This window comes from Lepidochelys kempii, chromosome 5 (assembly GCF_965140265.1).
Source record: "Lepidochelys kempii isolate rLepKem1 chromosome 5, rLepKem1.hap2, whole genome shotgun sequence".
Lineage (NCBI taxonomy): Eukaryota > Metazoa > Chordata > Testudines > Cheloniidae > Lepidochelys > Lepidochelys kempii.
In genome coordinates, this window is record NC_133260.1 from 36,603,514 (window position 1) to 36,891,871 (window position 288,358).

Here is a 288,358-nt window from a genome sequence, read left to right on the forward strand (position 1 = left end):
CAGCGCGGTCTGTGGTGCCATGTCCCCTGCCCCAGCCCTGAGCCCCCTCCCAAACCCGGAGCCCCTTCCTGCACCCCAAACCCCTCATCCATGGCCCCACCCCAGAGCCTGCAACCCCAGCCCAGAGCCCCCTCCCACACCCTGAACCCCTCATTCCTGGCCACAGCCCTCACCCCCACACCCTAACTCTCTGCCCCAGCCCTGAGCCCCTCACACACCCCAAACCCCTCATCCCCAGCTTCATTGCGTCACGGGCATCAACAATTTTCTTCAGCTGGGTCCTGAGGAAAAAAGTTTGAAAACCACTATATTATTGTATGCTTGTAAACTTATGCAGGGTGTCTTAAGTTAGCAGAAAATGTAGCTTTATAACAATGTCTTACTGTTCTTACCATATTACAGAATCCAATTCTGAATAAAGTCGGAAACTAGAAGCTTAAGAATGTAGGCTCTAATCTTGCTATTTTCACACCTTTGTAAAAGAAAAGTCAAAAAGTAACTATGAAATTTAGGTTTCAGAGTAGCAGCCGTGTTAGTCTGTATTCGCAAAAAGAAAAGGAGTACTTGTGGCATCTTAGAGACTAATAAATTTATTTGAGCATAAGCTTTCGTGAGCTACAGCTCACTTCATCGGATGCATCTAGAGTTTTCCTGTCATCAATTTTAAGTGTTCAAGCTAGCCTAGGATAATAGTTGAAAAAGTTTAGGATTATTGTTCTTTAGTTTTATTTATGCTCTAAAATTCTTTCTTAACAGCCAGTTCAGGTGGGACTAGATCAGAATGAGACATCAAAAATTTTCAGAAGTGCCCAAGTGACTTAGACAGGTAAGTCCCATTTTCAAAAGTGACTTAGGCACCTAAGCTGAGATTCACAAGGTGGACTTTAGTGTCCACTGCCACTTTAGGCTCCTAAATCCAAAATTTAGATCCTCACAACCACCCTCAGCTGTGGCCTAACCCTGTAGGCACTGAAGTTTCCATGGTTTTTCGTGACAAACGGCTTATCAGGTTTAGACACCCAACTCTAGGAGAGGGTTCATGACTGTGAATCCTGAGTGGAGAGAAGAGCTTCCCTCTAGCCTGGAGTTAGGCTATTGAATGACACTGGCTATTGAATGACAAAACTTTTGTCTTTCAGAGGTGTTAACCCCCCCCTCCGCCCCCGAAAGACAAAAGTTTTGCCGCAACAAGTGCCAGTGTGAACAGCACATTGTCGGCAGGAGAGCCGACAAACAGCGGCTACACTACACGACTTTTAGTGGCACGGCTGTGGTGAGACAGCCCTGTCGCTAAAAGCTGTGTAGTGTAGACATAGCCTTAGACATCTAACTCCCTTTGAGGGGCTGGGCGTAGGCCACACCTCTCCGCAGAGCTTTTCTTACTGGCTCCTTTAAGTGACTCCCTATTTAGCACAGTGGTTTCTGTTAATTCTTTTTAGGTGCCTAGGGAGCCACCCAGCTCAGGGCTATGAATCTCACTTGGCAGCTGGGGCCACTAGGTACTGCAAATGCTCAGCCTAAGTCCTTCTTTTGAATATCACCCTTAGGAACCTAACTCTCTCACTGACTTTCAATGAAATTAAGGCTCCTAAGCACCTACGTCTCTTTAGAAAATGGGACTTAGGCTCCTTTGTAATTTAGGTATTTTTGAAAATTTTACCTGTCATTTGCATCAAAAATTTTTAAACCAGTCTTTTTAATAATGCTATAGTCAATGCACAAGAGTAGCCAGATGAATTTAAAAAGAAATATTACCCAACAAGATCATATCAGGCCTCTTTTTAATAGTAAAATTACTTGATATTAACTCATTGAACGTTGTTCTAAGAAATATATATATTAGAGCCACACTAATCAGCATACTGTTTAATCTACACAGGAATTGTTACTTTCTTCACTACTTAGCACATGAGCAATGAATTTTAATGAGGTATCATTAAGGTTCAAAGCTTGCATAGGCCATCGACCTGCATTTTCAAAAATTCAAGGGTGCATATGCATGAAAGACTATCCTTTTGTATTGCTTGTTTCAGCCATGTAACGTAAAAGCAATCAAGTGCTTTTTGTTGCAATAACATTTCTGACTGCTTGTTCTTATAGGCAAACTTGATGCTAGAATATTTTTTTCTTCTGCCACAGGACCATCCGATACGTACCAGAAAAGTGCAAAGACAAAATTATCTCTGATGAAGATGTCCTTGAAACACTGCTGAAAATCTTTAAAGCTCTGTTCATAAATGACTTTGGTAGACAAATGGACTTCTTTACCTTACTTCCAGAAGTTAAATCCAAATATCTGGAATTACTGGCTATTGAGTTTAAGAGATCAAAAACAACTGGTTACAACCATCAAAGTCAAAACATCTTTAATCCAGAAGAAGTTCTGTTTAATACATTAGGGTTCAGTATTACTCGCGATCGGAGTTCACTGATTTCTGCTGGAACAGGAGTCTTTGTTACCAAAGGTTTTGTGCCAAAAGGGGCAGTTGTATCTATGTATCCTGGTAATGAAATACTTTGTCATTTTTCCAAATAAGTTGAACATGATTGCTACCTGTGCGGTTACTGACTGCATGACTGAATTGGTATCTCATTTTTAACTTTTTTAGCATTTTAACTTTGATACCTTGCTAAAATCACAGGTTAATATTTGTAAAGGTATTTCCATGTGTAAACTGATTTGGAAATCTTTTGGTGATAAGAAAAAAGATTATATTTCATGTTCTCTGAGTACCCAAGATCTGGTTTGAACTGGTAGAAGATTTGTCCCTGATTTCTGTAAACACTAATGCACATGAGTAATTTTATGCATGTGAGCAATCCCATGTAACTCAGTGAACCAACTCATGTTCATAAAGTTGTTCATATGCATAAGTGTTTGCAAGATTGAGTCTATTAATCTCTCTCTCGATATCAGTGGGCAGAATATAGAAAATTTCACAGCACAAAGATATATTTATAAAATTAAGAATGAAAGGAGAATGTACAGGAAAAGGATGTAGAAGACCAGAATAGGGGAACAATGAGTAAAATTCCTATCTAGTGACACTATGCTCCAAAAAGTGAATATGAAAAAATGTCACTTCTTACTTTGCTCCAACTCCTTGTCTCTTGGAGTGAAATTAGCTTACTTTGTTTAACAACATTTTTAGTTCTGTTAGCACTTCAGAGTCAGGACGGCTGTCAGAGAGCAAGCTGAATTCTGTTCTGCTGTGAACAACACAATCACCAGTTAAATTCTTACTGCAGAATATTTATTGTGATTGGTGATGTAAGAGGCAGAAATGGATTATCAAATCCCAGGATGAGTATGAGTTGGCATTTAGGAACATCAGCCTAAATTTTCATCTGTTGTTGTGACCATTTGTGCTTCTCTGACGGTGGAATCTGGACTTAACTGGGTAGCTGAGAATTACCCTGCTTGTAGGGGAGTTCTCCTCTGGTATAAAGTGGTATAGCCAGTTCTGTAGCTAACTGCTCCCCCTAGTGGAGATACAGGGAAGGGGAGCAGGGCAGAGTGGAGTATGCATGGGCTACACCTATTCTGTGTCTCAGTTGGTTTATGGCCCTGACCTAGGAGACCACAGCAAGTTAGCTTAAGTTAGAGCAGCTTCTAAGTTCTAAGATGGTGGCACAGATATACCATGAGAGGGCAACTGCTGGACTGGGGAAACATCAGATCAGTGCAGTTCTGTCTGTTCTTTCAAAATTATTAATGGAAGTTCATGAACTGAGGAAAGAATAATCTTCTTATCCCTCTGCCACTTTTGGCCTCTCTCTGGGAGACTGGATCATGACTACTAACCCCATTTTGACACTTTTATTTATTGCCTTCTAAAATATCCATGTCTGTCTTACAACAGGTACAGTATATCAAAAGTATGAGCCCATCTTTTTCCAGTCCATTGGCAATCCATTTATTTTTAGATGCATAGATGGTGTACTTATTGATGGGAATGATAAAGGAATATCAAAAGCGGTGTACAGGTAAGCAATCAAAAGAAATAGGAGAACAAAAATCAATTCACGTATTGAAAGGTATTATGGTTATCTAATCACACTGTTATCTGAAACCAAAAGTAGTTGGGTTTATCCGATTTACCATATGGGGAAAAATAAAATAAAATATTATGTACTGTAATATAAGATGCAGTGTGGTCAGTCTATTTTCTTGTAATGAGGCTGGAAGCTATTGGATGTGATATGTTAATATCACGTCGTGTGCCAATCGGTAAATTTGACAAGATGCACTTTGTTGAAAACTGATGCTTAAATAGCTGTGATTTTTTAATGAGGAAAATATGCTTAAATCTAGTGATTGAGTATAAAGTTTTTAAAGCATATTTTCGGGTTTCTAATTAAATCTGGTTGATGGATTAGAAAAGAAAATCTTTGCATGTCACAGAGCATGAACTCTGGTACCAAAGGGCATATTATCTAGCCCTTACTTGCCTTTAAAAAGTTTTTAATAAAGCAGGACTTTGAATAAATGCAGAAGAGTAAGTCTGTACTTTGAGTAGCTTAGGGGCTAACATGCACTTTACCAAATTTTAGTTTCCAGGGAAATTCAATTTATAGCAACACCTGTGCAGAATGTAAACATCACAAATCCAAAATAGAATTAACAATAACTAGGAAACAACCTGAAAGGACAAACCCCTTGTATCTAGTTTGGGTTCTGGGAACAAGACTGAGGGTGACCTTGTAGTGACCCTTCTCCGCACAGCCCAAAAGGGAAATTGAAAGTAATGATATTTCTTTAAAGATGGTGAGTTTGGGGATAGTTTTTGCTTATTGTAAGAATTCCCTCATTTCAGCTTCTCTTGTAGATTCTGTTTTATTTAGTCCTTGGGGTTTTGATAAAAGCCATAGATTCCAAAGCCAGAAGGTACCACTGTGATCATCTAGTCTGACCTCCTGCATAACACAGCTAAACTGTTTAATATTCTATTTTTAAAGGATCAGCCTGTCTTTTGAATAATCTATTGCCTGAATGCCAGTTTTATACTCTAATGAATCAGTCAAATACTGTTGGGGAAATGTAACTGAAGCTAACTTTTGTGTATTTCCAGAAGTTGAAATAATAGTCAAAACAAGCATCAAGAAAAGAAACCTATATTTCTAGCTAATATTGTAACTCCTTTCAGATCATGCAGCAAGAGAGATCAAGTTGGTCCTTTTCAAATGAGCGACATTACTTGGCTCACACCTGTTGTGCAAAATCCTCTGGCGGTAGGGCAGTATGTTAACAACTGTTCACACAGTAAGTTGGAATGTAGATTTCCCAGTCTCCAAGCTGACTTTAAATGTGGAAATGACTTTTGTTGGGGATGGAGCTCTGTAATTGATAAAGAATGGCACTCCATCCAGAAGTGACCTTTTCAAAGAGGCCTGAGCACACTTGATGGTGTAGCAGAGGTTCTCAGGCTGAAATTTCCAGTCATTCACGGGAATTGGGTATCCAAATCTGCAAGGGCAGCTTTGAAAATCTCACGTTTGTATAGTCTGCTAATGCCTAGTGGTCCTGTCCTGCTGGTCTGCAGAATTCAACATTTTGAAAACAAAAGCAGTAAACTTGGACTGTAGGGGAAAGGAAATCCATGGACTGGTCCCTCTTACGAATAGTTGGAGAACCTTTTATATTGCATAATGTTGTTAATACGTAATTCTTCTGAAAATTTATTTGGCAATCCTAATACATGGTAAACATTTTTGAATGAAAGCTTTTTTACATCACAGTTCACTCACTGACTATAAAAGGATTTTTTGATTAAGGAAGTCTCAGAAATCTATATGCAATAGATGAGTCCAGCAACGTCTTTGTTAGTTAATGTGACTACACTGTGGGATACAGAGAGTGGGGCAACTTACCCTCATGCCCTTCCTCAATACAAAGTATATAACTATAAAATGCTGAGAGAGTGGGTGGCTCGTGGGATTGGTTGTGAGATACGAAGTGTTTCATGGTCCCCAGAGACTCTGCCTGTGAAATGAGTGTGGATCTCAGTGCATTGCCCAGGAATAGGTGTCCACATCATAAATAAACCACTGCACAAGTGCCACCAATGTAGGCATCCTGACCAGAGAGGCTAAGGCGTGAATGGTCATAAAGACAGAGCTAGGTATTATTGATGCTGTAAGCTCCATTCTGAGCTATGCAAGCTGGGCACCCTGGTGGTCCAATGGATAACAAGAACTACTATTTAGTTAAATTAGGATGAACTTGACCCCTGCTCAGGGGGCCAACACAAGGCCTATGCACCACTTAAGCTCTCAAACTAGGGCTTAAATGGGGCTTATGCAGTGCATAGGTCTTGTGCTGGCTCTCACCACAGGGGGGGAATTTCACTCATAATAAGCACAGCTAGTACTTGTTTTCAGAAGAATTCTTTGCATTTACATATATAAACTGCTTACGAATTTCTCAGGCGTGCATAAGAATTTTGCTTTTTGTCCCCCGTCCCTCCACACCCCCCCAAGACAAGGCAGCCAACGTCTGTTATCAGGAGTTTGATGTGCCTGAATATTTTCCAATAGAACTGAAACAGTATCTTCCAAACATCACCTACAGCCATGACATACCTATGTAAGTACACTTACACGTTTTTATAGCATTCAAAAAGCCAAATTAGTAAGTGAACAAAGTTCATCCCTGCTGAGGTGAGCTACTCAAAAACACAGCCCTGTTAAGAAAGGGTTAGCTTTTATAAGGGAACCTGTTTTATACCTGCACTTATCAGCAGAGCTCTGGGGATGAATTTTGTTAAGCTACTGCTTTAGAGCTGCCAAGGAACAATTTGTGAATTCCACTGAAACGGTATTATATTTTTGCTTGTATTGTAGCCAATCACAGGAGTGCCTTTAACTTTAATTCAAATGTAAATTTAAAATGTGGGCAATATTCCTTATCAGATTATATCCCTTTTAAAGTTGGTGATATTTGGTGTCTGAACTGATTAGCATCATCCTCTTAATATCCCTCTCTTCCAATTTTCTCTAGATAAGAGAGCAAGCGGATGAGTTTGCTAGAGGAAATCCACAGTATCTTTATATTCAGGCAGATGCAATTTGAAACTACTAGAGTTACAAATTCTGGCAAAATAGACTGTGTGATACAAAGGGCAATTGATCTGCAGCTGGATAGTCACAAAATCCTGGTTATGACCTGAGATCTTGTAAATTTATTCTTTGCAAAGACTCTGGAAACATTCATTTTTTTGAAATCTGAGAAAATTCACAGCAGGATGAAAAACTTTGAACAGATTCCAGCATCAGTTCTGTTTTTGAATGCAATGAACTGCTGATCTGGCCAAGTGGCTTGAGTGCTTCTTGATCTTAGAGATTGGAGAACCTATCACCTTCTTCAGACTTCAATATATTCTACAATGCAAAGTTGTAGTGGATCAGCTAAAACTTTTCGTGTGGTTCTGGAGCTATTAGTTTTTGGGTGGAGAGCGTGGTTGGCAATGTCATGGAAGAGACTATCACTAATCTCAGACAAAAGACTTAGTTAAGGCAAAGTTAAAGCTGAGAATTTGTATCGGTAATTTAAGGGTAAATAAAGAATGTAATTGAATTTCTTGACTTCTTGTCCCCAAAGTTAAGATACACATACAAGAAACCCAAATACTTGACAAGTTTGGAAATTCAGCATAAACAGACCCAACCTACCTTAAATTTACCTGCTTAGGGCTCATCTACAGTTGGAAATTACAGCAGAGATTTGACTGCCCTGTTCCCATTAATTTTAAATCCAGATTCCTTCTGTGACTTTTAAAATCTCATCATACATCATATTAGAACATGCTCTTGAAGAGCTGAGATATCTTACATGATAGTAATACTATTTGGCACTTAGCTTAGACAGGACTCTTACATTTAATATTGTGCCAGCTAGTTGTGATTCAGTTTAGGGTTCACCATGTCCAGCTGACATGATGTTAAACACAACAGCAGCTTTTGATCCATAAACTAAGGCTTGTGGAAAAGCTACAACTCTCATCATATGTCCTGGTAGGACAAGGACTTTAGCTGACTGGTCTCCTCTCCAGATGTGGCTTGCCTGAGTGTAGGTTTATCTGCAGTTGGTGGTAGGTGTGTGTAGAACAATGTCCTTGTGCTTGAACATCCTTGCCATAGCCCCTGCCTTGTCTGCTTTAGTATCTTTTCCTCACATCATAGCAAAGTCTTTTTTGTTTGTGTATACAGCCTGTCTACTTTGTAACAATATTTACATATAAATGTTTTCTGTGCTTTTCTATTGTTAAAGATTGAAATTGGACATGAGTATCGCCTATAATTTGACATGTATATTTCAGCTATATTTGTACAGTATCAAAGGATTTCCAGTTTTTCTGTGTGAACGAGAATTAATATAGCCATAACCAGTCTTAGCATCTTACCATGATCAGTTTAATAAATTGGTGAAATGCCCCTTTTTACTTCTCTTGTTTTGCAGCCCCTTGAGGTGTGTGGTTCTTGTCACTCTGAGAGAGATTAAGCAAGGAGAAGAGCTTTTTTCTAATTACTACACCATTGTCAACTGAATCAATGAAACCATGGATTAAAGAATTCTTTGCCATTAAGATATTTACTGTGTGTACACTTGGCACCTCCTGTGCATCTCTGTGTAATGGAGAGCTGTGCTTTCCAATTAAAAATGGGCTACAAAGCTATATTTTCATGTAAATATTATTTCAATTTTGATACAGTTGTGGAGGTTTGCAGCTGTTTACATCATTAAGTTTACAGATGCTAATGCTACTGCAAGTTTAATTGGTTTTCAGCTAACTGCACAATAGCTCATGAAATTAAAATCTAGCTTCTGAATATGCTATTTCATCTTCTGTTTTGTCTATATGCGTATCACTGTGATCCATTTTTAAACCTCTAACCCATTCTGCTGTTCTTGCTATAATGGAGATAATTTATACAAAACATCTCCTTTGAGTAAAGTGTGTCTGCTACAGTTGTGTTTCTAATGGGATCCTCTGCACACCACAATTTTTCATAATTGCTGGTGCAATTAGATCATATTAATGGAGCATTACATTTTGGAAAATAAGTTCCACTCTTTCTGCCCTTTTGTTTTTTTTTAACAGCAGTAGCTTTCCCTATACATTTCTGAGTTGTGACATTTCACATGGTGTTTTGAGAGACTATTTTCAACTACAATTTAACTGAATTTATGCCAGTGAAGTGTTGTCTTTTTGAAAGCAAGTGTCTAATATTTTTGCTAACGTGATCATTCCCCAACACAAATTCTTTGAAGCACTATTTGAAAATTTTATTTTCATAAACTGTAGAGAACGTTTCAGCCTTTAGGTCTGGTGAAGCAAAGTATAATTCCCCCAGCCTTTGTCCCAAAGCTGCAAGCAAACCTCACATTTTGTTTTGAGGGTAGGGTCAGGACACAGCACTGGTTCCAGTACATGCCATTTCCTTTCACAGTGCTAATGCTAAACAGGAAGCAGGGTGGTCTGCTATTCTCACCAGTGTCCTCTTCAAAGGCCAACCTGGGAACCCACTTCCCTTCTTTGCCATTTGATCTTCTCACCTCATCTGAGACTGAATCATGAATTGCTTTAGAGGGGCCTAGCCTTAGCAGAAGATTGCTAAGTGCAAGGCCACCCCATCAAGAAATCAGAGCAAGCAGCAGAGCTGGTGGACCTCTGAAGAAGAGCCTGGATGACAAGGACAGTAACCAGTGCCTTTTCTTTCTCTCTCACCCATAAGAAGACCAGTGCAGCACTCAGACTCTGGGGCTATTGTATCTTCTTGTGTGTTTGGCACAAAGTGAAGTTTACAGCCATATGGAAATTACTAGTCTTGGCATTTTAGAAGAAAGGGGTGTTAACTATGTTTAATCTCCAAGCAGCAATGCAACCCAAAGCCATTGTCATCATCCTACTTGTATGTTAATAGCTTTAAGAAATTATCATTTAAAGTATACTCATCTTAAAACTAGGGAGGTCACGTTTACTGCCGTTTTACTCAGAACGGCTTCCTTATTCCAGCACTACTAGCTTGGAATGTTTTTTAAGGTAATCCAGGACTGCAGGCCTTCAGCTGCATTCGGCAGAGTGGGAGCAGACCACGGGGAGCTGGCTCCTCCTTGTTAATGCTGCTGAAAATGAGAAACCAGCTAAACAGCCTTCCTTAGGGCCTGCTCCTATGTAAGAGGAAGCAAGAGTCCTCACAAGAACCTGGACTAGATCTGGCAGTTGCAGCCAATATCTCCTTGCTGGTAGCAAGAGAGAACCAAAGACTACCTTTAGGAGAGCAGAACCAGCAGCAGGATACAGCTATGAGCTACCAGACACATCCAGGAGGTAAATCAAGATGGTGGGAAGCTGGGCAGGTGGTGGTATTGAGGTTAAGCAGACATGAGGGGATGGAGAAAGATATAAGAACAATGCAGTAAAGTGGGAGGACATTAAATGGTTTTATATATAAACAAAACTTGTGCATTCTTTAGATTTCTGTTACTTAGCTACACAAAGAAATACAAGACCTTATTTTATAAAATCTTAATGGGTTTCAGTAAATGCTGCTGTTCAAAGGGTAATGGAGTAGAGGAGAAGGTAATGTAGAATTGTTAGGAACTTAATTACCAGCATGATGACAAATCAGATTTCTAAACTGAACATAATCCAATGGCTGGAAGGTGAAGCTATACAAATTCAGAATGGACACAAGGTATACATTTTTGATTGTTCCAATGGTTAATCTATTCACCAAGGATCATTGAAGGATTCTCCATCACTGACAATTTTTAAAGAAAGAAGGGATATTTTTCTAAAAGATCTGCTCTAAGAATTATTTTGGGGATGTTCTTAGGCCTGTGTTACACAGGAGGCCAAACTAGATGATCACAATATTCTCTTCAGGCTTTGGACTATGAATAATACAATAAACACAATTTCTCTGTTGGATTTAAAATCTGGGAAGATGACTGGTTAATTTTTAAGTGGAAGTCCCTCAAACATTGGTGCATTCTTATGCTAATTAATTCTAATAGTCAACTCCTAACACCCATGTAAAAATGATGTATTAGAATTAATTAGCATAAGAATGCATCAATGTTTGAGGGACTTCCACTTAAAATTAACCAGTCATCTTCCTAGATTTTAAATGAGCTATTATCAGCAGGTTCCTGGGTTAGGGTTTTTCCCAAGATGTGTGAGAGTGAGGGATCATTTTTCAGGATAGGTTGTAGATCTTTGATGATGTGCTGGAGAGGTTTTAGTTGGGGGCTGAAGGTGACAGACCAGATCTTGGGAGACAGACCAGTCCTCACTTACAGACAGCCCCCTACCCTGAAGCAAATACTCTCCAGCAACCACACCACACAATAAAAACACTAACCCAGGAACCTATCCTTGCAACAAAGCCTAATGCCAACTCTGTCCACATATTTATTCAAGTGACACCATCATAGGACCTAATCACATTAGCTATGCTATCAGAGGCTTGTTCACCTGCACATCTACCAATGTGATATATGCCATCATGTACCAGCAATACCCCTCTGCCATGTACATTGACCAAACCAGACAGTCTCTATGCAAAAGAATAAATAGATACAAATCTGACATCAGGAATCATAACATTCAAAAACCGGTAGGAGAACACTCCAACCTCTCTGGCCACTCAGTAACAGACTTAAAGGTGGCAATTTTGCAACAGAAAAGCTTCAAAAACAGACCCCAACGAGAAACTGCTGAGCTTGAATTAATATGCAAACTAGATACCATTAACTTGGGTTTGAATAGAGACTGGGAGTGGCTGGGTCATTACACAGATTCAGTCTATTTCCCCATGTTAAGTAGCCTCACACCTTCTTGTCAACTATCTAAATGGGTCATCTTGATTATCACTACAAAAGTTTTTTTCTCCTGCTGATAATAGCTCATCTTAATTAATTAGCCTCTTACTCCACCTTTTCATGTTCTCTGTATGCGTGTGTATATATATATCTTCTTACTATATGTTCCATTCTATGCATCCGATGAAGTGAGCTGTAGCCTATGAAAGCTTATGCTCTAATAAATTTGTTGGTCTCTAAGGTGCCACAAGTACTCCTGTTCTTTTTAAGCATTAGTTTCAAATTACCCATACAAAGATCTAATACTTCCAAGGCAGTGTGAGTAATTGACCTTACAATGACATTCCAAAATCTTAATTAGGAACATTAATTTGACTAGTTCAAATCTTCTCCATACCTTGAGCAGAATTTCTTATACAAAAATAAGCACAATGTATCTACTCTGCCATAATTGTTTGTCATATAGATGTACTTCCTGTTGAAAACAGACATGAAGTGATTGCTGTCTTAGATGTGATTTAAGAAGTGGTAAGATTTGATATGCAATAGATTAAAAATTGGGTGGTAACCTAGGGCAAAAGAGACTGGCAAACTTTACAACCAATTTTATTTCTTTACAAGTCTTCCATTTTGATTCTTATAGGATGCTTTTTGGACATATCAAATATGCAACTATAATTTTAGTTTTGACCATTGTTTCTTATAACACTTCACTTTTTCTTAATTTCTTTATTTCTAGGTGTACCCTGCTTGGTTTCTGATAGCTGTAAACAATTAATTGTATGCACCCTGATTAGTATTTAAGTTTGTGGTTAAAATAGATATTAGCTTGATTTGTAGCAACAAAGGGTCTCTTTCTTGCATACTCTAAATAGTAGTTTCTCAAATTCACTTTAATGTAGAACTCATTCTAGTAGGGAGTTATGTAGTCTAATTGCTTAGTTTCATAATTACTGTCTCAAATTATATAGTAATATACAAAAGAATTTGTAGTGTCTACTCATTTATTCAGCTTACATAAAAGAATGGAAGCAACTGAAAGAGGAAGTCCTCTGTTCTTTCAGACCCGACCAGCATAAGAGACAAAATGGGCGAACAAGCAAAAAGATCCTCTTTTCATCCATACAACGGTAAGTTTAGGCAGCAGCTGCATTTACATTTCCTCTGATGGATCCTCTTTCAGGCTAAAAGGAGGGATCACTTTCTGTAGTGAGATAACTGGAAACAGTAGAAGTCACCCCTTAAGGTAATAAGCTGCATGGCAAGGCCTGATCAGAAGCTCAACTGTGTGGGCTGATGGCTTCCCGACTGCAAATGCAGCAACTGGGGCTGGTTTGGCAAGCTGGGGGTGTGTATTAGACAGAGAAAGCTGCCACTGAGAGAAACTGTTATAAGCATGCCCGTGAGGGGAAGCAGAGACTCAGATCCTCAAAGGTACTCTAGTGACCTAACTCTTAAGACACCTAGATCTACTGTTTAGCCTCACTGACATTCTCAAAGCTGCCACTCAGCTGCTACCTAACACCATAGGTCATGTTTCTGCCAGTTGGCATTCACAAAGCTGCCTAAACATTGATGCCATCTCACAGTTAATGAGCTGCTCAGAGCCTTAGCACATGCCAGAGTCCCAGAGGTCCCAAAGTGACATTCTCACACAAAGCAGGGTCTATCTTGCCAGCCAGGCCTGATCCTGTACATTTACCCTGAGCAAATCTAGGACCTGATACCTGTTGGACGCTGCTGCCGGCCACCAAGAGGTTGGGGCAGGGGGAGCAGAACACAGCACTCTCAAAAAGGTAGTCAGAAGCACAGGGAAAAATAGGGAGAGAGAAAAAAAGTTATTAAATATGAGCAAGGGGAAGGGAGTATTCAGCTGCTAGGGCACAGACTACCTAGGCAGGTGACCTGGCTTATGTGCCTTACTCCAGCTGACGATGGATGCCTGGGCATCCTGACTGGAGGGAGGCACCCCTTTGGCCTATCAGTGAGGCACACCAGGTCAGGCGCCTAAGCCACGCTCCTCTCCCCAGTTGTCTCCACACCCCTTTCCTCAGCTTTTCACTCCTGGCTACTGTAGGCAGCTTCCTGCTGAGCTTGCTGTCTTCTAAGGATCCTTTTCTTAGGCGCTTAGCTCTCCCCATGCAGTGTGTGGGGAGCTTGGCTCTCTGCCTTGGGCTTGAGGATTCCACCAGGCAGCAGGCTACCCAAAGGTTAGGTGCTGTAATGCTGAGCAAGCACCATTAGTATTACTCCTAGATTTGATAATCTCATCAAGGATATTAAAAATACTCAGTTGCAAATTAATGACTCAAATACACTTGCTCAGGAGAGGCATGGTCTGAGCACCGGAAGCCAAGAATTAAACATTCTAATCTGGTTTAACCCTCCTCATATGGTTTTGGGCAAGTCACTTTAGCTCGGACATAGTTTCTATATACATTGGGGGATAGGATACATTCCCATTCCCCACAAGGAGGGGGTAAGGCTTCTTAAAAATTGTCTGCAGTTGAGAAGTGCTATTTTATTGATACTACTATTGAATACTCCAAAATGTGCTGTTCTGACGCCACGGTGTTTACAAGATGAGTAGATAAAGTGAAACCTGTTTGTGCCTTTCTGTTACAATAGATGTCCAAAGAATCTCTCTTGCCTATGTAGTAACTAGATCAGATATTGCCATACTATCAAAGTGAGTGTCCTACACATCTCAAAAAACATTCACACATTAGGAGATATTCAAGTGATACATAAAGTGTTGCAGATGCATGAAAGCAATTTTACAAAAGAAAAAAAGGTTTCCAGACATTTATTTCTGGAACTGTACACCAGGTATTAAAGTACAACAAATACAAAATAATGCTCAAAAAAATCAGTGTTTATGTACAAATATTAAAACCAATGCAACAATAGCGACTTCCTCTTGAACATCTGATATTAAAACTTGTTCCGATTGTCACTGGTTTAGGTCATTATACACAGGGTGCTTATTTCAAACTGGGAAAGGCTGGAATCACTGGTGGCGTAAGAGGGCCATAATCAGAACTATACTATTTTAAACAATAATCGGTAATTTCCTTCTTTAAGTGAAAAACATTAAAAAAATAGTAACCTTGTCATTTTATAAATTACTGTATTTAGTTTCCCCTTTGTAGATAATGTGCTTGTAACTCTGGGCAAAGTGTGTCCCTGTTGGTCAGTTTATCCATTAGTTTACATTCAAAGTTGAAATATTCACTAGAGACTTTGGTTAAATTACGTAGTAATACTATGTTCTACTGGATCTGAAGTTTTCACACATTTTTGACCCTCAGTTTTAAAAATTAAAAACAGGAAACAATTGCACAATTCATTGACCTAATTGTACACAATTTAGTATTCTGCAAACAGTAATGTACATCCTTCAAGTAAATTCAGCAGTTTGACCATGACAAGAGGAAAACTAAACATTTAAAAATCTAGCATGAGAAGATGACATGACTAACAAAAGAAAAAGTATTGCTATAATCACAGCACCAGTTACACTTCTAAATGAATCAGCTATCCTCTTCAGATTCCCTGTACAGAAAAGATACATCTACCAACACTGCAATTGCCCATTTTGGATTTTTGGTTTGTTCATATGAAGAAAAAAAAACACATGGCAAAGGACAAAGAATTCATCACAGTTTGTTACAAGAATTGTGCTTCACCATCCAAGAATCAAGGCAATATAATTTCTTCATGTGGTTGCAATTCAGTTATCTTCATGCTGACCCTTAAAAACGCAATTCTTTTAATAAACAGTAACAAGTTCTCCATTTAAATGTTTAAACTGAGAGAAAAATAGGTAAGTCCAGCTTTTAAAAGAAAAATTCAATAAATAGCTATTTTACAAGGATAAAGTCATAGTGGTACAAATTTATGAATGTCACATCAAGCATGCACAAAAATGTTACTATACACAAGTAGTCAGAAAATACTGAAATAGATATCTAAAAAGATATGCAGAATGTACATATTTACAAATCTTGCAAATTATTGCCTCATTTTAACAAGGAATTAAAAGTAAATGTTACCAGCTAGCTAGCCAAGAGGCTAAATAAGATTAGAATTTAAAAATCTATTAAACTAGCTGGAAATCATTTTTCTCTCATATCATTTTCTGAATTTTGGTCAAAAGTCTTTATTAAATAACTAAAGTGTCCATTCAACTTGCTGACAATCCAAACTTTAGACAAGTCTCTGTCTATATTAAGATCCCAGCAATGCATAGATAAACTGAATATATTACTGCATCAGCTAATGAGAATGGGCATGTTCATTTAAGTGCAACTGGTATAAGCATTCAGTCATCTTTGTGTAATGATTTTTATACAGACCAGCCACTGTAAACCCATAGTTAAACTTGTATGTATAACAATGAAAAAATATGGCTAGTATTTTACAAAAGTACATAAAATGTGTTGATTCATAAACAAAAGAAACAAGGTACAAAGTTCAGCACAAAACACAGCAACAAGAAGCTGACAACTTGGCTACAAATGTCAGAGTACAACACAGGGCCAAGGCTACCCGTTATTTACTGTGTACTTACTAGAATTACATATTTCAGATTTAAGTTAAAGAATGGATAACAAATTATCACTAACTACTTTTGTCCACTGTGCTAAACTAATTTTTATGGTAAATGTGCTATTGCGTAAACAGTTCAAAGCAATCTTCATTACAATGCTGTAAAGAAAACTCGGGGGTACGCTGCATCCAAAACTCAGGATGTCAATGCAGTTCACAGTATATATAATAAATACCCTCGTCCCTTTCAAATACTACCCAAAGTCTCTACTACTATATTACTCAGCATAACCTTGAAGCAATTACTACAAATATTACCAATGCAGTCAAACTTAAGCATTAAAAAAAATGCAAGCAAATTAGTGGCAATTAAATCTGCATTACAGACAGTGCAAAGAAAAGTCTGGGTGCGTGTGGGAAAGCCTACTGCAATTCAATTGTACTGGGCTAAACTTCAGAATCTCGTAAACAAAAAATGAAAAAAGCACAAACCTGAAAGTCGTATGCTCTGGAAGCATATCACATACCAATACTATGTTTTGTTGGAATCTGTAACACAACTTAAATAAAAGGGTATTAAATGGAATCATTTATGGTCACCCAAAATTTCATCTGAATATTCACCAAAAAATTGATTGGAATAAACAATTATTTTGAGTATGAGATGCACTTGTACTTCTGTCAATCCCCATTGAGAAAAGTACTGAAATGCCATTTTGAGACAAATGACTTGCCAAAAGAAATAAACGTAATCCATGCTAAAGAAAATTTTCAAATGTATACTTCAAGGTTGTACTGCACTATATAAAAATCTAGATAGTCTCTCAAATGAACTGCAGTGCTCCAAACAATTTAAGGTGTGTCCCAAATAGAAATCATTTAGTGGTCAATCCTAAACTGTGCAGACTGTGGCTTTATACATCAGCTGCCTTAGAAAAAAGTTGATACACAATAACTGATGTTATTTATTACATTACATTCTTCAAAGTTGTGGACAAAACCCCATCAGAATACAATATTCTAAAATGCATTTGTTTAGCCAATAAGTTTAAGTACACAGAAACCTTCTGGCAGTTAACTACTTCTGTGTAAGGTAGCCATGGCCTATATTTTTGCAACAGCATCTAAGTGTATGTCTTCACACTTTGCTCATACAGTCCCTTGTGCTCGCTTCCACCAAGATGAACTCGCTGTTTTGTAAACCGAAGTGCCCTAGTTTAGTATCACATGAGAGAAGGTTCCATTAAAAAACATCCTTGTTTGTGCAGTTTAAATTAAAGAAACCCATCCCTGCCTTATAAAAAAAATAAAATGCTACATTGAGCAGGAATCAGGATCTGTACCTGTAAACATTGTTATTCCACTGCATCTGTTACGGCAAAAGCCACTCCAATCAGTTCACAACTTCTGTGCTGGTTTTGAGATGGTGACCTCTGTCTACAGGCTTTAAAAAAAATTGAAGCAGAGCTTAAAGCTGCACCAGAGTTCTCTTAATCCCAAACTCTGCCGAACATCATTGACATTTCCACACGTATGGATTGAAAAATGAAATTATTCTTGATAAATCAAGATATAGTTCTATACATACAAAGACATCACTGATGTCATAAAGTTCAAACTTCCAGTGAAAGACTAAGCAAACCTGACAGTTCTCATCAAGTCTGCTGCTGCATTAAGTACCCACTGTTTTTGTAGTTCACCACTGGAATCATTCTGAGTGAAGGGCAGTATGTTGGTGTAGAGTGTGGGCACTAATGAAACCATTTGTCTCATTTGCAGATAGACTGCTGAAGTCAGCCACTGAGACAGCCATTTTGGCACTGGTAATATGATGTGTGTGGTTCTCAAAGTCCACACCCAAGTTATTTACAGAAACATCATTCATAAAGGATTCAGGGACCGCAATCCCCATTTTTAATCTCTTGGCAGGTCTCTCTGACTCTTCACTGCACATGTTCATTGGGTTTAACTCCGAGTGATAAAATCCAGTCTCAAATAAATTAAAACAATCATTTTCACCATTATTAGGCAAGGTAAGCAACTCTTCTGTTACAACAGGCACATGATTAACTGGTGCTCGGGGTAAGCTGTCCAGAGGAGAAAAGGCATCTTCCAAGCAGTTCACATCTGTAGAGTGGCAGACTGTAGCTACACTATTGGTCAATGCTGAAAAAAAAATGAACACACAATTTAAATAAAAATAGACTTTCTTGAGGTACAGTTACAACAGAAAACGGTCTTTTAAACCTTCAATATTGATTTTTCTTGATTTACCTGTCAAGTCATTGGCAGTGATAGAGTTCAGAATGCTTAGCTGTTGATCAGGAATGGGCTCTGTTCTGCTGTTAGAAGTTAAGGCTGAAGAATGTACTGCTCCACCAAGGGCTTCTGCTTCATCTACCAACCGATCCATATAGTCCCTAGAAAGACATCCTTATATTAGAAACAGGTGTGTGACTAGGAGATGGATTTTATTTCTTTTATCCAACATCACTGCAGCATTTCACCACCCTGATGAAAGTTGGAAAAACCTCTAGATGCAAAACTGACAACAGAAAGGATATATTCCAAGCACTCTATACTTACGTTACCCCTGGATGATGGTTGTACCTCTTCTTTCCAAACCTTGTTTGCTGAGCAAAGTAATCATAACGTTCTGATTTCTTCCACATGTAGTAGAATGCTACACATTCAGCAACTGTTCTAGTTCTCACCTAAAACGGGGCAGGAAGAATTAACATGCTTGTTTATAAAAAAAAAAGGGGGGGAGGGGTGAAGGGGGCAGGTTTGTAGTATTCTCCATCTTTCCCATTCTCGTACATTCTCTTTAGTTAGACCATTCCCATAGCAAGAGCAAGTTACATTTTTGATTAAGAGAGTCTTCTAATAATACAAATTTGGAAAAAGTACTTATTTTATATCCACTTGACAAGACAATTTAATTTCTGTCCTGGACACTCACTCAGTCTCAATGTAAAACTTATTTTTTTAAAAAAAAGACTGGATTTTCTGTAGCTGAGCAGACTAATGGCTCAATCTCAGTTCATAACTGCACATTTTGACTCTTCATAAATTGTTAAGAAAAAAAGGGAGGAAAGCTAAGAGCAGTATGAAGAGTAATAAGCTAAAAGAGAAAATAAGTAAGGTATAATGGAAACCCTCCTTTTTGTAAGGTTAGTTAGCGGAGACTGCCCAGTCTCCGACACCAGGTGTGTGCAAAACTAGACTATTAAAATGGAAGTAGTCCTCAGAGATGGTCTAGATGATCCAGAAGATCCATTTTATCTCTATTATCCATGAATCTACATGCACTGTGCAATTTGAGGTTTCATATATACTTGTTTCCCTTATACAAAGGAGAAAAAGTTTCTGAGAGTTTCTGAAAGTTCTGAAAGTTTCTTAAGAATCCTTAAGTCTATCTAGGCTCTTATTCCATGTATTATTCCTTCCCCTCCATCCCCCTACAGTAGCGTCCATCCTTCCATGAGGGGTAGATGGGTCTCCTTGCTGAGTCAGTTTACATCGCCACTCCTTAGCCAAAAGAATTACTGTTGAATGACAATTGCACAGTACTCCACTTTCCTGCCAGCACCTTAGTGGCTGAGCCCTATGGCCTGGTGGCTATGAGATGGATAGGCTAATTAGGATATATTTTATTATTTTGCCTGATCTAGACTCAGAGAATGAATCCACGGCAGTGCAAAGCCAGAGCAGCATAGAGGATAACACAACAAAATTATATTATAAATGCATAAATGAATGCAATGTGAATACAACACTATTTCAGAGACTAATAGGTTGACTGATCTTGAAAATGTTGACTGTTGAATGATGTTTGTGGTAAAGTGAGCATGCAAATCACATATCAGCTATAATACATTGCCCCTTATTTCACTCTAGGCACTGCTTCTGATAAAATCTATAAAAGCAACTAATTTAAGTGACTAAAATACCTCTCTCCATCCAATTTAAATACATAACACTTACCTTATTTTTCTGTATGAGATGAAAATCTTTCCCGTAAATCAGAAGTGCATGTTCAAAGTTTCTGCATTCTTCTTCTGTCCAAGCTGTCATCTCTTCTAGATGATTCCCAAAATAAGAACAGCAATTATTTTCAGATAATTTCCATCAGATACTGAGTTACAAACATTTGTACTGTAAGATTCATGAAAATCCACATGCACTTTGAAGAGCAACTGCTAAATTCTTTAGACTTTGTCTTATTCTTAATACACTGAAGCCTCTAATTATACTCTGTTAGAAAACTGACTGAATCGGCTAATCATCAACTCCGGATGCACTATTTTGTTCACTGAATGATGAAGGATAGTTACAGAGTTTCATTTATTAATTTTTTTAGTTTATTTATTTTTAGTCATCCAGGTCCAGGTGCACAAAAGAGCTTGGACACCTAACTGCTACTTTAAGTAGCAAAATCCATGATTTAGGCACCACCAAGATCCTCAAAACCCTTGCTTAGCTGCTGCCTGACCATGGAGGCACATAAAATCCTTAGGTGCCAGAGTTTCCACCATTAAAGTTCCTTAGGCACCTAAGTTTCTTTTTAGGTCTATGGCAGTTGAAGGAGATTAGCACTATACAGAAGAGGTTTCTGCAGTACCAAGCCCCAAGTGTGCCTTTGCTTTCATCTGTGCATAGGGTGAAAGGGAACTGCAGGGAGTGAAAGACCAATCCCTCTGTTATTTGTAGGGATCAGCTCTACTAACTTTTAAGGAAAGCATAAAGTGGAGCTATCCTGTGCTGATGAAATACATTCAGGGTTCGGTACAGGAAAGGGTGGGGCCACATCACAGAGCCAGCTATGGTTTCTTGATTCTCAAGCAGCCTTGACATGAGTTAGAGCAGCCTATAGTCTGCTCTAACTTAAGATAGCTGGCTCTGATCTCAGAAGTACTATAAACTGCTGAGAAATGCCACAGTCTTGCTGTGCTCCACTTCCTCCCTACCCCACCAGAGTAGGGAAGAGTGAAACTGCTGGTGGTGTAGGAACTGGCTCTGCCAGCTTTACACCAGCTGTGAACTCCTCCAGTAGAAATTCCCAACTGGCCAGCTACAGTCACGTTACATCCACTTTGTCCCATTCAGGTAGTGAAAAGGGTAATGACCTAAGGCTGAGAACCTGGTCTCCATATTTCTGTACATTATAACTTTGAAGAGAGTCTTAAAGTATTCCATACTATTTCAGAAATCTCTTACCTTGAGATGCCTTTCCGTTTGAGCAATACCTCTCAATTGCTTCTTTTATATTATGGTTACATTTGAGTAGTTCATAGAGTGCCTGTGAAATTAAGGAAATATTTTTGTTTAAAACAAGTCATTTAAAGTTTGTAGCTAAGCAGTTTAAGATACTGTGTCTAACTTCAGTGATCAAATCACATAACAGTCAATTAATTTTTAACTATATAAAATGAAAATTTCATAAACAAAAACAATTTAAACAAAAAGTTACATACCACTTAAAATAAGGTTTCACAAGAAAATATAAGTGGATATCTAAAAGCTGGATGTGAGTTATACCGAGAACTGTTTGTTAAGAACATAATCATATACACGTGCTTTATCACAAACATTGATATTATAGACCCCAATCCTGCCAATCCTTATTCACGTGCTTAATATTAAGCATATGCTTAAGTACTGGCAGGATCGGAGTCTTACTTTGCACTTCCTGTGAAAAAGAAATGTTTGACTATTTTCTTACCTGTTACACATACGCACAAAGAGAACGCACACTAGTTTGAAGGCAATGTGTCATAAATGGAGATATAAAACATACTTGTTCATTGTCCCGTGTGTGTATTCCTTCAGGAATTCTTCCAATATTTTTTTCATTTCCAGTTCTTAACGAGGTCTCAAAAAGGTATTCTTTAACCTTAATCTCTGAAAGCACCTCAGGTCTCCAAAGTAACTGATCTTCATTTTCATACACTGTTAAGAGGCAAATCCATTGAGATACAAATAAGGTTGTGAGTGTAAGCAAGCATGCACACATATCCTGTTTTTCATATTGTAGACCAAATATCAGCAGATGTAAATTTATATGGCCCCATTGAATTTATATACATTAGCTTCTGGCACAAATGTTTTAAAACTACGACTTAAGAAATCAGCAGCTTCCCCAAAGATAGAAAACAAGAAAATAGCTAGAGGTAATCAGATCAAACACATTGACAGCACCTTGTCACATGCACAAATACCATATACTTCACTGAAGAGATATGCCTTGCACTGTGCCACAAAGTTAACAGCTTCAGGCTATTTTGGAACAAGGAGGGAAGGGACTGAATTCAAAGGACAAGGACCTGTCACCAAAAAATCTACTGGCCACTAGAGAATTCAAATCAAGAAATTTATGCATATTTACACATGATGAAGTTGGGTGTTTTACAAATTAGTGAATATAGTCACACCTCTGTTTGCTTAGAGTTGCACACAATCATTGAAAACAGTAAAAAAGAATAAACCAATAAATGAGCAGTAAAAAATATGAATTCTAGCACTACATTTATTCCTCACTCAGTTCAAACACTTTCCATGCTGTAAAAAAGCAGGTGACTAAGCAATCACTGTCTTCAAAAAAGCTTGTTGCTATATATTATTAGAAGGGCTGTCTTGACGCTAATATTGGGATTTCTGGCTCAAATAGTCATCAACTACTAGCATAAGGGACATACAAGTTCTGTAATGAGTTTGGGTTGTGCATTTATACATCTTATATCAAATCACATTGGAAAAAATCTAATGTGCAAGTAAGTGGCTTTTATAAATATCTTCTACGTATAACAAAAAACGAGACATGACTTGAACGTTAATCATCATTAGCAGCAAACATTCATTCAAATTTAAATCCCAGTTTGCCTGCTATTAAAATATTTAATGTTACGAACAGACATTTTTGACATTACATTTAACATTTCATACAGTCTGAAAACAATGCAAAATTAGATAAATTATCTGATTCAAGGCAGTCAAAGGAATCAAAGGCTGGTACAGCCCAAGAGAGTGAGGAGGATCTGCACCTCCTAAAATGAGGAGGGATTTAAAAACAAACAAAAAAAACCCCGTCACCTTATAAGATACTTTTGCTGCCCAAGAATAGAAGATGTTTTCACAAACAGTAACATTACAAGACTGAATTTAGAGCTGTCCCAGGGAACACAAAGCCCACGCCACCAGAATCACCACTGCTTTTGTCACTGTTACCAAGGATGTACATTTCATATACTTCTAATTTCTAAAATGAAGTCTTAGGAAACGTCAGGAGTTTTATTAAAAAACAAAAAACCCATAACAAGACTCGTAATATTACAGCTGTATAAACCTCTCAGCTGTTCTCTCCTACGCCCTATCCTTAGGCTTTCCAGGTGTCATTTTTTCTTTAATAGCCAAACTACTTAGCACTATATTCAACTGTTTTAAGGCGGTCGTATTTCCCTATCATTGTATTTAACTTTAAATTATTAAAAGTGATTCCAGAAAGGATACAGAGGAATAGAATTATAGACAAATGGCATAATGGAATCTGAAAACAACAAAAGCACCCACAGGCTTGTGTTTGATTAGATTTGCTTTCCGATAAAATTTTACAGGTAGAAAAGGTCATTCAAAACAATTTTGAAAGTATACAGAAAAAAAATGAATACCATCCAGTTATTGATGCACTGGACAATCAGTTCCAAGATTTCCTAATGTATCTGGAAGTGAGGAAGTTTCAGTTTTAATACTTACCTTTTCTGAATCCTACAGCTGTTTCTGCCCCAACTTTCTGGATGGTAATGGTAATCAGATAAAAACCTCATCTAAAACTGAATAAATCCACTTTTTTCCTACTGAAACTAATTTTTACCTCAATTTTAGATAGGGACAGAATTATGCAACAAATGGTATAAAGAAAAGCACATTTATAGAATGATCACAGGATTTCTCTCTTTCCAAAACTACTCAGCCAATAAAAGGAAATTATTTAGAACGGAATTTGTTGCTTAATGTTTTCCTGCAGCAGTTTTGTATCCCACAAAGCTATGCCAGTCTAAAGGCAATACAATAATATTCTTTGATTATGGCTGAAGTGCCTGACCTCTCTAAAAGACAAGCAAAGATGCTCTTTCTGAAGGTCACTGAATAATGGATCTCACGATCAATTGCAGTTTGAATTTTCTGTGGGTAACAAGCTCTTCCTGGAGCCATTTTATGGTTCCATCTAGTATTATTATCCTTCCGGTTTAATATTTGATTTTTCTTATTTCTCCTTTTCAATGAGAATTTTATACCCAAAGTTATTCATTGGGATTAAATATTACAATGAGATAATTTAGTTGCGCTGTTTTGTCTATTTTGTCTTGGCTATTATTGTTATAACTTCTGAAGTCAATTTTTTACCTCATGATTTTTAAGTAAACTTTAATATTTTTATTTAAACAAGCAGAAGTAAAACAGAAGAACTTACCCTTTCCGTCATCACTGTACTTGCCCAGGTAAGGTGGTATTTCAGCCTGATACTGTGAACCAACCATTATTTCCTGAAGGTTTAAAACAAAACAAACAGACAAAAATCACACATGCACACACTTTAACTTTACACTCTCAGACATGTGAGCATTAAAAATGTCAATACAAGATGCATTTGATTCCAGGATTAAAGCACTGTCTTAGATACATAAAAAAAGAATCTGAAATAAAAACAAACTGTAAGAAAATTCCACTGAGATTTATTATGCGTAAGTAATTAATACTTCAGTTACCTTCCTCAAATCTTCAGATGAATTACAAGTGTCTGCCTCAACATCTTCACCATCCGATTCCTTATCTCCGTCATACGTAGTGTTTGCTTTATATGCACGCACACACACACAAAAAAGTGTTACTTAGCATTATTTTACAGTTTGCACATAGAACTACATGACTGCATCTGTTTTACTTTACTTTAACACTAAACAAGAGCATCTGCTTTCATTTAGAGACAATGGTCAATAGCTCTTAATAATTTGCTTTTCTGTGGAACTGCAGCATAAAAGTTAAACAGTAGAAGGTACTTTCACTGCAACTGATTGTGTTAGAAATGGATAGCTGACTGTCAAAGGAAATAAGATAATTTTCCTATGTTAATTTGTCTCAAAGGCACTGCAAGTATAGGTCTGGGAAACAGCAACAGAAAGATACTAGTACTACAATTTAACCCGGAGTTAACCACAGCAAAGTAATCTGAAAGGCAACTGTTCTCTACACTGTCCATTTTAAATTCTGTTATCCAGCTGTTTCAGGGCCATTTAAAATATTGAGCTAAACATGTATGTATCAATTTGGAAAGAAGTATGAGAAAAGATATGGTAGAGATATAAAATAACAAATAGTAGATTAAAAGAAAGTTGATTGTGTGCTCCTCTTTACCCTTTCCTGTAAACAAGGATAAGAGGGCACTCCAAATAAAAGCCAAATTAATAACCGGGTATTTGTCAAGAAATTAACCCATCATATTTTTTCTGTGATCACAACTCAATGGAAAAGTATCAGATTCTATAGTTGCATCATCAGTAATCTCAACAAAAAAATGATACCCTTAGAACATCCTGCGAAGTGCCAGTGTACCTCAACTTCCAGTAAAATCAATGGTGTGGATTGCGCCCTAATTTTGTAATTAGGACAGTCTTTCTATACATCTATACAGCGCTTAGAATGTTTCAGCACTACTATAGCATTAGTTTTCTTACATCTTAAAGGTCGAGGAAAGAAGTCTGTAGCTTCATGTGAAGTAACTGATGGTGTCAAGTCATCAGCAGAAGACTGTGTTTCTTCATCATCACCTGACAAGAGGTCTTTAGCTATTTCCTCCTGTATCATTAAAGAAAGAAAATCAAAGAATAGGTTGGTAGCCTTTGCACTAGCAAGTTAGAGGTTATATTAGCAAACACATTATCTAACTTTTTACCAAAATTTATTCTATTCTTCTACACTCCCCAAAAACTTAAACACAAAAAAATCAGAATCATATTCCTAAGATTTTTGAAGTATAGAAACCAAAAACAGTGTGAAAGTGGTTTTTACCACTCACTCCAGAGCTGACTCTGAGGTTCTTCATCCTGACCTCATTAAAACCCCGGGGGACGGGGGGGTGGGGTTGGGAGAGGGGGTTGGGACAGAGAGTTGCCCCAAGTGAAAAAACCCACCGGGGATTGCCCCCAAACCTGAACCAGCCCAGGGATCTCTGGAGACCCTGTGGCTGTGCATCAACTTGGCCCCTCTGGAGCTTCCCCTAGTCCTAGCATCACAGCTCCACTGGAGCTGCACTACCAGGAACTGATCACTGACCACGTCGTCCCCCAGAACTCTGTGGAAGAATTAATACAGCCCAGACCCATATTTCTTTTTCTGAGGGTTCTCTGCAGGACTGCACAAAGGATTATGTGAATCCTGTTGTCCTGCTCCACTCAGTCTCCTTCTGCTAATAGTGAACAGCAACTTCTACAGAGATTGTAGATGCATCTGAGCCTCCCTTTCCAACTTCTCTGTGTGGAAGAGGAAGAACTGCATATGGATATGCATCAGGTAACAATCCAGACCACGTTTTTTTGTAACCATACGGTAACACTGAAATGTGCATCCTAATGGACTCTAAAGTGCACAGCAGTCAGTTTAAAAGTTCAGGAGAACTGGAAAAACCATCTCCAAGAGTCACAATTTAAAACACTAAAGTTTCAGGTTTTGTACTAATTGCATAATACACCCAGTCTCTGCATATCTGAAAGTTTCTCTCTCACCTGCCACAAATCTAATACTTTTCATATCCAGTTGAAAGAAACGCTCCAAAGTATTCAGGAGCAAGTTTTCAAATTAATTGTGTATCCACAGAAATTTTGATAAGCTGTATATAATTTGAAGCCATAAATAATACTCCCCAACTTCACACACATTACTGAAAGTTCCAAATTTAAAAACTTTTTAAAAAGTTATATTAAACAAAATAAAACTATAAGTCTTTAACATTACAAATGACTCAAGAACCGGTTCTACTTTCTTTTATGCTCATTTAGCATCAATAACTTTAATGAAATTGTGCCTCATTTACAAGCGTACTGTAAGTAAGTAAAATCAGAGTCAGATTCTCAATGTCCATTAAGAGGACTAGTGTGGATACTTTGCATTCAGACGAATAGGTGTCAATAACTTTTGTATTACCAAGAGAAAGACAAAGATCACGCAGGTTCCTAGTTTTAAACTTAAATACAGATAAAAATGTTTTTGACTTACTTTGTCCAGAGTCATATCTGGCAGTTCATCCGCAAGTTCACTTGGGGAGCTATCTGCACTGGAACCTGCTATAACTGGAATTGTAGGTTCATAGCCATAGAAAGCCAGTAAATCTTCTAAAGGCATGCTTCCTTCCTAATATAAGAAAAGTTATAAATATTTAACATTTTAACATTGTCAAATACTTCATATTGTTGTACAGGCACAAAGGGACAAGATTAATTTTGAAATAGTTTAATAGTGAATTGAAAAGGATTATAACTCTCCAATTCCAAAAAGAAGAATACTGTCTTTTTAGAAAAAAAATTGGGTAAGTATTTCAAATTTTTTGAACACATGGCTGAATTTAGCTCGTAATCACATACTGAGGCACATTCAAAATCTGTTTCAAATTTCTCCAAAAATGATTTACTGGAGATATATATATATATATACACACACACACACGAAAAGGCTTAGAAGTAAATATTAACTGAATATAAAAACAGTTTATAAATCACTTGATCCAGTGTAAAGTATGATTAACTAAACTAAAATTTCTTTATGATACCAGATACACTGGACCCTCGCTAGAACGTGGGGTTTGGGATCCATGTGCGGTACCGCGTTATAGCAGGGGCCGCATTACCATGGATCCCAATTTAAAATTTGGGATCCATCACCGCACTATATGCGAATCCACACTCTAGCGATGCGCGCTCTAACGAGGGTCCACTGTATATTTAAAAATATGAAATAGTGAAGCAGGAAGCAACCATATTATCAACTTAAAGACTGAAAATGTGGCAAGATGTTATAATCACAGCTGCAGCCAGAGAGAAAAAAAGCAGCCAGCAACAGATTTTCACAGGAATTGTTAGTTTTTGCTTCTACCCACCCCCAAAAATACTTTTTATACTGATTTCCCAGTTTTTTTGTTTTGGGGAAGGAAGGAGGAGGAGAAAAAAATAGGGAGACTGACGAAGAAGGTGAGCTGAGGAAGAACTGGGGAGGGCAACTGCATACCAGCAGCTTTTGATAATCTTGTCTTATTACTTGTCATCAGGCTGTATTTCCTATTGCAATTAACAAAATGGCAATTCCCAGGTATTATTCAGTTGCCTGATTCATATCAATGGAGATATAAAAATATTGTTTTAAAATTCTTGTTGAACTCACATTCTGATTAAGTGATTTTTTTCTTGTAGTCATCTAAGGCCCCAGCAAAGACTTCTCACAGTGAGTACAGTTAAGCACATGCTTAAATCTTTGCAGGATTGTGACCTAAAACAATATATCCTTTAATTTATTGGCACTGATTCTCTCTCTCTTCCAAAATAGCAGCAAATAGGTAATTTTGTGGAGTAATAGTTTACCCAGTGTAGTTTTTAAAACCATGTTATTTCTGATTTACAACTTCATGTGTGAAACCTACAACAAAAATTGGTAATTTCTAAAAGATAGAGTTGGTGGTATGGAAGCCTACCAATGTGCAGTGTTGTCCCACATACAGCAAATACAACCTTGCATTATTAAACATATACAGCCAATTTCAGATCTGGTGGTACCACGTGCATCTCCTTGGAAATCTCTGGATTAGATTTCTGCAGGTATGTGAATGGTGCTATAAGCAGCTCAGCAATCCGCAGTACAACTATCATCAATTTGACATTCAGTGGATTTGCAAAATGGGTGACACGCAGACAAGGATGAAGATGGGGTGTAACAGGAAAAGCTACTAACAGAAGAGTGTAAAATAAAGCAGGAGGGGCCAAGTTATTTTGCCCATTTACAGAATGGCAAATTGATGCAAGCTAAACTCACTTACACCCATTTTCTGACTCAGAACCACCATTATTTGGCCCATAATACTTAAACAAGGCTATGGAATAAAGCAATTGATGGTAAGAATGAAATCATGGCCATGATAAAATAGTTTATACCGTGCTTTATCAATATTCCGATTTGACATGAAACTAGTCCTCATTAAATACTATTTGTGGTGTATGCTTTTAATACATTTCCCACTTAACAAAAACAAGAACCGAGACAGTGGTATCAGATACTATAAACACAAGACAAACTTGTTCCAGGGGTAAGTAATTTCTCTTCCAAAGCAAAAGCACTATTGTCATATTAATTAGAAGGGAAGTACTTTTAATTAACACAGCTCTGAAATCTTTGGAACTGATCAACTGAGTCCTGTTGTAACTTCGAACTGAAGATCCACCCACTTTATCCAATAGCTAAATCTGACTATTTTAAATTGGTTGCAAAGGCATTTACGATTGTTTCAATGGAATTTCCTTAAACAAGATAAATGAAAGAGAAGGTAGAACATCCTTTGTATTTACTAAAGTAAGTACAGTGTAGCTGTATGATTAGGAAAAGAAGGTCAAAAGCCACTCTCCTACCTTTTCTAAATCTTCAATTTCAGAGCTGAAGTTTTTGCCCTCCTCCATCATTTCCTCCTCTTCAAGAGTTCTCTCATCATCATAGTCATGTACCAACATTTCAGCAGTAGGGTCAAAATCATGATCCTCAGAAGATAAAGAGCCAACTACAAGAAAAATAATATGAATCACTTTACCAACATACAAAGCCATACTATAATCAAAATAAGACTGTGTGCATTCTTTTAAATGAAAGGTCAATCCTTACTCTATATCTAGAGAGTAACAAGTTTTCAAGTGGCTTTAACTGGAACTCCATTTTTGTACCTGTAAACTGTAGGTACAATTTTTTGCTCTGCATTTTGAGCCACTTGGAGATCTAAGGAGATTATGTTGAAAGTGAAGCAAATTAGGTCAATTGCAGAAAGTCTAGTCCTATCTACACATTTTACTGTGTATAAGATAAGAACCACGAGATTCTTAAAAAACATGTCCAAAATGAGCATTACAATGTAAAATATAGTTCTGACACAAGGTTTTAGATTTGATGCTGTAACTAGAAGCAGAATGTTGCTTGTGGAGCCTGTTTTTGACCAGAGATGAGCATATCTTTTCACTGTTAGAATAGCCAGCCTAGCTTCAAAGCTGTTCTAATGAATCCACTTTCTTCTAATAGCAAAATAAGAATTGAGCACCTATGTCAGAAGAATTTAGTCCCATGAATGAGATGTTTCATTAAAATTCATTGCATTCTATGTAGTTTATTCAGAATGGAGGAACAAACTCCACTGGAGTTCTAATTCACAAATAAGATACATGAAAGATACAGAACAAGAAACCGACTACATTCATTTATTAATTTATTTGGAATATAATGTAAGTGGCAACTATCTTGCTACATTATTTAAGTGACTACCTACAGTCTTTTTTATTCTTTTTACAATTCTGTTGCTTTGCATTTTCTAATTTAAATACATTTTTATGACAATATTAGAAAGGATGCCATTAGATTTAAAACATTTTTAAAAATAAGTATTCTACACCACAAGACTACATTCCACATCACAGATTACTGAAACAAAGAACTTTAAAAATTTAACTGTTCACTATTCTATTTACTTATTGCATTCGTTCAGCTAGGGAAGACAGACTAGCTAGTTACACTTTCTTTTCCATTCAGTTTCACTTTCAGGTTCAGGTTCTTTTGCAGTAGCACTATGTTGCAATTTTTAGATCGCAGAAAGTGCCCAGAAATATTTTTGTTAGGAACTGATTTCAAATTTCATTGAAACATTCATATTGGTCCTAGATTTCATAAAGACATACACCTTACTTCTGGGTTCAAAAGCAAAGTCTCATAATACTAATTTTTAAAGATCCTTCCCTTTATTGCTAACCTGAAGATTTTTAAAGCATTTAATTTCTTGTTCACTTTCTAGATTTAAACATCTACTTTCTTTTTCAACATTATTTTCATTATCCAGAAATAAAACAAACACTCAGTTTCATTTTCCAGTTCTCACTAGAACAATATTGTTTGAGTTCACAACACTGCAGGGAAACATTTCAAACCAAAAGTTGTTCCTTTTATATTTTAAAAAAAGCACCAATTAAAACTTGACAATTCGTATTAGTTCTTGTAGAACTCTCAAAATTTACAGAGCCTAAAACTAGTTGATAATATCCTTTTAATTACAATAACTACATTTACATGTTGAATTTTTTAGTTACATTGTTTAGACACTGCTCCCTCCCACAGCTTCTAAAGTAGTATTCAGATACATAATTGTTAAATAATAATTTCAAATATAAAATGCAGTACATTATATATTCTGAAACTACACTTGCCAATTGCTGCACTCTGTTGTTTTACATTTGTTTGTATAACTAAAGTGGGAAGTGTATTCCATTTACAGTCTTTAAACAAAAATATACCATTTACTTAACTAACTTGGAATATTCAATAATGGATCTGAAAGTATTTTTATTCAGATATGTAAACATTTATTTTAAATTAATAAGTTTAACAAATGTAATTAAAATGCAGCCAATTAAATTATAAAGACTAATTTTTGTTATCAAAGATAAATTACTTTTTGAGCTCATCTGGAGAATGACAACTGTTCATGAACAAAAGCAAAATAAGGTCCCAATCCTAAAAACACTTATGCATTAAATTAATCTTACACATGAACAGTCCTGCTGAAGTCAGTGGGAATATCTGCATGTGTAAAGTTAAATGTGTATAATTTTTTTCAGGATTGAAGCCTTAGATGGGGGATAAATAATAATACTTAGTATTAAGGTTAAGACAAAAGAGTAAGTAATAACTGAAAAGTGTTTGAAACTTGTTAATAACAAGTATCAGAATTTTAGGAGCTTGTAGTTAAAGGATATCAGTAAGGTAGTCACTCTCTTAAGTCTACATATTTTTATTAAGAAGTTCACTTCCAAACGTTTAAAAAATACAAAACAAAACAGGTGACACAAGGATACATAATTGGGTAATTAGTTGAGACTACAGATTTGGTGAAAGAATTGCTCTAAAGTATACTCCATCTGTTATTCGGCAGTAAACTGGAGACATGGAAATAAAACATTTAAAGTGAACTGGGGGGGGTGGGGGGGAAGGAGGGGGAACTTCGTAAAGAAGTAGAAAAAGTTTGTGGTGGGTCTTTGACAGAAGCACCTGTAACCCAACCCCTACCAAACGCTACCCAGCTGTTGGGACCATAGAAGGAAATAAACAGGACAAACCTGGGCTCGAACTTCCAAAGGAAGCCTGGAATATAAAGGAGAAAGAGGCAGAGCTGTTAGAGGGATGCGCTGCAAATGGGAATCGGGGAAGGAATCCTACAGCCAGGTTAACAGGTAGATTTCTCAATCATTTCAAGTTCCCTGTCTCCTCGCATCGCTCTCTGCGAAGGAGTCTCTCTGTCCTTCCCCCAGGTTTCTTCTTCCTCCTCCCCGCTATCTCCTGTCTCTCCCCATCCCCCTAGGGTAGACGCCTCATTTCTCCTCCTCAGCGCTTTTCTCCCGTCCCCTCCGTCCTGCCCCTCCATCCCAATCCCCACTGCCCCAGTCTCTCGCTTGCTGTCTCTCCTCCGCCACATCTCCTCTCTCCCCGGCCCGGTCTCCTGCCAGGCCCCGGAGAAGGAGCCCCGTCCAGCCACCCCAGCTCCCCCGGTCCGGCCAGGAGGTGACAGGGAGTGACGGAGGGAGCCGGACCGGCCGCCGCCTCCTCCCCGCACCCCAGCCCGGGTCTCCTTCCACCGGCCAATTCCCCCTGCCCCTCTCGCTAGCCGCTGGGGCCCCTCTGCGCGCCCCGGCCACGGAACCAGCCCGCCCCGGCCGTGCCCGGGGCCTGTCCGCCGCCCCGAGGTTGGGACCCGGCACCCCGCTCCGCAGAGCGAGCGGCCGCGGCCTAGTCGCGCAGGCTCCCGCTGCCCCGGTGCGGACGGCTCAGCCAGCCCCCGTGCCGCCCCCGGAGCCCCGCTGCCGGCCTCCCGTCTCTGGAGGGAGGTTACCGGGCCGGCGGGACCAACGCGAGCGGCCTCCCGGCGGCGGGGCCCCGCAGCGAGCCGGCCGGACCCCAGCGCCCCAGTCCGCTTTCCCCGCTCACCTCCGCCATATTGGGACCGCTCGGGCTGAGCAGTAGCGCTGCGCCAAGTGCCCGGATGGGGCCGCTAAGCCAATGGCAGCCGGAGCCGGAGCTGGAGCCGTAGACGGCCAGGGAGGCTGGCGAGGAGGCGGCGCAGAGCCGAGTCCAGGGCAGCCCCCAGGGGCCTTCCTCCTCCTCCTCCTGTCCTCTCCAGGGTCTGCCCTCACCCCACCCCACAACACAGGGAGTGTCTTGGGACCCCCATCCCCAGAGGGTGCTGGGTGCTCCCCATCCCACAGCACAGGAGGCTGTCCTGGGACTCCCCTGCCCCATCCCCAGAGGGTGCCGGGTGCTGCCCACCCCACAGTGCGGGGGCTGCCCGCTGGGACCCCCGCCCCATCCCCAGAGGGCGCTGGTTGCTCCCCACCCCACAACACAGAAGTCCAGACTTCTACCCCAACCCAAGAGTGCATTCCCCATTCCACAATACATGAGCACCTGAGAGGGTGCTGAGCGCTAGCCATCCCACAAGGGGGGCTGCCCAGGGACTCTCCTGAGAGAACGCTCTTCACGCCACAATACAGAGGGCTGTCCCGATTCCCCCTACCCCAGTCAGAAAGGACACTTTCCATCCACAATATGCAGGAAAGCTGCCCAGGCACTCCTCTCCCATATGGAGAAGAGAATGGCCCTCCTGTCTTCCACTGTGTGATCCATTGAGAGAGGTCTCCTTTGCACTCTTCCTGGGTAAAGCACAAACACTAACGAGTGCTGCTCAGGGGCATATGCTTGAGGGAACGTTCTCTGTGTATATAAAATCTCCCCACTGTATTTTCCACTACATGCATCCAATGAAGTGAGCTGTAGCTCACGAAAGCTTACGCTCAAATAAATTGGTTAATCTCTCAGGTGCCAGACATAGTCTGTATCCGCAAAAAGAAAAGGAGTAACACGGCTGCAACTCTGAAACCTGGCATATAGGTGTGTGGCAAACACAACCAATTTGGTTGACTTAATGTACCCTCTCTACAAACACACACGTCATACGTCATTTGATTTCCACGGTATGCATCCGATGAAGTGAGCTGTAGCTCACGAAAGCTCATGCTCAAATAAATTGGTTAGTCTCTAAGGTGCCACAAGTACTCCTCATCATTTGAAAGCTTATTATGTCTAATTTAAGATGAGATATGATGCAGAGCTGTAAAGTGTTGCCATTACCATAGAAAAAGAGATAATGACACCATCAACATGTTAAAATGACCACTTTCAACTATTTGCATTCCTTTCTATTAATGTAATGACTCATGTATCATTTCAAAACATAAAATAGGGGTTTTTTTCTGACCTCAAAACATCACAACAACAATCTAAAGAGTACAACGAAATAAAATGTATATAGGTGTCATCGCAATGTAATAGTGCTGGTGACATTTTTAGTCAACATCATTATCATCTGCAAATTCCCCATATTCAAAGGCACTGTATACTTTTTCAGGGAGATTTAACATGTCAGTAATGTAGATTGGTATCTACATGGCTTAGTTGGTCACGTTTGTAGTAAAACACAGTGTGCCAGCCTTCCATACTTCATGTGTGTGTATAGCTGAAGTTTCCAATCATCCTCTCACTTTTAGAAGTAGTATCTACATAACCTGGAGAAAATGATCCTAGAACTTGAATGTAGGAGATGGGACATACCCCCATATTTGGAGTCCTTGTGGCATCTTAGAGACTAACAAATTTATCTGGACATAAGCTTTTGTGGGATATAATCCACTGCATCAGATGCATCCAATAAAATAAGCTTATGCCCAAATACATGTGTTAGTCTCTAAGGTGCCACAAGGACTCCTTGTTGTTTTTACTGATACAGACTAACATGGCTACCACTCTGAAACCTACCCCCATATTTGAAATTTCTCCAGTAGTGGCAGCATATGCTGAGTTACAGCATCATCAAGCTCTTTAATGATGTTTGCAAACTCAAACACCTTTTGAGTGTCAGCCGATGTTTGTCAAACAAATGCTGGAACTACCTGAGTACCTCCTCCCCGCTCTGTTCCTGACGGAATTCTGCACCCAAAAAATAAAAATTCTGCACACAATATTTTAAAATTCTGCAAGTTTTATTTGTCAATAAATAAACATGGAAGCTCCAACATGGCAATGGGGAGTAGAGACTGCATGGAGGTGGGCGATCACCCTGCAGCCTCCCCTCTCTGTCTCCGGGGACACAGACTTGGTGGTGAGGCTGCATCTGACCATGACACAGCGCAAGGGCCAGGCCTGCCCCAGATACACTCATAGGCGCCGACTCCATGGGTGCTTCCGGGCTGGAGCACCTACTAGGAAAAATTAGTGGGTGCTTTGCACCCACTGGCAGCCAAGCTCCCTTCCCCGTGCCCCCCCACCTCACCTCACCTCACCTCCTCCACTGCCTCCAGCTCCTCCCCTGAGCATGCCGCGTTCCCACTCCTCCACCTACCTCCCAGCACTTGCCGCCGCCAAACAGCTGTTTGGCAGCATAGCAAGCTCTGGGAGGAAGGAGGGAGGAGCTGGAACGTGGCGTGCTCAGGGGAGGAGGCAGCGAAGAGGCGGGGCTGGGGTGGGGATTTTGGGAAGGAGTCAGAATAGGGGCAGAGACGGGGCAGAGACTTTGGAGAAGGGGTTGGAATTTAGGCCGGAGGGTATGGGGCAGGGGTGGAGTCGGGGCAGGGCCGGGAGCAGAAGGGGGTTGAGCATCCACCGGCGTGAGCAGAAGTCAGCACCTATGGATACACCCCGGGCCCTGCCCCTCCACACCAGATGCACCAGGTGTGGGCCGGCAGGCTTAGCCTGGCAATATCCAACTGTGGAGGAGCTTAGTATGGGGGGAATCCAGGTGTGGGGTGAGAGAGTTCTGTGTGGGGCAGTTTGGGTATGAGCGGCTCTCTGGGGCATCCAGGTGTGGGAGGGATCTGGATGCACAGGGGCTTGTTGGGGTGTTTCAGATGCAGGGGCAATGGGACTCTGTAGAGGGGTCCAGGTGAAGGTGGTTGGGGCTCAGCGGGGGAGTCTGGACTTAGCAGGGGGGAGATGGGACTTGGCAAGGGGGTCCGGGTGCTGGGGGAGTGGGGCTTGTGGGGTAGGAGTTTAGATGAAGCTGGTTGGGGCTCAGTGGGATGGGGATCTGGGTATGGGGGGGTGACTTGTCAGGGTGGTCCAGGTGCAGGGAGTGTGGGACTCTTTGGGGGTGGGGATTTGAGTGCGGGGGACTCAGTGGGGATGGTCTGAGTATACAGGTGGGGGACTTGATGTGGGGGGACCTTGGTGGGAGGGTGCAGGGGGACTCAGGATGCAGGGGGTGAGGCTTGATGGGGTGGGGAGTTTGGGTGCAGGGGTTCATGAAGGGGTTCCAGGTGTAGGGGGTTAAGGCTTGTGGGGGCGTCTGGATATGGGGTGAGGTCTGGATGCACAAGGGTTGGGCAGATGGGGGTGCAGCTCTCTGTACAGTGACCCAAAGACAACCCATGCCTGCTGAGAGTGGGGAGGCACAACCCCAGAACAGCTCAAGTTATGCCCCCCCCTTTCAGCCCCTCCCCTCCTGGAAAGCAGCTGCCCTTCCATGCGGCTCCTAGCTGTTCCACTGCCTCTCCTGGAAGAGTTAAAGAGGGGATCCCTCCTGTAGCTCTGCCTCTGTGTCTGGTGCAGCTCCCCGGCTCAGCTGCTTTGCAGGGAGGGGACCAAGCCACACCATGTGACTGAGCAAAATGGGGGGGCATGTGACTCCACATGCCCCACACCCATCGATCCCACCCTATACAGCTGTCAATCCATGGTCTGAACTGCATGCTGGGTTCCTAGAGCTGCTGACATTTCCCTACATTTCAGGATGATAGTATAGACTGATTTGGCATCCACAATAGATGCATATGCAATTGCTTTGGAGGAGTTCTTAGTTGCAAGCTTGTGGTTGAAATCATCCAAAGTGGGGTGTGGACATCATTTGGTATTGGTAATACCTCATGTTGTAGTAGTCTTAAGACACCAGGGGAGATCTCAAACAGTGTTCATATGTAGGTGGTGATGTTTATTTTCTCAAGTACTTTTTCATGGTGAGTTGGTTCTAGATGTGTTCTAAGTTTTTAAAATGCTGAACACTGAGTAAGAGACTCTGATTGCCTGGGGTGAGTAAATGCCCTTTCTTTCCCATGCTTCAGTAATAGTCCACCATCAAAAGAAATATCTTCAGACTTTTCTTGAAATACCACTCTAGCCATTGAATGAAGTGTACTTTTTCCATCAATGGTCTGTACACTGATGTCTATATTATCATTTCCTTCATGGATGGGATTTCCATGAGCTTGAAGTGGTACAATTCTAACTGGAATGAACATTCCTCCCCGGAGTCTTTCTACTTCAGTTTTTGCAGCAATAGTAATGAACCCTCTTAGCTCATCATAATTGATGCAGAATCTATGAAGGTGTGGTATGTCAGTTAAATTGCGAGACCCAAACTCATGGCAAAGGTGTGCAGCAAGGCTTATGTGCAGTAGTGTGATCATTTTGGAACTGTTAAATACTATGCACTCTGCAACTCTGAGGCACCTTCATTGAATGTCTCCTGAAGGATGATACTCACTGCTGGCTGAATTACATGCTTCTTTATCAATTAAAGGACAAACTCCTGCACCAATGGGGCATAAAAATAGCTGACCTTTTTAAACTACAATCACCTGGCTTTGGATAATATTCTGAGGCTTTCGTTTTAGCTATTTCACACAAGGATTGAAGCGGCATTATACAAAAACACTTATTTATTAGAAAGCTGTTCATCAGGCTCATTTGTGAGAAGAAAATCCAGAAAACATTTGGATGACTTAACTTCTTGCTTCAGAAAGTAGCAGCTTAGATAGCATCAACTATTTTTATTGCACTGCATAGAGCAAAGGTAGACTTGCTTAGTCCATGCTGTGCATGGAATGAAATTGCAGAACCATAGTGTTTTTCTGATCTTGCCTGTAATTTACTAATGGAATAGTTTGCAGTTTCTACGTCTGAGGGAAGTAGGGCTTTATATCTTTGTCACAGTTTTGACAGAAGAGCCTTCTTGTTGTACATAAGATTCTCTGTCTCTTCAATCAGCTGATAAAATGCAGTATCCTAAGGTGACTGTATTGTTGCAGTGTAACTAGATGGTTTTGGTTTAAGAGATTTGTTTTTTCTCAAGTAGAAAGGCATGTTGAGCGATAAACTGTATCCTTAGCAATCAAGTCTTCCACTAATAGTCTATGCAACATGTCATCATCTGCTCTTTGAAGTGCTATCTCCATTAGATTGGTTGCTTTGTCAAACGTTTCTATTATATGAAGTTTCTTATCTTTCCTATGTATTTTTTCTCAAGCAAGCAATGCAACAGGACCAGGATGAGAGGTTGTGCTTGCTCTGGTGGCTACAGAAGCAGGTGAATGTGATGTTCTCTGATCAGATTCAGAGTTCTTTTCTTTCCTGGGTTCAATAGAAATTTGATATGTACCAAATATGATTTGCTTGTGTATTTCTGAAAGCAACCCCTCTGATAGAGTATTGGTGGCACATCATCTACATTACAAAACTCATCCAGTAGCCACCAGCACAGTTTATTTCTCCTGGCTTCTTCTGCCAGCGTCATATAATTCTGTCCAGAACTGATAACTTTTGAACATTTTTTTTTTGCATTCTTTTGCTTTTTCTTGACAAATATCACATTTTTCAAAGTTTTGTGGAGAGTCTTTTTCTCTTTGATGTAAACTTTAAGGGGCCTATATCTTCCATGTTTGGAACCAGAAGTACGCAATCAGGCAGCAGCAGAGGCCAAAATAAATAAATAAATAAAAGAAGCAAATACAGTACTGTGTTAAATGTAAACTACTAAAAAAAGGGGGGGAAAGTTTAAAAAAATTGACAAAGTAAGGAAACTGTTTCTGCACTTGTTTTGTTTAAATTAAAATGGTTAAAAGCAGCATTTTCTTCCGCACAGTAAAGTTTCAAAGCCGTATTAAGTCAACATTCAGTTGTAAACTTTTGAAAGAGTTACAAACAACCTCCATTCCCAAGGCTTTTGTAACTCTGAGGTTCTACTGTAATATCTGAAGTAATCTGTAAACAAAAAATAAAACTGGTTTATTTTTATTTGCGTGCTGTTGCTGGGAGTTATCTAATCTGGGTTTCAGCTTACCTACTACCTATTTCCTCTCTCACCGGGAATCAGACTTTGCAGTGAGTTTTTTCTTAGTGACTCTCTCCTTTTGGGATTTGGTTCATTATTATTGAGCCCTGGTCTACACTAGGACTTTAGGTCGAATTTAGCAACGTTAAATCGATTTAAACCTGCACCCGTCCACACAGTGAAGCCCTTTATTTCGACTTAAAGGGCTCTTAAAATCGATTTCCTTACTCCACCCCTGACAAGTGGATTAGCGCTTAAATTGACGTTCCCGGCTCGAATTTGGGGTACTGTGGACACAATTCGATGGTATTGGCCTCCGGGAGCTATCCCAGAGTGCTCCATTCTGACCGCTCTGGACAGCACTCTCAGCTCAGATGCACTGGCCAGGTAGACAGGAAAAGAACCGCAAACTTTTGAATCTCATTTCCTGTTTGGCCAGCGTGGCAAGCTGCAGGTGACCATGCAGAGCTCATCAGCACAGGTGACCATGATGGAGTCCCAGAATCGCAAAAGAGCTCCAGCATGGACCGAACGGGAGGTACGGGATCTGATCGCTGTTTGGGGAGAGGAATCCGTGCTATCAGAACTCCGTTCCAGTTTTCGAAATGCCAAAACCTTTGTGAAAATCTCCCAGGGCATGAAGGACAGAGGCCATAACAGGGACCCGAAGCAGTGCCGCGTGAAACTGAAGGAGCTGAGGCAAGCCTACCAGAAAACCAGAGAGGCGAACAGCCGCTCTGGGTCAGAGCCCCAAACATGCCGCTTCTATGATGAGCTGCATGCCATTTTAGGGGGTTCAGCCACCACTACCCCAGCCGTGTTGTTTGACTCCTTCAATGGAGATGGAGGCAATACGGAAGCAGGTTTTGGGGACGAAGAAGATGATAGCTCACAGCAAGCAAGCGGAGAAACCGGTTTTCCCGACAGCCAGGAACTGTTTCTCACCCTAGACCTGGAGCCAGTACCCCCCGAACCCACCCAAGGCTGCCTCCTGGACCCAGCAGGCGGAGAAGGGACCTCTGGTGAGTGTACCTTTTAAAATGCTATACATGGTTTAAAAGCAAGCATATGAAAGGATTACTTTGCCCTGGCATTTGTGGTTCTCCTAGATGTAGTCCTAAAGCCTTTGCAAAAGGTTTCTGGGGAGGGCAGCCTTATTTCGTCCTTCATGGTAGGACACTTTACCACTCCAGGCCAGTAACACGTACTCGGGAATCACTGTAGAACAAAGCATTGCAGTGTATGTTTGCTGGCATTCAACCAAAATCAGTTCTTTATCTCTCTGTGTTATCCTCAGGAGAGTGAGATATAATTCATGGTCACCTGGTTGAAATAGAGTGCTTTTCTTCAGGGACACTCAGAGGTGCCCGTTCCTGCTGGGCTGTTTGCCTGTGGCTGAACAGAAATGTTCCCTGCTGTTAGCCACAGGGAGGGGGGAAGGTTGAGGGGGTAGTCACGCGGTGCGAGGAGGCAAAATGCGACCTTGTAACGAAAGCACATGTGCTATGTATGTAATGTTAACAGCAAGGTTTACCCTGAAAGAGTGTAGCGACTGTTTTATAAAATGTGTCTTTTTAAATACCGCTGTCCCTTTTTTTTTCTCCACCAGCTGCATGTGTTTCAATGATCACAGGATCTTCTCCTTCCCAGAGGCTAGTGAAGCTTAGAAAGAAAAAAAAACGCACTCGCGATGAAATGTTCTCCGAGCTCATGCTGTCCTCCCACACTGACAGAGCACAGACGAATGCGTGGAGGCAAATAATGTCAGAGTGCAGGAAAGCACAAAATGACCGGGAGGAGAGGTGGCGGGCTGAAGAGAGTAAGTGGCGGGCTGAAGAGAGGGCTGAAGCTCAAATGTGGCGGCAGCGTGATGAGAGGAGGCAGGATTCAATGCTGAGGCTGCTGCAGGACCAAACCAGTATGCTCCAGTGTATGGTTGAGCTGCAGCAAAGGCAGCTGGAGCACAGACTGCCACTGCTGCCCCTCTGTAACCAACCGCCCTCCTCCCCAAGTTCCATAGCCTCCACACCCAGACGCCCAAGAACGCGGTGGGGGGGCCTCCGGCCAACCAGCCACTCCACCCCAGAGGATTGCCCAAAAAAAAGAAGGCTGTCATTCAATAAATTTTAAAGTTGTAAACTTTTAAAGTGCTGTGCTTAAAGTGCTGTGTGGCATTTTCCTTCCCTCCTCCACCACCCCTCCTGGGATACCTTGGTAGTCATCTCCCTATTTGTGTGATGAATGAATAATGAATGCATGACTGTGAAGCAGCAATGACTTTATTGCCTCTGCAAGCGGTGATTAAAGGGAGGAGGGGAGGGTGGTTAGCTTACAGGGAAGTAGAGTGAACCAAGGGGCGGGGGGTTTCATCAAGGAGAAACAAACAGAACTTTCACACCGTAGCCTGGCCAGTCATGAAACTGGTTTTCAAAGCTTCTCTGATGCGTACCGCGCCCTCCTGTGCTCTTCTAACCGCCCTGGTGTCTGGCTGCGCGTAACCAGCAGCTAGGCGATTTGCCTCAGCCTCCCACCCCGCCATAAACGTCTCCCCCTTACTCTCACAGATATTGTGGAGCACACAGCAAGCAGTAATAACAGTGGGAATATTGGTTTCGCTGAGGTCTAAGCGAGTCAGTAAACTGCGCCAGCGTGCCTTTAAACGTCCAAATGCACATTCTACCACCATTCTGCACTTGCTCAGCCTGTAGTTGAACAGCTCCTGACTACTGTCCAGGCTGCCTGTGTACGGCTTCATGAGCCATGGCATTAAGGGGTAGGATGGGTTCCCAAGGATACATATAGGCATTTCAACATCCCCAACAGTTATTTTCTGGTCTGGGAATAAAGTCCCTTCCTGCAGCTTTTGAAACAGACCAGAGTTCCTGAAGATGCGAGCATCATGCACCTTTCCCGGCCATCCCACGTTGATGTTGGTGAAACGTCCCTTGTGATCCACCAGAGCTTGCAGCACTATCGAAAAGTACCCCTTGCGGTTTATGTACTCGGCGGCTTGGTGCTCCGGTGCCAAGATAGGGATATGGGTTCCGTCTATAGCCCCACCACAGTTAGGGAATCCCATTGCAGCAAAGCCATCCACTATGACCTGCACATTTCCCAGGGTCACTACCCTTGATATCAGCAGATCTTTGATTGCGTGAGCTACTTGCATAACAGCAGCCCCCACAGTAGATTTGCCCACTCCAAATTGATTCCCAACTGACCGGTAGCTGTCTGGCGTTGCAAGCTTCCACAGGGCTATCGCCACTCGCTTCTCAACTGTGAGGGCTGCTCTCATCCTGGTATTCATGCGCTTCAGGGCAGGGGAAAGCAAATCACAAAGTTCCATGAAAGTGCCCTTACGCATGCGAAAGTTTCGCAGCCACTGGGAATCGTCCCAGACCTGAAACACTATGCGGTCCCACCAGTCTGTGCTTGTTTCCCGAGCCCAGAATCGGCGTTCCACAGCATGAACCTGCCCCATTAGCACCATGATGCATGCATTGTCAGGGCCCATGCTTTCAGAGAAATCTGTGTCCATGTCCTGATCACTCACGGGACCGCGCTGACGTCGCCTCCTCGCCCGGTATCGCGTTGCCATGTTCTGGTGCTGCATATACTGCTGGATAATGCGTATGGTGGTTGATGTGCTCCTAATTGCCAAAATGAGCTCAGCGGCCTCCATGCTTGCCTTGGTATGGCGTCCGCACAGAAAAAAGGCGCGGAACAATTGTCTGCCGTTGCTCTGACGGAGGGAGGGGCGACTGACGACACGGCTTACAGGGTTGGCTTCAGGGAGCTAAAATCAACAAAGGGTGTGCCTGTACATCAAGGAGTATTTCAGGCAGGACTGCACGGAGGGTTCCAATAAGAAATGGTGCACCTAAATTATCGTTGTTATTGGAACAAGGAGGTTAGCCTGGCCTCTGATTGATACATGGCTAGATTTACCTCGCTGCACCTTCTCTGTGAGTGACTGCAGTGTGATCTAGACAGGGGAGGAGGAAAATGAGTACAAAACAAATCTGGTCTATTTCTTGTTCTGACCCACTCCATCTATCTTTTACATCTTTGGCTGGCAGCAGACGGTGCAGAAGGACTGCATGCCATCCACATCTCATGGCTGCTTGGCAGAAGATGGTACAGTACGACTGCTAGCCATCTTCATCTCTTGCCTGCCTGGCATAAGATGGTACAATACGACTGCTAGCAATCCTCATCTCTTGCCTGCCTGGCAGAAGATGGTACAGTACGACTGCTAGCAGTCCGTATCGCCTGCCCGCTCACCATAAGACGGTTCAATAGGACTGCAGGACTAAAGAGAATGACCTGGTCAAGTCACTCCAAATTTAGTCCCTGCACCCATGTCTGCCCAGGCGCTCCCAGCCGACGTGGCCAGGAGCACCTCGGACACGACGAGGATGACTACCAATCGTATTGCACCGTCTGCTGCCAGAAGGCAATGGGTTGCTGCTACTGTGCAGCAAAGCCGTACCGCGTCTGCCAGCACCCAGGAGACATAGGGTGACGGTTACCTGAGCTGGCTCCATGCTTGCCGTGGTATGGTGTCTGCACAGGTAACTCATGAAAAAAGGCGCGAAACGATTGTCTGCCCTTGCTTTCACGGAGGGAGGGAGGGAACGGGGGCCTGATGACACGTACCCAGAACCACCCGCGACAATGTTTTAGCCCCATCAGAGTGCTCCATTGTGAGTGCTCTGGACAGCACTCTCAGATGCCCGATTGTTTGCCATTGCTCTGACGCTGGGAGGGGCACTTACAGGGTTGGCTTCAGGGAGCTAAAATCAACAAAGGGGGTGGCTTTACATCAAGGAGTATTTCAGGCAGGACTTCACGGAGGGTTCCAATAAGAAATGGTGCACCTAAGTTATTGTCGTTATTGGAACAAGAAGGTTAGCCTGGCCTCTGATTGATACATGGCTAGATTTACCTCGCTGCACCTTCTCTGTAAGTGACTGCAGTGTGATCTAGAAGAACGAGTCCCCTAGACAGGGGAGGGGGGGAAGCAAATCTGGTCTATTTCTTGTTTTGATCCACTCCATCTATCTTTTACATCTTTGGCTGGCAGCAGATGGTGCAGAAGGACTGCATGCCATCCACATCTCATGGCTGCTCGGCAGAAGATGGTACAGTACGACTGCTAGCAGTCCGTATCGCCTGCCCGCTCACCATAAGACGGTTCAATAGGACTGACTGCAGGACTAAAGAGAATGACCTGCTCAAGTCACTCCAAATTTAGTCCCTGTGCTCATGTCTGCCCAGGCGCTCCTGATCGACCTCACAGAGGCGACCAGGAGCACTTCAGACATGACGATGACGGCTACCAGTCGTACTGTACCGTCTGCTGCCACAAGGCAAGGGGTTGCTGCTACTGTGTAGCAATGCCGTACCGCGTCTGCCAGCACCCAGGAGACATAGGGTGACGGTTACCTGAGCTGGCTCCATGCTTGCCGTGGTATGGCGTCTGCACAGGTAACTCAGGAAAACAGGCGCGAAATGATTGTCTGCCCTTGTTTTCACGGGGGGAGGGAGGGAACGGGGGCCTGACGATACGTACCCAGAACCACCCGCGACAATGTTTTAGCCCCATCAGGCATTGGGATATCAACCCAGAATTCCAATGGACAGCGGAGACTGCGGGAACTGTGGGATAGCTACCCACAGTGCAACGCTCCGGAAGTCGACGCTTGCCTCGGTACTGTGGAAGCGCTCCGCCGAGTTAATGCACTTAATGCACTTAGAGCATTTTCTGTGGGGACACACACACTCGAATATATAAAACCGATTTCTAAAAAACCGACTTCTATAAATTCGACCTAATTTCGTCGTGTAGACATACCCTTAGAGTGTGTCACTGATATTATAATGACACTTATGTTGAGCTGGTTTCCCATTGGAATCCACCACAGCTTTAGCCCTGCACCATGTCCTCTGGGCTAACATGCAGTGGAGAGGCTTGGGAGCTTGTAAAGTGGGGGATAATTGGCCTATCATGGGGTGTATAGAACCCATGTAAAACTGGCAACCAAAGAATTAATGCAGCAATTGTTGGCCAGCACTGATTGGGAGCCCCATTGCAGATGGGAGAATAAAAGAGCTCAGAAGCAGAATGGTGGGATGATTGCCAGAGGAGCAAGCAAGCTAGGGAAAAATGATCCTGCCAGTAAGCTGGTGAGATGCTGCCCTAGAGTGACAACAGCCCAAAGCACGGATGACCAAAGCGACAGGCTGCAGAAGCCTACAGAACCAATGGAGGCAAGAAGGAGCTCAGGGTAGAGCAGCAGAATTATTGAGGACTGATTCTACCTGGCTGGCTTATGGGCCCTGAGCTGGAACCCAGGGAAGTAGGTGACGTGGGTTCACCTACCTATCCCTCAACAGACAAAGGGGGTTCCAGACCCCTCGAGGACAAGGACCAGATAACCCCTGCCAAACATAAGGAGAAGTCCATGTGCTCCCGTAAAATGGGAATTAAGGTCCTTGCCTCCAGAATAGGCTTCACACAAGAAGGATGGGCTGACAGCCTCCCACCCCCCACATTGATCTGAGCAGGCTCTGTGGAATGCCTTCTCTGGACTGCTATTGCACTGGGGATCTAGCCCACAGGGCTTCATTAGGCTCTGGTAGAGGACTCCCAGGAGACATCTACCCTCCAGCTTCAGTGTAAACATTCGCTACAACGATGGAAGGGGTTTTTCTGTTACTGTAGTAAATCAACCCCCTCGAGAGGCAGTAGCTAGGCTGATGGAAGAAGTCTTTCATTGAGCCAGCACTGTCTATACTGGAGATTAGGTAAGGCTTAACTATGTGTCTCTGACATCCCTGAGAGAAATAGTTAGGTCAACCACAGGTTTAGATGTCGACTAGGCCTCAGGGAGAAAATAAAGAGAAAAGAACACTTCTTTCTCTCCTGGTTTTGTCCTCTGCTTTTGGTATACATTAATTTTTGTTTTTGTTTTCTTCCGGTGCTTATTGTGGAATTCAGGATTACAGCATCCCAAGCAACAAATGTGGAGAGGCTCTGGTTGCCCTTTCAGTTCATAGATTGAAACAGCAGCCACAGAAAGAGGGAAGACTGGGATGACTTCACTCCTTCCAGTCTCTTTTCATTACACCCGCATAGCCCATGAACACTTGAGCTTTGTGTAGGGAGAGTGGATTTCATCCTTTGTTTAGAGTTTAAGTGGGAGCTAACTTCCTGCTAGCTGCAAAACAAGCAGGTATTCTGGGACCCTTTTGCAAACATTTTTAGATGGGCAAAAAGAAAAGGAGTACTAGTGGCACCTTAGAGACTAACCAATTTATTTGAGCTTAAGCTTTCGTGAGCTACAGCTCACTTCATTGGATGCATTCATCCGATGAAGTGAGCTGTAGCTCACGAAAGCTCATGCTCAAATAAATTGGTTAGTCTCTAAGGTGCCACAAGTACTCCTTTTCTTTTTGCAAATACAGACTAACACGGCTGCTGCTCTGAAACCTATTTTTAAATGGGTGATACTTTGGTCCTAAGTGATGAAACAGTGTCTTTCTAAGATGAGATATGGGGCAATAAAATCAAGAAAATGCTGAGTTGAGGCTATTGCATCAGCCTTAACAGTCCAGTTCTTTTTAGGGTTGTTGTAGCACAAAGCTCAAAGACTGTCAGAACTACGAGTGTTTTCCTAAGTGTACTATATGTGCAACAATACCAAGGCACCAGGGATTCTAACACCCGATACAAAAATAAATGTCACTGGTTTTATAATGACGCTTATGTTGAGCTGATTTCTCAAAGGGAGCCACCACAATAACTACATATACAGATATGAGAAATTAAAGAAAATCTTGGAAGTTTCTAAACTGATTATATACATATATGCATCCGATGAAGTGAGCTGTAGCTCACGAAAGCTTATGCTCAAATAAATTGGTTAGTCTCTAAGGCGCTACAAGTCCTCCTTTTCTTTTTGATTATATACTGAATATCCTGAAACTTTTCAAAGACACATTTTGCTTCCTGCTTACATGTAAAATGTTTCAAAATGTACCTAGTTGTAAAAATAAGGTAAACAAAATTTAAAATGAATGCTAAAGAATAAATAGAAGAGATTATGAAATGTACCTTTGTTAGTATATGAGTTGTTCTTGTTAAAGCAATTATGTATGAGAGTCCATCAGCTAGCTAATCAATTTACTGTAAATTTCATGTGCCCTGAGTTAGCAACCCAGTCAGTTTCTCTCTATAACTTATGGAAAATACAAAAATTCCATTATATGTTGGAAGTAGAGCTTATTCAATGTAGGATAGGCAAAAATAGAGAATGAACTAGTAAATTACTTTTTGTTATTAGGAACACTTAAAAAAAAACAAACCAAATGGATGGTTCTTTCTGAAATTTCAAATAGCATATTCATTTTTCTAGGCAGAGTTTGTGTTTGTCCCAGGCCTGAAGAAGAGCTCTGTGTAAGCTCAAAAGCTTGTCTCTCTCACTGACAGAAGTTGGTCCAATAAAAGATATTACCTCACCCACCTTTTCTCCTATTTGTTATGGTCATTGCAGTTCCCTAATTGGAACAACACCACCGGAATTAAGCACAATGAACTCCTGATCTTACTTACATAAGTAGTCTCATTGACTTTAACAGGAACATCAAGAATAAGGGCTCCAGAACTTCCCCTATTTTTATTTGTTTTTTATCTTTCACGTAAAGTAACTTAGGGAAGGTTTACTAAATGAATTTATCTTTCAGCAAAGTAAATGATTTAGGCATCACTCATTCATGGTACATTTATAGGGCACCCACTTCATCTAGCAGCTAGATTGCATAGAAAGCAGCACTTTTCAATCAAAATGAATTGTTAAGTGTATTTCAGTATAAAGTTGTTTTAAACTAAGCTAGTGTTTCTGAGCCCCCTACTCCTAGCAATAGCTACTTTAATAGGAAAGGAAAAATTAGTACTTAGTGGTGTATTTTTAGTTGAATTGTGGGTGAAATTCTGGGTATTTCCACCTCTTAAAATTTGCCCTTGCAACAAGGTAGTTGGAGGTGTAAATACCCAAGTTCAACTGCAGGTGCAATCAACATGCAAATGTTGTAGGTGCAATACTTATGGTCTGTTTTTGTTTTGTTTTCTTCTAAGCACTCACATGTGTACTGAAGCCAATGGGAATTACAGGTGCTCAGCCCCTTTGAAATCAAGCCATTAGTGGCTACTTTCCCTTTAATTTAAATGACATTTGGCCCTGTTTAAAAAATGACCAATCATGCTCTAGTTTGTAAATAGACCCATTGACATCAATGGAACTACTATTGTAAGAGTTGCAGGATTTGGCCCATAGTCCTTTCTTCCTGGCCCAAGAAATGATAACATATATGTATTACCCTACTATTGGATCTTAGGCCCTGTCTACACTGGAAAATTTCTGCACAGTAAAGCAGCTTTCTGCGCGGTAACTTACGAGGTGTACACACTGCCAAGCCACTTAGTGCGCAGAAACTGCACAGTGCAGCGCTTTTAAAAAAAACTACTCCAACAAGAGGTATAGAGCTTTCTGCGCTGGGTTTACAGTGCCAGTGTAGACACCGTGCTCGATTACAGCGCTGCGATTGACCTCTGGGAGGTGTCCCACAATGCCTGTTCTCACCTCTCTGGTCATTGGTTTAAACTCTACTGCCCTGACCTCAGATGACCAACTGTCATTGCCACCCCGTACGTTCCTTTGGAATTTTGAAAGTCCCCTTCCTGTTTGTTGGGTGATGCGTGCAGTGGTCTCAGCGCATCTTTCCAGGTGGCCATGCCTGCTCCACACACCAGGTGATCCCCCGCTTGGAGCAATGCCGAGGTGCTGGACCTCATCAGCATTTTGGGAGAGGAGGCTGTCCAATCCGAGCTGCACTCCAGCTAGTAGGAATTATGATACCTATGGACAGATTTCACGATGCATGACAGAAAGGGGCCATGACACATTGCAGTGCAGGGTCAAAGTGAAGAAGCTGCAGAATGCCTACCACTAAGTGCAGGAGGCAAACTGCTGCTCCGGTGCTGCGCCCACGAGCTGCCGGTTCTACAAAGAGCTGGATGCGCTACTCGGTGGCGACCCCACCTTCTCTAATAGCCTTGGTCTCTGGCTGTTCAAACTCAGCCTCTAGGTGCTAAGCCTCTGTGGTCCAGCCCTGAGTGAAGTTTTCACCCTTCACAAATATTATGGAGTGTACAGCACGCAGCTATAAGTGTAGGAATATTGTCATCGGCCAGGTCCAGCTCCCCATAGAGGCAATGCTAGCGGGCTTTTAAGCGGCCAAAAGCATACTCAGCAGTCATTCTGCACTTGCTCAGCCTGTTTAACCACTTCTTGCTGCTCTCAAGTTGCCCCGTGTATGGCTTCATAAGCCATGGCGTTAAGGGATAGGCGGGGTCTCCCAGGATCACAAGGGGCATTTTGACTTCCCCTACGGTGATCTTCCTGTCTGGGAAGAAAGTCCCTGCTTGCAGCTTCTTGAACAGGCCAGTGTTCTGAAAGATGTGTGCATCATGGACCTTTCTGGAGCAGCCTGCGTTAATGTCTGTGAAATAGCCATGGTGATCCACAAGCGCCTGGAGAACCATTGAGAAATACACCTTCCGATTAATGTGCTAGGTGGTCTGGTGCCAGAATTGGAATATGCGTGCCATCTATTGCCACCCGCAGTTAGGGAAGCCCATTTGTGCAAAACCATCCACAATGTCACGCACATTGACCAGAGTCATGGTCTTTCAGAGCAGGATGCGATTAAAGGCCCTGCAGGCTTCTGTCAACACGAGTCCAACCGTCAACTTTCCCACTCCAAACTGAGTAGCGACTGACCAGCTTCCACAGTGCAATTGCCATGTTCTTCTCCAATGACAGGGCAGCTGTCATTCTCCTGTCCATGCACTACAGGGCTGGGGCGAGCTCATCTCACAGTCCCATGAATGTGGCTTTCCTCATCCAAAAGTTCTGCAGCCACTGCTCCTCATCTCAGATGTGCATCACAATGTGATCCCTCAACTAAGTGCTTGTTTCCTGAGCCCAAAAGCAGCGTTCCACTGTGGTCAGCCCCTCCGTGAATGCCACAAGCAATCTTGTGTCGTAGCTGCTACCCATGGAGAGATCAATGTCACACTCCTCTTGTCTTTGTAGTTTAAGGAATAACTCCTTAACTGCCACTTGTGACATGTTAGTCTGAGTGAGCAGCAAACTGGTCAACAGTTCGGGATCCATTCCTGCAGACTGAAGAGGCAGAGCGCGCGGTACGCAAACGGTTGAAAGATGGTGCCAAATGTGGACGGAAGCACAGGGATTGCTGGGATATGAAGCAATGCATCATGGGGCTTTGGGACAGGATCCAGAATGCCCTGTGACCCCTCCCCCCCCTTTTTCTCATAACTTTTAGCAGCAGAAGGGGAAGAGATGCTCTGTGGGATAGCTGCCCAGAGTGCACTGCTCCGAATACCACTGCAAGTGCTGCAAGTGTGAACATGCTATTGCGCAGGCAGCTGACAGTGTGAACACACAACAGCGGTTTCCCTTCGGTGCTCTCTGAGCAGCGCTGTAACTCTCGGCGCTGTAACTCTGCCAGTGTAGACATGCCCTTAATGTCTCTTGGGATTGTGACTGCAGTGTATAGGAATTAAGTGTTTTCACGTTTTTATCTTGAACAGTTTAACATTTTGAACATAGAGCTGGATGATAATTTAATGAAAACTTTGACGTGAGCACTGTCTATTTGTATTATGGTCGTGCCCAGAGACTCTAACTGTGATTAGGTCCCCATTGTATAAATACTCTTCAGTTTGTTTTACCATTCGTAACACAAGTAGAATGCATCTCAAAATAAATGCTTTAAAATGATCGGTCAAAGCAATAACATCCCTATTCTTCGGCATTGGAAGCTTTGCCTCAGCAACCTTCTGGATTAGGCCCTATATTAACTCGGAATTAATCCTTGGGCTGGCTTGCTTGAGGGCTTTGTGCCAGATTCTTTGGTTCAACTTGACTGTGTGTTTAGGCTGCTTGGATCTTTAGTTTGAGATTAATATTTTGCACCAGCTTTATTGTATGGCACTTAGATCCTTAATGACAATCTCTCTACAAATGTATAAAATATATTTAATTTTTTTTTACTATTTGTTTAATAGCTGAGCTATATTGCTTTCTAGTTTTCCTGTGTAAGTGTCTGGTATTGTACACACAAATGTATGAAAGACTAAGAACTTTGAATTGCCTGCCAAAACCCATTCTTAATCTTTGTTCTCACTCTTCTGTACATAGGCCAACATGGAACTCTTAATCATTTAATTTCCAATTCATTCTGTACTTTTCTTATTAAGCAATGTTTGACTCTAGGATTTTTGTTAAATTTATATTGGGTGTTTTTTTTTTAAAGGGATTCCGGGCTTATCACTTATGCTTCAGTATTTCAATATTTTCTTTACCTTATTTTTAATTTATAAATTTACTGAGCTAGACAATCCCTCAGCCTGGAATAGGTTCATTTCTATGTCTCATCACGCCCCTTAAAGTCTCTAGTCATAATCTAAAATCAAACTGAGCCTCAAATTATACACTGTTTCTGGAATACTAAATGTAAGGAAATTGTTATATGCTTGCAATGATTTTTTATTCATTTTAAAAAAGCCAACATACTATATACAGTTCTTCTAATTCATTCTGAAAAATGGGATACTTTGCTTTACTCTTAAATCTCAATGTCTGTCTAAATTCTCCCTGGCTTATCCCTTACTCATGTCATCACTTGTTGAAAGGGTGTTTAAAGGTTTTTGAGCATCTGTGGCAAAAATCTTGGTTTATTCTTCAAAACTAACATAGCAGGAGAAAACTCTTCACAGAAGATATCACTGCCTCACCTAAATCCATTCATTACCTGAACGTAATCTCAGAAGGGTTGTTGTTATAACCTAAACCAGTAGTTTTCCACGACAGACATCACGTTCAGCACAGCCTACATAATTTCAAAAGCTGTTTCTGTTCTATTTAGATTACTTTAGTGCTTTGTTTTGAGCCTCTGCTATTAAATGTCTATTGCTCAAGGCAAGTTGTTTGTCAGCATGGTGTATTATAACATCTGTGTGGTGATGGCACTAAAACTTATTTTATAGCCCAATATGTTCAGTTCTTTCAGTATTACTGTGATTTAGATGACATTGAGCCTGATCTTTTACTAGTTTTATCTTGCTAAATTCAAATAAGATACTAAACTGCTTTTTCTGTTTACCAGACATTTTCTCATATATAATTTTTGCTGTCAAATCACCAATCTGTGTCGCTAGGACACAATATTTTGGAGCTAAGCTCTATTATGTACAAGAATGTAACATTTTATTACCATGTATACTAAAGTATAGCACCCCAGAACACTGGTAGGTTGAACTTTACTCCCTCCGATAGGAAGGCTCTGGGATTCTGATTAATACTTCTTTTCTTAAAAAATGGAAGATGGGACATTTTCAGTGAGATTTGGGCACATAACTTCGTTGAAATCCCCAATGTATTGCTTTAATTGTTTACATTGACATTGCCTTATAGATTTTAAATGTTTGTAAATGATCCAAAACTCAGGAGCAAACATTTCCCATTCACTGTCTTTATGGAACCTTCCAAACTTCACAGTCTGTTATCTAAACTGTCAGGAGTTCTGTGGGTTATAAACAAATGTTAACATGCAGTCAACAAACTACCAAATATCAAAAGTACTCATTCAGAATAAATATACATCCCCACCTGCTTATCAAGTGATAGACCTGGACATGACCCTGCAAATTGCTGAATGCTTCATGCAAGGGGATGACTACTGTTAACTCCCACTAAATTAACTGGGAATTTGGAGTGTTCAGCACCTCTCAGGAGGCGCAGACCTTGCAGGATCAGGCCCTTAGATGCCAGGGGTATTCTATGCTGTACCCATAAGAGGCACATCCCATTGGTCAGAGCTTGGGAGGATTTACCAAAGGCAGTCTTATGGCTATCTTTCACAGTGCTTCCACAATACCTTCCTTATAGCCTTGCATGAGGCTTTTAGTTCTCCTTTATGTCCTTTTACCCTGCATACAGGGACCAGAGCAGAGATGGGACTTTCACCAGAGAGATGGAAATAAATGAAGAGCTAAATCTTTTCCATTTCCCCAGGTGATGTGCTTTAGCTGCAAGCAAATCAATAAGAGAGTGACTCCATCATGAAAGCAGGAGAGTGTAACTGAAAATGAACCTGAGCTAAACACAACTGTTGCATAACAGATTAGGAAATTTGAAGTCTGCTATTCATGGATGGAAACCTTACTTGGGAATCGAAATAAATATTTCATCCTCATCCCTGTTTTCACCCAAGAAACATTAACGCCTGATTACATTGAAATGAATGGCAAAACTCCCATTGACTTCAGCAGCAACTGGCTTATGCCCATAACGCATTCACCCCCTAAATTATCTTCTAAGAAGTAGCTGATCAGTAAAGACCAGCATGTGCCTTAGGAGAAAGTAGGGGGTGGTGCACAGCTGCATTGCCCCAGTGGAGCTAACAGAGTCCTTCCCTTCAAAGTCCCCAGTGTGCAGCGTGGGTGCACTGGCTGTACTGCTCTTTGGTATAGTGCAGTCTGTGTCCCTGCTGCTCTCAGCCTGCTCTGAATCCCTGAGGGCGAGGGAAGTGTGGAGGGAGCAGTCCTTGTACCCCCTCCAGCGAAGGAACTGTGATTGTTGCTGGCCCTTTTACAGATTGTGGAGGTGGAAGGCTTCTGTACAAGGACCTGGGCAACAGGACCTTAAAATTCCAATGCCTGGAAATTGCTTTCAGGCCTAAGATTTGGAGATTTTATATTTACTTCTAGAAGTAAAGTTACACTCCATTGCAAGTGTGACTGGAGCATACACAGGGTGGAGCAAACACTAAGCACTGGGTACAATTAGGTCCCTGAATCGAATGGCAGTCCCATGTCCTTTCTCTGTATTTCCTCTCCTCGCTTCCAAGAGTGCAAATTAAAAAGGGACAATTTATGGGCAAAGAATGGACATGTCTGAGAGAAAAGGTGTGAACCACAGCATGCAATTACTGCCTGGATGTGTGCTTGTTGGGCAGGAACTATATTGTTGTTACATATGCCTGCAGTGCCTAGTACAAAGGGGCTGGGACTTCCAGGTGCAACTGCAATGCAAATAATTAGACACATGCTCCTTTCTTTGCCCCTGCTCCTGCTAAAAGGCAATACTCTCATTATTTCAGGATTCATAGATTCTAAGGCCAGAAGGGACTATTGTGGTCATCTAATTTGAACCCTTGTCTAACACAGGCCATAAAACTTCAACAAAATAATTCCCAGAGAAGATTTTAGAAAAGCAGCTAGTCTTGATTTAAAATTGCCAGTGATGACAAATCTGCTGGGACCCTTGCATAAGTTTTTTGATGAGTAATTATTGATTGAAACAATTTACCTTTATTTCCAGTCTGAATTTGTTTAGCTTCAACTTCTAGCCATTGGATCATGTTACACCTTTTTCGCCTAGATTGAAGAACCCATTATTAAATGTTTGTTTTCCCAAGTAGGTACCTATAATCAAATCACCCCTTAACCTTCTTTTTGTTAAGCTAAGTAGATTGAGCTCCTTGAATCTGTCACCAAAAGTCACATTTTCTAATCCTGTAATCATTCTCTTAGCTCTTCTCTGAACCCTCTCCAGTTTATCAACATCCTCTTTGAATTGTGGGCCCCAGAACTGGACACAGTATTCCAGCAGTGGTCACATAAATAAAGAGTAGGAGTAGAGAGGTTGTTTTACCTCAAGATTCCCCTGTTCATGTATCCCAGGATTGCATTAGCTCTTTTGGCCACAGCGTCAGATTGGTAGCTCATGTTCAGCTGATTATCCACAATGACCCCCAAATATCTTTCTGCGTCACTACCTCCCAGGATAGAATCCCCCCATCCTGTAAGTATGGGCCTACATTCTTTGTTCCCAGATATATACATTTACATTTAGCCTTATTAAAACACACTGTTTGTACCCAGTTTACCAAGCATCTAGTCCAGTGGTTCCCAAAGCCGGTCCGCTGCTTGTTCAGGGACAGCCCCTGGCGCGCCGGACCAGTTTGTTTACCTGCCGCGTTCACAGGTTCTGCCAATCGTGGCTCCCACTGGCTGTGGTTCACTGCTCCAGGCCAATGGGGGCTGCGGGAAGTGGCGCGGGCCAAGGAGTGTGCTGGCCGCCCTTCCTGCAACCCCCATTGGCCTGGAGCGGCAAACCGCAGCCAGTGGGAGCCGCAATCGGCCGAACCTGCAAACGCGGCAGGTAAACAAACGGGTCCGGCACTCCAGGGGCTTTCCCTAAACAAACAGCGGACCGGCTTTGAGAACCAGTGATCTAGATCGTTCTGAATCAGTAACCTCTCCTCTTCATTTTTCTAACACTCCCCCAATTTTTGTGTCATCTGCAAACTTTATCAGTGAGGACTTTTTTTTCTTCTAGGCAGGGATTAATTTGTGCTAGAACGTGCCAGGGCTGAGCCTCAGCACCCCTTGGCTTAGCAGTTCATAGCCCCAGCACCTCTGGGCTTGTTGCAACAGTTATGAAAGTAAAAGCCATGGCCAGGGGCAGCAGGTTTGTATAATTTTTGGTGGTGCCCAGAATGGGTCCAAGTCCTACCCACCCCTACCCCTGCTTTGTAAGCTGATATATATATTTAAATAATGTAAAAATGGACTGGAAACAGTAAGCATTTAACAGTTTCCCTATATTGCACAATGTGGGGGGCTGAGGGCTCTGGCTGGGGTGAGGGCTCTGGGGTGGGGCTGGGATGAGGGGTTTGGGGTGTGGAAGGGGACTAAGGGCTAGGGCAGAGGGTTGGGGTGTGAGGGCTCTGGCTGGGGCTGAGGATGAGGGGTTTGGGAGGGGGCTCAGGGCTAGGGCAGAGGGTTTGGGTATGGGGGTGAGGGCTCTGGCTGGGGCTGAGGATGCGGGGTTTGGGAGGGGGCTCAGGGCTAGGGCAGAGGGTTTGGGTATGGGGGGTGAGGGCTCTGGCTGGGGCTGAGGATGAGGGGTTTGGGAGGGGGCTCAGGGCTAGGGCAGAGGGTTTGGGTATGGGGGGTGAGGGCTCTGGCTGGGGCTGAGGATGAGGGGTTTGGGAGGGGGCTCAGGGCTAGGGCAGAGGGTTGGGGTATGGGGCTGAGGGCTCTGGCTGGGGCTGAGGATGAGGGGTTTGGGAGGGGGCTCAGGGCTAGGGCAGAGGGTTTGGGTATGGGGGGGTGAGGGCTCTGGCTGGGGCTGAGGATGAGGGGTTTGGGAGGGGGCTCAGGGCTAGGGCAGAGGGTTTGGGTATGGGGGGTGAGGGCTCTGGCTGGGGCTGAGGATGAGGGGTGTGGAAGGGGACTAAGGGCTAGGGCAGAGGGTTGGGGTATGGGGCTGAGGGCTCTGGCTGGGGCTGAGGATGAGGGGTTTGGGAGGGGGCTCAGGGCTAGGGCAGAGGGTTTGGGTATGGGGGGGTGAGGGCTCTGGCTGGGGCTGAGGATGAGGGGTTTGGGAGGGGGCTCAGGGCTAGGGCAGAGGGTTTGGGTATGGGGGTGAGGGCTCTGGCTGGGGCTGAGGATGAGGGGTGTGGAAGGGGACTAAGGGCTAGGGCAGAGGGTTGGGGTATGGGGGCTGAGGGCTCTGGCTGGGGCTGAGGATGAGGGGTTTGGGAGGGGGCTCAGGGCTAGGGCAGAGGGTTTGGGTATGGGGGGGTGAGGGCTCTGGCTGGGGCTGAGGATGAGGGGTTTGGGAGGGGGCTCAGGGCTAGGGCAGAGGGTTTGGGTATGGGGGGGTGAGGGCTCTGGCTGGGGCTGAGGATGAGGGGTGTGGAAGGGGACTAAGGGCTAGGGCAGAGGGTTGGGGTATGGGGGCTGAGGGCTCTGGCTGGGGCTGAGGATGAGGGGTTTGGGAGGGGGCTCAGGGCTAGGGCAGAGGGTTTGGGTATGGAGGGTGAGGGCTGCAGCGTGGGGCAGGGGATGCGGGGTTCATAGCGCAGGATGGGGCTCAGGGCTTGGGCTGAAGGTTGGGGTGCAGGCAGGGGAGTCCTCCTCTCTGGCCCCAGCAGCACACTCACCCGGCACCATCACTGCACATGCTCCTAGGGGCCAGGCCCCTCTCAGGTCCAGGAAGCCCCCTCGTCCCAACCGTGGTGGGTGATGGGAGCCGGGGGGGGAGTGGCCATCACATGTGCGCCTCATCCCTCTGCAGGCAGCTGCGCCGCCACCGCAGCCTGCCTCTGGCACGGCTCCCTTTTGTGGCTGGCAGCTGCTGGCGAGGAAATGCAGCGCAGAGCGGCAGGGCAGCCACCTGCTGCCCAGGCCGGGACGCTCCGGGGGACGTGCCCAGGGGCGGCAGGCGGGGGACACTCCAGGGGAGGCACATGGGGCGTGAGGCCCAGAACATTGGTGGAGCCGGGCCCCCGGGCCCTAAATGTGCTGAAGCACGGGCACCATAGCCTCCTATAACTCACTGCCCCTGGCCATGGCACCTAATTGCTTGAGTCCCAGCACCTCTTTCATTACAAATTAAGCGCTGCTTCCGGGTCATTAATAAAGATGTTAAACAGCACAGACCCAAGAACTGATCCCTGTGGGACCACAGTGCAAACAGATCTGCTCAATTACTATTACAGTTACTTTTTGAGACCTATCAGGGTCGGGGACTGCAGTGTCCTTGCCTGATAATTGCTTTTTTACTTTGCACTTACACAGTCCATGCCAGTGCTGTGCTACATCAAGCCTATTATCATTGTAACCTTTGACACATGGATACATACGTAAAACTTTAACAGCAAACCTTTCAGTTGCCTTTCTGGATGAACAACAGCATAAAGTAAAGTAATTATTGTAAACATCTTTAATAAAGGTAAAAACTTAAATCTCCTTCAGTGGTGTTTTTTTTAATACATTTACCTTAAGGGAATGAATCAAGTTGCCATATGGAAAGATATTTCACTAGGATCCCATACATACAGTTCACAAGAATATTAACAACCACTGTGGCTGCAGCTTTTATTTAAGACCTCACATGAGAATGTTGGTGAACCAGAATGTAGGTACTAGAATCAAGATATTACTGTAACCCTCTTGCCAGTTGACAGTAAGGGGTTCTTGGGTCTCACTGGGTTTGCTCATTCTCCTTAGTGGAGCCTGTCAGTTAGGCTGTGTGCCTGACTCCTCCAGGGGCCAGTCAGACCCCCTATTTTCCATGTAAGGGGCTTGGGTTTGGTTTTGGAACTTGCTCACTAACTTTAGTCCAAAATAACCTTTTTAAAAGACCAACCTCACAAACAAAATAAGAGCTATAGATACCCTGACAGCAATAAAGGTCCCAATCCTGCAAAGACTTATGTATGTGCTAACGCTGTGAGTAATACTATTGAAGTCTATGGGACGGCCTGCAATGTGTAAAATTAAGTATGTGCATGTTTGCAGTCCACACGGAGAACCACCCCGCAGTACAATAAAATAACAAAAATCAACATTACCGTAAAATATGAAAACACAGTTGAGGGGGTTCTGTATGAGCATGATGTTTTTGGGGAGATGAGGAGAGTGCTAAACCCTGTCAGGTTAATTTTTGATTGGCCAATTTTGGCTACTTAGGTGGAGTGATGCAGCTCGATTTAAAACAGGCACCCTTTAAATGTTTGTATATAAATTTGCAAGAAATAAGAGGAGATTTCAGTTTTAAGCAGGAATTGATTCTATTTAGAGCCAGATAAACAGGTGTCTAGATTTATACATACAGACTTGTAAGGTGAAAGTAATGACATATAGGGACCAGGTTTTCTGTTTAATACACATTATCTTATTTTACTTTGTACACATGTAAGGTAAACCTATGCACTGTATAATGAATGAGGTAACAGGATATTTTTAATTTTTATTATGCTTCCTTTTTCTGATAAAATAGTTAATAACTTTTTAATTTAATGGAAATTGTGTCCCTTGTCATCAAATACCTCTTAGTACTGTTCACACATAGGTTAATTTCCATATGTAGACTTATTTGGAAGGGGTGTGTGTGTGTAAAAAAAAAAACACCTTGATTTTTGTTTTGTTTGTTGTTGTTGCTGGGTAATCTAATGCCACTCAAGCCAGTCTGTCTCTTCCAATTTATTGTAAGGAAGCATGAAGCCTGGGTTGGAGGCAAGACCAGAAAGCAAATAAGGTAAAGTCTATGTAGAATATCGAATCAGAGAAATACAATGACCTATGTAAAAAGATATTCTTATTCTCAATAAATACCAGACATGAAATTGTCCCTTTAAAACTTCATACCTTATATGACACCTGAAAGATTAACAAAAATATCTATCTATCTCTCTCTTTTAAGAAAGGGAGGTTTGGGGTTTTCTTTAAAGAAACTTTAAGGTCAAAAGTAAGGAAATAAATCCTTGACCTGTATCATTATCTTCCTGCAGGACAAAATCTCTACAGAGATCCCCTGGCAAGAATCTCCACATGCTGTTTCATTGGGGAGTGTAGAAAAGGCTAAGGGGCCTGTCCCTGAGTTTGGCAGGATCCCCAGGAAACCATGCAGATCTCTGGCATCCAAGATGGGTTAGGGTCTTTAAAACAAGTTCCCATGCCTCAGCCCCAACTCTGGTTCCTGGTACCCCTTTGTCTCTTGCTTCCTGGCAGTGCTATTCCATTGGAGCCATGCTACCAAGAAAGTGCCACAGCTGCTTTCAGAGACCCTGGGAAAAGATAACGGCCAGTTGTTATATGATCTCTTCCAGATAACCTTCCTAGGATTGGAGGGGGATGATGTGTTCTCTCACTCTCTGTACGCCTAGCCTGCAAACACCCACTCCAAGGTTCCCAGTCCCTATCCTCTCCCTTGACCACAGTGGGAAAGCACAGTATTTGCCCCATGCTCTTTATATGGTGAAATTGTCTGTGCTGCCTTTGTATTTAAAAGTGTGCCCATCCATGAGAATGTTATTTGCCCAAGACTTTTTCTGATCTCTCTCCTTCCTGTATGCTCCGTATGCTTCTGAATGTCCCTGTAAAACAGTGTTGAGCCAGGAGAACAAAATATGTTTCTCATGATTTATAGTAGCATTTTAAAGGTCTAAATAATGTAACATAATAAAACATTGTTTTCAATTTCTTTCCCCATGTCAGTGCTCTGCCTCAGTGCCTTTCACTGCACAAATTAGCTTTATAATTTGTATTATTTGCTGGCATAGTAGGCCAAATTCTTCCCTAGTTTAGTGTAGTTCCTCTGAAGGCAAAAGAGTTATGACAGAGATTAATCTGGTCCCATGGGAGTTGGAACAGCTAGGGTCATTGTTATTTCTAGCAATTTCACATCAGTGGTAATTTTTCTTAATTTTCCTGTATAAGCATACAGCCAGTTTTACCACTTTTTTTGAGCGTACTTTTAAAAGAGTTAATGCATGCTACAGGATACATCTTCAGATTGACTTTAGCTGAGTATCAACTTTTTGTACCTGCAACTATTTGTGTTTGCATTTTAGATCCTTTACACAAATCTACATGCACTGTGAGTAGTCCCCTTACTTCAATGGGACTAGTTCAGTACTCACAATGTATAAAATGAGACATCAAGGGAGAAATCTGGCCCCACTGAAGTCAACGGAAGTTTGGTCATGGACTTCAATGGGGCTAGGATCTAACCCCAAATTGTTGCAGGTTTAAGGTCCTGGTTTGCACTAGAGTAGAAATGTCATATTTTGTTTTAACAAATTAATATAACATAAATCAAACAATTTCCTCTTAATATTTTCTAAAGTAATTTCCACTACAGGCAATCAAAAGCTTTTTGTATGGCTAGTATTATTAACATAATCACAGAAAATATAATAACAATATGTTAAAGAGTGCAAACACTAACTTGGTGGAAGGATTAATTTAGAAGAGATGCATAGCCTTTTGCTGGCTGTCTCTGTTTTTGATAAATCCACACTGCACAATGCATGCAAAGCCACACAGCACTCAAAAATGGCGAGATGTGATCCAAAGCCCATTGAAATCAATAGAAAAATTCCCATCGACTTAAATGTACCTTTGGTGGGCTGACACTACTGCTTTTCCTGAGTGTAATTTTACTGTTACTTTGTGCTCTCCTTCTCCTCCTCCCTGTTGTCATATGCTCAGACTGCAAACTCCTTGGGGCCAGGGACTTGTTTTTATGATGTGTGTGTATGTGTATAGTGTTTAGCACAATTGTCTTGACTCATGACTTAGGCCTCTAGGTGCTATTGCCATACAAATTATTACTAACTGAGCTAAATGTGTTAGATTCATTACAGCTTAGCCTATATGTTGTTGTGTTGACAAATACTTTTAATAACAAAACAAAATGGTGGTGGCAGCTTTAGGCCTATGGAATGTATGCCATTGTATTTTTACTCTACCACTGGCCCCACTCCTGATTTCCAGTCAACCTGCTAGATAGAGCACTATCCTTGATTCCCATCCATGGGTTCTTTAAGACTCTGGTGACAGCAACCCACAGAAGAGACTGAATTCCTTAGTGACTTTCCATCTTCTGTTTGGAAAGCTGAACTTTTATGGCACTAGTAGTTGAAAATCAAACACCAAAACCTACATAATCTCACAGTTTTGGGGAGTGGAATGAGGTTGCAGAAAGTTGGGAGGTAGCCGGAAAGGGGGTGAGGAGGGAGCTGGGTGTGGTTCTGAATGTGTTAGTTTGTATAGGGCCTCAATAAACAAACAAAAAAAAATGCAACGTGATTCCTGCTGGACAGTGAGAGCTCTGTTTTTCAAGATGCTTGATATATCTTATAAAAAAAAAAAAAAGACCCAATCCTGTAGATCTTTTAGACAATACTTCCATTGATGACAGCGGGAGTTTTGGCTAAGCTACAAACTGCAGCATTAGACCCAAAAGCTATCAATGCAGAACTCAATGTACATGGAATTGAAAGTGTCTCTACAGAATATTTAAAGACTTTTAATAAAATTGAGGTTAACTACTCAGCATTGATTTGAAATAAAATTAAGCTGCATAGCTATCTGAGACTAGTCCTTTTGTAATGTTTAAAGAGAAGAAAGTACTTTACATTTTTTTTCACTTTCTAATTTTCTCTGGTTTTTATTCTTTTACATAATAACTTTATCAAATAATATAAAAATGATCAGTTTTGGCAGCACGTACTTTTTCATAATAAGTTTTAAAAACTTGTAACTTGGCAGGATTTAGAAGATGTTTTAAAATCAGCCTATGCAGTGATGAGTTGCCAAAATCTTAACAACCGGTTCCCTCCTCATCCCATGAGGGGGTCGTGCCCCGACCCCTGGGAATCCTGCCCCATCCAATCCCCCATGTTCCTTGATGCCCCCCGCCCCCCCGGGACCACTGCCCCATCTACCCTGTCCCCTGGCCGCCCTCAGAACCAGGAAGGAGGGTCTCATGGGCCACAGTACTGGGTGCCCAGCCCGCCCCACCCCTAAGAGCCAGAGGAACCTGCTGGGGGGTGAGGTGGGGAGTCCCAGCAGTGCTTACCTGGGGCGGCTCCCAGGAAGCTTCTGGCAGGTCCCTCTGGCTGCTGGGAGGGAACAGGGGGAGTGACCATTCCCCCCACTGATCACATCAAAAGTGGTGCCTTAGGCACCGACTCCGTGGGTGCTCCAGGGCTGGAGCCCCCAAGGGGAAAATTTGGTGGCTGCCCCCACCGGCAACTCCCCACCCGGCCCCAGCTCATCTCTGCTCTGCCCCCTCCCCTGAAGGCCCACCCCCTGCGGCTTCCCGCGAATCAGCTGTTCGCACGGGAAGCTGGGGAGGGCTGAGAAGCAGGTGGTGGCTTCGTGTTCAGACCCAGGGAGGCAGAGGCGAGCTGGGGCGGGGAGCGGTTCCCCTGCGCGTCTCCCGGGTTATCTGCTGCGGCGCGGAAGGCCCTCCTCACAACCCCCCTGCCCCAGCTATCTCTGCTCCATCTCCTTGAGCCTCAGCGCGAAGCCGCCGCCTACTTCTCAGCCCTCCCCGGCTTCCCGCGTGAACAGCTGATTCGCGGGAAGCCAGGGGGGCAGAGAAGCAGAGCAGGGCGGCGCGTTCAGGGACGGAGGTGGAGTGGAGGTGAGCTGGGGCTTAAGGCACCATTTTTGGCACGGGCTTCTAAATTTAAAAACCGGTTCCAGCGAACTAGTGCGAACTGGCTCCAGCTCACCACTGAGCCTATGTCAAGGTTCCTTCCCCACTCTGAACTCTCAGGTACAGATGTGGGGACCTGCATGAAAGACCCCCTAAGCTTATTCTTACCAGCTTAGGTTAAAAACTTCCCCAAGGTACAAACTTTGCTTTGTCCTTGAACAGTATGCTGCCACCACCAAGCGTTTTAAACAAAGAACATGGAAAGAGACCATTTGGAGACGTCTCCCCCCCCAAAATATCCCCCCAAGCCCTACACCCCCTTTCCTGGGGAAGGCTTGATAAGAATCCTCACCAATTGGTACAGGTGAACACAGACCCAAACCCTTGAATCTTAAGAACAATGAAAAAATCAATCAGGTTCTTAAAAGAAGACTTTTTATTAAAGAAAAGGTAAAAGAATCACCTTTGTAAAATCAGGATGGTAAATACCTTACAGGGTAATCAGATTCAGAACAAAGAGAATCCCTCTAGGCAAAACCTTAAGTTACAAAAAGACTCAAAAACAGGAATATACATTCCATCCAGCACAGCTTATTTTACCTGCCATTAAACAAAAGGAAATCTGACATATTTCTAGCTAGATTACTTACTAACTTAACAGGAGTTGGAAGGCTGCATTCCTGATCTGTCCCCGGCAAAAGCATCACACAAACAGACCAACCCTTTGTTCCCCTCCCTCCAGATTTGAAAGTATCTTGTCCGCTCATTGGTCATTTTGGGTCAGGTGCCAGCTAGGTTACATTAGCTTCTTAATCCTTTACAGGTGAAAGGGTTTTGCCTCTGGTCAGGAGGGATTTTACAGCACTGTACACAGAAAGGTGGTTACCCTTCCCTTTATATTTATGACAGGCTATTATATAGGAACTTATAACAATTTTAAGCTATTAAAAGGAACTGCAAATAATGAACATAAAATCAAACTCAAATGATAAAAATACTTGCCAATATCTATTTTAATGACAATTACACATAATTTTCTGTTTAATTTTTCATTTTATTAATTGCAGAATCATTTTACCTTTCCTTAAATCATACTTTCATCTCCACAGCTTTATATTGAAATAATTTTACCTGAAAATGTGATTTCAAATTGTCAGGAAGTTTAACCAGATATTTTACAGTTGCCAAAGTTACCAATAGCTCTAAAATAGATACAAGTAAAATTATTTCAAATTAATTGAACACATTTTCCTATATAGATATAAACTGTAACTATTTTAATCTAATTTATAGAAACCTAATGAAACCTCTCAATGCTGTTTTAAATTTAAATCACAAGAATTAAGATATTGTTTTCCTAATCTCAAAATCCAGTTGGTGAAGGTTTCTCACCCTATTGCCCTTAATAGCTCTGCTTAAATTTCCTATCAACTCCTGCTATCTTTTGTTAGAATCAGGGTACGTCTATACTACCCGACGGATCGGCAGGCAGCCATCAATGCGGCGGGGGGGAGGGTGTCGATTTATCGTGTCTAGTCTAGACGCGATAAATCAACCCCCGAGCTCTCTCCCATTGACTCCTGTACTCTAGCGCCATGAGAGATGCAGGCAGAGTTGACGGGGAGCGGCAGCTGTCGACTCACCATAATGAAGACACCGTGATGAGTAGGTCTAAGTACGTCAACTTCAGCTACGTTGTTCAAGTAGCTGAAGTTGTGTAACTTAGATCGAACCCCCCTACCCCCACCTCCAGTGTAGATCAGGCCTTAGTATGGTCCTGAAGCAGCTGGTCTGCTTCCATGGGATCCCAAGATGTAGGCCTCAATCCTGCAAACACTTACATACATGCTTAACTTTAATAATAAAATGCAACTAACTCATGTGGCTATACTTAAGCACATGCATAAGCGTTTGCAAGCTCAGTTCCTGAATTGCCTTTAATTCCCCCTTAGCTGGAAGAAAATATAGGTTTGATCATAACCTTTAAGAAAAGGTTTAGGACTCATTCATCTGTAGATCTCCGCTTCAGGATGCCATGAATTTATTTGTGTAGCTACCTCCTTAATCCATGTTTTTACAAGTGATGACCAATTTTGGCACCATTACGCTAAACACTGGGAATGCCCCATTTTTGACTACAAATCACTAATATTTTTTGGCAAGCGGGATATATAACAAAGAAAGAATGTTGCTGATTTTGTATTTAACTGGAAGTATTTGAAGGAAGTACTTCTTCACATAATCTACAGTCAGCGCATGGAGCTCGTTGACAGGGGATGTTGTGAAGGCTAAAACTATAATTGGGTTCAAAAAAGAATTACATAAGTTAATGGAGGATAGGTTCATCAATGATTATTAGTCAAGCTGGTCAGGGATGCAACCGTATGCTCTGACTGGGAGAAGCTGGGACTGGATGACAGCGGAAGGATCACTTGCTTATTGCCCTGTTCTGTTGATTCCATCTGAGGCATTTGGCTCTGGCCACTGTGGGAAGGAAGATGGGATACTGGGAGAGGTGGACCATTGGTCTGATTCAGTATGGCAATTCTTATGACGGTATCTGAGTTCTAAGACAGGTGTATGATTTTGTTTTAGGGGCATTGGAGATGTTAGGGTATGTCATGAATGAATCCATGGAGTCTGCATGGTGCACAAAGCTGTGATTAGAAAAGGAGTACTTGGGGCACAAGTACTCCTTTTCTTTTTGCGAATACAGACTAACACGGCTGCTACTCTGAAAGCTGTGATTGTGTGTGATTGAGAAGTGTGCTGTGAAGTAATAGAAAATATGTTGTGCCCTAATGAGGATTGCTTCCTTCACTTTCTGTCTTATTCAGAGCAAGATCCTTACTGAAGAAAAGCAACAAGAAGAAAAATAGATGGAAACAAAATTTAAAAGGTTTTGAACACCTCTGGAATGGAGGTTGTTTGTAACTCTGAAATGTTTGTAACAAAACGTTGTTTTCAAAATTTACCATTGACTTAATAATACTGCTTTGAAACTTTACTGTGCAGAATAAAAAAGTTGCTTTCCCTTTATGTCTTAGCAGTTTATGTTTAACACAGTACTGTACTGTATTTGCTGTATTGGCTCCATTCCTCCATGAATCAATACACATTTGAATAAACTATCCCATCAGTAGAGGCATAAATAATGTTCCACACACAGTAAATGTTAAGCTGTTTTTGAAAGCCTTCAAATGAGCTCACAGTCCAATTTTCACTTGCAGTGTTTAGTAACTAGCAAGGTCTCTGTAAACATTACAAAACTACTCTACAATGGGCAGTCTCTGCTTAAGGGCCACATTCTTCCCTCCACTAATGCAAGCTAAGTAGAATACAGACAATCAGAATCCACTGGGAGCGGGCTGAGAAGGGAGAAATGCCAGTTCCATGTCATGCTCTCCACCTCCCTGGAGCTACATGGAAGCTCCTCTATTCTCCATGCATGGGTATTTGGAGCCAGAGCAGGGAGGAACGGAGCCAGGGATCAGCTGCTTGCCATAGCAATGCTCCCTTGCAAAACTCAGTGGGAATTCTGAGTGTGCAAGGAATTCAGGATTGTATCTTTAATTACTGTCATACATCTCCCATGACTATTATATACTGGATGACCAATTGACAGATTGCACTCCCTTACACCCATAGGGGCAGCTGCATAGCTGGGGAGGATTTGCCCAGGGAAAAAGTCTTTCATACTACTGTTCTGCCAAAGAAGAGTAGCTTTAAATACTGGTGGGAATACCACAGAGGAAACAGTGGTGGTGACTGTTTGAGTTACTCAGTCAAAATATCTCATCCAGTCTGGTTCCACACTCTCTCTGAGGCTGTCACTTTTGATTGTTTTTGAGGCTAGTGGTTTCCAATAACTAGGCTCTGCTGGCTTGTGATGATGGCAGAACCCAGATCACGACTCCCAACTCCAAATGTTCACAACTCATGAGTCAAGCACACGCCCTAGCCCCCTCCTTCTATGAGATTTGTTTAAAATAATCAGATTTTTAATAAAATAACACATTGAGGTCTCTATGTTTGCCCACTAGTTCTATATTATAAAAGCAAAACCCTGTACTGCTAGCTGCAGTCTGTTTCCTCTTTAAGGTTTCAGAGTGGTAGCTGTAAAAAGAAAAGGAGGACTTGTGGCACCTTAGAGACTAACCAATTTATTTGAGCTCAAATAAATTGGTTAGTTTCTAAGGTGCCACAAGTCCTCCTTTTCTTTTTGCGAATACAGACTAACACGGCTGCTCCTCTGAAACCAGTGGTAGCTGTGTTAGTCCGTATCAGCAAAAATAAGGAGGAGTCCTTGTAGCACCTTAGAGACTAATACATTTACTTGGGCATGCGCTTTTGCAGGCTAAAACCTTTCTCTTTAACTCACTCATCGCTAATAGGTCTGTCACCGCATAGGTGCATTGTAACTAAATTCCAGTACCGTGGAGAACTAAAGATTGCTCTCAAATTTCACACAGCGCCTCAATCACAGAGTAACAACGAGCTGTGTTCTCCACAGCCAGCACAATACACAACTCAGCCTCGTACCCGGGCCGCTCCTGCTCAGGGGTCCCCAGGTGTTACAACACCAGAGACAGTGGGGTCACGAGGGATACTATTAATTAGGATTAATACACTCTCCCGGTTGCGCCCCACTGGGGTGAGCCGCGGTCGGGGACGCCTCACTCCCAGACCAGAGACAAGCTACGCGCGCTGGGGATTCCCCCTCAGCTGTTCTCAGAACGTTCGGGATTGTTCCGGGTGACGTCACAGCACGGGGGGCTCCCCGCTGGCTCAGGTGGCGCGGTGGGGGAGGGGCGGAGCAGACGGCGGGGGTTCCTTGAAACTCCTCCACGGCGTGGGCTGGCGCCGCTTGAAACTCCGCCCCTTTCGCCTTGCGGGTGGCTGGCCTGCTGGGGCCCGTCCCGCGGCGTCGGCGGGGCGCGCTGACTCTCGCGAGGTTTGGGCGCAGAGCATTGCGGCTCGGAGCGGCGCCATTTTGGGAGCGAGGCGAGTTGTGTGACTGTGTGTGGAGAAGCGGCAAAAGGAGCTTTCAAATCTGGGACCCTCTGCTCTCTGCCTGCCGCCGCCGGGACCAGCCAGCCGGGTACGGCCCGGGGCAGGCCCGAGGGGCTACGGGAGGCGGGCTCGGAGGCTCCGCTCGCGGCGGGGGCAGGGAGCTCCGTGGAGGGGAATCCCCGTTGTGGAGGGGGCTAGTGGCCTCCCTGCGCTGGCGGGCAGGGGGTCCGGGCCCGGCGGCTCCGTGCGGGGAGGGGGAGCTGCGGCTGGGGGGCTGGTATGGAGGAGGGGAGCGGGGCTGTGTTGAGGGGCAGCAGGCGCAGGAAGGATCCCCTCGCTGCCTGGTGGGGGCTCCCGAGTGGGCGCGGGTCCCGCGGGGGCGGGGAGGGGGGCTTCCTAGCACGGGAAGCCCCTCTCCTGCCCCCCCCCCCCTTTGGGCGCCTCATTGCTGGTGGTCCCGCTCCCCATGGCCGGGCAGCCGCGGTGCATGTGGGCTCTGGGTTTGAGCACAGGGCTTTGCCGGGGGTGGGGCTGGCTGAGCCGGCAAGTGCTTGGATCAGGGCGAGGGGCAGCACTAGAACCCGAGTGAGGATTTTAAAGCTCTCCTCGACAGATCCAGCGTGCGAAGCCTCAAGGCGAATCCCTCCGGGAAAGTGACTTCTTGCCGCTGTGCGTGTGTGTCTGCGGCGTGGTGGCGGCAGTAAATGCGCTTCCACCGCTGCCTTAAAAACAAACGCATTCAATTGAAAGCTTTCACGTTGGTGTGTGAGCTAATCCTGACTGCAGCCTGTGCGTTCGTTACTCCTGTTTATTTCTCTTCCTTAGTGGGAGTGCTGGAGGGATTTCCCAGGTAGCTCGTTAATGTCTGGAGGGTGTTTTTTTTTTTTTTTTTTTTTGCCGTTTGGCATTTTTAACCTAGGATCAGCAGCTTCCTTTTTTGGTGTAACACTTTTTTTTAATGAAAATGAGAAGTCTGTAAACCTTCCTGGTTGGTTTTTCTTTGGTGGGGGAGCAAAGGTCTGTTTGTATTAAGGCAAGAAGAAACTTCAGCGTGCGCAGCATGTTTATTGATACTGTATTGTGCTCTGTTCACTAGGAAATGTCTGCTTCTTCCTTGTTCCTCTTCTCTCTCAATCATGTGAGCACTGCATTTTTTTTAAAGATGTCAGATTAGTTTTATAGGCAAATATATAATAGAACTTTCAGAAAGGAAAACTGATTGTGTTTTTTTTTTTCCCCTCCTGTAGGCAGTTTGGATTATAAAGGCTATCCTGGATATTTAGAGCCTTTTGCTTCAGTTTGTTGTGGAGGGGGAGAAAGGTGGACGTTGACCTGCAGCTTTTGCTTCAGTTGAAGAGGGGAAAAAAATAACTGGACATCGACCTGGAATTATGATTTATTCAGTCACGTCCTACTCACAAGGCTTCTGAAACTGTCAGAAAACATCTAAGAAGTAAATTGAAAGCTTGTGAAGTCTTGAATTTCTCTACTCAAAAGTACGAGACACCTCATCTGTGGACGCTTTTGTCCACATGGAATGGATAATTAGTTAAATTTCTTAAGCTCAGCATACTTCTGCTGTTAAAATTAAAGGTGTTTTTTTTCCTTTGAATTAAAAATTTTCAGGCACTGGCTAAGATACGTTTGAGTCATATGCATAACTAGTTTTGTCAACTGGTTTTAGATTGCATTAAGTGTAATCCTTGGTTGCTGTTTAAGCACGGCTGAAGAGTTTCATGGCAGATATTTTTACCTTCATTTTATTTTTTAAATATTCTGACACAGCCTTTTTTACTTTGCAATGAAACCTATTTTCTAAATGAAGAGATTAATAGAACTTTGTTTTTCTTTTTTCCTTTTATATTTTATTTGAGTTTTTTGGTAAAATGTTGCCAACAATCAGTATGGCGGTATCCAGATAGCCATTGTTTGCAGATGCCTCTATGAGCTGAATCTTAGAAATGTTCTTCAGTTCAGATGTGAAATTTGGCTTTTCAGTTTTACTCTTGGTGTCATAAAAGGTATATTTATTTCATCAGGAGCTGATGCTCATTACATTGAGATGTACATGGAATAGTAAAGAGAAGAGGCCACAAAAAGATAGAACAAGCTTCTTAAATCAGACTTGCAAATTTTGGAAATAGATTTGTGAAGGCTGTAAACGAGAAGGATGGGTAGCTGATTTCTGAGAGGGGAACTCTGTCAAATAGCTACTGATGTAGTATCTTCAAGGACTCTGGCTATTATTTCAAGGAAAACAAACTGGAAAATACAAATTACACTGAGCTAACAACTTGTACAGTCTTCTTGGATTTTGTAAGTATTGTACTGTGCATGAATCAATACACATTTGAATAAACTATCCCATCAGTAGAGGCATAAATAATGTTCCACACACAGTAAATGTTAAGCTGTTTTTGAAAGCCTTCAAATGAGCTCACAGTCCAATTTTCACTTGCAGTGTTTAGTAACTAGCAAGGTCTCTGTAAATATTGGAAGCTGTTGCAAGAAGATATAACATTAAGTAGAGAAAATCTTATGTGATTTTGAGGATTTGCGTTAAACCAGTGGTTCTCAAACTTTTATACTGGTGACTCCTTTCGTATAGCAAGCCTCTGAGTGCCATTTCTCTTCTTCCCCTCCCCCCCCAAATGAATTAAAAACACTTTTAAATATATTTAACACCATTATAAATGCTGGAGGCAAAGTGGTGTTTGAGGTGGAGGCTGACCACTTGCGACCCCCCTATGTAATAACGTCGTGAGCTGCGGAGGGGTCCCAACCCCCAGTTTGAGAGCCCCTGCTTTAAACTGTGTGCTGATGTATAAATGTTTAGGTATTCTGTGTTTTTTTTGTTTACGCTGTATGCTGAACATCAAGAAGTTAATACTTTTGACTAAGTTGATTGAGCAGCGTACAGATGGAAAGAATGAAATTCTCAATGCACACACTACCGCCTAGAAACTTTTCATAAGGTTGCTTGAAGTGATAGACGCTTCATATCTTACACTGCAGGAAATCAATTTAGCTACATAGCACAAAATTGTGCATGTTAAGAATTAAGGGTGAAGACAGTAGTTCCTGTCCATGTTCAGGTTTTGATAAAACATCTGTTTAAGCAGGCTGACTTTTTTTAAGTTGCATTCAGAGTAATTTAGTGAAATGTGATGGGTTTTAACCCTCTGTCTAGTTCCTGAAAGCTCCCTTGATTTTTCTGATTCTTCAGATACCAATAGGTTGCTTAATTCACCACTTCACATTTTTATTGTTAAATTTCACATCTTTACTGTTAAATTTATTATTGTTCCTCTTTTTCACCGGAAACATGGGGAGCTTAATTACAAGAAACAGCTTGCCTATTAATTGTAAAAACATTTACTGCAATATTTTAAATTAATTTCTCTGCAGGTTTGCTTTCAACAAATCCACTACTGCCTCAAGAAAAATTTAAGATGGACAAAACAACCTAGTTCAAAAGTCAGTGGTAACTTTATTCAGCTTTAATCTTGTTTTTCATACATAAAGATCATGTTGACCTAGGTTTAAATAATTAAAGCACTATTTGTAATCTGGCACCTTTACTGAAGTGGCCATATTTTCATAATTTTCTCTTTAAGCTCTTCAAAATTTATTTGCTAATACCAATTTTGAGTCTTCTCCAGGGCTCTAAAATGGGATCTGGGGCAGTGTCTTGAAGGGAAACCTCACATACAAGCAATTGTAAAGGAATGTGAAGCTGTGCCTTGATGACTTTATTGGAATTGCTTTTTCTATATGCTGATATTTTGACCAGGAAGATCTTGTTTTAAATAGGCCTACTTCATAGGATCTGTATTCAGGTTCCTGTGTGATCAGAATTACCCACTTCCACCTCCCTCCTGAGTGTTGGAGGAGCTTTATACTAAATACAGCACTTCAGAATAAAACTCCTCACTATCTTATTTGGCTTCTGCTGAATCAAAATCTATTATGTACACCATCATTAAAGGGTTACCCTGATCTAGTTATGGTTCTGGGATAGTTTCAGGAGTTCTACCTACTCCCAAATCCCATGGCCAAGTTTTGTGGGGTTTTTTACTCTAATTCTCCTATTGTTTTTTCCTCAAAGTGTTTCTTTCCTCCTTTGCTTAACCCATGCAATCATGAGAAAATGATTAAAGGTCTGATCCTGTAATAAGCTCTGCATGGACGGATCCCTCTGCCTGTGAGGAACCCCATTGAATTTAATTGGGCTCTACACTGACTCATGGATCTCTTTATAATGGAGTTAATTGAATGACTGGGGGCTAATTGATTATACAGGATAAATTGTGAGATTGTCTATACACAAAGTATTGTAAATTTATAAAGTAAGCAAACTAAAAAATGGAGAAATACCTTTTTTTAAATCTTTCAATTATAATATGTTATTGCTTCAAGTAGGTTTAAAAAAAAAATTCAGCCATAAGTGATTTTTCTTAAAGTTGATGGTGTTTCCTTAAATTACCTATCTATAGGTTCCATACTACTGCCCATCAATGTAGTATCTACGTGTCTTCCATTTAAAACTCATAGTAATAGGAAAGACCCTAATGCTATTCAAGCTGCTGATTTTCAGTTTTACTATAACTTGTTCTTGATCCAGTTTTCTCATTGAAATCAAGCCCTTTCCCACCCTGGGACATTCATTCTGTGGAGTGATTTTTTTCCCTTTCTCTGGATGGTTCTACCCTAGTTCTCTGTCTGGTATATAGAAGGGTGCCCTTCACTCTTGATACATTGACTCCATTCTTTACACTTTCCTAGTTGCTGGTAGCAGGAGAGTTTTTCTTTTCACTACTATCCCCTAACTTAGGATCCTAGGATGATCTCACTTGAGAGCTAAGTATCCTGCTTTGCATGCATATGTATTGGACATAGTTTGAAGCTCTCCTGTAGTTGTTACTGTATCTCTTGATGGGACATTGCACCTTGACCAAAATTCATACAGTAGTTAGGGCCTCCTAAGGAAAAAATTGCCACCATGCTGGTCCATTACAGTGCCGCCTCTTTATTGATATTTTTAAAATTTTGATAGCACTTACTAGGCTGCAGCACTTTGCAGACAGATATGAAGATGAGGTCCCTGCTCTGAAGAATTTATGCTATAACACTTGGTTTAAACACATTTATTGTACTGGTATAACTGTCAGGGCTGTAGGTTTTTTATCAGTATAGCTATCCTGGCACAACCCCTAGGGCAGTGGTTCTCAAATTTTTTGTTTTGTTTTTCACGGACCACTTGAAAATTGCTGAGGGTCTTGGCGGACCACTTAATGATCTTTCCAAATGTTGTTTGTACCATTAGCTAACTGTTGTAAAGCGCTTTGGATAAAAGCGCAAAATACGAAACAAACTTAATAATTAATATTTTTTCTACAAATAAAAGCACACAACTCATATTTTAATATCCATAGTCTTAACTTTCTAATGTGATGGATGTGCCCTCTCTCCTCTCCTTTTCCCAGCCCCAGCTTGAGGGCTGCTGCGGCAGGGGTCTCCCTCTCCCAAACCGCAGCAGCCCCTGAGCTGGAGCGGGGGGGGATGGAGGGGTGGGAAGTGTCCTCTCCCCTGCCACAGCGGCCACAGAGCTGAGACTGGGAAGGAGGGCCATCTCTCCCCAGCAGCTGCAGCCCTGGATCTGGGGAAGGTTGCCTCTTTCTCTGGCTGCCGCAGCTCTGCACATCCCAAATTCCCCCCAGTCCCACTTCTCACCCTACTGCCCCCTCCCATCTACCCCCCTATTCCTCCCAAGGCCACCACTTCACCTTACATGTGCGTCTTCTCCAGGGTCCAGGCACCTAATTAGTGGAGTCACGCCTGCACAGCTCCACTAATTAGGTAGGTGGCCATTCATTCTCTCGTTTGCAGCCACCCAGGCGCGCACCTTAGAGGGAACTATTCACACACCACACTTTGAGAACCTCTGCCCTAGGGCATGCAGTCATATTGCTATAAAGAAGTCTTATACTGGTACAGCTCGTTTCCCTTGCAGTACACAAATCTATACATATATAAGCTTTTATCGTTAGACAAGGCCTAAAGAGTTAACGTACATACAGATTGATAGGATGCAGTGAATGTGATGATATGAGGAGGTTGAACAGATGTCCTGCTTTGCGATTTGTTTGGATTTTTATCCACTTTAAGATTTGCACCTCTATCTGTCACTGTGATGAGTTTCTTCCATGTAAAATAAATTTGAATAGAACACATGGGCAATACATAAATTCCTCATGGACTTCTGGAGTTTCCTATTCTTAATCTTGTTTTGTGTTTAATTTTGAGTAAACTGAGTTAATGTTCTTCTGTGGGGAGGATTAGTTGTGATAGGCCTCTTTGTACGGAGCGCTAGTTTTGTAAGATGGTGCATACTGTGTGTGGTTAAAAAAACAAAACAAAAAAACCTAAAAAAACTAGTTTATAGTAGTGCTTTGCCGTTAGACTGTCTTGACAGTGATTGTGACATCAGTCATTGACTGTCCTACAGTGAGGTGCCTGAATTGGTATGGTGCTACAGGCCCTTTGTTTCCTTTTCATAATACACATGGACAGCTCCACAGTTGGCTGCCTTCCCGTACTGAGGAGGTTATATGCAGGCAGGGTGCTGCATTCATGGCCGTTCTCTACTGCCTTCAGTATCCAATATATACTCAACTCCTTCTTCAGTCACGTTATATTGTCACTGTACATATATATAATGGCTCCTATTTGTTTAACACAGCCTAGATGAATCTTGAAAACTAGACAGTCAGCACCTGAAGCATTTAGTGCAATAATAAGCACTTTGACCCTCCTGCATAGGGAAGTAGATCAGGATTTAATTACCTTCTACCTGCAAGGTGCTGCCGGTGCAAAACTAACTAGTTTCTCTCAATTTCTCTTTTTGGAGTCCTTTTGTATGTGTAAAATGCTGCAGCAAAATAAAGGATTAAACAGCAAAAAGCAAGAAAACGGGATGGGGAGGGGAGAAATGAGGAAAGATGTGTGGCTGGATGGATGGAATTCCATAGGATACAGAAAAGGTAGTGAAATATGGTAGTAATAGTCTTAACACTAGTGCTCGACTAACTTTGTAGCAGTGACAGATTCTTCAACCCTTTATCTGGTTCTTTTTTTTGAACCCTATACAATTCGTGGAGGATAGGTCTATCAATGGCTATTAGTCAGGGGTGGTGTCCCTAGCCTCTGTTTGCCAAAAGCTGGGAATGAGCGATGGGGAAAGGCTCACTTGATTATCTGTTCTGTTCGTTTCCTCTGGGACACTTGGCATTGGCCACTGTTGGAAGACAGGATATCGGACTAGATGGACCTTTGCTCTGACCCAGTATGGCTGTTATTATGTAGGGAAGCAGGACTCTTCTGTTGAGTCATCCTGATGTCAGGTTCTTAAGCTCTGTAGAAATGCAGAAGTATTTTTGCTAAATGACAATGAAGTTTGGTGAGGTATATCCAGTTAGCTACAATGTAAAGCGTTGTCGGTACTAGAGAAATGCATTGGTTTAACTAAATAGATTTTAAAAACAATTGGCTTAGTTCAGCTGGTGCACTTCTGTGGTATGTACATGGTTTGATTATAAGAGGGGTGAAAGTGCTTCTCTCAGGTAAATGGTATAAGGGACAGGGATGGAGTTGTCTTTCCTCCTTCCCCCCCCCCCCCCAAAACAAACAAACAAACAAACCCCAACCTCCTAGGAGCTGCCAGTTTTGATAGAGCTTAAACTGATTTTATAGTTATGTATAAACTTGCCAAATCCCAGGAAGTGAGTAAGTTTAGAATATGTACAATGTCTGTGTGCACACTCGGAGCAGAGGGGGAATTCCACCTGCATATGCATTTCCATTGTTGGTTATGAGAGACACCAGCATTTACATGTCTGTTATCAAAGCATACTTGGAGAGCCCAGCCATATTACTATTTAAAAAACCCCCAAGCGTGTCAAAGTGTGTGACAGATAACTTAGCAGTTCTTCCTCCATTTTTTTAACTACTTGTTCTTTCCCAATAAACTCAGACTCATAGATATTTAGGCCAGAAGGGACCATTATGATCATCTAGTCTGACCTCCTGCACAATGCAGGCCACAGAATTTCACCCACCACTCCTAAAAAAGACCTCACACCTATATCTGTGCTATTGAAGTCCTCAAATTGTAGTTTGAAGACCTCAAGGAGCAGAGAATCCTCCAGCAAGTGACCCGTGCCCCGTGCTACAGAGGAAGGCAAAAAACCTCCAGGGCCTTCCAATCTGCCCTGGAGGAAAATTCCTTCCCGACCCCAAATATGGCGATCAGCTAAACCCTGAGCATATGGGCAAGATTCATCAGCCAGATACTACAGAAAATTCTTTCCCGGGTAACTTGGATCTTACCCCATCTAAAAACCCATCACAGGCCATTGGGCCTATTTACCATGAATATTTAATTACCAAAACCATGTTATCCCATCATACCATCTCCTCCATAAACTTATCGAGTTTAATCTTAAAGCAAGATAGATCTTTTGCCCCCACTACTTCCCTCGGAAGGCTATTCCAAAACTTCACTCCTCTGATGGTTAGAAACCTTCGTCTAATTTCTAATCTAAATTTCCTAGTGGCCAGTTTATATCCATTTGTTCTTGTGTCCACATTGGTACTGAGTTTAAATAATTCCTCTCCCTCTCTGGTATTTATCCCTCTGATATATTTATAGAGAGCAATCATATCTCCCCTCAACCTTCTTTTAGTTAGGCTAAACAAGCCAAGCTCCCTGAGTCTCCTTTCATAAGACAAGTTTTCCATTCCTCGGATCATCCTAGTAGCCCTTCTCTGTACCTGTTCCAGTTTGAATTCATCCAAATTTGAATTCATTCAAAACTCCTAATGTTTTCTCTTGCTGTTGGTCCTCAGGTGACATTTGTCCTCATGGCTTTCTAAAGGTGACTTGAAAAGGGAGGGAGAGAAAATGAGTTTGTACCCTTCGTTGCTTCTCTGTTTATAGAGGAAAAACTGAGAGGTTTTTTCCCTTCAAAACCAAAATTCTGCTTGTTTTTTTACATTAGAAAATGAGGTCTTGTCAATTATGGAAGACTTCATGGCAACTGGTCAGAATAGAGAAACTTCCATCACAATTGGAGATGAACTAAATGCTGTGCAATTGAGAGGGGATGGGAATTTTTTTGTCAATGTTAAAAGCTTTAAAGCTTTTGACATCTGAAGTCATTGGAGGAAAGAAATTTGTTTCAAGATTCCACCTATTTACCTTCAGTTAAGGTGTGAAATCTCACAGTAAAGAATTCTTCCAGCAAAACTAAGGAAAATCAAACTTGAATGCATAATATTGTGTGGCAACACTTCCAACCCCCCTATACTTTCAGAGGTCCTTTCTACATGAAAAGAAAATAAAAAGGCACAAACCCAGCTTAAACAATCCCTTTCTTGTCACCTTTACATTTGGAGGAAGATAGGAATTGGTATAAGCAACTATGTGGGGCGTGGCCATCTTTAAAAAAATAAAAATCAGGTTGATTTGGACCAAAACCTTAGTTTCGGTAAATCCCTGTTTTTACAAAATCTTCAGATTTGAGTTTGATTCTGAATTTAATTACTCTGAGTTTAAAATTTTTAGCAAAAATAATATTTTGGAAATCTAAATACTCCCTGCTGTATTTTACAAAGTGAAACTAACTAGTCTGTTTTAATTGTTGAAACTTAAAATGACTTCAGTTGAAATAATACAAGGTGAAGACACAGAAAAGGACATTTTTTATTAGAAATGTTTAACTTGGTAAAAATAGAATTTGTCTTATTGTGGAGACTCTCTGCCAATGACTAGAGCTGACTAGAGGATGAAAATTCCGTTTTGCAAAAACTTGCATTCCACGTTTGAATGAAAACCAAACATTTCAAATGTTATCACAACTGGAATTGTCAAGTCTGTTTTCTGATCAAAACCTGAGCTTTTTGATTTGGGAAACAGAGCGTATATCTATAGCTGGTGCGGGCACTGGCCTGAGATCTGGGAGACCAGGTTCAGGTCCCCACTCTACTTGATTCAGAGCAAAGTCTTTCATCTTATCAAGTTAAAGCAGGGACCTGAACCTGGGTCTCCTGTATCCCAAGCCAATACTGCTGTTCTATAGAGTGTGAGGAAAGTCAGTCTCTTTCAGTCTCTGATGTAAACTTTGAACCAAATGTGTCTTCTCAAAGCTGAATCATTTTGAGGAAAGAGCATATTTTTGTGACATTTTATTTCAGCAAAAATGTTTCACACAGCCCTAGTAGCTATTCCAAAGTTAGGTTTGCTTTCTGAAGTGGGCCTAATGTGACACAAATCCCTGCTTTTCTTTGAAAGTAGGTAGCCTTTTGGTGTGAACATCACATTTTTAAACCCTTTGAAATTTTTACGCAGTTTGGTTTCTTTTCATAACTTAATAGGAAGGGTTTGAAATATGGCTCTCTGAAAATTTTCCTTGCAGTTCATTTATTCAATCGATAAAAGATCATGTATCTACACAAAATTAGAGGAGAGGTATATTCTAGAAGATAAGGAGTACTTGCACCTTAGAGACTAACCAATTTATTTGAGCATAAGCTTTCGTGAGCTACAGCTCACTTCATCGGTGCCACAAGTACTCCTTTTCTTTTTGCGAATACAGACTAACACAGCTGTTACTCTGAAACGTGTCATTCTAGAAGATAGATTTGGTGCCACATGTAGATTTTTTTTAAATGGATTTTTGCTCACTTTTGTCAGTTTATTTGTGATGAGAAAATATTTATGTACAAACAGTTAATGATAAGCTGCAAAAATTTTACTGGGTGCCCTATGGTTGTGTAACAGGAGGTTTTTAAGTGCAGCTGTTGACATGTAGGCCTAGTCTACACTTAAATGTTAGGTTGCTATAGCCATGATGGTCAGGAGTGTGAAAAAAGGCATCACGCGAGCTGATTTTCAGTGGCACTCACACTGCCTGGATCCTGGCCACTGGTTCAGGAGGCTCTGCATTTTCATTTAATTTTAAATGAAGCTTCTTAAACATTTTTAAAAACCTTATTTACTTTACATACATCAATAGTTTAGTTATAAATTGAAGACTTATAGAGAGACCTTCTAAAAATGTTAAAATGTATTACTGGCACGCGAAACCTTAAATTAGAGTGAATAAATGAAGACTCGGCACATCACTTCTGAAAGGTTGCTGACCCCTGATCTACATTATGGCACTGTAATGCTGGTAATGTAGACATAGCAATAATGGTTAATGTATAGCAGCTGTTGGTGCAGAAAGTCTTCATTAGGAGTTGGACTTACATCTACCATTTATCTCATCTTCATGCATTACCAAACCCTCACTTAAACATTAAAAAAAAAAATCCAAGGAATTTAATATACAAAATCCTTTGTGAAACGGGTAGTGATGCCCTGTACCATGTGCCTGACTCAAATCCACAAAGGCAAAAAAATGAAGTTAAGTTGCTGAACAGTACATAACCTCTTTTCTTTTACCTTCAGGCACCCACCTTAGCATTTTTACCACTACTACTGCATGCCACAGACAATGCAATGCAAGCTTAGCTCTGATCCCCAAAGGTTCTCCAACCTTCCTTCTCTCCCCTTTCCAAAGCTATTTGATCCCTGCACAACTGTGCCAAACACTCACAGCTGATAGTGTGAGGTGATGGTAGATTGGTAAAGGGGTTTGTGGTGGAGAGGGTAGTCTGAGGGGCAGAGTTAAGGTTTGGGTGCATGGCTGTGGTGTACTGTAGTTATGGTAGTAGTAAGATGTGAGCCTGTGGGTAAATGAGAAGAGGATATATACTACTAAGCTACCTAACTTTTCATTTCCTTTTGTCAGGTATGTTGTGTGTGGAACCCTAACTGCTTCACAATAAAGATGTTTTGTGTGTGCACATCTCCCTTTTTAGTTTATCTGCTTCTTACTAGAGCCTTCATTCTGTACATCAGTACTTTTATATCTGTTCTTAACCATTCTGTAGTGAGCATCCAGAGATTTTAACTCCCTTCTTCTGCTTTAAAGTGTAGCTTCAGAGGGGATTGTCAACTTGAAATTTATTCAATTAAAAAAAGCTAAGTCGTGTTCAATATTACTTTTGCCTAGGCCACCCCTATTGATTTTTGTGGTATTGCAATCATATTTCTCTATTCTAATTTTTTTTCTCTTCTGATGTGAGCCACCCACAAGACAGTGAAATTTAGGCCTGGTCTACACTAAACTTAGGCTGACACAGCTATGTTGCTCCGGGGTGTGAAAAACCCTCACCCCCAAGTGAAATAGTTACGCCAACCGGACCCTGTTGTAGACAGTGCTAGGTGGAGAGAAGAATTCTTCCATTAACCTAGCTACTGTCTCTTGGGGAGGTGGATTAACTCTGCCAGTGGGAAAGCAGCTCTTGTCAGTCTAGGTAATGTCTCTACAGTGAAGCGCTACAACTGTAGCCGCTGCAGCATTTCAAGTGTAGCCAAACCCTTAGTTTCCCTTGTAAATTCAATTAATCAGGTTATATGTGAAGTACTGAACTATATTTCCAGTCTTTTGCTTATGAGTGAGTTTGAGTTTCATTTGTTGTAATAGATAAAAAGAAAAAAGCAATTGTTTTAAAATCTTATTTCCATTAAAAATGAACTGCCTAAACTTATGAAGTACGTGTCCCAAATAGGAAGAGATGTAAAGTTAGTCATTAAGCTTTTAGAAACCATCTATTTGGTGGTCCTGTTTCAATCATTCTGGCTGTCCACCTCCCTCTCACTATGTACTGTAACATATTTACAATTTTAACCTAAAAGGTTTACGTTTTTAAAAAGTTGATTTTTGTGTAATCTTGATAGCAATATGTAGTTGTGTATGGTGGCTTTTAAATAGCATTTGTCAGTGATATTTGAGCACTTTATAATTAATGAGTTTAGCCTCAATACCTTTTTGAGCTATGGAAGTATTTCCATTTTGTAGCTAAAGAAACACAGAGGATGACTTGCCTGAGGTGCACTGTGGAAGTCTGTGCCAGAGCTGGCAAGATTTTCTGAATCCCCACCTGATGCCTTAACTAAAAGACCATCATTCCTGTCTTCAGTTAGAAACTGGTTAGGCAAGTTAAACAAGACATGTTCTAAATCTTTGTGGGGATGGCCTCTGTAATCTGTTCTTCCTCTGATCTAAATTAGGCCTGACATGGTTTCCTCACCTCTTCTTTTCTTTGGAGTTCAATTAACTGCTTGTAATATCATACTGGTATGACTTTGTTTTTTAAGATGGTGTTTTTTGTGGCTAAGGAATGGAATGTATAGAGACCTTTTAATTGGAGCACAGCTTCTATGAGGATCTTAGTGCAGTTCACATCTGACTTCCCCTATAGCTTTTACTATAAAGTTTTAAGAAGGACATTGTATTAGTGGGTCAGGTGAAGAAAGGCAACTGAACTTGAAATTGTATAATAAGAGTACTTGAAGCATCTGCTTCTATTCGTGTTAAGTTTTCCAGTGATCTCTACTTTATTTGCCTTATGTAAGCATGCTACTCAGACCTGAAATTATTCAGCCTTTAAAATTGAAACACCTGAATTCTCAGTTGCCAGAGATGAAGCCTCAAGTTAATGCAAATTAGTTGCAGGGTATATCTTTTGATATTTTGAAGGAAAGTGAGTTGGCCTTTGAAAAGAGACCCTGGCACTTGAGCTTTACAACTAATAGGCCAACATTTGTAATATTTTAAGGGCAGAATTTCAGTCTTGAAATAGGATCAGGGAGTTGTTACTTCTGTATGTGCTATTGGTGAGACTGTTCCTAGAATATTGTGTCCAGTTTCAATGTCAGCACTTTTAAAAGGATGTTGAAATATTGAAGAGGGTTCAAGAAAAAGCTACAATAATTCAAGTTTTGGAAAACAAACTTTAGTCATTGAGAGACCTGAGGAGCTCAATATGAAGAGGCTGAGACACCTTGATCACAGAACCTACAAAGGAATAAGGGATTTGATACTGGGGGTGTCTGTAACCTAATAATAAAATGCATAACAAGATTCAGTGTCTGGAAATTGAAACTAGAAAAAGTCAAATAAGGGGCACACTTGAACAGTGTGAGGGTAATTAATGGTGTTGGCAAAATAACGGATTAGTTTGGGTGCAGTTTTGTCATTGCTTGATAATGTCTTTAAATCCACGTAGAATGCCTTTCTAAAAGGTATTACTCTAGTTCAGCCACAAGTTATTGTGCTCAATGCAGGAGTCACTGCATGAAGTTCTATGATGTGTGTGTTTTATAGGAGATCAGATTAGATGATCCCTTCTGGCATTAAAATCTGAGCCTTGCTTTTTGTTACTTTACTTCACTCTAAGGTTAAGAGGTGTTTGATTTAATTTTGTAATCATTTTTACATACACTGTTGGAACCAGGCCTTGGAAAACCTTGGTCACCCAGAGCAAATAGCAGTCTGTATTATGAAGATTTTGTTGAGTTGGGCAGATGAATCACTGTCCCTTTTTCTGGCGAGGGGGTGGAGGGGAGTACAAAGTGCCCAACCGCTGCTTCCCCTTTAATGGAGGGAGCAAGTGAGCAGATCAGTCTCTGGAGCCAGTTCTTTTTGAGGATGGGAAGACCCTGGAAGGAGCAGAGCAACACTGACACTACATTTGTCACCAAATGGAAGGGGAAGGCAGGAAGAAGTGTGGCTCCAGGGTAACTTTTCTCTCTTCCCAGAACGGGACTGATGGGTTGGGGACTGGCAAAGAGCAGAATTATCTCTGGTCTGCTGCATTTCTAAGAGGAAGGATGTAGGTGAGGAGGAGTGCAGGAGGCAGAGGGGCCTGTGGCATGCCCAGGAGAGCAATGAGAATAGAGGTTGCAAGGCTCTCCTGCTGTTAAGAGATGATGGTGATGGACAGAACTGAGTTTTAGGTATGGAACTGGTGAGTGAAGATGTGCTGATAAAAATTAAATACATATAGCCTTTGGAGAGTGGTGGCGGGGTAGTGATCACTCTGTTTGGTAGGCTTAGTCCTAGAGTAGATTGTTAGGTCAGTCTTTCAGGCTATTTAAACATGCATTGACATGCTTAAAGAGCCACGCAAACGACTTTAAACTTAAAAGCATTTCAGCCAATTGTGTGATGAATGTTTAGACAATCTTTTTTCCAAGAAGGTTGAATTTATTTACATTTGCTTTCTGTGTTGTATCTTGATCTTTTAACAGCCTGAGAAAATTGCTAAAGGTCTAAAAATGAGGTGGTTTAAGTCTTAATATTCTGAATTATAAAGACACTTGCAGTTATTCATTATTGGTATAATCTGACATTTTCATTAAGGCTCTGTCAAAGCATCTAATATTAGTCTTCAACAATAATGAGTGTCCTCAAAATCAGCTTTGTTCAGCAAGAGGAAACAATCTTTTTCCTGGCAGATCAGAAGGAAAGGTGTATTTCTAACCAACAAAGAGTGAATCGTATTTCTGGGAGTGGAGGTGTTCATTTTTGTTGGAACTACTTTAGAAACTAGGACTCCAAAAATTTTCATTCTGTTAGCTTATTCCTCTTTCTTTTGGAATATACTGAGTATCTCTAGGCCCATGTCCATTAGACCAAGTTGCTTATGTTTTGTTGTGCTGGTGAGTTTTAACTGGCAGAAGATTGATTTACTCGGTCCCCAGTTGACATTTAGTGCCAATCTTCAGTTCTAAAGCTGCCATTCTTACTGATGCTGGAAAGATATCCAAAGTAATGTGGACTGTTTGTATTTACTTACTTCATAGTTGGTATGCCGCTTCAGTGCTTGAATAGACTGTATCACAGCTGGTAGTATAGCTGTGAGAGCAGAGTTAAATTTTGTCTAACATGATTGGAACTATATCGCTGTGGATAAAGAATTTTTTTCCACCTCCATGCAGCCTGCTAACTAAACTGTACTTTAAATGCCTTCAATTCATATGTGTCGTTCATAGCACAGAGTTTTGCAGCTGGCTGACACCGGTTTGCAACTCCTGGGTGAGCCTCCTTCAATTAGCTGGATCGACAGGTAGCAGAGCCAATCTGACACTTTAATGCCCTGTGTTTGGTGTTTGCGTCCTGTCCTCTGCAATTCCTGGTTCCTTTCTCCACCAGCAAAGATGCTCTGGGGTGTTTTTTTTCCCTCAGCAGTGGGGATGGCAGGAGAGAAGCCAGGAGGGTTCCCCCTGTTTTCTGACTCTTGCCATGAGCTAGGGAAACTTGGAGTGCCATCAGAATTTCCCAGGATTTCCTAACACCCTTTGTCAAAAATAAACCTTCCTAAACAGCCATATCTGTATCAAAGCTGCCTCAGACACACCAACCACCTATGTGAAGGGAGATTCAGAGCTTTCTGTGGACCACCTATTGTATAGTTTTTAATTTCTGTGAAACTGCAGGAGGAACTCCATAGTCCACAGCTTGAGACCATAATTCTACCTTATTGCTATCACCTTTGTGAATCTAATGGATGACTTTAGTAGAAACATTCAATTTGGCAGTGAAGAGATGCAGTTTTCTTTAAAATAGGTGGTGGTAAAGCCTCAGACAGGAGTGGATAAAAAAACTTCATATAATGTGATGGTAAAGTGTCAGCGTCACTCCTCCAATAGCTTTCAGAAAATATCCTTTTTGAGTTCAAGGCTTTTCTCATACCCCCCTCTAGAGGCTTCTTTCATAAGTCCCTCTTGAACCAAATAGCACTTGAAATGGATCCTTTTGGAGCCTGCAAATGCTTCTTGCAGTGTTGGCCAAAGTGACTATTTTTTTACAAACCCAAGGGGGTTTTTCTTTCAGGTTTTTCAGGGTCTGGTTGCCCCGGTGACCAGTCCTGCCATATCCTACATCCATATGAGCTGTCATAGATTGTTGTAATCATCACAAGATTCCATAGGAAAAAGTAGGGATAGATTGGGAGATAGTAGGAAAAAAAAGGACATTGCAAGAGGGAAGCGACCTCTTAGAACAGGTATCTTCAAAAGCTTAAGCCAGCAGTAAAAGGAGTTTACTGATCTGTTTCAAGGGCTGGTGACTCCCAGTCCAGTCTTCCAGTCAAAATTCTGTTAGTGTCTTTATGCACCGACCACCTGTTCTGGCATTGCTCTCAAGGATATCATGTCTGCGGACTCATCCTTGGCAACAGTTTGAAGTCACCCATTACTTGGTCAGCCCCATAGGCTTACCCCATCAAGTCATCAGGTCTCTATAGTCCTGAGCATAGCTGCTCAGGCTCTTCATCATTGCCTGTGACCTCACTGTGAACCGTCTTGGGGACTGGCCGAAGAAGTGGCTCTGATTTTGTGGCGTCTGCCATTCCAACAGCTCTAAGTGGCCAGTTCTTAGTGCCTGAGGCAATGAATCCCAAGACTTCAGACTATCCTGGAGTGGACAAAAGAGATTGTGTAGAACATCTACTCTGGAATCCCGGCATTCTCAACAGAAAGGTTGAAAGGTGGCTTTTCAAAGCCTTACCATATAGGATTGTATGGTCTTGACTGCAGGGTTTAATACTTATTGCAATCCTGAAGAAGAGGGCAACAGCGCCTCGTTGGCCACCTCCAAAAAGGAAAGTTACTGGCAGGTGTCCCAGAGAGGCTGAGTTGTCTATAGTGCTACCCTGGTAGTTAGATCCAATTAAGAGATTCAGTAGAGAACAGATTCTTCCACCTTTTAAAAAAAAAAAAAAAATCAGGACTCAATTGAGGGAATTGCCAGGCCTCAAAAAGGAAGGTGCAGCCTCCCTACCAGCTGGGTAACCATTCCTCAGTGACTCAGGAGGAGACAATTCCCCCTCCCCCCCGCCCACTGGGTCCATGGACTTTGCTGCTTACAACCTCAAGAGTCTAAATCAGCTTAAGGAGAACCCTTAAGTGAGTCATAATTGCACTTGCTTTGAAAGCAAAGCAAGCCATTCCCTACTTTCTATTCCTAAAGGCTGAATGAATGATCAGGGGCCTTCTCTAGGTTAGAGAAATCCTGGTATGTTTCCCCAAACCCCAGACCTCTGAAAAAGAGAAAAGGGTCATTCATTACCTGAGATGCACAAATGTTGTTCCATGCTGCTGCCTTTCAGGCACAGTACACACCATGATGCTCAAGCAAACACTTGCCTTCTTTCTCTCTTCACCCCCAAAATTGTACTTTCTCCAGTGTCCCCATTAGAGTAGGTGAAGGGAAGAACTGGGTGGTGTGCATAGAGGAGCCCTGAGGGATGTTCTGTGTTGAGATCTGGGCCTGAATCACTCCTATCTCTGGATCCTGGAGTGGAATGCAGGACAGAGAAATTTTACCTAACCAAAAAAACGTCTCTCCCTTTCCCAACAAAATGAATGAAGGAACAAAAAATGAAAATGATTGAAGACATTGAAACAATAAGGAGATTGATTTTGCTCTGAAACAGTGTCAACCAGAGGTGGCAGTGCTGGAAATAGTTTCATACAAAAATTACGTTAAAATAACATTAAGGTTGCAAAGTATATTCAACTTAGGAAAAGCCAAAATTAAGGTTGTCCATGCACTGTTCCCCTCTTCTCCCTTTTGTGCATAGTCATTAGCAGGGTCTTGCCCAACATCCCAAAGGAAGTCTGTGGCAGAGTTAGTTATAGAACTCTGATCCCATTGGCTCTAGTCCAATACTTTAGACACAAGAGAATGTCCTTTCTCTTAAAATCCTCTGCTTTATTCATTGTTCGTTCTGTGCACTGAATGAGGCAGGGATCCTGTTGAACAAATGGTGTGTGATCATTTACTTAAGCACTGTATCATATTGCCTGCATGCAAAATGTCTGAATTAAGGTTGTGCTGGTAACCTTTATTTTGGCTTGAATGGTTGACTTGGCAAATTCTTTTAATGTAGTTTTTGGTATTTGATTTCCTAGATGGATGGTTTTTGTTTTTTAAGTATACTGGGAAAACAAACTCTCTCATGTTGAACCATATTGTGGCCCTGGATGGGTTATCCACTAAGTTTAAAAAATAGGACTTCCAGCTCCACAGCATACCTTCATCACCTTGAGTAACTGGTGGTGATGGTGGTGGTAGTATACACTGTTGTAGGTAGTTGCCTTATATGTGGATCAGCAACTTGAGTGGGATGCAAAACACAATTGCACAACTGTTTGCTAGACAGCATAGGAATATTTGGAATAAAAAATTCTAGTTCATATTCTTGACTAGAGAATAGTGTGAGCTAGTAGTTATGGACACGATAGTCAAGCACAGATATGACCCATTCATTCTAAAAGACAGTGAGGTTAAGTGAGACTTTCCATATTAGAGATCTTGGGGGTGGTTCTTCTGCCAGAAGTGACTTTAAACCTCGGTGCCCGCTCTTCTTATAAATAAAGTATGCTATGTGTTTGCCACCAGGCAAGACCTCATACCCATACCATAAAGATTACCAAGTACAAAGTACTACCACCAGTCTGGAGAAGCTGAGATCTGAACTCATTCATAATCTTCTGGTTTCCTAACCCTGTGAATCTTCCTTTGTGCCAAAGTGGGAAATGGTTGCTGCATTTCTTCTTTCTTCTCCTCCCTCTTCCTCAGACCCCCTCCCCCGCCCCAACTTTCCAGAGATATAGCTCTGCTTTGTCTGCCACAGGCTCAGTGGTGATTTGGAGGATGCTCAATGCAGGTGATAGGGTTCACTGTGGGTTGAAACATGTTCAGTGCAGATGTCATGTTTGGGGCTTTTGGTAGTAAGCTGCTTAAGCTTTTCTGCATGTGGCAGTTTTCATGGGGATAGCAAAAAGTGCCCCTTTGACACCAGGACTGTTCCCCTGCTAAATTTCAGGTTTCTACTGTAAAGCATGGAAGAACTGGAGTTTTTCAAAGAGGTGGGGTTTTTTTGTGTTTTTTTTACAGGGGAGTGCACGAGGGGTGCATGATAAAATTGGCAAAGCTACCTAATACAACTTTCAGAAGTGACAGGAGTTTTCAATGAAACTTAAAAATAAAAATCCTGAGGCAGAGAGCAACTGTGGAAAAGTCTAGGCAAATGGTTAAACTTTGATAAACTTTTAAGCAACTAAAAAGGACTTAAAATGGACACTGGTAGTTATAACCACAGAAATGCTATAAACTCCTCTTATAGTACTGGATCTCCAGGACCAGAGTTGGTCTGTTAACAGGTGCTGAGACAGCTGCTGTCTCTGCCATGGCTTCTGGAAGTGCAAAGGTTTAGCTTCCCCTTCCAGCACATGCATGGCTTCTTATGCTAGTCAGAACCTTTCAGAACAAGCAAAAGAAGAATCCAGATATACCCATGAGATATATTGTGCTTATTATATGTATATGCCAAGATGGGGAACTGTTTATGGTATTTTGAGATAGGTAAAGCAATCCACAGGCCTTTTACTTGCTTGTAGGGAGTTTTGCTATGTTAAAAGTGTGTGACTTAAAACTGGATGACTAGTGTATGCTGTAGAAGGCTGCAGCTTGCACTGGTTCTATCAAACTGCAGTGGTAAAATTCACTTGATGAAAACACACCCACTGAATTGCATAGGAGTTGCGCATATAGGAGTTGCACTGCTGGGCCCAGAACTCCCTATTTAGTAACCATTTGGTCATTTTTTAATTTTTTTTTCACTTTGTGTCTTCATGTCCACTCAAAGATCTTGTTGCCCCCTTTATGTAGTCCTCCCACTCTTGCATCTTTATCTCCCTCCCCCCACACCCGTTCCCTTCACCTGGAGTGACATCTATTGCGATGCACTAAGCATCTAACACAGTCCTCCTTCAGATCTCTTAAAAGTTCAGTAATATTTTGTTTTTTCTGACCACTTGCATTTATCTATTCTTGCCCTCTCATATTCTGAAGTTAAAACTTTAACAACCTGTTCCTCACATTCTTTTGTTTACATACTAGTTTCTTTAAAAAAAAATCTACTTATGACCTGAGACAGCAACAAGTCATACAAACTGCTTTGGAGGTGTCTTTTGGTACAAGGTCAGTGTTCGTGTATTTCTAAGAAAAGGGGCCTTATTTTTTAGAAAGGTAGTCATTTTGGAACATAAGCAAAACAATTTTTCAGTTTCTGCTTTTGTTTCCTTAACATTGTTTCCATGCTTCCTCAGCAAAAAACAAAACATGAATATAGGCATGTAACTGCAGCAGACTATTAGGATTGCTAGATTTTTAGGTTTGTGAACTTGGAGTGTATTCCTATTAATGGTTCTAAATCTGGGACATGCTTTGTTTTTAATCTTCTTGAGTAAATTCTACAGCAGGGTTTGTTTTACTTTCTAATGTAAATGAGTGCAAAACAAGATACTGATAAGAAGGAGCTTCTATATATCTAAACAAAAAGATGCACAAGCCGCAGATGTGTCTCCTGGTATGTGAGAGTAGCAAGATAGCTCACTGTCAAACCTCCCTCTTCCCCCCCCCCCTCAAAAAAAAATGGTGCTACTTTTCTGTGTGCACGCATGCTCTAGAAAATTTTGAGGGCTTTTAAAAAGAACATTGACTACACATGAACGAAGTATAGTCATATCTTATATCTATCCACACTACCTACCTACCATGTAATAGCAGTCCCCCCAATAAAAATCAGATTTGGTTATGTAATGTGCACATTCATATACTTTTCAATATTCTGCACACAAACAGGACCAAGTGAAGAAAAATTGTTTATAGGTGTCCAGATTCCAACAACCAAAGCATAGGGAGGTATAATTTTAGACCTCACAATCTCAAAATGTGTCTAAGCAAATACACTACATATACACTTGCATAGGCAAGGATTTCATATTTTTTCCAATTTATTTAATATATTCCAATATTGCTTATTTGTAGCAAGAAACAGAATACATTTTTATTGAAATTTGAGTTAGTTAAGAGAATGGATTTTCAGTGAATGATGAAAACCTTGCACTTGGCTTCATAACATAGTTTTTACAGCTGAATCTTTTCTTCCTTGTGTATTTAATGCTCCAGTTCTATGTTCTTTCTTTAAGGTGGCCTATGTAACTGCCAACTTAATTTCGTAAATGCAGCTTGAACATTAATACACATTGTTAGCTCAAAAATAAGAATTCCCCTGAAAATCAGTAGTTGATTAAAAAGTTCAGATAGAATTTTTAAATTATAATAAAAGCAGAAAATAAATTAAGAAACAACGCAGTGTAAATTTTGTCATTGATTTGCATTGGAAGTAGAAATCTCTGAGATGACGTTGTGTGCTCTTCCCTGTCAGCTAAGGGGATAGGTTTAGTATTTGAATGACTAATGGAGGAAGGATAACGAGGAAAGTTCAGTTTTATGTGAGAAGCAAGCATTGCTATAAATTTCATGCTTTCTCCCACACCCACTTAGAACAAAGTCAAAATAACTTTCCGATAATGAAGTTGATAGAATCCACTGTATAAAACTTAATCTATTCTACAATCAAAAGAAATGAAGAAGAAAATTTTTTTATGGCTTAGGTTGTTTAATTTTACTGTTCGGGAAATATTTTTATAAAATGCAAGTGGGGCAGTACAAACAAGTTTGAATTATCCCATAAAAAGTAAAGATTAGGCTATCCTCCTTTAATTAATGTGGTCTTAACTTCAAAAGAACATTGCTGTTTAAACCTAACAAACTTTAGTTTAAAGGGATGTACTCAACTTGAAAATTAAATTTCTATTAAATATTTCTGCCTACTGTGCTTATAAGTACCTGTAATATTACAATGACTGAAGGGAATTAGTGAAAGTATTGATCTTACTTCATTTGTCTTTGTGTATATGAGCACTTTGTGTCTAGTTAGTTTAGCTATTTAGCTTCAATAGTCAGGTTCTCCCTTTCTGTCAAATCTCTTATAAGCATAAACAGAGAAGCAGCAAAACTCTTAATATTTTTCTTTAAATATATTATTTTAAGAAGTTTTAGGGTTTACTATTTAAAAAGTGTTCTGTCTGAAATTACATTTTAAAAAGAAGTCAATTAAACTGATATTCCTTTAAATATTAAAAGTAAAGCTCTTTATACAATTAGTCTGGTATCAAAGCAGAAGGAAAACTTGATTTTAATTTCTAGGATTCATGAAGGGACCAATAGATCATCTAATCTGACATGTATATCAAAACCATTAAATTTCACCATAATCCCTGTACTAAGATCAATAACTTGATTGGCTAAAGCATATCTAGAAAGGCTTCCAGTCTTGATGATATCAAGAGATGATGAATCTACCACTTGTTGTACCAATAAAATAAAAACCAGCAGGATCTTATTAAAGGGAAAAAGGCAAAATACCACATTTATTGTGAATACAGAAAGAATCATAGTAAGCAGTTAGTTATAGCTATAACATTCCATTCAATCTCATATTTATTCTCACATTCATTCATACAAACACACACACACACACACACACACACACACACACAGGTTCTGCAAGATTGTTATCATAGTTACCAGCCTTAGAGTTGCTCATGCCAAGCCACTGGCCAGGTGGCCTGGACATGAGGAGGGAGCAGGGCCTTGTCAGATGCTCATCTGATGCTCCTGGAAGTTGGTTTGCAGAATCAGACCCCAAAGTTCTCACTTTTTAGAGTCTATTTTTATAGGAATTTCTTCCTATGCCAGTCTATGGGAATTGCTTCATCATGCTGTTGCTGAATCAATCAGCAGATAGCACATTCCTGACGGCTCCAAGATGTTATCTTGTTCTTTGGTTCTCCCTTTCTTGAGGCTGTTGGGTGGATTCCAGTCTGCCCTCCGGGTGGGGTCCTCTGGTTATTTCCACTTGACACCTTCTTCAGCCGATGGACACTGGATTCTTAGGCTGGCACCTCCCTGATCATTCAGTTATTATCCACACCAAGCATCCATCCACATACATCCTCTATCTCTATTTTAATCACAATTGTTAATACAGCAAAAGGGTGGGGAGTCTCTGGGTGCTGTTTCTGTTGTTAGAGTATTGCTTTGAGTCTCTCTCTCTTGTGAATTGCTTTGAGAACAGACTCTGTCTTAGAATGTACTAACACAGTTAGCAGCTTGCAAGTTTCACACATAGAGGGAGAGAAACAATACCAAAAACCAAGAGACCTCTTAATTAGTAATACCCTGGAATTTAAACTCTGGGGAATCAAACTCATTTGTGATTTTAATACAGAACTTCTTTAATATGATCCAACACACTGCCCTTGGGAGTTCCAATGATTAGTTTCCCTAACTGTTTAAAAAGTGTGCTTTATTTCCAATTTGAATATGCCTGGCTTCAGCTTCCAGCCATTGGTTCTTGTTATGCTTCTTTCCACTATAGCACCCTATATTTTATTCCAGTGAAGGTACTTAAACTGTAATCAAGTTATCTCTATTTTTCCTCCCTTGGCATCCTACTGTTAATTGAATTGTCTTGTTAGATTGACCTCCCACTTGGTAAGGCAACTCCCATCCTTTCATGTGCTGTGTATTTATACCTGCTACTGTATTTTCCACTCTATGCATCTGATGAAGTGGGTTCCAGCCCACGAAAGCTTATGCCCAAATAAATTTGTAAGTCTCTAAGGTGTCACAAGGACTCCTTGTTGTTTTTGCTGATAGACTAACACGGCTACCACTCTGAAACCAGTTATGTCATCTTTTTCATAAGCTAAACATACTGAGTTCTTTAAGTCTCGCAGATCAGATCTATGCTGCAAAGTTTTGTTAACATAGCTGTGTTGGCCAGGCTTGTGTGAAAACACATTCCCCAGCAGGCATAGCTATGTCAGCAAAACCCCTAGTGAAGACGTAGCTATGGTGACAGAAGAGTGCTTCTGTTGGCATAGCGAATGTCATTCAGGGTGGTGGTTTCACTAAGGCCTGGTCTACATTAGAAGATTAGATCAATTTAAAAATCCACACCCCTGAGTGCCATTGTTAAGCCAATGTCAGTAACCATATAGACAGCACTAAGGGAATGGCTACACTTGCAGGTATAGAGCGCTTTGAGTTAAACCAGCCTTCGGAGCGCGCAGTAGGGACAGTGCTGCAGTCTGTCCACACTGGCAGCTCCCAAGCGCACTGGTGTGGCCACATTTGCGGCACTTGCAGCAGCGTTGGGACCAGGGCATTATGGGCAGCTATCCCAGCATGCATGTGACTGCAACATGCTTTTCAAATGTGGGGTGTGTGTGTGTGTGGAGTCTGACAGGGAGTGTGTTGTGTGTATGTGGGGGGAGAGTGGGTTTTTTGGGGGTGCTGAGAGCATGTCAGCATGCTGTCTTGTAAGTTCAGACAGCAGCAGACCCCCCCCCCCCTTTGCCTCTCACACAGCATTCCACACTAATGGTTGCTTTGTCTCTGAGCAGATAAGCAGCCGGCTGTCAGAAATGGAGTTTTCAAAGGGCGTATCCGCATTCCTACAGTGATTCAAAAACAATGACAAGAGTGGTCACTTGACGTAAGGGGATTATGGGACTTTTCCGGAGGCTGATCAGAGTGCACTAATGCAACACCTTGTTCACCTTGTTCTGTGCGGCTGTAGTGGTTTTTTAAGTTAGACAAGTTGTAAGATGACAGAAAAATGCCTTCTATTGGTATAAGCTGCGTATACTCTGGGCGCCTCTGCCAGTATAGCTATACCAACAAAGTATTCGTAGTGTAGAGAGGGCCTCACTTTTAAAGGCTTTTTTTCTGGGCTCCATATCAATTTAGTCTCTTCTACTAACCCTCTCCAATTTTCAACATCCTTTTCTCATGTCCTAGTTTTAACTATATGCAGTATTCTAGCATTGGCCTCACCAATGCCATATACAAAGGTAAAATCACTTCCTGTTCCTACTCCCATGTGTGTATGTCCAAGGATCATGTTACCCCTATGTGCCACAGCATCAGTCTGGGACCTCCTATTCAATTACACATCCACTGTGACCCATGGATCCTTTTCAGAGTGTCTGCTTTCCAGGGTACAGGCGCTCTACTGTTGGTATTACTTGCATTCCTCGTTCCTGAATGTGTGTTAATACAGCCAAATGCAAAATTACACATTTTGTTTGAAAAGGCCAAGCTTACCAAGTGATTCAGAGTGCTTTGACTGGCCTGTCCTCATTTACCATTCCGCCAATATTTGTCATCTGCAAATCAGCAGTGACTTTTATTTACTTTCAGATGATCTGATGATTAAAATGTTGAATAGAACCAGGTCTAGTACCAGTCTCTGTGGAATCTCCCTAGAAACACTCCCATCCAGTTATTCTTCCTTACCCAACCAGTTTCAATTGAACATTTTTCAGTATATACTAGCACAAGTGGCTGAGATACCACCTCAGGAAGGATGATCTTTTATGGCTTATGCACAATTCTGGGAGTAAGGGGATCTAATTTAGATTCTGTTCCCAGCATCTCCACAAAACTCTCCTCTGACCTCTAATTCATGTAATTCTTCTGTGCCTCATTTTTCTCAGCCGTCTTTAAAATAAAAAGAAACAAAACATACTTGTCTGCTTTACACAAATGTTGTAAGGCTTAATTTTTTTTACAGTACTTTTGATATCCTTGAAAGGGGAAGGTGCTGTAGAAGTGCAAATTGTCAATTTTAGCTAAAAAGTTTTGTTTTCAGGTACTTTAACTGATTAAAAAATGCTTCCTACTATAAAAACTCATCTGATGTTGAGTGACCACAATGGGTTCAGCTTTAAGGGAATTGGCATAGCACTCCACAGCACAAAACCCTTGAGCTCAAGTGATCTTCCAGCCTTGGCTTCCCAAGTATCTGGGATTACAGGCATGTCCCACCGTGCCTGGAGTTTAAATAGCTTAAATAAATTTAAATGTTAATACAAGTATTATATTAGGAGTGATCTGGGTGGTTATACATAAGAACTTTTGATATACAGCTTGACGTAAGCTAAGCAATAACTGATTGTGTGGTTTTTTGTTTTTTGTTGGCATATGTTTTGAGGTTGCATTTTTAGCAAATTCAACTGGATTGTAAATCAAAGGTCTAAGAAACCTTTTTTTTTTTTTTGCATGTAGTGAAAAGAATGAAATGGGGGGGGGGCCTCAGGTAGCAAGTATGTTAATATCTCCATAACCCCCACTTTCAGCTTACTTCAGAAAGTAGCTAGTCTGAGGGCCTACTACATATGTCTGATCATCATGTGTCACAAGCTGTGTTGATATACTGTATTGCATATAGAGAAGAGACATAGAGATGTTAGCATACACTTAGCTTTGCATTCCTAATAGACCATAAGCATTTCTAAAGTTACTTACAGTAAACTTATAGATATGAGTTCATGTTTTCCTGATTTCATTGCACTTCCGTGTTAGGCTGCTTTATTGTCTTATGTTCATGTGACTATGAAAGACTTTATTGGAAACAATTCTTCCATCTGCAGTTCAGTTAAAATAAGGGAGATTTAGCTCCACATGATTACACACAGGAAAAATGTTTTTTGGTATCTAAAACGCAGTTGCATCTGTATTGTATATGATTCCTTTCCTCTTCTGTCACTTAACACACACTAATGTAACACTTAAGAAAAAAAAAAAAAGATGGCCAGCTGTATGTTCTCACCATATTTGTGTTTCCGTTTGGTTTTTAGAGTGTAAGTTCCCTGGAGTAGAGGTCTGTCTTATTTGGCCCTGACTGTATGCTATGAAATAAGCCTTTCTGAAGTTTTAATGGTCAGCCTACCTGGAGTGAGGAAGTTAGGGAGAGATGATGTTTCTCTTAGGGCTTGTCTACGCTGGCACTTTGCAGCACTGCAGCTCTCTTGCTTGGGGTGTGAAAAAACACCCCTGAGCTCAGCAAGTTTCAGGGCTGTAAAGTGCCAGTGTAGACAGTGCTGGGAGCTACGCCCCTTGTGATGTGTGGTTTTTTTGTTTGTTGTTGTTGGGCTGCAACTACACAAGCCATGTTAAAGCGCTGCCAGTGTGGACTAGCCCTCAGTGGTGTCTCTCCATTTGAGGTAGGAGAAGCAAATGATTTCCTTGTTTGTCAAAAATGATATGCATTGAGTTCTTGTTAAATTGTGTAGGTTCTTTTATAAATATTAAATGGCAAAATACTTCATTAATGCAGTTAGGGTTTCCTGGTGACAGCTTGTGGCCTTCCAGAACGTTTTGAGTTGAGCAAAACTTAAGCTTCAGAAAACCAGGAAATACAAAGTTATTTGCCTTTTAGTTTTTTAACAGAAAGAAAACTTGTTAGTAGGAGTTGTAGATAAGTTGCAGTTGAGTGGATTGCTGAGCTGGCCCTGTAGCTATCTCCCCCTTCTGCTCAGCCCCACTAACCAGCCCTGTCCCATCCAGTCTGGCAGTTCTCTCAGCTGGCCCCCCACCACATTATTTTATCTAATCCTCCTCCCTCTCTCCCCAAGTATGTGTGGTGGTGTACCCAGATTTCCAGCTGGACCAGGCCTTGGAATCAGACTCTCCCTTCTAAAAGCTACCACAATTTTCTGAAAAGAAGCTGAATTCTGTGCCCTGCGTGGCAAGTCTGTATTTGCCCCTCCCCCACCTCCCATACTCTTGGTAGGTGTAGCACACAGCTTTTGATATCCATCAGCAGCACAGGAGGCTCGTAGAGGTGTGAAGTGGGTACTCAATATGAATGAGAACTCAGGGATGAATACAGCTTGAAACAATAGTTCTCAGGTCTGTGAACTGCTCCATTCTTCCACTGTTGCTATTCTTCGTCCCCACACCTCACTCCAGGTGCTGTAGAGTTTGATATGTCATGCATGCCTAGGCCATTCTCAGTTCCTCACCTCAGGGTCAGCAATGCGTTCTTGGTGCATGCTCTGAGGGCTGGTCTACACTACAAAGCTTCATCAGCAAAAGTTATGCTGCTTTAATTAAAACTGCTATCGCATGTCCACGCTAACATTGACACAGAGAGCAGAGCACTCTTGTAGCTATCCCACTATGCAACTGGCCACAGGGTGCTTTGGGAAGGGTTTGCAGTGCCTCATGGGGAAGGTACAGAGTCACAGGATATAGGTTTCTCAATCCCATTCTTCCAGGGACATCCCAGTAGATTGTCAGCTGCTTTTTCAACTGCAGTGTGGCGGTGAGGGAGAGGAGAGTGGTGTGTCTGGAGGTGGGGAAGGGCGGGGCGAGGGGGAGAGACAGCAGGCTGACTGACCTATCCGGAGGCAGGGGAAGGGGGACATCCCCACATGTCAGCCCCCGGCTCTGCTCTGCACAGAGTCTCTCCTGAAGCAGCCTGTTCTGCCTGCCTATGGTCCTGTGATTTCTTCAGAGTTCTCCCACAACTTCCTCAGCTGCTGGGAGTTGCATCCTGAGCAGCTCTGTGAGCTCTCCATGCTGAGGAATGTCAAAGCAGCACAGCAGTCCCATTCCCCTCCTCCTGCTCCCTGCAGCAGCAGTCTGCCTGCCTTTCCTAGTGCAGGACAAAATAGGAGCGTTCCACGTTAATGATTTGCTCTTTGTTCTCCAAAGGGAGCAGTACATCGAGCTGTCAGATACTTCCCAGAGCTTTGGAAGGGGAGGGGTGCATGCCTGAAGGGCAGCAGAGATCAAAACAGAGAGCAGAGCAGTCATGACAGGCATTGTGGGATACTAGCGGAAGCCAGTTCTGTCGACAAAACAAACAGCAGTGTCTACGTTGATGCTTTGTCACTTTAACTTTGCTGCAAAAAGCGTTATGCCTCTCATTGAGGTGGTTTGGTTTTATCTGCAAAACAGCAGAGTTTTGCTGCCAAAAGTAGCTTTATAGTGTGTACATATCTTCTGTTTTGTTTGCACAAGGCATCTTTTGCCGACAAAACTTTGTAGTATAGACAAGGCCTAAACTTACCATACAGAGGGGCAGGCGTCCTAGATCCTGGCTTACATGGGAGTAGAGAGCGGGGCTCAGACCCCCCAGTAAGTGAGCAAGCTCACCCCAACCTGGCTCACAAGATGCGGGAGGTGGGGTCAGGCTCACACAGATGGATAGGGTCCAGGGTTCCTCCAGATCCTGACCCACATGGTGGGGTAGGAAGCAGGGCTCAGACTCCCCTGGGGGACACATTACAGTTCACCTGAGGGGGATAGGAAGAGGGGCTCAGATCCCCTGCCAAAAGGCAAGCCCCTGTTAACCCCAAACCTGGCTCACATGAAGGGGCATGAGCGGGGGTTAGACCCCAATAGATGGGCAGGGGTCCCCAGATCTTGGCATACACATGGTGGGGGGGGCGCTCAGGCACCCCTGGAGAGGAAAGACCCCTCCATATCTCAGCTCACATAGGGGGTAGGGAGAGGGGCTTAAGACTGCCCACATCCTGGCATGCACATGAGTAGAATGTGGGGCTGACAGGTGTCCCTGCTCTTTACTCCCCCACTTACTGCCTGACAGCCATCGGAGTCCTTCAACCCCCTCATCCATTCCCAATTATCTTTCTTCCCTTAGTGAAGCCCCAAACTTCTGACCCTATTCTTCCCCTCTCCCACTTCTCCCCCTCCTAAAATGCCTTTCCCGTGCACCAACCATTTGCATGTCTCATTTTTTTCCAAAAATACCTTGATTACATTCTCCCAAAATAATTGTTCTGTACCTATATTGGTATAGAATACAATAGTTTGTGCTTAGTAGCTTTAGATTTCAGAGGTTAATACTCTAAATTCTGTTTTTAACTTGAAAATTAATATGCTGTCACTGTTGTACTGAACAGTAAGAAAACTCAGAGCTTCATTTGGTGCCCTAATACTCCAGTGCGTGAGCAAACATTCATTTAACTTTTTTCTGTTTAAATTTCCAACAGAACATACTTAGAATGACATAAAATATCAGTTTTTAACTAAAGCTTGCACACTTACGAAGCCAGAGATACTTAATTGGAGAATACTCGAGCCAAGGGGCTTGCCTTTTAAAGGAGCTGAGCTTCCACAATTTCCATTGGCTCTAGTGAGAATTTTGGGTGCTTCTCAGCTCTGAATATCAGGCCACTTTCTTAGATATCTAAATATGGATTTAGAGGCCTAACTGTAGAAACTCAGATTTGAAAAATTCTTTGAGGAAGGATGGTCTTGAACTGGGAGGTAGGAGCTGACTCTGCCACAGATTTCCTGTGTGACCGTGGGCAAGTTACTTGGTTTGTGTCTTGTTCCATATTTGTAAATAATACTTAACTACTTCACAGGTATTGTGAGGGCAGTTACTAATGTTTGAGGAACTCTGATATTATGGGGTGGGAGTAGATTTGTTCTTGAAAGTAGTATCAGGAAAATTGAGGCATGGTTGGAAATGAGACAAAATTATACATCATCCTGTTAAGATACAAGTCTAAAATGTATCAACTTTTTCCAAATGACAGGGACTTGCCATGAGGTGCTGAAGCCTTGTTTCACCGATTTTGGAGAGACTGGACCTAAATGGCGCAGCATGACTTTGCTCCAGCCTGGCTTAATTTTCCTACTCCGCCATCATCAACAAAGGTACCTTTTCTGAAGTCCTTCTGAACATACAAGGATATACTAAGAAACTTTAAAAAGTTGCCTCTCTCATACTCGTAAAGATACTTATTTTTTTAGCCCCCTCTGTTGGTGTACTTGTTGTCATTATGAAGTAGCAACTTCCAGTGAAAAAGCCAGATTTCTGGCATGACTGAAATCTACTCTAATGTTCAGCCTTTTATATCTGAGTTTTCTTTCATAACAATGACAGTTGCATAGTAATCATGTGACTTCAAATTCCCTTGTTGTAAAGTCATTAAATTGGGAAAGAAAAGAAAAAAAGTAATAGTAAGGTGGAATGCATTCTGTGGACCTTGCAGCTTTATTTACAGGCTGCTTTCTGTGTTATGGTCTTTATGCAATGTTCAATATTGGACTTAGGATGAGAACATAAAATTTAGGAACAGGAATGGTTATTTGTCTAAACATAACCACATCTTCCACTTCTGATCCCAATTTCCTGATTTCCATATAGGCAGCCACCTAGGCCGAGCAGTCACGAGGGTAGCTCTTAGTTTGAAACCAAAAGTACAGATTAGCAAGAGGTGAAGTATTTTTCTGGAGATCCTAGCTAGCAGCAGCTCTTTCACCTTCTAATTGCTTATAAACAAGATCTTTATTTAGGATTTTGATATGGCACACTTGAACTCCTGTCTGATGCTTTATGGTGAGCTACAGTGTCAAGGTCCTTCAGATTCCAGGCCTTCAAGCTCCTATGGTATCAGTTTATTTTTAATTATGGTTTTTATAAAGAAAATAGATCCTCAGGAATTCAAACACCCTGGACTTGGAGAAAGTCTGATAGAGATTTGCAGCGTGCAAGTATCTCTACCTAATGCTACAAGTATGATCACTTAAACTAGATATGTTTAGAGTATGTTCTGTTTAAGCTCTTTTTGAAGAACCAAAGTTTTTTTCACCAGTACCTTTTGGCAGTACTTCTTTCTAGCTAATGCATCATTGTCAGAAACCTCTTTACTGAATAGCTAACCTGAGTACTAATACAAAATACATTTAGCACTGGGAGAACCCAACACCAAGAAGTCAGGCTTCTGTGAACATTGTCTGAATGTGCATGATCCATGTTACAGGTAGGCTAAATGTATTGCTGGGAGTTTCTTTTTGAGGATGATAGGTTGTTGTTCCCCTGCTCCCCGCTCCCTCCCCCTCCATAAATAAAAACAGTTCAGTAAAGAATTTTTCGTACCTAGGCTGGTAAACTTCAATGATTTTTGCAAGACTACCATATTACTTTGTAAAGCAACAAGCTTTCTTCTCCCATGTTCTTGAATATCAGTTTTTTGTCTGAAGAATGGAGTGCCAGATAATTTCTCAATTTTTAGATATTAACAATAAAGATCCTGATGACTACAAAACTGTTACTTTTGTCTCCAGCACAAGCTTGACAGAGCGTTAGCGCCATTGTGTGGTGAAAATGTGAACTGTCTGATTTTGTATATGCGCAAATTAATTTCAGCAAATTAGATACTTATATTGTTTGTACTTGTATATAAAATATTTTATAGATTAATTTTTTTACATGGGACTGACACTTCCTTTTAAATAAAGGGATCATTAATATTTAGCCAGTTAAGAGGGTGTTTATTGTTAAAACTTACTGAAGAGTTAATTGCACAGCTAAAGGAACTTTTGAGCTACAGTATTTGGAGAAATATACTGAGTTTATATTTACTCGTTAATTGTCTTTAGATGTACCAGGTTGTCTATCAGCCAAGCTTTATTATCTGGCAGTTACTGTCCATTTAATTTTGAGTAGAGGCTTGAGACTCTCATGTACATTACCACATTCTTTATTTGAATGCCAAGACTGAAATGCCCAAAGGACAGAAAAAATCAAATGCCTTTAACTAATTACATTTAAATGCAGTATTACAAGATCTTTATATGTGAAAGTATAAACGAGACATGAAGCTACCTTCTACAATTGCTGTCTGTCTGTATGTACTGGTTATCAGTAATATAGCAAATGCAGCTCCGCCTGGTGGTGATAAGTTATTTCCTGGCAGCCTGTTCCAAGGTTCAATTTATAACTCTGAAAGCAGAATATTAACAGCAACACTTTTCTTGCTTTCCCAAACATTTTAAATATAAAATGTTATCCCTCATATATGTTTATTTGTTGTAATGTTTCACCAATAAATAGGACACCTGTATTGTTTAGAGATCACATGGGGGGGTGGAGTGGCAGAGTCCCCACTTGAGACTCCAGAATGAGGATGTACATTTTACAGTGAATGGTTGCTGGGCTTCAGTCTCACTCACTGAGGTTTGAATACTCTTGTGGGCTTTATTGGACTCCTTAGGCCCTGCTTGGCCTTGGCTGCTGCGTGATGGGGGAAAAAACAAAAATAGGTCGGTATTCTCCCAAGCCCAGCCACTTGTGGTACCAAAACAAGTAGTTACTCAAGTTAGATTGTAAATCTTCATTTGGTCCTCCCTCTCCTTTCCTTTAACATTTTAGAGCTTTTTTTTTCAGTCTGTCTCCAGTCTGACGTTGTTGCATTGGTTCAGGTTTTCAAGGTTTTTGGCACAACCATAACAGCTAGACCAGTGGTCCCCACCCCATTGATCGCAATAAACTGGTTGATCCTCGGGACTCTCCCATGGATCATGATCTCAGTAGCAGGGCTGCTGATAAGGCAGGCTCCCTGCCTGCTACGACCTCATGCCACTCCCAGAAGCAGCTAGCATCCCCCCATGGCCCTGAGGGTCGGGGGGGGGGTGGGAGGGGAAATAGGGGTCTTGTTGCAATGCTGCCTGCAAGCACCCCTGCAGCTTCCATTGGCCGGGAACGGGGAACTGTGGCCAATGGAAGCTTTGGGGATGGTGCCTGCAGAGAGGGGCAGCGCACAGAGCCACGTGTCCCCCAGCCCCCCTTCCAGGGGCTGCAAAGGGGCATTGGCCCTTTCCAGGAGCGGCATGGGACCAGGGCAGGCAGGGAACTTGGCTTAGCCTCAATGCGCCACTGACCGGGAGTTGCCTGTGGTAAGGGCTGCCCAGCCGGAGTCCGCACCCTGGCCCTGAGCTCCCTCCTGGAGCCAGCAATCCCCTCCTGCATCCCAGCCCCTGCCCCAGGCTCAGTGCAGAGCCTCCTCCCACACTACGAACCCCCTGGCCCCAGCCCAGAGCCCACACACCCCTCCTGATCCCCAACCCCTTGTCCCAGCCAGATGAAAGTGAGTGAGGGTGAAGGAGTGATATGGGGGTGGGAAATGGAGTGGGTGGGGCTTTGGGGAATGGATGGGGTAGATCCTGGGTTGCCCTTAAATTCAAAAAGTGATCTTGGGTGTAAAAAGTTTGGAGACCACTGAGCTAGACACTACATTTAGTTGAAAGTTGATTCTGGGGAATAGAATAGTTAATACAAGGGACAAGGTAAGTAGAGTTGTGTGGGAGGTGGATGTATGCATCTAGGTGGTTCTAAAAAAAGTTTCATCATTGGCTTGATTGAATTTCACTGTTTTTAGGCAAGCTTGAAGTGAGTTGTGAGAGCATATTTTAAGGAAAAGAGGGAGGAAGCATTGTAGGTGGTGGTGGGAAGGGAGTTCCTGGTTTGAACTTGAAATTTTTCCTGAAAACTCCAAACTTCAAAACTTGGTTGTAGCTGCCTCTGTTGTTTACCTGATTTAAGAAAATTAAAGCTTGTTGCCAATATTAGCAGTTTAGCATTCGAATTTCAGAAAGATAGGCATGCAGAAATGTGAACAGCTGTGCTTCTGATTTTTAGTCAGCAAACTAGTTACTTACACAACAAATTACCAGTTTTGTCTGGAGCTACCCAAATTGCCTTCTACAGTGTGACAGTTGGGTTATCTGAGAATATAATAGCATGCATGCATGCAAGATGGCAAATTAAGTCAACCAAATTGGTGGTGCCTGCCATTCACCTGAAGGCTGTTCTGTTTGGGGCCACCTCTTGGACACTATACTTTAAGCCTCCAGAATTAGAGGTCTCTAGGACCTCTAACATTAACATTTTAAACAGTAAAAACTGTAGCCAAAGTCATGTTACTGCTTCTGGAACTGTGGAAGAAGACATTCTCGTTTTGGGTACCATTGTTTCACTTTGCCTTCATGTGGCACCACTTGACGGCTCCACATCATACCTTCTCTAAATGTACATTTAAGTAAAGTTTCAGATGATATATGATGTGGGTGTGCATAGGATGTATCCACCCAACTCTGAAAATATTGCCCTTTTGGGGGAATTTCTGCATGGCTGCTGGGCAGTGTCAAGCTGTTTAATGTAACAGACTCCAGTAAGGTCAGGATTTTACCCCTATGTCTTCAGATATCCTCATGTAGCCCTAGAATCCCTTTGATCCCACATGAAGCTAAGACACATAGATGCTCCTGATTGTGAGTGCTCAGTCTCCTTAGGTAGCTCACTCTCTCCTCCACAGGCTCCCAGGCCTCCTGAGTTGAATCACTTTTCAGCCAAGGACATGGACTTCTGCCTGCACTGAGCTCTCTGAGTCATACTAACCAGCAGCGTTCCCTCAAATTTTTCCCACGCCTGTGCAGAATGAATTTTATGTGCACACATTTTGTCTCACACATCACCTCCATATTGGTGCACATAAAATTCATGTGGCGGAGATGGAGCTGAGGGGTTCAGAGTGTGGGAGGAGGCTGAGGGTTGGGGTGCAGTGGGCTGAGAGTGTGGGCTCAGGGCTGGGGCAGAGGGTTGGGGTGCAGGGGGGTAAGGGGTCCGGCTGGGGGTTCGGGCTCTGGGGTGGGGTCAGGGATTGGGGTTTAGGCTATGCCGGGGCTGTGGTATGGAGAGAGGCTCCCCACAGCTCACTGTCTCTCCCCAGAGCAGCACCTGGGCTGTGGGAGGAGAGGCGCCACTCCCCCAGACAGGGCAGGTCTAGGCTGGGGCTGGGAGAGGGGCGCCTGAGGTTAGTGCTCCTACTCTTGCATCCTTGTTGGGAGCATCACAAGTAGCTTCTACAATCACCATCAGACAGAGGGTGAGATTCTGCTCTGTGCAGTGGGCCAGCACAAACCTGGGCATCACCTGAGCCCTACCCATGTCCGGGTGCTTCCAGATGTGCAGTCCCCTTGGGATCAGTGGCTGTGCACTGTGCTGGGTGGTGAATGTTTGCAGTATCGAGCCCTTATCAGTGACCCCTCGCAGAACAGGAAAAGTGCAACCCGAAGGCACTGCAGTGCCTGTGCTACTTCACTGACAGGCCCAGCCCAGTCCCAGGTTGCAGCGTGTCAGGTATGGCCTCTCTCAAGAGCAGCGTGGAGCAGCACTGCCTCCCACCAATGCTGCCTGGAGCCTCTGGGGAGCACAGCTCGTGCATCCCCACTGCAGAGCGAGGGGCAGCCTGTGCTCCCTCCTGCCCCAGCCAGCGCTCACGGCTCCTTCCATTTGGGACAGGAACAAAGGTCCAATATTGGGATTTCTGGGGAGGGACAGAGTCTCCGATTTCTCTCAGCTCTAGTCCCTCCCCCAAGAAGTCCACGACGTCTCCACCCCTGCTTAAAGCCATGTTTCTGGCCAAATGGAGAGCTGCTGGGGGAGAGGCGCCCCTCCCTGGCCCCAACTCAGGCCTGGCCCGGACCTGTCAGAGGAGAGGTGCCCCTACTTTGGCTGTGGCACATCTAGGCCCGGGACTGGGTTGCGGTTGTGGGGGAGGCACCCCTCCCCCAGCCGCGGCAGGTCCGGGCTGGGGGAGGGGAGCCTCTCCCCTGGGCTTTGGCAGGTCCTGGGTTGGGGCCAGGGAAGGGGCACCTCTCCCTGCCGTGGCAGATCCGGGGATGGGGGAGAGGCATCTCTCCCTGCTGCAGCCCAGAGCGCCTGCGTGGCACTTAATAGCACACTTATTGGGAATTTAGATAATCAGATTGTCTTCTCTCAAATGAGGAAGTGGAGTCTTTAGTGGAACTGACACTCTCCACCTTACAGTAACAAACCAATGGCTCTACCCTCCTTTCTTTCCCCACTCTTTTTTTTCCTCCCAGGAGGGGTGTAGGAAGGGTAGTTCCACTTTCCTATGCTAGCTGGAATTTGTAGAAAAATTCTGCCAGAGTTCTCTTGTATAACACCTTAGCATGAAAAAATAAGTGGCTGTGGTGTTATAAAGACACATGGAAATCTTGTTCAGGCACCCTTTAATGGGTTGAATTTTGTCTGAAGTTCTAAAAAGTAATTTAACTGCCTCCCCTGTGTTCAGAGTTGGATGTTTTGTCTATTTCACTGTAACTCAGTAGACTGCCATAAACATTTATTTTAAAAACAGTGCTGTTGCTTTCTGGATTTCTCTTACAGTCTAGCACTGAATAAAAATAACTTCTGAATTTCCTCAGACACTTCTTTACGCCCCTGAGATGTCACTCTGCCACTTACTATAAATTTATCAGAAATTAATGTCTTATAGTGAATGAGTGAGCAAAATTAAAAACCTACAATTTTTCTGTGCAGTCTGCGCAGGCACTAAACTTCTAAAACATGGCATTAACGATGCATGGCAAACCCATCATCATTATTTAGTGGGTTTTGTGCTGCTCCCATAATATGTTTTAAAAATGTACACACATGTTCCTTAACCTGGCTTTCCGAGTATCTGTATATGAAAACTTCTTTTTTTACTGCAAAAAGTATATACCTCTCCACCCCCTAACACTGTGGCTGCGTTCTGTTAGATGCATAAGACGTTTTAGGTCCACACAGATAATGGATTGGTCCACTGAAAATGTCAAGGGGAAAATAAAATTTTGGCTCCCATTTTTTTGGCTGTTTCTGAATAGTTTCTTTTTAATTTTTTAAAAAATGTCCTTTGTTTTTAGGAGGCCCTGTTAGCAAAATGCTGTCATGTTAAATCAGCCAAAGCAGCAGCATAGCTAGGTAGAAGTAGTAGTAAAGATAAATGGTGTAATGCATGCTCCTACTCAGTCTGAGGAATGAGCTGTCACAGGTCAGGGCAATGGCGCTTGTATTTCCTCCTCTGTGGTCAACCAAGGGCGCCCACTTTTAGTCTTCTGGCTGCAGCTGTAATCTCTCTTGGGCACAGACCCGCTTGTCTCTCCCTCTTGACTAAGGTTTTTCCAGGCTGCACAATTCCCTGACTAAAGTGTGATATCCCCAGCAAGCCAGACTGCCTAAACAGGCCAGTGTCTGTGCTTCACTTTCTCTCCAAAGACTATGAATAGTAGTCACAAGTTACCACGCAGCTCTTCCTGAGTAAGCACATTTATTATTAAGGTGAAAGCATTGCAGAGAAAACACATGAAAGAACCTACACACATACTAAAAAGCTTATCAGAGGTCACCCCCAATGCCAACCTCGGGCTTGGGTAGGTGTTAGTCTTCCAAAACCCACCACTGGGTTTCCCCCATGCTTACAGGTCCATAGGTCTCTGACTCAGAACAACCATGAATAGTTCAGTCTTTCCTGTATACAGTTTGTGTGTTTAATCTTGGCCTCATGTAACAGGTGATCAGCAGACAATAGGCCACTCCTCGGGGCATAGCTTCAAAAGGTTAGGTTTTTGCATAATCAGAAGTGGGGAATTTGCATTCACCTGCCCCTAGATGTTCCCCAGGAAAACCACTTAATGCTTTTTAATCCAAAAGTCCATTGTTCAGTAGAGTTCTTTTGAACCTCCATGTCTCACATCTGTTACACCTCCCCCCTTGAGAGGTTACATACAATCCCACCCACAATAATATGCACATCATTCATTTAATATAATGTGCCCCACAGATATTTAAACTTAATTCAGTAAGATTTCCCAAGTATATTTGAGAAAACCACCATATCTGTCACGTGAATGTTAGTAAAAGCATTGGTTTGATTTACTTGAATACTTCAATTTAAAGCAGTTTAGCAGTGCTCTTTACCGGAATCAAAAAACCTTAAAAATCTTGGCTCATTCTCCCTTCTAGTTTATCTGGGATCTGCCACAATACATGACCTATGGTGAACTGAGAGAGGTTTAAAGAAACTTCCTGTTGTCAACTTTCCCATAAGTTTTTTATCTTGCTTCTCATAACCAAAAGTGCTTGTTTTATTGGATCCTAATAGACTGTTCCGTTTCTCACAAAATTGGGTGACTGAGCAACAGAATGGCAGCTGAAATTCAATATTGGTAAATGCAAAGTAATTCACATTGGAAAACATAATCGCAGCTATATATATAAAATGATGGGGTCTAAATTAGCTGTTATGACTCAAGCAAGAGCTCTTGGAGTCATTGTGGATAGTTCTTTGAAAACATCCACTCAGTGTGCAGCAGCAGTCAAAACTAACAATGTTGGGAATCATTAGGAAAGGGATAGATAAGATAGAAAATATCATATTGCCTCTATATAAATCCATGGTATGCCCACATCTTGAATACTGCACGCAGATGTGGTCCTCCCATCTCGGAAAGATATCTTGGAATTGGAGAAGAGCAACAAAAATTATTAGGGGTATGGAGCAGCTTCCGTACGAGGAGAGATCAATAACACTGGGACTTTTCAGCTTGGAAAAGAGACTACTAAGGGGGGATATGATAGAGGTCTATAAAATCATGACTGGTGTGGAGAAAGTAAATATGGATGTGTTATTTACTCCTCATAACACAAGAACTAAGGGTCACCAAATGAAATGAATAGGCAGCAAGTTTAAAACAAAAAAGGAAGTATTTCTTCACACAACACTTCCAACCTGTGCAGCTCGTTGCCAGAAGATGTTGTGAAGGCATAGACTATAACGGGGTTCAGAAGGAACTGGATAAGTTCATAGAGGATAGGCCCATTTATGGCTGCTAGCCAGGATGGGCAGGGATGGTGTCCCTAGCTTCTGTTTGCCAGAAGCTGGGAATGGGCAACAGGGGATGGATCACTTGATGATTACCTGTTCTGTTTATTCCCTCTGGGGCACCTGGTATTGGCCACTGTCGGAAGACAGGATAATGGGCTAGATGGGCCTTTGGTCTGACCCAATATGGCCGTTCTTACATTCACTGATATACTGTTTGTGCTTATTTCCAGTCATCACTGAATTTTGAAAAGCATTCTGAAAATTTATCATGGACAGAGAATCGTTATGAAGCAAACCGCAGACGACATAACTCTTCAGATGGGTTTGATCCTAGTATTGGACGTCCTAATGGAGGTATAATTTTATTTCTGAATAACCTCAGTCAGTGCTGTGTGTTTATAAGCGTTCTTCGTAGAGCTTTAATGTTTTTTTTACTACTCCTGGGGGAATTCTTCAGCACTGCGCATGTGCAGCATTTGTCCCCCTCAGATTTGACTTTGACTGGGAAGCAAAGGGAAGCCACAAGAGTGGTCATGCGACCCTACCCAGCAGTATGTTTTGGGTGCCCAGGGCAGCTGGCAGAGAGGTAAATCACTGTGGGGTCAGGGGCGGGACTGGGGAAGAGCTGGCTGGTGGCTCCTACTGTGTCAGGCTCAGCTGCTAGTCCTGGCTGGGCTGGGACTTCCTCTTTCCCAGCATGGAATCTGGGGCCATGTCAGAACTGCCCCCAGATTTCTCCCCTGGCTGTAGGAAGCTCTGAACCCCCCCATCCCCCCACCCAGTGCTTCCTGCACCCATTGCTCCTCAGCTGCAAGGGGAGGTATCCATATAGAGGGAGCTGCTCCCCCATCCACCCAACCCCCTCGTATCCAGACCTTCCTGCCGAGCCTCACTCCCCCTGCACCCAGACGCCCCTGATGATGAGCAACCTGGATCCCCACCGCACTCCCCCAACTTCTGGACCCCCCCAAAACCCCCACTCCCAGACCCGTCTGCCAAGCTCTGTTGTCCCTTCCCCCCCAGACAGCCATGCTGAGCCCCAACCACTTTCACTTGGACCCACCTGCCGAGTCCCCTTATCGTTGCACCTAGAACCCTCAACAAGCCCCTGTGCATCAGGATCGCACCCCCTACCCGAATCCCCCACTGAGCCGTTCGCACCCAGATTGCCCCACACAGAACCCTGTTAACCCACACCTGGATCCCCCACACACTAAGCCCCTCCGCACTTGGATCCTGCCTGCCCATACCTGGTGCACTTGGCATGGAGGGATAGGGCCCTAGAGTGTTTCTGGGGCAGGCCCAGTCCTTGTGCTGTGTCAGGGTTGGGGACCAGCCTCACCACTGAGTCTGTGTCCCGGAGGGGAGCTGCACAATGATCTCCCATCTCTGTGCAGCTAGTGGCCTGTGCTCCCCAATGCCATGCTGGAGCCTCCACATTTGACAAATATTTGCAGAACTTTAAAATATTGTGTGCAGAATTTTAATTTTTTTGGTGCAGAATTCCCTCAGGAGTATTTTTACATTCTGTAAAGTATAGACTTTCTTTCCTTTCTTAATATGCAAACACTGAATGCTTTAGCGTTGGAAGGCTTAATCCCTAGGAGAATGGAGGCACGGAGAATGGAAGCAATACAAGGGGTATTCTTTCAGGGCAGGTAGGATGGCCTCGGATTGGTTAGAACAATGTGCCACTGGGTGCAATGTATTGCTCTTTTGAAAAGGAGCGGTATTAATACCCAGCTAGTGTGTGCTGTAGACAGCAACATACACACAAGCAAACAGGAGAGGGGCCTGACAATATTTAATTGTCAGACCAAGCTCCTTTGGGGCCATCTACTTCCAGTCTTGCTCTGAAACGGAGCTTGTCTCCTTAGTACAGAGTAGAGATCCTATTCTACTGCCTGTATGAGTGAAAAGAAACTCACTATGCTATCAGATCCAGAATGAACATAAAACGTGATTTGATTCATTCATGATTTTAACTTTCTGTATCAATTTTGCAACGTAGAAATTCTTTCAAAACTGCTTGTAATCACTTTTTTTTTTAATTTAAAAATCTAAGGACATTTTGGGAGAAAAGAGAAAAATGGTTGGCGTTCACAAGGCAGGAATGGGACAGAAAACACACACCACCGTGGGGGAGGATACCATAGTGGAGGTTCCCGCTCTCGTACCAGCACTTTCCACTCTGGAAAAAGCCAAGGACTGCTGCATGAAAATAATGTACCTGACAATGAAACTGGGAAAAAGGAAGACAAGGAAGAACCCAAGCAGTTTGAGGCTGAGGATTTTGTAAGTTACTTGTAATTATAATAAACAAGGTTTCATTGTTTCTGCAAGTGCCATTTTGCTCATTATGCAAGCTACTTCATGAGATTTCACCAATTTCAGCTCATCTTATACAGAGATCACCCTTTCCATAGGTAAGAGGGCATTGATGGTTTATCCATTAACTTGTTTCTGTTCTTACTTCCTCTTATTATTGTAATTGTATTAGTGTATAGTACTCAATTCATTTGTTTATAGACGATAGCTTTTGGGACCTAGGTCTGTTCCAAATCCTTCATTACAATATTTTACGGCAGTTTACCATGGCAAGTACTGCATAATAAATTCTACACAACTTTCTTTTCAGAAACTGGGAGTAGAATAAGTAAGTAGCCTTTCTGCCATGTAGAAACCCAGGCTGGAATCTTCCTCTTGAGTTGTGAAACCTGGGAATTGCAGGATGTAGGAGGATTTGAGCCTTTCTGTTCTGGATGACCAACACCATTCTCCTCCTTTTCTGGACAAGGAGTCCACAAAATGGCATTGATTGCAGTGTGAGAGAAGCCCATTATGAAGGACATGATATTGGAGAGGGGTTAGGCACCAGAGAAAAATAGCAGAATGTAAATTACTGTAAAGTATTGATCTGTTTCAGAAACAAACCTGGGTCTATCCTCAGTCCTATCTATTTAAGAACTTATTTCCTTTGAGAAAGGATCTCACATTTGAAATGAATTTTAATGTGATTCTCCAATACTAAATTTCATTCATAATCAGTCTTGAAATATGAACCAACTAAGCAATAATTTAAAAATTATTTCCTTTCAGCCCTCTCTGAATCCTGAATATGAGAGAGAACCAAACCAGAATAAATCTTTAGCAGCAGGTGTGTGGGGTAAGTATTTTTGACTGTTTTGATAGAAAATATAGTAAAGGTTTGGAGATGATGATTGTTTTAAATAAAACAATGAAAAGAGGGGTGTGTGAGTTTTTAGGATATAACAATGCTAGTTTTTTTCACAAGCATGTAATTTGAAGTTAAAAGGACTCTGGTCCTTACTAAAATTTAGTTTACTTTTTCCTTTATGAAAACAGTGCCTGTTGTCTATAATTGTGTAACAGAACATTGGCTTGTAAGCACAGGCATGGTCGGCACATCTGCTATGGTGACAAGGCATCTTTTGGTCAAGGGTTTGCTAGGATTTGGTCTTCAGGCAGGGCACATGGTGAAGAGGGGTCAGTTGACCAAGTGTCATGTGACTGCCAACTGGAGATTTTATAAAAGAATGCTTCTGAATCAGTCTTGGAAGATGTTTGAGGTAAGACTTTGAGAGAAGTTCCTCTGTGGGGACCTGGCAGGAGGCCTACAAGATAGCCAAGACAGCTGCCCAGAGGGAAAAGTGCATCCTTTGCCCTTGTCTTGCTGAAAGTTGGAAAGGCCTCTGGTGCCTGGGAGCAAGTGTTTTGAGTAGCTGGTCTCTTATTCTGTTCTCCTCCTCCCCCCCCCCCCCACCCCCCCTTCTGGTAATAAAGTCAACTCTGAGGAGAGGGACTGAATTGTAGTTTGGGCTTTATTTTACCTTTCCCAGCTGGTGTAGCTGCCTTCCAGCTTAAGTTTGTGCTACAGATGCATGATTCACAGTAACATGTTGACAAATGCAGGAAATGCATGTTTGGAGAATATATTTTTTTGAGTATTTCAGCTGCCTTTTTGAGGAATGTAACATTCTGTTAAACATACATAAAAGCTGCTATTTAGAAATGGATTTATTGTTGTCAAAGCTGAAACCTGAAAAATGAGTGGTGTTTTTCAAAAGATTTGCTAACTCTGGATTACTTCAGCTGTACAGTTTCACCTTTTTAGAAAGCAAACAGACACAGGCCAAGATTTTAAAATGCGTTCCTAAAGTTAGGCTAGTAAATTCTTTTAGATGCCTACCCAGCAGCTTCCACTTTTGAAAATCAAGCCACTTATTTCTTTGCCAGAAAGGTCAGCAAGAGTTTAATTTTCTAGCCAAGCAGGAAGAGGTTATAAAACACTTCTCTTCTCCCCCACTCCCAGCCACATCTGACAGCCAGAAGTTCAAGAGCTGGGGCTCGGGGCTTCAGCCCAACTCCTGTTGGAGCCCTGAGACACACCTTTCCTCCCCCCGTGCTGGGCAAAAGCCCCTACCCCACTGCAAGGCAGAGGATCCAAGCCTCCCACTCCACTCTGGTAGGGGGAGGCTGGGGGAAGAGGGAGGGCTCTGCAAGACTCACTTTAATGGTAAAAGAGCCTCATGTGACTTGTGAGCCACAGTTTGGCCACCCCTGTTATATAGCTAATGCTAGATCCTTGCAAACTGAGTAGCATCAATGGAACAGGAAACAGTTCAGTTAGATTTGAAGGAGAATTAGCTTTCCGGGGTGTTAGGCTACAGTCAGATTGATCTTCATAAGAAAGGCAAGAAATAGTTTAATTTGCCAAACACATGAGCATAAACTACAATGATAACTTGCTGTTGCAGTGCATTACTTGATTTTAGAGGGAAATGACATCTTTCATACTTCATTACAACCTTGCAATTGCAGACTTAAAGTATACTTGGAAACAGGGCCGTCCTTACCCATACGCAAAGTACGCAGCTGCGTAACGCACCAAATCTCCTGGTGCCCTACATGCTGCTCCAGCCTCTGCTCTGGCTCTTCCTCAGGCCCCTACCCCTGCTTCGCCCTGCTCAGCTTTTTCCCTGCCCCTGCCAAGCCCTGCCTCCACTCCCCTGAGCTCTGCAGCAGGGCTGAAGCTGCACTCACTGGCGGCAGGAAGTGCAGAAACCTGGCTCCAGCCGCGCTGCTGGTGAGTGCTGGGGGGTGGTTTTCCCCCCTGCCCCCAAGCCAGCTCTGCTCCCCCTGTGGAGGCCTGGGGCCTGCCCCCCCACTTTCCCCCACAGAGGTCTGGGGCCCCCCACACATACCCCAAGGGGGGGCTGCATAGGGCCCCAGAATAGCTAGGGATGGCCCTGCTTGGAAATCTTAAATTGGAACAAGAATAGCCTTCAGATTAACAGAAAACTAACATGCAAGACAATTGGAAGATATTGTAGTTCACGTAGATGTATTACATATTAAAGTCTGGGTCAAAATGGAGTATAATTTTTGTTCCATTATTTTATTTCACTTTGTAAATATGGTACAAGAGCTTATTCCATGCTCTGAATGACTTCACATATTGTTAAATTCTACAAGAACAAAATATTCAACTACCATATAATAAATAGTATACTTTAATTTGCTAACACTCACCAACAATAAGGAACAACATAATGATTTTACTTTTAGGCAGCCTTTGCTAGTGTATTACATATAAACCGGTTTTGCTGATGCTACTCTAACTTTCCATGTGGACACTTAATCTTCATTAAGAGCGCCTGTTTGCGGTTTAGCATCATCGGGGAGCTAGTGTGGAATAACTATTAGGCTTTAAATTCATACCCTCGCTTATTCTGTACTAACGTCTCCATGTAGGCAAGCCCTAAATTAGCTTCTCTAATAGAAATGGAATTGTAATGTTTAGAGTTGAAAATAGTCTATCCAATAACGAAAGAGTTCCAGTAGAATACCTCTGTGCAAAAGATTTAGTGTGGTAATTTCTTAGTTATGTAAATTTATTTTGAGTTGCACTTTATAGAGAAATGCCATGTCTCCAAGCAAACGTGATTAATGACCTTAAGTGCTGTCCTTCAAATAAAATGTTTCACCCCTAAAGTGGATAGTAAATGCAAATAGTGCATTTTATTATACTTTCCACAACTGAGGCATGTTGAGGTGAAATAACAAAATAAAAAAACTTGAAACAGGAAATGACAGAGAGACCCTTACTGCTCTAGAGCTCAAGGGTGCCATATTTCTTCTGTTCATGTGGGAGAGTTGTTCCTTTAGTCTAGGCTATGAGCCATCATTCAGGAGAAAGTGCAAGACTAATTAGCCCTGGCCAGTTGTTGATAAAATAAGCAGGAAAAAGTCTCCTCTCAGCAGCATTATAGATTTCATATTACCATTCAGATGTAAAATTTCCAAAATCAAACACTGTTTCTGGTTTTGAATGAGCAAAGTAATGTGCCTGAGGGAAGAAAATGTTAACATTTAGCACTGTTTCTCAAGAGCATTAATAATTGGGTATGTAAATAACACATCACAAGTTTTAATTCTCACAACAAATGTGAGGTAAGTAGGGTATTGTAGTTATAGCAACTGAGAGTCAGAACAGTTACTTTACTTGCCCCACACCACATGAGTTATTGGCAGATCTGAGATTGAACTCATCAGTTCCTGATTCTCTGGCCTCTTTGCCCTGGACCACACTGCTACCCAACATTTTGTATCCTGAAACATTAGGGAGAAGGCTCATTCTCTGATTTATTTTATGTTGCTTTTGTTTCCATATAGAATATCCTCTGAATCCAAAATCTAGATCTCCAAGAATGCTGGTCATTAAAAAGGGTAGTACAAAAGATTTACAAATATCTGGATTCCCTGTAGTAGGAGGTCTTCATTCACAACCAGTCAAGAATGGAACTGGTACAAGTGTTTATAAAGGATTAGTTCCTAAACCTGCTACTCCACCTGCAAAGGTAAGTTTGAACTCTTGGAAATATGAATGTCGTCTGTGAAATGTGCTCTAATTTTTTATACACTTGTCTTGTATCTGGGAGTACTGCTGCTTCATGTAGCATTACCATGTTTAAGTATGGTTATACTTAAAATGTAACTGAACATTTTTCTGAACTGTATTTAGACCCTTCCTATTTCTGCTACATATTTTTGAGGTAGGATAAGAACTGAACAGTGTATTCCAGGTGAGAGTCGAAGGGACACAGTTGATTTGTGTAATGTGAATATATTTTCAGTATTTTTCTGTTCAGTTCTTTAATACATATAAACATTTTCCTCCTCTCTCTCCCCCCCCCCCCCCCCCGGCATGCAGTAGAGGCTTTCATCAAGTTTTCCATAATGACAACCTCTTTCTTTCCTTCTTTCCTTCTTTCCTTCTTTCCTTCTTTCCTTCTTTCCTTCTTTCTTTCCTTCCTTTTCTTTTCCCCTGGGTGGTTCTGGTTAAATTTAGAATCTACCAGTGTAATGACTTAGTCAGATCATTCCTTCTAATTTGCATTGCCTGGAATGAGTTAAGAGTAAAGATAAAGGGTCTGCACAGGTATTACTTAGGGTGTAATTTGGCCTGCAGTACTCCTGGTAAGGTTTGACTGAAATAATGCATCTTGGCTCTCAGAGCTCAACCTGAATTTGCAGGGCTGGCAATAGAATAAAATAATAAAAAAACCTGAGCCTATTTGTTATTGAAGTAATTGAAAATAAACATAGAACACCAGTGCCATTTTAGGTGTCTTGTTTTTTTAAATGAAGCCATTGCCTCCGTGTTAGATTCATCCTTACCTCACTTCAGGAATTTACACGCTCTGTATGTAATGACATAAATTATTTGATAGTGAAAATATTTTGAGTTATTGAAAATGATTTATTTAATATTGCAGTGCTAGATATACTACAGAATATTACACACAGCTTTTGAATTTAATTTGGTCTGTTTAGATAACTAACAGAACAAGGTATTGGTATAAGAAGTGCCAAATAGTTTACATTTGATTTATTAATTATTTTCAACAAGAAAATAGTTTTTGTACTGTCTTACAGAATGACTGTGTTTGTTTTTTCTGAATAAGCAGACCTTAGTTAATGATTGGTTTTATTTTTCGTTTAGCCTGCACAGTGGAAAAGCCAAACAAAAGAGAATAAACTTGGGACTCCATTTCCTCATGAGTCTTCATATGGTATTGGCAACTTTAATGCTTTCAAATCAACTGCCAAGGCTTTTAGTGTATCACAGAATTCAGTGAAAGAGGTATAGTATTTTTTTGCATCAGATCCTTTTAAAATTTCAAGGTATTAATCTGAGGAACCTGCTATATACTGTAAGTGAAAACTGTTACATGCAGTGTTGTAGCCACGTTGGTCACAGGGTATTAGAAGCAAGGTGGGTGACGTAATATCTTTTACTGGACCAATTTCTGGTGGTGAGAGACACAAGCTTTTGAGCTTACACAGAACTTTGTCAGATTTGTCCGGACTGTCTTCAAACCTGAAGAACAGCTCTGTTTAAGCTTGAAAGCTTGTCTCTCTCACAAGCAGAACTTAGGCCAGTAAAAGATGTAATCTCTGAGATTAATTATTTAAATAGTTAATATTTAAACTTTACCAATGTTATATACCTCAAGCATTGGCAGTACCTGTTGACCTATTTTGTGGGTTTGGAAGGAGGAGAGGTGTATGGTTTAGAAGATGTTAAGTCTGAGAATGCTGAACATAAAAATTGCTGATGATGTGATACAATTCCAGAAGTACCACCTTTTGAGGCAATACTCTAACACCTTCCAAATCTGATTTATCAGTGAGTGCACACCGAATACATCCACTACCCATGGATAGTTGGGAATTTTAATAAACTCCTCTCTTTATTTTTACTATATTATGTAAGCATACTAAGTCAGTTCTGGACTCTGGATGCGGGTGAAACTACAGTAGGTGTACATTTTTAATTCTTGCTCAGTAAAAGGAACTTGTCTTGTGTCCTATCCAGTAATTTGTCTTTAACTTGCCAATTTTTCAGTGTTCTTACTTTTTTCCCCCCCGCATTAGTGTAATCGGTCAAATTCTTCATCCCCTGTTGACAAACTTAATCAGCCTCGATTAACAAAATTGACAAGAATGCGAACTGATAAAAAGAGTGAATTCTTAAAGGCATTGAAACAGGATAGAGTTGAAGAGGAACATGAAGATGAGAATCATGTTGGGGAAGAGAAGGTAATTCAATTCACCAGCTGTTACAGATATAGTTGTAATACATCTCAAACCATACACATATTGTTTTATTTGGTTGTAATGAGACTTTCACTTTCTCTGAACACTTACAACTGCAAAACATAACTTACCATGACAGAATTTCTAGAAATATGAAGTGCAATACAATAATGAGGTCAGGATCCCAGGCCTATTTAATATTAGAAAAGATGAATTATCTTTTAATGTCCCTCAGGTATCGAACCACTGTCCCTTTCTGAACATCACTTTGTCCCTTTTTATAATGAAAATTAAAATATTAACTGGGATCTTGATGGCAGAGTATGAAATTATACATCCAGCTACCATCTCTTCAGTTATTCTTATGACATATATTCAGTTGTTCAACTATGCACAAACTCTTGACTACTCCTGTGAATATTCCCATTAAAACTTCTCCTCTCACATGTTCTTATGCTGACTTAGGGCATGTCTACACTACAGACTTAAGCCGACCTGTGTTAAGTCGACTTACAGCAACTACAGTAATTACTGCAGTGGCTGATGTCCACACTACCCTCCTTCTGTCGGTGGTGCGCGTCCTCACCAGGAGTGCTTCCACTGACTGTAGAGGGACAGTGTGGGAGGCTGAGAGCCAGTGCGCTCATCTCTGCATGGCTCCCCGCCGGGATCCCAGTTGCCCCCTGGGCTCTCAGCTCCCCGCTCCCAGCTGGGCTCCAGTTGGCCAGCTTTGTCAATCTCAGGGCTCCATAGTGGAGCCCTGAAATTGACAAGGCAGCCAACCACCGATGTAAGTAATGCAGTGTCTACAATGACACTGTTGCCCTAACTACTATACCGACATAATCCCTATGCCTCTCATGGAGGTGGAATTATGTTTGTGTAGTAGGGCACTTACATCGGCGGGACAAGGCTGTAGCGTGTACATGACATAATGAGGTCAACATAAGCTACCTTACATCAACCTAACTATGTAGCGTAGACCAGCCCTTAGATTTACTCTTCTCAGTAGGCTGTGGGGCATCTGTTACATACTTTTTAGGGACACTTTCACGAGAGCATTTCAGAAACTAAGTGGCCATTATGGCATATTTTGAAACAGGGTTCTCTCTAAAGTTTATTATTTTTTATTATGTGCAGGACTCTTTGCAGGTAAATAAAATTGGCAAGTCTTTACTCTTAAGTAGCTTGTGATCAAAACTAGGCACAACACAGCAAAGGCTGGAAATGAAAGTTAGCGTGAGTGAGGGCTAGAATTGTTAAAGAACATGATTATTCATGTTAATTCCTTGCAATGCTAATTATATTAATATTTGTAACTTTCCAAATTGTTGTTAATTGCCATCCTTGTACAATGAAAAATGTGTCCTGGAATGTCTTGCTCAGAATCCTACTGTATGGGCTTTGAGCAGCAAACTTAAAAGCCATCTAACAATTTGTAGTTTGCAGAAGACTATATACATAATCCACCATATATGAGCATTGTGGTATATTTCCTCATTTTGGAAGCAATTTTTCTGCCACTGATGAGAAATTGCAAGTATATTGATCTAGTAGTTCCCTCATTTCCTGGTCTAAACTGAACCTAATCTAAATTGTGAGAATTCACTAATTAGTCTGCTGGTAAATGGTGGTAGCTTGGTGTTTAGTAAATGGTAGGTACAGGAGAAAGAAGATTCCTAGCTTCAAGTCCTGTGCCAAGTGTAATCAGTGGCTCTCCGTGGTTGACCAAGACCACATATGCCTGTAGTTGAGAAAAGAAACACCCTTTATTGAAAACATATGGCATGGCAGATTCTGCAGCATTGTTCAGTTTTCTGCACAGTTGTCAGGCTTACTAATGCAAACAATTGGCCCCTAAAAGATTCAAGTTCCAGGCCTCTACAGAGTTCTTTCTAAACTGTTTTCTCTGTCACTCAGGTATCTGGATAGTCAGAAGAGGTTCCAATTGACCCTCTGTCCTTGGTCAAGCCACATGAGTATTATTTCTTTCTTAGGTACTCATAAGGGAACCTATCACATTGTCCAGTTTGGGGCTCACAGGTCTGATGACCTACCTATAGAAGAATACCTCAGAACTATATTAGTCTGCCAATCCCCTTCTCTACTCTAGTGGACAGAAACCATTAAGATGGTGGGTGGTTTCCACTTACCAACACACCTCTTTTTTTCCCCATTAAATTTTAGATGTTCTGATGGTCAGTTTCTGACAGAATGGAAGAGAATAAATTTTGTATAGAACATACCTGAGAGCAGTGCATATGTCTAAAGAGCCCCTTTGAAATTCCAAATGTGAAATGGTGCCTGCATTTTGCATGGACACATCAGAAACCTTAGTGTTGGGAGCTGATCTGGAAATGTCCCTACTGGAGATCTCTGCTACTGATACAGTTCATCATAGAATATTTGGTTAGCATGCGTGTAGTCTTAGTTATGAGGCAAACTGTTGTTATAACAATACTTTGAGGATTTATCACTTCAAAATGGGAAAGGGGAAACAGATGTTTAAGTTCTTTCTTTAGATACTTCAAATTTTCATACTAATGTCCACCATTCATTAGTTACCTGGATACCTGGAGGCAGCTGTGCTTAATAGGGTGGTTGGTTTTCTAGAATGGCAAATACATGAAGTTAGTCCAATGGAACGGTCTGTGGAGGGAGAGCATGAGTTGCTATTGTAAAATCAGATTTTTCATATAATGGAGTGAAAATTTGCATGGATTAAGGAGTTTGATGAATTGGTTGCAAAAGGGCCTGGTTGCAGTGGGCTCAGAAGTGGCTTAGAAGTTACTGAGTAGCAGAGACAGGTGGGAAAGAATGAAGCCTGCATACTCTCCTGATAAGCAGCAGGAAAAAGACTTTTCTTCTAGGCTGGTACTGGACTATGGTTCAGGCAAAAGGAAGTAATGCTGTTTCTAAGGTTGGTGTTCTGCTTTGTGCCTGAGCTCTTGGTTTCCAATATGTTGGTTAGGACGTGGAGAATTCTTAAGGATAGGAGTGGGAGTGGGTTTGGCAACTGGGATTTGAGGTGGATGAGGCCAGACATGCCTATTGATTGCTGCAGATCTCCTCTGAGAGACTGATTTGGGGATCGTTGGTGAAGGAAAGAGCAAAAGCTAGACAAAAGGGGAAATAGAAAGCTGCCCTGTTCTGCTGATTGCTTTTTAATTAAAAAAAAATCACAGCACTGTAAATTTATACAGTACTTCAAAAACAGAGTAATTAGATCAGGCTTTTTCACTCTTGTGACAGACAGGTTTGGTAGGGGGAGTCTTGTCGTGGTATTTAAGCCCCAGTACAATAATCTGTCCCATAAAAGGGTTAAATTTGGGATGCTGTTATTTCAAATAGTTCCCAACTGATATCTGGCCATATCTCAAGCATAACTAGCGATTTTGTTGGTAGCTTCAACAGAGATGGGTTCTGAGCTACCCTCCCTTACCTATAGAAATTATTCATCCAGGGCAGGTTTGAGAGACACTGGCAGGGTAGAGAGAAAGGGGAGCTTGCAATGCTGTTTTGTACCTGATCTGTGGCTGAACTCTAGGTACTACTTTGAGTACTGATCCATATTTGTATTCCACTCTGGGTATACATAAGCTCCACGTACCTAAACTGGAGAATTCCTGCAAGCAGTGTCCGTTGGGCTGTGCCTGCACCCCTACTTTTCCTTGCTTTCCACACAGAAGGTATAACGGGCATGGTGGACGGACTGTCTCTCTAGTTTGTGACCAGAGTCTATTGTCTGGAGTTGATCCTTTGTCTACTTTCTATAAATATTCAGTTGTATATATCTATTTTTGTTGTTAGTTTTCTGATCGTTCACTAGTTACTTAATGTTAGCATCCCCACCCCAGGGAACCTTCTCTGTCTCCCGGCATGTGACTTAAATTATGTCCAAAACACCAGGCTTCATAAACTGCACCTCCTGCTCTGGCTCACTTTAGGTCAGCGACAACCATCAGCACTGCCTCTACCTTGGAGAAGCTCATATCTCTGCTGAGCGCAGTATCAGCTGCTCTTTTCCCAGCTGAATGTGGCAGGCATGAGAACTCCAGCTTCGGAAGCACATTGTGGAGCATGCAATGAGGCCTCAGTCAGACTTGTGCCAGGGAAGCCCACTGTACGTTGGCCAGAGTCATTGAGGAGCATGCCACCTAGTACTGTCTGACTCCAGAGCAGAAAGGATCAGAGGAAAAGACCCTTTGTCTGGGCCCTGTCATGAGAATAAAGAGCACTCTCTCTCAGACTTAAGAGTAGATCCCCCTCTTAGACCTTCTGGGAGGAGAGATCCATCCCCATCCCTTTCCAAGTTGTGGCCAAGTGTGCTCAAGCCACAAGAATCTACCACCTCCTCTTCTTTCTCTCCCCTCCCCCCCAAAGCCTTATGGGCAGATCAGAAGGCACATGGGGCAAGGATCCTTTGGTACCAGCCTCTGTACCAACTTCAGCATCAACTGTAGTACCAATTAAAACAAAACACTAGGACTCAAAGTACTGGGAACTGCTGGTACTGTCGAAACCATCAAGTTGGAGACTCGTTTACCAGAAGTACCATCAGAGCCCCATAAGGAACTACCATCGACACCTACTCTGATGGTACAGGCATGGACCGGGTAAGGGGGATGTGACTGAAAAAGTTGGGGACCACTGCTGTACAATGCAATAGGCAGCCTCAGTAGCATCACCTCAAGAGGTGTCCCTGCTTGATATTTGCAGGGCAGCTATGTGTAGTTTCATCCACACATTCATGAGACATAGGCATCATTTAGCACAGCAGTTGTACATGCAGCTATAGTAGCATTCTCGCACCCTCCTCTGAGTACTGTTCGTAGTTACCCACAGTGGAATACTCGCAGGGACCAGCACTTGAAGAAAGGGAAGTTACTTACCTTATTGTAATGATTTCTTCAAGAGGTATGGTCCCTGCTCACTACCCTGTCCCCATCCCTTCCTCTCTGTGTTGAATCATGACGAGATTCGTGGTAGAGAAGAAACTGGATATACAGTCAGTCCACACTATGTGGAGTCACAGGCATCAACCAAACCAACAATTTCTTAATTGCAAGAAACCTTCAGTCTCAGGTTTGTCGATTGCATGTCTACCCATAGTGGAATCCAGACAGGCACCACATATCTCAAAGAAGTGTAGTTACAATAAGGTAACTAACTTGCCTTTTCCACTGCTGTGGGCAATCCAGTACCTCTAACTTTAAATATATTTAGAAGGATGAATAAAGAGATTTTGTGAATTGATGGTGAGTTGCTCCATTTTAAAGCTAATTTTAAATGGTACATAATCCCAGAAAAATGGCAGTTTGCCAGAGTATTACTTTGTGGATACTGTCTCCTTTGAATTATAATCTATATTTAATGTACTTTTTTAACAGGATGATTCATTTAATTTGCATAACAGCAACAATGCTCATCATGAGAGGGACATAAACAGAAACTTTGAAAATGAAATTCCTCAAGAGAATGGAAATGCTTCAGTGATTTCTCAGCAGATCATTCGATCTTCAACTTTCCCTCAGACAGATGTCCTTTCAAGTTCACTTGAGGCAGAGCATAGGTATGTACTTTATATCGATGCCTGTGTTGGCTGTTGAACATCTTTTCCTGAATTCATGGCCCTACCAAATTCACGGTCCATTTTGGTCAGTGTCAGTCATAAGATTTTAAAAATAATAAATTTCATGATTTCATCTATTTAAATATGAAATGTCATGGTGTTGTAACTGTAGAGATTCTGACCCAAAAATGAGTTGTGTGGGGGAGGAGGGAGGTTTAAGGTTATTGTAGGAGGTGGGTTGCAGTACTGTTAGCCTTATTTCTGTGCTGCTGCTGGTGGCAGTGCTGCCTTCAGACAGAGCTGGGCAGCTGGAGAGCGGCGGCTGCTGGCCAGGAGCCCAGCTCTGAAGGCAGAGCCACCGCCAGAAGCAGTACGGGTGACATGGTATGGTATTGCCACGCTTACTTCCTCACTGCTACAGGCTAGGCGCTGCCTTCAGAGCTGGGCTCCCAACCAACAGCCGCCACTCTCCGGCCACCCAGCTTTGAAGGCAGTGCAGAAGTAAGGGTGGCAATACCGCAACTTCCCTAAAATAACTTTGTGATCTCCCTGCAATTCCCTTTTGGGTCAGGACCTCCAATTTGAGAAACGCTGGTCTCCCCTGTGAAATCTGTGTACTATAGGGTAAAAGCACACAAAAGACCAGATTTCACGGTCTGTGACACGTTTTTCATGGCCGTGAATTGGGTAGGGCCCTATTCATGACTGATATAAACTTAAGTAATTTAAATATATGGATAAAACTCATGCCCTGATATTGAGTTCATAGTTAATCGGTTTAAAATACAACTTCTCATGGGGGGTTCTTCTAAAAACCGAATTGTTCGACTTTTTAATGTTTCATCAGAGTCCATAGGACTAGGTTTCATTTGCCTGTACTGGTTCTCTTATGCACTATCAATTTTAAAAGACCACATTTTGGGCTTTTGGAGTTCTTTAGACTGAATTCTACATTAACATTCTCAAGTAGAAGGAATCTTAGTTAACCGTGCCTGCATTCTTTCTAGTAAGGCAGTGACACGCGTTGAACAGTGTTCATCTAAGTATTCTACAGCCTTCCAGATGAAGGTGACTTTTCCAGAAGTGTTTCTTTCTGGGATTGGATTGTAGTGAAGGTGTTCTCTGCGTACGCTATTGGTTTGGTAAACTGAGCTGACAGTCCTGATTCCTTATACTGGTGCCCTGTGAATGGACTCTTCTAGAGTTTTTTTTGGTGGTGGTTGACTTTTGGGAGGACTCTCTTACGTGGCTCTCTTGAGTAAAGTGAACAGAACATGTTTGTCACTATGTATCAAATGGGAGGTAGGGGGAGATCCTTCTCATGGTTTCCCTTCTTCAAGGAACAATTTCTGTATGGCACCTTCTCTAACACACTGATCCCATAAGGTATTAATGGAGTTGGGGCAGGTTAAAGCCTCTGAGTGATACAAGCAGACCCAAAGTGAGTTCATTAGTCCTTGTAGATTTTCTGGAACAGGAAAACTACTCTTCGGTTATCCTGTTATAAAGCTGTATGTTTCACCATCTGGTAATGTTACTAGCTTAAGCATGGAATCTGAGTTTTGGTCTTAACAAATTAGTGGATCCACTATTTTGAGCCCATCAACAGTTATCCCAGATATCTTAAATCTCCTTGCTAATGGCAATAGTTTAATGAACTGCAGGTCCTTATTGCTAACACATTGTCTGTCTGTTTTAAGACAGGCTGTACACCAGCATTCTAACTTTCTGACTGTGGTCCAGCTTCCATCTCTTGGTCTTTTGCTTCCAGTCTGTTTTTCCTTGTTGCCATACTTCTGGAGAGAAGCTGGGAGCTAAATAAACCCTCAGTTCATTTTTAGACTGATAGAGCACTATTGTCAGCCCTAGAAAATAGATCATATGGTTTATTCTATGAGTGATCAGAAACAGGGATGCTGTCTATTATGTGAACATTATGTCCTTGCCTCCTCACTCACGATGGCATGAGTGGTGGTGGTCTCTTTGTGAAAAGTAGATTTTTATGGGTATCTCTTCAGTGGGCCTCCCTAGTTAGCAGTTTATCTCTGCATGTGTAAATCACAGAATATCAGGGTTGGAAGGGACCTCAGGAAGTCATCTAGTCCAACCCCCTGCTCAAAGCAGGACCAATCCCCAACTAAATCATCCCAGCCAGGGCTTTGTGAAGCCTGACTGCAAAAACCTCAAAGGAGATTCCACCGCCTCCCTAGGTAACGCATTCCAGTGCTTCACCAACCTCCTAGTGAAAAAGATTTTCCTAATATCCAACCTAAACCTCCCCCACTGCAACTGGAGACCATTATTCCTTGTTCCGTCATCTGCTACCACTGAGAACAGTCTAGAGCCATCCTCTTTGGAACCACATTTCAGGTAGTTAAAAGCAGCTATCAAATCCCCCCTCTTTCTTCTCTTCTGCAGACTAAACAATCCCAGTTCCCTCAGCCTCTCCTCATAAGTCATGTGTTCCAGTCCCCTAGTCATTTTTGTTGCTCTCCGCTAGACGCTTTCCAATTTTTCCACATCCTTCTTGTCGTGTGGGGCCCAAAACTGGACACAGTACTCCAGATGAGGCCTCACCAATGCTGAATAGAGGGGAACGATCACGTCCCTCGATCTGCTGGCAGTGCACCTACTTATGCAGCCCAAAATGCCATTGGCCTTCTTGGCAACAAGGGCACGCTGTTGAATCATATCCAGCTTCTTGTCCACTGTAACCCCTAGGCCCTTTTCTGCAGAACTGCTGCCTAGCCATTTGGTCCCTAGTCTGTAGCGGTGCGTGGGATTCTTCCGTCCTAAGTGCAGGACTCTGCACTTGTCCTTGCTGAACCTCATCAGATTTCTTTTGGCCCAATCCTCCAATTTGTCTAGGTCCCTCTGTATCCTATCCCTACCCTCCAGTGTATCTACCTCTCCTCCCAGTTTAGTGTCATCTGCAACTTGCAGAGGGTGCAGTCCACGCCATCCTCCAGATCATTAATGAAGATATTGAATAAAACCAGTCCCAGGGCCAACCCTTGGGGCACTCCGCTAGATACCGGCTGCCAACTAGACATGGATCCATTGACCAATCTGGTAGTGACAAGCCTAACTACATAGTTGGCATGTGCAAGTTCCAGGTATTGTGGACACATTTTTGAAGGTCTGTTGAAAGCTTCACCTTTAGCATTTAGACATGTTTGATTAATTTACAAAGTTACAAATATAGGCATTTACTGAAGAATCAGAATAACTCTGAAGGACAAGCTCATGTTTCAACCTGTGTGCATAGGTTAAATAAAATAAAAGCAACAAACTCCCCCTGTGTCAAAAAACAAACATAATGAAGTATGTGTATTTTGCAACTGAGTATTGTTGATTGCTTGCAAATTTTGAAGACACGTTATCTATTTAAGCGATGTTCAAAAAGCAGAATTCTGAATGTTTGATGTAAATGTCAAAATATTCTTTTTTTTAAAAAAAGGTTGTTAAAGGAGATGGGTTGGCAGGAAGACAGTGAAAATGATGAAACCTGTGCTCCACTAACAGAGGATGAGATGAGGGAATTCCAAGTCATTAGTGAACAGGTGATACTTACTAAAAACTACCAAGCATTACATTTTCTATTTGTTTACACTGTGCTTCAAAAAACACAATTGAGGGATTGTCAAAACTGGATTGAGACAGTGAGTGAACTGGGTAGCTCGAGATGACTCCACAACAGGTACATATTATAAATGTATTGTGTTCTGCAGTATGAAGGGAAATTCAGAAATCTGGATGGCTTTACAGGGTTAATGCAGTAGTGTTGTCCCATATTGGCCCCAGGATATTAGAGAGAGAAGGTGGGCGAGATATCTTTTATTGCACAAATTTGTGTTGGTGAGAGAGACATAAGCTTTGTCTCTCTCTGTCCAACAGAAATTGGTCCAATAAGAGATTACTTCACCCACTTTGTGTCTCTTAGAGGGTTTTGGCACTCGACACTATCCTCCCTTCTCCCCCCCCCCCTTTTTTTTTTTTTAAATCTTTAGAGCCTTGTATCTGCATCTAATCCGCAAAAATGATCTGCAGAAATCTGCAGATTTTCAGGGCTCTAAAATCCTCCCCTCCTGCCTTAAAAGGCTAGGGGAGTGAGCCTTGAAAATTCATAGTGCATGAAATGTCTGTCTATAAAAGATAAGCTTACATCTAGGACTTGCAGTAAAACTATTTAATTTCCTTTCATTGCTACCAGTGATGGAGCTGCACAGATTCCATGGGCTCTCCAATTTCTTCATCTCAATCTGACTAGAGGGGGTTTTCTTACCTACATGCTTTTTTGCAGTTGCATAATTTTCTAAAATCTTGGTTTTCTTTGGCTTCTGGAAACCTTTGTCCAGTAATTTCCAAGGAAAAGGGGTGAAGAAACAATTCTGACCTTGTGACGGTTTTTCTCATTTTTAGTATATGATCCTAATGACAAGAAAAAAATCTATTTCTTTGTGTTGAATCTTACCACATTATACATATGAACTGTCCTATGAGAGGCATAGTTGTTGATGTACAAAAAAGCGATATTGTTTTAGTGTAATTCGTTACTGCTGTCAATTTTCAGCTCACTAAATGTTTGTTTTTACATTTCAGTTACGAAAAAATGGCCTTAGAAAAAATGGCATTCTAAAAAATGGCCTCATCTGTGACTTTAAATTTAGCCCCTGGAAAAACAGCACTTTCAAACCCACTATTGAGAATGAGGATACAGAGACAAGCAGCAGTGACACATCAGATGATGATGATGTGTGAAGAATTCTCTAACAGCTTTAGAAGCTTGTGTGATCTCATGCAGGTTTGGGGGTGAATTGTTCAAGCCCCCCACCCCCAAACTATAATTTATGTAGAAAAATACCCTGTTAGAGGAAGAATGTTTTGGACTTCTCTATGAAGAAAACAAGGAATATTGTGTTGGGCTGTGAACATTACTATAATTACTTTGTAAATCAATGTTGTAGAATGAGGACTTTGGTTGATCCAGCGTCGACTTTCTTCATCACTGCAGCATTTCTCGACTAGCAATGTGACAATGTAACAAATGAGATTTTCTCATTTAATAATAAAAGCAAAAATTGTATAATGTTTTGCAAAGCTTCTGTCTTAAAATGTCCAGGTCTTTAACAAAAAGGGGCAACTTGACAGTGTTTTGCTTGCTGAGTCATTTCTTTCTTACAATGGAAACTCTCAAGTCTACTTTGTACGCAAAAAAAAAAAATATGGGCAATGTAGCATGTTGGCTAAAATGAGCAAAGTGCACTAAAACTTTGTTTTCCTGAATTGAGCTGTTGTACTGTTCCACTTTTTCCAAACATAATTGCTCTTTAGCCCTTAATAGTTCAATTATTGTTACAGCAAAAAGACTATTGCTGCAGTTCCAGATTTATAGAACTGACTTAAAATCAAGAGCTTTATTTGGGTGCTGCAAGGTCCAGGAGTCTGAGTGGATATTAACAAAGATTTTTGTTGGAAAATAAACATTTTGATAAATTATTCACATGCAGAAAAATTGATTATACTGACTGGATCTACATGGAAAATAAACTGGATTTACAGAATATTGTCTCAGTGCATAACATCACAAGTATTGTTTATAAAACCCAATTAGTTTGTTTTATCTTTATCAGGTTGGAAGTATACTGTGACAGCAATGGTTGACTTTTAAGCTTTGAGAAAGTAAAACAAAATTTGATCACCAGTCTTTGCATTTACTGCTAGGTCAGTTTCATCTGTACAATAAGCAGTTTATTTCAGTGGCCTTGTTTAAAATCTTGTTTTATAGTCTCACTAATTCTTAAACCACTGTGGTCTTGTTATATGGTTTATTGGTTACTGGAGATAATTTGGCAGTGCCATTTCTTAAATTATTTGTACAGGTTTATTTGGTTCATTTTCCTTTTTAGATTTTTATATTTTTCCTTCTGAGGTTGTTCCAACAGTATAATTCATAAGCATAAATGCATTTTGATATTTCATATTCTATAATGTAGATCTATATAGATATATTTAGGTTTCCCCTTAAAATATTTCCTATTGTACTAGATCTTGTATAGTGTTATGTTTTATCCAAGATTATGACTTTCACAGTGGAAAATTTTTTTTCTAAAGGGCAGATTTTTTTTCATATTTTAGTTTTTGAGGTTGGGAAAAATTTTTACAAGTGAACATAGACTCATTTTGGCAGAGGGTAAAAGAGGAGTTTTAACAAATACCGGTATACTTTTAGTCCATGCATGAAGGCAGGGTTCTATTGAAAATTGAACAAATTTAAGTGTGTGTTCATTTGGGCACAGAATATCTGAAAGGATGTTGTTCTTTTCTTTAATTGTCTGGTTTTGTCCAAGATGCTAATAAGAATGGGAATCTTTTCTTTCTAAAGAGAACTGCCATGTTAATATCAGAATCTGGAATAGTTACAAAATGCACCCTCTCCGTCACTCACTTTTGATAGCTTAATCTGGTTTGTATTGATTTTTCACTTCACAGCACCTTTCATGCTGTCAACTGCAAACGTTTAGGGCACTCCCCCTGTACCCTACCAAGGGCTTAAGGTGTGACCTGGTTAATTTAGGTATCCCCAATCTTTTTTACCTAGGACTCTGGGTGTAAAGCACCTATCCTTAAGAATATAAGAATGGCCATACTGGGTCAGACCAAAGATCCAGCTAGCCCAGCATCCTGTCTTTAGACAGTGGCCAGTACCAGGTGCCCCAGAGGGAATTAACAGGTAATCATCAAGTGATCCATGTCCTGTTGCCCATTCCCAGCTTCTAGCAAACAAAGCTAGGGACACCATCCCTGACCATCCTGGCTAATAGCCATTGATGGAATTTATCTAGTTCTTTTTTTGAATCCCGTTATAGTCTTGGCCTTCACAACGTCCTCTGGCAAGGAGGTCCACAGTTTGACTGCACTGTGAAAAAAAATTTTTTTTTAAACCTGCTGCCTATTAATTTCATTTGGTGGACCCTAGTTCTTGTGTTATGAGAGAGTAAATAACACTTATTTACTTTCTCCACTCCAGTCATGATTTTATAGACCGTTATCATATTCCCCCCCTTAGTCGTCTCTTTTCCAAGCTGAAAAGTCCCAGTTTTACTAATCTCTCCTCATATGGCAGCCATTCCATACCCCTAATCATTTTTGTTGCCCTTTTCTGAACCTTTTCCAATTCCAATATATCTTTTTTTGAAATGGGGCGACCACATCTGCATGTTGATAAATTATTCACATGCAGAAAAATTGATTATACTGACTGGATCTACATGGAAAATAAACTGGATTATAAAAAATATGATATTGCCGCTTTATAAATCCATGGTACGCCCACATGCTTCAGCATAGATCAGTAAAATGAAAGTTGGCAAAAGTCCTGAAGGTGTCATTTGAACTAGTAGGTTTTCTTTTTGACGCTGCTCTGACTTTTCTTTTTTCCAGTCTGTTACAGCTACCATGCAGAGATGAACAGGATGATTTGTGCTGAGTGCTGTAAAATTGAGGAGCGGAGCACAGAGCGAACTGCTTGCTCAGTTCAGAGTTTTATACTGCTCTCCTCTAAATTTATGCAAGGAGGAAAACAAACCTTTCAGGCTTGGTTAAGTTCAAATTTGTTGTCATCCATTCACTGGTTCAGTGCCTTCCTGGGTTGGCCTTAGTAACCTTTTCAGCTCATGAATAATGTATAAGCAATAGGGGGTGTAATTTTTCCTCAACTTGATTGTTATCCTTCTTTTGTGGCAGGAAATTATCCTAACATCTTCGTTTTAGTCTATTTTTCAGAGATTAAACCCCAATGAAGCTAAAGGAAATAATAGGAGTTGAAATTCTGTTTCAAATAATTCCATACGCTCTTAAAGCTTTTTGGTTCTCAAAATAGTCTTTTTAAACTTTATTAATTCTTTGTTTTTTTAAACTCAGTTGATGTAGTTGTCCTCTCATTAATCTTTGAAGAAGTGATTTTTGTTGTTCTGATTGGTATGGACATTGCTTAAGCATTGCCAGATAAATTAATTCCCAGTTAATATAAATATTCTATACTCAAATAGCTTCTTGATTTTATAGTGAACAGTTACAGCAAGTTATTGAACTCCATAATGGTACATAAAACATCTTGCCATTTATGTAGCAAAGATAATGGGGAGCTATTAAATTTCAGTAGCTTTGCATTTAGGTAACATTTGCAAATATACATCTCAAAAGAAGCTTGTCATTTCCAGGCATTTAAGGAATAAACTTTGTATCATTGAGAAGAAATCTGAGTTAGAGGTAACAACATATTCTGTAAGGTATTTTCAAACCAATGTTTTTCTTAGTTGCAAATATAAAGATAGTGTTTATAGAAGAAATTACTCCTAATAATTTTGAAGGCGTTAACTGAGGTTTTTCCTGCAAAGAAGAAAAGGAATAGGTAAAAGGACTCCCCCCGCCCATTTTTTAACATTTTAGTTTAATGGCTTCTGATAACATTTTTTATGCATCCCTCCCTTTTTTCTTTTAACAGAATGACATCCTTACTGTCTTTTAAACTTGGGACTCTTTCTAAAACAAATATTTTGCAAAAAGTTCTCTCAGATTCTATCAAATGAGATTTCGTACCAGACGAGTGTCTTGTTTGATAAAACTCCTTGATGCCTTTTTGCCAAAATGGACCTTGGATGTATCATTTGCAGTATATTACAACTTGCAACTAAAGACTTCTATTGAATATTTTATTCAAAGCACAAATTTCAATAACCAATGCTTACATAAGTTTTCAGCACGTAGTGTAAAGGAAATTCATATAGAAAGATAAAACAAGATAGAAAAGTTATGGAAGCTGCCTTTTCAAGTTTGTGTAAACACTCGTAGGTGAGATTCCAGGGGGCTTGACCATAAATCTCTTTAATTAGCTTGAACAACATCTTAAATAAAATAAGCAACCAAAAATGTTGGGCTTTGCTACTATATCTTCGAAGCATGATGGGACTAATAATTGTAGGTATCTCTTAAAATTCAGTAAAGATGCAGGCAAGTTTGTAATGACCTAACGAGAATAAATTATAACTTTTTGCATCAGTATGGAGGTTTCTCCTGCATTGTTAGGATGAGCTGAGGCACAGAAAGGTTAAGTAACTTGCCCAAAGTTATACATTGGAATTAGTGGCTGACTTCAGTATAGAATCAGCTGTCCTGGCTTCTGGTGTGTACTCCAAAAGCTAAACCACTCTCCCCTCTATAATTCTCTTTAGAAAGACTATTGCAGTAAGTGGTATAGAACTATTGTTATGTACCCAGTCTGGGGGAAATGGTGTTGTCAGAATGGGGATTTTGTCGTCGTAAATGACTGTTGTAAATTAATGACACTTGGAGAAAATTGACAGGGGAATAATGTATATAATATATGAACAACTGAGTGTTTGAAGGGGGGCAGTCCTAGCCTTTACACTGAACCCATGGCAAGATTTCATGTGGGAAGGGAGAACCAGGCCTAAAAGCTTCCCTGCTGTGCACAGCTGAAATGGCATTATCCTTCTCTAGTCTCTACTACACTTGCTGGCTCTGTACAGTTTAGGACTTTTCTAAATATGGTTTTGAACAAACTGATCTATCTGTTCAGAAACTGGTAGAGTTAAATAGGTGCAAGTGTCTAGTTTGATTGCAGTTATACTAGTATAAAGTTGCCAATGCCCTTTGTTTCAGGTTTTTATTCTGTTTTAAAATTTCCTGGGAATTTATACATGTTAATTACAAACATTTAAAAATGGGTGAAAGTCAATGCAAAAGACCCTCCAGTTTTCTGGGAAAATATCAGGGTTAATACTGGGTGACAGGACGACAGAACAAAAGCAAAAAATAGAGAAAAGTAAGTATGGAAAGTAAGTTTAATGCTGTGGATTATTTCAAGAACATTAACAGTATGTACATGTGTGCATGGATATTTCTTCCACTACATTGCTTGCCTTTGACAGCCTCACATATATACTTAAACTAATCTATTCTTCCTATAAACACATCTACCTAGTGAATTGGATTTGATTCAACATTCAGGTGAAAATTTGTAAAACCTGAGAATGTTTTGGTAAAAACTGAAAACAGTGGGCCTTAACCATTGCATATGTGTATAGCTTTGACAGACACACTGGCTGGCCAACAGAAGTATCTGTATACCATGATAACTGCATCCATATTAGGGGATGGCAGTAATTAATCAATTTCGATATAGTTAAATCAATGCAAAAAAATTGTGAAAACTAGTCTGTGTGTCCGTCAAAGAGCAGAAAGGGCAGCAGCTGGACCAGATGCAGAGTAGACAATCCACTCCGCCTAGCCCAACCTTCCCTGTTCTGCTACCTCAGTCTGTGAGAGAGACCCAGTGCAGCCCCAGCCTGAAAAACTCCGGGAACATCTTCTGGAGGCTGGCCAAGGTTCCTGGCAGCAGGTTCAGTGTGTTGAACTGGTGCCAGAGTGTGGACAGGACCAGTTGGTAGAACACCAGCACCCTCCCCAAAAGGGAAAGGGACTGGAGCAGCCCCTTCTGCCTCCGTAACTGGTCAGTCACCTTGCCTCTTGCTCACTCCGTTCTCCAGTGGGGATGGCTTAGTGGCAAAAAGTAAATGCCCAGAGAGCAGTGGTTGTGTGCACCACTGGATGGCACAACGTGGATGGGAGGGAGCCAGCCTGTCTGCAAACATCAGGCCAGAGCTTTTGACCCAGTTGGAGGATGGCTTAGCAAGACAGTACACCAGCTCTCTGTGATCCTGGGCCACAAGAAATACATTGTTGGCATAGGCCTACAGGACCACCTGCCAGTCTGGCTCTCACAGCACCGATCTCGTTATCCTCTTGTAGAGGAGGAGATGGAAGAAGGGCTCTAATGATGGTATTGAGCTGGCAGGAGAGCAGACAGCCCTGATGTACCCCTCATCCAAAGGTAATGGGTTTGGTCAAGGTTCAGTTGAGCTTGACCAGACACTCCACGGTGGCAGTCAGCAGGATCTGAAGTCAAATGCCAATGAGATACCTGTGATCCATCCTGTCAAATACCTGATGGTCTAGGGACAGGAAGGTGAGTGACAGACCATCCCCACATGCAAGATGGAGTAGGTCCTGGACCAGATAGAGGTTGTTGAAGATGGTCTGATCACAGTGGATCACATCCACTAGGAAAAAATGGCTTTCACTACAATCTTGTAGTCCATGCTGAGGTCACGGAGGTCCCCTTTCTCATGCAGCCGGATGAGCGCAGCCCACCTGCATGACAGAGAACACCCTGCTCCCCAAGGACTGGGCCCAGAAGGTGGCGAGGTCCAGGCAGAGGATGTCACAGAATACATTGTAGAACTCCATGGTCAGCTTGTCGATTCCCAGAGCTTTGTTGGGACCTGATGCTGGAAGAGTGACCAGCCCTAGGGCCTCTAGATAGGCTGGAAGCCTCCCCTGCCTGCCACAAGGAAGTCCTCCTCAGCAACTGAGGTGAGTTCCACCTCTGTGCCGACTGCGGAGACGTGACAGAAAGGTGGAAGAGGTGCTCTCTGAGGCCTCCTCCATAAGGAACTCCTGCAAGGGGGTGGTATTGCCCTCTCCACTGTCAGAGCCTCCTTAGCTGCTTCCACCAGCTGGACTTTCTCAAGAGCTGTAGAAGCAGCAGGCACACTGGCAGCCTCCCTAGATCCTTTACAGAAGACCACAGCTGCCTGCTCCAGAGGGAGGTAGTGGACTTGTGCCTTATGCTTACCATGTTTACACCACATTACTAGAACTCAGCCTTCAGTGGTGGTGTGGGTCCATGGAACGAGGGTGATAGGATCAGCACTTGGGGAAACAGAGATGGGGCTACCCTGAGGTGAGCCTGCTCCCGGGCATTGTGACGACTCCCTCCTCTGTGGACCCCATCCTATGGCTATCAGCAGTGGGGCCTTTTGGCTTGGCTGGGTGTGATTGCGGAGGGGCGGGGCTTCCGAGCTCTCAAACAGGGATGTCAGCTGGGGCAGGAGGAACAGGAACTGGGCAGATAGGGTCGCTTGTGATGGCAGGGCCATATGCTCCTGGGTTTCAGGAGTGCCCAGCATCCTTCTTTTGGTGAGCTGAGGGACTGCCTCTCTGGACGTGCCCCAAAGTCTGCCAGAGGAAGCACTGATCCTCCCCCACTGAATAGTGGACCTGATACAGGGAGCCTTGGTTGGGCACCATAGAGGACCAAGCTCCCCCTGCCACACACTGTTGCCAGCAACTGGTTGGTGACTTGCTGGCAGAATGAGTGGAAGTGGTGGAGGGTGGGGTCCTTTACAGCCCAGCATCAGAGGGCTGCTGGCGGAGACTAGTTTCCCTAAGGTAGAGAGGGGAAGCAGCAGGGCAGCATTGGGGAGAAAAGGTGGGATAGAGATAAGGACCTCCCACATGACCAAGGGGGACAAACAAGAGGACCCCCACTGAGATGCCTTTTTCCCCTGCCTCCTGCATGGAGGCCTCCTGGTCAGGGTGAGGAAGGACTCCCAGGTGCTGTTGATGTTAAAAGAGGAGACTGTGGTGGGTGGAAAGGCTGTGGCAGATGGTGATGGGGCAACAGACCCGGCCACCTGTGCATACAGGGTGGTGGTGCTCACCCACACAGCGGATGGCAGGGTGATGGGGAGTCATGGCTGTTGGCGTAGCAGTACAGCCATCATGATGGATGGAGCCTTCCAGCTGGAGCTCTTGCCCTTTTCCTAACCTTGGCTCTTTTTGTTGACAAAGGGGGCTCCTGTGATGGTGGTAAAGGTCTGGCAGCAGAGTCCCCACCTGTGCCTGCTGCTGCCACCCTGGTGGGGCCACTGATGTACTGGCAGCTGTGTTGTGGTGGCAGAGGGGGGAGAAGAAGGTGACAAGGGTTCCCCACTTCACTCCTCCCATCGACAAAGCTGCTGGCACGGAAGCTTCACATGTGGCCAAGTTGGGTTATACCATTGAGGGCAGGTGATGCGAACAGCCACCAGAGGCTGGGATAGAAATGGTAAAGGGGGTGGGTAGGGAAAATAGAGGCTAACAGCCAAAAACTGGAGGGGATAAATAAAATAAAGAAAGGAAGGCAATAGGCAGGAGTGGAAGGGGGAACTGGCTCCTTTGGCTGCCCAGTGGGTTGGGGCAGGGATGAGGGTGAGGGGTACAGTGACTAGGGGATGAAACAGGAGGAGGGTAGAGTCATAACTTATTAACCATTTGCTACTTAACCTTAGTTATATTTGAACGATTTAATATATAATATAATTAAAATATAAATCGATTTGTTATACAGTTTACAAACCAGCAAAATTCGTTTATAAAAATCCAACTAGTTAAAAATATTACAATAAGGTAAAGAATAGAAGCAAAATTCAGAAGAGGTGGATAGATAGGGAGGGAAGTAAGGGGACCCAAGCATTAAATCACATAATTCAGCTACTTCCAGGCAGACATTCCATACCACAGAATTTGTCTTGGGTATTTCTATTCTATTATACAATTCTGTCTATGGAGCCAAGTTTACAATGTCTGTGCTCTAGTCTTCAATTGTTGGTTGAGGTTTGGATTTCCATTTTTGTCGTATTAGTCTTTTAGCAATTCTTAATGCTCTGCTGAGCCACAGTTGTTCAGATTTATTCAGCTTCCAATTAACAGCCATTAGGTTGAAAATTACATGTTTAGCTTGTAACACAAGTTGATCTGATAGGAGCAAATTAACTCTGCAATTAAGTTCTTAAAACGTATGGGTATAGGAGCATTCCCAGAACGTAGGGGTTAAGTTAGCACTTAACTAGATGGTACTCGCACCTGTGTCTTAGCCTGCTCTGAGAACAAACAGTCCCCCGCCCTCCTAACTAGGTAACAATACAGCATATAGGGAAAACTGAGGGATACATAGGCTTCATAAAAATATTACAAAAAAATTCCCACTTAGTCACACTATGCTTTTAATTTCCTTAGGGAACAGGATATGTGATATTTGAGGTTTGTCTGTTGCCATCTAAATGTTCCTATGGGGTGCCATTTCCAACTAAATCCACTTTGATCGTCATTGCTTCTGCCTTATTCCAATTTATCCTGTAGCCAGAGAATTTGCCAAAGTTATCTATTGTTTGTAGGATATTTGGAATAGTTTGATCTGGATTTTTAATGAATAGGAGGATGTTGTCTGCATAAAGATTTTTGTCTCCCCGAGACCTGATTTGATCCCTTGAATACCCTGGTGTTCCCTAATTAGTAATGCAAGAGGGTCTAATGCTAGATTGAAAAGGAGTGGGGAGAGGGGCATCCCCCTCTAGTTCCCCAAAACGGAACAAAGGTGGGGGTTATTGTGTTGTTTGTTAGGACACAAGAATTGGGATTGGAATATAACAGCTTTATCCATGAAATAAAGAAATTTTGCAGCCCAAATTTATCCAGTGTAAGAGACAGATACTGCCAGTTCACTCTGACAAAGGCTTTCTCAAGTAAAGTGATCACATGGGAATTTCTACAGTGTTGATGGAATGCCATAACATTTAATCATCTGAAGTGCATTATCTGAACCATGCCTTTGTTTAATAAATCCCACCTGATTAGGGTGAACCAAATCACTTTTTCAAGCCCCTTAGCCAATATGTGTGAAAGTATTTTTATATCAGTATTTATTAAAGAAATGAGTCTATAGCTGTTACTTTTGCACATCCTCACCTGATTCAAGTACTATAGTAATTAGGCTCTCTCTCATACTAGGATGTAATGTACCTTTCTTTAAGGCATCTTTGTAAATGGATAACAGCCGAGAGGCCAGAACTTCTTTCAGACTTTGATACAATTCTATTGGTAGGCCATTGTGTGTGTGTGCGCGTGTGTTGCCCAGACCCATCTTCTCCCTAGACTTAATTAGTTCCTCCTATTGCCAGCGAGAGGCCAACCTGGTCTGCTGCTCTTTTGAGATTTGTGGGATAAGAGTTTAAACAAAATTTTTCAGTTCTTTTGGGTCAAGTGCTGAATCGTTATTGTAAAGAGAATTTCAAAAATTGATCATGGATCTCTTTTTGGTTAATAATCTACTCACATTCCGATTTGCATGGTATCATTTGGGGCCTTTGATACACTTTTAGTGTATCACTTTTAGTCTGTATGCAAGAAGTTTCCCTGCTCTCTCTCTCTCTCTCTCTCTCTCAACTCTCAATATGTTTGAGTCTAAAAAGAGCAAATTCAGCTTGCACTGAAGGCAGTCTATTGACTTCCAAGTGAAGACTGATTGATTTTTTTAAAGATTTTTCTTGTGAAGGGTAGCTTGCATATTCTGAATCAATAGCTTTAAGTTGTTTGGTTAATTCCAGAGCCAAGCTTGGCTAGCTGCCTTCCAACCTGCTGAGTAGGAAGTGATCTGCCACCTAATAATAAATGTTTTTAGTGGATCAGGATATTTCTTTTGTCATTTGTTTTGAAGAAAAACCAAATTTCTTTTGCGACATTCTGAAAATTTTTCTTTCAAAAGAGTTCAGTCTCCATCTTTTACAAGTCCAATTTGTTTTTGGAGGGGGAAATTGTAGTATCCCTGGCTCATGATCAGAGATCACGATAGTCTGGATTTCATTATTAAGCACGGAGTCAATCAGATTAGAATCAACCATCATAGTGGGAGATTTTAATGAGGTGTTGGCCCCTTTTTTAGACAAATCAGGGCAGCTCCAGCATACACAATCACATGCCAGAAACATTACAAAAGATTATATAGAAGAATTGGGGCTAAAAGATGTATGGCATTTGAAGAACCCTACAATGAAGGATTTTACTTTTTTTCTCTCTATATTTGCTCCTCTTTCCCACCACAAGGTTCACCCTGCCAACCCCCAGCCCTTACTTATCCCCAACATCTGCTTCTATGCTCCTGCTCTCATTCTGCAGAGCATCTCTGGCAGAATTCCCATACAAGCTGACTTCCTCCATTGTAAATTTCTTCTCTCTTCCTCCACTTCTGTCCCCATTCTATCTAAATTCCACTTCTCCAACTTAACTGAATCCCACACCTGCAATCCCAGCTACCTTTTCACTACCTTTGACTCACTCCTCAAACCCTCCCTTCCTCCTTCCTCAGCTTCTCTTCATGGGATCTCACTGATTTCTTCCAAGAGAAAGTTTACAAAATGTGACCTCCCTCCTCCCCTTGCTTTACTTCCATTTCTCTCTCACAGCTCTCCTCCTCCTCTAACCCCTCCACTTTCCCCAGTGATCCCATCTCCTGATCTCCCTTGCACCCATTCTCATCCCCTCGCTTACTCTTCACCTTAACTTCTAACTCTCCTCTGGCTCTCTCCCGTCACAATACAAACATGCTTTAGTATCTCCCATCTTAAAAACAAACACAAACCACCCTTGACCCCATTTGTGTCTCCAACTATTGCCCCTTCTCCCTTCTTTCTTTCACCTCTAAGCTCATTTAACATGCTGTCTGCCATCATTGTCCGGAGTTCCTCTCCTCCAATTCCATTTTAGACCATCTCCAGTCTATCTCCTGCCCCTTGCACTCAACTGGAACTGCTCTCACCAAAATCTCCAGTGACCTCTTCCTTGCCAAATGTCAACCCATACTCCAGTCTTAACCCTCATTGATTTGTCGTCAGCCCCGACCATACTCCTCTTCTTGAAAAGCCCTTGGCATCGAGAACTGTCATCTCCTAGTTCTCCTCCTACCTCTTCAGTCATTACTTCAGTGTGTCCTTTGGAGGATCCTCTTTATCCACCTTACAACTTTCTGTGCAGGTTCCACAAGGCTAAGTCCATGGTCCCCTTCTCTTCTCCCTCTACTCCTTATTTCTGGGCAAACTCATCCACAAACACAAATTCAGCTATCATCTCTATGCTGATGACTCACAGGTCTATCTGCTTTTGTCAAAAATTAAAACCTCTCTCTCTGACATGTCTTCATGGATGTCTAGCCATCAGCTCAAGCTCAACATGGCTAAAACAGAGCTCTTAATCTGTCCCCCTCCCCCAAGCCTTAACCCCTATCTCATTTCTTGATCAGTGTGGCCACCATCTGTCCTGTCGTTCAGATTCATAACCTGGGCTTCATCTTCATCTCAGACCTCTATCACAATTACAGGATGACCTCTGCCTTAGCCCCCTTTGCAATCCCTCTTGAAGGTACCCCTTAGATGACAGCTTTTGCTTCCTTCACCTCTCAAGGGTGGTATCCAACGGTTCAACTATTGTTAGGCTGGAACTCTGGGTTGCAGCCCCCTGTTTTCCAACCATGTTGACGTGGCACAAATATATTTGGCACCTGCAAGAAACTTTCCTCCAGGAGCCTGTGACCAGAGCTAATCAAAGTGACTCAGAACAGCTTATTCAAAAACAAGTGTATTGTTTAGTCACGCAAAGGCCCACAACAATCAGAGAAAAGCTTAAAACAACAAATGGCCTATGTGCCTGGGTCTTGGGCCAGTCTTGCTGCCCAGGCCCATCCCACAGAGTCTGCATCTCAGTCTGTCTGCTGTCTGTCAACAGCCCTGACGACTAAACCTCCCTATCTCTCCAGAGAGAGAGAGAGAGTTTTTAATTGTTCCATGTCCTTTTGATCTTAGGCTCTCAGTCTTGGCAACCCAGCTGTGTAATTTTGGCTGGCACCTGGAAATATTTTCCCAGTTAATGGCCCTCAACATATTATTTATTTATTTTTTTTACTCCAAAGATGTCTTAGCCCTGGCTGTTGTAGCTTGTTTCATTTCCTGCTTGTTCTTCCTAACAACCTCTTTTGATTCAACTCCATGTAGTCAGATGGAATAACAGGAAGCAGGTAAACTGAGGTACACAGCATTAATAAAAATGATACAGATATCTCTGTTCTTCACAAGCTTTCTCTAGGTCATCGCCTCCCAGCTATGCCTAACAGACCCTACCAGCAGGGCCTCCGTCAGGGGGAAGGGGCAGGGATGTTAAAGCGCTGCTGCGGCAACGCTTTTCTGTGGGCTGGGTATGGGCTGGTGTGGGTTCTTACCGGTACGCAGAACTGGCCCCCTACCAGCTCGCTTTCACCCCTGGCTGCTTCCCTTCACTTTCAAGACTCTTCATGGCCTATCCATACCCTACTTATCTCTCACTCGCTATCGAAATGTTAACTCCCGTCTGCAATTGGTCCGTGATATCAGCCTTCACCACCCACTCGTTACATTTTCAAACAAGCACCTTCATGCTTTCTCCCATGCTGCTCTCACACTTGGGAAGAGTTTTCTGTAAACATCTGCAAAACTGCAGCCTTTTCCTCCTGCTAATCGCTTCTTAAAACTCTCCTTTGCCTTGATGCCTTGGCCCATACATTCTCAGTGTTACCTGGTACTCCCCCATTAGTCCACCTTTACTCATCTGTTGTCTCTAGTCTTCTGCTTAGATTGTAAGGTCTTTGTGGCAGGGTCTTTATTCTTTATTTGGTCTTTATTCTGTGTTTGTACAGTGCCTAGTACAATGGGGTCTTAGGTGCTATAGAAATACAAATAATAACATAGGGTGACTGGATGTCCTGATAAAATTGGGACTGTCCCGATTTTTAGTTCTTTGTCCCATGTCCCTACCGATGCATGGTCGGGACGCCATTTCTCCCGATATTGCGGCTTTGGACGCTCTGGCGGGTTTTTTTTTGTTGCTTCGGCAACTCGACTCTGGCCACTTGTTGTTGCTTCCCCCATGTGTCTTACTATTTGTCCGTTTCATCTGGTCACCCTATAATAATGCCTTATGGACCTCAAGTCTGATGTTTCTGAAAACTTTAATAGAAGGAAGGATATTAAACTGCTCAACTGAATGTTTTGTGCTATCTCTCCTGTATTGCCTGCTAGTTAGCCTCTAAGTTGGTCATGATAGTAGAGATATTTAGTCATCAATAAACTATCCTGTGGCACCCTTGATGAATAATATGCTTCACAAACCAGCAGATGGTGCTAAGGATCTTTCTATTTAAAGTGATTCTCTGAAAGGCTGTGGGCCCACTTCTGATCTTACTTAGGCCTGGTCTACACACAGATTTTCTACCAATATAATTATTTGGGTGAGGGGTGTTTCAGTTGTGTTTTTTTTTAACTGACCTAGTTGTACTAATACAACCCCTTCTGTGGCACAGTTTTACTCTGAGTGGCTCTCTTTCACTGGTCCTCATTTCACACCCAGCTCTCCCCTGTGGTTCTAAGTAGCTGTGACCACATCCTGGAACACCACTTTGACTGGTGGGCTAAACCAGGTAGAAGGTAGAAATGCCTATCCACAGCATATTAAGTCCAGCAGGTAGAAAGGCATTGCAAGGATGTATTGTAGAATATATAGGGCTTGGCAAGGCACAAAAGAAGTCAATGGCCAGCCATGGTGGCTTCTTAAATTTCCAGTCACTGTGACTTTTCGTGGCATTGGTCTTTCACTTCAGCAGCCAAGAGAATGATACTGCCACTGTGTAATGATCTTCTCATGTAAAAAAAACCTCACACACAGACATTCATGCATCATTAAGGATTCTATGTGATATCTGTTTGTAACCTTGTTCCTCACCGATCGGATTATACAGCCAAAGGGAACACACGAGATGCTCTGACATCCTTGTCGGATAACAGTGGACAGCTATACACTAACTTCAGGGAAATACTGCAGTTAGCCAGGGTGAATAGACTGTATAACTGACCAAAATGTATGTTAAAGGGAAAATAAATTGGCAAGGCCAGTTGTAGGCTCCAATCTGTGTTGGCTCTCAGTTTGGCATAAAGGCTATTGTGTTAAGGCTTCCAGCTGCATTATTCTATTGTGCTGTTACTGCTTTTGCAGCCTAACAAACGGTCTTTGAAAATGGTGGTCTATATTTTCATAATGTATTTGGTTTGATGGAAAATGGGTCTCTTGCAGGGAGATGGCAGTACATCTACTATAATTCACATTAGTTTTTTATTCAGAAACAAATGAAAATATGCTACAGATTCACGTTTTATCAAACTTTGCTGTTTAACTAAAAGGCTGCCACTAGAGGACAGCGAAGGGATGTCCACAAAACACACTTTTTTTTGGCAGCTAAAGTTCATCTCCTTGTCTGAGCATAAATTTTTCTGACAGTAAACATCTGCAACCCGCAGCTTAAAGAAGTGACCATTATTTTCCACTAGATTTTAAAAGCCAGTGTTCGTTCTCTCTTTAACCTGTTTTGCCTTGCATGTGGTCTATTTCTGTTCTACTATCCCAAATTTTAACCTGGGTTTTACTCTGCTTTTCTAGTGCTAAAGCATATGTGCTGGAAGCCAGCCAATAGCAGTTAAAACAAGTTGTTCTTGGGCCTAATGGCCCAAATGTTCAAACCTGCATAGCTCTGAATTAGAAGTGGCCTTATTTTTCAAAAGTGCTGAGCAATTATCCTAGTTCCTGTTGCCAGTGGGTGCTACCAGTCCTCAACACCTCTGAAAACCAGGCCACTGACACTTAAGCTCCTAAACCCATAGTTAAATATCTGACTTTAGCTAGCCAGATTTGAAAATATTGGCTTATAGCCCTTAATTAATGCTCTTTATTGCTTGCCTCTAAGGATTCTCTGAGCTTCTTTCTCTACCTGAGAGAGAAGGTAAGCATCTATACTCACAGTGGATATTTATACAAGTCCTCTAGTCAGGCAGGAGATGCTGCAGGTCTCCAGACATAGGCTGCAGAAATAAAACTGTCTAAAAGTTTCAATCTGTGTGATGTATTGTAAAATAAGATGGCCAGAAATCCATAGACCCATGTTCATTTGTAAACCTGGGTCAGTCCCAGTACAGCAGAAAACGCTATTGGGCCAGAAAGCCACTTACCCCTCCCTGTTCTTTTATAATGAACATTTTATTAAATTTGATAAAATCAAATAAAGGAAAGGCTATGGGTGTAATGGCTGCTGTGCACTTACATAAGATGAATGCCTTACTTTTACAGACTTCGGCTGGAATACACTTTTGGGACCCAGGAAGCCTGCTGCTGAAGTGGGAGAGGCTGACTTTATGTTGGGACTGTTCCAAATGAAACGGTGTTGTCTGCTGCTATCTGAGTGTAGGCAACAAGATTAGTCCATTCTCGGGAGCGGGGTGGGGGGGGGAGAGGAACAACCCCCAGACTTTCTGCGTGGGGATGTTAGCTCATACCTCTCAGATGGTCACAACTGTTGCAGTATAATGGGGAGGGAGGTGGTCTGCCAAATAGTTGGGTCATAAACTATTTGTGACCTCTTAGGTCAAAGCTATTACCTTCAACTTCTGTACTACTGTAACCACAGTAAATGATAGACCACAGCTGTGTGCTGTCTGTCAGACACTTAATAGAGGACCATCTTGTTTTGTGCTAGCTGCAACTTGTGGATGGTTTTCTGGAATAGCTTCATGTATTGCACATTTGAAGTCGCCCATCCTCAAGGTGACACAGCCATGGATATCTGTGGCAATGTCTGCACCTGAAAGAAAAGGACCTGACCTTCTTGCACAGTGCAGAGATTAGAAGCATACTTAGCAACTGCTGCTACTTGGAAGGTATTGAGAAAATGTAAAGGTTCTGGAGATCCACAGAAGGAGAGCTGAGGAAAGGAGGTAAAATTGGAACAAACTGCTGGCAGAATCTGGCTGTAAACTGGTGTATCTGGCCCTGGTAAGGTCATCCAACCATATGGGTATCCTCCAGTGATGTATAAACAGTGTAGCAGCCTCACAATCTCTTTTCTGCTGGTCTAGTGGTGTAGCTGGATCAAAAAGAGCATAGCCAGAGCTTCTTTGTCTTGCTGAACCTCAGCTCCCAATTTGACCCCATGGGGACATTGGCAATCAGTGTAATTTAGCTTAACCTTCAGACAGCTGTACCTTACACCTGGAGGCCTGTTACTTTACACCCCTCCATCTGCCGATGTTTGCAATCCTCTGTAGCTGAGGATAGGGTGGGAGAGAATGTGTGTGTTCTATAGGCAGTCGGGGTAGGGGGAAAGCAGGCCACTTACCTATGTTCTGAAATGTGAGGAGGGAAAGCAGCTGTACTATGTTGCCATTTATTGTTCATCTTAAGTTTCATAAAGGGCTCCCTTCAGTACAGATGTTCCAATAGTCTGAGGCAATTTGGGCTTCAAAAGACACATTATGACATAATTATTTAGATTATAAAATGAGCTAAAATCCTTTATCTTGCAAAAAAAAATTTTTTGAAAAAACTCTCACACTACAGAGAAAGGAATGTTGCACAAAGTCAGTTAAGAGATGAAAAATTGTGTGCCAGGACAATAAATAACAGTGTAGTTGACTGGAGGACTCCTTCCATTAGATATACATACTATGGTAAAGAGGGATGATACCCGACTTCATAAGAATTAGTGCTGCCATAGCAAAATAACTTTTTGCAACAACTGAAGTGAGTTAGGAAGTTTAAAGCAGCTATTCTGACATTGTCACCATTCTTCTCTATCTAGAGCAATCTGACAGTATGGCAAGATGAAATACAGCAGCAGTGTACTACAGAATCGTAAATGTCACTGTTCATCACACAGTCCATGCCAAACATTTAGAACCTAAGAAGGGAGACTTTTAGCAAATGATGGCTTGTAATTTTCTTTGTTGGTTTGATTTTTAAACTTTGAAAAATTCCTGCTGGGGGCAAAAAGTTCATTAGTATACATGACAGATGTGCATACTTTGTGAGGTGTGAATACGCCCCAGATAATCAGCTGGGACAAAACCTTAATCTTACTCAGGCAAAACTCCCTTTGAAGCCAGTGGATCTTTTAATCACACTTAAACTCCAAAAATTGGCCCACATTTATATCTATAGTTTCCTTTGGAATACTAACATTGCTACCTCTTCCTTGATGCAGCACTCAGATCTCCCTGTGTGCTCTGCTAACAGAAACACTGATTACATTTGTAATTAATAGGCATTAAACCCACTGACATGAATATCCTCTTCTCAGGAAAATAGTAGGTCATATGTTTCCATGGCTTGAGCTTGATGTAGTCTAGCAGTTTATTTTATAACTTGTCTCCAAGTTCTACATTCAAGCTAAAAGCTACTAGTTGGTTTGCTGTGATACCAAGGACCCATGTACCTTTGCAAACTCCACCAAAGGGATGGGGGAGGAGTCAGAGAAGCACCGAGGTGGATAAACAAAGTAAGGCTGTGATGCTGCATCTTGGCTTTAGTTACGCCTAGGGTGACCAGACAGCAAGTGTAAAAAAAAATTGGGACAGGGTGGGGGGTAATAGGTGCCTATATAAGAAAAAGCCCCCCAAATTGGGACTGTCCCTATAAAATCGGACAGAAAAGTCAATTACAGTTGTTCAGAGCAGTGTATGTTTGCTATTGGTTAAAGCTACACCTTGGTGTGGCAAAATGGAAACATTTCAGTGAGGTCTAAGCATATGCGGGCCATCTTCAAATGGTATGTGTGTGGACTTCATCTCAGAGCTCAGGGACTGGGAAAACCTCACTATGGGTTTCTGCACTGTGTGTGGCCCCTGCTTACATATGCTGCCATGTGGCAATGCAGGGCTCCACATCTGCCCCAGTACAAAAGCCACAGTGGGTGTGTTTAGTTATGCAGGCTACTGGTTTATACAAATATTCTTTTTCATGCATTGGTGGCATGGCACAGCTCCATTCTGTAGTAACGTTCTCCCTTAGTCTAAGGGGAACATTGCAGCACACTGTTGGAAGTAGCACAAAATACAGTGCTCTTCCCCCTAGCCTCTTCCCCCAGCCCCTCCAGTGAACAGAAACTGAACACACCACAAGTAGTTTCAGGTTATTACGAAGCATAACTGGGTTTAGTTGTTCTAAAGTACAGTATCTGATACGGCACGCTTATCTGAATGGCCTGGGGGACATCCAAAGTTTCAGGTAAGGCATGCAGATAAATAAAAGTGATTAACGAACATAAGACTACCCGGAGGACACGCTGTAGATTCGGATAACTAAGATTTTCAGATGCAGGGAATCTGGATAACTGGAGTTACACAAAAAGAAAAGGAGTACTTGTGGCACCTTAGAGACTAACCAATTTATTTGAGCATAAGCTTTCATGAGCTACAGCTCACTTCATCGGATGCATCCTGTGGAAAGTGCAGAAGATCTTTTTATATGCACACAAAGCATGAAAAAATACCTCCTCCCACCCCACTCTCCTGCTGGTAATAGCTTATCTAAAGTGATCACTCTCCTGAAAATGTGTATGATAATCAAGTTGGGCCATTTCCAGCACAAATCCAGGGTTTAACAAGAACGTCGGGGGGGGGGTAGGAAAAAACAAGGGGAAATAGGTTACCTTGCATAATGACTTAACCTGACCACACCACACGATCCATCATCTACAGCCAAGCTCTGCAATACAACCGCATTTGCTCCAACCCCTCAGACAGAGACAAACACCTACAAGAGCTCTATCAAGCATTCTTACAACTACAATACCCACCTGCGGAAGTGAAGAAACAGACTGATAGAGCCAGAAGAGTTCCCAGAAGTCTCCTACTACAGGACAGGCCTAACAAAGAAAATAACAGAACGCCACTAGCCGTCACCTTCAGCCCCCAACTGAAACCCCTCCAACGCATTATTAAGGATTTACAACCTATCCTGAAGGATGACCCAACACTCTCACAAATCTTGGGAGACAGGCCAGTCCTTGCCTACAGACAGCCCCCCAACCTGAAGCAAATACTCACCAGCAACCACATACCACACAACAGAACCACTAACCTAGGAACCTATCCTTGCAACAAAGCCCGTTGCCAACTGTGCCCACATATCTATTCAGGGGACACCATCACAGGGCCTAATAACATCAGCCACACTATCCGAGGCTCGTTCACCTGCACATCCACCAATGTGATATATGCCATCATGTGCCGGCAATGCCCCTCTGCCATGTACATTGGTCAAACTGGACAGTCTCTACGTAAAAGAATAAATGGACACAAATCAGATGTCAAGAATTATAACATTCATAAACCAGTTGGAGAACACTTCAATCTCTCTGGTCACGCGATTACAGACATGAAAGTTGTGATATTACAACAAAAAAACTTCAAATCCAGACTCCAGCGAGAAACTGTTGAATTGGAATTCATTTGCAAATTGGATACAATTAACTTAGGTTACCTTGCATAATGACTTAGCCACTCCCAGTCTCTATTCAAGCCTATTTCCCCTTGTTTTTTCCTACCCCCCCCCCCGACGTTCTTGTTAAACACTGGATTTGTGCTGGAAATGGCCCAACTTGATTATCATACACATTTTCAGGAGAGTGATCACTTTAGATAAGCTATTACCAGCAGGAGAGTGGGGTGGGAGGAGGTATTTTTTCATGCTTTGTGTGCATATAAAAAGATCTTCTACACTTGCCACAGGATGCATCCGATGAAGTGAGCTGTAGCTCACGAAAACTTATGCTCAGATAAATTGGTTAGTCTCTAAGGTGCCACAAGTACTCCTTTTCTTTTTGCAAATACAGACTAACACGGCTGCTACTCTGAAACCTGGAGTTACACAGTATAAGTTTGAACCTTCAGTGTATGTGAAGTATCAGGTTCAGCAATGAATCAGCTTATTTTGAAAGGAAAAATTGTGACACTGTTTTTGTTGAAGACCTTTTACACCAGATGTTAGAACCATGGGGAAAATAAATTCTAAAGCACAAGAACTCTTGTCACACAATGACTCTTGTCCATGAAGTTTAAGACATTTTGAGGTTAATGGAAACTCTAAATTAAATGCATTCATCATGTTTGTTTACTGGCATTGCAGATGTTATGATAGGCAGTGAGTTTGCATTTGTGAAACAAAAGCAGCAATCAGCAACTTTTGGCTGTTGTGGCAGACTTTTCTCAGAATGCAAATTTACTTTTGTGACATGTTAATTTAATTTGTAATTTACATTGTTTATCACATTTCTCCAAGATGCACAAATTAACAGCCTGGGACCGCTCTCTGACTTCTGAAAGCAGAAAAATAGAGCAAAAGTGGTATTGTTTTGTGACAAAAACTGTTCAAGATTATAGTGACAAAACCTCATTAAAAAGTAGTAAGATTTATTAAATCTGCAAATGCTAATTAGCTTTCATTATTAATGCTCTCTGATTGATTAATTGAGCAATTAAAATAGACTAGTTCATTTCTCAGTTTTTATTTTCTGTTTCTGTTAAGAGTACCCATCACTGTGGTATCTAGCCTGCATAGTTCCCATACACCACCATAATGTTGTTTGGGTTACAACCACACAGAGACGATTTTGATTTAAAATTGCTTTTCTTTTCGAACCTCATAAAAACGCTCTTCGTACTAGGCTGTGCAAATCCATGTTATAAACAGAATCAAGATTTTTATGTCTAATAGTAGTTGACTAACGTATGCATTCTACCACTGCAGGCTTACCAGATTGAAAAGCACTTTACCCACACCCTCTCCTTACCCGACATGTTACTTATGCTGGGTGGGTGTTGGTGAAAGTGGTACAGAGCCATATATGTTGACTCTACGCCAGCCAGAGATTACCCCTTGTGAGGGGAATTCCCAGGTGCCAACTAGTTTTACTATTACAACAGGTTACCACCTCCTTTGCATTGTGGAAACAGCACAGTGGGATGGAGTGGGGACCAAGGATCTGACCACAATGGCATGTTTACCTAGAACCAAATCTGCTCCCCAATCTGGTAAAACTCCCATTGTCTTCAACGTTAGCAGGATTGCTCCCCTGAATGCCCCAATTATCATAAAGTAGAAGCACACATACCTACACTGTAAATTAGTGTCAGTTAAATTGTGGTAATGTTAGAATTATGGGGAGCAGTGCGGGGTGGGAGGTGGGTTGGGGAGATGTAGGAGGGCTTCTGCCCAATATCTAGTTATAAAATTGTCTCCTGAGGGTGTATCTTTGCCCTTATCCTGCAAAGTTGGCACTCACTAGTTGCTGAATAATTGTTGATCATAAAGAGCTGTGTTTGCTCACTGCTATCAGTCACTGATGTTTTGATTTAATTTAATTACCATCTAAAACAAGCAAAGGAAGTGAAATAAAACAAAAGATTAATTGGGTAGGAAAGGGCAGAGAAAAGGCCTCTTTTTAATTTTTTTTGAAAGTATGTAGGAAGAATTAAAAAAACAACCATTCTGTACAAAATACCCTGGCACTTATCCACTCTGCTGGTGGCCCCCTTACAGATAAAATGTACATCCAGAGTCTAAAAGCTCCACTGGTAGGAGTAGAGGAGTGAGAGAATTAACCAATGGGGAAAATAAATGATTTTTGGAAACAACATAATGAACTGTGTCTATAAGCTTAGAGGCCATGGAAATAAACTTAAATGCCCATAGGATTTCTTCTGGTTCTTGAAAGTTTAATTGAGAGGCTAGAATAATCTTTGCCCTGATAAATATAATGAGCGAGGGTTTTAAAAAATGGTATTGAGGGTTGTGAAAAAGTTTATTAATAGCTGAGGTCAACAGCAGGACAAAGGCTTTTCCTGCAGCATCTGTTCTTATTATTTGGATGACAGTAGTGCCTAAAAAGCCTCATTGGGCTCAACACCATTCAGACACTTAGTAAAAGACAGTCTCTGCCCCAAAGAGCCTGGAATCTAAGGGCCCACCTCTGCAAACACTCACATGCATAACTTAACTCATGTGAGTAGGTCCATTTGAACTAATGGGTCAATTTAGGGTCAGGCCATTAAAACTAAATTTTAAACATTAAAACTAGATGCAACTGGAGGGAATAGAAGGGTAATACTGATAATATATTAACTTTGCATTTCTACAGCACCTTACATATGATGAATTGAAGCCTCCTAGGTTGGTAATGTGACAGGGTTGGGCCAGATGGCTACAGGAAAGCAATAGAAGGCAGATATATTAGCCCCAGGTTAAGTAGGTCCCTTTTCCCCGGGTAAGGGAACAGGGAAGGTGCCAGAACAATCAGAAAATTTCTGGAAACAATTAAGGCAGACAGGCTGATTAGAACACCTGCAGCCAATCAAGAAGCTGCTAGAATCAATTAAGGCAGGCTAATCAGGGCACCTGGGTTTAAAAAGGAGCTCACTTCAGTTTGTGGTGTGTGTGAGAAGCTGGGAGCGAGAAGCTGAGAGTGAGAAGTACAAGCATTATCAGACATCAGGAGGAAGGTCCTGTGGTGAGAATAAAGAAGGTGTTGGGAGGAGGCCATGGGGAAGGAGCCCAGGGAGTTGTAGCTGTCACATAGCTGTTACAGGAGCCACTGTAGACGGCTGCAATCCACAGGGCCCTGGGCTGGAACCTGGAGTAGAGGGCGGGCCTGGGTTCCTTCTATCCCCCCCCAACTTGATACTGGAGGAGTTGAATTGGACTGTGGGTTCTACCAGAGGGGAAGGTCTCTGGCCTGTTCCCTGATCCACTAGGTGGATCAGCAGAGAGGGTGGAGAATTCCTTTTCCCCATGCTGGCCAGTGATGAGGCTAACTGAGTGAATGGCAGATCTGAGCCATTAAAGTGGCCAAACTGAGAGCTGCTGTGAACCTCTGAGGTGAGCAAATCCACCAATAAGCGCAGGACCCACCAAGGCAGAGGAGGAACTTTGTCACAGTAAATTATCCCCATATTCCACAGAATGCATTAATTCCATTGAAATCAGTTGGAGCTGATCACCTTTGAAAATCAGGCCCTTGATGTCTCAGGCAGGGTACGCAAAATTATCAAATACTTGTGAAAATTTGGGCCAAATTTTGACTAGTTCAAGTTTGCCAGAGCTAGGGACAGAATCTTCCCTCTCTCCACTCCTTGTTGTTTGCTTTCGCCAGGTGCCCATCTTTCCCATGGATCGGTGGCCATGTTAAATGATACTTGATAAGTAAATTACTCTCTACTCTTTGACAGGTTTCAGAGGAACAGCCGTGTTAGTCTGTATTCGCAAAAAGAAAAGGAGGACTTGTGGCACCTTAGAGACTAACCAATTTATTTGAGCATGAGCTTTCGTGAGCTACAGCTCACTTCATCAGATGTTTACCGTGGAAACTGCAGCAGACTTTATATACACACAGAAATCATGAAACAATACCTCCTCCCACCCCACTGTCCTGCTGGTAATAGCTTATCTAAAGTGATCAACAGGTGGGCCATTTCCAGCACAAATCCAGGTTTTCTCACCCTCCACCCCCCCACACAAATTCACTCTCCTGCTGGTGCTAGCCCATCCAAAGTGACAACTCTTTACATAATCAAGTCGGGCTATTTCCTGCATAGATCAAGGTTTTCTCACATCCCCCCCACCCCCATACACACACAAACTCACTCTCCTGCTGGTAATAGCTCATCTAAACTGACCATTCTCCAGGTTTAAATCCAAGTTAAACCAGAACATCTGGGGGGGGGGGGTAGGAAAAAACAAGAGGAAACAGGCTACCTTGCATAATGACTTAGCCACTCCCAGTCTCTATTTAAGCCTAAATTAATAGTATCCAATTTGCAAATGAATTCCAATTCAGCAGTTTCTCGCTGGAGTCTGGATTTGAAGTTTTTTTGTTTTAAGATAGCGACCTTCATGTCTGTGATTGCGTGACCAGAGAGATTGAAGTGTTCTCCGACTGGTTTATGAATGTTATAATTCTTGACATCTGATTTGTGTCCATTGCCTCTGTCTTACGGTCCTCTTCAGCTTAAGCAGCATACTCATTTTGGCTAACTTTCCTTTTGGTTTCAAATGTAACTTTTGCCATTTTTCTTCCAATAGCTTAATTACAAAGCTCAGGCCTTGTGATACTGCTAAAAAGCATTACAGAAAGGCTCTTTGCAGTCCTGGTGCTGTGTTGGAATATTCCATTTTTATAGTAGAAACTGAAAATATGTGCATGATTAACTCCTGCTTACTAAAATGTACATTTGAAAAATGGAGTTGCATTCATATTTCCCATAAATAACAATCATTAATTTAATAACTGTACAATGCTGCTACTTATCTTGCCATAACATCTGGATATTTCATTTGGCAGTGGGGCTGAGTGAATAACTCACAGCAAATTTATTTAATTAAGCTTGTCTCTTTATTCATGTAATGCCTGTAAGCAGGTCATGGCTTCCTTGCCTGTGTTCCTTTATTAGTAATGGTAGTGCTTAAGAGCCTATCAGAGACAGAGCCCCATTGTGCTAGGCCCTGTACTAACACAGGGTAGCTGATAGTATCTGCCCTGAAGAGCTTACAAGGTAAATAGACAAGACACACATGGTAGGTGAAGGGGTTGAACACACTAACAGAGTGAACAATCTGATGATAGTAAATACCATGTTTTTTTTTTTTGTTTGTTTTTTAAAAGTTCTGATTTGGTGGGTATGTTTTTCCTCTGTGGATTGGATCAGAACCGTTTGTGTACGTATTCAACATTCTGTTCATAATTCAAACATGTCTTTTATGACTGGTTATCTGAGTTTGGCACTTTGAAGATAAGCAACAGACAGAACCTAAAGCTGGTCTTTCACAAACCTATAAGGGCCTGTTCCAAAGCCCATTGACTTCAGTGGGCTTTGAATCAGGCCCATATTTTAGAAGGGAACCCTGAGAGTTTTTTGCATTTAAAATAATAAGCTTAGACCAGCCAGTATGTGTTGGATTACTCTGTAGTGGAGCAGCATGAAAAAGTTTGAAATGGCAATACAGAAGATCCAGCAAGGGATTAAAGATAAGTAAATCCTAGACTAAGTATTAATAAATCCTTGATGCAAGGTAAACATTATGTAATGCATCCTTTATTTAAGGGATTGCTACGCAGGTGAAACATAGTAGAAGTATTAGGTGATTTTAAGGAGAGCTGTATTTATATTCATGGCTGTAACTGGTTTGTGGAATCTTCTGTTATCCCCATACATAGCACCTGTATATTTTAAAATGTGTAAGCAGAGCTTTCAATTTATCTCTTCCAGACATAAAGAAGCATCAATTATATTACACAAGTTCTTGAGCAGGGGCCTTATACCAGTGATGCATGAGCCAGCCTCACAACAGATAAGACACCCCCAGAAAATTTTTATTCTGATCAATGACCGATCATTAAGGCTATAAACTATTGCGATATTCTGCCCCCAATTTTTTAAACCTCTTGACCGCTTCACTGTATATGCCAAAAATGACCAATATCAGTTTCATGCTACACAGTTCTCTTGCATACAAGTTTCTGTCTCACCAACAGAAGTTAGTCCAGAAAAGAGATTCCCTCACCCACTTTGTCTCTCCAGTATCAGTTGGCCACTTTACTCATTAATCCCAGATATAATTAATGTAACCTTGCTGATATTATGTAGATTCTCAGAATAACACTGAAATCTAGCCTGTGTCCTGTATGTATTCAGTTTGATTTATTCAGAAACATCCTCCATCTCACAGTATTCTACATTTCAGTCCCTATCCCATTTTGTCCACTGCCCACTACTGTTCGTTGCAGTCAAGCAAATGTAGATGCAAGTAGTGAGCCTTCTTTCAAATAGATCCATAATTAAAAGCTCATCTTTAAATGATTATATTTTGGTTTCTTGATCAAAATTTAGTTACTATTCTAAGAAAATGTATGGTTTGAAAGCATCTCTAAAAATGAGTGTTTAGAGTGTGATAAGTAGTGTTGCGGTTCAAATACAAGACAGAACAAGGCTTTAAGCAAGCAAGCAGGCTGGTCTGCCGACGGCTGGTTTGCCTGTCAGCTTTTCACCCTCTCTCTTATTTCTCTCTCTCCCCCCGCGCATTACATACTCCAACAGATAAAAGGAATACACTGGCTTTGTTTAATATTCTTATTTACCAATATCTATCTACCGCATTCCTGGCTCTCGGGCCTTGAGCCCAGTCCTGGGAGGCTTCCCACGGTTCATGTCCTCTGGGCGAGATTCCAAGGTTCATGCCCTTGAGAGGAGCCGTGTGTGCACTGCTCCTACACAACACTCCGGGTGTGCCTGGAGTGTTGCCAAGTGCATGAACCCTGCATAAATGCTACAAAGTAGCTCTACCTTTCTCAAAAGACATTTGTGTTTGAGGTAGCATTATAAAACCAAGCTCTTTCCATAGCTAAGAAAGATTGCCTCTAAGTGCCTTTGCTATATAAGTGTTGTATAATAATTATCCTTAAAGAGAATGCACCTTTGGAGGATTTGCCATATTTAGGTGACTTGGTGCCAACTGGTAAATCTATGTGAATCATATGGTACATTCTTAGTTCTCGTAAACTGTATTTCCATGAACATAAGGTTTGAACAGTTCATGAGCTGTGCAAGGTCAGCTGAGACTCAGATTTTCTGTTTGCCTGAATCCAGATCACAACTGAAAAATAATACTTATAAAAGGGAATGCCAAAGCACCTATTTTAGGAAGTAGGTAGGATTCCATCCTTCCACGCTTCCGTGTACTCCTGAAAAACAGGCCCCATTGAAATCAGTGGGACCTGGGTTTCACCCGGAGTATCTTAATGTTCCAAATGAAGGGCCAGAACCCGCAGGTCTCTTCTCTTATCAGCTAGACCACATGAAAGGTTATGCACCTTTTGGCCATACCATCAAGCAAAGCAATGGGTCCAGCAAACTGGCAGGATTTGCTTGCCAGAACATGAATCTCTGGCATGGTTTCCAGGGTAAAAACTGACCTCTTCGTGATTCATACCTTGAGTGCAACAAGACCCATCTACGTCACAAACTCATTTTCCAGGAAAGTTCAAGATGACTCAGCAAGATTATATCAACAATGGATTGTCTAACCTAAACACTATCTAACTAACATACCCTGGTAGAAGCTGCTGACATTTTGTGATTATGGCCCCTACTTTGCTGAACCATAAACAAATAATATTGCAATAAAATGTAAACAGGATGCTGCCCTTTCAACTGCAGCATTACTTACCAAAAGGTACACATTTAAATGGTGTAACTGTTAAATTAGGCACCAGCAGCAATTTTAGCAATATACTGAGCACGTTGTAAGCGGGTCCCACCCTGGTGAAATCAGTCCACTTATCCCAGGTCTGAATTTTCCCCATTCAGACTGAGTTTTGGACAGAGGTGTGCAAAACTCCCTGGGTAACCTCTTGTGGAAGCCAAGCCCTCAAGAAGTTGATACTCTTGTGAGGTTCACGTCAGTTTAGGCTTCATAGGAAACCCAGAAGCAAAAAAATCCCTGTCATGTTTCACAACAAAAGCACAGACTCACTGCCCTCTTCCCCTGCTAGACACAAACAAACTAAATCCCACAACATACAATGGGATTTAGTGGGGCCTGCCACACTGCCAAACCTAAGCGTTCAAAAGTCATGAGTCAGGCCCACAAAATCATGGCTCTTTTAAAAAAAAAATTTTTTAATTGTTCTTTTTCTTTGCTTTCTTAGCCTTTAGGGTGAACTCATGTCATGTTTTTAAGCCTTTCTTTGTAATGGTGAGGGTTGGAGAGATTCTTTTTGAAGTGAAAGCCGAGACGCTCTTAACTCCAACAGCTGGGTTTGTAAGAAGTACACTAAATATCACAAGAGTTGGCAACATTCTGACCTTTGAAGAACAGGAACCCAAGAATGGACCAGCTGGCTGGAGAGGGCTATTCATGGAAACAGAAGGTCTTTTGGCTTCCTCTGCAGCACACAACCAAGTCTCCTGTGTGAAGAGGGAGGGGCAGGGGGGAAGGGAGATGAGGGCCTAGCTGGGTTGAAACAAACCAGAAACCAGTTCAGCCCCAAGTTCTTAGAAAGCAGCTGGAAGGTTTCCTGGACTATCATGCATTTTGGGGTCATGATGTAAGCAGAGTTTGAATGAGCTCTCCCCTGACATCTAGTAGTGAGCTGTGGAAAAAGACTTCAGAAGCTGATCATGTTTGCATGGACACACCCACCCTGTCTAGGTGCTCAGCATGATCACTTGTGGCTGGTGTTGGATCCCCAGTCTCCTGGTTATTGGGGCAGGAGTAATAAAGAGTTGTGTGAACTGAGGGCAGCAGAACTGTACCTGGCATACCCCGATGGAGGGACTCGCCCTCAACTGAATGGCACTCGCTAGACAGGGGACATGGTGTTCCAAAGACCAATGAGCTGAGAGAGGCTGGGGACAGGTACTTGTACTGGGTAGTGTGGGCCTTCTTTAAGGGTTCTTGGCACCATTTGACACTTCCTCTCTCCATGGTATAATAGAGCTAATTTAGATTCAATTGAGAGTCTTATTACATGCTGCAGAGCTGAAATCACTATTTCAAGAGACTGCCCAGTGTGCACCAGCAGTGAGGCTCCCCCACTAACAGCTGAAATCACTGAGAGCTGTGTTAAAGGGGGGTGGGCCCTGAAGACATCTTGGTGAGTGGCCAGAAGGGCGGCTGGTGGAGAAGCATGGCAAGCGGCCAGCAGGGGAGCTGGCAGAGGGGGCCAGAGCAGAGCCCTGCAGAAGCGTGGAAATCGGCCATTGGGGCGTCGAGCAACTGCTTGAGCAGTGGAGCATGTAAGGTGTCTCCTTACCCACTCCCTCCCGCCCCCCCCCCAGGGTGAGAGGTGAACTCTGAGGCTGCACTGGTCAAGGACAGCAACTGTGAGTGGGGTACATAGAAGGGTTGGGCACCTTAAAGGGACTTCTGGTTTGCTGGACTTAAGACCCTGAGGGGAAAAAGGACACTGCCCAACTTACTTGGTGGTGGGTCTTTTGCTCATGGTTTGTGTTTGTGAACCCTGGTTGCGATGTTTTCCCGAATTAATGCTGAGTTAATTCCCCTCTTTTATTAAAAGTTTTTGCTACACTCTGACTCTGTACTTGCAAGAGGGGAAGTATTGCCTCTTAGAGGCACCCACGGGGTGGTGAGTAATTGTCACAGGGTGGGGGCTCAAGCCAGTTTTGTGTTGTATTGTTGAAAAGGAACCCCTAGATACTGAACCTGGCCCTTGTTGCTGCTGGCTCCACCTGGCAGAAGGGTTACAATAATAAAAAATGTAATTTAAAAATTCCTGAGTTTATGATGACCTTGGTTTCAGAAGAATAGCTATAAAAATCTTGTACAGGTTTAGTTGTGAATCTTAGGGGAAAGTAGATCTGAATTTGCAAGCCACAATGGGTCAGTGGTGGGTAAGGGTTTCGAAAAATCTCACACAGGAGTCTCCTTCTTTGCATATTTTTACAGTATAAATTAATACAGGTGGGGTACCTTGTACCAAAACATCAAACAGAATTGCAGACCTTTTGGTGGTGATTGCATCTGAAATGTTAGATCAAAGAATCTAACCAGGAAGGCAAAGCCAAAGGGCTGTTGCAGGCAGTGGGTGATAATAAATAGCAGATGATGACAGGACAAGGAGTAATCGTCTCAAGTTGCAGTGGGGGAAATTTAGGTTGGATATTAGGAAAAACTTTTTCACTAGGAGGGTGGTGAAACACTGGAAAGCGTTACCTAGGGAGGTGGTGGAATCCCCTTCCTTAGAAGTTTTTAAGGTCAAGCTTGAGAAAGCCCTGGCTGGGATGATTTAGTTGGGGATTGGCCCTGCTCTGGGCAGGGGGTTGGACTAGATGACCTCCAGAGGTCCCTTCCAACTCTGATATTCTATGAATAACATGGAGTGTGATTTGTGTGTGTGTTTTTCTTTTCTTTGCTGTTGCTAAACTCTAGATCTGCTGGTGTCCCTTCTCCCTCCCCTTATGGGCTGTAAAAGACCAGTTGTTCTCCTTTGCTGCACCTGCTTTCCACTCAACGAAGGCATGGGGCAGGCTTTCCAATGTCTCAGAGGTAAGGGACATGGGAGCAGCGTGATGAAAGTTTTAGGTCGCTAGCTGAGTGTGAGCATAACACTTTTATCATTCTCTTCTTTTCTGACTGGAAGTGTTGTTACCTCTCATGATTTTATCATGTCTCACAATATTTGATATTTTACTTAAAAACCCAGTTCTTGGAGTCTTGTAAATATATGATTACCTCAGGTTTCTTTTTCTTTTTTTAAAAAAATGCATTTCTAGTCGTCATCACTGGAAAACATGAACACCAAAGGCTCAAAACCCATCAGGCAAATAGAGAACCATAAATTTATTATTTTGAACATCTTGTGATTTTTTTTTGAAGCCAATCTCATGATTTTTGGGGACCTTGCTCATGATTTTTGAATTATGGAGGTTTCAGCACATAATTTTGTGCTTGATATTGATGTTTAATAACAATTCTGTCATTCTTGTTGGCTTAGATGTCTAAAATACTGAAGAATGCACCAATCCTAGGCTCTGGGCACCTTGCCATTATCTTAAAGTGCAAAATAGTTTTTTAATTTTACTCTTCTGGAACTGAGATTTGATCAAATCATTTTATAAATAGCAAAAGGGTGGTACAGCATGGGGTGCAATGCATTGTGGAGAGAGAACAGTGAAATGCGTATAATAGAACTGATAGAAAAGTGGTTTTCTTTCTTTTTTCTTTTTTTTCTTGCTGAAAATTTTGACATTTTGGTGAAAATTGAAAACCAAAATATTTCTGTTCCAAAATGCCATCATAGTACTGGTAGTTTGTGAGTCTCATGTTCTTCTTCTCTATAGGCCAGATTCCCTGGTTGGCCTACATCTCCTGTGATGCAGCACGGTCTCTCCTCTTGATGATGGGGCATTAGGGGATTCCTCTGGGAGATGTAGCCTGGCCTATAGAGGTTAATGGGGACAGAAAGCACCATGGGATCATATCCAAATTCAAATATTTCAGTTTTCAGGTGCATAATTTTTCCAATGACAAATAAAAATTTTCTGCAGTAAGTGGGCACTTTTTCAAGAAAAGTGTGATTTAGTCAAAAAACCCAGTTTTCCAATGAAAACAGTTTTAATAGAAAAATTTCTGCCAGCCCTAGTGCAGTCCCAGTTAAGCAGAGGCATGGTGTAAATTACACAATGGATGTCATTTGCTGAGTAACTTTCCCCTATTTGGCATTAAGTGGGTGTGTAAAATATGCCAAAGATGTGCAATGTGGGTTCAGGAAAAGCAAATAAAGGTGGAAGACAAAATATTTCACCAGTTACTCATCTATTTTCTCATCAACTTGCATCACTATTTCTCCTTGTTGGATTTGGCCCTTAAGAGTTACTCCTGCTTACACCAGTTCTGAAATGTTGGGCCATTGTCTTCCAGTTGATTAGAAGGTTTCAACAATAAATTGCTATAAATTAATTTATTATATTATGGTTTTGACAATACCTAATGTGTGCCTAGAATTCCTAAAATAACTTGCAACCTATTGCTGAACTGAGTGTCCATTTAGCAAGTCTAAAACTGTCATCTATATACCCATATTTTTTTTGTCCTTGACCTTTATTTGATCCATGTTAAGGATGACCATATAATACACATTGCATTTTGGTTACTGTGATAGAGACTGCATGGTACAATGTACATTCATTAATAGGTACGGACTAATTTCCTGGCTGCAGGGATGTAAACTATGTAAAGTTTGCTGTTGGGGGAAAGTTCCCTTAATGGAAATAATTGTTCTATCACCACTATGCTGTTGCGCCACCTCCTTTTATAGGGTTGATCTTGAATTTAATAAGTTGGCCTTAGTGTGTAATTCAGGGAAGGGCAGGGTTGGCTTTATGCCTCAATGACTGGCTGCAGGGAAAGTTGGTGTAGGGAGGCATCTTTCCTCTCACCTTTCAAAGACAGAGCTTTGAAGATTCCTTCATTGGCACAGTCACTGCTGCTGGATGTTAAGAGTGTTATCCAAGATAGAACAATTGAACAGTGTGCTCTGAAAAATGCACAAGCTACTGCCAGGTTTGGTCTTTAGCAGACATGGCAGCCACCTTTGATAAACATTTTGGGTGAAATCCTAGACCCACTAAAGTTAATGAGCATTCTACCATTGTCTTCATGGGGCCAGGATTTCACTCTTTACATGACAGTTACACACTTGAGAAAATAGGTGCGATTCAATGCTGCACCTCCGGACATAGCGCAGAACTCGCTGCCCTGAGAGAAGAGGCTATGGTAGTGTTAAGCTACACTTTCACCCTCCCAATTGTGGGCTTCTCTGCAGCTCCTGGCATAACTTAGCTTGGTGGTCCTGTCTAAATTACAGCAGCCTGGCCTCAGCTGCCTATGGCTGGAATCTCTGGAATGTTCTGTGCTGCTGCTGGGTCAGGCACTATGTCAAGACTTCCATGGGGGCCTTTGGAAGACAGCCTTCTGACTGTCTCTGCAGTGCCTTTGTTAAGGGAATGTTTCCCCAGCCGTAGCCCTTTACACCTCTCTAGCCATCTTATGTGGAATACAGGGCCTGGAGCTGGGGTGCAGATGTCACCCATAGAGTTTTTTGGGCAAGGCTGTGAGACTCTCTCATATCACATCATTCTCTTTCCTCTGAGCAGAGAAGGGCTTGGCAAATCCTCTGGACACCATCTGCGCTGCTCTGTCACTTGTCCAAAAGGGGTTGGTGGAGAGGACAGGCATGTGGGAAGAGAGTCCTCTCCACCAACCCCTTTTGGACAAGTGACAGAGCAGCGCAGATGGTGCTCTTATCCCCACTATCCTAGGAGCCATGACAACAATCTGAGGAGCAAAAGTTAAAGATACCTCCTATAGCAGTACCTTATGCTTTTGCCATGGTCCACCACTACATCCTAAAGTTATTTCTTGATGCCATTTTGTTCTTGTTAAAATTGCACTCGTGTGCATCCAGAGCATAGATATGAGAAGGATAGAAATAGTTCATCATGGAAACCTGCAATTACACTTGTCTGAGGCACAGCTTCAGTAACATTTAAATGATTGTTATACAAGGCCTTTGAAAGACGGAGAGAAGAAATCTGTCTGTTTAGATCTGTATTTGTTTTGCTAGCAACCTTGTTATAGATGCACACTACAAACCATCTCAAGAGGCTCCAAAACTAACAAAGAACAGAAATAAACAGCTGCAGAATTTAAATTTTTTCGATAAAGAGAGAGCATAAAAATAGACTTCCCACCCCCCTCATTTAAAATACGCAATGAGAAGTTCTCTCTCTGTACTCCCCTTTTGCTAAATAAAGCCAAGTTATGCCGGGGGTAATTCTAGTTATGTTGCTTTTTTTGATATACACTGGAGGAGCCATTTTGGCTTCTTTGTGGTATGCGTTATACACCGAGGTTTGTTTACTACCCTCAGCAGAATAGCAATGTCAACATTAGCGTAGCTCCCACTCATTTTAAGCCTTCCTCTTTATAATTTTCCAAGTTTGCATGTTTATATGGAACAGTCTATGACGTAAATGCCTCCTAGGCTGTTAGCAGATGGAGTTTTAGCCATGTGTCCGAGGAGAGGTAGTTTTCCAAGGGGGCTTCTTATCTGAGCTTTCATATTCCACTGCAAACTCTACCTGGACCAGGAAAAGTTAAAGGTCAAGTCAATCTGTCACTAAAAAGGTAACTTTCCATAGGAGTTCAGTCTTGAGTTTGATAACCTTACAATCATGGTAATTTGACTGTTATGGATGCATGAATGGCCAGCCTCAAACTCACAGGGTGTGACTGCAGCATTTGCTGCCTTGGATTTTAAAATACAATGTAGACGTAACTTCTGACTCTAAATCAGGCATTGTTAGCCACGTACACCACAGGCACCTCCACCGGGTTAAGATGCGTTTAGTCTCTTTATAGAATGTGGTTATTGGTACATGCAGGCATGAGAGGAAGTATGAGATCTTTCTTTAATTTTTTTAAGTAAAATTTGCCTCTGAGGCTCCCTTTATGTTCCTCCTTTATTAACTACTGACTAGAAAGGCCGAGTGTTGGGCTGATTCCTCGTTCTACTGGAGGAGGTTTGGATGCAGCACCATCCAGAGCACATCATTCATGCTCCTGGGTCAGTCAGAGGGAGGAGTTTAAGAACTGCACAAAGGTGCTCCCTTTCCTCATGGGCTGAGTACACTTCCCTCCCAATCACTGCTAGCTGAGGTGCAAGCTGGAGACAAACTCACAGCCCTGCCAGACTGGCCCACTTTGTGTAAATTTTAATGTGTTTTTAACAAATCACCAATATGAGCTCTGTAGCTGACATTTTCCAAGAGTTTTCCTTTACAGTTAGCATGACCCGCAACTGTAGCATCCAATGAATCACCAGCATGACCTGGAACTCTGACTTGTGACATAAAAAAATACAACACATGCAAATAGTACATTATTTGGAAATGTTATGGCTGACGGAAAGAAAACATCCTCTCTTTGTCAGGATATGACACACTGAGGGAGACTCCATGATCTTCATGAACTAACAGATCCAAAGGAGAGACTTTTTCAATATTATTTTAAACATTAAAAAAATGTTTAACCAACACTGTCTGTCCAATTGTATTGGATGTTCTCCCTCTACCCCTCCTTTCGACCAGATAGGTCAAATTTCTTTGCAATTTATGCAAACGGGATGCTTTAAAGAAAGCAATCTGTGGAGTATTACATCAAAGGACAAACTCGAACATCTAAGGATGTATTTAATGGAAGAGTAGGGGGAAAATCCCATATGGGAGCTCATTCCAACACCGGAAATGCATTTGGATTCTTTCTAGATTTGCTTAATTGTTTAGACTTTTTTTTTAACATGCACAATAGTTTCCCATCTTTGTTCATTGCTCTGGCGCATGGACGTCCCCATATTCGATTTGCTAGCTATTAGAATGGATAGTAACACTTCTATACCTCACTCTTGTTCCTATGTAGTGCCCAGCAAGGAGTTACACTTGGAAGTAAGCAATGTTCAGCGCGCAGAGCATAGTAGTCTGCACTAAGCAGAAGTCCCGAGCCTTGATCTCAAGTAATTTGATCCTGTGCTAATGAGGGTGCTGCAGTGTGGTCACCAAATTCCTCCTACTGGGCAGCAAGATTAACACAAGGTGGGCATGCTGAGCTAAGAATTTCATTTCCTTGGGCCTGTGTTTCCTCATCTTCTCTGCCCAGACTCTGCTCCTCTTTTTTTTTTTTTTTTTAATTGTAGTGAATATGCACAGAGGACACTTGATGATTTCACCACTCTGAGCAAAGGATAATGCTTAGTGCTTCATCTTATCTGCTCCCTTATATAGTACTAGGTTCTTGGACCCATCACTGTCCTTTTTGTGCCTCTTCTGCCATGCAAAGGGAACAGTGGGCAGCTGGGGATTCCTCTAGATTCAGGGAAGTCTTCAGATGCCATAAAGTGCCTATAGCCAGGTGAATTCGCACACTGCTGCTTAGCTCTTTGGTCTGAGCTCCTCTGATCCTGGGCTGGTTGCTGCTGCCAGCACAAATTAAAGCAGGCCTGCTGCGGCGTGCACCAGGTGCTGAACTGGCTCTTGGCTGTCCCAGAACTGAGGGAGATGGCAGAAGGCTAATTTTGCCCTTGCTCATCCTCCGATGTGTTTTGAGCAGAGCACAGGGGCCCCAGAGGATGTAGTATAGGCATGAGCACTGATACAACGTCACAGAGTAATACAGCCTTCCATGCTGTGCAGTGCATGAGGGCTTTCAGGATCAAAGCCATCACCTATCGCTAGAGCATAATGTGTCATGGATCATATAAAAAAGTCCCCAACTATCAATGCTGGCTATTATAGGGTTAACCTTTTTATTTGTGAATTGATTCACAATGTGGCAATAAGCCTACTATTAACTGTGCTCCTGTTCTTTTTTTAATATATATTTAGCCATAAACTAATCTTTTCCTGCCTTTCAAAACACTTTTAGATTACACCTGGTGCTCTTGCATGACTGACAGCATTAGAGTATCTCTTACCATCAACAATAGTTGCTGGCTTATGCTGGATTTTGGCTGGAAGTAGGGCATGGTATATTTTTATGCTTTTCTTTATTTACGGAGCGTGCATAACCCATAGTAACCTTGCACCCACATCAAGTCTAACTTACATAAAATAATGCATCTGAAAAATAAAAAATTCAGCTGCCCAGAATATAATCAGTGACACATTAAATGTTTTTGGGGAAAAAAGTTACCAGTTATCACAGATGCATTTATTGATTCAAGATGTTGCATGTGGCTTATTTTTCACTGTAGTGTAAGCCAATGACATGCCCTTTCTGAGCTGCTTAAATTAATGGGAGTAACACAGGCTTTGATACGTTTACGCTCACTGTTATAGCAGTAGAGATATAGTCATGCAATGAGAGCACTTGAAATCTGGCGTAACAGCTAATTCTTTTTAAAATTCAGTTTCTTGCTTGATATATTAGAGATCCTGGAATTTCTTGACACCTGTAATTGTGGACTCTGACACAATGAGTTAACAGAGTTGTTTTGATTTGAGAAGTGCCACAGCATCCAATTCAAATACATTTTTAACACCATTTCAGTAGAAAATCTGTCAGATATAAGGGAACTTGTATGAGGGCTTAATGTGTATGCAGTAAAGTTGGCATTGTCTGCATAGAAATCAGAACACGACTAGCCACCTTTTTAATTAAATCTGATACCAGCTGTTAGTCCAACATAGTCGTCATTCTTATCTGTCACCCACAGGGACACCTTTTAATAAACATAACAGTTCTAAGATTTAATGTCTCTTGAACAGACATGTCTCACAGCAAAACCCAGAACACAAGTTGTGCTAGACACTGTGCAATCATTGTAATAGTCACAGGGGAGGATGTTTAACCCTTGCCGCACTGTGGAGTGAGTTCCATGGTTCCTCCTGAAACAAGAGTTCTGGGGTGATATTTTCTGCAAGGTAATGGGAGGCAGTGTGGTCTAGGGCAGTGTTTCTCAATGACCAGGTGGTGGACCAGCGCCCATAGGCATAGTTTGACTTCTATATTGGGGTGGGGTAGGGTGGCTCCAGTCAGCCCAACAGAGCTGTGCAGGGTGGGGGGAGAGGGGACACGACACAAATTCCATGCCTGCCCACAGGAGCGCTGTTTCAGATGTGGGAGGGGGAAAAACATGCAACTTAAACTGTGATTCCGGAGGCTACTTGAGCAATTGAAAACTCTAGTGTTTTTATAGATAATAACTATCTGACAGGAGCATTGTATCAAATTCCTATATCAAGAAAGAAAATTAAATAAATATTAGATCCACTCAGCTCTAATAATAATAATATTCTGACAACTTGTGACCAGTCACTTTTGGGACACTGGTTAGGTTTAAAATTGTAATGTATATTCTTACTAAAGTCAGAAGGGACCATCTACTCTGACCTCCTGCACATTGTAGGCCACAGAAGCTCACCCGCTCACTCCTGTAATAGACCCCTAATCTCTGGCTCAGTTACTGAAGTCTTCAAATTGTGGTTTAAAGACTTCAAGTTACAGAGAATCGACCATTTACACTAGTTTAAACCTGCAAGTGACCCCATGGTGCAGAAGAAGGTGGAAAAAACCCCATAGTCTCTGCCACTCTGACCCCGGAAAAAATTCCTTCCTCATCCCAAATATGATGATCAGTTATACCTTGAGCATGTGGGCAAGACCCACCAGGCATATACCTGGGAAAGAATTCTCTGTATTAACTCGGAGCCCTCCCCATCTAGTGTCCCTTCTCCAGCCATTGGGGATTTTTGCTACAGGCAGTCGCTGATGGGTCACACACCATTGTAGGCAGTCCTGTCATACTTTCTGCTCCAAAAACTTATCAAGCTCAGTCTTGAAGCCAGTTGGGTTTTTTGCCCCCACTGCTCCCCTTGGGAGGCTGCTCCAGAACTTCACTCCTCTGATAGTTAGAAATCTTTACCTAATTTCAAGCCTAAACTTGTTGATGGCCAGTTTATATGTATTTGTTCTGGGGTCCACACTGACGCTTAACTTAAATAACTCCTGTCCCTCCCTGGTATGTATCCCTCTGATGTATTTATACAGCGTAATCATACCTTCTCCTCAGCCTTCTACTGGTTAGACTAAACAAGCCAAACTCTTTGAGTCTCTTCTCATAAGATAGGTTTTCCATTCCTCAGATAATCCTGGTAGCCCTTTCCTGCACCTGAATTCATCTTTCTTAAACATGGGAGACCAGAATTGCACACAGTATTCCAGGTGAGGTCTCATCAGTGCCTTTTATAATGGTACTAACTCTTCCCTGTCTCTAATAGAAATACCTCACCTGATGCACCACCGGACCGCATTAGTCTTTTCACTTCCATGTCACACTGATGGCTCAGTCATCCTGTGATCTATCAATACCCCCATCTCTTTTCTCATCCACTGTCACTTCCAACGGACAAGTCCTTAGCTTAAAGAAACTGTAACTTGTTAGTTCCTAAATGTATGACCTTGCACTTCGCACTATTAAATATCATCCCATTTCTATTACTCCGTTTACAAGGTCATCCAGATTTTTTTTTTGTATGGTATTGCAGTCCTCCTTGGTATTGGCAATACCTCCCAACTTTGTCATCTGCAAATTTTATTAGCACACTCACACTCTTTGTGCCACAGTCAGTAATAAAAATGTTAAATAAGATTTGGTCCCAAGATTGATCCCTGAGGAATTCCACTCATAACCTTCCTCTAGCCTGAGAGGTCACCTTCTGATATGACCTGTTGTGGTCTTCCCTTTAACTAGTTCCTTATTCACCTTTTAGTTCTCAATTAATCCCCATCTTTTCCAATTTAACTAATAAGTTCTGATGTGGCACCGTATCAAATGCTTTACTGACATCCAAGTATATTAGATCTACTGCATTTCCTTTGTCTAAAAAATCAGTTATCTTAAAGCTATTAGTAACTTTGCTACCACCTCTTGAATACAACAACTGTAGAAAAATCTACAGTTCCTTTCTATCATTTAGGCTACTTACTTTTTGCAGTTCACCAAGCTTGGAATAGATCATTTAACTTTAGGAAACATTCTAACAGTGCTTTCTCATCTTAATCACCTGTTAATCACTGTTTGTAAACAAAATTACTCCCTGCCTCAGGAGTGCAAACTGGGAGCAGTCTCCCGTCTCCTCTGGAAAACTCCTTGCATTTGTACACTCAGGTTGCCTGCCCCTGAGGATGACAGTTTGGAGAAGACAAGGTCCTCTCTTGCCCCCACAAAGTCAGCACCACAAAGTCAGCGCCACTCCCTGAGATCTGTTTGACACAGTCAAGTCCCTGTTATCAGAAAAGGTTGAGAAACACAGGTCTAGGGGATAGAGTACTAGAGTGGGAGTCAGATCCCAGCTCTGCCACTCACCTGCTGTGTGACCTTAGGCAAGCCACTTCATGTCTTTATGTTCTTGTATGTAGGGTGAGGGCTGCCCCGAGTCCCCACCAGACCACAGTTTGGGCTGTTCACAGAGTCCTTCCCTGCTTGTGGCATACAAGGGATTCTCCAAACAAAAACTGGCTTTTCCCGCTCCCTCCCCTAGGTGATGGAGAATCAGAGTAAAAAAAAGACAAAGGTGGCCACTCTCTTAGGTAGTTTTTTGGTCACCCCTTTGGGGTCCAGCTTATCTGCAGGCTCTGTGATCAGGGGCAGGGTCTGCCTCCAGCCCCTCCTTTTGGTACCCTCTACTTTATACAATCTCACAGTCTGCAACTGGTTTCCTCTTTTCTGCTCTATCCCTGGAGGCAGCTCCTTAGCCTCTTCTCTACTAGAGTGAGGGTGTCCCGCTCCACACTGCTTTTCCTCCTACCTTTTGTCTATTTAGATTCTAAGCTCTTTAAGGCATTGACTCTCTCACAATGGGGCCCTGATCTCAGTTGCGACCTTTAGCTGATACTTTAATACAAACATGTGCCAGGTGCCTCCCACATGGGAGCAGCAGGGGGCGCTCAGCACCACATCCCAGGATCAGTCCCTTTGGGACTTTTTTTTTAAATATATTTTTATCCATTTCAGGGTTTGCAGGGTGACACTCAAATATCTTGTGTTTTTATTTGGTAGTTTTTGGGTCATTGGAAAGAAATGATCACAACATCCTGCATGGATATAGTACCTTTCTTTGGCCTTCCCATGTGGCTGAATTCTAACTGCATCTCTTGAGCAAGGGGCCTGCCTTTCACTGTTCAAAACCTCGGAATTTGGGGCTATTCCAACCCTACTGACTAGCAATGTACCTGGCTTCCCACCCCAGCTGCTAATCCTGTATGGCCAATATCCCCTCCCCCCAAAAGCAAACGGATCCCTCCTTCAAGCTACTAAACCTGCAGGCAACTTTTGGAATATTTGATTATATTAAGCAATAGCCCTAGATATCTCTGGAGTCCCTATCACTTATAAAGGAAATCGTATCTGGCAACCGCGGCTGTTTGCTCACTTCAGCTGAGGAAGAAATCTTTACCTACCCATGGATAAAAAACAAGTTAATTTATCTCCCTACAATCAATGACCCAATAATGAATAGCAGGATTGACATTACCTACCACCGCTAGTAGATGAAGCATGAATAACTGAACTTACTTTCACAAATGCTGCAAAGATACCTTCTCTGGAGCAAAGGGCTGTCAGTTAGGCCTTTATTCTTTGCTGTGCTGAAGCATGGCATCTGTCTCAAATGCACCCAAAACAAATAGTGAAATGCAGAAAGGAGCAGAAGGGGCCAAAGGAATACGAAGCGGCAGAAAGAGGGACTGGAGGTAGGAAGAAGCTAGGATTGTGAAATGATAATGAAAATGTGCACTAAAACATCCTCTAAGAGGGGCAGACTGGCAGGCTTTGGAGGAAGTCTGTCTCCTCCATTCTCTAACTGATAGGTAAAATATATATATCTCTTCCATTGTTTGCAGTGTCGTTGCAGCCTTGTTGATCCCAGGATATTAAAGAGACAAAGTCAGATGGAAGAAGAGCTCAATGTAAGCTCAAAAGTTTGTCTCCCTCACCAACAGAAGTTGGTCCAATAAAAGATATTACCTCACCCAGCTTATCTCTTTTGTAAAAATATATTTAAACAACGTATGTAAGGTTGTCCAACTCTTCTCCTTATAAGATGCTGTTTTTGGTGGCTTTAACTTTGACAAACTATAATTGTTTGATTTCAGAGTAACAGCCATGTTACTCTGTATTTGCAAAAAGAAAAGCAGTACTTGTGGCACCTTAGAGACTAACCAATTTATTTGAGCATAAGCTTTCGTGAGCTACAGCTCACTTCATCAGAAAGCTTATGCTCAAATAAATTGGTTAGTCTCTAAGGTGCCACAAGTACTGCTTTTCTTTTTATAATTGTTTGGGCTGAGATTTTACACGTGGGGTGTCTGCCTCAGGCTGAATTGTTCTGGAAAATTTCAGCCAAGATAGCCTAGCCATTTCTGAGAATAGGGCTAGGGAAAAACGTTTTGCCCGTGTGTGGTGTGTGGTTTTTTTTTTTAAATATCCCTATGCTTTGGAACAGGGATTGGAAATTTGTCAGAGAGAGCCTTTGTGTCAGAGATGTACCTCTTTTTCCATTCCTGAGGAAAATCTGCCCTAATTAGGCTAAGTTATAAACCTTTGAAAAATTTCAGTTTGCACATGCTCAATAGAGACTCTTTAGATTTTTAGCAGCTACAGACTCCAAAGGTTCCATCCCCAATGAACAAACTAGAGCCTCTCTCCGTGCCTAGTACTGACCAGATAGAGCATGTACCATCCTTATAGAGGGGCTGAGCATGCTCCATCCCCTCAAGCTCCTATGTATGACCATATTGCATATGCACCATCTCTATAGAGCCACTGTGCATACTCCCACCCAGGGGTAAGGGCATACTTTTTCCTGTAATGACTGATCTGGGCTGGGCAGCGGAACTGGGAGCAGGGAGCCTGTCTCTCTTGTGCTCTCTCTTCTGGCATCTAGGAAGCTATCTGATTCAACTGAAGAGGGCAAAAAGCCAAATTGGGAGGAGGGAAAGGAATAGATTAGGATCAGGAGTCTGGGACTGGGAGCGGGAATGAGAAGCTAGTTGGTTGGAGGAGGGAAACATTAAGCTCAAAGGATGGATGGCATGGATTGCACCCTTAGCAAGTTTGCAGATGATACTAAACTGGGAGGAGAGGTAGATATGCTGGAGGGTACAGCATAGGATACAGAGGGACCTAGGCCGATTAAAGGATTGGGCCAAAAGAAGTCTGATGAGGTTCAACAAGGACAAGTGCAGAGTCCTGCACTTAGGACAGAAGAATCCAATGCACTGCTACAGACTAGGGACCGAATGGCTAGGCAGCAGTTCTGCAGAAAAGGGCCTAGGGGTTACAGTGGACGAGAAGCTGGATATGAGTCAACAGTGTGCCGTTGTTGCCAAGAAGGCCAATGGCATTTTGGGATGTATAAGTAGGGGCATTGCCAGCAGATTGAGGGACGTGATCGTTCCCTTCTATTTGACATTGGTGAGGCCTCATCTGGAGTACTGTGTCTAGTCTTGGGCCCCACACTACAAGAAGGATGTGGAAAAGCTGGAAAGCATCCAGCAGAGGGCAACAAAAATTATTAGGGGATTGGAACACATGACTTATGAGGAGAGGCTGAGGGAACTGGGATTGTTCAGTCTGCGGAAAAGAAGAATGAGGGGGGATTTGATAGCTGCTTTCAACTACCTGAAAGGTGGTTCCAGAGAGGATGGCTCTAGGCTGTTCTCAGTGGTAGCAGATGACAGAATGAGGAGTAATGGTCTCAAGTTGCAGTGGGGGAGGTTTAGGTTGGATATTAGGAAAATCTTTTTCACTAGGAGGGTGGTGAAACACTGGAATGCGTTACCTAGGGAGGTGGTGGAATCTCCTTCCTTAGAATTTTTTAAGGTCAGGCTTGAGAAAGCCCTGGCTGGAATGATTTAGTTGGGGATTGGTCCTGCTTTGAGAGGGGGTTGGACTAGATGACCTCCTGAGGTCCCTCCCAACCCTGATATTCTATGATTCAAAAGAGGAGCTGGAGTGGAGGGTAGGTGATGTCAGGGGCTGTTGATCTTGAAGCAAGACCTGTACGGGTGCCAAGCAAGAGCCTTTCCTTCTGTGCCACCGTGTTGTGAGGTCAGACAAGGAAACTGCAACTGATACCCACAATCAGGGGCTACAGTTGTTGACTCAGTAGGATCAGCTGACTAGCAGCAGACTGCATTCCCTCCAACCAAACTTCTGCTCAGCCAAGCTAGTCTTCAGACCTGCCCGAACCGCATCCTGCCAAGCCTGTCCCTCGGTCTGCATGCTACCTATATTGACCATCCCATCCCTGCGCCTTGCTTGCTCATCACCTGCCTTGCCCCCACCCCCCAGACTGAGCCCAGCCACTGAACCTGCCACTCCTGATGCAATCTGTTTCATCCTTTGGATAACAACCTCTCACCGATCTCTTGGCAAGACCTGGCTGCTCCCTGACCACCTGCGTTGAGCATGCTCACCAGCCATCTGGCCTCCGCCCACATCTCAACCTTGTGGTCTGTCCTGCTTACAACAGGATGGGACTGGCTGGACAAGGAAACTTGGACTAGGAACCAGTGGGGAGTGGAACATGGGTGTGGGGGAGAAAAAAATATATATTCTCCCCCCCCACACACACTTTCCCCTCCCCCCTTGTTATAGATTTCTCTGACTGGGTAGTACTGGCTGTGCAGAGAGCCTGGGACAAGGAGGCAGGGAGGAGGAAAACTGAGGAGATAAGGCCTACAGCCACATATCAAATAATGAGGAGAACACAAACTTGAATAGCTGCTCATTAAGTGAGCACCATCCATCCTGTACATTGAACGAAGGGGAAAAATAGTATGAGACCATATAATTAGAGACTGTCATAATGCATACATGCAAGGGGGCTCTATTATGGTTGCACAGCATTAATTCTGGCACTTCCTACCTTTTACTTGATTTTGCGACCTTATGCTATATACATATTACACATACATTATAAAGTTGGAGAGTGAGATAACCTTACCTGTGTTTAAACATGCTCTGGGTGAAATCTTGGCCCTAGTGAAGTCAGTAGGAGTTTTACCATTGACTTTGAGTTCAGATTTCACCCTGTGTTCCTCTATGAACAGCTATGCGTGGCTGCTAAGAGTGAAGTATCGTCTCAGCAGGGCTCAGGAACTCTTCAGCTTTCACACGGAGGGTCTGATCGTCCGCGTGACATCTGTGGGGTGCACCTGGAAAACAAATGGAAGCAAGTGGAGGCTTTGGGGCACAGGTGTGAAATGCAATAGGTGTCACAGTGGCCACCAAAGGCAAAAAGAACTGGCATGGATGCTTGGTCTTGCCTGATGATCTCCTTCTGGATTGGATGAAGACTGTTGCACCCTACCCAGGGCTTTGGCTTAACAGTAGAGAGAAAAGGGTTAAGAAAATATGAGGACTCTTTGTTGTTAGTTTGCTTTATTATCTAATCAATAACAAAAAGTAGTTTAGACTGAGCTGAGGCCAGCAATAACCCTCTTTATTTCAACATTCAAATCTCAGCTTGTACTTTTAGTCAAAAATCTCTGAAGCACTATTTCCATTTAACCAGCCCATCCCCTTCATTAATTATGTCTAAAGCAATAGTTTACAAAGTCAAGCTAATGGTTTTCTCTTCAGGAGAACAAATACAAATACAGGTTTGGAAATGACCCAATTTTGAGCAACATTAATTATCAGCAAGGATGCAACATGAACACTTAACATGTCTACTCTTGTTTAAAGTCTTTGAAGAGTTTAGGCCTAACAGGAATAATTTGCTTCTAAAAATAGGGTCAAACCTACTTACTGTAGTTAATAATAACTTGTTTACTATATCAGTTGAGGTATTTAATATATTACCGTATACCCCTTTCACCCTAAAATTATTCCAAAGCACTTTATAGACGATGGCCCTATCTTTCAAAATACTTAAGCTCGTGAAATTTTAAACATGACAATAGAACCAATTATTTGTGTGTGACTTCACTGGGATTGCTCACATACTTAAAGTTACATATGTGCCCTAGTGCGTTGATGGATTGGGGCTTCTATGCAGTATGTTTAGAAATTGTCCTTAACTGAAATGCAGCCACCTCTGGGATAGTACACAGGAGCGATGTAACATTGCATAGTAACATTACACTTCAGTTTAGGATGGGAAATGAAGAATATGAAGACGAACTGAAGCTCCAGATAGAATTTCTAGGTAGGCGGGATGTGACAAATTCATCCCTGATGTAATTCCATTCACTGCAGATCTTAGAAAACACATCTTTATTGCTTGTAAACTGAGCAAACCTGAGATGAAGCTGCTGAGAGACAACAAACCCATGAACATATCATTTTTATGTCGTCATTTTCAGACTAGAACCACAGTTTTAAGAAAACTGTTGAAATACAATTTTGCCCGATTCGTCTGGAAGTGCTAGTATCTGTTGTGGTAGCTGCCATATTCGTCTGGTTAAGATTTTTTTTCTTTCCTATTGTTCGTTTCTTTCTTTTTAAATACAATTTCAAAACAAAGGAGATTAAATAGATTCCACTTTCCTAGAGCTTTGAAATGAAAAGGGGCCTATTTTTAGTGGATCTAAGAAGAGAAGGGATTGATAAGTTTAAACACAAGTGTTTGCAGGATCAGGCCCATAATAAAAACTGTAAGATTATTTGTGCTTTGCTGTCAGCTGTTTGGATGTTTCTATTTGACTCTAGCAATTAATTTAAAATGCTGGCATACAGGTTCTACTGTGCCATTAGGAAACAGTCATGAGAAATGGTAATCTATATAAAGCATTTAGGTCACAGACAATTTCCAGACTGAAATTATTTCTAAAGTGTTTTAATGCTTGTGTCTCTACTATGCACCTAGACTAATTCTGTCAGTTGTTCATTTGTTGCTGAAAGAGAATTACCGTTCAGCACATGTGTTCATAGTCACAGGTGATGCCAAAGTGAGAGGAACTGTGTGACAGGCACTTTAGGTCATTAGGGTAACAGATGGCAAATGCATTTCAGTTCAGATAATAGAATAATAAGCATAGGAACAAATAGCCAAATGAGAGAATGTCTGTTAAATGGGAAAATACTGAGGGTAAAGAGATTTATGTGCTAGTGTTCAAATCTCCCTCCCCCAAACAAACACACAAACCGTATAGCTCTCAGTCTATTGGGCTGCTACAGAGAAGACAGCGAGCTGCTAGACTGCATAATAATAGAATGCACAGTATTATAACTTAGAGGAGATAATTCATGGCCTAAAGCACAGATAAGAGCTTAGCTAGGCCACTTTTATGCAGAAATGGACCAGGTTATTGGCTTCGTTATCCTCCTATAATGCAGCAGTATGAAAAGGCATGCGGATAGTAACACTTGCATACATCTCTAGCTCAGGTATGGTCCCCTGAGCAGCTCACAACCATTGATATATGTATCCTTTCAACCAGAGCTGAAAGAAATTTTTCAAACTAATTTTTTTCCACTGGAAAAAATGCAGATTTGGGTTGACAGAAACATTTTGCAAATTTGTCCAATTGTATTGGTGAAAAAAATAGCCCCACCCCCAACCCTTCTGAAATACCCTTCCCCTAACTTTAAATATTTATTGGAGTAGGAACTTGAGTCTCCTATATCTACATTTGGGCTAGAGGATATTCTGGTATGGGGGTCTCTGTCTTTTCTGTTGAAACACTTTCACTATGTGTAAAGTACTTAAATATTCATTGGGCTACAGAATGAGACTGACTCTATAAACCAGTGGTGAGGGCACTCAGCTAGGAGGTGGGATACCTGGGTTCAAGTCCCTACTCTGCACCCTACAGAGGGGGATTTGAATCTGGATCTCCCACATTCTGAGTGAGTGCTCTAAATATCTGGTATAAGAGATCATCACCACCACCTTCTCCTTTGGCTGGGTTTTGTTCAGGGCTTGATCCCATTCTCTAAGTTGGCTTCTGAGCATGTCTACCACACTGGGTGGCCCTGCAGGACTGCTAGGCAGGGGAATACCTATTTTGTGACTCCCACTGTGGCTCAGTCTTAACTCAAGTGGCTGTGCAAATGGCCACTGCAGAAATATAGGCCATTAGGAAGTTCAGGTGCCTACAGGGGTAGGTAGCAGCTGAATGGGGATTTTGAAGATCTAAATTTTGGACTTAAGTACCTATGTGCTCCTTGTGAAGCCCACCTAAATGACTTGACTTGTCCAATGTGACTGAGGCAATCTGAAACAAAGCAGAAACAAGAGTCTCCCAAGCCCCTGTGAAGTTATTGCGTACTTATGAAAAAATGATCGATATGGTCAAGTATCTTGTAGTAACAGACTGGAGTAAATGTCACCATTATAATAAACAATACTGGGTATTATATTTTAGAAACAAAGCAACCGCATGTTTACTTGCGGTACGTTATTTGGCCAGGAGGGGTTTCTGTGCTGTATAGATTTCCAGGTAGGCTGACAAACAAGGAAGGCAAAGCTGCAAATCAAGCTGTGTGGAAGCATGTTCGTCCGATGAAGTGAACTGTAGCTCACGAAAGCTCATGCTCAAATAAATTGGTTAGTCTCTAAGGTGCCACAAGTACTCCTTTTCTTTTTGTCTGTGTCTGTTTATCATAATATACAGACTCAATCTTTCTTAAACAGAAGTCAATTATAGAAAATAGCTACAATTAGAAAGGTGAGAGACAGTTGATGGGACATTATAGGAAGCAGATAAGAAGAAACAATACTGTACAGGCAGATGGGCCCAGGGAAGTATTCCTGTTCCTAGGAGTCTATCTATTTTAATTATCAGAGGGGTAGCAGTGTTGGTCTGTACCCATAAAAACAATGAGGAGTCCGGTGGCACTTTTAAAGACTCATAGATTCATAGATATTAAGGTCAGAAGGGACCATTATGATCATCTAGTCTGACCTCCTGCACCATGCAGGCCACCGAATCTCACCCACCCACCCACTCCTGCAATAAACCTCTCCCCTATGTCTGAGCTCTTGAAGTCCTCAAATCATGGTTTAAAGACTTCAAGGTGCAGAGAATCCTCCAGCAAGTGACCCATGCCCCATACTGCGGAGGAAGGCGAAAAACCCTGAGATTTATTTGGGCATGAGCTTTTGTGGGTAAAAAAACTCACTTCTTCAGATGTATGGAGTGAAAATTACAGATACAGGCATAAATATATATTGGCACATGAAGAGAAGGGAGTTACCTTACAAGTGGAGAACCAATGTTGAAGGTCAATTCAGTCAGGGTGGATGTGGTCCACTCCCAATAATTGATGAGGAGCTGTCAATACTGAGAGGGAAAATTGCTTTAATAGTGAGCCAGCCACTCCCAGTCCCTATTCAAGCCCAAATTTAATGGTGTTAAGTTTGCAAATGAATTGTAGCTCTGCAGTTTCTCTTTGAAGTCTGTTTCTGAAGCTTCTCTGTTGAAGGATGGCTACTTTTAGATCTGTTATTGAATGTCCAGGAGATTGAAGTGTTCTCCTACTGGCTTTTGAATGTTACCATTCCTGATGTCTGATTTGTGTCCATTTATCCTTTTACGCAGAGACTGTCTGGTTTGGCTAAGGTACATGGCAGAGGGGCATTGCTGGCACATGATGGCATATATCACATTAGTAGATGTGCAGGTGAATGAGCCCCTGATAGTGTGGTTGGGTCCTGTGATGGTGTCGCTAAAGTAGATATGGAGACAGAGAAGGCAATGGGGGTTGTTACAGGGATTGGTTCCTGGGTTACTGTTTCTGTGGTGTGGTGTGGTGTGTAGTTGCTGGTGAGTATTTGCTTCAGGTTGGGGGGGCTGTCTGTAACCGAGAATTGGCCTGCCTCCCAAAGCCTGTGAGAGTGAGGGATCATTTTCCGGGATAGGTGATGGCCAGTGGTGGTCTGTTGTTGGGCCTGTCCTGTAGTAGGTGACTTCTGGGTACCTGTCTCGCTCTGTCAATCTGTTTCCTCACTTCCCCAGGTGGGTATTGTAGTTTTAAGAATGCTTGATAGAGATCTTGTAGGTGTTTCTCTGTCTGATGGATTAGAGCAAATGCGGTTGTATCTTAGGGCTTGGCTGTAGACAATGGATCATGTGATATGTCCTGGATGGAAGCTGGAGGCATGTAAGTAAGTATAGCAGTCAGTAGGTTTCCGGTATAGGGTGGTGTTTATGTGACCACCACTTATTTGCACTCTAGTGTCCAGGAAGTGGATCTCTTGTGTGGACTGGTCCAGGCTGCGGTTGATGGTGGGGTGGAAATTGTTGAAATCCAGGTAGAATTCTTCAAGGGCCTCCTTCCTGTGGGTCCATATGATGAAGATGTCATCAATGTAGCGCAAGTAGAGGAGGGGCACTAGGGGACGAGAGCTGAGGAAGCGTTGTTCTAAGTCAGCCATAAAAATGTTGGCACACTGTGAGGCCACGCGGGTACCCATAGCAGTGCCACTGACTTGAAGATATAAGTTGTCCCCAAATCTGAAATGGTTGTCGGTGAGGACAAAGTCACAAAGCTCAGCCACCAGGTGTGCCGTGGCCTCATCAGGAATACTGTTCCTGATGGTTTGTAGTCCATCCTCATGTGGAATATTGGTGTAAAGCGCTTCTACATCCATAGTGGCCAGGATGGTGTTTTCAGGAAGATCACCAATGCATTGTAGTTTTCTCAGGAAGTCGGTGGTGTCTCGGAGATAGCTGGGAGTGCTGGTAGTGTAGGGTCTGAGGAGAGAGTCCAAATAGCCAGATAATCCTGCTGTAAGAGTGCCAATGCCTTTTAGATTTGGGGACAATTTATATCTTCAAGTCAGCAGAAGGGAAAAGCCAAAGGCCTGAGAACCAAAAGGAGGCAGTGTAAAACACAGGCAGCAGGGAAGCAGCACAAGGGGAGTGAGAGCTAGGAACAGCTGAGGGAAACAGCAGCACTTCAGGAGAATTGGACATATCTGCTTAATACATCAACCCTGGGCTGAAACCCAGAGTAGAGGGTGGGCTTCGGTTCCCCTACTGACCTCTGAGGAAGGGGCATGCAAGTCCAGTGGAAGTAATGCTGAGCCCGCAGTGGAGCTGAAGACTGATCCCAAAGTACGGGCTGAAGAATCGCCCAAGGGTGGGGGGGGCTGAAGGCTCTTTCATGTTGGGATGTTTTGTGAACTCTCAACTGGACTTTCTTGATCCCCTGGGAAGGGAACTGAACTTTGTGGCTTGGCTGGAAGGCTGAGCCACAGAAGACTGGTCAGAGGCAGATGGCCTGCATGAGATGCTGGAGACAAGGACCCCTTGCAGCATCATGCCTTGACAGAAAGGGATGCTAGGGATGGTGTGTTTACTACTTTACAAGGTGCTCAAATTGTTTGGTTTTTTTTATTGGAATAGTACCAAGGCATCCCAGTCACAGACCAGGACCCCATTGTGGGGATGGTCCCTGCCCCAAAGAGCTTACAATCTAAAGTTGCGCCTGTTTAAAAAAAACAAACAAAACCTTTCAAATAGCCAAACTGTTAATGATGTGTGATCAGTCATTTTGATATGCAAATGCATGTTCTAGCCTGTGTGCATATAGACCCTGATCCAGCAAAGCACTTAGGCACGTGTTTAACTTTTTAAACCTGCGAGTAGTCACATAGCACGAGCTCCTAATTTGCAGTCACAACTCAGGCACCAATTTGTGAAAGTTCAGCCCTGTCACTGCAGAAGAAGAATTAATTTCTCTAGCGCTGAGAAATGCAAGTAGTTTCCCTCGCGTATAACTGCTGGAGTGAGGCTGGTGTTTAGCTAACTGGATAGTTAGCTATCGGAAGCTTTCTGAAATGATTCAGAGTGGTAGTCGTGTTAGTCTGTACCAGCAAAAACAACAAGGAGTCCTTGTGGCACCTTAGAGACTAACAAATTTATTTGGGCATAAGCTTTCGTGGGCTAAAACCCACTTCATTTGATCTCTAGCAAGCATTCTTAAAACTACACCCGAAGTGGGTTTTAGCCCATGAAAACTTATGCCCAAATAAATTTGTTAGTCTCTAAGGTGCCACAAGGACTCCTCGTTTTTTCTGAAATGAGTTAGCTTTCATATGAGCTGTGATTAAAGGAAAAAAGGAATTAAACTAGATCTCATTCTTACCTCTTTTTCCTCATCTAGTGTGGTGTGTGTGTGAGTGAATTTATAAGACATTTGAAGTATATTTGTTTTTTCTTTCAATACAAAATGCCCCCATCACTGCAGCAGCAATTTGTCTCCTAAGCTTTCTTGCCATTCTAGTGCTCTCTAATAAATAGAGAAAACATAAAATTGGTATGAGAATGATCTTCTTGATGCCAGAGTAGAATATCTGCAGGCCTTGGAATTCAATGCACTGGCTAAAGGTCCTGTGAGTGCAAGATCTCACATGAGGTTTTCACTTTGAATGCTATATTTCCAGTAGTCACTAAACTGGGGGAGAACACAGCCTTCCACTGCTGCTGTACAGAACCAAGGAACTACTATAAATGTTCTAAGAGAAATGCTCCTATCAAACATTATGCAGGAGTCACAGCATTGTATATTTTCCTTTGTGATAAGCACGCCCAGGGATTGGAATGGGATTGCCAGGTTCCCTCTCGCTTGAAGCTTTGGATTTGGATTTATTATTCTTTATGTATGTAGCACCATAGCTATGTGTGCCACTTGGAAGAACAAATGAATATAGCATCTCTGCTGTGAGAAGGGTTTACAGTCTCAGGGTGAGAGGCTGAGGTAGGCTCTCTGCCCATGCAAGGGGATAAAGAGGAGTAATAACAATTCTTACACTTCTGTGTGACCTCCCTGCATCTTGAGTGAAATCCTGGCCCCACTGAAGTTTTGCTGTTGAATTCAGTAGGGTTGGAATTTCACCCTTAGGTGAAATGGTTGCTGTGAACCTGCTACTCTCCCCTCCACATCTCTTCACTCCAGGGGCGCCCCCAGAAAGACTCCTCTTTCTGATGCTCATTTGTTTTTTTTTTTTTGTCATTCTAAACCACATATGTAGATGGTAATGCTTACTTTCAGGGCTTTGTATTAACTATTATACTTAAGAGATCTTAAGACTTGGAACAAGAACCAGGGTTACTGGCTCTTTAGAATGCTGCTTTGTGTGTGTAAATGACTGGCACAGCCCTACGTGGGGATGAGAGGTTCATGATTTCAAACAAAACATTTGGATTGGTTTTGCATTTCTACCTCATATTTAAGATATGAGGGAGAAAAAAAAACAAAAAACCCAACTGTCACATTGGTTAGACACGCTGACATGAAAAGAACAAGCGGAGAAAAGAAAATAGTGAAGAATGTCAGACAGCTGGTCTTGGTTTAATAGATTCAGGGGATTATACCAAATTAAGACAGACTGAGACAATGTTTTTGAACTGCTGCTTCAAAGTGGATGCTCAGCTATGCTCAATGGTAACCTCTGTCATCTGACTGAATGCCTAACTAATTACTTCCAAACAAACGAGTCTCATCTCTTCCGCTACTTTTTTTTTTTTTTTGCTTTGTACTAAGTTTATTCACATCTTTTGTTCATTTTAGGATTTCACAAAGACAAATTGTTTCTGTAGCATCAAGTTGAAATGTAGAATAGAACCATTTCCCCCTCTTGCAACATAGATAGTTACCCAAAATCACCCATATGCAGTTCTCCCATTTCCCTATTACAGCAATGATGCCCTCATCCCAACGGCATTTCTTCGATAATCAGTGCCTCACTGATAGTAATGATAGTCCTTAGCTTGGTGCTCAACACACCAAGTCGGCCATTAATCTTCAGGAAATGCCATGGGTCTCCATCATTGCTGCTTAAATATTCATGTTTTATTTAGATATAGTACCACACAAACAAATTGCTTAGAACATTAAGATTGCAAAGTAAAGCACTTAAAGATTAGGAATAAGGTGGTCTCTACAACCTCAATTTGTCCGCCTTGTGCTTTATGATACAGTCTCTAATACCTGCTCACATATTATTATTTTTTTCAGAGTAACAGCCGTGTTAGTCTGTATTCGCAAAAATAATAGGAGTACTTGTGGCACCTTAGAGACTAACCAATTTATTTGAGCATGAGCTTTTGTGAGCTACAGCTCACTTGAAGTGAGCGGTAGCTCACGAAAGCTCATGCTCAAATAAATTGGTTAGTCTCTAAGGTGCCACAAGTACTCCTATTATTTTTTTCCACACTGCCTCATTTAGTGCACAGGATTGATCTTCTTCTCTGGAGATGAATTTGGGTTATGGAGTGAAGGAGGCTGTTGTCTACAGGGCCCCGGATTAATTTTGTTGCTGAAGTTGGAGGCGTGTTGTAAATGAGACATCGACAGGCTCCTTCAGGGCCAAGCCAGACTTCTTGTTCTAATCTTCTACTTTCCTCTTCCTCCCTCCAGTCTGGCTTTTGTCCAGGCTGTCTTGGAAGCAGTCAGATTCATCCTCCACACTGCCTGGGTGCCTGCAAGGAATGTCACTGAGAGCATGGGAGACAGGCTCCCTGCTCTCTGTTCTGGGCCAGGAACAGAACAGAGAGCAAACAGCCATTACAGGGAAAGTCAGGCTTCATCTCTGAAGCCTAGGGCTGGAGGGAAGTGTTCTGAGCCACTCTGGGGATAGCACAGGTGCTTTGGGGATGGGTGCATGCATAGTCTGAGAGAGTTTCAAGCATTCTCAACAAAGCTGGAATCCTCGTAGATTTTTTTTTTTTAACAGCTATGTGTAACTGAGAATGTGCAAAATTGTTTTTCATAGACTTATAATTTGATCTAATTTGGGTGGATTTTCAGAGGGATGGCAAGAAGGCATATCCCTAATAAATAAAGCAGCTCCCTGCCAAATATTAAGTCTCTGCTCTAAAGCATGGAGGTGCTAGAGCTGTTCAAAGAAAGTCAATCTTTTCATTAACACGGGCAAAACATTTTCCCCTAACTTCATTCTCAGAAATGTCTGAACCATTTTAGCTCAAATTTCCCATCCCCTCCCCAAAATAAAACAGCCTCAAGCCAACGCCCACCATGACATTTCAGCCCAAATAATTTTCAGTTGCTTATAACCTTACAAAACAAGGTCCTATAATGAGAAGAACTGGGCAACCTTAACAATAGGTGGTGCTACCAGACTCATCGATAATATAGAACTGTGTGTATATATAGTAGCCAAGTTACTTGGCTTGTAAGGAATGACTGATACAATCTTTTTTTAATAACGAGAATGAAACATCTGGTGACACTGGATTAGAAAGAAATCCGGCAAAGACTAAAAGTTACATTAACTTTCTAAATACGGCCACATCCTATTCACCTTTCTTGGCCCAACTGATTTCAACAGGACCGTTTTCATTACCTAGGGTAGCAAGATTTGGTCCTAGAAGTTTTATTGATAGTAATGGTAATTGTTGAAAAACATTCATGTGTTCGTTCTCTCTCTCTCTCAATTAAAAGGGAACATGCAAAAAGTTGCAAATAGAATGAAAGAATTCAATAGCATAAGACAGATCTTGGAACGGGTAAATGTTACGTCCCGTTGTTCATGGAAAGGCCAGAGTGGAAGCTAAATCAAGGAATTTGTAGTATTCTTGAATTGTTTAACAAGAACAAAAGTTACTGCTAACTAGAAACAAACAACATTTTCTGGGACCCTGAACTACTTTTCAAGATAGTGAACGGTTCATGTGTGGTGTTTTTTGTTTTTTTGGGGGGGTCAAGGCTTAGATATGCCTTAAGTGTAGTTTGCAACCTATCTGAATGAGCCTTAGGAAAATCCATTAGTGTTGTGAAGAAAACGTAGGCATGTGGTGCATGCCCATCTCCACTAGTGTGCCCACAGTTGGAGCAGAGAGCGTTGGTGGGAAATGTGATGGTAAAAAATATCTAAGGTCCAGATGTTCAAAGGTATGTAGGCGCCTTGTGAGATTTTCAGAAGCATCTAGTCTGTGTCTTTAGGTGCCTAAATACCTTTGAACATCTGGCCTGAAGTGCTTGACTTTGCAACTTTAATGTTTTTAACTTAGTGGTGTGTGTATGCGTAGTCCTACATAATAGCTAGCAGATAGGATGCTAAAACAGTCTATAGAGAAGAATGAAAGCTTACAGGGTAGGATGGAAAGACTCTTGATTACTGTGCAGCTGTATAAACAATAGTACAGATACTTTCCATTCCCATCCATTTACACCTCATTAATTTACTAAAACCAGACGATAAAACTTGAAAAACAGTGGCAATGATCCCGGAATAATTAACCACAGATGGTAGTGTCTGCCTAGTATAAAATCACACCTGCACAAAAAGGTACCATTTATTGTCTGTTGCTAGCATCCTCAATGTTCATGTTTGACTTATTAATGGTTTTGGGACACAAATGGTAATATCCTCATGCTATAATTAGTATTTGTTTTCAACAGCTGTTAAAGTTGCTGTTTTGCAATAGTGAATAAATTACTTTAGATACAGGAAGCATTAACCGTGAACCATCTGCTTCAGGATACATTAAGTCCTCATTTAAAGATGCCTGAAAAACAAATTTGACTGAGCTTTTAAAGGCCAAACCTGTTTCCAAATTGCTGATGGCTCACATTAATGATTTTTCTTACAGGATCAATAACACATCTTTATGAAAGAAAGATTCCTTGTCTTTTGTACCTTTAGAAAGTTCCCACCTCATGTCTCTTACGTGTGTATCTGCTTTATGGAATTTGATGTAATGCACCTAGAAAATCTTTGATGGACAAGTGACTAATTTTAAAAAATATTATGTGCCTCTTACAAAAATGCAATGCATGCTTTATGCACTCCACTGCACACTGTGGTGAGGAGCAAAAGCAGTGAGAAACCCCAAATATAGCAGTGTAGGAGTAGCATTTATGCTGACTTCTCTTACTCCACTCCTCATGAAAGGCTCAATCTGACACCTGCTGAAGTCAATGGCAGTCAGTGGATATTGGGTGGGGTGTAAGGGCCTCTGGAAGTAAAACCAGGGGAATGATGCAAAATCAGAGTACTCCACACCTGCTGAACACCAAACCTAAATAGGGTGTGGAGCCTTGTAGCAACTGCTCTGTGATAGTGTCCACAAAACATATGATTAATCTCTTGCTTTAATGATGTTAGAGGCACATGCTATCAGGAGTATGCAGTTCTATTCCTCTTCTCTTTGTGTTTGCATAGATAAGGCTGACCAGCATGCTCCCTCCACAGATGTGCAAACAAAACACTTTGCAACTGAAAGTTGTGCATTTGGTTATGGGCTCCCCTTATTAAAAAAACCTTCCCAGCAGAAGTCCTCAAGCACCATTAACAGCCGTCTATTGGATCTGCCTTCCTCAGAGAGAGGAGTAATATGTAGTCATCCATTGTTAGGGAACCTGTGTTTCTGGAGAGACCCAAACAGTAAGAGATTGCTGGGCAAAGGCAACTTATGGATGCTCTAGAGGCCTCACACTTGGGATGTGATGTAGTATTGGGCTCTGCAGAGCAAGGGTTTGAAGAACTTGCTCCATATAGCTGAAAAACCTTTTTCTTTTGAGCAAACTATCCATTCTCTACCCTCTTTCTGCAGAAAAGGAGTTCTTGGTACTATATGCTTAACTTCCACACTTCATACTTTTTTCTTTGTATTAATGAAACAGTGGATCTACAAATTCAGTGTAACACATGATGAACAACTGAAATGAGTATTTCTCCACCTCCACAATTAATACAAATATGATAAGATATTGCTCTGTAATCATCGTTATTCTGGTTGCATTTACACTTGAACCAGAAGCTGATGCTATTTTCCAATAGTAAGAGGACACTGGGTTCATGGCAATTAGAACTGTACCAAATTTTCCTCTCCACTTTCTGCTGTACACAGCAAAATCTGGGACTTTTGAGAATTTGATCTGATATGAAATTGAGTCTGTAAATCCTTCCCTTCTCTGATTCTAAAAACACAAACAAAACCCCTAAAGATGGCAGGTGTCCCCACTGACTACTAGGAGATGTAGTTCAAGTCCATCGTGGTCACTGGCCAAATGGACCTGAAGCCTTCCAAAGGCTAAGATACCTCTCCTTCTCCCTCAAAATGCCATGTTCCACCTTCTCTCCAGCAAAGACTCTTCTTAAACTTTGTTTAAGCTTTAAAATATTTCACCACTTGTGGGAAAGAAAGGGACATGGAGTCTTGTGGATAGAATGACTCTTGGCCTGCAAAAACATAGGACTCTTGCTTTGAACAAAACCTTATGTTTCAGTGGCATGAATATTTTGCAATAATCCTTTGAGTAAAACTACTATTGGGCACATTTTGTGTTGGCTGAAGAGTCTCGAGCAGGTGGAGAACAACAAACTTGGCTTCACACTGTAATATCGGATGCAAAAAGTACAAAGCAATTCTTAAAAGATGTCTCCATACTTGGAAAAAATTGAATATTGGAGAATTCTGTTAATTTTTGTCATTTAAAGATCTACCTGTCTTGGTTTTTGTATGAATGCCCTGTAGTATTTAAGCATCTGAACTTTCTGAAAAGGATGTTCTTTTTAATACCATTTAGTTCATTTGATACACTGGAACCTCTCCTTTAGATATTGAAGGCTTTTCCCTTCACAATAAGGGTTTTAGTTACATACTATTTCCACTGGGTCTGACTTGAACTTGTAACATGAGTAAAATTCCAATTATCGTGTGCTAGACATTTATTCCACAGATTTTTGAATTACTTTGTCAGATGCTTGCCTCTTGCCAGACTTTCAGGGAATAGGAAAGAGAGGGGGAGGGAAGAGCACAAAGAGATTTTTATATTTTTGCTTTAACTTGTCTAACTTATTACTAAGCATAGTAGACCCCGATGAAAAGACAATAATTAACATTTCCAGTGATCCTCAAATTGACTGGGTAAATGTCCCTCCGGTGTGATGCAGGGATAAAGTTTCTAGACACTATAAGTGATCGCTTCTTGGAACCCACAATGGGAGAGGTAATTCTTGATGTAGTCCTTCTGAGGGGAAATGCTGAACTGCTTGGTAACCTTGACCCTAATGTAATTAAATTTAACATCCTTGTAGGGGGGGAATAATACCAACCCCCTCCCCCCCAACCATAGCAGCATTTCCCCTCAGAAAGGGAACTGCATAAAAATGATGCTGTTAGATGGAAATTAAAAGGAGCTGGTCCCAAGGGTTAAATGCAACATGGGGGCTATTTAAAAACACCGTAATAGAGGCCATCATGGCAAATAGCCAGAGTAATGGAGGCCATTAGAGCCACCAAGTCATCCTTTTAAAATTTGGAAGTAGAGTCCTAGTGAGGATAATAAGAAGGTGCACAAACTCTGGCAGGTTAAACCTAACAAGGCAGGCTAAGAAAGAATTTGAGAAGCAACTTGCTAAAGATGCAAAAACTGACTTTAAGAATTATTTTAAAATACATCGGAACAGGAAGCCTGCCTGACAGGCAATGGGGCCACTAGGTGACCAAGTTGTTAAAGGAGTCCTCAAGGAAGACAAGGCCATTGCAGAGAAGCTAAATGAATTCCATGCATCACATCAGAACTATCCTTTTTGGCCTACAAATCTGAAATACTGACCCACACTGATATGTCAGTAGAGAGGTATTAAAACAAATTGATTAAACGGTAATAAGTCACCACGTTCCTTTTTTGAATCCTGTTACAGTCTTGGCCTTCACAATATCCTCTGGTAAGGTGTTCCACAGATTGACTGGGTGTTCTGTGAAAAATACTTCCTTTTTGTTTGTTTTAAATCTTCTGCCTATTAATTTCATTTGGTGACCCATAGTTCTTGTGTTTATGAGAAGGAGTAAATAATATTTGTGCATATCATTTTCTATTAATAAAATTACGGACTTTATAGGCACTTGTATTGATTAGGAGAGAGCTGGGCAGAACAAGACACACATTTTGGGGAAAATCTGGGACTAGGAATTTGCTGGTGTTTCTCTGCAGTGTAATTCTTGAGTGGCTGGCTATAGCACTCACACAACACAACTGGGAGTAACTTACATGCTAGAGTCTTTTTTTTCTTTTGAGGATCTTGGGGGGGGGGGGGGGGGGGGCTGGCCCCGTCACTTTTGGGAAGGCTCCAGTGTCTTTGTCCTGAAAGCTTCAGCTTAGTGCACAGGAGCAGTCAAAAAGGCTAACAATGTTAAGAACTATTAGGAAAGGGTTAGAAAATAAGACAGAAAATATAATACCACTATGTAAATCCATGGTGTGCCTATGCCTTGAATCTGTGTCCAGTTCTGGTTGCCCCATCTCAGAGGATATAGTGGAAGGGCATCAAAGATGATCAAGGGCATGGAATGGCTTTCATAGGAGGGGAGATGAAAAAGATTAGGGCTGGTCAGCTTAGAAAAGGGACTACAAAGGGGAGACAGATGTCTATAAAATCACAAATGGTGCAGAGAAGATAAGTGTTTTCCTAGAGTACAAAAATCCAGGGTCATGCAATGAAATTAATAAAAAGCAGGTTTAATACAAATAAGAGAAAGTACTTTTACCACACAACACACAATTAACCTGTGGAACTCATTGCTGTGGGATATTGTGATAGCCAAAAGTGGAGCTGGATTCAAAAAAGAACTACAGAAGTCTATGCAGGATAGGTTCATCACTGGCTATTAGCCAAGATGGTCAGGGATGCAACCCCCATGTCCAGCATAGACCTGAACCCCTGACTGCTAGAAGCTGGGAGAGGAAGATGGGGGTATCACTCCAGCTATCCTGTTCTGTATACTAAGCTAGAAGGACCATTGGTCTGACCTAGTATGTCGGTTCTTATAAATAAAACTAAACCAACTGTAAGTTCTGGAGGGGACCAGCCAGTAAAAGATATCCTCTCATCCAAGAAGCCAATAGTCATTAGTTAAATTATTATTTTAACAGGTATCCTACATTTTCCCATACCATAAAGTAGTAACTACATTGTAAGGAGATAGAAAGGGAGCACATGCTCCACACATGTAATATTTCTTAACCTGCTATGTCAAGGATATATCTCTTTATTATTCCCTAAACTTGTAATCTTTTCATCTTGCAACACAAACACCACAGTACCGGTAATACCTTTTGGTGCACTGAGAGACACTATTACTTTCCCAGGGGCACATTTCCCCTCCCTAGTGCTTAATTTGTAACGAAAGAGATGCCAGGGCTCAAGCAATTTTTTTCTTTTACTTTCATAACTGACCTGGCAAGCCCAGAGGTGCTGGGGCTCAACCCTGGCACAAATTAAGCATGGCTCTGCCTCCCTTTTAGTTTACAACCACATGTTGTTTCCCTTCCATGTTCTGTAAACACAGCTACCAGGAGAAATCTAACTGCTCCCACAAATTATACATTCACTGCACCACTGAACCCAGCAAATCATCCAGTTGAACAAGTGACTCTTCTATATTGACTTCATGTTCATGTACTTGGGATTTGAGATTATAGAAGATGTTAGGGTGGGAGATGAGGCAGAAGAAGGTATGCAGGGGCAATGGGGGAAGTACAGGGTATGGAGGGAGGACATGGGGTAGGCAGAGGAAGACAGGGGATATAGGAAAAGGGGCAATCAGGGCAGGCTGAGAGGAAGGAAGTAGGAGGCGATAGAGAGAACAGAAATCACTGTCCATGTAGTTCAGCAAATTGCATTGGTCGTCTTCTATGTTGGCCCATAGAGAGTATAACCATGCTGCTTGCAGAGAGGGGAGCAATTTCTCTCACATCTAGCACATGGGAAGCCAAGCTGCTAGGCTTTGAGGGCTCCCAGTAGTAAGGTGTGGTGACAAAGCAAGGTCCCCCACTGGAGTCCTCAAACTTCTACAGAGTCATTAGGGAGCTGCACCGCCCCCTGGTGATCACACGGGTGCTGAGCTAACACACAAGCTTTGTATAATCATAAACAAATAGATCATGTTGTTCTGTCCATTTGGGGATGTTGTCAAATGTTTCCTTGATTTCCCCAGCACAAATACAGGAGGAAAGGCACTTAATATTCTAATACACAATTTAAATGAACCCTTTCCACAGTCAGTTCATTCCCTTGAAATATATTTGGGATAAAATCCTCCCTTAACTCCCTGCTGGGGTGCTTCATTCTGCCATTTGAGAATTAACATACATGTCCCAGAAGGCTGACTTTTAAAAAAGTTTTTAGAACTTGTGTATTTTGTGTCAGGACCCTGATCCTACACTGGAGTACATATCTTACCCATGTCAGCAATGCAGGGAGCATCTTTACAACCTGAGGGAGAGAGAGATGAGAAGAAAACACTTGTGCCAAGAATAATGGACAAAATTTTCAAAAACGGGTACCTAAAGTTAAGCTCCTATGACCATTTTTAAGGCATATCAATAAATGGCCTGATTTTTTTTTTTTTCTAAAATGTGCAGCACTGTAGCAGATTTCTACTCCGCACTAGACGCACCCCCTTGTGGCTGGGTCTGGGGATTAGCTTTCATCCCATCTAGCATTCCCTGTCATTGCTTGCTCGCCCCAGGGCCCCTCTTGCTCCTCAAGATTCAAGGGATTCAGCCTCTGGCCAGGCCACTATTTAGCTGTCCTCTTCTAAGGTACCGGAGTCCTGCTGGACAAATTGTCTATCTGCTGTCTTCTGATCCACTTCCAAGTCTATGCCATTTTCCCCAGTGACTGGTAGGGGAACCTGGGCTCACCCACTACTCCAGGTTCCAGCCCGGGCCCCTATTCCCAGCAACCACAGTCTGCTCTAGCTGTGACCCTGTTGCTGTTTCCCTCGGCTCTTTCCTACTTCTCTCTTCTATCCTATGACCCACCTCTGGGTGTACTCCTGGAACTTCCTCTGCTCCTCAGGGCTACTTGTAGTCCATGGCAGGATCCTAGGGCTTATTCTCTCCCTAGAACTCCCCCTACCTAGCCAATGCCCCTCCTCTCTACGGAGTGACTACAGAGCTCCTCCCTGCAGCCCCTCCCACCCCAACTTCCTCTTTTTATAATCTTCTTCCAGCTGGGCTTCCTCTGCAATTAGGGTTATAAATCCCTGGGCCTCTCTTCAAGTGCAACTGTGCTGGTTCCTGGTATCTTTCTGATCTACATTAACCCCTTGGGAGTGAACCCTCCATCACAAGCACTCAAGCTCCCACTGATTTTCAAAATATTGACGGAAAAAGGGGAGCTGCTAGGTGCTGAGCACTTTGGATATCTATCTGCTTTATTGACAGTGCCTACATGGGAGCTGAGCTCTGTTCAAAAGTGTGGCCCTAAGTAATTTATCCCAGGTCTCATAGCAAGGCAGTAGGAGACTCTCTGCCCTCAAATCCAGCACTCCCAACTCTCTTGCTCTCACATCTGGATTGTGCTTCTGGCTAGCAATAGGGTGTGCAGCATACTGATAAGGGGCTAGATTGCAATCTGGCCTGAGTAAGGCCCAGCATGTTGCTGTACAGTCCCACAGCTGGGACCAAATTGCAAATCAGAGTCACAATTTGGTCCTTGTGCTGTGAAAGAGTAAGCAGTGCCAGCTTTTCTGATGTACTTTATATCTTCTTTGTGTCAGCTTAGCTGTGCTGGCAAATTCATTGATGGGGACCGGAACAAAGGGCTACACCCAATGACTGTCCCTCCCAACCTACTCTCCACCCAGCTGTGTGGGAGCAGGAGTGGTGGACTGGCAGCAACTGCTCTCCCACTTCTGCTGATATCTGTGGTGTGTAGTAAGCATATGGGAGGAAGCGTGTTCTGGTGTGTAGAAAACAAGGTGGTTTTGCATGTTTTGTTCTGCCGGCAGAGCAGTCCTGACTCAGTGTGATGTAGTCAGAAGGAAAAGCACAAGGGAGAACATCTCTCTCTGGCCACAGTCGGCTCCTGGATTAAAAAAAGGTTGACACAGCTGGATACAATTATCATGATCTATAATCTTAACATGTTTGTAAGGCTGCTGCAGCACTGAGCCAGCCTTGTATCTGTGGTCAGTTAGGCTGAAATGACTCAGGGGTGGTGTTTTTCTTCCACTAAGAACCATACTTACTGGGTTAACATTTATGTTCTCCTGGCAAAGATTACATGACATTCATACTGTCTCAAATCAAATGCTCTGTCTGCTTCCTCTACCAGGTACTATGGATGGCATCATGTGACTAACATTCCAGTCAGATATGTGATATACACAAAATCCAGTCCTTTTAAAGGTATTTAGGGAAATAAAAGTCCGAAACCAAATATGAATGGCAAATAATAAAAATCGCTGTCATCCTAGGGTAGTGGCAATTTTAAACATACTGCATCTTCACCCCACCACTTCTTCCCAGTGCAGGAGGATCCCTCACCTGCTCCAGCCCTCTACCACCGTATTTCTCAGTGCAGGGAAATCTCTCCCATCCACTGTCCTGGACACCTCTCCCTCTTCCTCCTCTTGAAACACCTCCCTACCAACATTCTTGAACAACTCTCTCATACCTTTCTTCTGCCGCTCTGACTGAGTCTCCTCCACCAGCCCCTGCCTTCCTATTGGATGGTCCCCCTTGCTACTTAGCAAATAGCTATAGCTTGCTATTTATCATACTAGACACGGTGGACTCAATCCATCTGTTAATGTGCAGATCTGTATTTATATCTGTATACACAAATCAACTTTGTGTATTACTAAACCATAACACAATTTATCACATTTCATCAGGATTACCATTTGTTCCTCAGCAGAGGCTGGGATAGTACATGGTGCAACAGGTCAGGAATAACAATGAGGAGTCCTTGTGGCACCTTAGAGACTAACAAATTTATTTGGGCATAAGCTTTCATGGGATATAACCCACTTCATCAGATGCATGGAGTGGAAAATACAGTAAGCAGGTATAAATATACAGCACATGAAAAGGTGGGAGTTGCCTTACCAAGTGGTGGGGTCAGGGCTAACGAGGCCAACTCAGTTAGGATGGATGTAGCCCATTCCCAACAGTTGACAAGAAGGTATGAGTATCAGAGGGAAAATTATTTTTTGTGGTGACCCATCCACTCCCAGTCTTTATTCAGGCCTAATTTGATGGTGTCGTTTGCAAATTAATTCCAATTCTGCAGTTTCTTGTTGAAGTCTGTTTTTGAAGTTTTTTGTTGAAGAATGGTGACTTTTAAGTCTGTTATTGAGTGTCCAGGGAGATTGAAGTGCTCTCCTACTGGTTTTTGAATGTTACAATTCTTGCTGTCTGATTTGTGTCCATTTATTCTTTTGCGTAGAGACTGTCCGGTTTGGCCAATGTACATGGCAGGGGGGCATTGCTGGCACATATTACATTGGTAGATGTGCAGGTGAACAAGCCCCTGATGGTGTGGCTGATGTGGTTGGATCCTATGATGATGTCCCTTGATTAGATATGCGGACACAGTTGGCAATGGGGTTTGTTGCAGGGGTTGGCTCCTGGGTGAATGTTTCTGTTGTGAGGTGTGTAGCTGCTACTTCAAAAAGCAGACTTCAATGAGAAACTGCAGAACTGGAATTAACTTGCAAACTTGACACCATCAAATTAGGCTGAATAAAGACTGGGAGTGGCTGGGTCACTACAGAAAATAATTTTCCCTCTGATACTCACACCCTCTTGTCAACTGTTGGGAATGGGCTACATCCATCCTAACTGAATTGGCCTCATTAGCACTGACCCCCCCACTTGGTAAGGCAACTCCCATCTTTTCATGTGCTGTATATTTATACCTGCTTACTGTATTTTCCACTCCATGCGTCTGATGAAGTGGGTTATATCCCATGAAAGCTTATGCCCAAATAAATCTGTTAGTCTCTAAGGTGCCACAAGGACTCCTCGCTTATACGGATACTGACTAACACGGCTACCCCTCTGAAACAGGTCAGGAATGAGAGCTGTGGAGAGAAGTTTGCACATATTCTGCTCTTCTGTTTAGCAGTGGTCGCTGTTGTAATAGGACTTATCGGTCCCTCACTTTTTGAGAGACCCAGGTTCATTCTACCCTCACTTAGCTTCTGAACAAAATTAAGGGTGGAAAAAAAATTTGACAACTGTGTATGCAGCTTTCTCTCTTTTTTTTTTTTTTTAAATATTCAGCTGTCTCTTTAGAAATAGCAGTGTTCTATTTTAAGAACTAGAATGGTGGTGGGTTTGTAAATAATGCTTTACTATTCAGTGGTTTGATTTGGGGGTGCTCACCCAAGTTGTTGAATTTTTTTTTTGGTCAAAACTTTTTTCTGTCAAAATGCCATTTTGTCAGTCCACAATGGATTGATATGAGAGAGCATAGCCTATAGCCCAGTGGTTAGCGCTTTTACCTGGGATGTAGGAGACCCAGATTCAAGTTCCTACACTACCTGAATGAGAGCATGGAGCTGAACTGGGTCTTCCCATCCCAAGTGAGTGCCCTAAACACTGATCTGTTGGCTATTCTGGGGTGGGTCTGTCTCATGAAAAATTTCAAAAGGTCTCCTTTTCGGTCCAGTGCAGAATGTAAACAAATTTGAAAAATCAAAATTGTTCATGAAATGGAGTTCTTGTTTTTCTGGACAGCCCTAGTGCTCAAACTTTGCCCTAATCAGAAGGGCAGGTTGGCAATCTGTTTTGACCTTGAGGGCATACTTAATTTATGTATGCTCTAGATGCACCTGCCCTCGTCTTAAAAATGGAAATGCAGCCCTTGACAGTTGCATGATCCAGCATGCAATGTTTCATCTTGGTTGGAGCAGAGCATCGCACCATCTTAAATATGAGGGTATCCACCATCCACACTCTAGAATGACATGGACCTTAAGAGCCACACTTTGGCTTCTTGAGGTTTCTTTACACACTTAGGATCAAATCCTGTTGAATTTACTGATGTAAAGTCCCATTATCTTCCGGGGTTTATTCAGTGAGTAAGATGAGCAAGTGGTTCATAGTGTATGAATGTGTTTTCCCCTCCCCCCAATGGCCTAAGACATTTACATTCAAAATTGTAGCTGAGCAAATCTGGCTAATTATGGGCAGTTACTTACCATCTAGACAGACTCGTATCTTTTCAAAGGAAAACACTACTATCATCTCTTTCTCTTCAGGCTACTGACATTTATTAGGGCTTAGTGGAGTCACAGTGACATTGGAAACTGCACCTGCAACTAGAATTTCTTAACCAAACTTCCAGGAATACAATCAAGCTGTTGATTGCACGTGAGACTTGGTGATTCTGTCCGGATGAGTCACTCTCTTTTGGGGATAATGGTAGGGTTCATGAACTCAAGAGGCCCCAAATTATAGTTTAACATGTAATGCAAAGTAGGGTCTGAAAGATCCTCTGAGGTGCTTTGCTTCTTTAATATTTTTTTGTTTCAAGGGTTTTAAATGGTAATTTCTACTCAATACTAAAAATACTCTGTATTTTAAGTGCTGTTATTAGACTGGTTTTGTAATTGAATTGGAGGCTGCTGCTACTTGCTTTGATGGCTGTCTTGTTTACAAGGAGGCCGGTGGCACCTTAAAGACTAGCAGATTTATTTGGGCATAAGCTTTTGTGGGTAAAAAACCACTTCTTCTGTTAGTCTTTAAAGTGCCATCACACTCCTTTGTTGTTTTTGTGGATACAGACTAACATGGCTACCTCCTTATACTTGTCTTGTTTACAGTGGTGAAGTAGCCAAGAGATCATCTCCGGCTATGTGTAGGTGCCTCAGCACTGTATCCTGCATCTTCTTACAAACAGACACTAGAGATGGGTCTGAGCCATAACATTCAAATCTAGATTTGAACTTCAAGCACATCAATGTTTCAGTGTGTTTAGGCAAGAATAATTTTTTGTCCTGTAGTAGAGATAGGAGCCTTTTATTAAATCCAATCAAAACTAGGTTTGAATTTCAAATATCCTTCTCTGATCTCCAGAAAAAAATCTGATGGAGGATAGGGCTGGCTGAAAGTGTTTCTTTTTACAGAAAATTAGAGTTTCACCCAATTTTGGTTTTTTGTTTTTTTTTCCAGAAAATGTCTACTTATGTTTGTCCCTTCACCCCTTTTATTTTGGCAAGAGGGTGAAAATTTGATCACCTGCTTCTCCCTCCCACAATTTTCAGTCAGCTCTACTTGAGGTTATTCAGTCCTGGGTTTCAGTTTGGGTCCGTCTTTTTTCTCGAGAGTCTGAAGAGACAATAACTCAGTGCCTGGTTTTAAATATGTGCTCAGTTGGGTTTTGCAAACCAGGTTATTTTAGGGGATGGCTATGTCTCAGTTCAGCTGTATCCAAGTCACCAAAGTTCAAGGCTGGTTGTGGTTTGAGTAAAAAGATCTGTTTCTATCTCGACTCTGTAATGAAGAAAACTAGAAGCTTTTGGTTTGTAAAGCATTTGATATCAACTTTTGGTTTTCCAAAACGAGATCTAGGGGTGGCTCAGATCCCAGTTCCATTACAGAGGTGATTTGGATTAAATGCTCTTGGTTTTTTTTTTACCCTTATTTAAAATATTTCAAATCAGACTCCCAAACTGCTCCTTTCCAGTGATTTGTACCCTATGCAGGAGCTAGCGAGGGTGGAAGGCAATTAAAAGTACCAATGAGTCTATAATACCAGGAGGAGGATGTTGGACGAGGGGGTACTCTGTGACAGCAGGGCCTATTTCTGTTCCTCCCTAATTTCACGCATCCAGGCAGAGTTCCACTGGGCTCCCTCGACAGCTTTGAGGAGCAGTGGGCGCTGTCCGGGGTTCTCTGCTCAGTGCCCCCATCCGGTATCCTTATTTTGAACCTCTGCCTTCACTCCGATCCCTGTTTTTCATTAGTTGTCCCCCGCAATCAGTTGGTCCCTGGGTCCAGTGGTCCCTCCCACTAGGCTGGGGGAGGGGCCTTTAGCACTGGGTGGGCTTGCGCCCGCCCACCTCCTGGGTTTTTCCAATACGACCAATGAGTCGCATGAGATTTTGATTTTTTTTTTCCTTGAACTTAATCAATACTCCCACACTGGTTTATCCATCAGTGGTCAGCCATTCAAATCACAACTTGTCCTCAGCTGTACCCCAGCAACCTGTCGTCTGGTTAATATGGCAGGTTGAAGAAGATGCTAGGTCCTGTAGCCTTTCCAAGTAGGAGTAGTTAAAATCTGCTTTTGGTTTATGTGACACTCCTGGAAACTAAAAAGAACTAGTTCCAAGCAATGTTCCCTCTCTTTTTTCCACCCATGTGTGGAATAAATTTTGGTATGTGCACCAAGGTAACGTGCAGATGTGCATCACCAGTAGAAATAAAAAAACTAGTTACAATATATACTTTTAAAAAGTTACCAATAGGGATAATTGCTCCAGCCTAGACAAGCTAGGCATTTTAGAACTCACTACTCAAAGAATTTAAATTTAAGTGTAAGAGAGAAATAAAAATTATGAAATGCATAGATCAGTCAAAAAACTAAAATTTCTGAGAATATATGCACATTGCAGGAAGTGCCAAGCAGCAGCAACAACAACAGTGTTGGGAGGTGTGTGACACAGACCATGTGTGTGTGCATGTGTGTGCGCGCTGGGGAAGTTTCTGAGAGATGCCTGTCCACTGTCTTTTTAAGGCACTCACTGAAAGCTCTCTACCTCCCCCACTCTGCAGAGATAGGGTACATGGGCGGGGGGGGGGGGAAGAGAAGGGGCTGGTGGGCAGTCTCTGAGAGGCTGTGCATTGTCTCTTTAAGGCACTCACCTGAAAGCTGGTTCAGATCTGAGCTTTTGTGAGTTCTGATAAGCCCTGTCTCCTCTATGCCGCTCTGTGGAGATGCGGTACCGGGGCTGGGGGACAACCTGACATCAGCACCCTCCCACGTTCTGCACAGCTAGCAGGAGGGTCCCAGAAGCAGCTGCAGGACTAACATGGCTGCAAAGCAGCTGGGGAGGGGAGGGGCACCTGACCACATGCTGCCGGATGTGCATGGCTCTGCTAATCAATTGCGCAGCACTTGAATCTCTCCTGGGCAGACGCCCAAGCGTGCAGCTTACAGGGAACACAGGTTGCAAGCAACTGAGCAAATCTGATTTGGAGAAGACCACCATCAGGGAAAGGAAGCAGGTTTGAGTTCCCCCCTCAGTGACCAGATACCACAAGCTGGCTGTAATGCAGGCCAGGGAGGGTGGCACGTGCATGGTGTGGAGGGATTTGAAAGCAAGGGAGGAGAGGAAAGTGCCCAAACAAATGAAAGCTGACATAGATAAAGGCACAAATACAGGAGCAGAAGAAAGATGTTAAGGTAGGGGGACCAGACATCCAATTTTTAAAGGGACAGCCTGTATTTAAGCCTTCCTGCAGGTGTCCCAACTTTTTCTTAAAAAATACAGCACAATTTGCCTATTTTTATCTCCTCCCTTCCTGCCCCCCCAATCAGTACTGGTAGGTCCTGCTGCTGGCTGGATCGCTGCTTGCCAGCCGCCTGCCCACCAGCGGTGAGTGGAGGAGTCTAGTAGCTGACGATGGGTGTGAGTGTGCAAGGCTGGTAACAGGGCAAAGATGCAATGAATGGGGCCAGCCACTTCCCCTGCTGCCCCATCAGCTCAGCCCCCACTGTGTGCCGACTCTCAGCCAACACAGCCTTGCCCCCATCCCGTTTCCGGCCATCATTGGCTGCATGCTGTGGTGGCTGGTGAGTGTGGGAAGGCGCCAGGTAGCGGCCAGTTACAGTGGGCAACAGAGGTGACATGTAACGGGGTCCCTGCAGGGCCCACCTACCTCATGCCCCCGCTGGCCTGAGAAAGTCACAAAGACCTTGGTGCAGTACTCACCTGGTGCTTTTATTTACAGGTTGTGTTCCCACCACCTTTCCACCGTACAACATAGTCCCTTTCTTACAGTCCACCAGCAGGAGACAGGGGGCAAACTATCTCTCTCTGCCTTTCCTCTACTACAGTTTACAGCCTGTCCAACTCCTCCCCTGGCTTCCTTCCCCTGGGGCTCTTATCCAGCCCCACCCTGATGAGGCAGCAGCTGTTCCAGCTTCCCCAATCAGGGCCAGGTGATCTACCCAGCTCCAATTCACCTCCCTTAATTGGAGCTGGAGTGACAGAGGGTTGGCTAAACAGTTTTCTGCTTAGTACCCTGTCACACCCACCCATCAGCCTTTTACGTGCTCCCCCACTCACAGTCGTCTCCTTGCTTTGCCCCTTCTCCCCGCCCCCCAACCATTAGCCCTGCTGCTCCTCCATATCCTCGCCAGCAGGGCACGTCCTGCTGCCAGCACTAGGCAGAGAGCCAGCCCCTGGTCGGAGCACTCAGTTCAGTAACAGCCTGGCCGGCAGGCTCCTTCCTTCCCGCACTGCCTCTGGCTGGGCCAGCTTCCCAGGAAAGCCCAAGACCCTCCATCTCAGGGTGCTGGCCAGGAGGTGCTGAGACCTGCATGTGCTAAAGCCCTGCACAGTGCTGGCATGGGGAAGCCTCTCCGCCCCTCAGCTAAGCTCTGGAGGGAGGAGGGGGAAGTAATTTCCAGCCTGTTCATGCCTGAACCTGCAGGCTCTACAGCAGCCCCCAGGACAGGGGCTTAGCATTCTCTTCACTCCCCAGCTCCACACCCTGGGTCCTGCCCCCAGGGAACGTGGGGCTGCTCAGTCGCCTAGGCACCCTCCCCTGCTGAGCCACCTCTCTGGCCGGGTTAGCTGAAGCCCCTGCAATCAGGTTCCCTGGTTCCTGGTGCACAATGCATCCTTAGGACTTAACCCCTTCCTGCCCATGTTGTAGCTGGGGGACAGGAGGCAGCTGGGTTACATTGGTAGCCAGTGGCAGCCTGAAGGTGTTAGCTGCCTTTTGACACTGCAGGCGCGAAGGAACAAGCTGCTTCCAGCCACGGGAAGGGGCGGGGGAGGGAGGGAAGAGAAGAGATGAGCTCTGCAAAGACACGGGCCAGGTCATCTTCACAGCTGAGGATGTGAGGGAGATTCCCAAACCTGAGTCATTATTTTTAGGTGACAAATCTGAGGAACTGTCCCAGATTGAGGTGTCATTAGAGGAGGTTTTGGGACAAATTGATAAACTAAACAGTAATAAGTCACCAGGACCAGATGGTATTCACCCAAGAGATCTGAAGGAACTCAAATGTGAAACTGCAGAACTGCTAACTGTAGTCTGTAACCTATCATTTAAATCAGCCTCTGTTCCAAATGAGTGGAGGATAGCTAATGTGAATGCCAATTTTTAAATAGGGCTCCAGAGGAGATCCCAGCAATTACAGGCTGGTAAGCCTGACTTCAGTAGGGGGCAAACTGATTGAAACTATAGTAAAGAGCAAAATTGTCAGACACATAGATGAACATAATTTTTTGTGGAAGAGTCAACATGTTTTTTGTAAAGGGAAATCATGCTTCACCAATCTGCTAGAATTCTTTGAGGGGGTCAACAAGCATGTGGATAAGCGGGATCCATAGACTCATAGATCATAGAATATTAGGGTTGGAAAAGACCTCAGGAGGTCATCTAGTCCAACCCCCTGCTCAAAGCAGGACCAACACCAGTGGATACAGTGTACTTAAAATTTCAGGAAGCCTTTGACAAGTTCCCCCTTGTTATTTACCTTTGACAAGGTCCCTCAGCAAAGGCTCTTAAGCAAAGTAAGCTGTCATGGGATAAGAGGGAAGGTCCTCTCATGGATTGGTAACTGGTTAAAAGATAGGAAACAAAGGGTAGGAATAGTTGTTCGGTTTTCAGAATGGAGCGAGGTAAATAGTGGTGGTTCCTCAGGGGACCAGTCCTATTCAACATATTCATAAATGATCTGGAAAAAGGGGTAAACAGTGAGATGGCAAAATTTGCAGATGATGCAGAACTACTCAAGATAGTTAACTCTCAGGCAGACTATGGAGAGCTACAAAAGAGCTCTCAAAATCAGGTGACTGGGCAAGAAAATGGCAGGTGAAATTCAGTGTTGATAAATGCAAAGTAATGCACATTGGAAAACATAATCCCAACTATACCAATAAAATGATGGGGTCTAAATTAGCTGTTACCACTCAAGAAAGAAAACTTGGAGTCATTATGGATAGTTCTCTGAAAACATCCACTTAATGTGCAGTGGCAGTCAAAAAAGCAAACAGAATGCTGGGAATCATTGAGAAAGGGATAGATAAGACAGAAAATATCATATTGCCTCTCTATAAATCCATGGTACACCCACATCTTGAATACTGCATGCAGATGTGATTGCCCCATCTCAAAAAAGGTATATTGGAATTGGAAAAGGTTCAGAAAAGGGCAACAAAAATGATTAGGGGTATGGAATGGCTTTCATATGAGGAGAGATTAATAAGACCGGAACTTTTCAGGTTGGAAAAGAGATGATTAAGGAAGGATATGATAAAGATCTATAAAATCATGACTGGTATGGAGAAAGTAAATAAGGAATTGTTGTTCACTCATTCTTATAATTAAAGAACTAGGGGTCACCAAATGAAATTAATAGGCAGCAGGTTTAAAACAAACAAAAGGCAGTATTTCTTCCCACAACCCACAGTCAACCTTTGGATCTCTTTGCCAGAGGATGTTGTGAAGGCCAAAACTATAACAGGGTTCAAAAAAGAACTAGATAAATTAATGGAGGATAGGTCCATCAATGGCTATTAGCCAGGATGGGCAGAGATGGTGTCCCTAGCCTCTGTTAGCCAGAAGCTGGAAATAAGCGACAGAGAATGGATTGCTTGATGATTACCTGTTATGTTCATTCCCTCTGGGGCACCTGGCCACAGTCGGAAGACAGAATACTGGGCTAGATGGACCTTTGGTCTGACCCAGTATGGCCGTTCTTATCCGTTCCCCGCCTCCTCCTCTTCTCCTGTGGCTGGAAGCAGTTCCCATACCTTCCCTCCCACACAGTGCCGAAAGGCCACTGCTGGCCACAGTCTGGTGTGACCCCTGGGAAAAATCGGGGGGGGGGTGACCTTGCACACCCCCCCCAACGTGTTGCCTCAGGAAGACACAGCACGATGTACCAGGAGAGGCGAGTCCATCCCAGGGGCCCAGCCAGGCATGGAGGGTCAGGTCGGTTGGTTGGTCACCCTCCCTCTGTGAGAGAGATGTATGGGAGTGTGAGTGTGTGTGCCACCCCTCCCTGTGTGAACCCTAAAGCTTAAAGAGAAGAAAGTAAATAAAAAGAATCCAACTACGCAGTATTTGTTTTTAACGGGGGCTCAGTCAATTTGATGTTAATTTGAACGTTTGTACTGCGTAGTTCTGATTGCCATTGGACTCGCTTGAATACAAGCAATTTTACCAGGTGTCCCATATTCAGCATAGGGAGATATGGTCACCCTAGATTAAGGGGGAGGCTTGTGAGGCTCAGAGGGACAAAGTTGTAGCATTATGTGAGGTAATTGTGCATGTTCCATGTCTAACCACTAGAGGGCACCTGTATTCTATCAGGATCCCTAACAGTAGCGCTTGGTGGAGCAAGAAGCAACTCAGCCGCTGAATAAACAAGCAGGTTACTTAGCTCTCTGTCCAGTGTTTTAATTGGTGAATCCTGAGTCTGGACGGAACAGATCTAAAAAAGCAGGGAAGCAGGAAGAGATGATCAAAATATACGTGGGGTGGGTTGTGGGGTCCTTGAAGGTGAGGACAAGAAGCTTGAACTTGATGCAACAGGCTGGGGAGGCAGAGAAGGGATTCAAGAGGGGAAGTGATGTAGTGCAGCAAGGGACGTTTTTAACTGGCCGGAGGGGGGGGCACTATGGAGCTGCAGTTCCACAGGGCAATAATTTTCCCCCCAAATGACCTGTTGCACGGGGTGTGCACTGGCTGCATCATCCAACAGGATGCTGCTGCCTGCTCCCTCAGGTGTGGAGACCGTCTATGGTGGCTGGTGTGTGTGTGCGCGTGCACACCTGTGAGGTGGGGCCCAAGTGTAGTTGTGACAGGCCTCAGTGGGCCCAAGTGGGGGACAGAGGCTCCTTGCATCCTCTGCACCCACATCAGGGCCTGTCCCAATGTGGCCCTTATTTGCTGGGGGCTGTGCTGGACAAACAGAAGGAAGGAATCAGAGAACAAAATCTGCAATCCGAATGTGCAGTAAAACATTGCCAAAGCGGTTTGTGGAACCAAGGCTTAGGACAGGCTTATTTTCCCATTCCTAGCCACAACACCCGTAAACATTTTGATCCACAGAAAGTGTTTCCCTTAGGACAGAAACAGCAAGTGTGCCAAATGCTGTAATGTGCAGACTCCACACTGCAAAACAGCAGGCTCTCAGAGCCCAAAGTGGGGCAGTTCAACTTAGCGGTCAGAGCCTGGGGTGGGAGGGAGTTGGGTCACAGTTGGAAGTCATGCCAAAAGTCAAAGCCAGACTGAGTCAGGAGCCATGCCAAGGACCGGTGCCAGGAGTGGAATTGGTAGCTGTGCCAAGCATTAAATCTGAATTGGAGTCAGAAGTCACGCTCAGGGTCAAGCCAGAGTCAGTCACTGGGATTAGGGCAATGAAGCAGAAACAAGGAACAGAAGCCAGGTGATGAGACAGGATCAAGGTGTAGTAACAGGAGCAAGGAGCAGGAACCAGGCAAGGAGGCAGGAATTTGGTCCCAGGGGTCTGGTCAGCAGCAGACCTAACAATTAGTTGCTCAGACAAGCAGTGGGACGAGAAAGGGGAAGCTTTATGCCTAGTGATGTCTAATCAGCAGTCTGCTGCTAGCTAGCTGTCCCAGCTGAGTCAGTGAATGTAGCCTTGGGCAGTAGGTAGTAATGTAGTTGCCTCATCTGATCTTGTGGGCTCTGACTTGGTGGGACTGGGTTCAAGACCCAGCACCTGACACAGACTAAGTGTCATAAGTCCTTCCTATTTGATTTTTTAAAATATTTACCTCCAGAGTGATCTTGTGGGATCACAGAGCAGCATTCCACAACTGATGAGATCAAAAAGATGATTCAAGGGTACTGAGTCATCCATATAGCTTATCTTTTGTTGAAGAGTTCATGATCTTATTTACAAAATAACTGATTCATCCAGAGCTACTTATTGTTTAGAATGAGACACCACATGTTTGAGTCATGTGTCGTCATATCCGCCACTCTACACCAGGTGCAGCTTGTGGTGAAATGGAGCTAAAAGAAGACATTAATAAATAATGTCAATAATTTTAGTGCCCACTTGGAATTTTTTTTTATAAAACTAGCTTCTTGTAGGCAGTCAGCTCAAACGCAACCTGTCAATATCTATTAACAGGACTTGACCTCCCCATGAGCCTCTTCTCTTGGATTTATTCATGGAGGTGAATGAGCTGGCTTTTAGTCTTGCAAGGTACTTGAACACATGCTTAAGTGCTTTGCTGAATAGGGTGACTCCTTCCCTGATCCACTGAAGTCTGTAGGAGTCTTTTCACTGACTATAGTGGGAGTTGGATCATGTCCTTAACCCTCTAGAGGTTATTTGTATTACTGTAGCACTTAGAAGCCCTAGATGATATTAGTCAGCATGAGAGGTGGTGATACCTGCACACCAGCCGCCTATGGTTGTTTTTTGTAGGCATGCAGTAAAGAAGAGTTTTTAAAGAGATCTAAATGTATGTTTTGTACAGTAGAGAACTGTGGGACTCAAACTAGAGATGGGCTGAAGAAGCCAGGTTTTGGTGCTGCAAAACCTGGGTTGCTCCTGAACTTGGTTCCATTTTATCTGAACTTTCAACCTTTGGGGAATTAACATAAAAGGTTCTTGTGTTGGTCCAAATGTTATATCAGACAGCAGTGTTTTAATACCTTTCATAGTGAAAATATCTTCAGTAAGGCCAGGTCTACACTCAGAAGTTGATTCAGCTACATCGATCAGGCATGTGAAAAATCCACCTCCTTGAGTGATGTAGTTAAGCAGACTGACTCCTAGTATAGACAGCACTAAGGGGTTAGTCTACATTACTGTCCTACATCGGCGCAGCTGAACTGATGCAGCTGCGCCCCTGTAGCGTGTCTGGTGAAGACACACTATGCTGATGGGAGAGCACTCTCCCACCAGCATAATTACTCAACCTCAATGAGAGGCAGAAGCTATGTCAGTGGGAGAGTGTCTCCTGCTGACGTACGGCAGTGTAGACACTGTGCTAAGTGTATGTAACTTATGTCACTTGGGGGTGGTGGCTTTTTCACACCCCTAAGTGATGTAACTTACATCGACTTAAGTGGTAGTATAGACAAGCCCTAAATCTTCTATCAACCTAGCTACCACCTCGCTGGGAGGTGGATTAACTATAGTAACAAGAGAACCCCTCTCCTCGCTATGAGTGTCTACACTGAATGCTACAGTGCACTGCTGCTGTAGTGTTTCAAGTGTAAACACGTCCAAGTCAATTGTCTTCATAGATGCCAGATAGTGTCAGTCCTAAACATTGAATGTAGATGCTACAGAGCCAGATTGTGACTCTGGCCTGGCATCAAGCTTTTAATTCAATTTGAGACATAAATCTTCCTCTAAGATGCAGAAACAGTGGGATGTATTTTGCAGTGGCTCCAATGCACATGGATTTACAGCAGTGTACCTGAAAGCAGAATTTGTTATAGTGGCTTTGAGAGAGACATGACCTGCCCCTATTCATCTCAATAGGATGTCGGCTCTGAGGCTTACAGCTGAGTCATTATTTCACAATGAATTATTTGCTTGAAATATACTAGTTTCTCTGTTTAACCAGGTTTCAGAGTAACAGCCGTGTTAGTCTGTATTCGCAAAAAGAAAAGGAGGATTTGTGGCACCTTAGAGACTAACCAATTTATTTGAGCATGAGCTTTCGTGAGCTACAGCTCACTTCATCGGATGCATGCCGTGGAAACTGCAGCAGGCTTTATTTATACACAAAGAATATGAAAAAATACCTCCTCCCACCCCACTGTCCTGCTGGTAATAGCTTATCTAAAGTGATCATCAGGTGGGCCATTTCCAGCACAAATCCAGGTTTTCTCACCCTCCACCCCCCCCACACAAATTCACTCTCCTGCTGGTGATAGCCCATCCAAAGTGACAACTCTTTACACAATGTGCATGATAATAAAGTTGGGCCATTTCCTGCACAAATCTAGGTTCTCTCACCCCCTCCCCCCCCTCCCAGAAACCACACACACAAACTCACTATCCTGCTGGTAATAGCTCATCCAAAGTGACCATTCTCCCTACAATGTGCATAATTAAGGTGGGCCATTTCCAGCACAAATCCAGGTTTTCTCACATCCCCCCCACCCCCATACACACACAAACTCACTCTCCTGCTGGTAATAGCTCATCCAAACTGACCACTCTCCAAGTTTAAATCCAAGTTAAACCAGAACATCTGGGGGGGGGGGTAGGAAAAAACAAGAGGAAATAGGCTACCTTGCATAATGACTTAGCCACTCCCAGTCTCTATTTAAGCCTAAATTAATAGTATCCAATTTGCAAATTAATTCCAATTCAGCAGTTTCTCGCTGGAGTCTGGATTTGAAGTTTTTTTGTTTTAAGATAGCGACCTTCATGTCTGTGATTGCGTGACCAGAGAGATTGAAGTGTTCTCCGACTGGTTTATGAATGTTATAATTCTTGACACCTGATTTGTGTCCATTTATTCTTTTACGTAGAGACTGTCCAGTTTGACCAATGTACATGGCAGAGGGGCATTGCTGGCACATGATGGCATATATCACATTGGTGGATGTGCAGGTATACGAGCCTCTGATAGTGTGGCTGATGTTATTAGGCCCTGTGATGGTGTCCCCTGAATAGATATGTGGGCACAATTGGCAACGGGCTTTGTTGCAAGGATAAGTTCCTGGGTTAGTGGTTCTGTTGTGTGGTATTTGCTTCAGGTTGCGGGGCTGTCTGTAGGCAAGGACTGGCCTGTCTCCCAAGATTTGTGAGAGTGTTGGGTCATCCTTTAGGATAGGTTGTAGATCCTTAATAATGCGTTGGAGGGGTTTTAGTTGGGGGCTGAAGGTGACGGCTAGTGGTGTTCTGTTATTGTGGTGGTGTTCTGGATGAGCTATTACCAGCAGGATAGTGAGTTTGTGTGTGTGGTTTTTGGGAGGGAGGTGAGGGGGTGAGAGAACCTGGATTTGTGCAGGAAATGGCCCAACTTTATTATCATGCACGTTGTGTAAAGAGTTGTCACTTTGGATGGGCTATCACCAGCAGGAGAGTGAATTTGTGGGGGGGGGTGGAGGGTGAGAAAACCTGGATTTGTGCTGGAAATGGCCCACCTGATGATCACTTTAGATAAGCTATTACCAGCAGGACAGTGGGGTGGGAGGAGGTATTTTTTCATATTCTCTGTGTATAAATAAAGTCTGCTGCAGTTTCCACGGCATGCATCCGATGAAGTGAGCTGTAGCTCACGAAAGCTCATGCTCAAATAAATTGGTTAGTCTCTAAGGTGCCACAAGTACTCCTTTTCTGTTTAACCAGTTTTCTATTGAGTGCAAAATCCTGGATGTATTTGTTGTTTGAAATTATTTGTGAATGTCCTAAAGAAATGATTATTGCCAATAGTTCAGTATACACGCTCACAATTTGGGCTGTGTTGATTAGTGATGTAAGTCAGGTGGTGGTATTTCTCTTCCCCTATTGGCTGACTCTCAACACAGCAGAAAATGTGACTATATGCTCAAATGTGCCACTATTTAGCTAAAGGCTAATCTTCTTTTTCCTCTTTACTCCTCCCTACTACAAATGACAATTTTGAATGTCAACACTGTCAACTATTTTACTGCTGTTTTATTTTAGCAGAAACTTCCAGCTTATTGATTAGTTTATCCTCTGTCAGGAGATCACGGAAGTTAGAGACGCTGAGAAACTCTTAGGTAATTTTCTTCATCTCCTAGGACCACTGCAATAAGAGGTAATCCAACAGCATTAACTCTTGCTCTCCATTGCTTCCTTCCTACGAAGGGAGAGTATGACGCAGGTTTAGTTGAGTTGGTGGTGTCCAAGAGCTAGTGTGACCCTAAGAGCACCCTAGTGCCAACTGGTACACTGTTGTCATGATATTTGGCCAGAGGGTGGCATGTAATGGATCATTGGGAAAACTCATAGCTCGCTGATCATTAATGTTATTACATGGTGTATGTAGAGGTAAGGTATGCAAAATTACAAGCCTGCTGAAATTAGGTCGTTAAAATATGTGCCAGGCTGGACATCAGGTACCCCACCCTAGACAAAGGACTGTGGTTCGACCTGCTTGAATGTGCCTCCAGGGTAAATGGAGAGACACTGGAAATCCTTTTTACATGAAAGGTAAACAACGCCATCAAGCCAACAAGAGGAGGGGGTAACCACTCGCCTATCGCCAGCCTGGGTGGAATCAGTATGAAGTCTTCACCAGGCCGCATGGCATGTGTTTCCCTCCCAGCAGGAAACAAGGAATTTTATCTGAGAATACATGACCCTCAGTTGTAAGCCTCTGTATTACGGTGTTTCAGTACAGCACTGTGTTACAAATTACATGGTGCAAAGTGGCCAGAGATGGGTAGTGGAGAATTCCCTAAAGGCAGAGGCATTTCTGCCACTTTCTGTATCAGCTGCCCACTCCAAGCATGGGGAGGGGCAGTAGTCCCAGAAGAATGTGGCATATCAGGAGTATTCTGGGAGGTGGCACAGGGCAAGCCAGAGGGGGGATGTGGTAGAGCATCAGTCCTGAGGGATGTTACACCAGTGATATAAATTAAGCCTGGGTCTGTGCAGCCCTAACTGGTGCTGAGGCTAGGAGCTGCGAATCAGAGTTTCAAGCCCCATGTGTCCAAAGTGCAGTATGAGCTGTTTTTCTTGTAGAAGCATGCCTCGATAGGCCACATAGTGATTAAGGAAAGTGTTTGCTGAAGTGTAGTGTTATAGATTGTGGTCTCATCAAAACCACACTTTGTTCAACGAAGGTTTGGAGAACAACACTGTACTGTGCGGCTCTGAAGCTGGGAACCACTTCACAAAAAAATTATTATTAGGATCCAATGTCGTCATGGCAGCACTCACTAGCATGCTGAATTTAAAGGTCTGGAGCTCTTCCCGTTATAATCCATTTTCAAAGGGGTTTCTTGCTCAGCTATTTTAAGTCACATTGGCTGAATCTTGCTATATAAATTTTCATCCCAAGAGCAGATTTCCACCCCCGCCTTTTTAAAAGGGCTTATATCAGTTATTCTTATTTCATAAACCAAGGACAATGTTCATCCCTAGGGTAACTCCTCTGGCTTCACTGGAGTTGCACCAACTTTGCTTTTTGGCACCAAGAAGAATCTCAAACAATATCCAAGGTGGTTCCAGATGCTTTTTGTGAACAGCAATAGCATTTAAAAAAATCTTATTTTAATTTTTAAAAGTCAAAATTGGCAGCCTGTGTCTGGACTAATGCTTTTAGGTATTTTATACATTTTAAATGTCATTATGCAAGTATAATTATATTCTTTTGGAGATATCTGATTGCTTTCTGGACATTGTCCAACTAAATGTATGGCCAAGCTACCTACTATGGGATAGATCACAAACTAATTCTTAGAAAGTACTGAGCACCTCACACTGAGGTCCCAGGGCCAATGTTTTCAAAATTGGATGCTAAAATTAGGCTCCTAAATGCATATGTAGGTAACTAAATTAAAGTGGCCCAATTACCAGAGACGCTGGACATCTGGCAGCACCGTTGACCATTTTGAACTATACGTAGTTTAGTCTAAAAATTACTGAATGGACATTTTAGTCTCCTATGTAGAATTCTAATAGCATATTTTCTCTGGATGGCTTATCAGAAATTCTTAAAATGGCTTGAATATTTGTTTGAAAGCCTAAGCCAAAATAAATAGATAAAAAAAAAAATCAGTCACCTGAACGGAATAACTGCTGGAACACATTGAGAATTCAGTTCCTTTATTACGACATAACAATTAGACTAGCACAAGCAATAACTTTGCTTGGCTTCTTCATATCTTGTTAGAAACAGCCTGGAACAGTTTGCGCCTGGAGGCATGTTGGTTAAAACCATCTTACATTATTCCCTGTAAGAACAGGATCTCTGTCTGAATTTGGGCTTACAGCAGAGTCTCAGCTGGAGTCTCAGCTGGTCCTTTTGCTTCCATTTTTAAGCTGACAATACTGATTGCTTTTCTTTTCTTTTCTAGCCAGAAATCCCAGGCATTATTTCATGATACAGATCTTCTTAGATGAATATAGAAATGAAAACTAAAGGGAAAAAAATCACGACAAGGTTCACTTATTTCCTTGGGCCTGATCCTGCTTCCTCCTTTGAAGTTAGGGGGGAAATTTTGTCACTGACACCATCAGTCATAGGAGCAGGTTCTTTATGATCAAATGGAGTCTGACTTGTATATAATTTGCTTCATGCCTAAAGTCTGAAAGCACTTGACAAGCAACAAATATATAAATTATAGACCACATAGGGGTTGGTACTATTTGTGTGCTAATGATGCCATATGATAAATTGCACGGATCCTCCATGTTTGAGAGGATGACGAGTTTAACAATAGTAACTGGATGAAAAATTCCTGTTCTTCGGCTGTGTATTCATGGCTCCCATTGATATTTCTGGGAGCCGTGTGCAACAAAGGATAGATTTTGACCCTATGATATTAGTAGATTTGTGATGAAGGTTTTAACACTAGAAAGTTATACCAGTATAGTTAAAGCAATACAGCTCACATAGTGGGGAAGCAGGTAGATCGGTATAAAGGTTCTTTACTCCTGTATGGGAAAAGGAAGAACTATATCAGTTTAATTGCAGTCACACTAGGGCTTGTACAGGTATAACTATCTATCAGTAAAAACTATCACTTTCCTAACTGACACAGTCAGTAATATTGGTACAATTGTCAAGTATAGATCAGGTCTTTGTGACTTGGTAGATATTATAGGCCTTTAGCAGTGTAGTTCAACATAGCTCCCTTGACTCCTGTGCAGCTATACAGATTTATATCAACTGAGAATCTGGCCCGTGATGTATGAAGGAAAGACGTAAAGTATGATACAGAAAATAAGATAGCAAAATGTAAGGAAACAGCCATTTCTGAGCTGGTACTAAAAGCTTGTGACACACTCAGTGGAAACAAGTTGCTTACTCTCTGCAAGGTGTCTTCCTCAATGGTTAGAATTTATAGCAAGAAAGTAGAATAATTTTGCATAGTCAGAATGCGAAGTCTTCCCAGCCTGGGGTAGAATGGAGTCTTCTGAGCCTGAGGGCTTTAGTCCTCCCTTCTCAAAGCTATTTCTTCCTTCTGGTAGCCCTCTCCAGAGCACCTGTGCAAGGGGGCTTTTTGCTGGAGTTAACCCTTTGTTCACCAGAGACTAGGTAGTGCCCCTGCAACCTGTTACAATGCTTGTGATTTTAGAAAGAGGCCAGCTACTGTACTACATATGCTCTGATCGGATGCATCAAGGTCAACCCATGATAACTAACTTGGGTTCAGTTTCTCCATTTCAATCAATCTGATAGATTTCAAAAATCTTTAAAGCTTCTGTTAAGGTTCCTTCCCCACTCTGAACTCTAGGGTACAGCTGTGGGGACCTGCATGAAAGACCCCCTAAGCTTATTCTTACTAGCTTAGGTTAAAAACTTCCTCAAGGTACAAACTTTGCCTTGTCCTTGAACCCTATGCTGCCACCACCAAGCGTGTTAAACAAAGAACAGGGAAAGAGCTCACTTGGAGACTTCTTCCCCCCCCAAGCCCTACACCCCCTTCCCTGGGGAAGGCTTGATAAAAATCCTCACCAATTTGCATAGGTGAACACAGACCCAAACCCTTGGATCTTAAGAACAATGAAAAAGCAATTGGGATCTTAAAAGAAGAATTTTAATTAAAGAAAAAGTAAAAGAATCACCTCTGTAAAATCAGGATGGTAAATACCTTACAGGGTAATCAGATTCAAAACATAGAGAATCCCTCTAGGCAAAACCTTAAGTTACAAAAAGACACAAACAGGAATACACATTTCATTCAGTACAGCTATTTTACCAGCCATTAAACAAAATAAAATCTAATGCGTTTCTAGCTAGATTGCTTACTAACTTTTTACAGGAGTTCTGAAGAGCATTCCTGATCCGTTCCCGGCAAAAGCATCACACAGACAGCCAGACCCTTTGTTCCCCCACCTCCAGCTTTGAAAGTAACTTGTCTCCTCATTGGTCATTTTGGTCAGGTGCCAGCGAGGTTACCTTAGCTTCTTAACCCTTTACAGGTGACAGGGTTTTGCCTCTGGCCAGGAGGGATTTTATAGTTCTGTATACAGAAAGGTGGTTACCCTTCCCTTTATGTCACGCCCACCAAATCACAGATAGGGTGAAACACTGGCTGTGATTTCTTCCTGGAGCTCTAGGAGAAAACAGAGTTAATAAGACACATGCACCTCTAAATATACTACCAACTGTATAAAGACTAACAATATTTTCCACATCTCAAGGATGATTTTAACCAGTTGATTCTGGGAAACTTTCACGGGAGAGTGCATCAGCCACTTTGTTAGAAGCTCCTGAGATGTGTTGGATGTCAAAATCAAAATCTTGGAGAGCTAAACTCCACCAAATAAGTTTTTTGTTATTTCCCATGGCGGTATGAAGCCACTGTAGTGCAGCATGGTCGGTTTGCAGGTGGAAACGCCGTCCCCTAACGTATAGGCGTAGCTTTGCCAGAGCATACACAATGGCGTAACATTCTTTTTTTACTGACTGACCAGTGGCTTTCCCTCTCAGACAGCTTCTTGCTGAGAAACACGACAGGATGGAACTCTTGATTTGGTCCTTCCTGCATTAAGACTGCTCCCACACCCCGCTCGGACGCATCTGTGGTTACTAGGAACTGTTTGTCAAAGTCTGGGGCCCTTAGTACAGGGTCAGACATGAGTGTCACTTTAAGCTGGTTAAAGGCCTTCTGACACTTTTCAGTCCGCTGAACGGCATTTGGCTGTTTCTTTTTGGTTAGGTCTGTCAGTGGGGCAGCGATTTGGCTGTATTGCGGTACAAATCACCTGTAATATCTGTCCAAGCCTAAGAAGGATTGGACCTGTTTCTTTGACTTTGGGACAGGCCACTTTTGAATAGCATCCACTTTGGCCTGTAGGGGGTTGATAGTTTCTTGACCCACCTGGTGTCCAAGGTAAATCACTCCATTTAGGCCTATTTGACACTTCTTAGCCTTAACAGTTAGTCCTGCCTCCCTTATGCGCTCAAGACTTTTTGTAGATATTCCAGGTGTTCTGCCCAGGTATCCGAAAATATGGCCACGTCATCAAGGTAGGCGACTGCATATTCTCCCAATCCCGCTAGGAGAGCATCTACAAGTCTTTGGAAGGTGGCGGATGCATTCCGCAGCCCAAAAGGGAGTACATTAAATTCATACAGCCAGACATGTGTGGTGAAGGCTGAGCTTTCCTTGGCGGATTTATCTAGCGGTACCTGCCAGTACCCCTTGGTTAAGTCCAAGGTAGTGATGAATTGGGCCCGTCCCAGTTTCTCTAAAAGTTTATCTGTGCGTGGCATTGGATAGTTGTCTGGGCGAGTTACAGCATTTAGCTTACGATAGTCCACGCAGAAACATATCTCCCCATCTGGTTTGGGAACTAGAACCACTGGAGATGCTCATGCACGGCCAGAGGGGCTGATTACACCCATCTGTAGCATACACCCAAATGTGTTTCACAGTCAACTGTATTAGAAAATCATGTCTGATTAGCTGTTTAAGAAATGCTTAGTCTTCAGTGCTGCACACATTCGAAATATATGTCACATTGTACATGGAAGTGTCATATGCAGCCTTTTTCCTGTTGTAGTCAGTAATGCAATACAATCTAGAGTGACCATATTTTCCAAAGGGAAAATGGGACCCCCGCACGGGGCCAACCTGTGGCCTTCCGCCCCCTCCCTCCTTCCCCCCCACTGAGCCCTTTCTGCCTGCAGGGGTCTGGCCTGAGGCCCTCCTCTCTGCCCCAGGTATGGGGCTGGTACAAGCCCCCGATGCTGCCCTCCCATGGTCAGTAGGAGGCCCCTCTCTGCCTCCTGCATGCAGGGACGGCCCAAAATCCCCTTCTGTGCACCCTTGTGGGGCTGTCCTGGCCTGAGCCACTCTCCCGAGCTCTCCCTCACGCACAGGGCTGGTATTGCCGCTAGTCCCCTTGCCCTGCCAGCGGCCACACCCCACTCTTTTGACAAAACTCTGCATTTGTCCTGTTGATGATCAGTTGGTAAGAGGAAACGGGACAAATGCACAGTTTTGCCAAAAAAGTCAGGACGGCTGGGACAGGGCTTAAGAAAGGGACTGTCCTGGCCAAAACGGGACATATGGTCACCCTAAGTACAACCCAGATGCTGTCTCCAATGCACATCTCAGCTATTTTGTATAATCCAATGGGAGGTGAAGGGGTTCCTGGGAAGATGAGGAGAAAAAGAATCTTCCACTCCTAGGCTGTAGAATCACAGCTTCACTCCATGGTTGCTGCTCTACTTCCGGGGCTGGAACCCACTGGCTCTGCACTATATTTGCATCTCCTACATTGGGAAAGAATGATTAGTGGCTCCCCATAGCACAGATCTACAAGCCTCTTTCTCTTGGCTTCAAGTCCCTGCTGCACGGTTGGCAGCACACATAAAGCCCCTGGAGAACTAGGCTCCATAGCACCCAGAGGGAGCACATGCCCTGCTAGGGTTCCCTAAATCCTGCCTTTCTTCTTCACAGCACTGGTTCTGCTGTAAGCCTGTAGCCAGGGAGTGAGAATGGAGATTTGCCCCCAGTAGAATACAGTACAATATAATACTGCTCCCAAAATTGTGTGTCAGCCCTCTTAATGCTCAACTTCAAAGCAAGTGGGAAGCTAACCAACCATAAACAAGCTAGGAAAGAAAAAAAATCTTCAGTGTGTCTTAAAACATGGAAATATCCCACACTCCTTATCTCAATAGACCTCAAATTCCATAAACTAAGTGCATGAAAAACAGTAGCCCTGGGCCTGTCAGACATAAACTGATCCATTGCAATGGAAACAGCCTTTTTCTGGAGGACTGTCAAGTGTTTCACAGAGAATGAAACCCAAAAGTAGAGAAGGCCTAACCCCTTAGCAATTTATCCATGTGGTAGCTTGTTATGATTTTTAATGAGAGCCAATGCCAGGCGCCAAATTCAACCCTTATGAAAGTAGGTGCAACTCCATTGAAGTCAATGCAGTTCATGCCCTGGCTGAGTTTAGCTTTGACTCCACTAGGACTCTAGGAGCACTAGGTTGAACTGGCCTAATCCTAGTAAGAAATCTAGATTAGCCTCTGAATTCAGAATAAACTGTAATCTAAGATTTCTTTAGCAAGAATGTCCTGACATTTAAGGATCAGTCCAGCATACAGTGAATTAAGTGACAGGATCCTATTTATCAAAGATGAAAATGTTTGTTTATTAGACTGACAGCACCACAGAAAAACCAGAGTAAGGAGAACAGTGCTACAAGCTCTCCCTGCACTGTCTTGCCAATGAACTTCAGCAATGGTTAGAAGAAAGAGGGTAATTCATTCTCCATGGCCAGTCAGTCTTTGCTACTCAAAGGTGGAAGTCCCTAGCCATGCTGAGGTGCAGAGGGAAGGAGCAGGGCTGTCATGTCCAAACTGAAGTTCTCTCATCCATTCTGCCTGCACCTGATAGGATGACTCGGAGGAGTCTATGGACAGTACTCAGCAGTGGTCCTTGCTGCTGTGGTCCTCTTCAGGATGGCTGCTGGACCATCATCAAGCATGTTATGAAGGCCCCTGGCTAGCACTCAAGAGGCTGTTAGATAACCTTTCTCTCTGGTTGCTGTTAGGATATAGATATTCAGGCCTGTCTGTAAAGGCCTATACTCTAAGAATTTAGGTGTGTTCTTATCACTTGGCTAGTTATAGAGGTATACAAGAAAGAATCAAAATCACTGTCTGCCGGTGTAAGAGCCTTCTCTTACTGTGACAGTCTGAGGCCCTGTTCTTAGGCTAAGGCCTTTGGCTAAGCAGCAGAGGCAGCCATAAGCTGGGAAGTGAACGGTCACATCCTCACATTCCAACCTAGTCACCAAGTACAGTTATTGCCACACAGCTGCCTTAACCTGTGCTGTCTTTGCCTTGAGACTGTTCAAAGAGGCAGTAAAACATTTGTGTCCATGGATCTTTTACTCCAAAAATTCCAGTGGAATACAGCAGACCTCCCTCATGCTTTGTCCAAAATAACCAAAAACATCTCACAAAAGTATCCAAAGTACCCTCCATTAAAACTTCAGAAAAACAAAACTGTGTGGAAAGGCAAGGGGAAAGAGGTGGAAAGAAACCAATTAAGCCTGTCAGGTCAATTTAAAGTATAGGCTACCAGCAGCAAATTAAGTAAACCGAGAAAAAGAAGAAGGAAAAGAAAAGGATATAGTTAGCTCTGAGCCAAGAGTAGGCTCCCTGGGTTGAAACAGTTGGGAACCCTTATCCCCAGGTTCTCATTCTGGCTCTGGGACAAGAGTGGAGGTTGTTATCTGCTCCTGCAAACCCTGCCATTTTGCACTTTGAAACTTTTTTTTTTCTTCCCCTTTCTCTCCACTTCCCCAGGACCAAGTCCCAGCTCCAGTCTCTAAAGGTAGTCTGTTAACTCTTCTTTTGACTCTAAACCCTGTTGTGCCAAATCATCTTTAACTACCCCTAACTAATTTACAACCCTTCAGCAGCCCTTGCTGAAGCAGCACCAAACTTGAAAGATTACTGGCAGCTTCCCATAATGTTGCCCTTGCTTCAAACCTCTCACAAGCAGACGGAAGTGTCTCCTTTCCCTGGAAGGCATTCAGTCCCAATGGGCAGGGACCTTCTTCCACTACCCATATACCAAGGAGGGTGGACTCCTCAGCCACCTTCCATCCCTCTGGGTCCCCTAACACTTCTTCCATTTCCTTTTTAATCTCATCCCAGGTTGACCTCAGCACCTGGTATGGGTCCCAGTTCTTCCTTATCCATTTATCCAAAAAATCCTTTACGCTGGCTTGCCAGAACCCGCAACTACCATCACGAGACTTTTGCAATACCCCCTCCAAGCAGCTGCGCGGACTGTTGGGGAGGGGAACTTACAGGCTGCCACTCACCTATCCGACGCGATGCATGTTAGGGGGCTTATTCCTTCACCCACTTACTTCCCTGGTCCTCCTCGCATGAACAGAGAGCAACAATAACCAAAGTCCAAAGGTGCAAACAATTCAATGTTTATTGGGGTGAACATCCAGCAAGCATGATTCCAGTTTCCTTCCTTAGTGTCCCCCTTCCCAGCTCTGACACCACAGAGGCTTACCTGTGTCCCTGTTCCCATTTCCCCCTTTAGCTAAACATGATTCCAATTTCCCCATTCCCTGTTCCCATTTCCCACCCACCCACTTCCTGATTGACTGCAGACTATATAGTAAAACTTGAGTTCTGCTTAGCTATACCTTAACCAATCATTTTACTGAAACTTAACTAACCAATCCTAACATATTGTAATATGATTATTTAACCAATTATATCCCACCACCTTAATTAGTTTACACCCAGCAAAATTAATTATACAGCAGACAGAAACAATCACAGAACCAGACAGAGATTATACAGACAAACAATGGGGAAATGGGGACTACAGTGATAGAACAAACACAGAAATGAGGATTTCACATTCCAGCTATTGATAAGTGAGTTCTTGCCAGACAGGATGCTATCAAACTAAGTTTCCTTTTACATCTTCTAGGCACTTCCCTTTCTCTGGAGGTGATAGGCATTATCAGGACAGGATTGTATTCCTAACAGCCCAATAGCACCTTATCTCAATGTGACTAGGTTGGAATGTGAGGATGTGACCGTTTGCTTCCCAGCTTATGGCTGCCTCTGCTGCTTAGCCAAAGGCCTTAGCCTAAGAACAGGGCCTCAGACTGTCACAGTAAGAGAAGGCTCTTACACCGGCAGACAGTGATTTTGATTCTTTCTTGTATACCTCTATAACTAGCCAAGTGATAAGAACACACCTAAATTCTTAGAGTATAGGCCTTTACAGACAGGCCTGAATATGATACGATATTCTGTGGTGTCAGAGCTGGGAAGGGGGACACTAAGGAAGGTAAACTGGAATCATTCTTGCTGGAAGTTCACACCAATAAACATTGAATTGTTTGCACCTTTGGACTTCGGGTATTGTTGCTCTCTGTTCATGCGAGAAGGACCAGGGAAGTAAGTGGGTGAAGGAATAAGCCCCCTAACAGTTGCTGTATGTGTGTGCTGGGAGGGAAGGGTAAGCAGAGGCTCCTGCAGCTTTCTGCCAGTCATCTCTGTACACTCCTGCAGGATAAGGCAGGAGTTTGCTTAGAGAAATCAATTGTGAAGGTGCATTTTTACTGTTCTTGTTGTTGTTATTATTATTATTTATTATTTATTACAGCATTAGTCACTGTGAATTAGCTACTAGGCAGACTGGCTGCTTTATAGTAGTGAATGAAACTTTTTGCCAGTAGCCACAAATTCCTTAATCTTTAACTGTCTACTGAAAAAAAGCTAAATTGAAAGGTTAGAGGATTCCTGATTCCCCTTCCTTTCAATAGAAAGGGGGCAAGATTATCAGCTGGTGGAAATCAGCCTAGTTCCATTGATGGCAATGGAACTACATCAATTTACACCAGCTGAGGATCTGGCCCTGAAAATTAAAAACTGTCAGCGCTTCAAGGACTGTAGAAGCTACTGGAACTCGTGGTTTCAATCGTAAATGACATTTAAAAGTGCTCAGTCTGACTTTGCAGACAGTGCTACATAATAAAATTTGATGTTGAATCTCATTAAGTACAGTCGTGATGTGAATTTGTATGATCCTTCCATGCTAACGTCTATACTAAATGGTAATAAGTGTAAGCTGCTGCAGTGAACAAGAAAATGATGATGTTTCCACACATTGTTGAGCTCTTAGTGATTCTTTAACATAATGCAATTCCTCATGTGGACACCTTAATTGATATAAAAATTTACTTAGTTACTAAAGAAAAATCTTTGTACTATCCAGTGAACCTTTGGTGTCTGGAAAATAGCAAACTATGACTTCTTTTATAGATAATTCTGATTGATATACGGTAACTCTGCATTTAAAATCATCCCGTTTAACGTTGTTTCATTGTTATGTTGCTGATCAATTAGAGAACATGCTTATTTAAAGTTGTGCAATGCTCCCTTATAACGTTGTTTGGCAGCCGCCTGCTTTGTCCACTGCTTGCAGGAAGAGCAGCCCATTGGAACTAGCTGGTGGGGGCCTGGAACCAGAGTGGACCTGCAGCCCCCCTATCAGCTCCCTGCTCCCCTAAGTTCCCTGTGAGGCAGCCACCCAGCAGGCTATCAATTACCTGCAGTTCAGCTGTCCCTCCCCCCACTGCCATGTGCTGCTCCTGCCCTCAGCCTTGGAGCTGCTCCCGGGAGTCTCCCGCTTGCTGTACGGGGGGAGCGGGGAGAAGAAGAGAGAGGATAATGTCACGGTGTTCCCCTCCCCTCTGCTCCTGCCTCCTTCTTACCCCTTCTCCATACCAGGGTGGGGACACGACAGGTCTCAGGATGGATGGAGCTTGCTGGCCGCAGCTGCTGTCTCAACTTCCTGATATACTTAAAAGGGCAATGTACTTAGAGTGGTGTCAGCGTACTTAAAGGGGCAATGCACATCTCTCTCTCTCTCTTTCCTACGCACAGGGTGTGTGTCTCTGTCTGTCTGCCATGCTGTCTCTCCTCCCTCCATTCATGTTGCCTTGTAGAGTGTGAGGCTACATTAACAACAATGTGTTAACCCTTGAGGGCTCAGCTGAAAGCTAGTTCATCATTTAGCAGTAAGGCATTCCCTGGGAAATATTCCACCCTCTAACTTCACCACCTCGATCGAGCTTCACAATCATCAGTGCTGTGTATAGTATTAAATTGTTTGTTTAAAACTTATACGGGGTGTGTGTGTGTATGTATGTATATATGTGTATATATAGTTTTTTGTCTGGTGAAAAAAATGTCCCTGGAACTCCCCCTCCCCCCATTTACATTAATTCTTATGGGGAAATTGGATTCGCTTAACATCATTTAGCTTAAAGTTGCATTTTTCAGGAACATAACTACAGTGTTAAGCAGGGAGTTACTGTATGCCTCTAGTCTTACAATCCACACACTGTGGGACCACAACCTCAGCTGGGGAAATCAGCATAACTCACTGAAGTCAATGGAGCCATGTTAATTTACACCAGCTGAGGATCTGGCCCTGGTTGTTTGAAACTGTCCTGGGGAGAAAACCTGCGGGGGGGAGGTTCTTAGTGCAAGCATTATGTTGGGAATTATTAGTGACTGTAATGGGGGTCGTGCAGTTCACATCCATGCAATGCTCTGCATTAAGAACCGAATGACAGTGAGGACCTTGCAGCCCTCGTGTTCTACCTTCCTGATGTTTGAAGTGGGGAGGCGGATGAACAGAGGCTCCAAGCAGGAAGACAGGAGCCCACCATTGAACAGGCTGACTTGTTTAGCAGGCAATTCTGGACTTTTTACTGTCTTCAGATGTCATCAAAGGCTAACAAAAGGATTTACACTCTTTGATTCCACCATTATGTCAGGTATCATCTGGGCTTTTTTTATTGATGGCTGATCTGGAATTTAAATGCTACGAGAAGCTTGAGAGTTCACAGATTCCCTAATGAGCAGCAGCTTTTCTTTCTCCTTCGACAGGCTACCACACAGCAATGGAGCATCTTGGCCTGGTCCACCTTTTCATTTTGCTAAGCACAAAGCAAATTGGGTGATCCAAGCTTGGGTAATAATTATTAGCAGAGATGTCATCATGTGGTATAGACATGCCAATTTCCTTTTATGCCTCTTTCAGTTACTTTGCTATTAGTACAAGATCACATTTGAGTCATGGAGTAAAAACAACACAGTCAGGACCTTCATGTACCAAGGTGAGGATGTTTGTTTAATATCTTCCTATCTACTCCATATTTAGAGGTGTCTGTTCTGGACCAAGCTCATCTGTTTGCACAGGATAAATATCTATATATCACATACTATATTACAATGTAATTTTTCTTGTGACTATGTCCCCGTTGCTCTTTACAGAGCCTAGTGTATGCGCCAATGAGTTCTTTAATGGCTGCTGAGTCTGATGTGCCAATGACAGTCCCATCTCCAGGTAGGGTGCACCCATGCACTAGAAATGATCTGAATCTGAGCAGCAGATGATTTCCTTCTTTGCTTGTACATTAACACTAAACAAGCAAGCAAACCGGTTTGCAAGGTACTGTATATGATCTCAGCTGTTTTAAATGGTATAATGTTGAAACTTGGCATACAAATTGCCAGCTTGGATCAACATTAAAAATACCGTGTTGATCCATAAAGCCATGTTTGATTTACTGTCTGGGGATGGACACAAACTTTTTAACTTTTGAGTTTCAGATCTTTTTCTTTCTTTTTTCTTCTCCAAAGCAATTTGTTTTTAGAAAGTGGTACAGTATTTGGCAATAAGTGTTTTATTTTTCTTTTTATTTTTTTAATATAGCATGAGCAACGTGTTTTATGTACAGTTTCTTTCTATGCAGTATTATGTGATATTTAGTGAGGGCTGAACCTTACATGGCTTGGCTTTCTGCATAGGCATTCAGCATTTCAAATGATTATCCAAATTGTATCTGAACTTGTTGGGTCTGCAAAATTGGCCTGGATAGTCTTGCAAGAGCAGGCTGCATCACAAGATTGTCTATAATTTTTGCTTCTGGTTCTGCTTGAGTTACTTCAGCAACAGCCTTTCTCAGAGGACATTGTTAATTCAAATGCTGTCCAGAACGTAGCAAGCCAAAGGAATGTGAAAATGAATACTAATTTCTCAGTTACTGTGTTGGCTGGGTCTGTGCTTAGCACATCCACAAACTGCCCTAAAAGGAGTGACTGCTTCCCAGATGGAAAACCCCCCTGCCCTGTCTGGGGAAGTAACTGAGAGGAAGCTGAAGGGAAGTATTTCCTGGCTTGGGGAGAGCGTGCAAGTGTTTATACCAGCTGCAGGAGGGGAGTTGCCTCTGTACTCTCTTCCAGTAATGAACAGATGTTGCTCTTTTGTTAAACGGAGCTAATGCTAGTGTTGTCATTCAGGGGACACTGCATAGCTGTGTTAACCCACCAATAAGAAAGCTGCGAGGTCAGGTAACAATAATAATAGGTTTGATCATGAATATGATCAAACCTGATGTCAATTTTGAGTGAAGGTTCAGGTTAGTTTTTATCTGAGCCAGTTTCCCCATATTCAAAATACTGCCAAATATTTTATTTATTATGTTTCATGATGCTAAGTCTTCTGGAGCCCTATATTACTGTTTACGTAACAGAAAATACATGCAGTAATATTCTGTAAAATTACATAGAGAATACATAATGCTGCAGGTTCTGATCTCAGTTGCACTGTTGTAAAACCTCGGGTAACTCCACTGAAGTCGACTTCTTTGTAGATGTGTTCACGTCAAAATCTTCCACCATGTTTTGCACTATTTGCTGTCCTTATTGACAGCTGAGCAGAGAACCTGTGAACTGAATGAGCATGAACAACGAATTGTTTTCTCACTCCAGGGGGGGCTCTTCAGTACAGCATTGAGGCATAAGGCCTGTGAGGAAGCTGTCTGTGCTGCATACAGAGGACATCGCTCTCCAGGACTGTCAACTGGTGTCAAGAGGTGTTACTCCAGATAACCACTGGTGCAAATGAGACCAGATTTTGGCCATTGTTAGAATTGTCAGTTCCATGCCAATTACCTAAAGCATCCATGAAACTTCATAGTAAATTGTAAAGTCACTTAATATAATTAATGATTAACATTTGCATGCACCCCTCCTTTCCCCTTTGGAGGGGATGATGAATAGTTCCCAAGGAAGTTTTCTCCCATTGTAAGGTTTTCCAAATGAGGGAAACATTTTGCCCACAGTCCCTATCTTGACTTTGCTGTTCCAAGGTATTATGCCTATTGTATGGTAGGTAATATCATGCACGGATCGCGGATCCCAGCTGTTTCTCGAGGCACAAAGGAGTGAGTTAAAGATGGAGGAGCAGCTAATCATAAAGATGATAATTTAACTTTTTCTTTGAGGTTTTTTTTTATGTTTGTTTGCTTGTTCTAGACCTTCATGTTGTTTAAAGACTATCTTGTGGGGCTGGAGCGAGGGGTGTCTCCTGATAAATAGCCAGATTTATATTTGGAAGGACACAGGGATTTCTTTCTAGAAATATTCTAGATGAAATAAATGAGTGAACTGAGAGAACTGAATTGAAAAGTTGTAATCAGTCAAGAAACTCTCTGATGGTTAATTCAATCAAGTTGTTGTCATGGTTTGCCTTTTGCTGTTCAGTCCAGAGCCAAGTTTTGTTATATCAAATGTAAAATAATGATTTTCATTTTTTAAATAGAGGCAGATGACTTTTTACATTTAAAGTCCATGACTCAAGAGCAAAGAGCATTTATAATCACGCTTTTTAAAGTAAGTGTATTTTAGAGAAGAAGCATGATCTTGCTAAAACCCTATTTTCAAATATAGCTGAAAAATAGTACACTTTAAATGCAGAAAGCACAGTACATAGTTTCATTATTAATATTCTTTTGGGTTTATGGTAGTGGTTTTGGCAGGACATCTGAAAATGAAATGTTACAGGGAAAATTAAAAACAGTGCATCAAAAATGTTGAAAGCTTTATAATGGCAGGATACAAACAATTATTCTGATGAAAAAATAAAATTACAGTATCAAAGACTGCCTGATTTGATACATCATTGGTGTGGGACATAACATTAAGGCTCTGACCATGTTTGGCCATTAAATATCATTGGGTAATTGTGTTCTGCTCTCCATTTCCCTGTTGCTTCAGTTGGCTACCCTGTTGTAACTAAACACTTCACTCTGTTTGCACAATAGCCACAGGTAACTTCACTCCAATAGCTGGGCCAGAACTCTAATCACTTTTTTCCAAAAGCACAGGCCTCCACTGCTTGAACTGAAGGAGAATCCCCATTATGTCTTAGCAGTATAGGAGGTTGACAAATGGCTAAGCAATGTTGATTCCAGCTGGCAGATGTTAAGGACATGCGTTCACGCTTGCCAGCTCATTAAATAATAGACTTGCTCTCTCCTGAAACTACGATGTGTCATTGCTGATGCCATTAGTATACAATTGTTGGCAAATCCTATATCAAGGGGTGGCTACATTTTGATGGTGGCTGTGGTGATCTCTTGTACATTTTCAGCTCTCCAAAGCACCTTGATTTGCACAGCACTTCTTGAAAACAGCAATCTGTAAGGATAATAATGGGCCACATGGTGGCTTATTCTTTATGGGTGTGCAAAGGTGGAGATAATAAAGCTATAGGAGTCTTTCCCTTTCTAGTACTCCTTTTGAAGGACCAGGCATAGTTGGTATAGGAGAGAAGGCCTTGCACTACTCTAGTGCAAGGGGGAAGGGGGAGTCTAGTCAGGGGGGAGGGATAGCTCAGTGGTTTGAGCATTGGCCTGCTAAACCCAGGGTTGTGAGCTTAATCCCTGAGGGGGCCATTTAGGGATCTGGGGCAAAAATTGGGGATTGGTTCTGCTTTGAGCAGGGGTTTGGACTAGATGACCTCCTGAGGTCCCTTCCAACCCTGATATTCTAGGATGGTGCTACTGCTGGCACTAGATTCTCCAAAGACAGGAGTGGGGGACGGGATGGAGTAAGGCCCTAGCTGGCCTAGCAAAGGAGGAATGCATACTCAGAATGGCAGGTGAATACTGGTGCCCCAGGGACTCTCACTATTGCAGAGATCCTTCCTGCTACCCCTCCAGCATTGTCCATATTTTAATGATAGAGTATGGCATAACTTATTGCAGTGGCAATTTATAATGGCTTGATCCTTCTCATGACCCCTGATATTTGGCACCCATCCCAGTGCCTCAGAAAATCCGCTGCTATGCCTGGCTTGCGTGCCACAAAATAGATTTTCCAAGATGCAAAGGTGCCCCACTGCAGTCACCAAGGATAGATTAAAATCTAAGAGCCTGATTCACCCATCATTAAACTAGTTCTCCACCTGTGAGACTCCACTAGGGTTACATTGGTGCAAAATGAATGTGACAGAGTGGTGATTCAGGCACTATCTGTGTTAGTATGCTAGAATATGAGAATAATAAAACAAACATAAACATAAGCATTATGTTTAATTTGTTGGTGGAACAATAAATTTCAGCAGTTAATCTTTTTTGTTTTGAATTACCCATGCCAGCTAGGTTCAGCATTTACTCTAGTGCCACTATATTTTGTACACTGTGTCTCAGCTAATCCTGACAATGAGATTATTCCATTTTTTGCTAAGGAAGAATTGTATTTACTTAACAACTGGTCAGGCAGAGGGGACCCTCTTTCCCCTTGTGATATCCCCCAAGAACTTCAGAAGGCATCTCTTGAGGACCCCTCCTTTACTGCGGGAAGGGATAGCTCAGTGGTTTGAGCATTGGCCTGCTAAACCCAGGGTTGTGAGTTTAATCCTTGAGGAGGCCATTTAGGGATCTGGGGCAAAAATTGGGGATTGATTCTGCTTTGAGCAGGGGGTTGGACTAGATGACCTCCTGAGGTCCCTTCCAACCCTGATATTCTATGAATTCCAGATTAATTCTGTCTATTTCACACTCACAGATCCAATTTCTGTTCTCTGCCTATGTAGAACCTACTGTATAGCAGGCTATCAGATAAATCTAACATATTATTCAGCTGTAATTATTGCAACATTAAATTAGTCAATGCTGCAGACATATAGTTTCTATTTTAAGAAAGGTTGGATTCATTGTTAGTATAATGTTCCTATAACAAAAAAAAACCCTTTTATTTCATTCCTGTATTACAGAGAGAGGAGAGAGGCTTAGTTTTAGAAACTCTCTGTAAGACAGACATGGCCAAAAGAAATTGGAGCCAACATTAATGCATTGACTCCTGATTGAATTAATCTTTGTATATGAAAATAGCTATCTACTCCAAACCAAGGACAGCTATCCACATCTCTGTCAATTTGGCATGGAAGCCAAGCCACTGTGGCCATTTATAAGCAAACATAACAGATGGAAGGCAATGTGATGAAGTGGAGATTTTCCCTTGTTATGTTGTATGTGAGTCTTAGTGTTGAGCCCATGTGAGTTTTACTGTTCTCCATGAATACTGTGTGTGCCTCAGTTTCCCTGTGTGCTGCACCAATACCTTGGTGGTGGGAATAGATGTGTGTGACTTTGGCTGAGACCTTTGGGGCTCCTGCACATATGCTATGACCGGTGCCCTTCGTAATCCACGAGGGGGTGTGACCAGGTAACTCTTTGCCCAGGAAGTAAGATAAAGACAAGGAGGAGGAGCAATGGGGGTGTCTGAGGTCAGGTCGCTGGAAGCTGGCAGTCTGTTTGCAGGGGCTGGAAGAGAGGAAGTCCAGGGCTTCTGGCCCAGGAGTCCCCAAGATGGAGTTGGCTGAAAGTCACTGATTTCTGTGATAGTGTTGGATCATATTAAAGAAGTTCTGTATTAAAATCACAAATGAGTTTGATTCCCCAGAGTTTAAATTCCAGGGTATTACTAATTAAGAGGTCTCTTGGTTTTTGGTACTGTTTCTCTCCCTCTATGTGTGAAACTTGCAAGCTGCTAATTGTGTTAGTACATTCTAAGACAGAGTCTGTTCTCAAAGCAATTCACAGAGAGAGAGTCTCAAAGCAATACTCTAACAACAGAAACAGCACCCAGAGACTTTCATACCCTTTTGTTGTATTAACAATTGTGATTAAAATAGAGATAGAGGATGTATGTGGATGGATGCTTGGTGTGGATAATAACTGAATGATCAGGGAGGTGCCAGCCTAAGAATCCAGTGTCCATCGGCTGAAGAAGGCGTCAAGTGGAAATAACCAGAGGACCCCCCCCCCCCCCGGAGGGCAGACTGGAATCCACCCAACAGCCTCAAGAATGGGAGAACCAAAGAACAAGATAACATCTTGGAGCCGTCAGGAATGTGCTATCTGCTGATTGATTCAGCAACAGCATGATGAAGCAATTCCCATAGACTGGCATAGGAAGAAATTCCTATAGACTCTAAAAAGTGAGAACTTTGGGGTCTGATTCTGCAAACCAACTTCCAGGAGCATCAGATGAGCATCTGACAAGGCCCTGCTCCCTCCTCATGTCCAGGCCACCTGGCCAGTGGCTTGGCATGAGCAACTCTAAGGCTGGTAACTATGATAACAACCTTGCAGAACCTGTGTGTGTGTGTGTGTGTGTATGTTTGTATGAATGAATGAATGTGTGAATAAATATGAAATTGAATGGAATGTTATAGCTATAACTAACTGCTTACTATGATTCTTTCTGTATTCACAGTAAATGTGGTATTTTGCCTTTTTCCCTTTAATAAGATCCTGCTGGTTTTTATTTTATTGGTATAATAATAGCAGCCCTGTTCAGCACTGTGTTCCTGTCAACTAATAAACCTTCTGTTTCACCAGGTGGCTGAGAGTCACATCTGACTGCAGAGCTGTGGTGCAGGGCCCTCTGGCTTTCCCAGTAGCCCCATCTGGGCGGACTCGCTATGGGAAGTGCATGGTGTGGAAGGGGATGCTGAATGCTCCGAGGTCAGACCCAGGAAGGTTGAAGCTGTGTAAGCTTCTTGCCCTGGCAATAGTATGCTCAGAGAGGAGGCATGTTCCCCCAGAGTCCTGTCTGGCTTCATATGGAGTAGTTCTAGAGCAGGGGTCGCCAACCTTTCAGAAGTGGTGTGCCAAGTCTTCATTTATTCACTCTAATTTAAGGTTTCGCGTGCCAGTAATACATTTTAACGTTTTTAGAAGGTCTCTCTATAATATATAACTAAACTATTGTAGTATATAAAGTAAATAAGATTTTTAAAATGTTTAAGAAGCATTGTTTAAAATTAAATTAAAATGCGAATCTTATCAGTTTAGTGTGATCCTTGCCCTTGCTTTTCCTTGCTGAGTTTTCCAATGTCTGGCATGTATTTGGATACTTTAAGCTGCACATAGGCTTCTGAGTGATCAGTTGTTAACTGGCTCCGAGAGAGACAGAGGACAGATTTCATGTGTGAAAATGCCTATTCGCACAGATATGTGGATCCAAATGCTGAAAGCATTGCAAATGTAATTTTCTTCAAACAGTTACATTTCACTGGTAGGGATGTCCAGCAGGTCAGAATAGAGGCCGCATGATGTCTCTCAGTAGCTTCAAGTGCACTCCGCAGATCTCCAACCTTTGATGCCCACAATTCTGAGCTTTTTATCTGAATGAGCTGCATTTCGAAATCTTCAACACCCATCCACTGAAATATAGACAAATCCAAGTTGCTTTCATTGAACTTTTCAGGTTTAATTAGAAAAGAAAGCATTGGGACAAATCGCTGGAAATCTTGAAATCCTGTCAAATTCCAGTTCTTGCATGTACATTCCAATCTCATCAACACTGACAGTGCAACATGTCGATAGCTCTTTTATGTGTTGGAAGTAGCGGAAAGTCGAAGTTTGAATATCCTGAGAAAAAACTGCTAGTTTTACAACAAATGCCTGCCAGGTTTCATAAAGATCCAGAATTGTTTGCCCTGCACCCTGGAGACAGAGGTTGAGTTTGTTTAGGTGAGTGGTGATGTCAGTTAGAAACATGAGCTTACACAGCCATTTGTCACCATCCAGTTCGGGGTAGTTTTGTCCTTTTTCTGACAAAAAGGCCTTGATTGCATCAAAACAGTTTACAAAGCGCACCAAAACCTTGCCACGACTTAGCCACTGAATGTTGCCGTGAAGTGGAATGTTGTTATAAGCACAGTCCATCTCTTCTAGCAGTGCTTGAAACTGTCTGAGAGTCAAAGCAGATCGAGCAACAAGGTCACAATTTGCACTACTGTATTCATCACATTATTAAACTCTGAATTGGAAATTTTAGCACACAGGTTTTCTTGATGGATGAGACAGTGAAATTTGACTGTTGGGCGGCCAATTTGATCAAGTAACTTTACAAATCCCTTCTGTCTTTTGGCAGGAGCACCATCTGTTGTCACACAAAATATTTTTCTGATGTCAACTCCTCGTTCTTCAAAAAGATTTACAAAAGTTTCTGCTATATCTTCCCCCTTTGTTGTGCCATGCAGTGGTTTTAGGCAACAAAGTTCCTCTTCGATTTCATTGGAAGCACAATATCTTGCAACAGCTTCCAAATGTGGAACATCATTTATATCCACGCTCTCATCAACTGCAATGCTAAACACTGCTGTGTCTTTTAATGCAGTCGTCTGCTTTTCGTTAATGTTTTCTGCCATTTCGCTTACGTATCTCTCAACTATTCTGGCAAAGACAGGCAGTTCTTTTATTCTAGAGACGCATCTTTATTTGGAAAATCACTGAACAAAACCTCTGAACTGCTGAGAAAAACTTATTTTATATATTCTCCCTCTGTAAATGGCTTTCCGTTTTTTGCAATGCACTGTGCAATCTTGTAACTTCCTTCTCTGCCTTGTTTTTACTTACACTTAAGTATTTAAAAACACTGCTTTGCTTCTCATGTCCTGCTACTGCCTTTTTGATCAATTCAGTCTTCTCTGCTTCATCAAGAAAGGTTTTCTCGTGCTTTGTTTGAAAATGTCCTTGAGCACTTGATGTGCGACAAACAACACTTTCACAACAGAAAGCACAAACAGCACGGTCCTTTTTTTGACTAAATCCAAATATGTCTGTTCCAAGAAAGCTGAAATGAACAGACATCTAACTTTGCTTTGTTAGGAGCTGACATTTTTGTCAAATGTACCCCTCAACTTACAGTGGGGGGAAAAAAAAATCGCGACAGACGGCATGCACGACGTCAAACGCAATGCGCTGTTCCACGTGATGTGATAGTGATGTAAGCAGCAAATCGGGACTCAAAAATATCCCAGTACAGTGGCTCTGGAACAATTTTTAAGGTGGGGGTGCTGAGCTGTGCCTCTCTTGCCCCTGTCTGCACCCCTCACTGCCCCAGGCTGGGGCCAGTGGGCCACAGCTGGGGGTGACTGCAGAGCCCCAGGCCGGCAGCCAGGACCCCAGGCCAGCAGCAGAGCCCCCCGGACTGGTTAAAAAGCATCTCGCATACTGCCTTTGGCACGTGTGCCATAGGTTGCTGACCCCTGTTCTAGAGTATCGCCCTGTGACTCCGTGACAGGCAGGAATACCACACCCTTGGTTGGATTTGGTTCTGCAGCTGTCCTGGTTTTAATGAAAAAATGATTTAGAATTGAGGGATAGAGGGAGTCGCATGCATTCTGGGAGCCATATTATTTTTGAAGTTTAAAAAAAAATGGGAAGAGACCCATTGGCCATATAATTCAGTGTCCTGTCTCTGACTGTGGCTAGCAGCAGATGCTTCAGAGGAAGGAATGAGAACACCAGAGTAGGCAGACATAGGATAATCTGTTCCCTCCTCCTGATTTCCAGTAGTTTAAAAATTAGTTTGTCCAGAAGCACAAGGTACTCCTTTCTGAAATTTGTGATAGTTAACTGATGTGGATATTTTTGATATCCATATAAATGGATGACTTAATTCTTTTATAAGTTAATAGATAGGCTCTACAATTATCTTAAGCTGCTTAGTGCATCATGTTGATTTCCCTGCAAAGATAAGACCTAGTCCCCATTTAGCAGATGGATCAGGCATTATTGGAACTGGGCAAATTAATTGCTAATATTTAGCCAATATATTTGGGTATTTTTTTTACTAAATTTATTCACATGCTTTTGTCATTATTCAACCACTCAGTGAATAAGTTATTCAATCAATTCTTTTTGCCAACTGTCAAAATAGATAATTTGTGAATAAATTTTCTGTTTGTTGTTCTAGGTAGTAAACTGGTTCTGCATCAGAGAAGAACCAAAAGGACAAGATAGAACATCTTTATTCTTTAACACAATTCAAGTCAATGGGCCCTACATGTCCTCACTTTCACCCATTTTACTTAACTAAGGTTACTTCTGATTTATATCAATGTACAAGAGATCAGACTCAGGCTCATAGTCTTTTTTTTCCCCCCCTCTTCATCCAAACTTCCATGCTGTTTGTCTGCTCCCATGTCCACACTTCTTCATCCACCCAACTTTCTCTGGCTATTAGTTTATGCCTTGGGTTCACTGTGAGGTGCAAGCCTTGGGCTTGTTTCTTCAACCATCTGAGAGTGCATCCTTAGTTTACTAACCCATGGAGAGGCTTATTGCCGCTAGAAGGTAGCGTTGTAATTTTACAGTTCATTTAAAAAGAACTTCTGAACGACAATTTTGTGAGCATTTATGCAATGTATCACTCAGCTCTTAAAAGAAGCTCCTTCTAAAAGGACGCTAGAAAAGAGTAAACAGGCTGGGTCATCCACATTCTGGAAATATATATGCACTGCTCTCCGGTTCCTGTAAACATAGGCTATAACCAAATGCTGCAGCCTGTTCTTAAAGGGACACTTCCCGTTTCTATGGTTACTTAATAATAATGCACTTATTACCAAAAATAGAAATCAAGCAATATACCAAATAGTCAAACAAAATCAAATTTATCTCTAAATGCAGTTTTACAATCAAAAGCCATTTCAACCAATTACAATTTATTCCAGAATCCTTGCACAAGGATCTTTTCTCAACTCATATATATTTTGTTGTTGCTTTTTCACCATTTGTTCTTTGTTCAGCTCCTTGGACTGAATAGTCCCTCTAATGCCCCTTCCTGTATTCCAGAAACTCAGTTGTCCTTTCAGAAGCAGTTAACAGCCGTTTTCCACTCGCTTTCTTTTATAAAAAATAATTTGGCCTATTTACCAGCTCCCAGTCGAGTTTTTACACTAGAAAGCAGGTAGAAAATGGCTGCACATGCACTGCTGCTGGAGAAGCAGCTTATCTTTAGGGGAGAAGACAGTTTAAACTGTCACTTTTTCTCCTCCAGGCCCTCAATTCTCTCCTGCTTCCAAGTAAGTGACTGACTTCATCTCCACTCCTCATAAGCATCTTGTTTTGGCTCAAGCATGAGCTTACTTGACACAGTATAAGCCCTGGTCTACACTAGGACTTTAGGTCGAATTTAGCAGCGTTAAATCGATGTAAACCTGCACCTGTCCACACGATGAAGCCCTTTATTTAGACTTCAAGGGCTCTTAAAATCGATTTCCTTACTCCACCCCTGACAAGTGGATTAGCGCTTAAATTGGCCTTGCCGGCTCGAATTTGGGGTATTGTGGACACAATTTGATGGTATTGGCCTCCGGGAGCTATCCCAGAGTGCTCCATTGTAACCGCTCTGGACAGCACTCTCAACTCAGATGCACTGGCCAGGTAGACAGGAAAAGAACTGCGAACTTTTGAATCTCATTTCCTATTTGGCCAGCGTGGCAAGCTGCAGGTGACCATGCAGAGCTCATCAGCAGAGGTGACCATGATGGAGTCCCAGAATCGCAAAAGAGCTCCAGCATGGACCGAACGGGAGGTACGGGATCTGATCGCTGTATGGGGAGAGGAATCCGTGCTATCAGAACTCCGTTCCAGTTTTTGAAATGCCAAAACCTTTGTCAAAATCTCCCAGGGCATGAAGGACAGAGGCCATAACAGGGACCCGAACCAGTGCTGCATGAAACTTAAGGAGCTGAGGCAAGCCTACCAGAAAACCAGAGAGGTGAATGGCCGCTCCGAGTCAGAGCCCCAAGCATGCCGCTTCTATGATGAGCTGCATGCCATTTTAGGGGGTTCAGCCACCACTACCCCAGCCATGTTGTTTGACTCCTTCAACGGAGATGGAGACAACACGGAAGCAGGTTTTGGGGACGAAGATGATGATGATGATGAGGAGGAGGAGGTTGTAGATAGCTCACAGCAAGCAAGCGGAGAAACCGGTTTTCCCGACAGCCAGGAACTGTTTCTCACCCTGGACCTGGAGCCAGTACCCCCCAAACCCACCCAAGGCTGCCTCCTGGACCTGGCAGGCGGAGAAGGGACCTCTGGTGAGTGTACCTTTTTAAAATACTATACATGGTTTAAAAGCAAGCATGTGAAAGGATTACTTTGCCCTGGCATTCGCGGCTCCCCTGGATGTACTCCCAAAGCCTTTGCAAAAGGTTTCTGGGGAGGGCAGCCTTATTGCGTCCTTCATGGTAGGACACTTTACCACTCCAGGTCAGTAACACGTACTCGGGAATCATTGTACAACAAAGCATTGCAGTGTATGTTTGCTGGCGTCCAAACAACATCCATTCTTTATCTCTCTGTGTTATCCTCAAGAGAATGAGATATCATTCATGGCCACCTGGTTGAAATATGGTGCTTTTCTTCAGGGGACACTCAGAGGAGCCCGTTCCTGCTGGGCTGTTTGCCTGTGGCTGAACAGAAATGTTCCCCGCTGTTAGCCACGGGAAGGGGGGAGGGTTGAGGGGGTAGCCACGCAGTCGGGGGAGGCAAAATGCGACCTTGTAACGAAAGCACGTGTGCTATGTATGTAATGTTAAAAGCAGGTTTACCCTGAAAGAGTGTAGCCACTGTTTTATAAAATATGTCTTTTTAAATACCGCTGTCCCTTTTTTTTTTTTCTCCACCAGCTGCATGTGTTTCAATGATCACAGGATCTTCTCCTTCCCAGGTTTCAGAGTAACAGCCATGTTAGTCTGTATTCGCAAAAAGAAAAGGAGTACTTGTGGCACCTTAGAGACTAACCAATTTATTTGAGCATGAGCTTTCGTGAGCTACAGCTCACTTCATCGGATGCATGCCGTGGAAACTGCAGCAGGCTTTATTTATACACAGAGAATATGAAAAAATACCTCCTCCCACCCCACTGTCCTGCTGGTAATAGCTTATCTAAAGTGATCATCAGGTGGGCCATTTCCAGCACAATTCCAGGTTTTCTCACCCTCCACCCCCGCACACAAATTCACTCTCCTGCTGGTGATAGCCCATCCAAAGTGACAACTCTTTACACAATGTGCATGATAATAAAGTTGGGCCATTTCCTGCACAAATCCAGGTTCTCTCACCCCCTCACAAAAACCACACACACAAACTCACTCTCCTGCTGGTAATAGCTCATCCAAAGTGACCATTCTCCCTACAATGTGCATAATTAAGGTGGGCCATTTCCAGCACAAATCCAGGTTTTCTCACATCCCCCCCACCCCCATACACACACAAACTCACTCTCCTGCTGGTAATAGCTCATCCAAACTGACCACTCTCCAAGTTTAAATCCAAGTTAAACCAGAACATCTGGGGGGGGGGGTAGGAAAAAACAAGAGGAAATAGGCTACCTTGCATAATGACTTAGCCACTCCCAGTCTCTATTTAAGCCTAAATTAATAGTATCCAATTTGCAAATTAATTCCAATTCAGCAGTTTCTCGCTGGAGTCTGGATTTGAAGTTTTTTTGTTTTAAGATAGCGACCTTCATGTCTGTGATTGCGTGACCAGAGAGATTGAAGTGTTCTCTGACTGGTTTATGAATGTTATAATTCTTGACATCTGATTTGTGTCCATTTATTCTTTTACGTAGAGACTGTCCAGTTTGACCAATGTACATGGCAGAGGGGCATTGCTGGCACATGATGGCATATATCACATTGGTGGATGTGCAGGTATACGAGCCTCTGATAGTGTGGCTGATGTTATTAGGCCCTGTGATGGTGTCCCCTGAATAGATATGTGGGCACAATTGGCAACGGGCTTTGTTGCAAGGATAAGTTTCTGGGTTAGTGGTTCTGTTGTGTGGTATGTGGTTGTTGGTGAGTATTTGCTTCAGGTTGGGGGGCTGTCTGTAGGCAAGGACTGGCCTGTCTCCCAAGATTTGTGAGAGTGTTGGGTCATCCTTTAGGATAGGTTGTAGATCCTTAATAATGCGTTGGAGGGGTTTTAGTTGGGGGCTGAAGGTGACGGCTAGTGGCGTTCTGTTATTTTCTTTGTTAGGCCTGTCCTGTAGTAGGTAACTTCTGGGAACTCTTCTGGCTCTATCAATCTGTTTCTTTACTTCAGCAGGTGGGTATTGTAGTTGTAAGAAACAGATTGATAGAGCCAGAAGAGTTCCCAGAAGTTACCTACTACAGGATAGGCCTAACAAAGAAAATAACAGAACGCCACTAGCCGTCACCTTCAGCCCCCAACTAAAACCCCTCCAACGCATTATTAAGGATCTACAACCTATCCTAAAGGATGACCCAACACTCTCACAAATCTTGGGAGACAGGCCAGTCCTTGCCTACAGACAGCCCCCCAACCTGAAGCAAATACTCACCAACAACCACATACCACACAACAGAACCACTAACCCAGGAACTTATCCTTTCAACAAAGCCTGTTGCCAATTGTGCCCACATATCTATTCAGGGGACACCATCACAGGGCCTAATAACATCAGCCACACTATCAGAGGCTCGTATACCTGCACATCCACCAATGTGATATATGCCATCATGTGCCAGCAATGCCCCTCTGCCATGTACATTGGTCAAACTGGACAGTCTCTACGTAAAAGAATAAATGGACACAAATCAGATGTCAAGAATTATAACATTCATAAACCAGTCAGAGAACACTTCAATCTCTCTGGTCACGCAATCACAGACATGAAGGTCGCTATCTTAAAACAAAAAAACTTCAAATCCAGACTCCAGCGAGAAACTGCTGAATTGGAATTAATTTGCAAATTGGATACTATTAATTTAGGCTTAAATAGAGACTGGGAGTGGCTAAGTCATTATGCAAGGTAGCCTATTTCCTCTTGTTTTTTCCTACCCCCCCCCCCAGATGTTCTGGTTTAACTTGGATTTAAACTTGGAGAGTGGTCAGTTTGGATGAGCTATTACCAGCAGGAGAGTGAGTTTGTGTGTGTATGGGGGTGGGGGGGATGTGAGAAAACCTGGATTTGTGCTGGAAATGGCCCACCTTAATTATGCACATTGTAGGGAGAATGGTCACTTTGGATGAGCTATTACCAGCAGGAGAGTGAGTTTGTGTGTGTGGTTTTTGGGAGGGGGGTGAGGGGGTGAGAGAACCTGGATTTGTGCAGGAAATGGCCCAACTTTATTATCATGCACATTGTGTAAAGAGTTGTCACTTTGGATGGGCTATCACCAGCAGGAGAGTGAATTTGTGTGGGGGGGTGGAGGGTGAGAAAACCTGGAATTGTGCTGGAAATGGCCCACCTGATGATCACTTTAGATAAGCTATTACCAGCAGGACAGTGGGGTGGGAGGAGGTATTTTTTCATATTCTCTGTGTATAAATAAAGCCTGCTGCAGTTTCCACGGCATGCATCCGATGAAGTGAGCTGTAGCTCACGAAAGCTCATGCTCAAATAAATTGGTTAGTCTCTAAGGTGCCACAAGTACTCCTTTTCTTTCTCCTTCCCAGAGGCTAGTGAAGCTTAGAAAGAAAAAAAAACGCACTCGCGATTAAATGTTCTCCGAGCTCATGCTGTCCTCCCACACTGACAGAGCACAGACGAATGCGTGGAGGCAAATAATGTCAGAGTGCAGGAAAGCACAAAATGACCGGGAGGAGAGGTGGCGGGCTGAAGAGAGTAAGTGGCGGGCTGAAGAGAGGGCTGAAGCTCAAATGTGGCGGCAGCGTGATGAGAGGAGGCAGGATTCAATGCTGAGGCTGCTGCAGGACCAAACCAGAATGCTCCAGTGTATGGTTGAGCTGCAGCAAAGGCAGCTGGAGCACAGACTGCCACTGCTGCCCCTCTGTAACCAACCGCCCTCCTCCCCAAGTTCCATAGCCTCCACACCCAGACACCCAAGAACGCGGTGCGGGGGCCTCCGGCCAACCAGCCACTCCACCACAGAGGATTGCCCCCAAAAAAGAAGGCTGTCATTCAATAAATTTTAAAGTTGTAAACTTTTAAAGTGCTGTGCGGCATTTTCCTTCCCTCCTCCACCACCCCTCCTGGGCTACCTTGGTAGTCGTCCCCATATTTGTGTGATGAATGAATAAAGAATGCATGAATGTGAAGCAACAATGACTTTATTGCCTTTGCAAGCAATGATTGAAGGGAGGAGGGGAGGGTGGTTAGCTTACAGGGAAGTAGAGTGAACCAAGGGGCAGGGGGTTTCATCAAGGAGAAACAAACAGAACTTTCACATCGTAGCCTGGCCAGTCATGAAACTGGTTTTCAAAGCTTCTCTGATGTGTGCCGCGCCCTCCTGTGCTCTTCTAACCGCCCTGGTGTCTGGCTGCGCATAACCAGCAGCCAGGCAATTTGCCTCAACCTCCCACCCCACCATAAACATCTCCCCCTTACTCTCACAGATATTGTGGAGCTCACAGCAAGCAGTAATAACAGTGGGAATATTGGTTTCGCTGAGGTCTAAGCGAGTCAGTAAACTGCGCCAGCATGCCTTTAAATGTCCAAATGCACATTCTACCACCATTCTGCACTTGCTCAGCCTGTAGTTGAACAGCTCCTGACTACTGTTCAGGCTGCCTGTGTATGGCTTCATGAGCCATGGCATTAAGGGGTAGGCTGGGTCCCCAAGGATACCTATAGGCATTGCAATGTCCCCAACAGTTACTTTCTGGTCTGGGAATAAAGTCCCTTCCTGCAGCTTTTGAAACAGACCAGAGTTCCTGAAGATGCGAGCGTCATGTACCTTTCCCGGCCATCCCACGTTGATGTTGGTGAAACGTCCCTTGTGATCCACCAGAGCTTGCAGCACTATTGAAAAGTACCCCTCGTGGTTTATGTACTCGGCGGCTTGGTGCTTCGGTGCCAAGATAGGGATATGGGTTCCGTCTATGGCCCCACCACAGTTAGGGAATCCCATTGCAGCAAAGCCATCTACTACGACCTGCATGTTTCCCAGGGTCACTACCCTTGATATCAGCAGATCTTTGATTGCGTGGGCTACTTGCATCACAGCAGCCCCCACAGTAGATTTGCCCACTCCAAATTGATTCCCAACTGACCGGTAGCTGTCTGGCGTTGCAAGCTTCCACAGGGCTATCGCCACTCGCTTCTCAACTGTGAGGGCTGCTCTCATCTTTGTATTCATGCGCCTCAGGGCAGGGAAAAGCAAATCACAAAGTTCCATGAAAGTGCCCTTACGCATGCGAAAGTTTCGCAGCCACTGGGAATCGTCCCAGACTTGCAACACTATGGGGTCCCACCAGTCTGTGCTTGTTTCCCTAGCCCAGAATCGGCATTCCACAGCATGAACCTGCCCCATTAGCACCATGATGCATGCATTGGCAGGGCTCATGCTTTCAGAGAAATCTGTGTCCATGTCCTGATCACTCACGTGACCGCGCTGACGTCACCTCCTCGCCTGGTATCACTCTGCCAGGTTCTGGTGCTGCATATACTGCTGGATAATGCGTGTGGTGGTTAATGTGCTCCTAATTGCCAAAGTGAGCTGAGTGGCCTCCATGCTTGCATTGGTATGGCGTCCACACAGAAAAAAGGCGCGGAACGATTGTTTGCCGTTGCTCTGATGGAGGGAGGGGCGACTGATGACACGGCTTACAGGGTTGGCTTCAGGGAGCTAAAATCAACAAAGGGGGTGGCTTTACATCAAGGAGTATTTCAGGCAGGAGTTCACGGAGGGTTCCAATAAGAAATGGTGCACCTAAGTAATTGTTCTTATTGGAACAAGGTGGTTAGTCTGGCCTCTGATCGATACATGGCTAGATTTACCTCGCTGCACCTTCTCTGTGAGTGACTGCAGTGTGACCTTGAGGAATGAGTCCCCTAGACGGGGGGGGGGGGGAAGCAAATGAGTACAAAACAAATCTGGTCTATTTCTTGTTTTGATCCACTCCATCTATCTTTTACATCTTTGGCTGGCAGCAGATGGTGCAGAAGGACTACATGCCATCCACATCTCATGGCTGCCCGGCAGAAGATGATGCAATAGGACTGCTAGCAATCCGTATTGCCTGCCTGCTCACCATAAGACGGTTCAATAGGACTGACTGCAGGACTAAAGAGAATGACCTGATCAAGTCACTCCAAATTTAGTCCCTGCGCCCATGTCTGCCCAGGCGTTCCTGGCCGACGTGGCCAGGAGCCCCTCGGACATGACGATGACGGCTACCAGTCGTACTGTACCATCTGCTGCCACAAGGCAAGGGGTTGATGCTGCTGTGTAGCAATGCAGTACCACGTCTGCCAGCACCCAGGAGACATAGGGTGACGGTTACCTGAGCAGGCTCCATGCTTGCCATGGTATGGTGTCTGCACAGGTAACTCAGGAAAAAAGGCGCGAAACGATTGTCTGCCCTTGCTTTCACGGAGGGAGGGAGGGAGGGAGGGAATGGGGGCCTGACAATATGTACCCAGAACCACCCGCGACAATGTTTTAGCCCCATCAGGCATTGGGATCTCAACCCAGAATTCCAATGGGCAGCGGAGACTGCGGGAACTGTGGGATAGCTACCCACAGTGCAACGCTCCGGAAGTCGATGCTTGCCTTGGTACTGTGGAAGTACTCCGCCGAGTTAATTCACTTAATGCACTTAAAGCATTTTCTGTGGGGACACACACACTTGAATATATAAAACCAATTTCTAAAAAAACGACTTCTATAAATTCGACCTAATTCTGTAGTGTAGACATACCCTAAGAAACATTTGTGCTCTGTCTACACTCCAGCAATAGATGTGAGTAATACTGTCACAGCTGCACCCATGTGTGATGGGCCACAAGCCCATCCTACTGACAGACAGGCTAACATGCATTCCTGCACTCATGCTGCTCCAGTGAGGTGCACGTGCAGGACATGTTTCTCCTGGAGAAAGGGAGCTGAAAAAGGTGGAACGTGCCCCAGAGAAGGGGGAAGTTTTCCGAGGAGAAGAGGCTGTGCTGCTAGTGAGCTCCAGTAGCAAGGGGAGTTAAGCCTGAGGTGGTGGCTAGCCTTTCCGTCCCTCCCCACTCCCTCCTTGTTTGGGGACAGGCTGATACCACAAGCCTGATACAGGCCAGGGGCCTTGGAAGGCTGCTCCCAACCAATGACCTGTGGTGGAACCTGGGGAGCACCACCAGGGACTAGAAATGATTGAACCCCAGGAATGAGCAGAACTGACTCTGGGAACAGATATTGCCCTGGAGTGGGGGTTCTCACAGGGGGAAAGAGACTTAAAAAGACTACTGTTAAGTAGGGTTGCCAGGTGTCTGGTTTTTGACTGGAAGGCCCTGTTAAAAAGGGATCCTGTCGGCTCTGGTCAGCACCACTGACTGGGCCATTAGAAGTCTGGTCGGTAGTGCAGCGGGGCTATGGCAGGCTCCCTGGCTGTGCATGGCTTCCCTGAGAACCGGCTCCGCAGCTCCCATTGGCTGGGAACTGCAACCAATGGGAGCTGCGGGGGTGGTGCCAGCAGATGGGGGCAGCGCGCAGACCCACCTGGCTGCACCTCCACCTAGGACTGGTGGGAAATGCTGGCTGCTTCCAGGAGCCACTGAGATAAGCGCCACCCGAATGGAGCCCGCACCCCTAACCCCCTCCTGCCCCCCAGCCCTGAGCCCCCTCCCACACCCAAACTCCCTCCCAGAGTCTGCACCCTGAACCCTCTCCTGCACCCTTGCTCCAACCCTAAGCCTCGGGCCGTACCCAAACTTGCTTCTGGAGCCTGCACCTCCTACCCCAGCCCTGAGCCCGCACCCCCAGCCAGAGCCCTTACCTCCCTGCACCTCAACCCCTGTCCCAGCCCAGAGCCCCCTCCCACACTCCGAACCCCTAATTTCTGGCCCCACCCTGGAGCCCACACACCCAGCCAGAACCCTCACCCCCTCCCGCACCCCAACACCCTGCTCAGCCTAGTGAAAATGAGCGAGTGAGTGAGGGTGGGGGAGACCGAACAACAGAGTGGGGGGAATGGAGTGAGTGGGGGCAGAGCCTCGGAGAAGGGGCTGGGCCAGGCAGGGCCTCAGGAAGAGGCGTAGCAGGTGGCAGGGTAAGGGTGCAATCAGAAAGTTGGCAATCCTACAGCTAAACCCAGGCTGAGGGTTGACCTACTACACCGGGCTATGTACCTGCTAAATATAGTTACACATTTTTCTTGGGAGGCTGGATCCAGCTCCTCTTGAAGTCAATGACAAACCTCCTCATTGACTTGTATGGGAGCAGGCTCAGGCCTCTTGTTCATCTGTTTACCATCACACCCATGCAAACCTCCCCAACTGTCAAACACCACGGCTAATCAAAACAACAAATCTGTTGAATTCAAAAGCAGCTGTGACAAGGTCTGTCTCACTTATCGTTATTGTTTCAATCTCCAAGCCAATTTCTGATGGTTCTGCCTATAACTGACTCCCTTCTTTCCTCTCTGTAACTGCGTAATGTGACTTCCTTAAGCCCAAGCTAGACAGATGTACTCTGAATTCCTGTCTCCTGTGCCCTAGCCCTTTTGGAAGTGCAGCACTCTGCACCCAGCAGGTGTTCCTACCACACTGACTGTAATGAAGATGTATTTTTAGAATTGCAAATGAATTCAAGGGTTTCAATAGGCTCTTAAAGGACACTTATTTGTTCCAACAGCTGCAAAAGAAAACATAACCATTTGCTGGTGCGTGAACCCCCTGCCGGAGTGTCTACATTGATCATTTTGTTAAAATTGCCCAGCGTTGCCAGAACAATAACATGATCCCAGTATTCGGAACAGTAGTGGAGACAGGCCACTAGTATCTTAATTACAGTGTCATATAAACTTGTGCAAAGCAGGTCTGCATGAGCTGCCCGTGGCTGGCTGTGCCTTGTTGGTTGAACGAAGTGAGGCCCTACACTTAACTTGATGGTATTTCTCTGTCTGGCTTTCTGTGTGTAATGTAACTGTTGAACACTGCATCCGAAGCGTGCAACTCTGTAGTCTACCAGGGCTCCTGCTAGGAGCTGCTGAGGGCAGCAGAGGAAGGGTATTCATCTGCTCAGTGTAGCAAATGGTTGTCTTTGTGTTGCTGAAGGAAAGTCCTTTGTTGCCACACTACTACTGCCATTGCACTATTCTGCTTTATGATGGATGGCAGATTTGGACACATGCAATACACTGTAGCTGAACAATTCATAGAACCCCTTAAAAGGCTACATACAAAGCTTAATTCAATCTCACAATGGTTTTACACCGGGATAACTCTGACTCAGAATTGCTTCTGATTTAACACACACGTTCTTGAGAGTGGATTCTTGCTTGCTTTATGTACATAGCACACAAGCCCTTTATGAACATGTTAATCTCACCTGAGGTTTGGCTCACTATTATCTGCATTCTTCTAGGCTCTTTTTGATTGTTTTTCCAGACACATATCCCACTGTAATGTACTCCACTCGATAGCGCTCAGAAAGCTGGCTTTAATAAAAACCCTGCTGTCTAATATATACTTCTTCCTGGCAAGGCCACATTTATACTATTTATGTGTCTTTAAAAATACCCCTCAGTGTCCTATTTTCCTGTGATCTCCTATATTGGATTTTCCATCTCACCTCTGCCCCATTTCCGCCACTCATACTTTACCAAGGTTGAATTCATGAAGCTTTGGAACTTTACGTAAGTTTGCTTGTTCCATTCTGCTTCTTTGTACCATTCTGGCAGCCAGTGATTGCTAGGGAATAGGGAAGTCCAGGTCACATTCCCTTTCCCATGGCCATACTGCTGGCTGGAAGGGATGTTCACCAAGGTGGATTATTCCAGTGGCCAGGTAGGGCAGGAGCAGGTGCGAGGTTTTCAGAAATACCTCAGTGAATTAAGAGCACAAACTTTCAATGGGACACCTGCATGTAAGTCCTTTAGGTACTATTGAAAATCCCACCCTGGTCTTCAGTGTGCAGTGTCTCTTCCTTCCAAACGTAAAGCCAGCCCAGGGATGTAATTGCACTACCTTTTTCTAGTTGTAGAAACTGAAGCTGGAAGACATGAAGGGTCTTTTCAAAGACTTGGTGAAGACTGTGATGCTGTCTAAATATTTCATTTTACACCCACTCTGTCTTTGAACACTGTTTTTTTTTTTTTTTTGAACGGGCTTGGCCGTAAATACAACACCACAAGACTTTGATGCTGCAATTCTCCTTTGTCTCAAATCATAAATCCGAGGTGGAATAATCTAGCAAAATGAAAGGGTGACATGTGTCTTTGTAATATAAATAAGCTGGGTCTGCAGAGAGCGGTAGGTTAGGAGCATAAGCAGGTGTACTGCAGAATCAAATGTACATCACATTACTGGACCATAGGCAGCGAGTCTCTTTCTGGTAGCTGTTAACCAAATCCATCAACAGTTAACTGCTAGGATTATTAAGGGATCATACAGTTTATTTTAAAACAGACTGGTTAGCAATTGGTGATATACTTACGTTCATGTATACTTATGAAGTGCTAGCCAGAATGATGCCATTTAGAAAGAAAAGGTGATCTCCATTTTGAAGCAGACACGGGGAATGCATTTGAGGCCTTGTTAATAATATTACTTATTGGCTTCATCACCATGATGCTCCCTTTTTTTTGCTGAGGCCCTCTTTACAAAATAGAGAATCACCCTCCACCCCAGGTCATGCGTTTCTTAAGCCAGTGCTGGCACAAATTATTCTTGGAAATATTTCAACCTAACTTATTTTTATTCTATCTTGGATCAATTTTAAAGACTCATTCTTTAACTATATATAGTAAAAGCTATTCTTGCTTGTCAGATAAACAATATTTTGCCCAGCACGCTTGCCATCAGGTTATTTTTACCACTGGGGCTTTATGTATAAATTTAGAGCACGTCTGGAATTAACACAACATCATTCTTTGAAATATTCAAAACTGCTTTAAAAATAGGATTTGTGTTTCACAAACCGTATTCCATTTTGTAGAAATGCATTTCTGAATTTGCCTTATCTGTTACTTTCTATGGAGTGTGAAAGATAGATGTATATTTCAAGGTACTCGGTTATGGAGGAAGATTTCAAAGAATTCCGAAAAGATTGTCATGTAGGAAGCCCCATGAATTCCATGATTCTGCAGTAGTAGAATCTAACCCTTGCCACAGAACTGCGATCTAGAATTTTAAGGCTTCTAGCACTTATGGCTGTGAAGAAAAACTTTGCAAAGAGCCTGAAACAACAGCTTTAAGGAATGTGTGATCTGCTTCATTTATCTCATTGGAGTTTTGGCTTTGAAACCTAATGACTATTATTATTATTATTATTTGTATTAGCATATTTATGGACCAGGACCCCATTATGCTGGGTGTTGTACATATACAGAACAAGAAGATGGTGCCTGATCCAATTACAATTTAAGAATAAGAAAATAGATGGAAATAGACTTAACTGTTTAACTGGCAGGGCCAGCTCCAGCTTTTTTGCCTCCCGAAGCGGTGGAAAAAAACAAACAAACCCAACTGAGCTGCTGCCGACGTGCCGCCAAAGTGGAAGGGAAGGAATGAAGGACCCGCTGCCGAATTGCCGCGTAAGACCCGGATGTGCCGCCCCAATAACTGACGGAGTGCCGCCCCTTTCTATTGGCTGCCCCAGGCACCTGTTTCCTTCGCTGGTGCCTGAAGCCGGCCCTGTTAACCGGTGATCTTTTTACCATCTAAAGTGCTGATCTCATGATCCCTAACTACCTCCCACACCTACCAGGTGTCAAAAGCCCCAAAATCTCCTGGTTTTCCCCTGACAGCATTACAAAATCCTGCAGCATATGGAAAGTGAAGTTTTGGGCATCGTAAAACTAAATGTAATATCAAAAAATTAATAATTCAAGGAATATTGTACTCGTATTGTCATTTTTTTATATTTAGTTCAATAAAACCCAATATTTTTATCTATGTGAAGTTGCAACAGAATCTCAAATCTGCTGCACTGGAGAGCTGTAGAATCTAGGTGGCTTGCTAAAGAATTCAGGTCAAGCTTGGTGCAGTGTATATGGGGCCTTAATTATATTTTAAAGCCTTTACTGTGTTCCTTGATACTTTAATCTTAAAGAGAGTTCAAGTTTAGCATATACTCACTGGACGCAAAGCAACTTGTCCTGGGCATTGAGTTGGCAGTAGTGTCATATTATTATCCATCTCATACCAGAGGAAACTGAAGTCTTTTTCTATAACAATTTTCACAGTTTAAAGTTGCCTGTAAATACAGTTAGCAGGTAAATCAAATCAGATCACTGGATGTGAAATAGTTTCCTACAGCTTTCTCTTAAACAAAATTAATTAAAGCCTCTTTCTATAAGTCAGGAAAGAACTCCCTCAACAAGTGAAATACATCCCAGGTGCTGGAATAGTTATTAACACCCCATCCAGTTATGTAATACATCCACTTGAATACCAAGAGTATTCTGCAAACTAATAGCCCACATTAATTCCTGGTGTGACTCCAACTGAAATCAATGATGTTACACCAGTGATGAATTTGGATAAATGATTTTAACAATTGTGTATTCAGCTGTATATTAAGGCAAAACACTTTGCACAGGAAGCAAACCCAACCAGCAAAACAGTAGAATGTGACTTGTTGCCTTTTTTTTGGGAGGGGGAGTGTTGGGGGGGAGGGGAGGGGAGGGGAAAGAGATTGAAAAATAGAAGAACAGGAAACTTTCTTGTTTTGAATTGGAAGGAAAAACGGTCCTAGGGCATTTTTTGTTCCATTCCAATTTTGAATCTAAGAACTGAGGGGAAGATGGGCTGGGTAAGCGGGAGTGCAGGAGGAGAGACTGCACACAGAAATCCAATCACCCATTTCTGATTTTAGATTCAAAATATGACACGTCCAATATTAGAATGAAAGGCACTGGGGACAGACTGTGTCGCTCCAAGATATAGTTGGCTCTTGATTTGCTTATAGTAGTTAATGGAGAGGTTTTTTACTCTACTAGGTGTACCAGGAGTCATCCAAAGCCAGGACAATCAGTGAAATGTGAATGAGACCAGAATACAAGGAACTCCAGTTGAGAAGTATAAAACCTGAATAGCCCCATTCCAAGTCATCACTATGCCATAAGGGTCCACTGGATGCCAGTTAGTCATTCCCTCCCCTCCCTGCCAACAGAGGGAGGGAATGTGTGTGTGTGTGTGTGTGTGTGTGTGTGTTGATTCTAACAGATGGAGAGGGAGGAGGAACAGGGGCTTCAGATGAGGATGTGAAGATTAAAGGACCTAGATCTGGGACAGTAAAGACAGGAAATGTTGAGATGGTGTCAAGATTTGAGGAGTCTGCATGTACAATTTATGAATTCTGGTTGATGTTATGAAGTCGTTGTTATGAAAGTGTTGTGTTGTGGAATGCCTCTGTTTGGACATGAAATCCACCATTTGCTGACAAGGACTGGAGAACATCTCTGCCAGACCACAGATAATAGTTGGTAGTTAAAGCTGAAATGGTTTAACTTCCCTTGAGACAATGGATTCGTTAAAGCTGGAAAAAGCTAGTTCTTCCAGCTGCACGGGCTGGAAGGGGAAGTGGAAAATCCACAGGAACAGAATGCAGAAACTAGGTGTTAGTGGGTTGATCAGATTTATATGTCCCCCCACCAGGACAAGAACAGGAAGCTTTGAGCAGGAGAGGGGAAGAGATGGGAAGGCTTTTGTAGCAGGGATCCAGATCAACTGTGGGGCCAGCCAAGGGCAGAGGAAACTGGCTGACCTAGAGAAGGCTCAATAAGTCTGAAGAGAAGCCTGGAGAGACAGGAGAAGATCCTGGACACCCCAGAGGACTCTTTCCAAGGCTAAAGAACTCTCTAGAATGTGGAGGAACCGGAGGCAGGGAAATGCATATAGGCGTTTTTTATTTTGTCTGGATCTGTGTGTGTCTCATAATAAGTAAACTGTGATTAAAATCCAGTGTACAGTTTGTGGCTGCTTTCACTGCCACTTAACCCTGAAGAGAGAAACTGGAAAGTAGTCACACTTCGGTGGGATTCTGAGGAACATGCTGGCAGTCTTGGAGGAAGTCGTACTACTAGCATCGGGGCCCAGGCAATTGGACTGCAGTGTCTCCACAGCCCAGAGGGGTGTCAGACACAAGGTCTACATATGGAGTGTGTGCCTAGAGTTCCAAAGCCAGGGACAGGGTCTAAATTCTGCCCAGCCTCAGCAAGCTAAGGGGAAGTGGGAGTTAGTGTTTGGATCCCCTCACAGCAGGAGGAGCTCAGCCAGATCTGTGACAGGTAGAACATAAACTCCTGGAACCGGGGCCATTAAAGATGTTAGATGAGGTAAAATTATTAATTATTACTATTATGGTAGAAGGCCCATTGTGCTAGGCACTGCACAAACCTGAAGTAATAGACAGTCCCTACCTTGAAAAGCTTACAGTCTAAATAGACAAGACAGATTCAAGATGGGGGTGGGAGGGAAAGGAAAGAACACACAAGCAGAACAAATAGAGGGATGGTTTGCAAATAGCATGTTTGTGATGCATTTTTGGGGGGAGTGGGACCCCCGATGTGTTCAGTGTTATACAAACATAATAAATGACAGCCCCTTTATGTTTCAAAAGTGCCTGGCATGTTGTAGGCACAACTGAGAACTAAACAGTGCTAAACTTGCAGTGGGTTGGCCTGTGGGTTTAGTGGAAGGGAAGGGGCATGCAGAGCCGCTGTAACCCCTGTCTCCAGTCCTGCTGTCTCCTACTGCCAGATCTACCCTCTCATGGACCCTGTTCGTTCCACAGCATGTATGGTAGAGGTCCCATGAGGTCTCGAAGAGAATGCCGTTGGTTTAACAATCCCTGCATTCATACATGCCCACCCAGGTCCACTGGGCTTTGTTACCCTCCTCTCATGGAAGCTGAGAGCAGCCCAAAGACTTTGACATCTAATGAACTTTGTCTAATTTTACAGGTTTTCAGTGACTATATCCTGGCTTTTGTGCTACAACCACACTATTGTTGAGTAATGCTGATAATTTTATATTCAAGAAAACTAAATAATGATTTCTTTGCTCAGAGTGGCTTTTCTTACAATACATGAACTATTTCTGACTTTAGAGCAGATTAAAGTAACTGCTTGCTCATTTTTGTGGCTAGGAAACCCCTTCATCTTCACTATTTGCCCAGTTTGTGACTTGAAGACATTGCCAAATGTTAAAACACTGGTATTTGAGGTACTTGAAATGTCTAATTTCAGCCTAATAAGAAGCTCCAGACCTTTCACCAAAGTGCTCCAAACCAACACACTTCAGTTTAGGCAGTATAATGAGAGCAGAAGGCTTTAATAAACTGAAGTGTCCAGTTACGGAAAGTCTTCTATTAATGGGAATTTCCAGAGCTCATAGCAATGGGGCTACAGGACAAACAACAATAACACTTTACACATTGATAGCACCTTTCATCCGCTGTTACAGCGATAGGTATTTCCCCTCCCCCATTTTTACAGCCAGGGGAACTGAAGCACAGCACAGTTAAATGCCATTTCCAAGGTGTATCAGTGAAGCAGTAGCAGAGTTGGGAATAGACTCCAGGTCTCCTGACTCCCAGCCTCTGCATCTCCCTGTGACTCTTTCCCTAGCTTCCTTTTGCAGTTCTGAGTGTGTCCACTTTTTGTATTCCGTTCCCCCTTTCAGAACTGGACGCAGCACAAAGACGTAAGAAATGCTAGCAATGGGCTGACTGTCATGCATCTGATTTTCCCATGGCTCTTCACTTTGCGTAGTTATGTACACTGCTGCAAAGCCAGTGTAAGACCCCATCATTCTGATTCGGTTTTACACCCCCCTTTGTACTCATTTTGCACAAGTGAGTGTAGTAAATGATTAGGCACCACATGGGACAATGGTGAATCAGGCCCCACATCCTGATTAATGGGGAAAGAACTCAAAAGGTTTGTTCAGATAAACATTCACAAGTTTATTTGATACTCACTCAAATATCCTAGGTCTAGACTCTGGGCGGCTATCCCATGGGAACAGGCTTCTGGCAAGCTTTTTGGTACTTCCAGCCATCAGCAATGTTTGAAATGCACCACAAATAGCTTTTCCCAAGCTTTTCTTTCTACAACTGGCCCTGGCCAAGACAAGAGCGCAGCAGCCCGAAAATTCAGAGTGCAAATGCACAGTGAGCATGAGTGAATTCAAGTGCATGTAGAAAAGGTATTGTTAAATAGCTGCTTCTCAGAAAGAGACGGAACAATGGGGTGGAGAAGGGGGTGATCAGATGAATGTGGGAAGGCTATTCCCAATGAAAGGTGCTGTCCCACCACTCCAGCATAACTGCCTTTCTTCCTTCTGCTGTGTAGGCAATGAACTCCACATGGCTGGGTGGGTGTGTCCCCAAGGCCAGGTTGGAAGAACTGGGGAATAGCTGCTCTGTGCACTCCCCTAAATCATTCTAACTCGCTGCTCTTCCGAACAGCCAGAAACCTCCCTACAGCTTTTCTGCTCCAGGGAGGGGGATGGGCAGGTTCAGAAAGAGCGTCACATTGTGGACACAAGGCAAAGACTAGACTCTCTTGACAATGTGGTCTACCACCAGGGATGATGTGAAAAGCGGCAATGCCTCATGAGTCACAGACCTGCCATTCCCTTCCATGACTTTCAATGTGTGAAGAGGAGAATGTTGACAAATGTCTTGCTTAGATTATTAGGATAATTAATAATAATAAATGTCTTGCTTAGATTATTAGGATAATTAATAATAATAAATGTCTTGCTTAGATTCTAAGCTCTTTGGGGCAAGGACCATCATTTTGTTTTGTTTATATAGCACCTACCACAGTGGGGTCCTGGTCCATGACGGGGGGTCCTAAGCACTACCAAAAACACTAATAAAGAATATTAACAATGCGATTAGCGACCTAATAGCCCTTTTTTTCTACAGAGCCACCACCACTCCCTCTATTAGGAAAGACTGAACTGAAAAAATCAATTGCCTTTATTGAACTTTCTTGGCTGTGTGTGTGTTTGGGGGCGGGAGGGTGTGTTCACTGTGTTTTTGAAAGACTGAAACGGTGTGCAATTTATACAATGACATAATTTTAAATCCTTTGATAGCTCTTAGAATTTAGAGATGGAAAAGATGCATATAATTAATTCCCAGGGATTAATGCAAGAACAATTGGATGGGATGAGGTGGCACTATAAGTTATTCACTAGCTGTTGTAAAGGGTGTAAAATTTGTAAAAAAAAAAAAAAATTCACTTTTTGCCTTCCCTTTCCTGTACCCATTTTCCACATGCAAGCTTCTCCCACTAATCATGGAATCTGTGGCAGTGACATGAAGCTGTGGCTGCAGGACTGAAGAAATCGGGTAGGTCTGATTTTAGGAGTGAAAAAGAGGTGATGTTACAGTGTGGTATCTTTAAAAATGAAGTTAATGGCACGAGTTGTCCTTTCTTCTTCTGCAGCTGGCTCCAAAATTCTGATGTGACTTTCCCCTTTGGTATTCCGTTATTTTGTTTTAACCTCCCCAACTCCTGCCTTGTTTACTCATGTTAGTATAGCTGAAATGGTCCCCCTGCTGTTTTCATTGTTGTTTTTATTTCCTTTGCTCATTTCAGCAGGCTATAAAATTTGAGATGGTACCTGAGTAGATTTTGCAGTTTCAGTTCACAGGCAGGTTAGTAAACACCTGCATTTTGCTTTGATTTTCAAGTCTGACCAAACTCTGCAAAGCTGCTGATTCTTGCATGGGTCCAACCTGAAATCATCAATCCATCCATGGAGCTTGTGGGTCTAAAATATTTTCAGGGCTATTCTAGAATTCAGGCTCATTTTATCTTAATCTTGACTGAAAGTCAGCCAAGATTTGCTATGTAGTTTACAATCCCTGTTATTTAGCATTAGCGTGCACAAGGTGCATCTTAGAAGAAGACAAATGATTGTAAGTGTATTCAGTCAAAATGATCTCTAAGTACAACTTTGGTGAACTTGGGCTGAGTTGCAGGGAAATTGTCAGGTTTTGGATTCTGATGAGAGAGTTTTAGCTCTGTTGCCAACAGGCATATGTAACCACTATTCAGTGAGTGTTTTATACATCTACTTCCGTGTCTGATCCAGACATGAGCGAAATTTGCTACAGCTTCTAGCTTCAGTTCAAGTTGCAAGGGCCTATGGTTTTAACCTTAGAGGTCCGAGGTTCAATCTCTGGGGATGAACCAAAAGGCCAGTTATTACACAGACTGGAATGTTCACAGCCCAATGAGTGATTGTCTGGATGTAATCATAAACCCCCACAATGACTGCTCTGATGTGTATTCTTTCTGCACATTGAGGAAAGATTCAAAGCAGCCACATCCTCCCCAGCCCAAAGATGTTATGCAACCATTAGACTTTCATTTGGGGAAGGATACTCAGATCATTAATTTCATTTGTGTTCCTTTAAGAGCACAGGAAACTACCCTTTGGAATAGTTACTCTTACCACTTCTAACATCAGACATGGAAACTTCACTAGATGGAAGAATTTGCTCAATTTAACCTATTATACAGGCACTGTTTACAGATTTTATTGGAGTTAGGGTGTTTGCACGCTCCGGCATCTTCTCTATTCTGCACCTTCAGCAAAGCCTCTCATTTGATTGAGCTTCTATCTCAGGAGAGCTGGATAGAAACCTTGGCTTGAAAGCACTGGAAGATCCAATCTTTACCACTTCTCTACCCCAAGGGTTTAAGAATACATCCCATATTCTGTGCCTGGCAGCATATCATACTACTGTTAATAGCTTTGCTGGGCATGTAACTAGGGCAGGGGTTCTCAGACTTCATTGCACTGTGACCCCCTTTCTAACAAAAATTACTACATGACCCCAGGAGGGGGTGCTGAAGCCTAAGCCCCAAGGCTTCAGCTCTAGGCCCCAGAAAGTTTAAGCCAGCCCTGATGACCCCATTAAAATAGGGTCATGACCCACTTTGGGGTCCTAACCCACAGTTTAAGAATTATTGAACTAGGGCAACTTTGCACTTGGCTGGTAATATAAGGTCAGAATAAAGAGGGCCAGCAAGATTTTCATATACCTTGGAATACATCTTGGTCCTAACTTGCTTGTTTAAGATCACATGAAAGAATGAGAAGTGTGTTCCACGTTTTTAAAATAAGCTAGAAAAAATTCTTGAAGAGTTCCTATGGCTGCAAGATGCCAGCATACTGGGAGCAGACAAAGCTTGGGATAAAGTAGTGTGGGGGTATTTGAAGTAGTGAAACTACAAGAAATGCATAAATAATTCTTTAGTATTCCAGCTGCAGAAATGGAAATAGCACCTCATGGCAGATTGATGTATTGCACCGGAACAGAGTGGCCTGGCTTGTCAGCATCTGTGATTAGCAAGATGATTCCATTAGTTTTGTACAAAGCACAGACACACAGCATCATACATGCAGCAGTACAAAAATAACTGGTTTCTAGACTCCACATCAAAATATGTAATTGTGATTATTTGATACATACTTCATGGGCCAGTATTCAAACATGTGCACATCTCTGGGGACTCAGTTTAGGTACATAAGTCCTCAAAAGCAAATACAAATGTATGCAGTCAAAAATAAGGGAGAAATTTTAGGGAAGCAATTACCCTCTTTACATTTTTTCAGGATGGTAGAGTTAGTCTTACCAAAGAGTGCCAGAGTTTATTTGCCACAGGCAAGCAGGTCATCTGTTTTATACCTGCTCTGTAAGATGGCACCACCAACAGAAGGGAGGGAAGGTAGCTTCAGTGCTTAATCAGCATTCCTATTGCTTCCTGCAACTTCTGGATATTCCTTGGAGGTCTCCCACCTAAGCACTCATGCAGCTTAGCTTGTGGTGGTATTCCATAAAATCCCACAAGGTGGTAGAACTTCAGCTCATATAGGGCCTTTCATCAGAGGAGATCCATGCAGTATTTAGGGGATCTCAACCATAAATGCTCACATTCTTGTTAGGTAGACATCATTTTAGAGTTGGGGAAAGTGCTTCTTTGAACTCAACATTGGAAATATATACACAAATAATTTTTGTAAGCCAAATATGTTTGCAAGCATGAGAATCACATTTTTCCTTGGAACTTTGAGGATATTAAGCAAGACTAGGAGCCTATCTACACACACAAAAATGTTAGTGCTTTAACTATGCTGCTATAGTTACAGTAATTCAACCCCTCTCTCCCTGCTTGTGTGGATGCACTTATATTGGTATAAAGGTGCCTTATACTGGTATAGCTACTATAAAGGAAGAGGAATAAGCTATACTACTATAAGGCACATGTATGAGTTATACCAATATAACTACATCTACTCAAGGCAGGGGAGTTTTTCCTGCTTTAGCTGTTTTGGTAGAAAAAAAAACCTCACATCCTTCACCAAAAATTAATTAAATTGGTATAAAAAGTGTGTAGAATAGGCCTAGAGCTGCTCAAAAAAGGTGAAGCCTGTGGAAAAAAAGTGAGTCATTTTCCTTCTGTAAAAGTGTCAGAGACTAAATTAGTATTTTTTTTGTCTAGAGTTTAAAAGACCAATTTAACACATTTCCTCCCCTCTTCCATTCTACCCCCCCCTTTTTTTTGAGGGGGAGGGGGAAGGAAGTTTAAAAACCCTAAATATCTTCAAGAATTTTCATTTTAAAAAAAAGCCCTTTTTTCAAAGATGATTTTTCTTTTAATTTTTTTATTTAAAAGAGTGTTCTAGCCAGCTCTACTGAAGTGAGGTAGCATGTAGTGTTTAGCCATGGTGAAGCAGCCTCAATCACAGAGCCAGGCTAGGTCTATGTTTAATAAGGGGAAGTTTTCACATCAAGCAACTGTTCCAGAATATTGCTTCTACGGAGGTTTTAAAACCTTCAGTGTTTATATCCTCTACTCTTGGTGGAAATAGGTCCCTGCAGTAATGGGAGGAGGGCTGGATGTTAAGGCAAGGAATATTGTTACTAGAGCCACTCAAAAGCAAAGGCAGTTTCACAAAAAGCTTAAGTCCCAGAATATTTCCATGCCAGAGGATTTGAAATGGAACCCCTTTGTTTTCTTGAAATGGAGGTACTTCTCCCACGCCAAATCTTTTGAATTTGTGGCTTCCTATTTTCTCACATTTGCAACCCACTATACCAAAGTGACTGGTGGGTCTACTTTTTGCTACTCAAAATTTCCTCAAGCCCTCCAACTTTTAAAGAGTGACAGAGTTCTATTTTGCCTTGCCTGAAGCAAGGAAGTTTTGAAGAGTCACATAGAGGCAAAATAGGGGGGAGGCAACGAACAAAAAAACCAACCAACTCAACAGTTCTATTGCAGAAAAATTAAAAGAAAGGCAGATTCTGTTTTTGGTTTCACCAGAAAGCTTTTTTTACAAGAAGTTTGTTTTGAAAAGAGGCCTTTGTTGTCTTTTTTTTTTTTTTTTTTTAAAGTGACTCTCCCTAGCAGTTATCAATAACCTACAGGTTGGACAGCTGAAATAAGGTATTTAAACTAAGTTAGTGGAGCAGGACTGGTAGTTTAGAACACTGGTTCTCAAAACCGGTCCGCCTTTTGTTCAAGGAAAGCCCCTGCCGGGCCAGACCACTTTGTTTGGCCAAACCTGCAGACACGGTAGGTAATCGCCACAGGTTTGCCGCTGCAAACCAATGGGGGCTATGGGAAGGGCAGCCAGCATGTCCCTTGGAGCGGCGAACCGTGGCCAGTGAGAGCCACGATTGGCCGAACCTGCGGATGCGGCAGGTAAACAAACTGGTCCGGCCCGGCAGGGGCTTTCCCTGAACAAGTGGCAGGCCGGCTTTGCAAACTACTGGTTTAGAATACCGACGACAAACATATGCATGGCTTTGTTATTAACATTGCAATACTACAACTGAATCCATGGGGGCGGGAGGGGGGAGAAAGAGGGGAGTCCTCTGGCAGCCCCATAGACTTCAATAGCGCTCCATGCAGGCATAGGTGTCCATCTTGTAGAAATAGTTGCATAACTGGGACTAAATGAACACCCTTCCCTTAACCATATGAGCAATATTAAGGGGGTGGGGGGAAGCTGGAACATGATCTTTCTGCTTGATTTTCTTTCAATACCCATTCATTTGTTTTGCAGTAGAGCAGTCAGAGGGAACAATTTATTCTTCCAATTACACACATGTAATAAGCTATCTCTTGCCTAAATGGTTTCCACTCAGCAGGGGGAGTCATGCACGCAGCTAGTTTTAGTTTGTGTACTTTTTTTTTTTTTACATTAAAGTGACATTAGTAAGTCATGGCAGAAACCCTCCTGTCTCACCTACCAGCACTCTGTGGCCATAACTGTTTGGTTTAAGTGTGATGGCAAGTCATAGTGGACATCAGCCCAGCTGTCTCTTTGCAAAGGAGAGAAGGATCTGTACCTACAAAAGGTGTAGATTGTTTTAGACTCTATGAAGTAGCCAGGAGAATTAATTTAGGGATCTGATATTTAATATTTGGAAGAAATTCAGAAATGAATGGGTATCAATTAAGGTTTTTGCCTACAGTAGAAGAGCTAGGGCAAATTCTTGTGTGTCCTAAAGAAGAGCAGCAGGCTAGGGATGCTACCCACCAGTCCAGCAATAATGGAACGGAAATTTCAGGTCCAAGATTTTGCTTATTCTTTAAATAGTTTCTATGCAGAAGAATGGGCTAGTTCTCAAGTAGGTCAAACCCTTATAACTGTCTGGTGTCCTTTAAAATGTACTAAGCCATTTCAAACTCTGCTCTTTTAAAGCATAGAATTAAACTTTAGTGCAGTAAGCAGGCATTATATGCTAGTTAAGTGATTTAATAGCGTCCAGCTGCATTTGCTTTATGGGAGGACTTGCAAAACTCCACTCAAAGATTGAGAAGTCCTTCCATTATATAGCTGCTTGTGTTCTGTAAGACACAAGGCCTTGTGTACTAAACTGGGAGGAGTGGTAGATACGCTGGAGGGGAGGGATAGGATACAGAAGGACCTAGACAAATTGGAGGATTGGGCCAAAAGAAATCTGATGAGGTTCAATAAGGATAAGTGCAGGGTCCTGCACTTAGGACGGAAGAACCCAATGCACAGCTACAGACTAGGGACCGAATGGCTAGGCAGCAGTTCTGCGGAAAAGGACCTAGGGGTGACAGTGGATGAGAAGCTGGATATGAGTCAGCAGTGTGCCCTTGTTGCCAAGAAGGCCAATGGCATTTTGGGATGTATAAGTAGGGGCATAGCGAGCAGATCGAGGGATGTGATCGTTCCCCTCTATTCGACATTGGTGAGGCCTCATCTGGAGTACTGTGTCCAGTTTTGGGCCCCACACTTCAAGAAGGATGTGGATAAATTGGAGAGAGTCCAGCGAAGGGCAACAAAAATGATTAGGGGACTGGAAGACATGAGTTATGAGGAGAGGCTGAGGGAGCTGGGATTGTTTAGCCTGCAGAAGAGAAGAATGAGGGGGGATTTGATAGCTGCTTTCAACTACCTGAAAGGGGGTTCCAAAGAGGATGGCTCTAGACTGTTCTCAATGGTAGCAGATGACAGAACGAGGAGTAATGGTCTCAAGTTGCAGTGGGGGAGGTTTAGATTGGATATTAGGAAAAACTTTTTCACTAGGAGGGTGGTGAAACACTGGAATGCATTACCTAGGGAGGTGATAGAATCTCCTTCCTTAGAGGTTTTTAAGGTCAGGCTTGACAAAGCCCTGGCTGGGATGATTTAACTGGGAATTGGTCCTGCTTCGAGCAGGGGGTTGGACTAGATGACCTTCTGGGGTCCCTTCCAACCCTGATATTCTATGATTCTATGAAGAAAGCACTAGTCTTTCTAGTCTGAAAGAAGTGTTCTTGACCATATTAGAGATTAGCCTTTTTATTATTATGCGTATTTGAGAATCAGTTTACAGGTTTTTTTTTGTATAATGGTGTTTAGGAACTAGAAATTTTTGCTACAGTAGATAGTCTCACTGCTAAGGGAATGATTTGTTCTAGTTGTCAAAACTAACATCAGTGTTCTAAACTATAGCTTAGAAGTATAAAAAACAGCAAACCCATGTTTAGCAACTCCAAATATGCAACATTAACCCATTATCTTGCCACTTAGGCATTTAGCTATAAAACCCAGATGTTTTAGGACACAAAAAAGTGCTTGTTTACAGAGGTTATCAGCCTGTAAGAGACTATTCAGTACTGAATTGTTATTCTGACCCTTACAGGTTAGCTTTGATCCATGACTGGAGGACTTTGAACTGCAAAGAAGATAGTAGTAGAATTCACCCAAGCTTCACAAAAGAAGAGCTCTATCAGATAACCTTTTCCTATCAGTTAGTCACTGCTCTAAAAATTAATAGCAAACAAACTGTTGTCTTTGATAAAGAAATAAAGGAAATGAGTTTGTAGCACTGGATACTAGCCCTTCTAAGAGGAGAGCCTTAAAGAGGAGAATTAATATAGCTCAGTATGGTGGATACATTTTTCTCATGCAGTTGTCTGCTGGGAAGTCCCTTTAAAAACCATTTGCAGTGAACAGGGGATGGCCCAGATTCATCATACTCCAGTTTGCTGATCCACATTTGTTGGAAAGTGGAGAGAGAAGCCAAGATGGAGCCACCAATCCAGACAGAGTATTTACACTCAGGTGGGGTGATGATTTTGATTTTCATAGTACTTGGTGCCAGGGAAGCAATCTCTTTCTGCATCCGGGCAGTAATGCCCCCGGACAGCACCATATTGGCATACAGGTCCTTGCAGATGTCCACATCACATTTCACGATAGAGTTGAAGTTAGTCTCATGGATGCTGCAGGATTCCATGCCCAGGAAGCCTGGCAGGCAAAGGGCCTCAGGGCAGCAGAGCCTCTCATTGCCTAAGGTGATCACCTGCCCATCAGGTTGTTCATAGCTCTTCTCTAGAGAAGAGGAGATGGCGGATGTGGCCATTTCCTGCTCAAAATCCAAGGCAACATAGCATAGCTTCTCCTTGAAATCACGCACAATCTCCCTCTCAGCTGTGGTGGTGAAGCTATAGCCTCTCGGTCAGGATTTTCATGAGATCGGCCAGGGTCTGACTGACTGCCAGGTCTAGCTGGAGACTAGCATAGGGCAGGGCATAGCCCTCATAGATGGGGACCGTGTGGGTAACCCCATCACCAGAGTCCATCACAATGCCTGTGGTGTGGGCAGAGGCCTAGCACAGCCTGGATAGCCATATACGTAGCTGGTGTGTTGAAGGTCTCAAACGTGATCTGAGTCATCTTCTCCCTGTTAGCCTTAGGGGAGCCTCACTAAGCAATAATGGGTGCTCCTCCGGGGCCACCCGCAGCTCATTGTAGAAAGTGTGGTGCCAAATCGTTTCCATGTCATCCCAGTTAGTAACAATGCCATGTTCAATACAGTACTTCAGCATCAGGATACCACACTTACTTTGGGCTTCATCCCCAACATAGCTGTCCTTCTGGCCCATCCCCATCATCACACCCTATGACCCTGGAACCTAGGGCACCCCACAATGGAGGGGAACACAGCATGGGGGGCATCATCCCCAGCAAACACAGCCTTGCACCTACCAGAGCCATTGTCCACAACTAGAGCAGCAATCTCTTCATCAGCCATGGCAATTAACAGAGAGAGGGAGCAGATTAGTGACTACTAGGAAGATGTTTTCATATTCATTGCTGCTGGAGAAGTAATAAGAGAGGAATGAGCCTCAGTCATATTTAAAGGCAGCTGGGTCTCAGCATGAGCCTGCCCACCAACCTCCCCCACATCTCCCAATAGGAGGATCTTATCTTAAAACACCATCCCATTGGTTCACTGTTGTGTAGGCTGCAGCTCGTGCTCCTATTCAGACAGCTTCTCCCCTATCAGCAGTAGCCACTAGAATATTATTGGCCTCAGCTAAATAATTGAGCCTCTTCCTCTGAATTGCAATCACTTGCTCTTCTCTCTGCACAAAAGGGTTTAGGAAGTAAGGACACCCATCTACCCTGTTAGAGGAAGGTAAGTGATATGTATCCACAGTAGCTAGGGAGAGTAGGTATTTACAGACACTAACTGAATGCTTGGCATTAGCATAGTACTTAGTAATTACATGCCTTAGGTTAACCATAAGGAACCTAATGGGAGCTAGATTCTGTTCCCATTAAAGTCAACGTGGAGGCTGAATCCTTAACACCACAGTGGATCCTTCTCTTACTTTACAGCTTAAAGCTTTGCAGGGCTGTTAAAGCATTAAGGGAGGTAGGTAGATTTGTGCTCCCTGGGGAGCTAAAGGCTGGGGGGATGCTTTTGGTCCTGAAAATGTTTCTACCTCGTCCGCAAACACTGATTGTGTGGAAAAGGGGGACGAGGGAGAGGAACTTTTTTATGCAATAGACTTGGGCAAATAAAGACCTGTAAGAGGAGATGTAATGGGTTCAGGCTATAGCTTATAGCTGCCGTAAAGAAAGCTGTCTTCTTAATAACTGAAGCCTTTGGATTAGAACATGTTAGAACATGTTGTTTCAGCTTTTGAATAGGGACAATTTATATTTTCCAAAAAGCTGTGTTTTAAATGCCCAACAGCTGTTTAGGATGCTAATTTCTTAGGGTATGTCTACACTACGAAATTAGGTCGAATTTATAGAAGTCGGTTTTTTTGAAATCGGTTTTATATATTCGAGTGTGTGTGTCCCCACAGAAAATGCTCTAAGTGCATTAAGTGCATTAACTCGGCGGAGCGCTTCCACAGTACCGAGGCAAGCGTCGACTTCCGGAGCGTTGCACTGTGGGTAGCTATCCCACAGTTCCCGCAGTCTCTGCTGCCCATTGGAATTCTGGGTTGATATCCCAATGCCTGATGGGGCTAAAACATTGTCGCGGGTGGTTCTGGGTACATATCGTCAGGACCCCGTTCCCACCCTCCCTCCCCCCATGAAAGCAAGGGCAGACAATCATTTCGCGCCTTTTTTGTCTGCTGCCAGCCAAAGATGTAAAGGATAGATGGAGTGGGTCAGAACAAGAAATAGACCAGATTTGTTTTGTACTCATTTTCCTCCTCCCCTGTCTAGATCACACTGCAGTCAGTCACAGAGAAGGCGCAGCGAGGTTAATCTAGCCATGTATCAATCAGAGGCCAGGCTAACCTCCTTGTTCCAATAACAACGATAACTTTGGTGCACCATTTCTTATTGGAACCCTCCGTGCAGTCCTGCCTGAAATACTCCTTGATGTACAGGCACACCCTTTGTTGATTTTAGCTCCCTGAAGCCAACCCTGTAAGCCGTGTCGTCAGTCGCCCCTCCCTCCGTCAGAGCAACGGCAGACAATCGTTCCGCGCCTTTTTTCTGTGCGGACGCCATACCAAGGCAAGCATGGAGGCCGCTGAGCTCATTTTGGCAATTAGGAGCACATCAACCACCACACGCATTATCCAGCAGTATATGCAGCACCAGAACATGGCAACGCGATACCGGGCGAGGAGGCGACGTCAGCGCGGTCCCGTGAGTGATCAGGACATGGACACAGATTTCTCTGAAAGCATGGGCCCTGCCAATGCATGCATCATGGTGCTAATGGGGCAGGTTCATGCTGTGGAACGCCGATTCTGGGCTCGGGAAACAAGCACAGACTGGTGGGACCGCATAGTGTTGCAGGTCTGGGACGATTCCCAGTGGCTGCGAAACTTTCGCATGCGTAAGGGCACTTTCATGGAACTTTGTGACTTGGTTTCCCCTGCCCTGAAGCGCATGAATACCAGGATAAGAGCAGCCCTCACAGTTGAGAAGCGAGTGGCGATAGCCCTGTGGAAGCTTGCAACGCCAGACAGCTACCGGTCAGTTGGGAATCAATTTGGAGTGGGCAAATCTACTGTGGGGGCTGCTGTGATGCAAGTAGCTCACGCAATCAAAGATCTGCTGATATCAAGGGTAGTGACCCTGGGAAATGTGCAGGTCATAGTGGATGGCTTTGCTGCAATGGGATTCCCTAACTGTGGTGGGGCTATAGACGGAACCCATATCCCTATCTTGGCACCAGAGCACCAAGCCGGCGAGTACATAAACCGCAAGGGGTACTTTTCGATAGTGCTGCAAGCTCTGGTGGATCACAAGGGACGTTTCACCAACATCAACGTGGGATGGCCGGGAAAGGTGCATGACGCTCGCATCTTCAGGAACTCTGGTCTGTTTCAAAAGCTGCAGGAAGGGACTTTCTTCCCAGACCAGAAAATAACTGTTGGGGATGTTGAAATGCCTATATGTATCCTTGGGGACACAGCCTACCCCTTAATGCCATGGCTCATGAAGCCGTACACAGGCAGCCTGGACAGTGGTCAGGAGCTGTTCAACTACAGGCTGAGCAAGTGCAGAATGGTGGTAGAATGTGCATTTGGACGTTTAAAGGTGCGCTGGCGCAGTTTACTGACTCGCTTAGACCTCAGCGAAACCAATATTCCCACTGTTATTACTGCTTGCTGTGTGCTCCACAATATCTGTGAGAGTAAGGGGGAGACGTTTATGGCGGGGTGGGAGGTTGAGGCAAATCGCCTAGCTGCTGGTTACGCGCAGCCAGACACCAGGGCGGTTAGAAGAGCACAGGAGGGCGCGGTACGCATCAGAGAAGCTTTGAAAACCAGTTTCATGACTGGCCAGGCTACAGTGTGAAAGTTCTGTTTGTTTCTCCTTGATGAAACCCCCCGCCCCTTGGTTCACTCTACTTCCCTGTAAGCTAACCACCCTCCCCTCCTCCCTTTAATCACCGCTTGCAGAGGCAATAAAGTCATTGCTGCTTCACAGTCATGCATTCGTTATTCATTCATCACACAAATAGGGAGATGACTACCAAGGTATCCCAGGAGGGGTGGTGGAGGAGGGAAGGAAAATGCCACACAGCACTTTAAGCACAGCACTTCAAAAGTTTACAACTTTAAAATTTATTGAATGACAGCCTTCTTTTTTTTGGGCAATCCTCTGTTGTGGAGTGGCTGGTTGGCCGGAGGCCCCCCCACCGCGTTCTTGGGCATCTGGGTGTGGAGGCTATGGAACTTGGGGAGGAGGGCGGTTGGTTACAGAGGGGCAGCAGTGGCAGTCTGTGCTCCAGCTGCCTTTGCTGCAGCTCAACCATACACTGGAGCATTCTGGTTTGGTCCTGCAGCAGCCTCAGCATTGAATCCTGCCTCCTCTCATCACGCTGCCGCCACATTTGAGCTTCAGCCCTGTCTTCAGCCCGCCACTTACTCTCTTCAGCCCGCCACTTACTCTCTTCAGCCCGCCACCTCTCCTCCCGGTCATTTTGTGCTTTCCTGCACTCTGACATTATTTGCCTCCACGCATTCGTCTGTGCTCTGTCAGTGTGGGAGGACAGCATGAGCTCGGAGAACATTTAATCGCGAGTGCGTTTTTTTTTCTTTCTAAGCTTCACTAGCCTCTGGGAAGGAGAAGATCCTGTGATCATTGATACACATGCAGCTGGTGGAGAAAAAAAAAGGGACAGCAGTATTTAAAAAGACACATTTTATAAAACAGTCGCTACACTCTTTCAGGGTAAACCTTGCTGTTAACATTACATACATAGCACATGTGCTTTCGTTACAAGGTCGCATTTTGCCTCCTCCCACCGCGTGACTACCCCCTCAACCTTCCCCCCTCCCTGTGGCTAACAGCGGGGAACATTTCTGTTCAGCCACAGGCAAACAGCCCAGCAGGAATGGGCTATACTGAGTGTCCCTGAAGAAAAGCACCCTATTTCAACCAGGTGACCATGAATTATATCTCACTCTCCTGAGGATAACACAGAGAGAGAAAGAACGGATTTTGGTTGAATGCCAGCAAACATACACTGCAATGCTTTGTTCTACAGTGATTCCCGAGTATGTGTTACTGGCCTGGAGTGATAAAGTGTCCTACCGTGAAGGACGAAATAAGGCTGCCCTCCCCAGAAACCTTTTGCAAAGGCTTTAGGACTACATCTAGGAGAACCGCAAATGCCAGGGCAAAGTAATCCTTTCACATGCTTGCTTTTAAACCATGTATAGCATTTTAAAAGGTACACTCACCAGAGGTCCCTTCTCCGCCTGCTGGGTCCAGGAGGCAGCCTTGGGTGGGTTCGGGGGGTACTGGCTCCAGGTCTAGGGTGAGAAACAGTTCCTGGCTGTCGGGAAAACCGGTTTCTCCGCTTGCTTGCTGTGAGCTATCTACAACCTCCTCCTCCTCCTCATCTTCTTCGTCCCCAAAACCTGCTTCCGTATTGCCTTCATCTCCATTGAAGGAGTCAAACAACACGGCTGGGGTAGTGGTGGCTGAACCCCCTAAAATGGCATGCAGCTCATCATAGAAGCGGCATGTTTGGGGCTCTGACCCAGAGCGGCTGTTCGCCTCTCTGGTTTTCTGGTAGGCTTGCCTCAGCTCCTTCAGTTTCACGCGGCACTGCTTCGGGTCCCTGTTATGGCCTCTGTCCTTCATGCCCTGGGAGATTTTCACAAAGGTTTTGGCATTTCGAAAACTGGAACGGAGTTCTGATAGCACGGATTCCTCTCCCCAAACAGCGATCAGATCCCGTACCTCCCGTTCGGTCCATGCTGGAGCTCTTTTGCGATTCTGGGACTCCATCATGGTCACCTGTGCTGATGAGCTCTGCATGGTCACCTGCAGCTTGCCACGCTGGCCAAACAGGAAATGAGATTCAAAAGTTCGCGGTTCTTTTCCTGTCTACCTGGCCAGTGCATCTGAGTTGAGAGTGCTGTCCAGAGCGGTCAGAATGGAGCACTCTGGGATAGCTCCCGGAGGCCAATACCATCGAATTGTGTCCACAGTACCCCAAATTCGAGCTGGGAACGTCGATTTAAGCGCTAATCCACTTGTCAGGGGTGGAGTAAGGAAATCGATTTTAAGAGCCCTTTAAGTCGAAATAAAGGGCTTCACTGTGTGGACAGGTGCAGGTTTAAATCGATTTAACGTTGCTAAATTCGACCTAAAGTCCTAGTGTAGACCAGGGCTTAGAGACATCTTTTGGGGCTGGCTTCTTTTCTGACTTAAGAACGGGCTTTGTGCAGGCATTGACTGGTAGCTTTCGAGGCCTCTTTCTTTCTTTTTAAGTGTGTTCATGAGAGGTAGAGGAACGCTAAAGCTACAATTTGCCTTTGAAATATATATTTGCCAGACCTTTCAGACTGGCAGAGAGAATGTAGACAGTAGGTACCCTGACATATAAAGAAAATGTCGTGCCTTCTGTAAATTCAGAACGCCACAAAACACAAGTCCCTTTAATTAGGAGCTCCACCCTATAGAGAATTCCACACAGTTAGCCCACACTTAATACTATCATTTGCCAAAGTATGGCTTTAAGGAAGAAGTTTTGAAATGCAGATCGTTGGGATTTTATATACAGAATGTGCTAAGAAGAACAGGATGAGTATAAGGTATAGTTTTCATATTTAAATCCCTTCAATGAACTATTGACCTACATCCTCAAATTCCACAGCAGTAAGTGGGCTGGAACTTAAGTGGTTAATGTTTGCTTTATTGCTGGCCCAGCAAAAACAAAGGTCTTTGAATGTCAGTGGGTAAGTGAATTCTGCTGGAAGAAAATGCATTTAAAAAGGGGCAATATGGATCTGACTATTAGAACATTGACAGGTGCGAGAGAAATACCTACTGACAGGATAAGGAAGAGAACCCACTTTGGCTGGATGTACTGGCAGCACTTGCTACCTGATTGCTGCTGGAGTGAGAACCTTTTTCATGGTGAACCCCCTCTCTAAGCCTCTTTAGGGGGGCAAAGTGCTCTTCTCTGTGTGTGTGTGTGTGTGTGTGTGTGCATATATATAGCTCTAGGTCTAGCAGCTCTGATTCTGTGTTTCACCTTCTGCAGTCTGTTACCCCTGAACCAGTGTGAGTGGCTGATTCTGACTAGACCCACTAGCACAGATTTCAACAGCTATGCATGGTGCAAGGCAATAGGAAAAGTTGTTTTCTGTTCTCTTGTGTAGAACACTAATGCTGCAATAGTGTCATGTACTTACTAGAGGCAGGGCTGAGACAGCCCCTATTATTAAGCTTGCCTGACACTTCCTATTGTAAGACTCTGTTTTCAGTTACTTATAACTTTGCCAGACTTTAATCATTTGGTCTGAAATTTTACATACCAGGTGTTGGCCTTGGGCTGCATTTTTTTTTCTTTAGGTGGGGATTTTAGCCACAGTGGGATAGTTGCTTCAAAGATCAAGGTTAAAGAAAATGTTGTTTTGCTCAGGTTAAAACAGTCTGGAAACCTCTGAGCAGGTTTAGTTGCCCCCAGGCTTCGGAGCAAGGACTCAGAATTTGGCAAGGGGCTTTTTGCCCTCCCTCTGAAAATCTGCCCACATTTGGCCAAATTATTAGTAAATGAAAAATCAGTTTGCACATGCTCAGTAAAGACTTTGATTTTTAGCTGCTAAAAATCTCTGAAGATTCTGTCTGCATTGAGCATTCTCGCACTCCATAGGGTTCTGAGGAAAAAATATCATGTTATTAAAGACGGTATCATAATGTGTATGCCCAAGTGGTCTGAATTAAGGTTACATAGGCAATCTAAATTCTGGCATTTCCTATTTCTTGTGTGCTTGACTTGGCAACCATAAACAAAATTTTTGGTTTGTAATTGTTTTTGCAGCAGTGCCTAGAGGCCACAGTCAAGATTAGGGCCCTAGTGTTTGTGAATGAGAGTCTTTGTCCCAAAGAGCTTTACATCTAAATAGAGAGACGGGCAAAGAGACAGAGAGACTAAGTGACTTGCCCAAGCTCATACAGTAGATAAATGATAAGAGCTGGAATAGATGTCAGGATGTCTGAGGCCTAGTCCAGTGCTCTGTCTATTGGGCCTTGCTTCCCTATACTATAATATATTGCATTATACGATATATGTTAAAATTAGGAAGATTGGCCAATTTTGTAATATTTAAAATGTCTTGTTAGCACATTCTCTTAATAGATGCAATATTGTAACAAGATGGCCTGCCCTTTAAGGAACTGGGGCCAGCCAGCCTGTTCACTAGTCAGATGCAGCCAAGACGGGAACACATGTTTGGGGTTAGTAGACCCACCTAGGGAGAATTAAAAGCCTGATAGATGATTGGGCAGGGTACTGAAAAGGATGCTCCAAGTCCAGTCAGTGAGAGACTACTGCTGAAGAGTGAGTTGTAGAAGAGAGATGCTATGCAGGCTGCTATGGGTGGTGGTTTCTCTCTAAGGCTCCCAGAGACTAGCATCAATGATTTTGTTTTGAGGACTTTAAGTTTGGGAGCTGTGAACCAAGGTCCTGAGGTGAGGGTCTTATGAACTGTGGTTACAATTGCTTCTTCCCTTAAATAAAGTCTCTGGGAATATGATATTTTGTTAGCTTGTTTTTGGCATCTCCTTGCCTTTAAAGTTGACTTATGGACATACTATTTGAGAGAAATTAAATTGGGCCTCACGCAGTGCCACCCCAGGCTGCAAAGGGGCATGCCAGAACAGTACACACCTTTTTTAGAAATATATTTTTGAAATATAAAAATATAGTTTATGCATCCCGTGTAGACACATGGTCCTAATGTAGACCTTGAAATGCTACACCTTACAGGAGGTGGAAGAAACTCCCCCACAGAAAAGATTGATGTCATCCCCTATTTCTAAATTTTTAAGCTGTGCTGGCTGTTGGAAAAACAGCTTGGCCAAAAAGCTTGAATCATTCCTTTCCCTCCCCTTAAGGCTTTGCTAACCACAAGCCAATCAAGGTGGAATAGTTTAACTTGCTCTCCTCCAGAGCAGCAGACTCCTGGAAACACCCTAATTTCATTTGCATAATCCCCCTCCCCACCACCAAGTAACTACCAACAGATGCATAAAGAAAAGGAGTACTTGTGGCACCTTGGAGACTAACCAATTTATTTGAGCATAAGTTTATGCTCAAATAAATTGGTTAATTAGTCTCTAAGGTGCCACAAGTACTCCTTTTCTTTTTGCAAATACAGACTAACACGGCTGTTACTCTGATACCAACAGATGATACCTTGCTGAGCAATCCATTCCCATTTCATTACAGTGCAGGAGAATTCATTGGTATCAATCCAGTCATAGATTTTTTTTTTTATGTGCACTCTGAGCTGCTTTTATTTGCTTAGTGGGTATATATGAAATAGGAAATGCAGCGTAACTGTTCAGTTAACATTCAAAATCGCATAGTTATGTGAGAGAATTTACACACTCACTGGAGTAAACTAGAAATAAAGTGCCTAATCGGGCTCAGTAAAATAGGACTTAAAAAGCTCTCCGGAGTTTTTAGTAAACAGAAACATGTAATAATGCTGGATAGAATCCCTGCTTCTCAAAGTGATCATTCTGGCTAGGCGGTGGGTTAGGGCTAGATAGTAGGTTACCCACTGCACTGATTTCCAGAAAAGGGAGGACAGAGTTCAAATGTGACTTAAGACACCAATTGAGAAGGAGTTGGATAATCTCAGTGCAGTCTTGGTGGGTGTTTATACCACATTATAATTAAATTAGGGCACTGCATGGACTAGAGTCATCTAGCCACCTCCTGCATAGAACTCGGTCCTGTGTTCTTTGCCATCTCTCCCATACACCTATTATGGGACAAATGTAAACAGGACAATGTCAATAGTATCAGTAATAATGCTTAGCATTTACATAGAACGTTTTCAGTGTTAACGAATGCTCACAGTGCCTCCAAGAATAACATTAGGATTATAGGGACCATTACTTCACATCATCTAACTTTTTGATTAGGACCCCATAGCTGGGGCTCGATAGATTAAGAGCTAGATGGTTGTTGAGAGCAGTGATGCGGCCCACACAATGTAGAGGGGGTTGATTCAACATTTGAACATTGGTGAACTTTCAGAATCTGGCTTATGGTGTTCATACTTCAGGCTCTTCTTCACCAGTGACTTCTTCTGATACCAAGTGCTGTGTGATACACTCACCGTGAAAGTTTGACTAAAATAGCTTAGAAACTATTATATTCACGCAAGAGCCATGACATTTATGTCAAGGCAGTTTATGAGATGGGGAGTAGTCTTGGACACAAGTCAGTTTGGCAGTGACTTGCTGGGTGAGAGCCATGATCCTCTCCACTCCCTCACTAACAGTGGAATTTACCCATGTGTAGAGGGCCAGAATGAGCCTTAAGCACCATATGAGTCCTAGAAGCCCTCTGTGGCCCCAATCCTGCAGGCTGCCCCAGGGGTAGGAATCCTGTGCCCATGTGAAGCCCTACTGAAATCAGTGTATTACAGGAGGCTGGGTAGGATTTACCTGCTCTACTCCATTTGCTATTTTGTATCTCTCTATCATGCTCTCTCTCTAATTTGTCTCTTGTCTAAATTAAATAGTCCCAACCTTTGTGCTCACTCTGTGTCCTTTTACACACTTCTAAAAAGTTTTGTTCCTCTGGCTCTGAGCCCCAGTCTCAGTAGAGTTACTCCTGTTTGATTCCGTTGTATGTGACAGCAAATTATGGCTGTAAGCATGAGGCATTTTAGGTCAGAAAAAGGTGGGGGTTATGCATTTTATAGCACATTAGAAAGGGGCATAATCTGGAGTCACAGCTCTTTCATACATTGTGTGTAAAATATATATGGACAACATTTTCAACATCTGCACCAGTGGTGTTTAATCTGTGATCCACATGCAGCTCTCTTGCACTCCAGCAATTTGATCAGCATTTCACATTTTCACTCACACTGCCTGCTCTTAGGCAGAGGGCTGATCAGAAGAGTAATCTCTAATGATTCAGTGCAGTGCAAACCCACAGATCTACTATAATTCCCTTATATCCCTGCAAGCTGGGGTGGCAGGTTTGTAGAAATTTTGGTGGTGCCCAGAACCTGCCTCCCCCCAGCCCCACAACTCCATGCCCCACCTGCCCAAGGCTCTGGGAGGGAGTTTGGGTGGGGTGAGGAGGTCTGGGGTGCAGGCCCTGGGCTGGGGCAGGGGATTGGGGAGCAGACTCTGGGCGGGGGGAGTTTGGGTGCAGAAGAGGTGAGAGGTTGGGCTCTGGGAGGGAGTTTGTGTGGGGGAGGGGGTCTGGGGTGCAGGCTCTGGGATGGAGTTTGGTTGCTGGGTGCAGGCTCCAGGCTGGGGCAGCGGGTGGGGGTGCAGGAGGGGGTGAGGGGTGCAGGCTCTGGGATGGAGTTTGGGTGTAGGCTCTGGGCTGGGGCAAGGGGTGGGGGTGAGGGGTGCAGGCTCTGAGAGGGAGATGGGGGCAGGAGAGGATGTGTGGGAAGGGGCTGGGGGTGCAGCAGTTGTGTTGTGTTGCAACTAGGCAAATTTATGTTGATGCAAATTTGCACTATAATGTCAGAACATCACTCTGACTTTGTTTGTATACAGTTCCTCGAACGGACCATGTGACTGTACAGCTCCAAAAGGCTGACTAATGCAAATATAAACACTAAGAGATGTAGCGTATGTGTAACACGTGGAATGTTAAAGAATAATTTATCTGTAACACAAGCCGTTGTTTTCAGCCCCAGTAAAAGTAGAGGTCATAGTCCATGTGATTGCTAGTATCCACCAGATGGCACAAGCACTCCCCCTTTGGTAGTAGCTGGTAGGAAAAAAGCCAGTACAGTGAGTACATGATCAAAAGTTACTGTCTAGTACTTGTACACAGACTTGCTATGTCTGGTTTACAATATTTTTTTTTATGTAACTGGTTTAATACCTTTAGTTTCTTCTGTGTCATTCATAATTCCTGCACTGATGGCACCTTGCATCTGAAGGCCTTTACAGATGCACATTAATTCATTTTCCTAACAGTGGTAGAAAGAACTAGGTAAGTCACTTTAAGTGTGAGTGAACTGAGGCATAGAGGCCACAGAAGCTCAATGGCCGAGTAGGGAATGCAGGTCAGAACTCCTCTCCCCTAAACTAACCACTACCTGGCACTAAGGGATTCATAAAAATGAACATAAAATTATTACAAGACATAAGAACATCTATCAGTAGCCTGGCCAAACTGCTCAGAACTGTACTGGTGGTGGGAAATGTAGATGGCTTTATGCCACCAGTGTGTTTTCCCCAGCTGTTCTCCCAGATGCAACTTAGAGCAGCCTTTTGTTGCTGATTAATCCAAATACATCCATACTCCCCTCCCCTGCCCCCACTTTGTTACCAGCTTTGCCCATTACTTTGGGGTATGCTCATCTATTAGGGTTACTCTGTAATTCTATCAATGTATTGCTTGTCACTTGTGTCCTCGTACCAAGCTCTACTTCTCCCTGCTGCAAATTCCCTCCCAATGGAGCTATCCTGCAGGACCTCGGTTCCCCAGGGCTGGTTTCTTCCAGCCCCAGAATCAGACAAACACACACACGTTAACAGAGTGTGTCTGAGAGGACCAGGTTAAACCGCACTCCCAAGCTGACCCCTTATTTGTCCCTGGACTCAGCAGGCTGGGTCAAGCAGCGTTTCCAAGTTGTCACCCTCATATGCCCTGGGCACCACACCACTGCCTGAGCAGGCTGAGTCGAGTAGCGCTTTCAATCTGCCACCCTCTCATGTCCCAGGTTTCATGTCCCTATCCCCACTTTCTTGTTACACTTGTTCTGGTCGTAACCCACTTGTTGAGCAAACACCACAGGATTTTTGGGTGCTGCAGGGATCTTTAGCTTAGGTACGAGGAGTGTTGCTGCAAAGCAAATGAGGAAGCCAAAAAACACACATGTGGGGGGGAGGGGGGAAGAGAGGCAACCAGCTTAATCATGAATGTTATTTATTGCCAGGTAATACCTATATGGGAGCCAAACAAACAAAACTGTTATAATATTAAATCTAACTTAAATTTGATTATAAAAAGTTAGGTTTAGAAACTATACCTATCACACAAGTCAGGGTCAGAAGTCTATACCTGGAGAGAGAGCTGGGTTCTCACCACTCCGTGAAGCTTGAATCGATCGGGGTTCCCAGGTGGTGGTGGTGGTAGCTGAGGGTTCAGAGTGCTGGAGACAGGCAGAGCCCCAGCACGATCAGTCAGGAGAAAATGAAGTCCCAGTGGAACTGATGCAGATTTTAGATCCGGGCATGAGAACACTTACTTGAGCATGGGTAGGGGTTTTTGTAGGGAAAGAACAATGGTACAAGGGAGAACAAATTGATGACTCAAGGAAGTATACCAAAGTTGTTTTGTTCAGGCTAGACAATAGGAACTGATCATTCCTGGTTATGGGTGGTGGTCCTTGGAGGGAGCTCACAATTAGGGAGCTTCACTATTTTGGATACCAATAAAGGATTTATTACTAGAATTGGTTTAATAACTACTGAGCTGGGTGTGTACAGGGGTGGGTTCATTAACATCTGGAGCAGAGATCCCCCATGATGCAGTGCTTCCCTGCTTTTCTGGTTCCGGAATTCCATGCGGTTCTTGCCTAGAATCTCTGTTCTCCATTCTGTATGCTCATAGAGATGCCTCCCTGTCCCATCTTCAATGCAAATGAGGCTAGCGGAGTTTCCTTAATCCTGTCACCCTTATCCCAGGGGTTTAGGTGTGTCTCCCATTGTCTTTTTCATTGCTTTTTGTAAGACTTTCTTCTGATCAGTTTTGGCTCAAGCAGAGGCTGGGGCGGGTTGGAAGGTCTTTCGTGAGTCAGATAGGCTGGGTACTGCGCCCTGATTCCCTAAGAACACAGAGCTGACAGGTAACACCTTCATATCCCCGTTTAGGTATCTCCTTGCAATGAGCAAAAATAAATATATAAAACATACTAGCACGACCTTCTGCACATAGCTGGTCTCTGGCTTTAGAAAGAAATGCTTTTTTTTAAAAAAAACCACAAAACGCAGACAAGTTTTTTTATACATATATTACAGTAATACTGCTAGATATTCTTACTCATAATATTTGAGTCAATAAGCACCTATCTAAAGATTTTAATCTTCAAAGTGCTGTCCAGACATTAACTAATGAATCTTCAACACATCCCTATGAGATAGATAAGTTTAATTATCTCCATTTTACAGATGGTAAACAGGCACAGAGTGGTTAAGTGATTTGCTCAAGGCATCACAGCAAGTTTGCATCCTAATAAATGTTTCCCAAACTGGCAGGTAACCTGTGCTCTTCTGTGCTGTGAAAGAGTCAGTGTCTTCTATTTTCCAGTGACTTGTAGGTGAGCCAGACTAATGCTGGCCCTGCAGAATAGTGAACTCCCTTTAGCAACCTTGGTAAGTATCATCTCTATGAAGAAAAAGTTAATGTATGTTTGTGTCAGTTCTCTTGTTTTTGATGACTGCCTTTATTTGGTTGGAAGTAGAGTAGAAATTCTCTGACTAGGAAACCGAAGCCTGTGAAGTGCTGGTGGTCTTCTGTGGAGTGGTTTGTGTGGGCCACAAAATGCAGTTCTGTGTGCTTTCTCTCTGTGTAGATTTCACATTCTGAAGGAAGGGTTGTCTTTGCAGGTCCAAATCCTGGATCCAAAAGAGCAAATCCCGTGTGTGTGGCAGAAGGTGGAGGGGAAAACAGTCTTTTCCCATCTTCAGGTCATTCTGTAGCCATAACTGCAGACTCAGGACCATTGGCCACTATCTTTGACAACTTATGGTGATTGGGGGAGGTCCTGGATGACTGGAAAAAGGCTAATGTAGTGACCATCTTTAAAAAAGGGAAGGAGGAGGATCTGGGGAACTACAAGCCAGTCAGCCTCACCTCAGTCCCTGGAAAAATCATGGTGCAGGTCCTCAAGGAATCAATTCTGAAGCACTTAGAGAAGAGGAAAGCAATCAGGAACAGTTCATGCCTGACTCACCTAATTGCCTTCTATGATGAGATAAGTGGCTCTGTGGATGAGGGGAAAGCAGTGGACGTGTTATTCCTTGACTTTAGCAAAGCTTTTGATACGGTCTCCCACAGTATTCTTGCCAGCAAGTTAAAGAAGTATGGGCTGGATGAATGGACTATAAAGTGGATAGAAAGCTGGCTAGATCATCAGGCTCAACGAGTAGTGATCAATGGCTCCATGTCTAGTTGGCAGCCGGTATTAAGCCCTGTTGACCGAAACAGGAGAAAGAATTGACAACGGCCAGGAGTCTTGGTCTCAGGTTCGCCTCTCTTCCCATATCTATCACCGGGGGTTTATGTTCCCAGATATGACTTAGACAGGATAAAGGTACAACAAATCTTATTCATGGGGTGGCAAGGATTCCCCAAGTAACAAGATGAGACAAATAAATAAGGCAGATAGGGATTTGTATACAGGAATTAAAATGACAACGACTCTACCATCTCTAGCAGCTTGGTCTGATGATGTTTTATCTTCTTCAAGATGGATGCAGCATGGCAGGGCAGCTGGATATCCCCCTCAGATGGAAATAGGACCTCAGGGCAGGAACAGGTGAGCGTCTTCTTAGGTAAAATGAGAGTATTCAGGTAATTGAATCCCTCCCCCTCTCTTCACCTGTGTCGTCGTGCGTGGAGCAAGTGATCACTATAAGAAAATGAAATAGGTGCATGTAGGTGAGTATATCCCCTGGTGGGGTGAATGGCCTACCCTCAGTCACGTACTTTGTCTCAAACAGACAGCAACAAGACTCTGCCACTCAGGTGGGCAGCCCCAATCTAATCTGAGCACTGCCTTATATAGACATTGGGTTGGTAGGCAGATTAGTTGATTGACAGTAACTACCTTTTCCCGCCTAAACATAAAAAGGCGCCAAACTTGGAGTGAGGAGGGGACAAGAAGGGTTTACAAAATGGATGTCTAGTTGTCCTTTAGCGGATCCAAGATGGCCTTAGGATTTTTACCTCTACACCCCAAGGGTTGGTCCTGGGGCAGATTTTGTTTAATATTTTCATTAATGATCTGGAGGATGGCATGGATTGCACCCTCAGCAAGTTTGCAGATACCACTAAACTGGGAAGAGTGGTAGGTACACTGGAGGGTAGGGATAGGATACAGAGGGACCTAGACTAATTAGAGGATTGGGCCAAAAGAAATCTGGTGAGGTTCAACAAGGACAAGTGCAGAGTCCTGCACTTAGGACAGAAGAATCCCATGCACTGCTACAGATTAGGGACCAAGTGGCTAGGCAACAGTTCTGCAGAAAAGGACCTAGGGGTTACAGTGAATGAGAAGCTGGATATAAGTCAACAGTGTGCCCTTGTTGCCAAAAAGGCTAACAGCATTTTGGGCTGTATAAGTAGGAGCATTGCCAGCAGATCGAGGGACGTGATCGTTCCCCTCTATTTGGCATTGGTGAGGCCTCATCTGGAGTACTGTGTCCAGTTTCGGGCCCCACATGACAAGAAGGATGTGGAAAAATTGGAAAGTGTCCAGAGGAGGGCAACAAAAATGATTAGGGGGCTGGAGCACATGACTTATGAGGAGAGGCTGAGGGAACTGGGATTATTTATTCTGCAGAAGAGAAGAATGAAGGGGGATCTGATAGGTGCTTTCAACTACCTGAAAGGGGTTTCCAAAGAGGATGGCTCTAGACTGTTCTCAGTGGTAGCAGATGACAGAATGAGGAGTATTGGTCTCCAGTTGCAGTGGGGAAGATCTAGGTTGGATATTAGGAAAAACTTTTTCACTAGGAGGGTGGTGATGCGTTACTAGAGAGGTGGTGGAATCTCCTTCCTTTGAGGTTTTTGCAGTCAGGCTTTGACAAAGTCCTGGCTGGGATGATTTAGTTGGGGATTGGTCCTGATTTGAGCAGGGGGTTGGACTAGATGACTTCCTGAGGTCCCTTCCAACCCTGATATTCTATGGTTCTATGAACAGGCCCTGCAGCTGCTATTCCTGCCTAGGTGGAGTAGATTGGACTGAGCAGCTGTAGTTAATGATCCATTGGCCCTAGCCTACCCCTAAACTCTGGGACAAAGACAGCCATTACAGAGCTGTGCTCCATTGTGTGCCAGCTCCCTACAGCTTCTGTGTAGTGGAGCCCTATGTAATGGGATTCCTGGGGTGCAGACTGGGACCGCTGTGCCCCCTTAACTCTCCAGCCTCTCACAATGCTTTGCCAGTGACAAGCAGTAAACCCCTCCAGGTGTTATTACTCAGCACAACCGCATGTGGAGCCCCACACTCAGCTGGATTGCATCAATGCTCCCCGAGCCACTCATGAATCTCACAGAGAAAGGCACCAGCCGAATCCCCCCAGCTCCCAGCCTTGTACCTCAGGAATATACCATCTTGCACTGCTCAAGATAAGCAATGCAAGTTTATTAAGTGGTTCACCACTTCATGAACGGAAAGTGGATATACACCAGCCTTTGTAAATCTGAGCAGATTTACCAAACGCTTCAGGCACACTCAATGGTAAAGATAAATAGTAAAACAAGTTTATGAACTACAAAATATAGGCAAAAAGTCAAAGTGGTTACCAAAATAAAATATATAACCACACAGTCTAAACACTCAGCTCTATTAGACTGGGCAACATCTAGATTAAGCAGTTTTTCTCACCCACCTGAATATTGCAGTTCATAGTATGCAGGTTTCATTCTTGAAATCTGGGCCAGTCTCCTCTGTTAGAGTCTTCTGAGTGCTCTTGTTGCTTGCAGAATAGGTGCGGGGAGGAGAAAAGGCCAAGCATGGAGCTCCTGTGTTCTGTTTTATACCATTAGTCCATGTACTTGGAGAACCCAAATCCAGGCATGTTTGGTGAGCATTGCTGAGTAACCAGGAAAGATTGAGCAATTCACCTGGTGTGACCTTGTGTCAGTGAGTCATTGCATTGCAGCTTTCTTGCTGGACAATGGCTGTTGATGGTGATTCAACACCCCCCCGGGCACTGGTTATCCCCCTGGTTATTGTCTTTGAGGAGCTAGTATCTGGGTGCTTCTCAAACCGACAGCATATTTTAGTGACAACCATATAACACAATTCTCATAACTTCATATGCATTAATGATCTATATATATTTTGATGGAACGGTGGGTTTCAGCAGATCATAACCTTTCCCATGTTACCTTACAAGGCATGATAAAGGTACCACAAGTCTTATTCATGGGGTGGCAAGGATTCCCCAAGTAACAAGATGAGACAAATAAAATAAGGCAGGCTGTATCAATAGGGATTCGTATAGAGGAATTAAAATGACAATGACTCTACCATCTCTAGCAGCTTGGTCTGATGATGTTTTCTCTCCATCAAGATGGATGCAGCATGGCAGGGCTTCATGTGCAATATCACAATTATATACAAATGATGAATATGGGGGTCACAGGGCACTCCCCTCGGGTGTAGTGTCACACCCTACCTCTTCTCACCAGAGCCGCCTTCGGCTTTATAGCAAGGCATGGGGGAGACCTGCCCTACGACGCCACAACTGTGATTAGCAATAGGTGCCTTCATTACAGAGGAGAGAAACCATCACATTCAGAAACCCACCAGCTTATCCGCACAAGAACCACAAAGAATTTCAGGGCTCTTGGTTTCCTTTGCTGAGTGTAGTGTTTGATTCAGAACAGTCTTCTGGTTTTGGGAGCTGGATCACTAATGGGTGGTTTACCCTAACTTCCTTATGTGGTCTATAGCTGAACTATTCTATAGAGGTTCTTATACCATGCTCATCACTGTAGTATCTGAGGGCCTTCCAGAAGTGCATTAAGCAACATGCCTAACATCTGTCGTTCTCTCATCCTCACCACAGGGGGAGAAGTGTGTGCAGTGGAGTGTCTCGCTTTGGCAGGATTTTTTTTGTTTTAAATGTACATGTTGCTATATATTTATGCTGGAGAATACATAGGTCAAAGCAATGTGCCTTGCACTGGCAGCGGAAGGGGGTGAGGTTTGTGAAGGTCCTTAGTTCCTGGGACAGTTCATTTCACAGTGTCAGACCGTTCTGTCTCTTGCACAGACAAGCTTTACCCTTCTTGCTAAGAGTTCCATTGTGCTAGAGGAGCCCAGTTGTTGCCCGCAGTCTTCGTCCTAGCACTTTACGCAGTCTTTTAGATATGCTGGGCTCTGGCTCTGGAGCACCTTGAAGATACAGAGCTAGACCTTGAATTTGACTTAGTATTTATGGGAAGCCAAAGTAGAGAGTGGAGGACAGGTTTGATGTATCCATGGTAGAATGTGTTGCTGAGGAGATGCACTGCAGTGTTCTGTACTAGTTGGAGTTTCCTAATCAGTGAAGGCTTCATGTCTAAGTATATTACAGTGAAGTATTCCAGCTGAGAGGTGATGATGACCTGGCCTCACTTATTCATGCTGTCATCTTCTAGGATGGGACAAAATCTCCTAGCCAACCAGAGATAGTAGAAAATGTTATAGATGCTGTTATGTGAGAGTTTAGCATTTGTGAGGAATCCAAGAGTACTCCTAGGCTGTGGACTGAATTGACTAATTATGGGCATGCGTGCATGTGCCTTCAACTAGAGGAAACTGTACCATGGCTGCAAAATACTCTTCAAAATACTTTCTTCTGCTCACCAACACCTCCTGTTTCTCTTGAGTTCAGCTTCAACTAGCTGTTGCTGGGATTTGCTCAATCATCAGCTCATGGATGAGCAACACATTCACCCTGCTACCATCTAGGGTTTGGTATTGAATGTGGAAGGTGTTCTGAATACTGCAGGTAAATTACACTCTGTATTGGTTTTGGAAAAAAATCACTTCCTTTGTATACAGAATCTGAGTTCTCAGTTCTAACATAGCGCTCAGTAAACTGGATAACTCCATTCCTACTGCATACACATCATCCTTGTAAACAAAGCTGAGATACTTGCTGTGGTGGACTCCTGCCTTGGTCCACAGGCTATGCACTACATAATATTGTACTGTTCAAAAATGGGAGCCCCTCTGTTTATCCTACTCCTTCATTTTCATCCCTTGAAAGTGAAGCACAATGAACAAAACAATAAACACTAATAGCCCATATTCTCTAGAAGCTGCTCCTCCCCCATCTCTATGGTTGAAGCTGTTTTGTAACTTTAAAATGTTATTTATAAGACAATTGATCCATGCCAAGTGTGCCATATGTGGAAAGGAGGAGAATTCAGCGTAAAATGTGATTGTTTGTATCAAAGAACCTGGCTATTCCAGCATTTCTGGGCCAAAAGGTATATGCTTCACTTCTACATTTGGGAGCCAAGTAGATTAGCAAAACAACCACATTACTCTCCAGATAAGATTGTCTAGCCTGCAAAAATGTGGTTAGATCAATTTCCTGTATGTTAAAAATACCCCCAAATGCCTGTGTTTTCCTTGGATGTATGTGCTATAGAATGTTCTTGAGAGATCACCTCCAGATCCCTCTGCTCTTGCCACATGACGTGGAGAGGGAGTGGTGGCGCCAGGAATGGAGTCATGGGCATAGCACTCCAGAGGTTAGTTAGCTGAGAATGGAATCCAGATTTGCATTTGGAACAGATGAATATGGAAATAAGATCTAATGAATAAAGCAGATTGATGGCACAGTCTGTAAAATATTACAGCACCATTGGCAGCACGGCTTCACTTTACTAGTCCAGGATCAGTAAATAAGTTGGAAGGTAGAATTCAGCACAAGAAATGGAAGTTCTGTAAGAGCCTAAGGCAGTTCTCATAATGGAGAACACATGACGCCACTAATTACATAGCTAATAAAATTATGGGCACTTAAAAATCGTTCTTTTGGCATGTTAGTTCTAGTTAGTTATTTTCATAATGTGCATTTCTTTGCCATCACAGTCTACTGCCATCTGGTCCCTGGTTTTATGTGAGAGGTCAATTCTGAACCATGCTGGGCAATTCTGCAGATATGGTTCCAGCGTAATACAGAAAAAAATGTTGTTACCTCTTGCTGTTGAGCCATGCAACAGTGACACTGCCCACTATGCTGCTCATTCAGATCTGCTCCTTCCACTGTAGGTAGAGGACTGGTGGCACCTGAGAGACTAACAAATTTATTTGAGCCTAAGCTTTCGTGAGCTACAGCTCACTTCATTGGATGCATTCAGTGGAAAATACAGTGGGGAGATTTAGGTACATAGAGAACATGAAACAATGGGTGTTACCATACACACTGTAACCAGAGTGATCACTTAAGGTGAGCTATTACCAGCAGGAGAGTTGGGGGTGGGTGGAGGCTTTTGTAGTGATGATCAAGGTGGGCCATTTCCAGCAGTTGACAAGAACATCTGAGGAACAGTGGGGGGGGGGAGGGGGAATAAAGATGGGGAAATAGTTTTACTTTGTATAATGACCCATCCACTCCCCATCTCTATTCAAGCCTAAGTTAATTGTATCCAGTTTGCAAATTAATTCCAATTCAGCAGTCTCTCGTTGGAGTCTGTTTTTGAAGTTTTTTTGTTGAAGAATTGCCACTTTTAGGTCTGTAATCGAGTGACCAAAGAGATTGAAGTGTTCTCTGACTGGTTTTTGAATGTTATAATTCTTGACATCTGATTTGTGTCCATTTATTCTTTTATGTAGAGACTGTCCAGTTTGACCAATGTACATGGCAGAGGGGCATTGCTGGCACATATCACATTGGTAGATGTGCAGGTGAACGAGCCTCCGATAGTCTGGCTGATGTGATTAGGCCCTATGATGGTGTCCCGGAATAGATATGTGGACACAGTTGGCAACGGGCTTTGTTGCAAGGATAGGTTCCTGGGTTAGTGGTTCTGTTGTGTGGTGAGTGGTTGCTGGTGAGTATTTGGTTCAGGTTGGGGGGCTGTCTGTAAGCGAGGTCTGGCTTGTCTCCCAAGATCTGTGAGAGTGATGGGTCGTCCTTCAGGATAGGTTGTAGATCCTACTACAGGACAGGCCCAACAAAGAAAACAAGAGAACGCCACTAGCCATCACCTTCGGTCCCCAACTAAAACGTCTCCAACACATCATCAAGGATCTACAACCTATCACTTTTAACCCGTTAACCGACTCTTTAACGTTCTCTGGTGGAGATCACGATGAACATAGCCATGCTCTTTACTCTCAAGGGTTGTCAACACTTATCAGATAAACATTCAGTCCTCTTTGGGTGGCATCATCTTTATTTTATCAGTTTGCTCACTGCCCCTCTAGAATGATCTGAGTCAAGTCTTGTACTTTCTTTGTTCCTAGATCTCAGTTGTTACTCTCAATCTCTTCAGGTCATCTCCATCCCTTTAAGATATGTGATTAATTATTGCAATTTTCTGTGTCCTGCCTCTTGGACAATTGCTCTTCATTACAAATATCAGTACCTCATTGAAGTAGGCAGGCTCTGATTGTGTGCACTTAATAAAGAGTGAGTCTTATTGCAATCTTACAGTTTTCTCTAGATTAGAATTGATGAAGACCTAGGTCTGTTGCCTTTTTAATGTTCCCAATTGATCCCTGAGAGGAATATACATTTTTATGTATTTAAAAAAAAAAATCTCCAGCCTTTCATCTTTTCAGTAGATACCAGTAAGTGTGTGTGTGTGTGTGTGTATGTGGGTTTTTTTTTATTTTTTATTGCCAATAGTCCCAGCATTTAAGTATCAGCACAAATTCCTGGAAGTGAATTATTAAAAACACAGATGAGACACAGACTACATATTAGTAAAAATCTTTCTTGATTCCTTAATCCCATATTACAGATAGATGCAGGTGAAAGGATTGTTGCTCAATTTATTATTCTTATTTTTTTTTTACGATGTTTAGGTACCCTAGCCCGTCAGCCTTCAGCTTGTAAACTCCTTTTAAAAAAAAAAACAAAAAACTGTATGTACGAGAGTCCCTCAAGGACATTACTTATTTATGTGAAGTTTTGCTAATGTGCGTAAGTGTTACAGGATCAGGGCTGGAGATATGAATGTCTTTAAGCCCAAAATGAACTTCATTTTTTACAGACCCAATAAGTAGAAGGGACGCATGCTAGTAAAACTGTTCCTCCCGCCAAGGACCTTTAGGGTTATTGACACTGTTGGGACTTTCTTCTTTTGTTCAAACTCTCAGATGTTCTATTGCCAGATAACACCTTTAGGTTCCGATTTGATTTTAGCTCAGGCTGCTGGTGGTCCTGGAATCTAGCCAAGATTAGCAGGTGCTTCAGAAATAAGAAGGTTAATATTGATAAGGCGCAACTCAGACAGATATTAGTCATTCTGTGACTGGTACCTGTAAATAAGCTGCAGTCCTCAGGCTGTGTTATTTGTCAAATGTTCATATTTGTCAAATGTTCTGATGAACTGTGTCCGGATTGGGAAGGCACATTTAATGGTCTCTCTGCTATCTTTTCTTTGTCTAGAAATAATTAAGCTAAACCCTAAGAGACTTTAACAGCTTGATGTTTATTTTCAGAGCAAAGTTCTGGTTCTTGCCTGCAGCCTCACAAGTGGGCTGGGGAGTTCAGGGTGGGAACAGGAAGGAACAGAATCCTGCCTCCAGGTCCTGGAACTGCAAAGGGAATGCATTGTGGCTGTTTCTAGCCACGGGGAGCAGTAGACTCTGCAGGCAATGCACACATTTCCTCCCCCCCCCATAGGTCTGGCAGTTTGAGGGACCCACGTAGCTTCAGATCTGCTAGTGACCCTCTTCTCTCTGCCCCCCCAACTCCCATCCTCAAAGTAACCCTGCATACTACTGCATATGGATACATACAGGCCCCTCCCCCCTGCAGTAATTTGTCCTATGTGGGCTTCCTGCATCTTGCTCCTCCCTGTTTAGCAGAAATGTACCATTTCTATTGTCTACCTACATGCCTCCAGCTTTCAGCCTGACCACACCACACGATCCATCGTCTACAGCCAAGCTCTGTGATACAACCGCATTTGCTCCAACGCCTCAGACAAAGACAAACACCTACAAGATCTCTATCAAGCATTCTTACAACTACAATACCCACCTGCGGAAGTGAAGAAACAGATTGATAGACCAGAGGAGTTCCCAGAAGTCACCTACTACAGGACAGGCCTAACAAAGAAAATAACAGAACGCCACTAGCCGTCACCTTCAGCCCCCAACTAAAACCCCTCCAACGCATTATTAAGGATCTACAACCTATCCTGAAGGATGACCCAACACTCTCAGAAATCTTGGGAGACAGGCCAGTCCTTGCCTACAGACAGCCCCCCAACCTGAAGCAAATACTCACCAGCAACCACATATCACGCAACAGAACCACTAACCCAGGAACCTATTCTTGCAACAAAGCCCGTTGCCAACTGTGCCCACATATCTATTCAGGGGACACCATCACAGGGCCTAATAACATCAGCCACACTATCAGAGGCTCGTTCACCTGCATATCCACCAATGTGATATATGCCATCATGTGCCAGCAATGCCCCTCTGCCATGTACATTGGTCAAACTGGACAGTCTCTATGTAAAAGAATAAATGGACACAAATCAGATGTCAAGAATTATAACATTCATAAACCAGTTGGAGAACACTTCAATCTCTATGGTCACGTGATAACAGACATGAAAGTTGCGATATTACAACAAAAAAACTTCAAATCCAGACTCCAGCGAGAAACTGTTGAATTGGAATTCATTTGCAAATTGGATACAATTAACTTAGGCTTGAATAGAGACTGGGAGTGGCTAAGTCATTATGCAAGGTAACCTATTTCCCCTTGTTTTTTCCTACCCCCCGCCCCGACGGTCTTGTTAAACCCTGGATTTGTGCTGGAAATGGCCCACCTTGATTATCATACACATTGTAAGGAGAGTGATCACTTTAGATAAGCTATTACCAGTAGGAGAGTGGGGTGAGGGGAGGTATTTTTTCATGCTTTGTGTGTATAAAAAGATCTTCTACACTTTCCACAGTATGCATCTGATGAAATGAGCTGTAGCTCACGAAAGCTTATGCTCAGATAAATTGGTTAGTCTCTAAGGTGCCACAAGTACTCCTTTTTCTTTTATTGTCTATGAAGACTCACTCAGTTGGGGGAAGGGAGGGGCCAGATTTGCCTTTATACATCTGCTGTAGATGTTCTTTGGTTTTGATTGTTATTGGCTTGCCATTTATATGAACTGTCTTGTGTATCTTTCAGACCCTGATCCTATAAGTTATTGTCTGTCTGTTTACATGATACTAAGATGTTCACTTAGACCCATGGTTGCCAGATGTGACTTGTTCTTTCAGAAAACCTCAGGACTCGCCCAGTCCATTGCTGATTCAGATCTCCCAACACTGTTTGCGGTGTGTCAATCAATAGCAATAAAGTTAACAGTACAGGGCATTCTTTGTTTGTAAACTGCAACACATTTCCAATAATTGAATTTCACTTTCAATAAGCTTGATTACAAAACAAAGGCATTGAATGCAGAGGAATTACCCGGAAGGTCTGGGGGGAAGGCAGTGAGTGGGTAAGTTAGGGAGCCGCACAGAAAATGTCTAGTGAGAATCCTTTTAGAACTAGGATAATTCTATTTAGAAGATAGAGGCTGAGTGTCATGTTTGATGATAGACCTTTGGTTTTTTTGTTTGAAGGGCCTAAGTTAAAGGGAAGATCTGTTTGTCTACACTGCTTCCCGTCCCTATAGTGTCTGCCTGCCTGCCACATAAAATCAATAGTGAAGTCTCAAGTGGACTTCATGGATTCTCTGGCTTCTCCCCCTTTTTGGGATAAAACCTCTCTGGTTGAAGGTATGGTTGGTTGACTTGTTTGTTACAGATTTTTATTTATTTTTGAAGGGAGGTGCTGTAAATGCCTTTCTTAGGGTGGAAAGGTGTTGGGTTTTTTTGTTTGTTTTGGTTTGACTTTTTTTTTTTTTTTTTTGAAGAGGGAGGTTTTGCAGCATTATTTGTCTGATCTTCTCCAGCAATTCATTCCATAGCCAGAGTCCTTTGACTAAGAATGCTTTATCTCCAGCTCTCAGTGCTTTGTCCAGGACTTTATAATTTGCATTCTCCCAGAGGAGTGCAGCTATCTAGCAGTACAGAGATTGAAAATGGTGAATGTTTGGTCAGGGAAAGTCCATGTTAGAAAACTTGCACTGGTGTAAATAGATTTCAAATTGATCTAGTTACGATGGTGTAAACTCCCCTGTTACAGAGCAGACTTGATTAAGAAGATGCCAGGGATCTGAAGGTGCTTTCATTTACATTAACATTAACCAGGAGTAACTCCATTAAGTCAATAGTTGTTCTGGTGTAAAACAGGTATAAATAGGAGGAGAACCAGGCCCTGAGAGGCTGAGTGCTTCTGAATATGAACTTGAGTCTCCTGAATCCCAGCCTGGCACCGTATACACTGGGCCATCCACTAACCACTAGATCAGCCTTCTCTGACAATAGACTAGTGAACACTATTGGAATTATTCATTTTCAGATGCAAACCAGGTGGTTAATTAGTGACTGCATGTACTTTGAGGGTTGAGATTATAATATAAATACTAGTACAAAGACGTGTATCTAAACTCTCCATTAGCCAGACCTTTGTAGTAATAACTTCATTTCTCCCATTTTGTGATTTTTTTCCCCCCCTCAAAATATTCCAGGCAACCTTTCTATCTCATGAGCATAAATACCAACTTAAAATGCTTGCTATTTTTTTCTTAAATATTTAAAACTATCTTGCTACATTTTCCCCATAGATCCTGTTATGTTTCTGTTCCCCCCACAGCAGATTAATGAGTGCCAGAAGCACCCATCCATCAGCAGCTGTGGGGTCTACTGCATAACAGTACTATGATGTGATTGATGCAGGTGCACTTGCAGCCTCCTGAGGCTTATCAGCAGGACTCATCATAAAGTCAGAGGGATTTGGAAAGATCCTGGCTTTCCAGGGAAAAAAAATCCTCCCTTTGGAGAAAGATGATCTGCCTTATTTAATGGGAAGCAAATACAGGTGGGTATGTATATCCTCATCTTTGGCATGACCTGTGGAAAAAGCTTCCATTGCAAGCAAATGTTCTCTGCTTACTTGTTCAGTTTGGCGGAGCAGAGCTTTCTTTCAGAGGTGTTGAGCACCTACCGCTCTTGCTGAAGTCATTTGGAATTGTGGGTGCTCAGCAGCTCTGAGTGACTGGGATAAGGAAACTGCCTGTGACTGCATTTTGCATGGTTCCCTATTGTTGATAAGGCAATATTATGTACTGTTGCAAAATAAGGGGAAAATGGGATGGGATGTCTGGTGTAAGTCAATTTTTAGCTCCCTGGTCCATTGATTTTGTTGGAAGACTGATAAAGATGACAAAGCCCAAAGCAAGCATAGGTGACTGTCAGTGGCAAGGGGAAGGCTTTCCAATGTTATTTTAGAGGTATACTGTGTGTAACGCAATTTCTTTGTTTGATGGAACTTCTGTAATCTACTAGGAAATCATAAAACTTTGTCCTCTGTGCGGAAAACACATCAGATATCTGAGCCTTAATTGAAACCCCAGCACTCCAAGGAGATGCCTATCATAGCTCACCTCAGAACAAGAAGCGTTTCAAGCAAACATAAGTAGATTTTTACCCCTAATTTTGTTCTTACCAGCACTGGAAGTCTTTAGATCTAGAGAGGGACTTAATATCATAACTTTCCCTGATACAGCTTTCTCCCTGGGGGGAATCCCAGGTGTTTTAATAGCAACAATTCATAAAACATGACAAGAAAATATTGCTTGGATCCAGTCCTCTTTTCCTTTGTAGTCTGACTTGCAAACTGTTTTTTAGATCCTTTGTGGATATCTTCCTGGTTGGCTTTATTATAGTTTCTTAGATTGAAGGCAGGCTAATACTGTGACTACCTGTGGACTGTTTGACAACAAATGATGAGTGTTACCAGCTGGCAAAGCTTATTCCTAGACCATGTGTAAATGATCCCCCTCTTCAGAGCACTTGAAGAAGGGCTTTAATTTTTTTTCCTCTCTAAAGCTTAACCTCTGCCACTTCTGCTTTTAATCTTCATGGAGGAGGGATTTTTCCTTTGAATTGCTTTCAGGAAACTTCAGGCCCCTCTTAAGTCCCATCTCATTACTAAAATGTGTGGGTTTGACTTTTTAAAAAAAAAAAAAAAAAAAACCCTCTCCATATAGCCATGCTGCAAGGTGTTTAGCATATGTAGGCAAGTCTGGTCTGGAGTTAGTAAACAGCAAATATGTTGTAGCCCTGCTATGTAGAGAGCGGGTATGTGAAAGGAAATACCTTGACTTACAGTTTTCCCCGACAAGAGATCTCTCAGTCATACCTTTCTAAATAGCAAAATATGGCTGGTGTCTTCCATTCTTTTAAGGAGCCAAAATGAATGTCGCTTCTGTTTCGAGAATAAGTCTTTCATCACAGATGTCCTCCATCCACATTACACTTACTTCACTACCAGGAAGTCTTTGGTTTAGGTGTTGATTAATCAAATGCTAGCCAGGATTTTATTTTCTCTCGTCCCGTAGAACCATTCCTGGATATAAGCAGAGCCCATCAATCTTATTCCATTACCCCTAGGAAAAAAATCCTATGGTAAAACTAAGAACCTGCTTTAAATCTTTTGCATTTTGGCTAAAATTAGGGGTCTTTCTATTGGAAGCATGATGCTTGTATGTAAAAGCAATTGGCCCTCTGGTTTAATAATGATGAGTGAGAGACCTGGAAAATCCTCTGAATACAAGACTTAGGTGTTGCTGCCGATAGTGTGCAGCAGTATTGGTAAAATATGTCACTTAGAATGTATAGTACCTTTCATCTGAATAGCTGGCTGCTCTCTACAAATCCTGAGTTAATCCTTGAAACACCCAGGTAAGGTAAAGAAATGTCCTGATGATTTGATCATAGGCATAGAAATCTTGTGGTTTTCCCAAGATGCCATAGTGAGTCAGTGGCAGAGCTGGGGCTAGAACCCAGGAATCTCAGCTCCCAGACCTCGTCTCCATAGCCTAGGCTAAACAGCCTCTGAGTTAAAAAGCACACTATATGTATTCAATGTACCTGAGAATGCAGACTGTTTTATGGTATTATGTTGACTGAGTTTTGCATTCATCTGGACTAATGTGCCCAGTTTTGGCCACCTCCCATGGTTTCCTCTAATACTTTTCCCTCTGCAGAACAAATGACTGCCAGAGCTCAGGTTTAAAGCCTATATATGGGAGTGCCTCTCCCTTATTTCATCTAATTCTCCATTGTCTCATTCTCCCTTCTCTTCATCCTCTACCCCCACATCACTGTCACTCCTTGGGACCTTTTCATCCCATCTCCCTCACTTCTTTGACTTGCCCCATCCAACTCTTCAGCTCTCATTCTGTGTGAGAGAAAGAGATGTCCTCTATTTACATTGCTCTTACATCGCTATCAGGATGAGGGAGAGCCTTAGAACCCCTTGTTCTGCCCCCTTCCCCATCTCTTTCCTCCTCCTAGGAGGAACATGAGGAGGGGAAAGCCCCCTCCCCCCCCCCAAGCCCTGAGAAAGTAAGATGGCACCTGGTTAAGGAAGCTCCTCTGAATAGCAGGCACTTCTCAGTATATCATAGCTGACAGCAGGCTGCTCAGCTGCACAGCTTAGGAATGGAAACTGGTCATCATGGGGGAGATTGTCTAAGGGTATGTGTACACTGCAATTAGATACCTACATCTGGCCTTTATCAGCTGACTCGGGCTTGCAGGACTTGGGCTAAAGGGCTGTTTAAATGCAGTGTAGGTGTTCGGGCTTGGGCTGCAAGCTGGGAGTGTCCCCGAGCTCCAGCTTCAGTTCTAGTGTGAACATCTACATTGCAATTAAACAGCCCTTTAGCCTGAGTCAACTGGCATGGGCTAGCTGTAGTATCTACTTGCTGGGTAGACATGCCCTCAGGCACAAATGAATCAGGAAAATAAGATCCATTGGCTTTCAGTGGAAGTTGAGTACCTAAGGTACCTCTTGTTATTGAGAAAATCTCCCTCTGTATCTTTTTAAAAAGCTAAAGTCTAGATTGAAAAAAGGACTGTAAAGATATTTTGAAGTCTGGCCACATGATACCACAGAAGTATTAATCTGGAAAGGAAAAGAGTAGGAAGGGACTTAACTGATGTACTGAACACTCTGAAAGGCACAGTAAGAGCTACTGAATCTCCCTTTCACCATTTGTCAAAATATAAGAATAAGGTACTGCTATGAAATGAAAGGTCATTTATATTATGAAGAAATAAAAGAAAATATTACTGCATGCTCTGTTTGGTCCCTGAACCTCTCTGGGGCAAGTGGCCTAATTCTTCCAAGCAGCAAGTGGAGACAGATCAAAATTGCATTTGCAACCCTATTTCTCTCCTGAGATCAGGGATTTTGCTTGAATTTAGTGCTCTTGGAAACTGTACCACTCCAAGATTTGTCCCCTGGTAGAGAGAGAGAGAATCAAAACTGAATCCTGAAGAGGAAAGTAGTGGTAATTGGATGCAAAGCCTTTCACCTTTAGGTTGCTGGTTGAAATCTAGCCAAGGCTAACAGATATCTAAATAACTATCTGATGGTTGGTCAGTAA

The 288,358-nt window shown here is 42.9% G+C and overlaps 5 protein-coding genes across 20 annotated transcripts in view; 3 read left to right on the top strand and 2 right to left on the bottom strand.

Moving 5' to 3' along the window:
• Positions 1-8,829, top strand: part of SETD9 (SET domain containing 9) — an 11,146-nt gene extending 2,317 nt beyond the window's left edge. For 5 of the 9 annotated variants that reach the window (XM_073343982.1, XM_073343981.1, XM_073343983.1 and 2 more), the window contains 6 exons: positions 757-826; positions 2,140-2,504; positions 3,864-3,987; positions 5,148-5,263; positions 6,481-6,586; positions 8,459-8,829. In XM_073343982.1, the coding sequence (XP_073200083.1) occupies positions 2,255-2,504; positions 3,864-3,987; positions 5,148-5,263; positions 6,481-6,586; positions 8,459-8,546 (684 nt within the window). In that variant the 5' untranslated portion in view covers positions 757-826; positions 2,140-2,254 and the 3' untranslated portion in view covers positions 8,547-8,829. The other 4 variants (XM_073343977.1, XM_073343978.1, XM_073343979.1 and 1 more) reach the window with 3 other exon arrangements.
• A 5,789-nt stretch (positions 8,830-14,618) lies between these two features.
• MIER3 (MIER family member 3) lies at positions 14,619-33,713 on the bottom strand. Of its 5 annotated transcripts, none has more exons than XR_012158882.1 (14): positions 33,641-33,713; positions 32,776-32,800; positions 30,040-30,185; positions 27,647-27,781; positions 26,110-26,230; positions 25,144-25,229; positions 24,849-24,921; positions 22,179-22,330; positions 21,599-21,680; positions 20,366-20,460; positions 18,965-19,092; positions 18,653-18,798; positions 17,722-18,544; positions 14,619-16,938 (listed from the first exon to the last, which is right to left on the bottom strand). XR_012158882.1 is itself a non-coding variant. In XM_073343970.1 (13 exons), the coding sequence occupies exons 1-13, from the start codon at positions 33,647-33,649 to the stop codon at positions 18,087-18,089; spliced, it is 1,653 nt and encodes a 550-aa protein (XP_073200071.1). In that variant the 5' UTR covers positions 33,650-33,713; the 3' UTR covers positions 14,619-18,086. The 5 variants fall into 5 exon arrangements, 3 of the variants coding, with proteins under 3 accessions (XP_073200071.1, XP_073200069.1, XP_073200072.1); XR_012158881.1 differs by having other exon boundaries at positions 14,619-17,590; XM_073343970.1 differs by having other exon boundaries at positions 14,619-18,544; positions 20,366-20,457.
• A 6,470-nt stretch (positions 33,714-40,183) lies between these two features.
• On the top strand, positions 40,184-233,916 carry LOC140911929 (myb/SANT-like DNA-binding domain-containing protein 7). Its single transcript, XM_073346088.1, has 2 exons — positions 40,184-40,831; positions 233,864-233,916. Exons 1-2 carry the CDS (start codon positions 40,270-40,272, stop codon positions 233,914-233,916), a joined length of 615 nt encoding a protein of 204 aa, XP_073202189.1. The 5' UTR covers positions 40,184-40,269.
• On the top strand, positions 68,838-129,350 carry GPBP1 (GC-rich promoter binding protein 1). Of its 4 annotated transcripts, none has more exons than XM_073343972.1 (13): positions 68,838-69,026; positions 70,186-70,434; positions 72,347-72,415; positions 100,173-100,293; positions 109,322-109,445; positions 111,157-111,386; positions 112,191-112,257; positions 115,788-115,972; positions 117,118-117,258; positions 118,053-118,217; positions 123,605-123,786; positions 127,247-127,349; positions 128,389-129,350. In XM_073343972.1, the coding sequence occupies exons 4-13, from the start codon at positions 100,231-100,233 to the stop codon at positions 128,545-128,547; spliced, it is 1,419 nt and encodes a 472-aa protein (XP_073200073.1). In that variant the 5' UTR covers positions 68,838-69,026; positions 70,186-70,434; positions 72,347-72,415; positions 100,173-100,230; the 3' UTR covers positions 128,548-129,350. The 4 variants fall into 4 exon arrangements, with proteins under 4 accessions (XP_073200073.1, XP_073200074.1, XP_073200076.1 ...); XM_073343973.1 differs by having other exon boundaries at positions 70,190-70,434; XM_073343975.1 differs by lacking the exons at positions 68,838-69,026; positions 70,186-70,434 and adding an exon at positions 71,236-71,254.
• A 23,590-nt stretch (positions 233,917-257,506) lies between the features above and the next one.
• ACTBL2 (actin beta like 2) lies at positions 257,507-258,685 on the bottom strand. The gene is given in 5 exon segments (XM_073346089.1): positions 257,507-258,107; positions 258,109-258,261; positions 258,263-258,350; positions 258,353-258,551; positions 258,554-258,685. Coding segments are annotated over 5 exon segments (1,173 nt in total).
• Positions 258,686-288,358: the final 29,673 nt, after the last annotated feature.

What these genes read in the sequence shown, in the direction of transcription:
- GPBP1 (XM_073343972.1), top strand. Translation starts at nt 100,231, where the DNA reads ATGGCGCAGCATGACTTTGCTCCAGCCTGGCTTAATTTTCCTACTCCG. An exon ending in CTGCTACTCCACCTGCAAAG is followed by an intron (nt 115,973 to 117,117) that starts GTAAGTTTGAAC and finishes TTTTTCGTTTAG; the next exon opens with CCTGCACAGTGGAAAAGCCA. An exon ending in TCACTTGAGGCAGAGCATAG is followed by an intron (nt 123,787 to 127,246) that starts GTATGTACTTTA and finishes TTTTAAAAAAAG; the next exon opens with GTTGTTAAAGGAGATGGGTT.
- MIER3 (XM_073343968.1), bottom strand. An exon ending in CATCTGAAGATTTGAGGAAG is followed by an intron (nt 24,922 to 25,143) that starts GTAACTGAAGTA and finishes TTAAACCTTCAG; the next exon opens with GAAATAATGGTTGGTTCACA. An exon ending in AAACGGAAAGGCATCTCAAG is followed by an intron (nt 20,461 to 21,598) that starts GTAAGAGATTTC and finishes GGAATCATCTAG; the next exon opens with AAGAGATGACAGCTTGGACA.
- LOC140911929 (XM_073346088.1), top strand. Translation starts at nt 40,270, where the DNA reads ATGCAGAGCTCATCAGCACAGGTGACCATGATGGAGTCCCAGAATCGC. An exon ending in AGGCGGAGAAGGGACCTCTG is followed by an intron (nt 40,832 to 233,863) that starts GTGAGTGTACCT and finishes TTTCTCCACCAG; the next exon opens with CTGCATGTGTTTCAATGATC.